This window comes from Rutilus rutilus, assembly GCF_951802725.1.
Source record: "Rutilus rutilus genome assembly, chromosome: 5".
Taxonomy (NCBI): domain Eukaryota; kingdom Metazoa; phylum Chordata; class Actinopteri; order Cypriniformes; family Leuciscidae; genus Rutilus; species Rutilus rutilus.
In genome coordinates, this window is record NC_140213.1 from 14,376,878 (window position 1) to 14,665,235 (window position 288,358).

A 288,358-nucleotide genomic window follows, 5' to 3' on the forward strand; every position below is an offset into this window, starting at 1 on the left:
CAGGTGCTGTCCATTTCCTCATCCTTGAGATGGTTCTACACCTTCATTTGAGTCCAGCTGTGTTTGATTATACTGATTGGACTTGATTAGGAAAGCCACACACCTGTCTATATAAGACCTTACAGCTCACAGTGCATGTCAGAGCAAATGAGAATCATGAGGTCAAAGGAACTGCCTGAAGAGCTCAGAGACAGAATTGTGGCAAGGCACAGATCTGGCCAAGGTTACAAAAAAAATTCTGCTGCACTTAAGGTTCCTAAGAGAACAGTGGCCTCCATAATCCTTAAATGGAAGACGTTTGGGACGACCAGAACCCTTCCTAGAGCTGGCCGTCCGGCCAAACTGAGCTATCGGGGGAGAAGAGCCTTGGTGAGAGAGGTAAAGAAGAACCCAAAGATCACTGTGGCTGAGCTCCAGAGATGCAGTCGGGAGATGGGAGAAAGTTGTAGTAAGTCAACCATCACTGCAGCCATCCACCAGTCGGGGCTTTATGGCAGAGTGGCCCGACGGAAGCCTCTCCTCAGTGCAAGACACATGAAAGCACACCTGAAGGACTCCAAGATGGTGATAAATAAGATTCTCTTGTCTGATGAGACCAAGATAGAATGGCTGTCCACCAACGTTTACCATCCAACCTGACAGAACTGGAGAGGATCTGCAAGGAGGAATGGCAGAGGATACCCAAATCCAGGTGTGAAAAACTTGTTGCATCTTTCCCAAAAAGACTCATGGCTGTATTAGATCAAAAGGGTGCTTCTACTAAATACTGAGCAAAGGGTCTGAATACTTAGGACCATGTGATATTTCAGTTTTTCTTTTTTAATAAATGTGCAAAAATGTCAACAATTCTGTGTTTTTCTGTCAATATGGGGTGCTGTGTGTACAATAATGAGGAAAAAAAATTAACTTAAATGATTTTAGCAAATGGCTGCAATATAACAAAGAGTGAAAAATTTAAGTGGGTCTGAATACTTTCCGTACCCACTGTACATATGTTGTCCAGTGGTTGTCAAGACACCGTTGGCACAACCTTAAGCAATGGCCCTGAATGGTGGTTTAATGTCAACATTGTGACAACGCTGTAACAATCTTCACCACACATTGTATTTATAGCAACCTTTTGGCCATGTTGATAAAACGTTGTTAGAAGGTTAGGTACGTTGTGCCAACGTTCTGTGTTTGCTGGGTTACCAGTGTTGTGATCATTATTTTTAAGGCACTCTACGTTTAAAAAAAATAAATAAATACTGTAATATAATAATAGTTTAGTCAAATAACATTAAAAAGACCAGACCCCTCGATGCCTGTGAAACTTTTCTCCCTCAAACAGCACGCTAACGTTACTTCTACACTACAGGCTACACACAGCAATATAAACAACATATCTGCATGCTCTCACATCACATCGTTCTTGTAAAATAATAATAAGTAAATAAACATCAAAATCACTTCGCTGAGAATGAAACACCACTTACCAGCTGCCGCGGTGTTTAAAATATCCTCTGGCAATTAAAAAATGCGCGTGCGGCGTGAGGAATTGTCCCGGTCGGATGAGGTTGTCGTCGTCGTCAGGTGAAAGGTCATCATGTGGGTCATTTTATTTATGGCAAAATTATTATTCATAAATTTTACTAATATTTAGATTGGGCATGGGCAGGCATTCACAAAAGGGCATGTTATTACAAAAAAATTTGAGGAAATTTTGCTTTGACAAAAGGGCACTTTGGGCACCAGGGGCAAAAGGGCAGGTGCTCAAGCTTGATTGTTATTTTACAATACCTTCATTGCGCTTGACCTGACCAAATCTGCATCACTGGAGAGCATCACCAATGAGCAGAGTTCCTCACACATATGGCATGAACCTCGTAAGATTCGCATCACTGCTAGCTCTGCCAAGAGGGTTCCAGTCAGAGCCAGTCCTGAGAAGTTCCTTAATGAGCATCTATACCCAAGGTTCCACGGAAATGCAGCTACACGCTATGGGAACGAGAGTGAGCTCAAAGCTTGCCAGTGGCTCAAAGGCTGCGGCTACTCTGTCATTCACAGAGGCACTGTGGTCAGCACAGAAGAGCCATGGCTGTCGGCAAGCCCTGATGGAGTGTTCAACACAGAAGAACTGTTAGAGATCAAATGTCCAGTCTTGGGAAAATCTTTTGAGTCTCTGGAAGACCTCTTCAGCTGCAAGACCTCAGATGTGAAGATAGTGGATGGGGCTGTAAGAATTGAGAAATTAGGACAGATGCCGGCAGTCTGGTTGAAGAGCGACCAGACCCTGAGAGGACAAAGGACCTCTCTGGAAATTAGCATTTGAACTCCTCCTTGTGCACTATTGAGACAAAAGTCTCACCTCAGAGTCATCCTACTCTACATCCTACTCTTTCCCTCATCCCCCTCTCCTTCTACCCCAATGCGAAGATCACCAAGGACTCGCCCAAGAATATATGGTTTAATGTGAATGATTAACATTGAGTATTATACATATTTAGTATAATTTGAAATGTCTCATTGCGACTGGTACAAATATCTCATTTCCAAATAAGTAAAACCAAAGGTAATAAGGTTATTAAGAGTTTAGGGATAACTGACACACAAAGGAAGGTGGTCTCTAGACAAATGGTATCCTACCCCCCCCCCCCCCCCCCCCCCCAAAAGGTGTAACTTCTGAATGCAAATTTCCATTGTTAAAAGATGTTTCCAAGTGAAAGAGGTCCTGACTATATAATGAAATGCAGTAGGGGATTCAGGGCCTTTCTGTACCTCAGATTAGCCTGTGAGGCTGAGAGTGAGACCTCTCAGCCTCATGTATATCTTAATGTTGGGTTTGCATCTTCTCTCTATTCCAGAGCATTTGATGTTTTGTACGGATCACGGATGGTGAAGCCTCGGCCAGCCATGACCTCATCTCCTGGACGCAGGTACTCCAGGAACCCTGAACCATGTTATGAATTTGTCACTACATCTACCTCCATAAACTGGGGAGATGAACATTATTAGGCCACAGGGTGCAATTGCCACTAGGTATTTGATTTTGTTCTGGGCATAGTAATGGCTAAAAGACTCTGCACGGGAATCAAGATTCCTGGCCCTTTGGAGGGGGGTCTCAGAGCAGTCTATGATGCATGTTGTGCCTGGGTAGTTTTCTTTAAAGGACTGGGGCATTGTAGCACATATTGTTTCCTTTGGAAGCCAAGGAATGTATTCCCTCATATTCTCTTCCATGAGGTCAATCCAGTAGCTTAACACTTGGCTGACGACGCTCTGGGACACTCTGAATCTTTCAGCCAAGTCATCCTGGAGCAGATTAAGCTTCAGCTTCATCAAAGCCAACAAAAGCTGGTCTGTTGGGTCGAGCTGGAAGTTACCTTTGTAGAGAGGTATGAGGTGTTCAGCCACTGAATAAAAGGCAGCACGTGACAAGCCCGTATGGAGCAAAGAGAGAGCTTCGGTCCTAAGCAGAGTCTTGTGGAGAAGTTTGACACATTGTGTTCCCTGGCCAGTAGTGGTGGTCAAAGTCATCAGGGGGTGACTTGAACAGTAGTTATGGTCACCAAGTGAGCGGTCATCCCACTGGGTCCCAACATCTTTATAGGAGTCATCCAGTGGCACATCCACTAGATCAGTGGCCTCATACTCCATGCTGAGTATTTCATTGTCATCTAGTAAAATAATAAAATGGCTCTTCATTTAGTATCACTCGGAGCCTTACATTTTATACCAATTTTGCAATTGTGAATGATTTGTATGTCAAGCCATATTTTTTTCAGTGTTTTCATTAAAGCCTTATTTTTATGCATTTTTTCATTACAAAAAAAAATAAAATACACAGTTACTATTATTTAACATTTTAATAAAACTTTAATTGACCAATTAAACGCAGAAGCACAGCAAACAAATCAAATAAATAAAGGCAAAAGTCTTAACATTAGCATTTAAATCCGGCTCCCCGCCCCTCTCTGTCCCTCTGTGTACATGGCCTGTACCACTACACTCGCTATCTTCGGAGCGTGTGTGTGTCCCAGTTCTTTCACATAATGGTTTGATCCTAGTCTGTATTCCCATGTGATTGGCCACATAGTGTGCCCATCCAAATAAAGTCCCGCCCCAGCCGGCTCATTTGCGAACGACACATAACTACGACGTACCTGACTGCCTAACTAGCACCCGACATGGCTTCTTCAACAGAGCTTCATAGCCAAGCCACTTTTCAGGGTAGGGATGTTCTTCAGTTGGCTTTCCATCCACAAAGTGGAGGGAACAAACAAAAGCACGTTTGAGTGGGGTTTTCAGGTTCAAAGACTTCAACCAGAGTCGCAGCGCTTCTTTCTCCTTCGGAGGTAGATGCAGGTTGTACATGGCTCCACAGGTACAATCACATCGTAGTTGAGGTTGATGTTCAAAACATTCCTGCTTTAAAAACTTCCCTCGTTTCTTCCAATTATTATGGCACCCTCTAACTGAACACATAACACTTGACATTGCCGAAATGAATAGCAAAATAAATTAATATAACAGAACACTCACATCTAACTAACTCTTACTTAGCATTTTCCGGTTATTAGCCGCGTAAACAGGAAGTTCGAAGACAATCGGAAGTGCTCCGCTGACACACAGTGTAAAATGGAACATAAGGTCTATTCGCCTTATTTTCGAACGCGGAAGTAAATATGGGTGCAATTTCTGTTTTTTGTGCGGCACTTCCATTTCCTCGCTTCCCTGGGCTAATTGACATTAGCTTAACTAAATTGGTGAACTATGTCGTGGGAACATTTCCAAAAATCGCTGAACAATCAAAATGGCAGGTCAGTGCCACACCCTCAAACTATTCACGAGTGGGAGGATGACATGAAGAAGTGGCCTCATATAACGTACGAGGACATATTTAACTATTTTGTGTTGTCACTTGGTGCGGATGGGTCTACAATGCGCAATTACAAAAGTACAGAGGCGTATCAGTACCTCCACAGTGGAAAAGTTAGCAAGGTGTTAATCAATAACAACATTGATGACCTGATATTCATGAAAGCTGATGTCCAACCAAGCCAAAGCAAGTCTGACGTTTACTCGGCATGGACCAAGCACTTTTGAGATGGTCGGGTGCTCCTGTGTCGCGGGTCAGGGGAAGTCCTGCAGTCACGCAGCGGCGATCTTATGGAAGGTAGGCTAATGAATTGTCTGTTCAGTTGTCTGTTTTATATACAGTCTATGGCAGGGGTGCCCAATCCTGCTCCTGCCGATCGACTGTCCTGCACAGTTCATCTCCAACCCTAATCAAACACACCTGATGCAACCAATTGAGGTCTTCAGGATCACTTGAAAATTAAAGGCAGGTGTGTTTGATTAGGGTTGGAGATTAACTGTGCAGGACAGTCGATCGGCAGGAGCAGGATTGGGCACCCCTGGTCTATGGTTCAGTGCCATAACATAACATAACATAACGTAATATAACATAACATAATGTTAACAAATATTAAGCTACAGTGGAAATCAGGATCTTTTTGACATGTAAACTTCCATGCTCAATCAGCATCCTCGTGGATGATTTCCCCCTGCATGTTTACAAGGGCTGCACAGATTCTGAGGATTTTGTCCATTTTGTGTGCCAAGTTGATGGGTACAGTCTGGAAGATTATTTTGAACACTTTGAGCCTCCTGATGACTCTTTTCACATGTATGCGCACATTTGCAATCCTCCTTGTGGCAGTTACATCCTCATCAGACAACTGCCCTCCTTTATGAGTGAACGCTGGTAAAACAAGGTTAACCCTTCTCTCAAACAGCAGATCTCTGATGGTAAAGCCTCTGTCTGCCATTACTTCATCGCCGGGACGAAGATACTCCAGGAAGCCAGACTCCTGAGTGATGAACTTGTCACTACACCTGCCTCCATAAGCAGGAGAAATGAACATAACAAGCTAATTGTGCTCCGGATTGTCTCCTGTGGCAGCCAAGGAATGTAGATTCTCATGTGCTCCTCCATTGTGTCTATCCAGTAGGAGAAGATCCTGCTCACTAACGCCTGGGACACAGCAAAGAGTTCTACAAGATCACCCTGGAGTAGATTCAACTTAAAGGAATAGTTCACTTTAAAATGAAAATTCTGTCATCATATACTCCACCCTCATGTTGTTTCAAACCTGTATGAATTTCTTTCTTCTGCTGAACAGAAAGGAAGATATTTAGAAGAATGTCAGTAACCAGGCAGTTTCTGGGTCCCATTGACTTCCATAGTAGGAAAAAAATATACTATGGAAGTCAATGGTACCAGAAACTGTCTGGTTACTGACATTCTTCTAAATATCTTCCTTTCTGTTCAGCAGAAGAAAGAAATTCATACAGGTTTGAAACAACATGAGGGTGGAGTATATGATGACAGATTTTTCATTTTAAATGAACTATTCCTTTAAGTTTCATCATGGACATCAATATTTGATCCATTACGTGCATCTTAAAGTTTGCTTTATAGAACTGTTCCAGATATTTAACATGATCAAAAAAGCCACTGAGAGAAAGGCCTGTGTACAACACACAGCTAGTGTCATTCTTCAGGATGGCATGGGCAAGGGGTTCTTCTCCACCACATTGTGTTTCTCTGTCGCATACATCCTTCATCTTTTCTCCTAATATGTAGGTGTGATCCATCAGTGCCTGAACCTCCCACTGAGTGTCAGCATCTTTATGCATTGGTGACTCTGACAGTGGAACGGTCTGGTCAGCCGCCTCATCACAGTGGCTGTCATCTGCCAAACACAAGACCACATAAGCCCACAACCAGTTTAGCAAACGACATAATACATACCTAGACTACTTACAACTACGTTAACACCAAGCTAAGAGCAACACCTGTATTAGTGCTCATTCAAATTGTAAGGACCACCCATTGGCCCAACGACGGAATCCATGGCCTGGCGAAGGTATAAGGTGTGTATGTCTTTTCAGCGCTCCAGTGAAGTTCACTTAATTTATTGGAATTTAGTTTTAGTATTACTTTAGCTCTATGTGTAATCTGACTCCAATTTCAAATGATAATCAAATTTAGATCGTGTTTCTGATTAGAAAATAATCATAAATATTGATTATGAATTAATTTAGATCTTTGATTATTCTGGGCATCTCATAATTTCAAATATTCGTTCATTACGGACCTAGTGTCACTTTGAGACGTCACGTCGCGAATGTGCGCTCACGATCACAAACTAGCCAGTCCTGAAATAGTCAGAGGGTGCAGTGCAAGTATTTTACCCTATGCAGCCGCTCACTGCAGACCCATAGGTGTAATTTTTTATAATAGTTGCAGCGTACAACATGCTAAGTCAGGGAAGAGTCAGAAATCAGAAGGTCTTCCTAAGATGTGCACCATGGTCCATTCAAAGTGCCTTCAGTTTGATCTATCCTGGACAAAGATTTGCGGAAACACCAGACTACACTTTTAATCTACTAAAATGAATGATTTCTGAAACTTCAGAATAAATCAAGATGTAACATTTATTTGTCAGGTAAAAATGTATCATGCCAATTACAGAAGTAAATGATTAAAATCCAATTCAGAAAAAATACATGACATCATTTACTCAAAGATGACTCTAAAAGTAAGCAATGCATTCCTGACAGAGACACACAGTGGTGTGTCAGGGATTTCCAACAGGAAAACACTGAAACATCACTGTATGGGGGTTCCTGGTAAAGAGTCCCAAAGATTTATCTGTCCCCTCGCCTTAAATAACCAGACCAGAACAAAAGGGGTTATACAAATGTTGTTTAGAGTTGTTTGGGCCAATCCATGTACCCCAGGGGGGTAGCACCTGGTTTCTTGAGATATCTTAAAGAGATATCACCCAGAGAGGAGAAACAGGATTCTCCTAAGTTCTCAATCCTTCTCATTAAACCAATGACTGCAATGAAATTAAGACCATTTTACCAATCACACTGAGACACTTAAAATGATACTAGACATGAAAAGGAAAAAACAACATATTCACAAGATACACCATATGTGATATATAGACATTCTTAATGAACTTTCAGTGACTTGAGTAGGTAGAGGGGGGGATGAGTTGAAGTCAAACAAGGAGACAAGGAGATAAGTTTGGGCAGGACAAGGTCCTGTGCTCTGTCTTTACTATTTGCTGTCCAGGGTGCATTTTATGGCTTTATAGCAAGGTGCGTTTTGTCTTAGCAGGAAAATCAGTCCTTACAAAATAATCATATTGCATACATTGCTTCCAATTTTTACAAATGCCCTGGGCTAGCAGGGCTGAAAAAATACAAATATATCAATAAATATACAGAGAGAACAAACTTAGGTAACGCTTTAGATTACAGCCTGGAAAGTACTGCATAATTAAGATGAATTTACAGCGTAACTTTCGGTAATTATAGTGTACCTATGAAGCACTTCCATGTAAGTATAAGGGAACAATATGCAAAGTTTGGGGAATAAAGGCGGTAACTATTTTTAAAAATTTAAATTTAAAAATTGTAATAAAAAAAATAAATAATTATACTGTAAGTATAATAGAACTAAGGGAACTGTTACCCCTTTATTCCCCAAACTTTACATGTTGTTCCCTTATACTTACATGGAAGTACTTCATATGTACACTATAATTACCGAAAGTTACACTCTAAAATCACTTTAATTATGCAGTACTTTCCGGGCTGTAATCAAAGCGTTACCCAAACTTAAAAGACAGTTGGCTTTATGTGAGAGCATATATTAACTGTCAAGAGGGACACAAACTGAGAACTAACAAGAGTTAACATTACCTTGCGTAGCAATAAAACATTCGTTAACTTACCTGTCTGCTAACCTCTTGCCACGTCTCCTTGGAGTTTTTATTGGGACTTCGTAGCCCAGCCACTTTTCTGGTATCGGGTGGTCTTCTGTAACTTAGGTCTTGTGTTCACGAAATGAAAACAACAGACATACGGTCGCTTCGGTGGTTTCTTCAAATTTAAAGCTTTTAACCACAGGCGAAGGGATTCCTCATTCTTCGGCGGGGGGTAAAGGTCGTAGGGCACCTCGCATCCACATTCAGCTCTCGTACGCGTTCGATGATTAAAGGGGTGGTAAAACACATTTTTTCAAAGGTTTGATTATGTTTGTGGGGTGCAGTGTAACATGTGTTCATGCTTTGTTTTAAAACATTCGCATTATTTTTCACATATTTAACCATTATTCTACACTGCTCTGTCCCTCCTTGTAAAAACGGTCGGATGACTTCCGGCTTCCATGAATGCATTGTTTCCTGCTTGTCTCGTGTTTATGTTGTTACATGTGTGTGGGTGTGTGTGAATGGGCGTGATCGGCCATCATTGTTTATCAGCGGCCAGCTGATCACACTCACGGCGCCAGCTGCAGTTAATCTAATCATCCTTAAATACTCACTCATTTCTCATCTCCTTTGTCAGATCGTTGTTGAAGTCTTCCGTGCTGTGTGTGTGTTTCCCGGTCCTGTGATACGTCTTCAGTTTATGCTTCCTTGTTCCTGTTCGGTGTTCCTGTGGATTTCGTGTTTATCTGGATACTATCATCATTACCAACGCACTCAAAACACTTCACCTCATCTGCACCGCTGTTGACCATCGAAGTCCCTGCGCCAACCCACCAACTGCTTCATCTTATCTACCTGTATTATTGTCTTCAATAAACGAGTTACTTGCTATTGCTTCCTGTCGTCAGTCATGACAGAACGATCTGACCAAGCAATGGAAGCAGCGAGTAATTCATCATCTTCGCTGGAGGAATTTCTCACAAGCAGTGTTCGTCGAATGGATTCCCAAGAGAAGAATCTCAACGACACGGGTCGTGCAGTTCAGGCCCTGGTGGCGCAGGTGTCCGAGCTCACCCAGCAATTCCAACATCTGCGAGCTCCCACTGCGCCGCCCACGCCGGCCGTTCCCCCCACACCACCAGAGAGCCTCTCCCAGTCGGAGCCCCGCCTTCCAGTCCCAGAATCCTACTCTGGTATACCCAGTTACTGCAGAGCTTTTCTAACACGATGTTCTATGCATTTTTCTCTCCAACCCAGGACCTTCAGTAGTGAGCGAACCAAGGTCGCCTTCGTCCTAACGCTGCTGGGAGAGTGGCTCTATGGGGAACGGCGGTGTGGGAGAACCAAGATCCATGCTGCGCCTCGTTCCAGACACTCGCCGCTGAAATGAAACGAGTCTTCGATCGGGCCGTTGCCGGGAGAGAGGCGGCCAGAGTACTGGCGGATCTGTGTCAGGGAGAGAGATCGGTTTCTGACTTTTCTATTGAGTTTCGAACCCTAGCGGCAGAGTGTCAGTGGAACGAGGAGGCGCAGTGGGACATGTTCCTGCATGGGTTGGCTGACCGCGTCCAGAAGGAGATCTACGCCCTGGACCTTCCTACATCTCTTAATGGACTGATCGAGCTAGCGTTGAGAGTTGATGCACGACTGTCCCGAGTCGAGCGACGGGTCTTGCCCAGTCGCACTCCTGGAGGAGCTGAGGGTCATCGTTTCAGCGGCGGGGACGCGATCAGCCCCGTCTACGATCACGAACCCATGCAGGAAGGGCGAGCTCGGCTTTCCCGGGAGGAGAAGGAAAGGCGGAGATCCCAGGGCCTCTGCTTCTACTGCGGTGGAGCAGGCCATTTTGCGTTCAACTGCCCGTTAAAAGGTCAAGCCCGATAGTAAGTATGAGGCTACTATCGGGTGGGATCTCCGCCGTGAAGACCTCATCCACATCTACTCTCCTTCCGGTAAGACTGAGATGGTCAACCAACACTCACGACTGTCAAGCACTTCTGGACTCCGGGGCTGAAGGTAATTTCATGGACCACACATTTGCGCACAAACTTCAGATACCTCTCAAACCCCTCACACACAAGATCGCTGTACACGCCCTCAATGGTCAAGAACTTCCCACCATCTCTCTCATCACTGAAGATATCACCCTCGTCACATCAGGCAACCACTCCGAGACTATTTCCTTTTATATACTGGACTCACCTCTTGCACCCATAGTTCTCGGTCCCCCCTGGCTCATCCGTCACAACCCTAGAGTGGACTGGCAACAGAGATCTGTTTTGACCTGGAGTACTAAATGTCATGAGTCTTGTCTTGTGTCTGCCTGTCCGTCTGTTTCTGTTTCTGTGTTTCAGGAGGAAGCAGTGGATTTGTCCAACGTGCCCGCGGAGTACCTCGACCTGAAGAAAGTGTTCAGTAAGTCTTGTGCTGCTTCTCTTCCTCTGCATCGTCCCTATGACTGTGCCATAGATTTACTGCCAGGTAAGTCTCCGCCTAAAGGCAAGTTGTATTCGCTTTCTGCTCCAGAAAGGGAGGCTATGGAGAAATATATTTCTGATTCTCTAGCAACAGGGTTCATCCGCCCTTCCTCTTCTCCAGCGGGGGCGGGGTTCTTTTTTGTGGGGAAGAAGGACGGATCTCTGCGACCTTGTATTGATTACCGAGGGCTGAACAGCATCACGGTAAAGAATACTTATCCTTTGCCGTTGATGTCTTCAGCCTTCGAGAGGTTGCAGGGAGCGTCGGTCTTCACAAAATTGGATTTACATAATGCTTATCATTTGGTCCGCATTAGGGAGGGGGATGAATGGAAGACCGCTTTTAACACCCCCAGGGGGCACTTTGAATATTTGGTCATGCCTTTCGGGTTGTCCAACTCCCCAGCGGTCTTCCAGGCACTCGTCAACGACATGCTGCGAGATATGGTCGATCAATTCATATATGTTTACCTGGATGACATATTGATTTTTTTCATCTTCTCTCCAGGAACACGTGCAGCACGTCCGACGAGTGCTTCAGAGGTTGCTAGAGAATGGGCTTTTTGTCAAGGCGGAGAAATGCGCTTTTCATGCACAGTCTGTTCCTTTTCTGGGGTACATCGTTTCGACTGAGGGAATACGTATGGATCCTGAGAAGGTTAAGGCTGTGGTAGATTGGCCAAGTCCAGATTCCCGTAAGGCCCTACAGAGGTTTCTGGGGTTCGCCAACTTCTACCGGCATTTTATTCGCAACTTCAGCCAACTAGCCGTACCTCTGACTGCCTTGACCTCCCCCAGAACTACGTTCAGGTGGTCAGACACAGCCGAGGCTGTGTTTGCCAAACTGAAAGGTTGCTTTGTTTCAGCCCCCATCTTAACCCCCTGGGGTCGGCGGTATCGCCGGCGATACCAGCTCGCTTTTTTTTTTATCAGTTCAAAAGAGATTCATTTTGCTCTGTTGACTTTGATATTACAAACAAGTTTCATACATCAATCAATTCTGTTAAATGTGTATTATTTTTGTGTATACTCACAATAAAAACAAAGTGTTGTGCTTTTTGCCAAATAAAGAAAAATAAACACGAAGCGAGTTCTGCCTTCTCTCTGTCAGTTAAGTCCATTCTGAAACGCGTCCGAAAATGAACAATAACTCAGTGAATACTCAGTCAAACAGGCATACAGACACACAGGCATGAAGCTTGAATTCTCTTCTTTTAAATGAAGTAATTTATATAAAAAACAAATATTCTCAGCTTGTGAAATCTGTATTAAAAGAGAGCGATTCCAGTCGAGCTCATTCAAATGTAATGTGACCACGCCCCGGAGCTCTTCAAACGCAAATGAATGAGGCAATCCACGCAAACCTGTGAACGCCCCCACATCAGCTCGAGAAAACACAAGTTTATTCAGATCATTACTTGTTTACACAGTCTCGCAGCGCTGTGAGGAATAATAATAATGGAAAATGTACCTCAGAAGTGCGGGTATTTCGAGGAGCAAGGATCCGACTGAGCTGAGGAATACTGTAGTAAGTTTTTTTTTCCTTCTCAAGTGAATCGCGTTTCTGTTTGTGAATGAATGAACCCCAGAGATGCGCGCTGTTTACCACAGCTCGCAAAAAGACCGTTTAAATTTAAATCGCTTTCTGTGTGTGAATGAATGATGATGTTTTAGCAAACTGTATTGCTATACTGAGATGAGTAAAAATCGACTGAAATATGTTGAAATAAAATGTAGGCTATTTGTATAAGCAACGTATTAAACTGCAAATTAACATTTATATGCCCTAATATTTCATAAAAACAACGTTACAGTCATAGCGAAATATGAAAGACAACATTTTGTTGAATAGATTTGGGTACAGTTTTTACTGTAGAATATACTGCCACATCAAATAAGCTTTTGTTTAGCAATTTCTGCTCATATGTTTTATATATATATATATATATAAAATACTATTTTTGTCAAAAATAAAGTCATCAACTAAGATGTTAGCTGTTCCAATGTTGGCTATATTCAAACTAATGAATACATATGATAAAATGTAGGCCTATAATCATTTTTTTACAAAGAAAGAGTACACTTGAAATATTGTTGAAATTGTAATTATTGTTGTAATTGTAACCTTTTTAATAAAATAGCAAAACATATTTACAAGATAGATGTAAGCAAAATCTTAAATGGTCAATATAAGTCTTCTTCTAAATATATCTTTTGTCCTTGCATTGTGGCTCAGTCAGTGTCACACCTGAATGAATGGCTCATTATGCAGAGTGGGTGGGACATTGTATTCTCAGGTGTAAACTACTCCCCCTTCACGCCCCCCTCGCATATTGGCTTTCCAAGCAAAACCTGTTTTACACAATTTAAATCAATGTATTGGTTTATGGGAACGATAAAGCAAGACTATTTTCACATAATTTTGAAGCCAGAACTCGAAGCGACAACATCCATTAGTCAAAAGTCTTATTGACACATATTTAGTATGAGTTTTGTGGTCTTATTTCAGCAACTTTCATTTTTATTTTTTCCAATAACCACGCATGAACATTATTCTCTTAAAAATACAAACATCTACATTCATGTTGCTCACATATTATGGAAGCCCTGTTTGTGCTATATAGAGTGAATTTACACCTTTGCCATTAACATGTTTATAAATAACTGAAAAAAGCACAAATGTCAGAGCATGTCAGAACATCCCAAGGGCCCCAAAAACACCTTAGACCCCAGAGGGTTAATTGCCCCTGATCTATCACGTCAGTTCGTGGTGGTCGATGCGTCAGTGGTGGGGGTAGGTGCAGTTCTATCCCAACGTTCTCCCTCATACGACAAGATGCACCCTTGCGCGTTTTTGTCTCATCGGTTATCTCCTGCTGAACGTAATTATGACATTGGTAACAGAGAGTTGTTGGCAGTCAAGTTAGCATTGGAAGAATGGCGCCACTGGTTAGAAGACTCGGGGGTACGTTTTATCGTCTGGACTGATCACAAGAATCTGGAATATATTAGAACCGGCAAAAGATTGAACTCCAGGCAGGCTCGGTGGGCCCTTTTTTTCGGTCGTTTTGATTTTACCAAAAACATCAAACCCGATTCCTTATCGCGCATTTTTGACCGTTCCGAATGCCCATCTACTCCCGAGTGCATTTTACCTGAGACCCTATTTGTCTCCACACTCACATGGGAGGTCGAATCGAAGGTCAAGACGGCCTTAGAAGGGGTAATGCCTCCGCCCGGTTGCCCACCAAATCGGTTATTTGTGCCGGAGGGATTACGGTCCGACGTCATTCAGTGGGGGCATTGTTCCAATGTGGCTTGTCATCCAGGAGTTAATCGCACTAAGTTTCTGGTCAAGCAACGATTCTGGTGGCCACTTATGGCTCGAGACATTCACAGTTTTGTTTTGGCTTGCTCGGTTTGTGCCACTGGTAAGACTTCCAATCGACCCCCAGATGGGTTACTTCAACCGCTGCCTGTCCCTTCGAGACCCTGGTCCCATATTGCGCTAGATTTTATTACCGCCCTCCCGCCCTCTCAGGGCAACACGGTAGTTTTGACCGTGGTGGACCGGTTCTCGAAGGCGGCTCACTTTATTCCCATTACCCTCAGCCAAGGAGACAGCGTTGACCGTCGTAGATCACGTCTTTCGCTTACATAGCCTCCCGACAGACGTGGTTTCCGACAGGGGGCCCCAATTTGTGTCCAAATTTTGGCGGGAATTTTGTAGATTGTTGGGAGCGACTGTCAGTCTGTCCTCTGGGTTTCATCCCCAGAGCAATGGTCAAACCGAGAGAGCCAACCAAGATTTGGAAAGAATGTTGCGATGTTTGGTCTCCAAGAATCCTTCCTCTTGGAGTCAACAACTGTCTATGGTGGAGTACGCCCACAATACGTTACCAGTGTCATCGACGGGCCTATCTCCGTTTGAGTGTAGTGTAGGGTACCACCCACCAATTTTTCCCAGTCTGGAATCCGAAGTCGCGGTTCCCTCCGTTCACGCCTTCGTCCAGAGGTGTCACCGCACATGGACTAGAGCCCGTGAGACTCTACTCCAAGTGCACCAAGGCTAAAGCCGATCGCCACCGTTCTAAGCCTCCCATATATGTCGTTGGTCAAAAAGTGTGGCTTTCTACCAAGAACATTCCTCTCCGCTCCGTTTCTAATAAGCTTGCTCCCAAATTCATTGGCCCGTTCACTGTCACCAAGATCATTAGTCCGGTGACAGTCCGCCTCAACCTTCCTCCTGCGTACAGGAGAATTCATCCCGCCTTCCATGTATCAAAGATTAAGCCTGTGTTTCATTCTCATATTAATCCGCCTGCCCCGGTTCCCCCCCCGCCGAGACTCGTAGATGGGGAACCCACATATTCGGTTAATCGGATTCTGGACTCAAGACGGAGGGGACGCGGATTTCAGTACTTCGTGGACTGGGAAGGTTACGGTCCGGAGGAGAGAAGTTGGGTACCTGCTAGAGACATCCTGGATCACTCTCTTATCGATGATTACAATCGACAGGTAAGGGAGTCTGGGGACGCCAGGAGGCGTTCCTAGGAGGGAGGGTACTGTCACGGTTCATGAATGCATTGTTTCCTGCCTGTCTCGTGTTTATGTTGTTACATGTGTGTGGGAACGGGCGTGACCGGCCATCATTGTTTATCAGCGGCCAGCTGATCACACTCATGGCGCCAGCTGCAGTTAATCTAATCATCCTTAAATACTCACTCATTTCTCATCTCCTTTGTCAGATCGTTGTTGAAGTCTTCCGTGCTGTGTGTGTGTTTCCCGGTCCTGTGATACGTCTTCAGTTTATGCTTCCTTGTTCCTGTTCGGTGTTCCTGTGGATTTCGTGTTTATCTGGATACTATCATCATTACCAACGCACTCAAAACACTTCACCTCATCTGCACCGCTGTTGACCATCGAAGTCCCTGCGCCACCCACCAACTGCTTCATCTTATCTACCTGAAGTATCAATCTTATTGTCTTCAATAAACGAGTTACTTGCTATTGCTTCCTGTCGTCAGTCATGACAGTCTGTGAATTTTTAATATAATTTTTCATGTGAAGAATGCTACAATTTAGCGGGTAGAAGTTTGATACGGTTAGACTTTGTGTGAGAGCACTTTGTGGACTACAAGCGGGAATCTGAAGAAAGAACAACCCATTTGGTTTGAATGGTGACATTTGGGTACAAAACACACAGGTATCTCGATCTGTCTCCATAGATTATCGCAGCATTAGCACCGTGATTTGACAAGTGGAGGGAAAATGTGTTATGGGGTGATGTCACATAGGCGACATGTAGTCTTTCTCGTTATGTCATTTCCACAACTGCTAGGCAAAGAATCATACAATATACTGTCAAACTCGTAACATAAAAAATTATATAAAAAATTCACAGACAACATATGTTCACATTCATGGCACAATTCAAACGGGACCAGAAAATAATTATTTTCTCACATTCACTTGCATTGACGATTTTTCAACCTAGAGGTCCACTTGGGGTTTTACGGATGGGCGGGACTTACCAGCTCTATTGTGATCGCTACTGACTATATGGCACTGTTACTTTTGTATATTTAGAACGATTGTAGCTAAATATCTGTCATCAGAACTATTAACCCAATACGAACACTAAACATTGGCTTTACAACAGTAGCCAAATCAAACACAAAACCATGTTTAGCATAAACAATACATAAAAGCTATAATCAAAGAATAATTTACACTGATCACATAAACGACAACAACCACAAACATTCCAAGTTCGCTGCGCTGGTGATATTAAACAGAAGTTTGTATGTATTTGTCGGATAAGTATGAATTAGCATTTAAACTGGTTTGTGGAGCCAAACAGCGTTGTCCTTCGTTTACTTCCTTGCTCCAACGTACAATTAACAATACGAACTATTACAGGAAAACACATCAACGAAAAAATCTTACTTACAGGTTGTGGCTCGTAAACAACAGCTTCTGTTTTTAAAGTTGGAACAAGCCGTTGTGCGAATCCTGCATTGAACTCGTGTAGATTGAGAAAGCTTTCCTCCGGAAAATGTGCAGCACAGAGAGCAACATTTGGATTATAATTATGAGGGACCGAGTTAAAAATAAATTGTAACCGTCCTTAGGAAGACTGAACAAAGTGGACCTGCAATCTGGGTGAAAATAACAGCGTTTCGGCGGCAATGACACTACTACCACAACAACTCTTCTCCAAAGCAACATAAAATGGCCTCGCCCCCTTTATGTATCGTGTTCCCAGAGGAGGGGTTTATGTAAATGTTGGGGTTAGTGATGTCACTAACCCTGGAGGAATGTCTTGTAGTCCCAACCGACCGTTTGCTGTAGTCCTTAGAAATTGATTTCTTTAAAAGCAAATATCTCCCTTTGTATTGAACTTTGAGCGTTGTAACTTTGCAGATGTTGTTTATGCTCAAACAGCAACATTACATACTAGCTAAAGTTAAAAAAGTGAAATCACATTCAACCACCCCTTTAAAACACTCCTGCTCCAAGTAAATCTTTCTTTTGTACCAGTTATTATGACAACCTCTAACTGCACAAACAATCCCGGTCTTCCTCGAAGCCATAACGATGAGTAAGTTGTTACGAAGACTTGTTTGATTAACCGCTACAGAAGTGCCTGACCGGAAGTCTCGCACAAAACACCGTCAACTGACTGCGTCCGAATTTCCGTTAAAAATAAGGTGAATAGGGCGTCTATGTTTTTATTATGTCTATGGTGTTGACACAATACACATAAAGTGCTGCCATGGCAACCTGGCTAACAAACAGGCTAACAAAAAAAATGGAACATTTAAAATGTTAACCATTTGTTTCTGTTTTCTCTAAACACTTTAAATGAATTTTAATTGTGTCCATATTTTAAAGATTTATGCTCTGCATCTATATTTTGTTCCTCTTATTTACCAGTGAGTTATTTACCAGAAAAGTCAGTTTATTTAATGAATTTGGGTATAGTTACTGAAGATTGAAGGTCATCCAGTTTCTCACGTTTAGCCAAAGTGGGTCAGCAATATTTAAACACATTACAAGGCAATTATTTTTTTATTATTATTCTTTGAATTGTATTCCCTATTAACTGTAGTAACAAACCAAACAGGAACTGTCACAATAATGTGTTTGCATTTAGTGAGCAACCTTATAAATTAGATGGGTTTTCTATCTCTCACCATGAGGGAGTCCTCCTTTGAGATCTGGCCACACCCAACATGTCATTACATCAGCCAAAACTATTTTTATCATTTAAAGAAATAGTCTCTTTAATTAAAGACAGTTGTTGTGCTTGGAAAATGTACATCCATTGAGCACAGTTCAATAAACCTTAAACAGCCCACTTTACCAAAGTTCCAAAGTGCAGATATATTAAAGTTCAACTTTGGAGAATGAGGTTAAACTCTTGAGCAACTCTTTGAACTTTTTTTAAAGACATAAAAGCCCTTAAGCTGTTTCACTTCTGTATAATTTATTATTATTATTGTTTTATTATTGTTTTTTAGGTTTTATTTATCTATAGTTATTTTGTTTTATTGTTTAATGTGTTTTTTTGGGTGTGTTTTTTTTGCAAGTTTGTTGTTCTATATAATCGTTATGCACAATCAGATGCGTAGGATTTGTCATCTTTAGTGATTTAATTACTACTCTAGTTTGTACAAAACAAACTCCTTTTTACGGTCTATGGTACAAACACATATCCATGTTAGAAAAGGAACAGCAGGTGGCGTTGTGTGGCTAAGCTGAGGAAAACGCCAAACCAGCCCCGAAAGAAGAAGACATTTATGAAGCCGAGCTATAGAAATGTGTGTACGTAGGTACCACATTCGACTGCTCCAGACACTCGGGGCACCCGCCATCTTGGAACGGTCAGCGTGTCGTCATTCACAGTAAGAACAAAGACTTTAAGGGACTTTGAAAATAATCATTGCGCAGCATTTGGTTGTGAAACCGCCAATATTTAAATTCCCGAAGAAATGGGATAACCTTTCACAGGTGAGAATATTGGTTTGTGTTTTTATATTAACTATTTATATTATATTTATATTTATATTTATATTAACAGTTTTACTATGGTACTTTTTTAATAATTTTACTTTTACTATGGTAACTTTTTAATGTCGTGTTAGTTTACCAAAAATCATCTGCTGAAGTTTATTGCAGATCTAGATATTCGTCTAACTGCGGTTGCAGATGCACAGTTAACTTGCTTTCGAGCGTTCACAGACATGCTTTGACCGTTCCAATATGGCGGACGGCAGCGGCCCATTAATCGTGTCCCTAACCATTAATGAGGTTTCTATGTATATAACTCTATGAGCCTAGCTCTCATGTTGCTAGGAAACCGTTGTTGAGTAGTAGCAGCAGCAGCTTGTGAAGCAACAAGTCACTTTATTTTCATTTTAGGGGGTGAGAACGCGTTCACAAATAATGGTAAGCAGGTATTACATAATAATGAAATTGAACTTATGAAATCGTTCATTTATTGTCAGAAGAAATTTAACCGGGGATAAATAAAAGCTTAGTATCGCTGTTGTTGTGGGTGAGACGCTAGCTCATCGGCTAATACAGAAGCCAAAGTCTGATCATGTGTTTTGTGCAAATTGCATTTCGGCAAATTAAAATGTATCCCCTGCAATATATTGATTTTGAGACGTCAACCCATTAATAGTATATAACTATGTTTATAAAATGTGGAAATTTATTGTGCCATGCACTATAGACATTTACAGTATCTAGGCTAATACAAGAGACCTCTCCTTTTTTGAGCTTTAACTGTTACCCGTTTATCTGTTCACATTCCAGCCGCCAAAGAAGAAATCTTCCAATAAGTCCCCAAAGGGCAGAACTCCAACAGTAGTGGATGGCTTGTCCACAGACGAGATGTCCAAAGAGCAGGTGTGATTTTCTCATATTTAGAGTTGCTATTCTCTGGGGAAAAAAAAGAAAGAAAGAAAGACAAAAATATATATTTGGATATTTACCAACTAGGACATTAGTAATATATATATATATATATATATATATATATATATATATATATATATATATATATATATATTACTAATGTCCTAGTTGGACAGGCAATAAGAAAATTAAGAAAACAAGCACACTTTGTTGATGACAGCCATGTTATTTTTTATTTTATTTTGCCAATCTGGCAATCTACTCATGGGTGTTTTGTAGTTGGAGGAGCACATTGTGCGTCTGCGAGAGGAGCTGGACAGAGAACGAGAGGAACGCAACTATTTCCAGCTAGAGAGGGACAAAATCCACACATTTTGGGAAATCACCAGAAGACATCTGGAAGAGAATAAGTGCGAGCTGAGAAACAGAGAGCGTGATCTGGAGGAGGCTGAGGAGCGCCATCAAGTGGAAATTAAGGTATTGAGAAGAGTCCTGTGGTGATGTCAAAGTAATTTTCCCCTCAATTAATTGCATGTGGGCTTATAATGAACACTTTGTGTGACATGAATCTGTTGTTGTCCAGGTTTATAAGCAGAAGGTGAAGCACTTACTGTATGAACAGCAGAACATGCTTTCTGAGCTGAAGGCTGAAAGTGTTGTCAGCACCAAACATCTGCAGAAGGAGAACGATGTCCTCGAGAATCATCTGCAGAATGACATGCGCAACTTGAAAGTTTACTTAAAAGAGCAGGAGCTGTCCAGTGAGAATGTGCTCAAGAGCATTCATCTGGTATGTGCATGATTATAATATGATTTAATCAGGGTGCGAATTACACAGTGACTGACTACCTTACAATGCAACTAGGCTTATATTAGGGGTGTGATGATGCACTTAGCTAACAAGACGATAGATGATATTGGGTTCAAGAGAAGACATGTTTAACTAAGAAACATTATATTTAAGAAATATATAAATATTCAATGACAAAAATGTCTGGAAAAATAGTTTTTTATTCGACTGAAAGTCACAAAATGCAAAGCAGTGCAGGTGCATTTTACTTCTCATTTAACTAATCTAGGGCTGTCACTAACAAAAAAATTTGTTATCGAGTTATTAAATTGAGTAGTTAATTGAGTAATCAGATAATAATTTTTGTGGTAATAAAAATAGACCTAAGTGAATACCCTTTAAAATGACTCAAAAAACATATATAATAAGAACGAGGCAGTAATAATTGGTTTACATAAAGTATCAAAAGCAAGTAATTTTATGATTTTATTGAACAACACTGTTAAAATAAATAATATAACATACATTAGGGGTGCACAGAAATGAAAATTCTAGGCCGAAAATTCTGGATGCTCTTGGCCAAAAAACGAAACCGAAAAAGCTTTTTAAAAATTATTTATTTCTAATATTTTAGCTTATTTTGGTATAATTTTATTAATATTTAGACTTTTTAATGAAATTTAATATTTTTAATGATGCTGAATTAAAAACTTAAGATCAAATACACTAATTACAAGGTTAGCCTACTTATAAAACTGAGTTAATGATTTCAGTTTTAATGCCTTTCCAGCAAGTAGGGCTGCAACAACTAATCGATAATTATCGATAAAGAAAATCATCGGCAGCGAATGTCTGCCCACCGAGCAGCTGCGTTAAATTTACAGCACTGAATAATGCATTTTAATGCAGAGAACTGGAACATACAAAAGAATAAGCATACATCACATAATATCAACCACAAAAATAATAAAGGAGACAACAGCAAAACAGAAAAGGGGAAAAAAAGTGTAAATAAATAAATTCAGAAGAAAGAGAAAAAAGAGAGAGAGGGCCATTACATCACATAAAGATCAGAGGCAGAGCAAATCCTAACAGTCCTTGTAGCTTTCTTATTAGTAGATACTGAAATCACAGTTAAATGATATTCCATTTCTTTTAAGAAGACAGAGAAGATAAGTTTACAGTTTGAAAGTATGCATTTGTGAATGTAAAATTTGCTTAGGAAAATAATGAAATTAATACCAAAACAGATTTTTGTGTGTGTGTGTGAGGTCAAAATATCCAAATATAATGTTTCTCATATGTATTGAGAAGCCTGGCAAAATCTTACACCTTTTACTATATTTTTTACTATCATTTTACTATCACTTACACACAATCATTCCAAAGCTTCTGAGTGTAGTGACATGACCAAGATAAATTAACCACTCTTTCATCAGAATTCAAACAAAAAGAGCATATTTGCTCAATGTCAGCTTTAAATCTTTGTATAAATGTCTTAACAGGATAGAACCTGTGTATGAGCTTAAAGGAAATTTCTTTCACTATTTGTGAGAAAGAACAATGTAAAGACTAGATTTTTTTCCAATTATTAACAAACAAATTTTTCCAAAAGGAAATTACAGGTGGAACGGAAATATTTTTTTAGGAAATAAAGATCTTTGCAAAGAAATTCTGAATATCTGAACAAAAGACAATTATTAAACAACTGCTCCATCAAAAATACTGAACCAATTATCATAAAACAGAGATTTATACTTGAATAAGATGTTCTTGTTGTTCCAAATAAAACATCTCTGTGGTGAAAAGTTATGTTTATAAATTAGTGCCCATGCTAAGAGAACCTGGCGATGAAAGTTGGAAAGTTTGATAGGGAGTTTGGATATATCATAATTACACATTTAGAGAAAATGAATGCCAGCAAGTTGTGAAAAAACAAGTTGAGGAAAAACATTCAAAATAGAAGATGGTTTGGCTAGGAATTGATTCAGCCAATTAATTTTAAATGTATTGTTGTGGGAATCAAAAAATAAAATAATTCAGACCACCATTATTATAAGAGTTTAATATGACTGATTTTCTCATATAATTATCCTTTTTCTCCTTAAGAATTTTATTAAAACCTCATTAATTAATGTAGACGTGGGCTTATCCACAAAAAGAGACTGAGCTGCATAGGCCAAACAATACAGACCCTCTGCCTTAGTGAGCAGTGTTCTGCCTTTTATGGACAGATCCCTTTGTAACCAGCAATTGCATTTTTTGTTTTTTGGTAATAATCAAGCGTAGCGTTAGTTCTGGCAGGTCACGTTAGTCAAGCTCGCATCAGCTGACTCTCAGCTGATCCATGTCTACCTATAGGAATACGACGCCTATCACTGTATTCTTCATATGTAAGCTCCTTCAGTATTATCAGAAGCTATCGCGTTTCTCAGGAGCTAATCACCCTTCTCCATTCCCAGCTCCTCCTCTCGTCCAGTCAGGATTTGGCATTTTGATTCCCCTGAATGAGTTAAAGATATCTGCAATACATTTTTGTTGGTTCAGTTCTGTTTACCCTAAGGGGGGTTATTGCTGCTCTCCCTGCTCTTAACCATGCTAGGATGCATGGATGCGCAGGGAGTTCTTGCCCAGAACAGAACCATACCTCCAATCCAAACTATATGCTAATTGTCAATCGTATTTGACGATAGTGGTCCTGACAGAAATAGGTTTGAAGTTTGCTGAACACCTTTATTCATCTTTAGTAATTTGTATACCAAGATATGTTACCCTATATTTTTAACAGCAATATCTTCAATTAAAGTAAAATAATTTTTTTTTATTGGTAGCCATTCGCATTTCTTAAAATTTAGATTTAGTCCAGAGGCTTCAGAAAAGGACTGAAGAACACCCAAGCTGCTGGAATATGTGACGAATCATTCAAGAATTAAGCTGTGTCGTCCGCTAATTGACTAATTTTTATTTTAGTGTTGCCAATTGTGATACCCTTTAAAGGACTACTATTGATATATGTGCTAAGGAACTGTTTTGCAATTAGGAATAGGTAAGGGGAAACTGAACATCCTTGTCAAACTCCTCATTTTAAAAAGAATCTAGGTGAAATACCATTACTTAGTTTGATTGAGCTGTTTACGTTTATGTATAGCATTTGGACCATCCTGCAAAAGGAGTCACCAAAGCCAATTTTAAAGAAACACTCCACCGTTTTTTGAAATAGGGCTTATTCATATTCTTTCATACATTTAGATAGGTGGGTAAATGCATTTTTGTCTCTGCATGCATTGTTTTAGTTTGACAGGGTCGGCGCTAGCTTAGCTTAGCACAATGAATGGAATCCTTTGTTGCCAGCTAGCATGTCCTGAGTAAAAGTGATACAATTTTTTTTTTAAAACCCACGTAATTACTTCTTGTTGCCTGCGTGTTCACAACGAGTACAAATAGCGATGCAGATTAACACTAGGTGAATTCAACCTGTTTAGCATGAACAACCAAACTAAAATAAAAATCGCTGTTATCGTTACCTGTAAAATGAAATGACTGAGGGCTAAGTTAGCTATATTTCTCTCACCGAGTTAGCCTGGTTCTTTTGACTCAGGAGTTTTAGTATAACTACTAGAGAGGAGAAGGCTACAAGCAGTTTACTATACATGTGTCATGTTTAAAATAATCACTTACTCTGTGGACAGCTGTCCATTTGGTCGGCGTGGGGCGTTTTTTCCAGTTCACTTTATCACACCGGAAAAAAAAATCGAGTACTGCCGGATGAATCAACGCCGTGAAATCCGCGGTAGCTGTGACACAACTGCGGGCACGCTCATCTTGATCTGACACGTTGAGCCTGGTTATCGATGGCAGAAACTTGTCCCACTCGCCACAGCACAGACACTCTATTTCAGTCGGCATATTCCCCCACATTCACACCACCAGTTCGTGTTGGCTCTCATCCTCACGTCCTCGGGCTGTTGAGCGATCGCAACCTCCTCCTGTCGTTCTATTTCCACTCATTTTCTGTAAACTCTTGTATATAGGTATGGTTCTGGCTCACACAAAATCAGCCATGTTCATCGCCATTCATGTACTGTTGGGAAAATAGCCAGGCAGCTACTATTCACACCGGTATGTTGACGGAAGTCGTGGGATTTCATGTGTTGCGTGATATCTCTGCGCCCAAGTAGCAGTGCTTCGCCTAAGTAGCCGTGCTTCGCCTGTGCTTCCCCATAATATAGTCCCAAGTCAATATCTGCCTAAGAAATCACCTAGTGTTAATCTGCATCGCTATTTGTACTCGTTGTGAATACACAGGCCACAAGAAGTAATTACGTGGTTTTTTTAAAAATTTTTATAACTTTTACTCAGGACATGCTAGCTGGCAACAAAGGATTCCATTCATTGTGCTAAGCTAAGCTAGCGCCGACCCTGTCAAACTAAAACAATGCATGCACTGAGACAAAAATGCATTTACCCACCTATCTAAATGTATGAAAGAATGTGAATAAGCCCTATTTCAAAAAACGGTGGAGTGTTCCTTTAAGAGCCTAAAATAAAAATGTGTGTTCCAATGTGTCAAAGGCTTTGTAATAATCGTCAATTCATTCTGAATAGTCTAACATATCTAGCGCTAACCGTATATTATTAGAAATGTGTCTTTTCTGCATAAATCATGACTGAGATACTTTTAGGGTCATGACTAATATTAGCCTACCGTTAATCATTCGTTTTTGAAATTGGTTGTTTTTAGCTTGCTGTCTTTCCAATCTGAAAAAAATATGCAGAGTTTTGTTCACCCTCTTCAATCCATTTTCTGTGCGATCTAATGAACGCCCCTTTAGCTTTATGTTTATATATGTTTTCTAATTTGCACTGTAAGTCAACCAATTCTGCTTTTTCACAAATAAGTAAATCATCCAAATTTTTTTATAAAAGATTGGTGATTTTGCATAATGGAATTTTCATCAGTTTTTTTCTTTTTTGTCAAATCAGTACTACATTTCCTAAGATAGTTGCCAATTTCATATTTAGTAAACTAGTGCAAAATGCCCATGCAAAATCAGTTTTTGTGTGTGTTTTTAGTAATTGTTGGTTTGGTGTGTTTGAGTGCTCATTGTTACAATTACACAGCAAAAGTTCAGTGACATTTTTATTTGTGCATGGTAGAAAGCACACAGTGCTTTCTACCATGAAAAACGCTATACTTGAGCAAACAGTTTGTGAATAGGCTACTACAAATGATGCCCGTGAAAGAGACTGTGAACGCATTGAATAGGATTTGTTTAGTTGGTGAATAGCTTAGGCTACTATTACACAGTAGCGATAACGTTAAGCGCACCAGAATGAAATATAATATTCAGAAGTAAACAGCGTAGGTGACTTACAGATTCAGTTAACATCCACAAATGAATAAGCGCGACAATTCAGGGAGCAGGCTACATAGTGAACTCGACGATTCAGGGAGCAGGCTACACAGTGAACTCCGAAAAAAATCTTTTACCAATATATTTAACGATATCTTTTGCATTTCTAATCCAAACAGTGTCAAACTTGGCACTGCATTTACTCGTGCCCGTAGCGAGACACCTGTCAAGTTTGAAATCCATCGGACTAACGGTTCGAGAGATATGCGCAGACGTTTCAGTAATTTATAGATAGATTCCCTATATGGGTACGAATAAAGATACTCTTGTGGTCAGAAAATGGTGATGGCAAAATGTCAGTAGAGGTATTGCATAATTCCTTAGAGATAAGCCATGTGTGAATTCGGGCCTGGGAGGAGAGAGAATTATTACTCCATATGAACATCTTTTGAGAGGGATGCAATACTCTCCAACTATTGATCAAAGAGATTCTTTGCATAAACATTTTGAAGTATAAATTAGTATTGTCAGGGAGTTTTGGAGGCCATCTGTCTATGCTGCCATCTAAAGCCACATTAAAATCTCCACCAAAAATAAGCATGGAATTTGGGTATTTAGTCAATCATTTGAACACATGTTCCTCTAAACTACTAATAAAGGCTTTATTTTCTTTCTGCTGTTTATAACCATAAACACACAAGAATACACGTCAAATTAGAAATTTCAGTAATGAGACGGATATAATGTCCATCAAATCACTTATTACATCGAGTAACACCTTTCCTTTAAACTTTTTTTTAAAATGCATACACCGGCTGAATGTGTTGTACCATGAGACATCCATATGTCCAGTCCCCATTGTGACCTCCAGAAATTAAGGTCCTCTACAGTTGAGTGACATTCTTGGAGTAAACAAAAATCTAATTTGAATTGTTTGAGATAAAAGAAAACAACCTTTCGCTTAGTAAGATTTATTAGCCCTCTAGCATTTAAAGAAACAACAGATAAAGACATGAAGTAAAAGAAAGGAAATTGAAGAGAAAAAAATGTAATAGACCTAGATAAGCAAAACAAATAACTTCTTGTACAGAACTCTAACCGTCAAGAAATGAGCTCTAGGATGAGAACCGCAACTCAAACAATATGAAAAAGATCTAAATCACTCAGAAGAATACAGTATGAAATGCCAATAAAGTAATACTTTAAATTAAATTTGAGAACATACAAGTATAATACCAGGGCTGTGTTTCCCGATAACATTGTCTCTTAGCGCGCTACGAAGACTCTTAAGGTATAACTTAACTAAAGGTATACCATTTCTAGGTGTGTTCCCTGAACCATACCTTAGGAAGCTGCTTAAGATATACCTTTGTACGTGTGACATTACCAGGTGCTGTCCGTGGCGATGGTGCTGAATTGGTTAATATCGATGGCTCGAGAATCAATTATTCTCTCGTGCAGGGGCTGCTTCACTGCATTATGTGAGAAAGCGGTGTTCTTTATAAAAGAAGCATTTCAGAAATAGTTGAAATTGCATTTATTAGGACTCAAGAGATATTATAAAAAATAATCCAAACTATAATAGCCTAGCCTACATAATTTAAAATTGCTGCATAATAACCATTTCAGTTTTTTACGTGCTTTCTTCTCTTTCCCATTTTTGTTCGCTGAGGTGGAGTTGCGATGAAATATTGTTCTTGTAAATACTTTCCAGCATTTCAGTAATAAAAGTGTACATCTTACGTACGGTGCTCGGCAGTGATCAACAAATTTAAACATTGAATTTTGAATCTCTTCTTGTAAACTCAGAGATGTGGATTCAGATGGTAATTAAATTACCACACAACCTGTTTGTCACAAAACAGTAGGTAGGCTAATTTGGCCAAGGATTTTTACGCGGGTTGGGTGAGAAAAAAACACTGACATTATGGATTTGGACGGCAATAAAATCACCGACTTACCCCTGTAAATGTTTAAAATACCGGACGAGCCCATGAGAAACAATTAGCGTCTGAATAGGACTTAAGGCCCTATTCGCACTGGATAAGTATTACCTGGTGACCTCTAGTTATTTGTAACAATTGCGGAGGTTGTCTGTGATCTTAATCCCATGCGAATCGGCCATGTCTGTAATTTGTAAAGTAAAAATTCCCCCGCAAATTACCTACCATATTTCGCTGAACACAGAGGTCCCGTGATAATATCGAATATCGTCCCGTGCGAATCGGCATCTCTGTGATTTGGCGGGGTCGTATATCATTTTTTCAAGGTTTTTGTTTCCTGTGTGCTTTTTTATCCATCTTTCGCAAAGAATAAAGGCTGCGTTGGAGTGTTTTGATAGTATTTTGGGTGCTGGGTCATATCGCTATAGGCTACACCATACAACTATACAATTTGCAGAAAGAGAAGGCTGAAAACCATCAGAAGAGGAAAAACGTACTTGGTTACTAACGTAACCTCGGTTTCCTGAGAGTAGGGAACGAGTATTGCGTAGCTAATACGCAGTGGGGAAACTCCTTTCCTCGAGAAATATTGAAGCCTATATTTAAAACGCAGTGCAGCTGCACAGTGAACACAGCAGAGCGTCTAGCTTGCCCATTGGCTGTGCTGCGGTAACTGCACACCCTATGGCGAATCGTCTCTGACGCGCGGCCCAATCAGGTGACTTTGCGCCTGCCGAAAAACAGAAAACGCGCGTCCAGCTAGGGCTGTGGTGTTTCGGCAGGGCTTAGATGGATGTACAAAGATCAAAATCTCCAGCCAGCAGCAGTGGGCGGGCAGAGGTGAGCGACGACTGCTTCCTCGAGGGGACAGTCTCTCGTATCCCTTTTCCGCGGCGCCGTCCACAGAGGAGAGCATTGCGGAAGCGCTCGTGCGCACACACGATGCAATCAAAATGATTGAACCTTCCTGACCTGCAAGACATTCTGGTTTTGTGAAAACACTTCAACTAAAGCATCATAGAAAGTTTATTAATAAACATTTGAGTGATTCTTAGGGTGCTTTCACACTGGGCTCGTTTGTTGCGGTCCGAGCCCAATCGCGATTGTTCCCGGCAACCCCCCGCAGCGTTGGTCTGGTTCTCTTTCATCATCTCGTTTCGAGATCCACCTATGGGAAGGGCATCCTGTACCTGACCTCTGCAGAAGCATCCAATTGCACCAAGTCTGGCTAACAGACAGAAGCGCGCAGCCAATGCCAGGTAAGGCCACACCCCCTTACCTAAGGCATATAGCTGTCAGGCGCGCTCCTCCCCCTCAGTTGACATTCGCTTCTCGCGATCTCTGCACTGACACAGTTCGGTTGGATTAACGTTACGCTGCTCACTTTCGAGTCTTCAGGAGGACATATCACCAGATCAGCCTCCGCCAGACGTGAGTGACAGTCGTTTCTTCAGCCTATCCGCTGTGTTTTTGCATCCGGAGCCGCCCGAGCTCTCGCTGTCCTTCACCTGCTCCTCCTTACATAGCTGCCCGCCACGGGTTTTTTCCGAGTTCTTCACCGCTGGCCCACCCATGGCTATGTGACCGTCTAAACCGCCGCTTCTCCGGGGAACAGCCTATCACGACGAGCCTGCCCGGCCGCGTGTGGTGCTCTCATCGCCGCTAAGGACCCTCTCGTTCTGCGTGGTCTGCTTGGGCTTAACACGCTCAAGAAGCTTTGGAGAAACCGGAGAATTGCGGTCATTGTAATTGCTGCCCATGTAGCTTTTACTAAGCCGGCTTTTAGTTGCACGACCCAGCGCGCCGTGCTCGGCCTTTCTGACTCGGATGGGGGACACGGTGATGATGACACGCTACCGGGGGACTCCCGGAGCGCCACCTCGCTAAAATATTTGAGCTGACATCAGCCAAAAAAAACAAACAAAAAAAAACAAACAAAAAAACAATCCGCATTCCCCGAAGAGGACATCTTTGCGGGAAAACCTCACTCTCGTTGACGAACCGGCCGGTTCCGGCGACGGGGATGACGCGGTCCTTTTAGCCTTCCCTAGGCTAGCGCTCACGCGGCTTTGCCTCAGTCCATCCTCCTGGAAGTTTGTGAGCGAGCGGTCGCTCGTCTCAACATTGTGTGGCCAGCTCCACAGAGCGCCACCGACCAGGATAGGAATATTTACGACGGGTAAGCGCTGGGACCACCGCCCAGTCTGAGGAAACAACTCTTAATACCGTTTTTCCAGCGTTCGCGAAGCTCATAAGCACGACTGGAGCGCCCCGCTAGACTGTTAACACGGTCTCACGGGCCTTGATGTGTTACGATAACGTGTTGAGGCTTTCAATTTATGCCTTCCTAGGAAGGCGGCCCCGAACGCAAGCGGCCTGCCTGTTGTTCGACCGTTGGGAGTATCGAGCCCGTGTTCACGGGCCACGAGCCCTCCGGATTCTCTCCCGGTCCCGGAACCCCTGTCCAAAAGACACAGGGTCTCCCGCGGACGGTCGGTTAATCCCGTCTCGTGGCTGCCCAGCCCGTGTGTTTAGTGGACGTTGTGTGCGTGTGCGGGCAAGCCGTTTCAGCGCCCGAGTGGGTTTTGCGTACCGTAACCCAGGGTTACAGGCTGCAGTTTGCAATAAAACCTCCGCATTTCAACGGCGTTCTCTCTTCTCACACAGAAGAAAACGTCTCACACATTCTGAAAGAGGAAATTTCCTCCCTCCTAAACAAGGGAGCGATTCAGATGGTGCCACCCAATCTGATAAACCATGGTTTTTATTCCTGGTATTTTCATGTTCCAAAAGGCGTGGCGCCCCCCGCCCTATATTGGACCTTCGAGTGTTGAACAAACATTTGAGGAAATACAATTTCAGAATGTGACACAAGGCTCTCTCGCCCATGCCATAAAGCAGAACGACTGGTTCACATCAGTCGATCTGAAAGATGCTTTCTTTCACATAAGCATCTACCCTCCACACAGGAATATCTTCGTTTCGCCTACCAAGGCATTTGTTACGAATTCACAATTTGAGTCCCCAAACTTTCTGTCTGTGTGCGGAGGCGGGTGTGGCGCCCCTGAGACTATCAGGGCTGAGAATTCTGACTTACATAGACAATTGGCTCATCGTAGCCAAATCGAAGGAGAAGGTGTCGCTGGACACCGGCCGGGTGCTCGCGCACATCACATCCCTCGGGTTCAAGGTGAATGCGAGCATAAACAATCTGACTCCCAGTCAGAATGTCATTTTCCTGGGCTTGGAATTGAACTCAGTCTCCATGCGAGCGCGTCTCTCTCAAGAGCGCGTTCGCTCGCTGATGGACTGTCTGTCTCAGTTCAGAGAAGGGGTGAGAGTACAATATCGCACATGCCTCAGGCTGCAGGGTCTCATGGCTTCATCTATCCAAGTTGTGCCGTTGGGTCCCCTGAGAATGAGAGCGTTCACGAGATGGGTTTTGTCACTACGTTTCAGCCCGATTCGCGATCTCTGCCGCTCGGTAACGGTGACGCGCGCCTGCTCGGCGGCCCTGCGCCATTGGGAGAGCGAGAACTTTTACGCACGGGGAACCCCCCTCGGGACGGTTATGATGCGGAAAGTTGTGACGACAGATGCGTCCTTAACAGGCTGGGGAACCACCCAGTAAGGCAGAACGGTGAACGGTCTGTGGCTGAGCAGACTACGTTCAGCGCACATTAACTATTTAGAGCTTTTACCATTTGGAAAGCTCTGAATCATTTTCTGCCTCGCCTGCAGGGACATCCCGTTCTAGTACAGTGCGATAATACCATGGCCGTGGCTTATATCAACCGTCAGGGTGGCATGCGCTCGTCGAAACTCCACGCTCTAGCTTACAGGTTTTTGGGGTGGAGCAGACGGGTTTTTCTGTCATTACACGTGACTCATGTTCCGGGCATTCTGAACAGAGGCGCGGTATCTGCTATCGAGGGGAAACCCAATCTACGGGGATTGGCGTCTTCACCCGCAGATAGTGGAGATGTTATGGATGAGATTCGGACAGGCAGCCGTAGATCTTTTCGCCTCGCGCGAAAACCACCATTGTCCTATTTTCTTCTCGCTAAAGGACGTGGACCAAAGCCCAAAGTGCTGCTGTATGCTTTTCCTCCCCTGTGCCTGATAATTTCACACTGGCCAGGGTGAGAGAGCACGGCCTGTCTCTCATTCTGATAGCACCCAGGTGGCCCAAAGCCCCATGGCTGCCAGAGATAATCCCTCTGTTATACGCCGAGCCATGGCACCTCACCCCTCACACGGACATATTGTCCCAAGTCAACGGAGAGATTTACCACCCCCACCCGGACAGGGTGGCTCTCTTGGCCTGGCCCGTGAGAGGACGAACCTAAATGCACTGGGGCTCCCGCTGCGTGTAATCGCCACTACTCAGAATGCCAGGGCCGTTTCCACGCGATCCCTATATGCCTGTAAGTGGCAAGTGTTCGAAGGGTGGCGTGATGGGCGTGGTCTCACATCTTATCAGTGCTCGGTGCCTGATATTTTGTGTTTACTGCAAGACCTCATGGAAAGAGGCAGGTCCTTTTCCACCATTAAGGTCTACCTGGCTGCGATTTCAGCCTGTCATGTGGGTTTTGAGGGCTCCACCGTCAGGCAGCACCCTCTAACCCGCAGTTTTATGAAGGGTGCTCGCCGCTCTTTGCCGGTCATCAGGAGATCTGTTCCAGAGTGGGACCTCTCCATGGTGCTGGAAGCGCGGTCTCTGTATCCTTTTGAGCCTCTGGGGAGTATTTCCCTTAAGCTGCTGTCCCTCAAGACAGCTTTGCTCTCGGCCTTGGCATCTGCTAAACGGGTCAGTGAGCTACATGCACTCTCGGTTCACCCCTCGGGCGCCAAATTCTCCCTAAGTGGAGATAAGGTTTCCCTTAAGCCTAACCCGGCCTTCATGCCGAAATGCTTCCCTGCGTTCACTTCGGAGGTTTTGGAGCTATCTGCTTTTCACCCTCCACCTTTTACCTCCCCGGAGGATCAGAGGCGGAATGCTCTGTGTCCCGTCCATGCTCTGCAAGCATATATGACCAGGACCAGTGCTTTCCGAAAGCAAGAGTGACCAGCTTTTTGTTTCAAGGGCTCCCACGCACAAGGGGAGTCCCATTTCAAAGCAATGCCTCTCACATTGGCTTGTGGACGCTATACTATGGCTTATGTAGCAAAGGGAGTGCAGCCCCCAGGGGGCATCAGAGCTCATTTCACAAGGGGCTTAGCCGCCTCTTGGGCTTTGTTCAGGGGAGTGCTACTGCAGGACATCTGCTCCGCTGGCAGCTGGGCCTCTCCTCATACCTTTGAGCGTTACTACCGGTTGGATGTCACCAGAACCTCGGTGGCACACTCAGTCCTAGGGGTAGGGTCCTCTTAGCCCTTTCCCACAGCCCCGTTGGGTTAACCAACGAGGAGTGAATGGGCCGGCTGGCCATGTTCATTCCTGTCACCAAGGATTCGCATTCCTTCTTGGGTTTAGCTATGTGCGTTGGTGGTGCGGGGGCCATTATCATGTATGTGTCTCATGCATGTTTCATGCCCTGCTTGTCCACAGCAGTTTAGCGTGGCGTCACCCTTGCAGGGTCATGTTTGTGGGACGTGTCAGGCACCGCCTCTCTGAGGTGACCGTCTTTCTCTGGCCTTCAGAACCTCACTGTGAGTGTATTGGGCAATCGGGGAGCTGTCCATGTCTCTCCCATAGGTGGATCTCGAAACGAGATGATGAAAGAGAACAATAGGTTACTGTCGTAACCCCGGTTCTCTGAAACATCGAGTGGAGAGATCCACCAACTTTGCCCCGCTTGCCGCACGAGAAGCGAATATACTTACTGAGGGGGAGGAGCGCGCCTGACAGCTATATGGTAAGGGGGTGTGGCCTTATCTGGCATTGGCTGCGCGCTTCTGTCTGTTAGCCAGACTTGGTGCAATTGGATGCTTCTGCAGAGGTCAGGTACAGGATGCCCTTCCCATAGGTGGATCTCGAAACGAGATGTTTCAAAGAACCGGGGTTACGACAGTAACCTATTGTTTCACACTCAACTTGCTTCTATCGAACGCTGGTGCATTTGAATGCATCTTACGTCATCGCAAACGTGCACGGTGCATGATAGAAAACAGAACTCGGTTCAATATATTGTGTTTTTTTTTTTATTAATTTGGTGCTATTATGCACAGCTGAGTGAACAACACATGTTTACTGTGTGTGTGTGATGCATAAGGTGGTTTTCTGCTGCTTGCAAACGGACTCTTTTGAGGAGACAGTGGATTTCCATTATTTGTTACCCTGATTCCACGCACTATGCGCGAATACACTGCAGGCTCACTCTCCAAGGTAAATCATCAAAACTATAAATACATCATAATCAGCTAAAACGCATGTGCAGGTCACTTTACTTCCTGAACAAGTGTGCGCACCCGAGTCCGTGATGCTTTCACATTCACGCGAACCGCGGCACGGTTCGGGAGCAACCGAACTCAGACCACCTCCTCCAGGTAGTTTCGGTTTCGGTACCCCAGGGTCCGCATGACAGCGTTCACATTAGCGATTTTTCATGTGAACCGTGCCCCATTCCGAACTAAACTGCCAGTGTGAAAGTGCCCTTAGAATGTAAAGTTGAGTTACTGAGTTCAAATAAATACAATCTAATTTGCTCTAAAGATCAATATACAAATATACAAAATTATTCAACCTTCAAAAGTTAATTTCTTTTAAGAATCCTTTACTATTTGTAACCTCAAGTAAACGTCATATGTAAGTGCTTAAAAAGCTTTTGACACCTCTCTACTGTAATCTTAGACCATTCGTTTTTTACAAAATAATATTATTTGATTTCCATGCTGCCAATGCTTACTTCCAATCTCAAGGAAAGCTTTTTCAAGGAAATTTTAATCTGGAGACTGATCAAGAAAAATCCAGGACCAAACCCTGAACCAAGCTTATTTGGTTGTGTACTTGGGCTAATTGTCCTGCAGCTTTTTGCTAAAATGGCCTGATACTTCAAATAATCCATGACGCTGTTCATATGGTCAAGATTTCCACTTACTGCAGCAGCAAAGCACCGCCTAACAAGACTGATCCACCTCAATGTTTTCAGTCCCACTCCCACATGCTCCCACAGGATTCGGTCCCGCTCCCGCAAAAACATATGTTACCATCTCACCCGCAACATTCATGTTTTGACCTGCTCCCACCTGCAAAAGCCTGCATAAAAGTATAAATAGTTTTCTTCTGTAAATCCATGAAATTTCCATGAAATAGTTTCAATTTACGTGTCGCAAGCATTTTTTTAATAAAGCATGAGAAAAGAATCTGATCATAGCAATAATATGTTTGCAAGAGCTCTGCAATTCGACACTAGTAAAATCACATCACGTTTATTTATGTAGCACTCTATACAATAGATTGCTTAAAATCAAGCAGCTTTACCATATTAAAGAAGAAAAACAGTGTCAGTGTCTCATTTCATCAGAAGTACAACTTCATTTTCTACTATGAAGCAGCTCTCCAGTGTGTTCACATTTTAACTCGCTGATGTCTGACCTCGACAGACTGAACAGGAGAAATTAAGTGGAAAAGATTTCCACGTGAAAGAAGGCGGAGCCTCAGCACACACCCACCTGTTACGTAATCACCACAGACCAATAGTAGTACAAAGGTGTTTACCAGCCGTAGCAAACTTTTCCGGAAAGTTCGCTTTGGCAAGCTGTCGAAGAACGAACTGATGTGATGTCATTTCGATCAAAATCAGCCCAAAACAAACTTTTGACCTGATTTTGTTTGAAATTACGTCACATCAATTCATTCTTCGATTTCGATTAAGGTATATTTGAGCCTTTAGTGTCGTGGAAATGTTCTTGTATCTATAGCCTTCTTTTTTATCTTCTGTGAGATCTCTTTTGTCTTGTCCATATTTGCTACTCAATATCAGAACATGCATGGGCTAAATGTATGCATGTGTCACATCTAAAGCTAATTGTCGTTATAGAGTTTCCAAAGGCTTAATTGTGTTCTAACACAGTTTTGTACCCTACCATACTAGTAAGTGATTAAATGTTGCACAGCAATGTTGAATAGGGGTTGAGTAACTATGACAGTTTGACATATACAGTGTATTGTGAACAAAATTTAAAAAATACTATATTAAACTCTGGATCTTTAGAAAAGCTTACATTTGTAAATTGGTGCAGTCTCTGTGGGGTTGAATAATTTTGTTTGCAAGTGTAAATCCTAAGTAAAACTGTGCCCTCTTTGTTCTATTTCTCTGGCTCATGGTGTCTTCACTGGGGATTGAAATCTTAGATCATTATTAATTAACTATATTTATTCATATCGAACATTTTATAACACACCCTGTGTGTAAAAGTCTTAATATTATTCTCAGTTTAAATAAAATGCTACCATTATCTTTCTGACAGCCAATGATGATTCTGAAAGAAACAAAAACGCAACTTTCATACATATCTGATTTACAGAAAAATTTCACTTTTATTTCAGTGTTGTTGTTAATGTTTTGTATATTTCAGCAAATAGTTGGCTTTGTACATAGTTTAACAGCATTAAAGAAGTCAAACTTTATCATTCAACTTAAATGCACAAATTTATTTTGAACACTTGCATTGTTCTTGCTCCGTCCATGTACGTCATTGAATTAACAATGTTTTCTAAGCTTATTTAAGTCAACTGCTCAGGAAATGTTCATGGTATGACTATGACTCATTACAGGGTCGGCACCCCCACACACCCCCAGCCAATTCGCACCCTGTATATAATGATTACAATGACAATGACAGTTACATTTCTGATTTAGATCTCTCATGACCATAAACAAAATTGTCTTTCAACAGAAACACGATGAGGAAATTACTGATCTGCGAAATGATTTTGCCAGACAAGTACGAGGTGAAGTCACTTTCTTTATACATTTGAATGGGCTAGATTTTAACAATAGTTTTTTTGTTGTATAGAACTACTTTTGAGAAGTAAATAATTCATGTAAATACATGAATACTTAAGTTTTCAGTCTCAGGCTTCAAGATGCTGTATGCAATTTTATATGTATCATTTATATATATATATATATATGAATATATATACAGCGGGGGAAATAAGTATTGAACACGTCATCATTTTACTCAGTAGATATATTTCCAAAGGTGTTATTGACATGAAATTTTCACCAAATGTTGGTAACAACCCAAGTAAGCCATACATACAAAGAAACAAACAAAAATAAGTTCAGAAATTAAGTTATGGGTAATAATGTGAAATGACACAGGGAAAAAGTATTGAACACATGAAGAAAGGGAGGCGCAAAAAGGCATGGAAAGCCAAGACAACTGCTGAAAACTTACAGTAATTAAAAAGCAATCCAGCCCCCTGTCAGTGGAAATTAATAACAGCTGGTTCAGTCCCAAATGATGGCCTACAAAAAGGTCTCATTGCCAAGGTGTCACACAAGACATATCTCATGATGGGTAAAAGCAAAGAGCTGTCTCAAGACCTTCGCAACCTAATTGTTGCAAAACATAATGATGGCATTGGTTATAGGCGCCATTCTAAGCTTCTGAATGGTCCAGTGAGCACTTTTGGGGCCATAATTTCACCATAAATTTGCCTCGACCAACTGTGCTCCTCGCAAGATTTCTGATAGAGTGAAAAGAATAATCAGAAGAGTTGTCCAAGAGCCAAGGATCACTTGTGGAGAGCTTCAAAAAGACCTGCAGATAGCAGGTACTGTTGTCTCAAAGAAAACAGTAAGTAATGCACTCCACCGCCATGGCCTGTATGCACGCTCACCACGCAAGACTCCATTACTGAAAAAAAAGCATGTTGAAGCTCATTTAAAGTTTGCTGCACAACATTTGGAAAAGCCAGTGAAATACTGGGAGAATATAGTGTGGTCACATGAGAGCAAAATTAAACTGTTTGGATGCCATAATACACACCATATTTGGAGGAGAAATGGCAGTGCACATTACCCTAAAAACACCATACAACTTGGTGTTGGCTCTTGGACAACTCTTCTGATTATTCTTTTCACTCCTCTATCAGAAATCTTGCGAGGAGCACTGGTCGAGGCAAATTTATGGTGAAATTATTGTCTTTCCACTTCCGTATTATGGTCCCAAAAGTGCTCACTGGACCATTCAGAAGCTTAGAATGGCGCCTATAACCAATGCCATCATTATTTGAGTCAGCCTTAACCAATCATCGAACAGGTTATTAATAGGTTTTGAACCTGACGGATCATTATAAAGTTCTTGTACCAAATGATGACAGTCTCCCTGCTCTTCCTGGTTCAGGAGTGTTTCATGTACCCATTTTCTTCTATTTTTATTTATTTTTTTTGTGCATGAGCATATAAATAAGAAGATTTTGCAAAGCCCTGTATGGAGCCAGATCAGCCTGAAAAATAATACATTTTCAAAACATAATTCATAAATACACAAGTAAAAGCATAAATATTTCCCCAAATGCATCTTACCTAAATAAAAAAACTTTACACAAATATATATATATATCAAGTTCTTGAATTAATTCCCATCACACATTTATGAATGATGTTACATGTATTTATGGATTGTTGAATCTGCATTTGCAAATCGTCACACGTGCGTGGACTGCTTTGAATTTGTGTGCGGCATTTTTGAGACCTTCCTCACAGGTTAAGATTCATAAATATCTTTTTTTGGAGGATGTCCTGTTTAGCCAATCGCGGTGAGCTTCTAATCCACCAATCAAAACGCTCCTTACTGAACAGACTCAAGAAGCTCAACGCTGCGCTTGTACTGTGCATTGTTAACTGCTGATAATCTGTGTCCAGAGGCTTTCTCTCAGTTTTACTGAGACTGGGATTTTTGTACATTTGTCTTGTCAAGTCTTGTTAAGGTCTTCATGATGTTTACTTCAGAAAAAAATGTCATGCTCAGATCTGGATTTTTTTACACAGGTGGGCCACTACAGACTTTAGCTCCAGCCCTAATCATAGCCCTAATCAACAACTGTCTCTAATTTTTAAGGAATTGTCGTGGAAATAGTTTTTTTTTATTGTTTTTAAGGGTTGTCCCAATACCCAGGCTGTGTTTCACTTCACTTTTAGACACATAATTACAAAGTCCCTAAAGTCCCTTTTGAAGTGTGTGTCAAGTAGGGTTGTCAAAGGCATCGATACTGCCAGTAACAGTCGGCTGATAGACGCTGTTTTCAAATGCTCGTTTGTGTTTGTTTGAGCGCTCTCTGCGCATCAAAGGTTTCTGTTTACAGCGTGTTTTTATAAGCGTTGAGCATTGTAGCCAATCACAATCGAACGTGTGATCGCAATGGCCTATCAGAGGTCCTAGTCAGTAAGTTAGTCAGAATCTGCTTAAAGGGGTGGTATAGTGCACTTTTCACTAGATGTAAAATAAGTCTTTGATGTCCCCAGAGTGTGTATGTGAAGTTTTAGCTCAAAATACCCCACAGATATTTTTATATAGCATTTTAAAATTGTCACTTTTTGAGGGTGAGCAAAAACGCACCGTTTTTGTGTCTGTGAATCTATAAATCGTGTTCCCGGGGTTTATGTAAATTTTATGGTTTGTGATGTCACTAACCCGGGAGGATTGTTGTGTAGTCACTACCAGCCATTTGTTGTAGTCCTTAAAAAGCGATTTCTGTAAAAGAAAATATATCCCTTTGCTTTGAACTTTGAGCGTTGTAACTTTGCAGATGTTGTTTATGCTCAAACAGCATCATTACACACTAACTAAAGTTAGAAAAGTGAAATCATAATCAACCACCCCTTTAACACCGCTGAAAATGGACGTTTCATGCAAGCCGCACGCTTGCGAATCCTTTAATTATAACCAACAAAGTGTAAACGCAATCTAAATAGGAGATTCATTGTACAATTAAGAATATTTTTTTTATTTTAACAGTTTTCGTGAGAGTCCAGAATTCAGTGAGCTTGTGCATCACACACTACAAGATATTCTTAAGATTATCATGCCAGATTTAGCACCTCACGTGTTCTCATAGGGGAAGTGGATATACAGTAGACAGAATGGATACTTTGTCGCGAGAAAAAACTAAATAAGAAAGTTAAACGACTGCGAATGAGAAAGTGGTTGGGGAGATGGGGTCAACACAGATTGTCTGTTCTTCATCGAGAACTGGAGGTAAGATTTTTTTAATCTGTTTACAGTAGTGCGCTAACAACTTTCTACACTCTCACCCAGTACGAACCAAAACCGATGCAATGTTTTCCCAGCTTTTCTCTTTATCGCTGGGGTTATGATATGCTTTTGAGTAGACATTTGGTGTAGTCGTGTTCCCACATTTCGACCAGCCGTTCATCCATCTCCGTTACAGCTGCTTGTTGTTGCAGTTCTGTCTCCTTGTAGACTTGTCTCTCATTGGCTATTGTGGAAGTACTGACGTAATTATAGTCGTAATCATCCAGATTTGAAATCCTAAATATCAAACATGATTTATAATGTCGGGGCGGCCTCGATGTGTTTGCGAGCAGATCGTGAGGTGTAAGATTTGATCTGTAAATGCCTCACATTGCCAGATAATCTGGGCCGAACATCAGAACCAACCAATTCCCTGGTTTTTTTTTTTTTTTTTTTTTTTTTATGTCGGGAGGGGTAAATCAGGCATAAATCAGCCTGAAACTCCTGTAGTCTGACCCAGGCTTTAGTTATTATAAAGGAATAGTTCTCTTGCTTTCTGTTTACTGCAAGTTTTCTCTTTTTATTACCCTTTTACAATCTAAATACAAGTTTAGTTTTTCATGCTCCAAAGTTTCTGGATTGACAACTGTATTTAAATGTGCAATTGAAACAGAAACTGCGGGACCGTTTTTAAAAGTGCTTAATTCAACAGTTTTTGACTGTACCAATTGGTACCAAGAACCACAACATTTGACTAGTATTGGTAGCGATTACTGAAATTTTGGTACTGTGACAAGTGTCTCAAGTGGACGAAAGTTTATACGCACAGGCCCTCAACCCTTTAATTTTGACCCGAAATCGTCTCAGGTGAAGACTGTAATCTCTGTTCCCTGAGAACAGGGAACGAGACACTGCGTCTCCTTGCCATGCCTCGGGGCACTGTCGAATGATGCTTTGGGGAACGCCTCAGACATGACAGTTGTCTGAAACTGCAATCGAATTACGGCAATCCTATTGACCTGCGACAGCCCATGATGTCATCATTGTGCGACCCGGAAGTATAAAAGGAGCGCCTTGCAAACGTGACATTCATCTTATCATCTGAAGGGACTGTTTGGTAGGCAGACAGGCCCCGAGGCATGGCAAGGAGACGCAGTGTCTCGTTCCCTGTTCTCAGGGAACCGAGGTGACAGTCGTAACTTGAGACATTCCCTTTCGAAAGAGAACTCACACTGCGTCGAATGATGCTTTGGGGAGCGATATACCCACGCCGCCATGCTAAGGGGAGTGCATGCCAAGTGGCAGTGACAACTGTCAGAACCAGCAAATTCAAATGAAATGCTAGAACCACTCACCCTCAGATCACACTGGGCTGTCAGTGACAGCATTCCCTATGGTCATAGCCCATAGCCCAAGGAAAACCTCCATAAACATAGTTTACTGAAAGGTCTACCTGGGCCTGCTCAAGGGCATGGAACCACAGCTTCAAATTAGAAGGGGTCCCTTCTAGGGAATGTGGCTATTCAGGGGAACATACTCACCCGAAATGCCACCAGGAAGGCCTGACCTGGCGTCACTTACATTGGATACTTCAGCCTGGCCAACTTCCTGTCTGTCCGAAGACAGAGACTCTGGGCACTTGCCTTTAGATAAGGCATCCAACCCGAGGGACTGCAAAACTGACAGTTTACCACTCTGCCCAAATCTCAGAGACGGGGTATCCCGGAGAGCATGCCTCAGCATAGCGCTTACAACCCTTGCCAGCGAGGGGAGTTTCTCTGCTCGATCCATAGATCTCCCCCAGCCTTTGTTTTTTTCAAAACACTGAGGAGGCCTGAGAAGGCCTAAAGGCTGATCTAACTGGGAGGCCTCACGCGAGGTCTACGACCGTCTGACCAGACTCAGGAGTCCGCATACTCATAGTGACCCTCAGTGAGGGGACCACATGGTCCGCCTGGTAGGCAAACCAGGCTGTAGGCAGGATAAAAAGAGGTTCTGGGAGGGAACCAGTAGCAGAGAATGAATACTTTAGTCGAGCCAGGGCGCAAGCTCGCCTTCAGAAGCTGCCTGCTAAGGCCAGCTGAACTGATAGCAAGCGGCCACTAGCCGCCCAAGCTGCCTGGTGAAGCCTACTACCTGACAACCACCACATGTGGAAACTTCGTCTTCAGGGAGGCCTGGTGAGGTCTAATACCTGGTAACCACCAAATGTGGAAACTCGCCTTCTGGGAGGCCTGGTGAGACCTACTACTTGATAACAACCATATGTGGGAATTCGCCTTCAGGGAGGCCTAGTGAGGCCTACTACCTTATAACCACCATATGTGGCAACTCACCTTCAGGGAGGCCTGGTGAGGCCTACTATCTAATAACCACCCTATGTGGAAACTTGCCTTCAGGGAGGCCTGAAGAGGCCTACTACCTGATAGAAAGCTAAACAACTGGTTGCTATGAATCCTGAATCCGGGTGTCAGTCCCAGGGCGGCCTGCTAAGGCCAGCCAGTCCTGGGGCTCAGTCTCGGAGCGGCCTGTTAAAGCCGGCCTCCTGAAAGTTTTTTTATGTAAGAAACTAACTGCCATGAGCCAGAGAGGTTGGGGACTGAGCTACATGGTGGCCTGATAGGGCCTACCGCCTGACAGTGGTCAAACCTATTTGACTGATCGTAATCGGGGCTCGCCTCCAGAGAGGCCCACTGAGGCCAATTGTCTGATTGGCCAGTGAAATAACAGTCGAGCACCCCACTATGGGGCTCAGGGTCAGGAAGGCCTGCTAGGGTCAGGAAGGCCTGCTAAGGTCAGAGCCTAATCATCAACACTTAGAGGATTAAAGAGGCCTACTAGGCCTGAAGCAAGTCAGTGGTGTCAGCCATCTTCACAGTGCTTGGGACTCGCCTATCAGGGAGGCCTGGTTGGGCCTACTAGCTGGTAGCAAGTCTGTTCTGCTACAAACATACACTGTTGGAAACCATACTACACCAACATAACTATTGGGCCCACCCACATGAGGCTTAATACGGCTAGCTACCTGGTCGCGGCTATAATGTATGTCCCACAATGTTGGGACTCACCTACGAGGAGGCCTGTTAACCTGTTAACCGTTGCCAGTGCGTCGGTGCACTGAAGCGTTTTTTATTTTATTTAGTTCAAAGTTACTATCAGATTTAATGTTATACCTTGACAAACTATACATCATTAAAAAGATATAAGACTCAAGTTTCAGTATTTGACCACTATTGTATTCTGAGAAACTTATAGCGACAGTTATTTCTTAATTTGTGTCAGGAGTTATGAAATGGAAAAATGCGTCGATACCTTTAATATGAATTATGAGCGTCAGCCGCTTTCATTCATAAAAAAAACTCCGTGCTGTCGTCATGACAGCGCTTGACAAAACAACGTCCCTCAGGGCTTTTAGCTCAAAAATGTGCAGATTTGGAGAAATATTGATAGATTCTCATAGGTTTACATCATATTTCTATAGACAGTAGAGATGTGACGGTGATAATATTCTCCCACCGGTTAATCGAATTGTGACAACACCGGTATTACCGGTTTCATCGTGGGGGTGGGGGGTGTTAGAGTGACGTAATATATATTTTTTTTTTTACATGGCGTCAATTCATCATTCGTATTGAGTTTGATTGACCAATCAAATTCCACCATTTTTGTGCGAAAAAGCAGTCAGAAGAGTTATTGATTAACTTTGGTGGATTTGAACTTGGCTTTAACTGAGGCAATCTGTCACAACACATTAAAGAGCCAAAAAACGGTAGGCCTATTTTATTTTTGTTTGACTGACCAAATTTGAAAGTTGAGACTTTGTTTCATATTAAATATTACCTGCTCGGTCCTGTATTTCAGCGCGTTGTCAGTGTCCTCTATTTTTCACTGCCCTCTATTTTTCACTGCTTGAGATTGAGAACAATGACGCCCGATTTGAGGGTATAGGGCGCGATTTCGGATTCAACCACAGTGTTTTGAATGGTGGGTTCGTTATTATTCGTTATTATTCATGAAAAACGCAATTTGTAATTTGTAAACGCAACATAATTTGTGTGTGTTATGTTTTGGTCAAGGCCTTAAAGAGAACTCGATACTGACGCGCGTCTTTTCCGTTTGTGCGCAAGTGTGTGTAATAGGCAGGACTTCCACAGCGCGGCCTCTTGTTTTGTCGCGCTTGAATGGTTGAGCGTGATCATACAACGCTAGTCAACTGGTGACAGAAAATACGGATACGGATTTTTTTTGCGGTGCTGCGGTGGGCAAGTGATGAAACCGGTGTTGCGACTGAACACCGTGTAACACCGGTAACACCGACTATCGTGCCAAGCCTAATAGACAGGAATAATATTTATTGAATTTATACCCAAATGCGTCGATGTAATCATTATGAGCGCTGTATACGCTGATTTACTGTGTTTTCAATTCATACCAACAGCCTGAGGGCGCCCTATGCACAATAATAGTCCATATATGGAACATGAAGAAGAGCCATGATCATGTGACATTCCAGGAAGCCACGAACACACACAAAGCTATCAGAGATCGCAGTAATATGCAGATAAAGATGTTTTGAAGACAATAAACATGATTGCAATGATATTTGAGTTACCTGTGTTTTTGAAGCCATGCCAGGTATTTTCATAATAATAGATTATATTTATAATGTAATGCTAATCTATATAGACTTTATCATTGTGCAGAATACTATAAAATAATATATTTTCTGTCTGATTTTTTTATCTGAAGCCAAATTAGATCACAGAAGATTATTTAAAACACTCGACTTGCGTTATAAAGTAAGTTTGGAGCACAAACATGGTTTTAATTTCATAAATTGTCGTGTATTGATGGTGTGCTAAGCTAACATGCTAGCTAGCTCTGGGTGCACCTGCCACCTAGCCGTTATTCTTTTATGATTTTTTTTTCTAAATAGGAATGCTTACTGAAATGTTTCTTTATTCCAGAAGGGCATTTGATACAGTTAGATACAGTGAGAACTTTGATAAAAGAAATTAGGGATTGAAACTCTATGAATAGCCTGTGAATAGCCAGTCGTTAGTAACTATAATGCAGACAAAAGAAATGCATATTTAGAGTCATAACCAGGCTGGAGAGGTGTGAATGTGTGCAGGGGGAGACTGAGACTGAATGGGGTGACTGATGACTAAACATCAGTAGCATTTTAGAGTCTAATCAAAATAAAGTCATGACATGATCTTGAAAAACATTTAACTAAATACAGAGTTTTAGACTTAACATCTTCATATTTTAAATATAAAATGGTCAGACATATGGCTTTAGCTGCAGTGCATTTCTAGATTGCTACAGTGCCAACTTCAATTATATTTTCATGAAAATGTTAAAAATAAATTTCTAATAACTTTACAAAACTTTGAAGCTATTTAAAACAATTTTTTTCATTATGACAATAATTAATTCTACATTTACAATAAACTGCCAGGTGTCAGCTTTCAAATGAGATCATACTTGTGTTTTTAGTGCAAAGGGATCATGAACTGTATCTGTTTCAGTTTGGGTATGTCATTTCTGGGGATTTTTCAAAAGTGGGGTTGCAGCTTAACAGGTTAAGGCCTACTACCCATTGTTGAGTCTACTGCCCGTTATTACGAATTAACCACCAGAGGTAAGCTGGCCTCAAGAGCCCTCTTGGGGGCTGCCTGGTCAAGGAGGCCTGCTAAGGCCTACCACCTAACCATGGAGCCTTTGTTGGCAGCGCCTACAGCATCCTGGTACCTAATCACATTGGCAAAGGCAGTGTACTCAGCAACAAAGCAACACACTTTAAGCAAGGGGAGTACAACATACACCACTCTGCCTCAATGGAGGCCCCAGAGTCAGGGGCCTACCATCTGTACGCATGGGCATCAGCTCATGGCAATGCTCTGGCTTCACGGGAGCGTACTTCGAAACCCAAAAAAGGAAGTGAAGGTTAGAACTTCCCGCTCGACCCGAGCCATAGTGGGGCGAGGTAGAATAATAGAGAACTGAGAGTGGGGTACTCACTACCTACCCTGTATCAACAGGGGAGTACCACCACCTAACCCTGAGATTCAACAGGGTTTGGGCCTACCAGTGGCTCTAGGGGTAACATAACCGTATCTGCGCCCAGCCTAGGGAAGTGGGGCTTGATTGCAAGCCACCCACCTACAACCCATCGCTCGAGCAGGTAGCTCAGCGTGCTGAGTGGAGCCTATTCTGGCGGCCTGGGTCCATATACCAGTTCTGCATGGCGGGGTCGGACAAACAACAAACCAGTCTCTTCGTGAGGCGTAAGGTGGTCTAAACCATGCTCAAAAAAGACCTATTGTACTGGGAGGCCTTATTGAAGGCCTAACCCTAGGTCTTTACTACTCATGTCTCTGCACCAACCTGCATTACTTTACTCACCCCCGAATGCAGAGAAGGGGACGGGCCTTGGCCGATCGACTCCCACCATGGGAGAAGGCTGTCATATAGGGATGCTTAAAAAGCCTACATTCATATAGAAATGCTTTAGCAGAACACCTCCAGTATCCCTAGTATAGTCTAGGCCAGCTACTACGGCGGCCCTGGTGAGGGCCAGCCTGTAAGCATGGATCTGCCTGAGGCCTCGGTGGAGCCACAGCATCAAGACAGAGATGTCTCATATGAGGGCTGCAAAATCCAAACAGAGCTCAGGGGAGCGATGTACTCAAGACCAAACAATGTCAGACATGCCCGTGGGCTGGACATAAGATGTTTTTTTGGGAGGAGATGAACTACTCTACCCCGAGGTGGCTAATAGCCCAAGGGCTAACACAGATGTGTCTCAGAAATAAAACAAGCGGCAGCATAAAACACTTCCATTCTTTCTAGAATGACATTCTGCCACTTAGCGCTCCGCTAACATTCCATTTATGTGAATGAGCGGCGGCCTCAAAAAGCTCTCATCATGAGAGGAAGCCTAAGCTATTAACATAGTTCCTTACAACTAGAATGAGCGGTGGCACACCCCGTGAATACACAAAAAGGAAGCCATCACATACTCACAAAAGACACCCATATAATTGGTGCTTCTTTATATCGTTCTAATAGGGCTGGGCGATAAAACAGTATCGGTATGTATCGACGGTACACCATTGTCGGTAACAATATAAAAAATGTTCGCTATAGCGCTCAATGTTTTCATTCAAATGCACACAGGTCATCACACACAACGTTGCCTAAATGGCAAGCGTAATGAAAGTGCAACGAAACTGCGCTATTATTTTGTGCTTTACGGACCGTTTATCAGTTTGGACCATCAATGTCAGTGCAGCGCGAGCCGATCTTGATCAAGCGACACTGTTACTACACAGCACTAAGAGATCCAGTAAAGAAAGCATTTGAATTCACCACAGTGAATTCACATGTGGCGAATTCAATTTTTGAATTTGTATTTATGCTGCCGCTTGTTTTATTTCTGAGACACATCTGTGTTAGCCCTTGGCGTGACCTTTCAACGTGATGACGTAGTTCCCTGTCCGTTTGTTGATCAGCTCAATCCGAACTATTGAAGGTAAAAAGTCTCAAAAATTTTTTTTTTTTTTTTTTTTTAAATGACCTATCGTTTCGCTAGATAACAACCTCTTCTTCAGCTGTGATCGCGTACAGCACTTTTAAACACTTCAAAGACTTTTGAAACTGCATTGATTTGGACTTAAAAACGATGGTAACCAATGAAGTACATTGTTAGAAGAAAAATCCAGAAATGTTTTCCTCAAAAAACATAATTTCTCTCCCACTGAGGAAAGAAAGACATGGATATCTTGGATGGCATTGGGGTGAGTAAATTATTAGGAAATTTTCATTTTGGGGTGAACTAATCCTTTAAGCAGATTCTGACTAACTTAATAAATTATTTTCATTGTTGGTTCTTGAGGTTACGATTTGATTAAAAATAGATTCTCGTTTTTAAATCAAATTTCGATTCGATATATGCATAGATTTGATTCTAATTTACTGTTTTGTGTTACATTTCCTATTTGACTGTGGTAGACAGTTTAATAGGTCTTGAAGAAAAAAATCCCACTGAATTAAACATGAACCTTGAAATTTATTTTGTTTTTCTTCCCATTTTATTCAACCCAATGTTATTATTATTAAGCTGACTGGAATAATTGCACATACTGTTTGACTGGCAGTCTTCTGTAATAATGGAAGGAAGGCTATTTTATTTTTGAAATTAAACATAGGAACAAAGAAGCAAATAGGGCAAATACAATATAAAAAAAATACAAATTAAATAAACTTTAAGTTTTTTCAGATACAGTAGCCTAGGTTTATTTAAAGGGCATCTTGCAGGGTTTTTTTTCTTTCAAAATTAATATATAAACTTGTATGAAAATACCATATGAAAAGTTAATGCAGGATTTAAAATTGTTTTGCAAGACATAAGGGCACAAATTTAGTAGAAACGTGACAGTTTCCTTGACCGTGTTGAAAAAGCTGTTTTTTCACCATCGCGTCATATGACGTCACCTGAGGGAGTCGTTTGCCGGCTCTGCGTTCGCTCAGTGCGGAGTAGGTTGGTATTCAGTTGGAGCGATCATGATTCAGTGTGTTTTTGGTGCTTATTGTATTTCAATTAATCATCGTCGTGGTAAATGATTGTGAATTATGGCCTGTCAGGACACCGAGTCCACAGGTTTCCGAATAAGAAAAAGGACGGCGCGATCCTCCGTGCCTGTAATGAACTGCGTTTTGTGCAGGGTAACGTCCCGTTACGTCACTTCCGGTTCGGCGGTTTTCAAATGCAGAAGTAAAATTTTCTCACAAAAAAGACTCCAGAAGCCTAAATAGCGTTTTATAAGTATATGTTTATATTTAAATCTAGTTCCTACATTATTTTTCTATACATTGGCTTACTGGGTACTCTAACCTGCAACATGCCCTTTAACGTAGTTAGAAATACAGAAATTGAATAATCAACTTTTTGTTTTTAAATATAAAACATTCTATAGTCTTCACTGTAGAAATTAGATATAAATTGATTCATATTAAAGATACAAAAGTGATTCAGTTGATAGAGTGATTTTTATTTTATTTTTTTTATTAACATTAAAGGTACAATATGTACGATTTTTGTAATAAAATATCCAAAAATCACTTGCACAGTGTGATATATTTCCTGCCAGTTGTGTACTTACAATATCCCAAAAGTTCCCAAAGATTTTTAATTTCAGAGAAATTGCAATTATAAATAATGGCCCGTCCCTGGTCATTGTCGTCTGTCAATGACGTAATATCCGCGTTATCCCTGGTTTCCACATGTACTGCCATAGTAACCATGGCAACAGACGTGGACAACTGCGTCTAGCGTTGTTTCGTTGAAACATTATGGACCCATGGCAAGCAGACTTTGGGACAAAAGGAGAACTAAACTGAGGATCAATATCAGTGTGGCGTTTTCGAGATGCCAAGAGCTCCACGTCCGCGACTAACTTCGACTTGACAGAGACGCCGCTCTCGCATGTACTTTATTAGACAGGTGAACAAATGTACATAAAACTAATCAATGTAATATAGCTCAACATCAGGGGCGTGTTTACCATTTTGGGGGGCCCTAAGCAAAGTCACGCCCTGTGGGCCCCCACGCCCCAACATTGCCTAAGATTTTCCTTTGAATTGCACAACAGTAATATTGAGTATATAGAAGTAACTGAGGCATATAAAACCAGTATTTATTTTACTTTGAACTGCATAACAGCACACAAAATTGTCTACAGTTTGGTAGAGGACATAAAAACTCTTGCATATTCAAAAATATAGTCCTTTCAGCTTTCAGCTTAATAACCATCTGCAGTGAAACAACAAGGAATTTTATCACAATTTTGAGGAAAATCGAAATACTTTATTTGAACTGGTCCCCTTTTGACAATGCTGCATCTTTGTTGGTCAGTTATTTTCTCAGGCCAAAGCGCTGGGTCATTGGAAAGCAAGATTTCGCTTACCACCGGATCGTTGGGTAGGGGCTGGGTATCAGAGACAGGACACTCATCTCCGCCGCCGGCAAAAGTAGTGACAAGTGCGGGCGCAGCATGTTCAGTGGGCGGCCGCGGCATGGCTGGGTCTTCCTCCTCTTCAGATGTTTCAATTAGATTTTTAGGCAAAAAAAAAAAAAAACCGTTGTAAGCTTTGTTTGGTAAACTTTCAGAATTTGATTTATTTTCTTTTGTGTTCTTACGTTTTTGAGCACTGCTTGGAGATGCGCGCTACATGGTTGTTTCTTTCTGTGTATCTGGGCCGCACGTTAATGAATAATGTCAAAAGCAATCATTAAATGAGTTAACCACTTGTGGCCAGTAGGGGGCCCCCAAGCCCACGGGGCCCCATACAATTTTGCTTTGCGTGGTGGGTAAACACGCTACTGCTCAACATGATGAAATGTTAGAATATGATCAGTATGTTATTCTAATGTTGATCTAGCTTACTGCTAGTCTCATACCACCAACAAACTAACACATAGAGTAACATTATAACTTTCAACACACTCAAATGCAGTTTAGTATAAGTGTAACGTTAGACCAAGTGAATAGTTCGATAGAATGAAATGTCCTTATTCCTTTATGTCCGCGGGACTCACGTGTGGCGCTGATATCTGTCTCAATCATGCCCTTCTTCATACCACATTCATGTTAAAAACATCAATGTATTCACTCATCCATAAACATTATTAGATCCATCAGCATGACGACAAGTTCCATAATTCCGCTCATGCGTCATCATTCTACGCCTTTGTTATTGTAAGAGGTTAGCGACCCCTAGCAGCGGAAAAATTACATATTGTAGCTTTAATGAAACATGCGGCAACAGTTTATGAGGCTGCTGTGTAGGGCTGTCAAAATTGCTCAAAAATGACGTTCGAATATTTCCTCTAAAAAAAACACATATATTTGAACTATTCGAACATCTGGTTGCGCATTTTGTCAATAACAGGACAAATTAATACAAAGAGACATAACTACTTGTATAGGTAGTTTATTTAAGTTTAAACATATTTGACAACGTATTACCTACACAAAAACAAGTAAATCAACTAACGGCCAAGACCGCAGACCTCACTCGCAGGCACTCTTTCTCTCTCTCGCCCCCACCCTCACACTCTCTGTGCATAACAGTTTAAATGAACAACAACAATAAACAAATATTGAGTGCTGATCAAGAGTTTTGTGCAAGCAATTTAAGGTCGTGACTCTTGTCCCAAATATATATAGCAGGCTTCATTCAGTGATTGAAACAAATATTCTTAACATTAATTGAAGTTTTACAGTATATAGAACCGACATTGAACGCTCCAAGCGAGCTGTGCTGTGGTAAACATGGAACCTTTCCTTGACATGAAACGGTAAATAATCAAACCAGTGGAAGCCTGCAGTGCATGAAACTGCTGTATCTAACCTACCTTATTCATGCAATATCTATTCAGTCAGTACAGTAGCCTACACTTTAGTAATGTTTCTGTTTAACGTTAAATAAAATGTCCCTGACCCCTCAGGCACTCGCAAAGTAGACAGCCGCGCCTCTGCTACTGTGGGCGTGTTTTTCCACATTCGAATATTCATTTTCACCTTCGAAATTCTGTTCAAACTATTCGAATATATATTCGAATTTAGAATATTCGTTGACAGCCCTACTGCTGTCCCTTTAAGAATGAATGCACCGATCTAATATACTGTTACACATCCGATTTTCTCCTAAGGCTTGGGACGATTTTCAAATCTTAACCGATTTTAACACTGGGAGACCACAGACATAAGGGCATTTCAACCGATTTTTAGCATTATACTCCTCCGAATGCACACACTAGAAGATTCATCTGGACCGCGAGACCACACACCTGTCGATTGTAGTAACATTTTCACAGTGAGAGGAGATCTGATGTCGTCAGCTGGTTCTTCTGGCGTGAGAAAAACAAAGGAGAAAAAGAATATGGGTGGTCTTCTTTCTCAATTCTCAGGGCCCTATCTTGCACCCAGCGCAATTGACTTTGTACATGACGCATGTATCTTTCCTATTTTGCACCCGACGCACAGCGGACTTTTCCCTCCACAGACGCACATCGGTAAATTAGGGAATGAACTTGAACCGGGGGCGGTTCAGCGAAAAGAGGAGGCGTGTTCTGGCACAAACGTTCCCTGGTGCTATTCAGATGCTATTTTAAGGGCGCATGCTTGGCCATAATGTAGCGTGTGCACAACGCCCATACACTTTGCTTCTCTCATCTACACGCTGCAGTTCCCATTTTTGCAAACCATACATAATTACAAGGAAAAATATTACCACACAAGGGAAATCATTGTGGTGTCCATGAAGATGTGAAAAAATAGGCATAAATCTAGCTTACACATTTACCCAAATTATTATACGCCTGTTTAAGCGAAGCTAATTTGGGTGGGTTTCTCTCATTCCCATACAATGTCACTTCTCTGTCTTCTACGGCCCTGACGAGAACGTTGGTCTCCTCGGCTGTGAACCACTCCTGGCGTGCAAATCCGCTGTTATAAAAGCAATCCGCCATGGAACAAGCACGCCTGCTTTTAAAGGGAATGTGAGATGACGCTCTGATTGGTTTATTTCACATTATGCCCAAACCACACCTATGAGTAATGTAGCTACTTCAGACCAACCCATTTTAGATTTGCGCTGGGCGCAAGAGTCATTTATCCCGCCGGTATAATAGCAACAGAGCCCAAGGTCTGCCCACAAAGTTACTTGCGTTTCGCTTTTGATACTTGCGTTTCAGATCGTTAAAATAGGGCCCTCAATACGCAACATCTGGTTGGTGAACCTTGCTCACTCTCATTTGCTGTCACAGGTATCACATCACAGGCAGCCCAATCAAGAGTTGTAAATGTCAAACATGTTTGAAATTTACGATTTGGGATAGTGCAGGCTCCAACGCAATCGGGAGCAGTAGAATAATCGTAATGACACCACACAACCTTTTTCTTGGCATGTTGTGATTAATAACACCCTAACGTGTCAATAACTTTAAGTAATACTGCAAAGTTAAAGAAGTGTAACACTTTAGAAAATCGTTATCGGTAGAAGATAGAATCGCGATTCATTAGTAAATCGATTTCCCCCGCCCCTAATATATATATTTCCCACATGTCTTCGGGCTCTTTACAAAGCTACTACTAAAGTCAGAACAATTACGTGAGAAAAAGAGTCGCTTTGCTTTTTTAAGAGTTGTCTGTGCAATATCAGCCACGTGATGCGTCTGTGTGGTTTCATTGCAGCGCAATGTGGGATTGTCAGTGGGAGTAAACAGTTCTCACGCACACAGAACGAGCAGGTACGTAGCAGCGTAGAGCGAGGGGAGATTTTCAACTAGTTAATCATTTGCAGATGATTTCATTATGTCAGGCGGATAGAAAAGTATAAGAGGATGAAATAATAAAAGCACAAACGTTTCACCATGTCAGTAGGCGGAGAGTAGGCGGCCTTTTGTGGCTGTTTGAGCGTATTCGCCCACACACTACTACACTATGAAAGCAAGCCGGTCGAATGCATTTTCGACTATGTCTGGAAATGGTTGAAAATGGAAAAGCTCAAAACATTTTAGGACCCACTTACGCCTGTATTTAGCGCTGTCCACTTGTGTGATCGGATTGACAAAAATGCTTCTTAATACCAGGTGTAAACAGGGCCTATGGGATTCACTGGACCAACAAATTCAATCCATGGAGGTCCCACCTCTCAACCTTCAGGACTTAAGTTATTAGAGATGTAGTGGATTTAGTGTGTGATAATGGCACTAAGCCTTTGCATTTATTATACCTCTTACACACTTACTTCCTGTTGCATGCATGTGCTCTTAAGTGCCTGAACACTCTATTTTGGAGGACAAGTGGCTTGAAGCTTCACATTGGTAAAGTCAATATCAGTGTGGATTTTCTCTACTGTAGATAATATTCAGTGCCCTGCAAGTTATTTTTCATCATTGGCTCATTTGTTTGAAGAACTTTGTCTCAGATCTCCTTCTTTGGTCTTCATGGTTGATTGATAAAAAAAATAAAAATAACCAGGAAATACTTTATTATTTTTATTTTTGTTTTGTTCTTTGTTATTAATTCAATACAATTTCTGGATTTTTTCACTTTCACATTATGTAGTACTTTGATGAGTAGCAAATATTCTTAGTTAAATACATACACATACACAGAAAAATGTGTCATAAAATAAAATAAAATGGAATGGAATGTGAAGAGTTTTATGGGCAGTTAAGGCTTGCTTTAATGATTTAACATGAGAGTTAAAATATTGGCACAGAAATTGGATCCAAATATGAGAAAAGGATGCAGAAGCTGCGTCAGGAGGAAGAACTAAGACGCAAGACGGAGATTCATGAGATCGAGGAGCGAAAGAACAGCCACATCAACATGCTTATGAAGAATCATGAAAAAGCTTTCAGAGACATCAGAAACTACTTCAATGACATAGTCTGCAAAAATCTGGACTTTATCACTTCGCTCAAGGTGAAAACGCACACGTGAACACACATTTGTTCTCTTCGTATTAATTATAAATCAAATAACATAGTGTCTCTCATAGATCTGTTTTTAGTAACTTTATTCATAGTCATCATTGCATCTTCACAATTATTAAATCTACATTTATGTACAGTATGTGGCAATCAAGCTATAAAAAACTATAATACTACAGTGTATGTATGTAAGTATGTTTGTTCCTTGGTGTAATGCTACCAGCTGAGGTACAGGAAGTGATTATTTGTCAGTTCTTATTTATTTTCTCTTCTGGTGGAATGTGTGCAGGAAGAGTTAAAGGACATGAAAAGGAAGGAGGAGAAAAGAAATAAAGAGATGGCGGAAGTGCTTGAGCAAAATAAGGAGCTTAGAGAGTCTCCACAAAAGGCCAAACATGAAGTCGCAGAGCTTCAGAAACAGCTTGCCAACTATGAGAAGGACAAGAGTGCTCTAACTGTATGTTCAGGGTCTTAGTAGTATTTAGTAATTCTAGTGGATTGTACTGACACTGAACTGTGGCATAATGTTAAATGTTAATTATAACAAAAGTTTTAATTAATTTTAGTAATGTATGTAAATCTTGTTCTTTGTGTTCTGCTGTCAGAGAACGAGAGCTCGTCTCAAAATATTTGACAGAGAATTGAAGGAGCTTAAGTGGGAGCATGAAGTGTTGGAGCAGAGATTTACTAAGGTGATTTAAGGAACAGCATCAGACCTTTAAAACGCACTGAAGTATCAGCCTTAATGGTGTTATGACAACTTACAAGGGGGAAAAAACAGGTTTCCTCTTCGTCTTGATAACATCTCTGCCATGACATAACAAGAATCTCTGTTTGATGTGCACACTGTAATACATTTCAGCCAAGTAATTATTAATTGTATTTTTTGTTCTTATTGTATTTTTCTATAACATTACTATACTATATAACAGTTGTCTCTTAAAGTTTTTATCTGTTCATAGTGATTCATTAGGACTGCTGCATGTGTAAGAGCTAAAGATTGTTTGATTGTTGTGCAGGTTCAGTTGGAGCGAGACGAATTGTACATGAAGTTCACTAAAGCCATCCTGGAGGTTCAGCAGAAAAGTGGCTTCAAAAACCTGCTGCTGGAGTGCAAACTGAGTGCACTCAATGACACATTGGAAAAGAAGGAAGCCCAGCTCAGTGAGGTGCTGTCTGTTTCCAACCTGGACCCTACTACCCTCAGTGTGGTCACCCATAAACTGGAGGTACATTTATGAGCGTATATATAGTAGGGCTGCCCCCTAATAGCTGATTAAACGGTAGTCGATAAGAAGAGGCTTAGCCGACCAAATTTTAATTAGTCAGTTAGTTCCAGAATAGGAAGTTGTGAAGTCACAGCCTGTGACGAACAGATCGTTAACACGGCTGGTCAATGTAGTAATTACAGTATGCCGGGCAGGAAATCCAAATTTTCGCCTATTATTCAAAGATGGCCTATCATCTGAAACATTTAAGTTGTAGCCTAACATTAACCAACATGAGCTCTAATGTTAACCTGGATTAATGGGCTATTATTTGATGCATATCCAAGTGTTCATGCAGAGATAACTTAAACTTTTGGTCATACAGATAAGAGTAATACATTTTACTTTTATTTGTGTACACTCACAATAACAACAAATCTTGTGCTTTTGTAAAATAAAGAAAATAAACAGGATGCGCTTTAGCTGTCTTGGTCTCTGTGTGAACTTCTTTCTGAAGCAGGTCATAAAAATAAACCAAAACTCGTTCTCTGGCTATGTCCACACTTGTGCGTTTTTGTTTTAACACAGTGTTTTGAAATTAAAACAATCCTCCACCATACTGGCGTTTCCACTACGTTTCTGAAAAGATCTCAGTTCACACTACATGACCGAAAACGCATGTCACATGACCATTCATGCACACTGGGTATGCGTATACATTTGTAAACAGTTGCAGATTGTTGTCGATTTCTCTAATAATAGCTTGCCTCTTGCGCATGTAGGCAGCTGCAGAATTATAAAATGTAGAGTTTTAACTGCACAATAGCTGCTAAAAAGGACCACAAAGTCAGCTAAACTTGCAGTACCGTCTCCATGTTATTGTTTACATAGTCGTTGGGCTGGGCTGTTATTGTCGTCTTTCCGGTAGCGTAATGGTCATATGATAGGGGCTTGACGAATAAGGGAAAGATACGCAGTGAGCCAGAAGACCCAATCACGAAGTGAATTTGGGCAACCACGTCTTTGTTTTCAAAAGTCTCCATTTTGATCCATCTACACTGAAACGCAACCCCGGAGTTTTCAGACTAAATGGGGTCTGCAGCGTTTGCAAAAGTCTCAGTTTTCGAGGGTCGAAAACTCCGGAATAGTGTGGATGGCAGGTGTAAACATAACAAAAGTATGTATGTGTTTTAAAAACGAAAACGCATTAGTGTAAATGTAGCCTCTTACAAGCATATACTTGCCTCACAAACATATTCTATATGCTTGAGATATAAAGTTGAAATTTCTACTTTTAAATGAACCAATTCAAATTCAAAAACAAATGTTCTCTGATTATTTAATTTTTATCCGTTTGAAACTTGCATTTCTCTCTATTGACGTGTCCACTGTACTGCGGAGATGGCGAGTCAGCATCGTCAACTTCATCTTTGCAGCTGACCCTGACTCAGAAAACACTAGTTTACCAATTAATTATTAAAATGTTCAGTAAGTCTCCTTGCTGTTTTTTTCCGACACATTCATAATCATTACTCTCCCCCCCACCCCCCTCCCTCCCTCCCAAGCATAGTTAGATTACTACCTGTCAACTACAAAAATCTCTAGTCGGTGACAGCCCTAGTATATAGTTATATATATAAGTATATGCAAAGGACCTGTACAATTCCAGTTCTATATTACTGATTTAGAAATAAATAAATCAGTGTTACAGAACTGTTTGAAAATGTGTCTTTTAATGTGTAAAAGTTGTGACTTTTATTTTTGTTTAGGAAGTTTTGGAGTCCAAAAACCATACTATCACAGACTTACAGTATGAAGTGGCACGAGTTTGCAAGGTGAGAAACTGTTCCTGTATAATGTACTGTATAGGGTTTAAAGTGCCCCTTGTGTTGTTAACTAGTCAAGTCAAGTCACCTTCATTTATATAGCGCTTTTGACAATATGTATTGTTTCAAAGCAGCTTTACCGTGATAATAGGAAATTACCGTAACAGATTGTTTAGGCTTTAAAACAGGTCTAGGATAAAGTTATTGTCCAGCTAAAGTTAGTTTTGATTGATTGATTCACTTCCGTTACGAAGATCATTAGCCTAGTTATTAACTTAGCTAACACAACACCGTTCTAACAGGAAAACCCTTAACACGCTCCGGCCGCCCATCCACACAAAACAGTGCCTGGTGTCTCGAGAACGCACTCCCAGAAATAGGTTCAAAGGTGCAAACAATTATCTGTTATCTCTGTGCAAACCTCAAAAACGCAAATCCGCGAAACGCAGATGTCGCACACATGCGCATTACGTATTCAGTCCAAAGGTATGCGCGTTTGAATATATATGTGCGCAGTCGTGTAGTCCTTCTTTACAAATCAACCCTCAATAAACTACTTGTCTGGCCTTAAAAATTTATAATCCAGAATTTTTTCCAGAATGTATAATCCGTATGCGTAGCCACGCGAACCGGAATTATCCCGACAACATTTTATCTGTACTGAGGTAAAGGGAAGGGAAGGAGGCCTTCACAGGGGAGGGACTGGTTGACACTTCAGGACTGCGTTGTAATCATGTCCAGGAGCAGGTCCTTCGTCAGATCTGGATACGGCCTGGAGCCGGTGGACTGCGGTAAACCTCAGATAAACAGAGAGACTAATATTAGCGTAGACGCCATCCTTCTTATGATGTAACAAGTACATCAGGATTTAGGGGAAGTGTTCCCGGTTCCGGCTGACCTAATCTATGCAGCCTAACATTGAATTATAGAAGTCTATAATGTGTTATGTTTATGCTAGCCTAGGCCAAAGAGATGTGTTTTTAGTCTAGATTTGAACTGACAGATTGTGTCTGCTTCCCGGACAATGTTAGGAAGATTGTTCCAAAGTTTTGGTGCTAAATAGGAAAAGGATCTACCACCAGCAGTCGATTTTGATATTCTAGGTATTATCAACTGGCCGGTATTTTGAGATCGCAATAGACGTGAAGGACTATAATGCGTTAAGAGCTCGCTCAATTACTGAGGAGCTAAACCATTTAGTGCTTTGTAAGTAATCAACAATATTTAAAAATGTATACGTTGTTTAATAGGGAGCCAATGCTGTGTTGACAGAACCGGGCTAATATGGTCATACTTCCTGGACCAATTGTGGTTTGTTTATTAAGCGTGCAGGGCAACCACCCATATTAGCATTACAATAATCTAGCCTTGATGTCATGAACTAATTGTTCTGCATTTTTCAGACACGTGACTTTCAAATGAAAGATTGGTATCAAAGAGCACACCCAGGTTCCTAACCGACGAGAAGGACTTGACAGAGCAGCCATGTTAGACAGTATTCTAGGTTATTACGTGAGGACGTTTTTTTGTCCAATAATTAGAATCTCTGTTTTTTCAGAAGTAGGTTTTTTAAGTAGTAGGAAATTGCTAGTCATCCAGTTTTTTATATCAGCTATGCATTCCGTTAATTTTGTGAATTGGTAAGTTTCGTCAGGGTGTGAAGAAATATAGAGCTGAGTATCATCAGCATAACAGTGAAAACTAATTCCATGCTTCCTAATAATATCTCCCAAGGGTAGCATGTACAGAGTGAACAGCAACAGTCCTAGTACTGAGCCTTGTGGTACACCAAACTGAACTTTTGATCGATTAGACATCTCTTCATTTACTGTTACAAACTGATAACGGTCAGATAAGTATGATTTAAACCATGCTAATGCAATTCCACTAATACCAACATAATTTTCGAGTCTATTTAAAAGAATGTTGTGGTCGATAGTGTCAAATGCAGCACTAAGATCGAGTAACACTAATAGAGAGATACAACCACGAAAGGATGATAAGAGCAAATCATTTGTGACTCTAATGAGAGCTGTCTCAGTACTATGGTACAGTCTAAATACTGATTGAAAATCCTCGCAGATATCATTTCTTTCTAAAAAGTAACATAGTTGTGAAGATACTGCCTTTTCTAGTATCTTTGACAGAAAAGATAGATTCGAGATCGGCCTGTAATTGACTAATTCTGTAGGATCAAGTTGCGGAAGTGGTTTAATCATAGTCAGCTTAAAAGTTTTTGGTACGTATCCTAATGACAAAGATGAATTAATGATTTTAAGAAGAGGATCTATGACCTCTGGAAGTATCTCTTTCAATAGCTTAGTCGGTATAGGGTCTAACATACATTGTCGATTTAGATGATTTAACGAGTTTAGAAAATTCTTCCTCTCCTATAGCAATGAATGAATCAAATTTTTCCTTAGGGAGACTACAATGCACTCCCTGATGCGATACTGTAGTAGACGGTTTTGTTCATTTTCTTCTAAAAGGGTTGAAAAATAAGCAGATCTAGCAGCCTTTAAGGCCTCTCTGTATGCAATCGTGCTCTCTTTCCATGAAATACGAAATACCTCAAGTTTTGTTTTCTTCCAGTTACTCTCCGTTTTTCTGGCTGCTCTCTTAAGGGCCTGAGTGTGCTCATTGTACCACGGCGTTGGACTATTTTCTTTAATCTTCTTTAAGCGCAAAGGAGCAACTGCTGGAAAAGAGAGAGTTAAAAGTTTCTGTCGCAATATCGAGTTCTTCTAAGCTATCTGGGATGCTGAGATGATGAAATGGTCAGGAAGATTATTAATAAAGCAATCTTTAGTGGCAGAAGTGATAGGTCTAACATATTTGTAACACGGAGTCGGCTTTGCAGCCTTGGCTAAATGAAGTTTACACGTTGACTAGATAATGATCTGAGATGTCATCGCTCTGCTGCAGAATTTCAACAGCATCAACATTGATTCCATGTGATAATATTAGATCTAGAGTATGATTACGACAATGAGTGGGTCCTGACACGTGTTGTCTAACTCCAATAGAGTTAAGAATGTCTTTAAATCCCAATCCCAATGCATATTTTTCGTTATCTACATGTATATTAAAATCACCAACAATTAGGACTTTATCTGCAGCCAGTACTAATTCTGATAGAAAGTCAGCAAATTCTTTGATAAAGTCTGTCTGGTGCCCTGGTGGCCTGTATACAGTAGCCAGCACAAATCTCAAACGTGATTCATCATTTACACTATATATGGCTAGATTAAGCACCAACACTTCAAAAGAATTATATTTGAAACTAGACTTAGTAATTCTGAAAATATTACTATAAATTACAGCAACACCTCCCCCTTTGCCTTTCAGATGAGGCTCATGTTTATAACCGTAATCTTGGGGGGTGGACTCATTTAAAGTAATGTAATCGTTTGGTTTTAGCCAGGTTTCTGTCAAACACAGTACATCTAGGTTATAGTCTGTAATCACATCATTAACAATAAGTGCTTTTGAAGTAAGGGATCGAATATTCAGCAACCCAAGCTTTATCATTTGCTTATTTGTATTATATCTGTTTTTTTTTTTGTTGAACATCAATTACATTTTTACCCTTAGATGGGTTTGGATAGATATAAACAAACTGCTTCGGTGTGTCGCATAGACGTCGTCATCGTCTTGCTGCTCCTTCCCCGTTCTGTGATTGGTCCCCTCGCTGAGGCGAAAATCTGGTCCATGGAATCCAGGCTGCCTAGCAGCGTGAATAAAATTGCGCTGTCCGCAAGGCAGCATGGAGAAACCCAGGCTGCTGAACGTGTGGAAACTGTATCAGTAATAAAACAAATCTTGATCCATGCTTAATCTTTCCTCAAAGTAGTGAGAACGACAGACAATCTGCATTAATAGACAGAGTTTTAGGTAATAGTTGCCCACAACTGATTAGCATAAGTATTTCAGTAAGACAGTAATAATGTGAGTTAACCAGTTAGCAGGAGACCAACACAATATAAAACCCAAAACTAAGTATTTTGAACACCATCTTTCTAGAGCAAGCGGTTTGCGAATCCTGCATTGAACTCCAAGATTTGAGAAGCAGTCGTCAGTAAAATAAAGGGAACACAGCAAAAGTTTAGGATTATACTGCTGTGGTATCGTGGTAAAGATGAATTTTAACGACTGATTCTTCACATGCTCGTCCTTGGGCAGTGAAAACTGGCTTTACCGTCACATTGTAGAGCACAGCATCTTCTCGACATGATGCTATGCAGTATCCACAGGAATCAGCTGCAGTGTCTGAGGAGGTTCAAGTTTTCCCTGGTGTTTGCCGGGCAATATGCTAACGTTTCATCTTGACGTCCCAACTAAACGGCTTATGACTCATTTGAAAAACGATTAATTTAATTGACTCAGAGTCGACTCTTACTTTTGAAAGACAATAACTTTATATACGGTGCACTTTCAGATTTAAAACTTTGCAGGATGTTTTCATTCACTTAGAGCTATGTTACACACTACATTCCTAATCATCCCCATATATATATATATATATACTCATTGGCTTCATCACTCTGTCTCCTCTCCACCAATTTACACTGATCGCTAGTTGGCCAGAGGAGATCTGGCCCCGACTGAGCCTGGTTTCTCCCAAGGTTTTTTTCTCCATTCTGTCACCTGATGGAGTTTTGGTTCCTTGCCACTGTTGCCTTGGCTTTTGGCTTGCTTAGTTGGGGACATTTAATATTCAACAATATTATTGATCTGCCTAACTTAAGATGGACGATGACGCAATTTTCTTCTAGAAACAAACTTTGTTTTATTATTTTCATGTTATCACACTGAAGCTGCTTTGATACAATCTGTATTGTAAAAAGTGCTATATAAATAAAGGTGACTTGACTTGACGTGTGTGGTGGGCGTTCTGGCGCAATATGGCTGCCATCGCATCATCCAGGTGGATGCTGCACATGGTGGTTGAGGAGATTCCCCCCTTCTATGTAAAGCGCTTTGAGTACCCAGAAAAGCGCTATATAAATGTAACACATTATTATTATTATTATTATTATTGCATGAAAGGTCATTTTCAAAAATCCATAATAGGGGCACTTTAAATCAAACTTTACTAATTTGCATAAATGAAGCATATACAAATATATTAATTACATACATGTATACTGTTGAATGCTCAATATACACTCACCTAAAGGATTATTAGGAACACCTGTTCAATTTCTCATTAATGCAATTATCTAATCAACCAATCACATGGCAGTTGCTTCAATGCATTTAGGGGTGTGGTCCTGGTCAAGACAATCTCCTGAACTCCAAACTGAATGTCAGAATGGGAAAGAAAGGTGATTTAAGCAATTTTGAGCGTGGCATGATTGTTGGTGCCAGACGGGCCGGTCTGAGTATTTCACAATCTGCTCAGTTACTGGGATTTTCACGCACAACCATTTCTAGGGTTTACAAAGAATGGTGTGAAAAGGGAAAAACATCCAGTATGCGGCATCCCTGTGGGCGAAAATGCCTTGTTGATGCTAGAGGTCAGAGGAGAATGGGCCGACTGATTCAAGCTGATAGAAGAGCAACTTTGACTGAAATAACCACTCGTTACAACCGAGGTATGCAGCAAAGCATTTGTGAAGCCACAACACGCACAACCTTGAGGCGGATGGGCTACAACAGCAGAAGACCCCACCGGGTACCACTCATCCCCACTACAAATAGGAAAAAGAGGCTACAATTTGCACAAGCTCACCAAAATTGGACAGTTGAAGACTGGAAAAATGTTGCCTGGTCTGATGAGTCTCGATTTCTGTTGAGACATTCAGATGGTAGAGTCAGAATTTGGCGTAAACAGAATGAGAACATGGATCCATCATGCCTTGTTACCACTGTGCAGGCTGGTGGTGGTGGTGTAATGGTGTGGGGGATGTTTTCTTGGCACACTTTAGGCCCCTTAGTGCCAATTGGGCATCGTTTAAATGCCACGACCTACCTGAGCATTGTTTCTGACCATGTCCATCCCTTTATGACCACCATGTACCCATCCTCTGATGGCTACTTCCAGCAGGATAATGCACCATGTCACAAAGCTCGAATCATTTCAAATTGGTTTCTTGAACATGACAATGAGTTCACTGTACTAAAATGGCCCCCACAGTCACCAGATCTCAACCCAGTAGAGCATCTTTGGGATGTGGTGGAACGGGAGCTTCGTGCCCTGGATGTGCATCCCACAAATCTCCATCAACTGCAAGATGCTATCCTATCAATATGTGCCAACATTTCTAAAGAATGCTTTCAGCACCTTGTTGAATCAATGCCACGTAGAATTAAGGCAGTTCTGAAGGCGAAAGGGGGTCAAACACAGTATTAGTATGGTGTTCCTAATAATCCTTTAGGTGAGTGTAAAATAGACTACTTATGCAACACCTTTTACATGCATACACTTATAAAACATTCACATACACATAAACTAGACACATGCATATACATAAGACACATACATATAAAGTCTGAGATTGCATAAGCAATTATGAAACAAAAATATTCACCTACAAACTCAATGCATGTATACACCTATTAAACTTGCGATGAATATAAAGTCCACATGCTTACACACGTATAAAATACAGTGACTGAAGACATATTCAAGTTTTATATGTACAGGATGTGCAATTAATTTCATGTATGTGTGAGATTTTCAGTATCTAATAATAAGACATTTCAGTATAAACAGAAGGTCTGGTATGCAATGGCGTAAAGAAATCATGTCAAAAAAACCTTTTTAGAGTTCCTTGGCAGCCTTGGGGAAGCTACTCTGAACCTGTAACTTGACAAGCTACTCATACTTCTGAAAAAGTAGTTAGCCACACTAGAAGTTACTATCAAAAAGTAGCTAGCTACATTTAAATTACTTTCTTTCTTTTTTTTACAATGGCATTGTGTATTACAAATAACTGAATAATTGTTAATTAAAAATGTCATAGTAAAAGATTTGGGGTTTAAAACAATGTAATGAAATACAATTATGATTTCAAAGAGTAGCCTATTTTATTTTGTAAACTATCTAAAGACACACACAATACTCAAATATAACCTATATCTCAAACTGACTGTCAAAGTGCAAAATTGCTACAAATGTAAACAATGCAAGAACAGAATGTATGTCAGTAGTCAAAAATGCAGGTTTAAATGCAGCACATGCAGTGATGGAGCTCATTTACAACCTATTTAATTATATCACAGTCAGTCAGCATTTTATGCAGTCAGCGTTTTATTCTTTGGTTTGAACCTATAAAGGTTACACTTTTGTATGTAATTTAAAGATTTAAGATTAAAACGCTGTCTAATGATAATAAAAATAAGTATTAAAAGCACAATAATCCGCGCAAGAGACAGATTACATTTTCCCCAAAGATGTCCTGTTTTGTATTACTAGAAATAAATTATAACTGTTAAATATGTTTCCATGTGTCACTCTTCACAGTTCCTGGTAGTTCATGTAGCAAATGGCTGATTCAGTTGTTTAAAAAACAAAAAGTGCTTCATGCTGGGTCTTAAAAAAAAAAAATGTCCTGCTTTTTTTCACTCGCACAATCACATCCCTGGCTATATGCTATATAAGCCGGCATTGCCGCCGTTCATAGACTTTTCATGATAAAGCACCTGTTGTGTCGCTGCTTCCATTAGGGACTGTACTGTTGCTTACATTAACAGCTGTGTAAAATCCATGCGTCTATTTCAGCTTGTCTTATGTTCCCCTGCATGTTGGGCAATGAAGTCAATTTTTTTTTTCCATGACTGGTGAAGTTTTTCCAATTTCAAGTGAAGAAATGCAATAGTCTCAATGGCAGAGTCTTTTTCTCCCTTGCTGCAGAGCAGAGGGCAAAAGTATATAAGTAAAATAATGGCAAATGTTTTTGAAACAAAAAAAGCTTGTTGAATTGCACTATTTGAAAAAAATATGCATTGCATTGACCCTGCTTACATTTTAATGCATTGTATTTTTAGGGCTTGCATTTTTATGGGCTGAAATTCAACATGGTTGTATATTTAAGCTGTGAATATTTCAATTTAAACCATTTCACACACATTTTCATTATTAAAAATTCAGTGATCCATATTCAACTTTCAGATTTCCCTTCCAAAATATTCATTCTGTTTAAAAATACAACCTATAATATTCGGCAGGCAATTTTTGTACCATTTTATTTCACTTTACAAATTCACTTTCACAAATTCAGTGGTTCAAATTCGACAGAAAATTCAACATTTGACATCCGTGAACGGCAGGAATATCAGTAGATTGCCGATTGATAATCTCCATAGCTGTTAGTCGACCTCACCAGCAGGTGGTGCAAGCGGCTGTTAACAAAGACCAGAGCAACGGGTAGAGAGAGTCATTCATTCATAAAAAACGATTTCCAGAAATTGAGCAAGTGGTAAGTATTTGTGACGATTATCTACTGATATTCCTGCCGTTCCCAGATGGCAAATGTTGAATTTTCTGTCGATGGCCTTGTATACAACGCCTAGTGCCCATTCACCTGCTCGAAAAACGAAGCCCCATTTTACAGCTGCAAATTGAAATGCATGTCACAGCATGCCGCTCACTTACACAGTGACAGCATAATGTCAGCCTCAGACATCATGCCCATATGGACCGTTGGCTGAATAAGGCAAACAAAACGGGAAACACTTTGGGAGTTTCAAAATTGTCATCTGATTGGTTGAATTCTACAGGATTTATTTTTAAGAAACATGCAAACTTTGAATTCTTTTAAAGTTGAGGTATTTTGAGTTTGCATGCTACACCTTTGGTGGATGTGAAATTGTACAGTAAATGTCTCTGAGTTTTGTTACTGTGCTGTGCCCGTCATCCATTATTTTCACCACTTAATCAAGCCACTCTTTTTCTTAAAACATGATGCTGTTTTATTTCCCATGTCTTTGCATTTGCTTTGCCTCTCGTATTGAGCTATTTTGTCCACGGCCATTTAAGTATTCCAAAAGCGACTGATTTGGCTCACATCATTCTCTTTCTATGAAACCTATAAACCGCTTTCACTGGTTCTAACTCTATAGTGGTTGACCAGAACACTGCAATTATTACACTTTTACTAGATTGCAATCAAAGGGCTTTCCCTTCACATTTTGCATCTGTCCTCTGTGCAACAATTTTTTCACGCAAGCAGTTCCCCATAGCGTCATCTCTGAAGCAACATCGAGAGACCAATATTAAGAGGGAACATCTCCGGTTACTGACATAACCTCGGTCCCTGAGTTTAGGGAATGAGACACTGCTCATGTTTTTTTCGAGAGTTGCTTTTTTAGTTGACAGGTTCTGAGGAAATGTCGTTCAGCACTGCCTTATATAGATCCTGCCCTTAATTTGAACACTTGAAGGCCATTTGCCATTGCAGTGCTAGGCTTCGCAATAGCATCACCTCTCACGCAATGTCTCGTTCCTTCATGTCAGGGAACCAAGGTTATATAAAATATAAAAGATTAGCAGAGTTGACACCACAACTATAACGATATCGGCACAGGCAAATAATATCGTTGGAATCACTTTCGGAATGTTTTTTTCCAGCTGATGAATGATAAAAACGTTGACAGCCAATCAGAATCCATCCTGCTTTAAAGAACTCGAGCATTTAAAGTGGCAGACGACAAAACTGCAGCACGTGCATAGAATAAACAACGATACTGTATTGTGCACTGGTGTGGATGATGATATACAGTAGTTATCTTTTATAGTTATCTTTATAGTTATCGTTCTTGGTGTGAACGGGCCTTTAGACTCTATATGGTGCCTCAAATGTTCCTGTCCAATGCATGCTATGTCAATGACAGATTTAAACAGTTTGACAATTTTTTGACACTTCCATTTTCCGCTGTATCAGATCTGTTGACAGGAAATTCACAGTTAACCCACAATCGATGTGTGTGTGTGTGTGTGTGTGTGTGTGTGTGTGTGTGAATTGGTCTCAAACTGTAATAAAAATGTTAGAATAACAAGACGGGAACCTAATTTGTCTACGAGAATAGATGTTGAAATGAAAGTTTAATCACTGAAATCTGACTAGATGTTGATTGTGACAAAGACAAACTACCTAGTTTAAAAATATCTGTAGTTTTAAGTGTAGTTGTCTGTTTCTGTCCACAGGCCTATAATGACTTGCTGAAGACTTCTGAAGCAAAGCTACGGGCATTTGGGATCCCTGTGGAAGAACTCGGCTTAAAGCCACTCGAAAGCAGTGTTGCTGGACAGAATCTTGGTCAGGGCCCTGCTGCCCTCATTTCTGCTCCAAATTAGCAAGAAAGGAAAAAACATATTTGATCTTGATAAAATAAAATGATCAAATGTTTTGTAGGATTTTTTTTTGGTAACACTTTTTATTACTGTATCCTTGTTATTTATGTTACATGTAGTAATAGCATAATTAAACCCTAAACCAAACCCTTATCCTAACCCTAACTCTAATAGTAAGTACATGTAGTTAATTACAATTATGTATAATACACTGTAACAAGGACATCTTTTATTTTTATTTTTTGATAAATATCAAGAAGTATTCTACAATGGCCTTAAAGTAATAGTTCACCCAAAATCAATATTCAGTTTTTTTATCCTCAGAGAAAAAGGTGAAATTTTAGAGAAGGGGTAAGATCGATATAATATAATATATAATGCTGACAATCGATTAAAAAATTTTACTTATTAATCACACATTTTTCTGATAATCATGATTGATTGCACCTAACATTAAAGGTTTTAATATATTTTTATATTGTAATACGTTCACATGGATTGAAGCTCCAATATAATGTAGAAACAACATAAAGACAGTATTTTTTTATATTTGTTTAAGACTAAGCACTATGAATGAAGTCTAATATAACCGATACCAATACTGATACTGATTTCTCTTATATTTTTTTTTTCTCAATTTTAGCCATTAATTATAGCCATTCAACAATTACAGTATAATTGAAAACTATCAAATTGAACATGATAGGCTTAAAATTATAAAAATATAACAACTTTTAATTTAAGTGAATTTAAAACAATCTTCACATAAACTCATTGTTATAAATGTCACGTTTAGCTGTGCCTTTAATATATCAGGGCTCAGTGCTAAGATTTTTTTCTACAGGCCGAGTCGGGCTGGTTCAGATTTTTACCTGCACTGCTAAAATGCACAAATAAGTTATTGTTTTAGTAGTTTTTGACACAGGTAACCTTGTAAACAGTGCTTTAAGATTTTTAAGTAGGTCTAAGACCTCATTATGGCCTATACATTTTGGTATAATGTAAAAAAAAATACTCAAAGCAGTGCTCTTTGATACTCAAAGTGATAACAACGATGACAATGCTGCTCAACACTGCTGCTGGGAGAACACCTTTGGATATTAAAGAGGAAGAAGAAGAGGTTGTAAAATAAAAGTAAATTATCAAGGTTATTTTCTAAAAAGTATATCTAAAAGTTAGATATACACACAAAGGGAACAATGGTATCACTTTCCCAACATTTGCTTTATTACTCTTGTAAATCAGTCAGTTAACCGAGTTGGAGCCTAATTCAAACCTTAGAACATTTCTTAGTATAATTTTTTACGTTAAATACATGTGAAGAATTAATGGTTGGACGCCACAAATGTTCTGAATTTTCACACGGTCCCTTGTGTACGGTAGGCGTATAAGAGGCAACATCTTCTCGTAATTTTGACTTTATTCTCGTAATGTTTCAACATTATTCTTGTAATGTTGACTTTATTCTCAAAATATTACAACATTATTCTCATAATTTTGACTTTATTCTCAAAATATTACGACTTTAATCTCGTAATGTAGCCTTTTTTTTTTCTCTTTTTTTTTTGTTGCGGTTCAAGTCTTCCATAGAACTAGGATGAATTTAAAGTAAGATCTACACACAAAGGGCATGGTATCACTTTACAAACATTTGTTTTATAATTCATGTATTTTAGTCAATTAACCGAGTTGGAGCCTATTTAAAACTTTAGAACATTTGTTATTACTATTTTTAATGTTAAATACATGTGAAGAATTAATGGTTGGACACCACAAAAGTTTTTTACGGAGTAAGTGGAATTTTCACACGGTCCCTTGTGTACGGTAGGTGTATACAATTCTAGTAATGTTTCAACATAAACATATAAGAGTTCGTTTGATGCATAATTCTGCAGCTACACCAAAAGATGATTGTTTTAGAGCAGCCTAAATTATTCATTGTAGTTATTTGTGCTAATGTTATCTTTGTAAGACTGTAGCTTCCATAGAATTCCAAATCAAATTCCAGTCAAAATGAAATTAACTAAATCCTCCGCACTGTTCATTATTGTGATAATCACGCTGTTTCTCGTAATACTCTGATTTACCCCTCTCAAAATATTAAAGTTTATTCACTCAATATACTTTATTCTCAAAATATTACGATTTAAATCCCCTATTGCAACGACTTTATTCTCAAAGTAGCCTATTGCGACTTTAATCGCAATTTTGCTACGACTTTATTCTCATAATACTATGACTTAATTCTTGTAATTTTGACTTTATTCTCAAAATTGTATGACTTTAATCTCGTATTTCTACGCCTTTATTCTGGTAATCTTATATATATATATATAGGCTATATATATATATATATATATATATTATTATTATTATTTTATTGTATTTTTTATTGTATTTTTTAGGTTGCGGTTCAGGGCTTCCGTAATTTTGGCATGGTTTTGATATTTATACTCAAGTTTTTCTAAACCTGTATGAGTGTCTTTGTTCTGTTAAACGAGTTCATATGATTATTGCTTGCTATTAAAGACATACTTTTATTCATAGAAATGCCCACATATCAGTGAACTTATTACATAAAAATGCTTTCAACATTTAATTATGCAACACTCTTTACAGAAAAATATCCCACAGTTATGGATAAACTCACAATATCATCATCAAGTGCTGTGCTGGGCACATTGGGCAACAAGTGTCCTCCAACGTATTCGATCTGTGGCCAAGTTCTCCACATCTTCCCATGGGACACTGGCATTCTTCAGGTCTTCGTGAAACATCTGTCTCCGCGTCTTCCTTGGTCTTCCCTGTCTCTTGCATCCTCCTGGTGTCCACTTCATCACTGTCTTTGGGTGTTGTTGTTTGGGAATGCGTAGGATGTGTCCAGTGAGGTGCACCCTTTGCTCTGTCACAGTTTCTGAAAGTGTTCATGTGAAGTCCCACTCCTCTGGATCTCTTTGATATATGCAGGACCAATATTGAAAATAGTGATTTATCTTTTTCCATATTGTTAAAGCATTTTGTTTCCTCTTTTCAGCTTCATAAACTGTACTTGATGTCTGCCTTTATCAAAAAAGCATCAGTGCTCATCAGGTGTTTTGGTAAAGTACATATTCATTGCCATCCATTAGTTCTAGTCATGCAGTGACTTCATGATGCAATAGACCAGCCTTTCTCAAACTTTTTTCAGTCAGGGCACCTTTCAAAAGTGCATAAAATCTCAAGGCACCCCAGTGTAAAATATAATTTAAAAACACTGCATAACCCAAATGTAAATGCAAATTTTATATATATATATTTATCTAAAATGAATTTACAATTTTATTAATCCGTTCATATGTTTAACCCTTTCACACCTAAGTTTAAAATATTCTGGCTGACCCCCCAGCATGAGTTTTTCAAGGCGACCGTTATTTAGAACGTGTCACTTTATGGTTTCCATGGTGACGCGTCATTGCTTGTCACGTGACACACCGCAGCAACAACAGAGCTGAATGAATGATGATCTGCTTTTATGTCATTTTTCCTTTTTTATTCAAAATATTCACAAATGTTGTTAGCTATGGCATGAAATATCTGATATTCCGATTGTCAAATATATGCAAGTGGAAGTGTTTTGTTTTTTGAACACCTTCATAACGATCGCGTTAGTTGAGCTGTATGCGCGATGGGCGCCGCCATCTTAGTTTGTGCCGCAGATGCAGTTCAGAGAATCGGATATGTTGGATTTACAACAAGTGAATTCATCCACTTCTCCCGAAATACATAAAAGTAAGTGGCAGGTGAACTGGGAGAAGAATAGAGTAAACTTTAAAGTTACTTACACAATGTGTATCTGATATGAATAAAACTAATTATAATGGAAAGGATTATTATTGCCTCTTCCTTTGACATCGGTGTGTATTTTACAAACTCTAAATGTATTGTTTTTTTAGTACTTATGTCTGAAACCTAAAACAAACATTATGTGGATGAAAACACTGAAAAGTTGTGATATATGACAGCTGAGCGCGCCTGTCTCTGGCTCAGCGCCAGCCAACGCGCGAAAGTACATTTGAATTTAGCAGTTGATCACGTCATGCACTGACCGTTCTCACACCAGTGCTCCAGGGACCAGCCTAGACTGATCACACCGGTGTGAGCGTACGTGCGAAAGGGTTAAAAAGAAGAAGAATGTATTTATGTAAATTCAAATATATTTATATATGAAATGTCAGATTTTTTTTTTTTTTTTTTTTTAGCCTACGTAATTTTTTGGCGGCACCCACTTTGAGAAAGGCTGCAATAGACAAATGTATATTTCTGCAAGTGTATATGTGTTTGTCCGAACAATTGAAGATAGTGAGAGTGTTCAGGAAAACCTTCTGAAAACAATCAATATTTTTGGAATTCTTTTCAGTGCTGAAAGAATATTACAGAAATAACACACTTGACATACTGGACATTATTCTGAGTTTGTTACCTTTACCTTTAGATGGACTTAATGTCTTACATTTAGCTTCATTAAACCTTTTATTACAGTGGTCACTATAGTATACCATAACTACATCTATGGTATCATTATATTACTACCTGGTTAATGTAAATGTAATATACCCATGAATGTATTTTATAGAAGCATTTTCTTGCTGACGTTTATAACCATTAACAATTTTATGACCAATAATCACAAGGATAAGTAAAGTTGAGAATGTAAAATGTTGTGCTTACGTTTTTGACTATTTGTTCTTTAAAGTGAAGAAACAAATGTTTTTTGTTTTTTTTTACATTACTGTATGTGTCACTATAATAGATTGCCCCTGTATCTGGATATTTATATATATATATAATTAACTGATTTGAATTGTTGTCTTTAAACAGTTTGACATTAAATATTGGAATATGCTTTCAGAATTGTGTGCATTAATTGTGGTTTTGTTACATTTATTTGAATATAATTGATATACCTTTGATATACTATACACTGTAAATGTTAGAAGGACTTTAGTACATGTAATTATACTGCAAAACTACCCTGCTGTAGGCCATTGCTTAGAAAAAAAGTTTCTCTTTCAAATGATTATGCATCAGTCTAATCAAATAAGCAAATTTGTGTCATTGATCATGAGAACGTTTTTGGATGGTAACCACACAAAGGAGTTTTTTGTTTTTAAATGTGAGTTTTATAGTTTAATTAGAAGGAATACATGTTTAACAGCCCACATATTAAATATTTAAGGTATATATCCCTGCAGCCAGAACCAGAAGAGATCTGTCATCATTTACCATAAATGGGCAAGTAAGTGTGACGCATCTGTTCAGCTGGGTTGTTATTGGTTGTGACTTTATCGCAGAACTCGCTGTGATTGGACTATCGTTTAACCCATATAAAACGGCGTTTCATGTTACAAAGTATGTTTTGGTGTTATTATTACGTTAGTTATACATTAAGTTAACTATAAAGTGTCTCTATGTTGTGAGAAATTACTCCTTTACCGAGATCCCAACCCTAACCCTAAGCATGTCTGCACATTTCAATGAACTACAGCACAATGTTTCCTTTGATAGAATGACAGAGATATGTGGGTAATGTAGTTTAAAACGTTTAGTAATGAAACAATAAATGTTAAATAAATAATATCTAATAATGGACAACTGGATATCTAAATTTGTTCATTGTGCTAACCTTTATGACATATATGAGGGACAGGCTGAAATTGGATATTTTACTGTGAGCACTTTAAAAAATAACCTTTAAGCCAGCTTTCCATATATGTCTGAAAACTGTGCCCAACATTATTTATTAAACATAGCATAAGCAGTTGTGCTGCCGATTTTCTCTTTGATACACTAACCAGACTTCTGGGGGCCGTTGCTGGGCCCCTGGGGGTGGAAGGGCAGTATAATCTACAATTCATATTAAGTTGTTTAATGGACAGTCAGGTCAGCTTATGTTCTGCATGATTTAAAGCAGTGATGGGCTACTCTGGCCCTCAGCGTCCACTGTCCTGCAGATTTAGCTTCAACCTCAAACCCACCTGACTATTGAATAGATGTAAACCTGAAGACTTTGGTTAAAATTTTCAGCTGTGCTCAATTAGGGTTGGAGCCGGTTAACTCTCAACCTCAAAAAGGAGAACGCAAAGGGGCCAGAGTTGCCTGTTCCTTATTTAAATTTACAAAGCAGCAGTCAGTACATTATATAATATACACATTGAAGTATTATATATAATATTGCAGCACATAATATAAGCTAAGTACTGAACAAAACCAGTTTTACCCATATTAACTGCAACCTGTTTTAAAAGATCTTTTAGAAAGGCATGGTCTCTTTTGAGCCTTTGCCAATGATGCTTGATTTCTTTTGACAACATACTCTTCTGTCACTTGTTTCAAGAGCTTCACTTGGTCAAAAACCAAGTGATAACTTGTACAATGTAAAATTGTCAACATCAAATTATGTACTTACAGCATTGTTTCAATACAAGACATACCAATGGACTAGCGCACCTTTCTGTCTTCTTTGGGCACCAGATGCTCTTTCGGACTTATTTGATTAGCTTGCGTTGATATAAGGACTGGTTTTCTTTCTCTGCTTTAAAACAAGAAAGTCTCGAATTACTCTATGTGCAATTACTATTGTTCTTGAAACATATAAATTAAGACGGTTATAATTCAGTTAATTTACCATATGATTCAGGAGAGAGCATTTGATAAGTAAATTCTGGCTGAAATATTCTAGAAACTTTACCTGGGAAGGGCTGATCACGGCAAGATTCGCTGCGACTCACTAGTAGCTCTTGTGAGGGTTGACTCTTAAAAGAGCTGGTGAGTTTGAGATCTTTTAAAAAAAGACTAAGTAATCCTGTAAAACAAAAAGGATGGTAATTTTAAAACATTACTTGCAAGTAGTCAGTTTATATATAACTGTAGGATTTATTTCTGTAAAGAGTGTTGCATAATTAAATGTTGAAAGCATTTTTATGTAATAAGTTCACTGATATGTGGCCATTTCTATGAATAAAAGTATGTCTTGTATGCGAAAAGCGAAAGCAAATGTTATGTTATTCTTCAATGCAAAACGTTAGATCGTGTGCAAATGCTATGCAACATGTTAATTCTTCAATGAATGTTAATTGTTGTATGCAATGCAATGCGAAAGCACATTTGTTATGCGCTGAGTTTTCAGCCAGACACTAGTCCATGTTCCACATATTGAACATGTTGCTGGCCAGAATCTTCCAATATTAACTTACTATACATACTAATTTCCTCTTCTGATCAGGCTGAAAGTAGTCTATATTTGACCCGTTGGACATATTTCTGGCTAAAGAGTCCTTTTCTAAACATACTCATTTACTCCTGATTTTAAGTCAGACAGACAACAGTCCATGTTTGATCTATTAAACATATTTCTGGCCCAAGAGTCTTCGATGATGATTTTTCCATTTCTATTCATTGACTCCTTTACATCAACAGACAGTATACCCCAATATTGACCAAAGGAACATATTTCTGGAAAAAGAGGCCTCACTCTAAAAGTTTCTATACATACTCATCACTCCTTCTGATGTTACGTCAACCAGACAGTAGTCCATATTTGACCTACTAAACATATTTCCAGACAAAGAGACCTTGATCAAGAACTTTCTATACATACCTTTTGACTCCTTCTGTTGTTATGTCAGCCAGACAGTAATCCATAGTAAACACATACTAAACCCATTTCTGACCAAAGAGTCCTTGATCTTGAACTTTCTATACATACTCATTGACTCAATGTTACATCAGCAAGAATCCAGCCCATATTTCAAATATTGAACATGTTGCTGGCCAAAGAGTCCTCAAAATGAAACTTACTATATATTCTCTTAGACACCTTCTGTTGTTAAATCATCCAGAGAGTAGTCCATTTTTGACCTACCAGCCCAGGTGTCCTCGATCATGAACTTTTCATTTCTACTCATTGATCTTGTTGAGCATAATTCAGCCATACAGTAGTCCATATTTGAGCCATTCAACATATTTCTGGACAAAGAGACCTCGATGTTGACATATTCATTGACTCCTTCTGATGTTACATTAGATTAGATTAGATTAGATTCAACTTTATTGTCATTACACAAGTACAGGTACAAGGCAACGAAATGCAGTTTAGGTCTAACCAGAAGTGCAATAGCAGCAAGTGCAGGATATACAGTGGTTCCATAAGTGCAGAACATGGATATGTACTGAATAAATATAGAGTTGAATACTATTATAAACAAAAATTTACAGATAGATTGTCCTATGAATATAATATACAGATAACTATTACTGTGAACAGAGTTTACAGCTAGATATGTACTGAATATAATAATATACAGATGGCTATTACTATAAACAGAATGTTTACAGATAGATATGTACTGAATATAATATACAGATGGCTGTTACTATAAACAGAATTTTACAGATAGATATGTACTATGAATATATATACAGATGGCTGTTACTATAAACAGAATGTGAGCATAATATACAGATGGCTATTACTATAAACAGAATTTAACAAATAGATATATGTATAAGTTAGGCTAATGAGCAGTATAACAATGGATTTAAAGTAGTGCAAATAAAGTTTGGACAGAAGCTATCCGAGTGAAAGTGCAGTGGAAAGTAATTGCATATTACAGTTAAGGTACGATATTGCAATGTATATATAAACAGTCGGTACTGTAAATAAACAGTCGGCAGTGCAAATGAGCATATTCCAGTCAAGGTAGTAGTGCAAGATGCATATGTAAACAGTTGTTACTGTAATAACAGTCAGCAGTGCAAATGAACATTATAGTATTGCAAATAACAAAATGGAGGCAGGTGTGAGGAGGGAGAGGAGAGTCAATCAGTATATAAGGGGAGTGGGATCAATGAGGGTTAGAGTTTAATAAAGAGACAGCTCTGGGGAAAAAACTGTTCTTTAGTCTGCTGGTCCTGGTCCGGAGGCACCTGAAACGCCTGCCGGAAGGCAGGAGAGAAAACAGTCTGTGGGCTGGGTGAGAGGAGTCCTTAAGGATGCTGCGAGCTCGATGCAGACAGCGTTTCCGCTGGATGTGCTCGATGGCAGGTAGTGGAGTCCCAGTGATGCGCTGGGCGGTTTTCACCACCCGCTGCAGTGCCTTGCGCTCTGCAACAGAACAGCTCCCATACCACACTGTAGCACAGTTGGTCAGGATGCTTTCTATTGCACAGCGATAGAAGTTCACCAGGATAGTGGAGGAAAGCTGATTCTTCCTCAGTGTCCTCAGGAAGAAAAGGCGCTGGTGAGCCTTCTTGACCAGGCTGGAGGTGTTGGTTGTCCAGGTCATGTCCGCCGAGATGTGGATCCCCAGGAACTTGAAACTGGAGACACGCTCAACAGCCATTCCATTGATGTGGATGGTGTCGTGTGTGCCTCTTGACACTTTCCTGAAGTCCACGATGAGCTCCTTCGTTTTGGTGGTGTTGAGGAGCTGGTTATTTTCGGTGCACCATGTGGCCAAGTGCTTGATCTCCTCCCTATAGGCAGTCTCATCGTTGTTGCTGATGAGACCAATCACCGTAGTGTCGTCCGCAAACTTGACGATGGAATTAGATCCGTACACAGGCTTGCAGTCGGAGGTGAAGAGGGAGTAGAGGAACGGGCTTAGCACACAGCCCTGTGGTACACCAGTGTTGAGTGTGATGGATGTGGAGCAGTTGGAGCCTGATCGAACATTCTGGGGTCTGTTGGTCAAGAAGTCCAAAATCCAGTTGCACATGGAGGTGTTGAAGCCCAGGTCTCCAAGTTTGGCTATTAACTTAGTTGGGATGACAGTGTTGAATGCTGAGCTGAAGTCAACAAACAGCATGCGTGCATAAGTGTTCTTATTGTCCAGATGTGTGAGCACAGAGTGCAGTGCCATGGAGACTGCATCCTCTGTGCTCCTATTGCTACGGTAGGCAAACTGGTGTGAGTCCAATGTGGATGGTAGAGAGTCTTTTAGGTGTGCCAGGACCAGCCGCTCAAAGCACTTCATTACGATGGGTGTGAGTGCTACAGGGCGGTAGTCATTAAGGCACTTCGGGCTGGAGTGTTTTGGCACTGGCACAATGGAAGTGCATTTAAAGCATGTTGGTACAGCTGCTTGGGCAAGAGAGGTTGAAAAATGTCTGTAAAAACCCCAGCGAGCTGCTCCGCACATGCCCTGAGTACGCGTCCAGGGATGTTGTCTGGTCCAGCAGCCTTGTGCGCGCTGATCCTGCTCAGTGCATTGCAGACATCTGTGGAGGAGAGTGTGATCGGTGGGTGGTCAGCTGAGGATTTGAGCTTGGTGGCAGTTTCTCTGTTGTCTCTTTCAAAGCGAGCATAAAAGTCATTTAGCTCGTTCAGGAAGTTGACATCAGTGGCTGCGGGGGTGGAGTGAGAGGGTTTGTAGTCACTGATGGCCTGAATGCCATCAGGAGTCAATGAGTCAACTGATGTTACATCTAATAGTAGTCAATATTTGATCTATTAAACAAATTTTTGGCCAAAGGGTCCTCAAAAGGGAACTTATATATATTCTCTTAGACTCCTTCTGATGTTAAATCAGCCAGACAGTAGTCCATATTTGACCTAATAAAACACATCTGGCCCAAGAGACATAAATCAAGACATTTCTGTACATACTCTTTGACTCCTGATGTTACTTCAGCCAGAGAGTAGTCCATATCTGATCTAATAAACACATATCTGGCCCAAGAGTCATTAACTTTTTATTTCTACTCATTGACCTTCTGAGGATAATTCAGCCATACAGTTGTCCATATCAGACCTATTGAAAATATATCGGGACAAAAAGTGCTCAAAAGGAAACACTATACATTCTCATAGACTTCTTTTGATGTTGCATCAGCCTGACAGTAGTCCATATTTGACCCATGAACATATTTTTGAACAAAGAGTCATAGATCTTGGACTTTCTATATATACTCATAGATTCGTTCTGATGTTTCATCAACCATACAGTAAGTTCTTAAACATGTATTGTTAGCCACATCCAGAAAAATGAATGGATCTCTATGGGCCTCTGCTGGATAAATATGGTCATTACACATTTTTGTCTAACCAGGAGATATTGCCTAGATCAATATCCAGAAAAAAAAACTCATCATTAAAGTTTTTTTTTTTTTTTCAAATTTTTTAAATATTTCATATGCGCATGCGCATTTAATGGTGTAATTTAGCAGTAAATAGGTTTAAAAAAAGTACTTCATACCCCCAAAACACAGCATAAACGTATAGATGAGAAGTAAACGAATATATATATATATATATATATAATGTGTATTACTAAATCATTTATTAGGTGCCAAATGATGCAAAAGATTTTGCAAAAGATGCTTGATTTAGACGCTGAAATTAGAGATTTTGAGAAAATCATAAACTCAGATAAATCCATACGAATTCAACAAAAATGATTAGCCCTAAAAGCTGAATATGGATGAAAACAGTTGCTTTCATTTAAACCAAAAATGAAGAAAAAATAAATTTTAGTGAAGAGAAAAATGTATACATAATACTATGCAGGGACAGTCGCACATTTGTAAGTGTGAATTAAGTGACCAAATACTTTTTGGGGAAACTGTATAGCCTACATCTTCTGTAAATATTTATAATATTGGACATGTTCTACAGTATGAGTTTTGTCATTGAATCAGGGGGGAAACGCAATGAAGATCTCCTTCTGCCAGTCAATTCACTATACCACTAAACTACCACGACCACTAAAGAACTACCACTAAGTATTGTTTTATAAACTTACTGCCTTATCTCAACCCCTCAGCAAACCATGCAGGTATAGATGAGAAGAAATCGATATTGCAACAGAAACTATCGACTCTCTCTCTCTTTTTTTAACACTTAGATACGGTTGCTCCTTTGCGCTCTCATCTCTGCTCGGGTAATTTTGACACAAACTTTTAATTTGTAAAAATTGAGAGTTCATTGGAGTGGTCCAAGACATTTTTCTTGCACTCGAACTTGGAAACACACACACAAATTTACTGGATTCAATGATTTTTTTTTAGTTGTAATAAAAATAGTAACAAATACTTGCACAAATAACACATCTGGGAATTCCCATTAGGTGAATAAGGGATTCCTTTCTCATACTATGGTGATATGAAAAAATCGAAATGCCATAAATCATTTAGCCATAATTCATAATCATAATTCATTCCACTACCTAAAGAAAGACCTGATCCTCCTGCCGTAGATCAACCAAATCATTTTTTTGAAATGTTGTGGGGTCATTCATGCGTTAGCCTAAAGAATAGCTTATCAAAACAATCATTTCAGGGACATTGTGAGTTACAGGCTAATGTTTTTTTCCTTCTGTGCATTAAAATGAAGGCTTTGTGAAACTGCACAGCTTTTCCAGTTTTTTAAATGACATACTCCTTCCTACACCAACTACAAACACATTTTCTATCATGTGAAATACTTTCCATTCTATCATGTTTCTATTCTATCTATGAAAGACGATGGAACCAATCATGAGGCGGGGTGACATTCCCGCCCCAGATGCATTGCAGCCCCTCCCCGATATGTAGGCTGCAGCCAGGTCCTTCTTCTATGTTTTGGCTGAATTTTCGTTGTATTTACACAGTTTTGACCAGCAGGCAGCGTGTAACGTTTCGAGAACTTCTAACTAGTGAATCAATTGATTCAAAGTTTCGAAAAGCTTCGTTTCTCCTCTCACTACCATAGACAGTAAAAGAAGGCTCACTACTGATCCGTTTTTGAGCACCGGTGCTAACTTACCGAGCATGCGCGGAGGATCTGGCTTTCTATTCGACAAATCCGCTGACTATCTGTGCGTGAAACTATGGTCTGATTCCAATCATTGGTTCACTTGATATAGGGTTGTACGGTGATCGCTCTAATTGGTCAAATACGAATTCTCGTGTTCAGCGTGACCCAATCCAAATTTACTGTTGTGTTCATTTGCTTTCTGTTTTAAACTGTCAAGCAGTAACTGTTAGCCGGTCTCCAGTGCACGTTGTATGTGTAAATAATTCACTTTTGTTAAATCATCTGTTTGTCTTTTTTTTTTTACATTTAGAAATATGCTGGAAAGCAGTCACCAAAATATTGCTATGGTCACCTGCACTGCACCAGTGAACATCGCGGTCGTCAAATACTGTAAGTGTGCATGTCTTTCAAACATAATGGATTAATTTGTGATTATTATAAGATGTTCTAAAGGGTTGTTTTTTTTGTCCTTACTATGTTCTTTTTATTTTCATATTTGTTTATATATATATATATATATATATATATATATATATAGTGGTTGCAACGAGCTCACAATAATAATTCAAAGCAGTTTCACAATAATAACAGAAGATAACAGAATTAATTATGCAAACACCAAAAATAAGACAAGTTCCAGTTTTTGCTGTAAAGCTAAAGCTAAAGCAAGATAATAGGGTCGTTATTCAGTTCAATTCAATTCAATTTAAGTTTAGTTCTCATCCGATAGTGTCAATGCAGTCTAATCAGTATTGCTGGATATTAAGACCACAGACAGGGTTTAAGGTTAAGCCAGGATTAAGCTTTAGTTCAATCAGGTAATTTATGTATCTTTAATAATGTTCCTTAGAAAAATACCTTACTGGTGTGCATCTTGAGACAAAACATTGGCACTGACATATTTTAAGAAATGGCAGTGAAAGTTGCTTTTATTTAAACCAGCTCAAACATGCATTTTAGTCTGGGACTAGGTTTAAGCCTTGTCTGTGAAACCGGGGGTAAGTGTCCCCAACTAAGCAAGCCAAAGGCGACAGTGGTGAGGAAACCATAAATCTCCAAAGCTCCAGCTGATTAGAAGGCATTGAGCAAAAATTAAGAAAAAATAATTTTAGTGAAGAGAAAAATTGATACATAATACTACAGTGACAGTCGCACATTTGTAAGTGTGAATTAAGTGACCAAATACTTTTTGGGGAAACTGTATACATCTTCTGTAAATATTTATAATATTGGACATGTTCTACTCAGAGTTTTGTTGAGTTATTACTTATTGCCATTGAATCAGGGGGGAAACGCAATGAAGATCTCATTCTGCCAATCAATTCATCCCTCAGTGTGACACTGCATCAGGAACAGGTGACTGATAGTCCCCATATTATTAGCCCTGTCAACACTGGTCGCTTTAACACAATGCATTTTAAGAGCTCCAGATTTTTAGCTGTAACAGCAAGGTTGCCATTATATACTATAATTATTTCTCAGCTCAAAACAACTACAACAATTGCATGCAGCAGAAGTTTCCAGCAAGACCGCATCTGGCTGAATGGCAAGGAGGAGGATATCAGCTGCCCCAGGTTGCAGTCCTGTCTGCAGGAAAGTACGTCCCTGACTTTCAGAACATTAACATTATTAAGCACTGTATGACAGGAGCTGTCATTGTGATATTAAACTCATTTTAATTCACCAGTTCGAAGGTTAGCTCGCAAGAGACGGAATACTGGTGATCCAACTTCTGATATCAGCGTAGTGTCCCATAAGGTCCATATCTGCTCTGTGAATAATTTCCCCACTGCTGCTGGCTTGGCATCCTCTGCAGCAGGCTATGCCTGTCTGGGTAAGTAAAAAAAGAAATTACATAAAATGAGACTCTGTGCTCCTGATGATGATGTGAAAACTCGGGTTGTTTTAGTGTACACACTGTCACAGTTGTTCGGTGTGGAGGGTGAGCTGTCTACAGTGGCGCGACAGGGCTCTGGCAGTGCATGCAGGAGTTTGTACGGTGGCTTTGTCCAGTGGAAGATGGGGGAACGGTCAGATGGGAAAGACAGTATCGCTGAACAAGTGGAATCTGAGTCGTACTGGCCGGAGCTCAGAGTATTGATCCTAGTGGTGAGTGTGTGGATTTAACCCTTAGAATGGCAGCAGCATACATAAAATGTGGATAAAAGTTTTTTTTTTTAATTAGTTGGATCTACCAGGATGCATATCAATTGGGGTTAAAAGTAAAAAAAAAAAATTGGTCAGCAAGTCCACTGTCCTTTTGTACTTGGTAATATCTGTCACATGTACATAGACCAACAATTTAAACATTGCTGAGCATTAGTGTATCCGGGAAGTTTTTATACGAAGTGTCTGTGTCCTTCAGGATGCAAAAACGGGTTTAGTGACTGGAAAATCACACACTTTATGAGAAATATAAGTCTAAAATTAACATCTGTCTTAAGTAATCAGGCACAAGTGGTGTGTATTTTATCATCTCTTGACTTCACATTCACTACATCAGTGTATCACTGCATGTTGACAAAGAACTAAAAAGTTGCCACAGTTACTCCCAAATACTTTTCAATTTTATTCTCAACACACACAATGTTGTGAACAAAATGTTCATGGTTGTTTTAGCAGTTGTATTAAAACATCAGATGTACTTCGCTGGATCTACTTTTTTCCAAAGCAAATCATGTCTTTAACATGTATATGTTTGAACTTTTTCCATTTTTTCCCCTGACTGAACAACTTTGACTGTTAAAGTTTAAACCTTTGTATTTGTGCAATGATTATTTTTACTTTATTTTTATACAACTTTTCAGAAAAAAGACAAACATTAACAAACAAGTCAACACAGCTTCATGGGTATTTGCATGGAAATTATTTCAACATTATGTAACATAAAAAAACAAAACAAAAAACTCCATAATCAGCTATTACAAGAGAACCTTGAGTAAACATAAGTCAACAGGTTATCATGTAACCATACTTATACACACTTATAGACACATACATTCGTAGACATACATACAAACTCAAATACTCTCATGTTGTCCATACCCATACTTTCATGCAGCTTGAAGTAATATTCTCTCACGGTGGTTACATGTGTGATAGGAATATTTATATGCATACATTTATCTCCCTTCTCTCTGTTTTGATATATGTGTAGTCCATTTCCCCCAGTGTTTTTCAAAAATCTCTTCCTGTAGTCTTAACTTGAATGTCAGTCTTTCCATTTAATACATTTCTGTGACAATTTGTTCCAATTGAGTTTGTATTTGTGCAATGATTAACTCACAGTTAAGTAGGCAGTTGTGCTGTCTGGGACAAATACAAAAAATCATTAGCATTTACACTATAAATGGGATGGAATCCCATGAATTTCTAAGTGTATTTACACTTGCTCAACTCACTTGTTTTTACTGGTCAGATCATGAAAAGACATAAATGCTCTGCAAGATGCATTCGAGAGGTCTCACACCACCTCCGAATGTAGTGAAAAGCTCACTGGTGACCAGTTACAGCATTTTAAAACACACACTTTCCCTCAACAGATATGAACAGTTTACTCTGAGATCTTGGAAAATGTCTATTTGTCGGCTACTCATTTCTGTATCTGATATGAATATGTTTTCTCTCAGGTGAGTGCTGAGCAGAAGTCTGTTGGGAGCACGTCTGGAATGCACACTAGTGTGGAAACAAGTCAACTTCTGAAGGTACAAATGATTCATCATTTCTGTTTGTCCTTACTGGGGGGGGTATTTTAGCAATATAACACAAGCAAGAGTGTTGTTGTTCTGAATATCTGCACAGGTAATCAGCCGCCCTGATTTTCTGACTGCAAGTAGGAAAAAACAGCAAGTTAATGTTGATTAACTTACCTTTTAGACACAAGTTGCAAGTTACTTTGTGTATTTTTGCTTCATCAACAAAAAATTCCAAACAAACTCCAAAAATTCCAAATAATGTTTTGTTACTGAATGAATCAGTGGGCTTGTCCCAATACCCACACGTATTTTGTAAAACTGCTTTTTATCATTTAATTAGAAGCACCACAATTAAATTGTGCTGTCTGTTACATACACTGTCACATTTAACCAAATTTATTTTAAAGTGCAAAGCATTGAAAAGCAAAATATGTTTTATTTTATTTATTAATATAGCGCCTTTCAAGAACCCAAGGACACTTTACATCATTTTGAAAAATAACTCCTATAATACAGATATAATCAGGGAACAACAAATTGAACAGTTAGTCAGACAGAGATCTTATAACCTAACACAAGATAGTAGCCGAAATAAGTAAGGATCTGACAGTGAAAGAAAACATCAGTTAACAAAACATAAGTAAATGTTAGTCTTGAAGGTCTAGACTAGAGCAGGGTTCTTCAAATCCGGTCCTGGAGGGCCACTGTCATGCAGAGTTTAGATCCGATCCTGAGCAAACTCACCTATCTGCAATTTTCTTGATCAGGGTTGGAACTAAACAGTGGCCCTCCAGGACCGGATTTGAGGAACCCTGGTCTAGAGTAAGGAGACAACAGCTTGTTCCAGAGCTTATGAGCTGATATGCTGAATGTCCTATCTCCAACAGTAGATAGTTTGAACTTGGGTAGTGCAATAAAATTCTCAGAACTTGATCTAAGAGTATGGGTAGGAACATAAGGATGTATTAACCATGTGCTAAACCATGGCAAGCCTTAGAAACTAGGACAAGTATTTTAAACTGAATGCGCCAGTGCTGTTGCTGAAGGATGGGAGTGATGTGAGCTGATTTTTTGTTCAATGATTTGTTTATAGTAATTACGACATGGCGTGAACGCAGCATGATATGCTTCTGTTTTCTTTTTCAATTGTTTACAACACATTACCGACTGTGTTTACAAGGAAACTCGCAGAGACAGACATTTTGAATTTTTGCGTGCACGTCCATTAATTTGCAAATCTCATTTTATTTGTAATTTGTTTATTTGTATTATTAATTATAATTTTTTGTGAATTTCTTTTCATTTATTTGTGAATCTCAGTCTATTTATGTTGAATAAAAATAACCCCATAGTTCACAGGGGTTTGAGGTGCTTGAACGTCGCGAACAGCCGCCGTCACAGGTGAGAGCAAAAGTTTATAAATAGGTTAGGAACAGTCCAAAAATGTCTTTGACGATTATTTGAAAATTATAGATCAAAAAAGAGGAAAACACAGATGATGACGTTGAAGGTGGTGGTGGTTATGATAATGATGATGATCCATTTAATCCAAACATATAATCTAAACATCGCCTTACACGAGTCAAGACAACAGCACTTTAAAGTAGCAGGAAACACTCATCCAAACATCCAGCGAGGCAGACCGGTGGAAGATCAACGATAAACCATAAAACAAACTGACAAGCGACTTGCAAGCAATTAACAAATAATCAACAAAACAACAATAGCTATGTTTCCACCCAAAGTTGCAAATTTAATGCATGCGCAAAATTGGAATATCACATAAAACATTTGCGAATAAAGCACCGTTTCCATCCAATGAGCCAAAGAGAACAAAATCGTCACTTCCTGATAAACTGCCGCTAAATATCACCAAGAAATATCACAGTAAGAAATAAGTTGCTGCAGAAAGAGAAGCCACTATATATAATAATTTCATAATAATAAATTACTTGCGCCCCAGAGCATGCAGACTGAACACAGTAAAGTTATCTTGCTTTCACAGGCGGATGCCTACTGTTTGGAAACACAGTCGTGTAAGACAGTTCTGGGAGGTAATTATACCCAACCACTTTGACAACAGACTTTACTCAGGCATTTCAGAACAACCGAAAATTGAGCGTAAGCGTCAGTTCTGGCAGGCCAGGTAGTCAAGACGCTGCTAACGCTATTGGCAAACAACACGGTCTCATCAGCTGAGATGCATCAGCTGTTTTGCATCAGCACATCAGCTGTTCAACTCCCCTCGCTGCTAATGGCTACGATAAAAACGGGGCGCCCTCTTTAAACAGATTCAGTTCGCTCCTAACTGCTGATGCTAGCTTCTTTGCAGCCCGCCACCTCCCCAGCTCCTCCTTGTCGTGTATAACGTGGCATTTGATTTTCTGTCATCGTTGCTGCTCTGTTCATAGGGGTAATAGTTCAGCTCTCCCAGTCCTAAACTGTGTGAGCGTTCCCTAATGCTGCTGCTGGACTCCCTGAACAGAGCCATACCGCCAACATTTAATTCAGAATTTATCAACTTGAATTGCAATTTATTCAATAAAACATTTCCTAAATCATTTTTAATGTCATGTGTGTTCTTGACTTAATGGACCTGACAGAGCAGCATTTCAGATGCTGTGCAGCAAAATCAATCCGCTAGTTGGTCCAGTTATGCCGTCCCATCGCATAGACGATGATGCGCATCAAGGAATTTATTCAGTAAATGTGTTTCTATCGTAGTTTATGCAGTTTATCGTAGTTTCTTATCAGTTAAAATAATTATCTGACTCAATTGAGCGCATACGTTTTTTTATTCACATTTTTAGAATTTATGTGCATTTTGGTGTTTCCATCCAGTGTTTTTTTTATGCAATATTCCAAAATGTGTATACAAATAGGTGGATGGAAATAGCTAATGAGAAGCAACACATTGTGCACAGTGTACTCTCACCAGAAGTCCTTAAAAGAAAAATGTGTAAATAAAGCTATGTAAAATCTTTACTTAAAGGTAGGGTAAGCAATTTCGGAAAGGCTTTGAAAGCATGAGATCCCATCCTCCCTATTCAGAGCGCTCTCCAAAGCCATGCCACCTTCAAAACACATAAACGCACACAGAAGAGTTTACAAAGCGTCACAAAACGAGAGACGGCATTAAATGACCTCATGTCTCAAAGCACATAACTAATTGTAATTCGGACCCACTTGAACACTTGGGCCACATACAGGAAATAAGTCATGTATGTAGGCAAGTGGTCAAGTGCAAAGACCGCACGTGTGGGTATTGGGACAATTATTGAATGGATAATTCAGTGACTCACTCAAAAAGACTTGCATAATGATGTTAACCTGCAGAAGGAATCAATGGAAAATCCCCACCAATAATGCAAAAATGATCAGTCTGTCTAGAACAAACAGAAAAGCAGAGTGATGCAAACAAGATCAAATTTAGTACTGTAACCAGCTGCTACAGTATATAACTTAAATTAGTTTGCAGTCTAAATTTACATCTGTTTTACTTTAGCAGTGGAATACAAGTTAAGGTAATTTAGGTTTGTTTTATTTGCATAGGTTAGGTATATAAGTTCACCTACTATACTCTTCCACAGTACCGGGCAGATGTTGTGGTGCCCTGTCGTATGGTGGAGATGATCAGGGTTATTCGCCAACGAGACTTCCCAGCATTTGGTGAGCTGACCATGAAAGACAGTAATCAGTTTCATGCCACCTGCCTGGACACCTACCCACCAATATTCTACCTGAACAACGTATCTCACCGAATCATCAGCCTTGTGCACCGCTACAACCAGTTCTATGGAGAGACCAGGGTGAGCACATTACAACTAAACATTCAGATATTTAATCTTAACCTTGCCAAACTTGCAAACTTGGACAAATCCAGTGATTATTTCATTCTTGAAAGAACTCATGATGTCAAACTAGTACCATGTAAACACAACTTTTGATTCCAAGCGGATGATGAAACCAATGTTCCTTTTACTCTTGAAAGTTGAGTTAAGTAAGCCAAACAGATCAACACTCACTAGAAAGTATTTCTGTGTGCAATATGCATCAGACTGTGAACATGACATCTGAGGTTGAGTCTACCTAAGGAGTCTTGCAACCTCTAGTAAAGACATCAAATGACCAAACACAGATGATGTTCATCTAGTTCTAAAACTAATTGTAAGGAGGTCGTAGTATAGTGTTAGATGCTGTCATCATACAGTCCAGGATAATGGATCCAGTTTCTTTACCAAATCTCATTAAAAGATATCTGTTTTTGTCTGATACAAAAATCCAAACTAGTCATCAACTAATTCTTCTATCAGCCCAAGAGGCAGACAGAGGCAGGGGAAGAGCAGGAATCAAAAGACGAAGTAATGGTAAAAATGCTGCAGAGTTTGTTGAATCATTTCTAGTTGTGCCTTTCTTGATGCTTCAAGAAAGACTTCGTCTGACCAGCTCAGATTGTGAAGGCTGCTTCACAACATACTTGTAAAGGCAACACAACATATTATTAAACATTAATAAAAACAAGTACATAAATCAAATAAGATATACGTGCTAATTCAGAGGTCTTCAACCTGGGGTCTGCAGCAGTACTGCTGGGAGTCAAAAATGAAAACATGGGTAAAAAAACACAAAGTCAAATTTATATATAATATTTAGTTTTTAAAAGATGAATACATTCACAGCTTTAATAAAACCCACATCATGTGGATGTACAATATAGTCAATGAGATGTGATTGTTTTTGTAGACTGAGCGCTATAAAACTGTAAAACTCTTTTGGCTAATAATACAATTTAGCTCGCCAGAATGGATCGCTTTGCAATATCTACACACCCTGAGCATGCAATTCCTCCACCTCTTTAGAAACATCTGGTGCAAATCCAGATGTGGAGGCTAAGAAACCCACTCATGCCCGGTTCTCATGCTACGGAGATGTTAAGAACCCTCAAATGAAAGCAAGTTGATACTGTAATAATATCACATTGGCGAAACAGATTTGGCAAACTCTCCAGTGCATATTTGTGTTTTGGCTCTGGAGAATGTCAAATGTTTCTATTCACAATGTGTTTTTGCAGCGGTGAGCAATTTAGCCAATCACAGACATGTTTGTTGATCTCTTGAACACAATGGCCAATTAGAGGTGTTTGAGTTAGAATCCACTCACCGCTCAAAACAAAGCTCAAAACATCCTCTCATTAACAAAGTGTAGACTCAAAGAGTGGTCTTGGGCTTTTGAGGCTATATATAATCCATTGAATAAAACTTATGTTTTTCATGCAGCTTCAGGGATCCTTTACAGGGAAGAAAATGTTCCTAGGACCCTGTCATATTTAATAATAACATTTATTAAGCCAAAAATCAATGTGGGTGAGAGTAATGGACATAATATGCTTGTTTTATTGGTGCAAACGTTGTAAATTTGTAAATGCACTTTTTAATAATAAGCTCAATTTTATTATTTACCTTATTTTCCAGAAAATCAGTCACACCTGGTCAAACTTGGGTTTGAAAAAAAAAAAAAAACCTGATAGCATTGGTGTATAAGTCACATTTTATTATTAGATTCAGAAACGTTAAATACTGGTAAATTGACACACTCTAAACACTATAGGGGGGACCAGCTATGGTTGTAGCACCTTTAGCTTCAGCATCTGTTAACTCACTGAATTTTATACATTTGTTTACTACAAAAGGCACCCATTCAAACCTCTGTAAGAATATCACAGCCCTTATGAGTTGATGTCAAATACATGGTGTGCCTTTGTTACAATCTACCCCACTACCGGTAAGTTGTAACAATTAGACAAAAGAACCAAAAACAGCAGCCACACCATGCAATAAACTTCAAAAACAATACAAAAGAACAATACAAAACAATGCCTCTTTCTGTGATTGACCACAGCTCAAATCCACTTAAGCCCCTTTCACACAGCGCTTTGAACCCGGGAAATTGCCGGCAAATTGCCAGAACGCCTTCTGTGTGAACGCAAACACGACCCGGGATTGATGCCGGGTTGGGGACCTAGTAACATTGCCGTGTTCAGTTCCGGAACGCGCGCTGTGTGAACAAAAGCCGTAATAATGCCGTGTCGTAGTGATGACGCTGAAGCGCGGGATCGTTCGCCAGCTGTGAAACGGTACGTAATGCGCAAGTTTATGATCGAATCAGAGAAAAAAATGCACAAGCGTGGTTTCTCGAGAGAGAAATTGCAGCTCATAAGCAAACTGAAGACGCTGCTGAGACATTACATGTCACGTCGATGTCACGTGTCTTTACAGGATTTTTACGGGTTGTGTGTGAACGCACTCTCTGATCCGGCAAATCACTGGCAGTGTGAATGAACCAAAATCAAATGTACCCGGGTCAAATCCCGGGTCACTTTATCCGTGTATTTTCCGGAATCTCTGTGTGAAAGGGGCTTTACTGTTTGACTCAGGAGGATGTGCATGTGTAAGTTAGTCTACTAGAACAAACTTCCTTAGCGGTATTTATGCTTAATGAACACTCGACTGCAGTGTATTTGTGTAAAGAAACGTGAAGATCTAATAAAAAACTATCTATGTGTGAATATTCCCAGAGTAACAATGTTGCAGCGTTTTTAACCCTAGAGTGTAGGCTTGGTGGGCACATTTTACCCACACTTCCTTAGGCTTTGAGTTGCCAAATGGCTCCATATAGACACATAAAAGTTTTAATTGTCTATGGTCTCAGAATCCTCACCACTGGCTTTCAACATTGTCATCTCAACTAATCTGATTAACCTGCCCTTCTTTGAAACCTCACCAGTTCCTCTTTTTAAACACTGGCAGGCACACATCTATCTGCCCTTCTTTTCCACTGTCTAGGCATTCTGTAATATTATTAAAAATAAACTGATCTTAGTTGTATGTAAGGGGATGGTTGTAACACTTTTTAAAGATGTGGTACAACCTACTCCACCCCTGTCAGCCAGTGTTTAGCTAGCTGTATTAGCTTATTGTTTGAAATGATCAGGTTAAAAATGCATCACATTTTAAGTGTGTGATGTGTGAAGGCCAAGTCTGCTAACCCATACTTGGAATTTGTCCTCTGCATTTAACCCATTCAAGTTGGTGCACACACATTAGGAGCAGTTAGTAGTGAACCCACACACACTGCAAACCGTGGACTCAAACACCCGGAGAAGTGGGCAGCCATTCACTGCGGCGCCTGGTGAGTGATTGGGGGTTATCTCAGTCATTTCCTGTCGGTACTGAAAATCGAACCCACAACCTTCGGGATACCAATCTGACCCTCTAACCATTAGGCCATGACTGCCCCAATTTTGCCTGAGAAACTATAATTGAATCTAATATAAGTTATATAATTTTATCTGCAAAAGTTGAAGTACAAAACAAAATATAGTTTTAGTCAAACAATTACATTCTTATCTAAAAATTTATAAATTCTGCATGTAACTATTTACAGCCTTGACAACCATTCATATGAATGTGGGAGAAAGTGGGTAACTAATGAAATGATCTATTCGCTCGCGAATCCTCTCATTAACAAAGTATAAACTCTTGACATGAGTGGCCTTTGCGCTCTTTCGAGGCTATATATAACCTTGAAATAAAAGTTTTGTTTTAGAGCAGAGGTTTTCAAACTTTAGTTTTTCGAGTCAGGGTCCCCTTGGAGGAAAGAGAATTTCCCAAGGACCCCATCATAATTATAAATAAATGTGGGTGAGAGTAATGGACATAATATGCTTGTTTTATTGCTGCAAATGGTCGCCATTGTAAATGCACTTTTTAATAATAAGCTACAGCTCAATTTTATTATTTACCGTATTTCTAGAAAATAAGTCGCACCTGGTCAAACTTGCATTTTTGAGAAAGAAAAAACAAAACAGATAAGTCGTACAAGTCGCATTTTGTTATTAGATTAATAACAAATAATGAAATAATGTAACATACTGGAAAATAAAACTGGTAAATTAACAAACTCTAAACACTATAGGGGGACAACCATTCAATTTGGGATCTGGGAGGAAGTGGGTAAATAATGAAAGGACTCCTAGCTTATCCCTGATTGGTGGTGTTACAACTCTCCCCATGTTACAACCATACCTGGTCTCCCCTAAACATGTATTTTACTTCCCATCACTCTAAATCCTTTCAATTTAATGGTAGGCCTATTCAGAACAGAGAAAAAATAGAAACAGTATAATAAAATAAAAATCCCAATATCCACATAAAAAAGCATCCTTCACATATGCAAAAAAAAGTTTGGAATAACACCACGGAGTGACACAGCCTACATATTGTACAAAAGAAAAATGTAATTGAGTAACCGAATAACTTTTTTGTTTAGTCAAGTCAAGTCAAGTCACCTTTATTTATATAGCGCTTTTTACAATACAGATTGTTTCAAAGCAGGTTTACAGTGATAACAGGAAAATAATGCAACAAAGTTTGTTTCTAGAAGAAAATAGCGTCATAGACCAGCTTAAGTAAGAGTTTCAGTAAAAAAGTTATTAATTTAGTTCATTTATATATAGCCGCTCTGGTGAAAACCCGTGATGTCATCTTCCAGCTCAGTTCAGTTCTCATATAATGGTGTCAGTGCAGGCAGATCAATAATAATGTTGAATATTAAATGTCCCTGACTAAGCAACCCAAAAGTCAAGGCGACGGTGGCAAGGAACCAAAACTCCATCAGGTGACAGAATGGAGAAAAAAAAAACCTTGGGATAAACCAGGCTCAGTCGGGGGGCCAGTTCTCCTCTTGCCAACAAACGAACAGTGTATGAGTTTAGTTGTCTTATAAGAGGCTGCAACGTCAAGTTAGCAATGTGAGAACTAATATTGTTGTGTGTGTCTGTGTGTGTGTGTGCGTGAGACGCCAGCGCGATCACTTGGATTCCTTATATCAGCGGAAACAACTTAAAATACCCTGTCAGATAAAAGTAAGACATTCAAAATGGTAAAGGATCTATTTTCATTTGAGAACCTTCAAAATAACAGTAAAACGTTGTACTTTTGTAAAAAAAAAAAAAAGAAAGAAAACAAATACAATGCGCTTGCCATCTTGGTCTCCGTGAACTTTTTCCAGGTAACAAAAATGAACCAAAACTTAGCAGAGATTACTACCTACTTGTCACGCAGACACAAGAAATATATAGAAACCTTGAAGTGCCTACTTTTAAGTTTCTACACTTTGCTTTTTTGACGTTAATTGCATTATGTAAGTCACTTTGGAATATAAATCGTTGCATGTCTTAGAGGATAAAAAACAAAACAAGACTTGTTGTCCGGATATACACTATAGCAAATAATTTCATGGTCACAGACCCCACTTTAAAAAACCCTGGCTTAGATGACCAAAGGCCAATTACATGCTGCTCGTAAGTGACATCTTCATATGCGGGATGCACTCTCGAAATTGCAGTGATTGACAGAGTGATAACCATAGCACGGGACAAAAATATGACGTCAGAATACTGCAGATACGCATTTAGCCATGTAAATGCAGACATAAGATTAACAGAAAAATATAGGTATCAAAATATTTAAAAAATTCTATTCTATACTAATTGTAAAAGTAATGATTTTACAGACTCTGTACATATTCTTGTTATTGTGGACCCATTAGTTACACATTACATCTGCACTTTACTAGAGCACCCTCACTCACTAATTTCAGAAGCACCCTCATTGATTTGATCTCACAGTAAAATGAAAATGTTTATACACCTAAAGCTAAAGTTCAGGTAAATGTTTAATTGTCCATCTGACAGTAAAATTAAAATGTATGATTGCAAACCCATTCAAATAATTGTGATTAAATCAAATTTTTACTGCAACATGTATGTTTGTTATGATACATAAATCTCAATTTTAACAATGAAAAGTAACATACAGACAATTAATCATGTGCAACAATAATGTGCATAGTTCTAATCAACTGTTGGTTGTGGCTGTATGGTTGGTTTCTATTAATATTGAAGGCTATATGCTTAATATGTAGCTCTGTTTGACACATTTTGTATCGGGGGTCCCTGCTCCATGTCTCTATCACCAGCTAAATCGTTAAATTAGTATACAGGTATAGCAAGTAATTTGAAGGAAACAAAGTGACAACACAAATAAAGTACAACAGATATATGTTAGCTCCCTTGAAGCTGCACAAACAGGTTGCTATTAAGAATCCTTAGATCCTTCAATAGGATAGTATGGAATGGTATGATATAATTTAGTATAGTGTAGTATATAGTTAACCTGTTGACTCTGATAGTGTGTGGAATGTTTGTATGGTTTTAAGATGAACCCTAGATGGTGCACTTTAAATACTATTATGTACTGTATGTAGGCTACTATATAAAATACTAAGGGCCAGATTTACTAACAGCATGCACCAGGTCAAACCTTTTGGCGTTAAAAATACTGTCAGGATTTATTAAAGACATGCAGTGCAAAAATAGCTCTAAAAAGGCGGTATTCCATATGTATTTATAGGAGATTCCCTTTCAGATGCAAAATGTATGGGAGGAGAGTATTTAAATGAATCATGCAAGGTCATTGACTAAGGTTTGCCTAGGAAATGTACTCATATTTGCACCATTATTTAACGGGCACATTTTTTTCTTAAACCAAATGCTAATTTGCGCTGCTTTTGGTAGATTGCGTTGTTCGTTATGGAAATGATGATCCGGCTGTCTCTGTCTTTTTTTATTTGCACGTCGTCAGTAGGTAACGCTAATTTGCCCTGTTTAGTAAATCTGGCCCTATGTCTAATCTACGTCTCTTTCTTTAAATCTCAGCATACTCCTTTGTTTTGATGTAAGTGGATTGATGTATTTGCACCTTTTGTCTTGTTTTAGGTGGCATATACCTTTGATGCTGGTCCTAATGCTGTTATTTACACCTTGCAAGAGCACGTACCAGAGTTTGTACAGGTGGTTCGTCATTTCTTTCCCTCAGAAGCCAATGGATCAGAGTAAGTTGCTAAAATCAAGCATGCTGTTAATATTTTTACTTTGACATATTAAAACAAACACTGCAGCTCTTCACAAAACAAAGCACATCAAGTTATAGCTCAACGCAGTAACTTTAATTTGCAGGTTTGTCAGAGGTCTTCCTGTATGTTCAGCTGACCTCTCTGAGGAGCTGAAGAGAGACCTTAATATGGAGCCAACTCCAAAGGGCATACACTACATAATCAGCACTAAGGTAAGTATCTGTAAACTGCATTAACTGTAAGGCACGTTCATCTATTATCTAATAGTTCTTTAAAAAGAAATAAAATACCTTGTTTGTCTCACTATATTTATGTAACACTATACCCTTATTGAATTCTGTGTCAGTGCAAAATGGTGTTGTATGCATGACCTGTTTGATCATAATTGCTGCATAACCTGTTTTAAGGCTGGTCCTGGACCATGTGTGGTGGAGGATCCAAACCATCATTTGTTGGGTGTTGACGGGCTGCCCAAGAAGAGTGCAGTTTCAGATTAACCTTAAAGATCCTTGTAGATCAAGAAAAAAAAAAGAAAAAAGATTTTGCATAAATATATACTTTACTTTGTAAATATATTTTAATATAAATTGTTGTCCAAAGAGTACATTTACTCTAAATAAAATAATGATTTTTAATGATGACACGATTTGTCTTTTTGTATGGTCTGCAAAAAGGGATTTTTATCTTTGTTTCTATTTAGAAGCACCCATAAATACATGTATGTCTATGGTTTCACTTGGATATATGCCACGAAAGGAAAGAAAAGAATATTGCAACTTTCTTTTCATGCTGGAACGCTGTATATCCTAGTAAGGCTGCATATCTCAGCTGCCAAGTCACCACAATTCTTTGCACACATTCGGATCTCGAAAAAGAATCACCACAAAGGCCTGCTTTATCTGAGCCTATGCACCTAAATGTTTGACCAAAACAAAAGGCATTATTTGTGGGTAATTTTGGCAATATTGAATAAAATGTAAAAATGGATCACACTTTGTGTGCTTTAATGTTTAGGAAGTTTGTTTTGAAATGCTTTCATCTTGTACTAAATGGTACAAACCTGTGGTTTTCCCGGTCAAACAAATGTCCAGCCTACAAAATAGCATAGCTTACAATAAATATTCAGTCAAGATTCAATCTTTTTGTCAACTTGTTTTCTTTCAATTAGGACAGGTTTTGTATTTATTTTTTAAACTCACTGATTGTAGGCCTCATTGATCTGAGTCAGAAATTACCATCCAGTTCAATCAGGACATTTAAGTAGCTTTTATAAAAATGCCTTTAAAAAAAAAACATTACTACTGTGCACCTTGAGACAAAACAATGGCACTGGTATATTTTAAGATATGGCAAGTTGCTTTCATTTAAAACAGCTCAAACACTCATGCATGCACGTACACACACACACACACACTACTGCATTCCAGACGAGGTTTGGCGTGGGAATATACAAATTCTGTTCCACTTCAGACTAGGGCGACCACCGTCAAACAAACCAAATGTGGGACGATTATAAGTTTGAGTGGGACAATGTGGGACATGTTACCAACACTAAAACATAACCTGAAACTGTTATATAATGTCTATCTAACTTAATAAAAACAGTTATATTCTGCCTTTCAGCTGCTAAAAGTTATTTGTTATTTAGTCCCTTCCAGAAAACACCATTACATCACAATGTAACATAACATGTCTTTACGTCATTTAAATTCAACATCACTGAGCCCAAAGGCAGCAGGCATCATGCAGATAACTATTTTTGAAACAGTTCTGACCAAGTCAACAATGAACAATGAACAAATAAAATATAAAAATATATTAAGAATATATTAAACCAAAAACAACCACAGCAGGCAACAAGTTGATCAATTCTGTTAAATTAAAATGTTAATTGACCGAATTATATTCATTTGTTTTCTGACAGGGAACACGTGGAACGAATCACCGCTCCACATTTTGATTGACAGCCGTCACAACCAACTAGTGACCGTGTTTACTCCTTTTCTTTCAACCATTGGATAGGATTTTAAAAAACGGCTGTTGTATTTGTAGGCTACTTCTGACGAAGCGCAGTTAAATAAAAGTGAAAAACTACGCCGCAAAAAGAATAAATAAAATGTTTTCTTAAAAAGGCAAAAGAAAGCATGCACGTTTCCTTAATATGATAATTAGAAACCAATAGACTGATGAAAATGCAGGACATTTTCTCAATATGCGACGTGCGGGACAAGGGGTGAAAATGCTGTGCGGTGCAACGGGGCGGGTGGCCACGCTCCTTCAGACCTCGGTAAATTCCTGGCAAGACGTCACGTTCACATGTTGTCCACATGATGTCGCCACGACACAACGAGAGCATATCGTGTTTTTGCGTCAATTATGTAAAAAAAAAAAAAACAAAACATAACATCGCTTTGAAAGCAGCTGACGAAAAGCACACATAAAGGTATTATAACATCAACTTAATATCTAATTAGACCCTTCTCATTTTAAATTTGTAATTAATGTAGCCTAGGCTACTACTTTTTCTTGCCACATTTTTATGTAGCCTACATTTTCAAAAAAATAATCCTTTTTATTTGTAAGAAAGAATTTGATATGTATCTAAACTCCTTGAAGAAATCTAAAAACTCTACTGCATGTAATGTAACACAAACAAGAGCTGCAAGAGAGCAGTTCGGTTTTAGACTCGACCCCAACTCGTCTGAGCAGAAAGGTTCATTTTTTGCTGTCATCCCGCCTCCTGTGGTCATCCTCTTTATTGACATGTCCACTCTAGCGCTTTAATTTGCCTTTAACGAATTTACTGAATAATTTGATTAAATTCAATTCACATTTATTTGTATATTAAATGCAATGCGGTCTATTTACAGGAAATGCATGTGTCTAAAATTACAATTAAGAGGAATCTGTTATCAGCGGTGACTGTGTCCAAGTAATTTAAGTTACACAAATCACGCAGCTAATAAAGTATTAATTTACGGCAGAAACAATAAGCTCAGTTATTATTATAAGTTGTGAACAATGATTACAATATATGGAGAATGTCCTCCCAGGAGTTGGAGTCAATTTGATGAAACGTAGCGCAAAGTAAAAGCGGAAGTGATGAAATGAAAGGGTTGGGGTTACGAAACACTGGCCACTACCCACTTGTATTATAGAATTAAGTTGAAAATATACTTCATTTATCAGTGTCAGCACGCACTCAAGTGGCCATGGGGAAGATTGAGTGGGCTATGTGGGCTAACGAGCAAGCTCTGGCTGCTGGACTCAGTAAGAATATACTCTAATTCTTTATCTCATTCTGTTTTTGCTGTCTTAAGCATTTAAACGAGGAAGTTACACTTATATTACTATTTGAATACTACATAACTAAAAGTTTTAACGTATAAAACTGTAAGCGGTCGTTCATTCCGTGGTGGGTTTTTTTAATTTTATTTATTATTGTATAGCCTATTATTTATTTATATTAAAACCAAGAAGTTGATTTTCAGTAGGCTATCTGAGCTAATTGTTAAATGTGAAAGAACAATGCTTACATTCTTATATAGGTCTACTATTTTTATCTTAAAAATATATATGTCAGTTAATGCAGGCTTGTGTGACATTTAAAAAAAAAAACATGATGACATTAAGCTTTTTTTCCTGCAGTTTATGCGACTGGTGGAATCGTCGGAGTGGCCGGTCAGTTCAGAGGCTGGCAGTTTGCAGCGTTCGGCATGTATCCTTACAACCTCTGCAGGAGTCTTTCCTATTGATGGCTTTGATTTGACCTCATTTTTCATTTTCTTTTCCTCATTTGTTCTTTTAGACTTTCGGCTGATAAAGTAGCCTACCATTTTTTTTGTTGTAAAGTTCCCAAGTGTATTTCTAGTGTATACATTTATATCCTTTACTGTGATAGTGCTGCCGGTGTGTTTGTGTGTTTGCTTGAATATCCGCGCAGCAAACGGGGCAAAGGCACCAGCGTTGAGAGAACGTAAGTCTTTAATATGTAGCCTATCAATCTGACCTCATTTGAGACTGCAAGTTATTACAGGAAGTACAGCCTGGTGATTTCACCACATAAAAACATTTTGGACTGAGTCATTTGTATAGTGAAAACTTCCTTGTGTGCTTTGAATCATACACTTTTCTTGAAAGACTTTTTTGTTTTAATATATTTGTATTATTTTTTTTAGTGGTCAATACTGCTTCACAGCATGTGTAAAGGCTTTTGGACCCCTGACCAGAAACTATTACATCAGAGCGTTCTTGCACGCTGCGTAAGTCTGTCATTCTTCTGTCAGTTGTTGTCATGTGTTCATGAACTTTTATTGTTGCGGGATAAGACAGCAACTTACCTGTGTTTCTGTGTGTTACCCTGCAGGCTGTGTGTCCCTGGAGGGTTCATGTTAGCCACAGTTCTGGGAAGTGTGTGTCTAGCAATTGCCAGTTTAATCTACCTTTCGGTAAGTTCCTCCAAACAGATCCAAAATAATTCAGTGGCTGAATGAATGTGAATGCAACCACAACTAAAAGAAGATCTTATTGCTTCATGTTCAGATGCTTCCTCTTGTAAAATTCCCTTTTTCACTTTCAAACTGTTACAGTGAACAGTTCAACCAAAATGAAAATTCTGTCATTTGCTCACCCTCATGTGGTTTCAAACTCGTATGACGTTATATGTAGTCACATTCTGTGAAACATTCGCATTCTCCTTTTAAGAATAAAGAAAATGTGAATGATGTGAATTATAAAAGAATTTTCCTTTTTGAGTGAACTCAGGCTTTAAAAACATGGTTCTTTGTCTTTGTGCTGACAGATTATATAAGTGTATGATGATCCATCCCACAGTATTTTAGTACAGTGTATTTCACTTCATTAGACTCATATGAAGAAGTCTTGGGACAACATCTATGTTTGGATGTATTTAGTTGTGTGGCAACATGGCCTTGTCGTAAAGATTATTCACATTAAATTCAGCCTTTTGAACATGATTGTACTGCATCACAGGCAGCTATTCATGGAGAGCATTGGGAGCCAATACTGCCCCGGACAGAGCCACCAAAGCGTGTTGGGGAGAGCATCAAAGAACCTCCTCAAAACCCTCCACCTCGACCTCCTCCCGAACTCCGCCGAAAGAAAGTGGATAACCTAGAGACTGCAGCGTATGACAATCCCATGTCTGTGACCATCAACGAATAAAGATTCCAGTGTGAAAACAGTTTACCTATCATTCAAGGAGGCTTCAGCAGCAAGTAACTGAAATATGAAGAATTTATGATGAGTTTAAAGCTGACAAACTGCATCAGAACACACACAGAGATAGATGAGAGAGAGATATGGCATTGACTTGTATTGCGTTTATTTTATAATATCTTGATCAATTTTATACATCCCTGTTACTTTCATACATTTTCATTATTATTGTCACTGAGGAGCGATTTTTATCATCTAATATAATAATAGAAGGAAAAATATGTTTACTTGGATGCTGTCAAAATGTTAACAGTGATTTTGTTTATTTATCTCAAGAGATGTTATGTGTTCATTTGTACTTACAATAAACTCAGGATTTGCTTCATTCAATTATTTGTCATTTATAGAGTTAAAATATTGCTAAGTTTCATTTCCTCTTTTTTGTGTTGTAAAAATAACCTAATGTTGAGTGACTTGTAAACAGTTTCAAAACGTAGGGAAATTTTTCTTTGTGAATGCAAGGAAAATAAATGCACAATTGTCCTTATGTAATGACAGAGGGTAAATCAGATAAACCACATCTTCATGTTTTCATGATCACTGTTACACCACAAGGAACAAGGAAGTTAATCTTGCTCGAAAAATTCTGTGTTCATTCTACAGGGTTTTTTTATTTTTTATGATTGCTTAAGCACGGTTTGACAAAACAAGGCTCATTTTGTCAAAACACTACACACAATTCACACATCCTCACACACAAGTAGCAGAACACAGTTCTTTTGCAAAATGAAACACTACTTCATTACAATAATTTAACAAAACTCAATTTTTGACACTGTATGGCACACACAGTTGATACAATCTGATTCTGTTTGAACCACTTATGCACTGCTCAAACTTAAACACGTTAAACATTTCTACTTCTAATTTCTTGTAGATCCGCTGTACAGCCTAAACAAACTTTGTTGCATTATTTTCCTGTTATCACTGTAAAGCTTCTTCGAAACAATCTGTATTGTAAAAAGCGCTACATAAGAAATAAATATATAAAGGTGACTTGAGTTGAGGATAGTCTGTTTGATTTTTTTTTCAGAGATATTCAGAGTGAAGTACATGAATATAGTGACCAAACATAACACACAAGTCCAGTACTGCACATTGATGAAAATAATTATTTCTCTCCACATTATAAAACCATTCATGCATTTCCAAAGTTTGCATTTTGCAATGAAAATCAGAACACATTCCAAAAACAATATAGTACATGAACAAAAACATTTCATTTCACAAAAAGAATTGCTAAATAGAAAAAGCCACCGCTCATCCGTCAAGAAAGTCTTATAGTGAGGTGCTGCTAAACTAAATCATCATTGAAAATTGTAAAAATACAGCAGCCGCACACTCAAACACTGTGCAAGATCAATTTATTAGCAAGCTTTCGGTAATACATTTTTAACCGAAAGCTTGCTAATAAATTGATCTTGCACAGTGTTTGAGTGTGCGGCTGCTGTATTTTTACAAAAAGAATTGCTAAAACACTAAACTCCATGCTCTGAAACAAATTCTCAATCGCCTAAACCAATTTGTCGGATCAATCACTTTTTCTGTAAAACATTACAGTTTTTCTGAATTGCTAAAACACATTTGCGTGAAACCATTACTCACTTTCTCTAAACCTTAAACACAAAACCAAATTTTCAAACTACATTCAGAGAACCTCAGACTGTTCTGGCAGAATGAAACAACTGCCTCAAAACCATTTTATTTGTGCTCAAAATCAAACAATGCTTTCAGATCATACACACGGGTCAATATTATAAACACTACAGATAGTTAGACTATACATAAAAAAAATGGAGAACACAACCCAAAGCATGCAATTACAGAAAAAAAAGTATATTGTAACAAGTAAACAAATTCTGCAATTACGTTAAAAAGTATAGTAATGACAAATTACAGTAGTATATTATGAATAAATTGTATACTGAATGCACTGCAAGTATAGTATTGTACTAAATAATGTATAGTATTGAATGTCTGTACACAGTAAAAAAAACTCTTTACATGTTACAGTAAATGAAAAGCATGTTACATTACACTCAGAAGAGTTGTGTAACTGCAAAATCAAGGTCAGTGAGAGAGATTGATTCTGCTTCAGCATCATGTCTTCATGTTGGGTCTGGCCGGAGGACTTTGTCCACTTTACAGACAATGTCATCTCTGCAGGCAAAGGGAAAACCCCTAATGCCAGATCCAGCCTCGACAACATTCTCCACACCTTGCTCTTTCTCATCCTCTTCCTCATTCTTCACCACCTCTTACTCATACTCGTCCGACTCTCCCTCTTATATTGTTTCCATCCATTGTTGGTATCAACATTCAACATTTTGAGTCAATTTTGGCACTCTGAACTGACTTGTATTATGTACATTTGGTTTGGTCACATCATTAGAAATAAGTGTGAACAATTTTGAGTCGTTGTGTGTAAACAATGACAACTGTGTTGTGTTTGACTTTTGCCTGCTTTTGTTTAGCATTTTGAAACATAAGTGCATAATTGTGCGAAATGTGTTTTAGTGAGTGAGAATGTGTTTAGAGTTTTGCAAAAAGAGTGCATGAGATTTAAAACAGTGTTTTAAATGCCTGAATTTGGTTCAGAGAATGGGGTTTAGTGTTTTAGCAATTCAGAAAAAGTGGCCTGATTAATCAAACTCTATAAAACAAGCAAAACAAGTTAATAAAATAACTGCATATTATACAGACACTTCAGTATTAGATTGTTTGTTAATTGTGTTTAATAGATTACACTTTCAATAAATAACTTGAAGTTGGTTTGTTGTGTTTTATGCATGTTTAGGCTGAGCTTTGCTGCATTTACAATGCTCCGACCATCAGGTGTCACCAAGTTTCAAGTTCAAGTTTCAAACTGTAGTGTCAATTCTACTATACAGGACATACAGAGGCGTGGTTGTGATGTGTTGCATGACTATCCGTTCAAAGCACTTCATGACAATAGAGCTGGTAAGTCCCACCCATCCGTAAAACCCCAAGTGGACCTCTAGGTTGAAAAATCGTCAATGCAAGTGAATGTGAGAAAATAATTATTTTCTGGTCCCGTTTGAATTGTGCCATGAATGTGAACATATGTTGTCTGTGAATTTTTTATATAATTTTTCATGTTACGAGTTTGACAGTATATGGTATGATTCTTCGGCTTGCAGTTGTGGAAAAGACATAACGAGAAAGACTACATGTCGCCTATGTGACGTCACCACATAAAGTTGACTTACCCGTGGTTTTCGCCAACCTCAACGATTTTGTCCTCTCCCTGAAAGAAGGCGGTGAAGTGCACCAAAGACACAGTCATGTTTAGCGGGATCCGTGAGCTAGTGTCCGTGTACGAGTGGTGGTGACGTTTCAAACGCGTCGAAAGCAGCGAAGAGTTGTAGTCCACAAAGTGCTCTCACACAAAGTCTAACCGTATCAAACTTCTACCCGCTAAATTGTAGCATTCTTTACACGAAAAATGATATAAAAAAATGCACAGACAACATATGTTCACATTCATGGCACAATTCAAACAGGACCAGAAAATAATTATTTTCTCCCATTCACTTGCATTGACGATTTTTCAACCTAGAGGTCCAGCGGGGTTAGCGGAAGGGGCGGGACTTAGTGCAACAGGACGATAATCATTAAAGCCGGATGGGGATGGTTTCTTGAGAATTGGTATAATTGTGGTATTTTTAAAGCATGTGTGGACAACAGCCTAGCTCAGAGAGATGTTAAAGAGGTCTGTGAAGACATTATATATTATCAGTATATTGTATATTGATCTTAGAGAAGGATCTCATGACGCTGGCTGGAGAAAGACTCAGAACCTGGTCGTCATATTAAGGAGGTGGAATCTTCTGTTTTGTGCAGGCGTGGTGTTGTATGCTCCCTTCGATCGCCACCAGAGGACTCCCTTACCGGAGTATTAACCTCGTATCGGACTACATTTCCCATCACCCCGTGCCTGGAGCTGATTACTCTCACACCTCATGCTTTATCTAGCACTCCTTCACACGTGTATATCACGTACTTCCTACGTGGTTTGAAAGATACATGCCAAGACATGCTAACAACATGATAAATCATGTTAGCATATGTGTCTTTCATTAGTTTACATTTTGTTAACCTGTTTGTAGCTTATAAAACTTTCAAACAAGGCTTTGTCAAGCCAACATAAAAGTTTGTCCAAACAAAAATTACTTTCTAGTTAGTAACTCGAATTTAGAAAGAAATATCTGTTTACTAGAGGCTACAGTCAAATCATGCAGAGGGCGCTCGGTGGCTCAAAAAGCGAGATAGCCGCATTGCCTACCGAGCTCCGTTCATCTCCGAGGTTTAATTTGGACCGAATAAAGTTGTCCCTTTTTGTTGTTTGAATCCATTCATAGTCCACGTCACCAGACACTGTGGAATCATTAAGAAAAAGTTTTCATCCTACCGTGAATTGTGATGGGTCCCTGTTTTACTACTGTAACCCAATTTTACTTTTGAATAAATAAGGAGTCATTGCATCTGTTTAAATAATAATAATAATAATAATAATTAGGAAACACAAGGTATATAAAATAACATCCGGGTCGCTTACTTTTTTTGAACACACCCACTTCCGTTGAATGTGACGTCACGTGTTTCCTATATGACTATAGCGTCTACTCTTGAACATGTCATCCTCAAGTTTGTGAGACATTTGGGGTCGGTGCGAGGTTATTGATCACTGATCTGTTGATTTGACGTCCATCATGTCGAGTCGTGCTCTGCGTAGGCTGAAGGGCGAGCAGCGCGCTCAGGCCGCTTTACACGCGCTCAAACTTACTGAGGAAGATGACAAAGATGAAGACGAGCAGATGAAGACTAACACACAAACAGCCCATAAGCAGAAGAACATCAGCAACATATTTGAGCTGGTAACATCTGGCATGTGTGATTGTCATGTTGTAGAGGTGGGATAAGATGGAATTACTATGGTACTTTGATATGGTATTGAATGATTACTATAACGTTACATACATGATATTTACATGGTACTTCAATGTGCTTAAAGTGGCATGGCACTACCAGGATATTAGTCTAAAAGCTTTTTGGTACCCAAAATACCATAGTAATTATGAAATGAGAGCTGTTATAAGATTTATTGTTTGTCGTCACATATTAGCCTTATGCTTCATGCGTGTAGTTCACAATATTATTTGCTGCCTTCATAAACTTAGTAAATACGAGTTTCCTAGTTAAAATTGGACATCAACGCCCTCTCAAATCAATGGGAAGTTCGGGGATAATTACGATTTCCTGCCACAAACTTTAAATATGGCGAAGATTGCTGCTGTGACTGGTATATTAACTTATATTTACCACAGGAGTTAGGCTACATCGCCAGGGTCGGCGCCAGAGCGCACAAAGTGTACATGTCGACATGTTGCATGTACAATTTTAAAGCAATATTCAGAAACCAGTGAAACAAACAAAAAAAAAAGAGCACGAAACTGTGAATAAAATAATTGTATATGTACAAATTAATAACATGTATATGACTGGGCTGTTCGTCAATTGATTGCATGACGTCAGAGTTAACGGTGTTGACAGCTCCATCAAAAATTGCTGTACTATACAAAAAATATGAAAAGTACAATTACACAAATAATAAGGATGCACCAAAATGAAAATTCTGTGCCGAAACCGAAAATTCTGGTTGCACTTGGATGAAAACTGAAACCAAATATTACTACTTAAAAATAATTATTCATTTCTTATTTTAAATGAATATTTCGAATTTTTTAATTTTACTGAATCAGAATTTAAAAAACTACTAGCCAATAAAAGAAAAATAACCACACTTTTATTTAAAGTGACACAAAAATATGACATCATATTGCTCAGAAAATCCAAACGCTTGATTATTGAGAGTCTTTAGACTTTTTGAGGATTAAAAAAAAGGAGTGAATGAATTTTTTTCATTGTATGGTGGTTGTGTCCACACATTGCAAACACCATATAAAAGTTAAGTTTGCATCCGATTACTACCTGCTACCCCTTTAAAAAATGTCCTGGCTAATCCAAGCTTTATAATAGGAGGGAATGGCTGGAGAAAATTTTAAGCCCATAAAAGTGCATCCATCCATGATAAAAATAGTCCACACGGCTCCGGAGGGGGTTAATAAAGTCTTTCTGAAGCGAAGCTATGGGTTATTGTAAGAAAAAAAACCCATATTTATAACTTTATAATCTAAAATAACTAGCTTCCACCAGATGACCGTACGCATAGACGCAAGCCGACTTACGAAGAGTAACCTGTGACGCTTGTATGACTTACGATGTAGGAGTATCGTAAGCTTAGACGCCTCTCGCGGTTTAAACAAATAGGGCTGTGTAACAAACTGAAGCTCCTCTTCTATTAAATAGAAATCTTCCAAAATTTCTCTTTAAAATTGGTAATTCGACCGGTGTTTTGTTTTGCTCTTTCCTCTGAGCTTCTTCGTTCGTCATTACGTTGTGCGTCGGGTCAGGGGTTAGTCTTCCACCGTAAATCGATGTGTATCGATGAGTTTTAAATTCAGGTAAAACTCTGCGTGAGAGTGAAACCTGATCGCTGAACACGGAGGGGCGGGCGGCATATTTTTGGCATATATTTTCAGCCTTTTTCTCTCTTTCGGCCCAAAACCGAAAATGCCATTTTCGCCCGATAATTTTCGCCGACCGAAATTTCGGTGCATCCCTTACAAATAACCTTTTGAGTTACTTCCTGATTTTTGTTTCAATTGTCAGAATCTGTCGTACATGAATCACAAACATGATGCTTAGCTTACCTAATAATGAATATATAATTAAATAATGAAATAACTGTATACATACAGTTTATTAAAGGAGAACTCCGGTCAATTTTAACATTGAGCTCATTTTTTTGTACATTTGGAGTGCTGTCAATACAGAGAACAACGACAAAAATCGGTGTTGCCTACACCGAGTTATTCTATTTTTAAAATTTGCACCCTATTGACTTCAATGGGGCAAGTAGTAAGCCTGCTTTTTAGCCTCTTAACATCCTTTAAGTGTCATTACAAGTGCACAGAAAATCATAGGTACTAAACCTATGCGCGTGAACTCGACAATCGATTACTATGGCCTTCCACCGAAAACAGGATGTAAACAAAGGTATGAGCGCTGGCTGAATTAACTTCATTTTTATTAATATCTCTAACATCTACTGCAGTCAGATCCACCCGTGTTCACTCGGAAGGAATCACTCACATTTTCTGTGCACTTGTAATGACACTTAAAGGATGTTAAGAGGCTAAAAAGCAGGCTTACTACTTGCCCCATTGAAGTCAATAGGGTGCAAATTTTAAAAATAGAATAACTCGGTGTAGGCAACACCGATTTTTGTCGTTGTTCTCTGTATTGACAGCACTCCAAATGTACAAAAAAATGAGCTCAATGTTAAAATTGACCGGAGTTCTCCTTTAATATGTAATGTAATTTAATTTCATACAAATGAGGAACATAAAGTGGTTTGAATCCAAGGAGCTCTAAAAGAATTTTAGAATCGTTATTTGAAGCTAAATGCGTGAATCCACAACTGAAGGCCCACACTCCTGTGTTGACGGCTCTGTTGCTGTAGACCATATGTTGGTTGCTGTAAAAATGTTAAATAACTACACAAATAATATGTTTAGGTTACAAAAACAAAAATCAGCAGTCATTGATTTATTGTTATTTTCAAAGATCATTTGCAAAGAATATTATAATTTATTATAAAGCGAACGCTATTCCGTTCTTATTTCGGTCAGGAACCTGAATTATTTTTTGTTGTTGCTGAGTACCATCTCGTACTTCTGAATGGGAGATCTTCCCAGGGCAGTACTGTCTCACAAACTAAAATTAGGGCGCCTACTCCGTGGCTTGGTGGGGACGTCAACCAGAGGTGAGGGAGCACAGTGGCCGGGCCGGGCCCCTTGGGGTAGTACATTGCCTTGTCTTGTCGTTAAAGTAGTGCATATTTACTTATGAATAATAATTTGAAGGGTAGTGTATGATGTTTTATACTGTATTTGACCGAAATTACAGAATCATCAGCAAGCTAACTATTGATAGCACGGTGAATGTTTATATGGTTGTCAATGAATGGGACGCTAAAAACAGTTTGGTTCAGCAGGAAACCCCATATATGGACAAAGGCACCCAGATATCGATATCAATAAACATACAAATGCAACAATATATGGTTTATCTTTGTTCTTCTAGACATCTCTGGTATTTTATAAGAATAAAGTATATTTATAATGCTATGCTAATTGACATAGTCTTTATCACTGTATTACTATTAAAGGCCCACTGTGGGCCCCTGAAATTAAAATGTAACTTTTTTAGCTTTTAGTATGAATATGTTAGCCATAAGGTTATGAATAAGCTGGTGTGTTCCAAAACAATGACAAAATTCACATTCAGGAGATATAACCATTCAAAACTTACAGTCTCTCCCTTCTGCTAAAATGCATCACAGATTTTTATGACATCAATTCTCATCACATCTTCTGTCCAATCAAATGCTCTCTAGAATCTAATGTGGTGTTGACACGTCACGGAGCAATATGGGTTGGAGATGTGTGTTCGTTTGCTCAAACGCTCAAGTTTTATTCCATTTTCCAACTGTACGTTGAAGGACATGGCTTGAATTTATTCACATCTCTACTATTGAATCCAACGTATCATCAGCGCTCGGATTTGCTTCCATGGTGCTGTCAAGTACGAATTGTAGTTTGTGAGTTAAACTAAACGCTATTGGCTATTTGAGAAAGGGAGGAGCCATGCAATGTCCTGCCTTAGCTTCCTGTTTCAGTTACAATTACGTCAACGCATCATACAAAGCTGCGCATTCCAAGGCACTTCAGTGGGCCTTTAAATATAATTTCTGCCTCATTCTATGATATCAAGCCACGTCATATTAACCTCACATAAACAAGCATACAACAATCTCTCACTTCACAAATGTGACATACGTATATTTCATATTGTATGCGTATATTCATTGCACAGACCGATATATATGTACAGCCCTGTATAGGTAAAAATGATGCTACAATTTCACAAATGCTATTCTCCAAATGAAACTACTTCAAACAGCCTGTCATACTGCTATCATGTCTGCAGCCCATAGATCGAGTATTAAAGGGATAGTTCACCCAAAAATGAAAATTCTGTCATCATTTACTCACCCTCAAGTTGTTTCAAACCTGTAAGAATTTATTTTTTCTGCTGAATACAAAAGAAGATATAAGATATTTGAAAAATGTCTGTAACCAGACAGTTGATGGACCCCATTGACTTCCATAGTAGGAAAAAAAAAATACTATGGAAGTCAATGGGGTCCATCAACTGTCTGGTTACAGACATTTTTCAAAATATCTTCTTTTGTATTCAGCAGAAAAAATAAATTCTTACAGGTTTGAAACAACTTGAGGGTGAGTAAATGATGACAGAATTTTCATTTTTGGGTGAACTATCCCTTTGATAATGCTGTGTGTCAGTGTCATGAATCATGATGTTGCTGTCATGTCACATACAAAGTCTTTAATGGTGTAATGGTGTCGGTGTGTGTCAGATAGGTGAGGCTGATGTGGATGTATGTCCGTCAGATGAGGAGCCGGCAGAGGGGATCAAGGACAGACAACAAGGAGCTCCAATGGAGAAAAATGGTGTGAAGGTGTGTAGAACCTTGATAGCATCATCATCCACATACATAAAACGTACAACCGTGACTTTTTTTTGGGAGAGTTTTGTAAAATACACTAGGGATGTCCCGATACCACTTTTTCACTTCCGATACGATACCGATGCCGCAGCTTTGGCTATTTGCCAATACCGATATCAAACCGATATTTTTATTTTATTCTTGAACTAATACTACTAATAATAAAATATATGGAAGCACTTTGCTCAATTAGCCACATAAAAACATCTCACTCAAATGGAGAACAAATACTTCTCCAGTATATAGTCCACAACAACAGTTGATAATGAAAGACTGCCACCCTTTATTCAAAAGACCTTGAGATATGTTTGGTAACCTGAATGAATTTAAAATGAATTTGCTATATTTCAGATCAATACATTTGTTTCCTTAAAATTTTAATTAACTTTAATGTTATTCTCATCTGAATTATAAATAATTTATTTCGGTACTATATGGTTATCCGGACCACACGTGACCACAACCGCTCTTGGTTGGTCGTAACCCCAGTGACAGATAGGTTTAGGGGCGGGGTTGGGGGGTAGGTCATCACATGTAGAGGATGGATACCCAACCCGAGCCCGACGGGACCCGTCGGTACCCGACGGGCCGGGCCGGGTTCGGACAGAAATTTAGAAATTATGTTCGGGTCGGGCTCGGTCGCATCAGCGCGATAAGGCATTGAACATTTTAAATTTAAAACAGCTTATTATGTAGGTAACGTTAGCTAATGTGCCTGATGCTTTCATTTGATGCAAACGTTCATTTTTGTGATTAAAATGCATGTAAAATTTTACCATAACATCTGTCTTCCTGTGTGCGCAAATTTCAAATTTGTTTATGTAGCCGTGACAACCAAACACGTGCATGCGCGCCTATGTTAAGTGCGCTTGTTTCTCCGTGCGCGCTGATGCACTCATCCTGTTGACATTTCCGAATGCCTTCCTACAGTTGCTTAATAAAAGCGGGCTTTCCACACAAACAAACGTACATGTGTCATTAGTATGAGAAAAAAATGGGATTTTAACTGTCGGTCTCGGGTCGGGCTCGGACATAAATATCTTTATGCCTGTCGGGCTCGGGTCGGGTTCGGTTACTGCTCTGTCGGACGCGGGCCGGGCTCGGACAGAAAAATTCGGCCCGATCCGCACTCTAATCACATGTGGTACATTTGATTTTCTATTTTAATCAATGTAGAATGTGTAACTTCAAAATAAACAGATTAGTCCTCTGTTTTAGGACAAGAAATGAAAACCAATGTAATATGATGAATGTCCAAAAGATGAGATACTTTTTGCTTTTAAACTGTGTGTGTGTGTGTGTGTGTGTGTGTGTGTGTGTGTGTGTGTGTGTGTGTGTGTGTGTGTGTGTGTGTGTGTGTGTGTGTGTGTGTGTGTGTGTGTGTGTGTGTGTGTGTGTGTGTGTGTGTGTGTGTGTGATTTTTGGTTGGGTGACAGTTGTAGGTTACAGTTTGACAAAAGCACAATGTTGTGTTTTACACAAATATAAGTAGGCTAAACACTTTTTGCAGTTTTAATGATGTCCTGTATGAACAAAATGATGAGTGTTTTTGTTTCCACTGTGCGATCGCGCCCGTGCCTCTCTCTCTCTCTCTGACACACACACACACACACACTCCAGCATTGCAATCTTGACATCACAGCCTGTTCATTTTGCTGCGTTCACACCAAACGCGAATAGAGCGTCAAATTGGCGTCTAGTTCGACGCTTGAACATTTTGAATCCATTCGCGCGTATAATGATAATGCGAGTGTTTGAAGTAAAATAGACGCGCTTTCAGAGCTAAGGCGGGGCTACAGATTAGGTGTCCCTAAAGAACCCGCATATGTCTATGCGCGTATCTAACAGTAGTTCCGCATTACATTAATTAATGTGCACGTGAGTTTTATTTATTTTTATACTGTGTATTCTCCGTGTAAATCCATGCACCGAACCGTGACGCACGTACCGAACGTACGTTCAATACGAATACACGTACTGTTCCACCCCTAATAGGTATCGGATCATAGGTATCGGAATTTGTTTTATTTATTTTTTTCCGATATCCGATCTAGCATTCTGTGCCAGTATCGGCACGATACCGATGCCGTGGATCGGATCGGGACGTCCCTAAAATACGCTGTTGAGAACATTTGAGTGCATTTTAACTTAATCTTGATTCTTTTCAATTTTCAAATCTGTTGTTTTCTGTTTAATGTTCTTTATTGTAGAATGAGAAGTCAAAGAAAAAGAAGAAGAAAAAGTCACCAGCTGAGAATGGAAAGGTTGGTTTTTTTATGCATTTAAACTCAGCAAAAATGGAAACATCCTCTCACTTTCAAAAGTAACAGTCTGTATCTGGTGTGGCTGAATGAGAACTGAACTGAGCTTAATGATGACATCACTGTTTTCTCCAGAGCTGCTGTATATATATGAACTAAATTAATAACGTTTTAACAACATAAATGAATCAACACTTAACTTACTTAAGCTGGACAATGCCACTATTTTCTTCTAAAGCTGCTGTACAGCCGAAACAAACTTTGTTGCATTATTTGGTAGTGGTGGGTGGTAATGGCGCAATGGATAAGACACATGCCTTTGGTGTGAGAGACCCGGGTTCGAATCCACTGTGAGACACCAATGTGTCCCTGAGCAAGACACTTAACCCCTAGTTGCTCCAGAGGCGTGCGACCTCTGACATATATAGCAATTGTAAGTCGCTTTGGATAAAAGCGTCAGCTAAATGAATAAATGCAAATGCAAATTATTTTCCTGTTATCTCTGAAAAGCTGCTTTAAAGGTGCAGTGTGTGATTTTTAGCGGCATCTAGTGGTGAGGTTACGAATTGCAACCAACAGAAGTTACTGTGGCTGACAGGAAAAGATTACACAATGCACCTTTAAAACAATCTGTATTGTAAAAAGCGCTATATACAGTGGAGAAAATAATTATTTTATCCCCTGATGATTTTGTAAGTTTGCTCACAAAGAAATTAAGGGTCTATCATTTTTATGGTAGGTTTATTTTAACGGATAGAGACATAATATCAACCAAAAAATCCAGAAAAAACACATTATATAAAGGTTATAAATTGATTTAGCATTTGATCGAGTGAAATAAGTATTTGATCCCCTACCAACCAGCAAGAATTCTACCTCCCACAGATTGGTCATGTGCCCATGTGAAACACAGATTAGTCCTGTCACTTTAAGAAAGTACTCCTAATGTCAGCTCGTTATGTATATAAAAGACACCTGTCCACAGAATCTCTGTCTTCCATTCCAACCTCTCCACCAGCATGGGCAAGACCAATGAGCTGTCAAAGGACATCAGGGACAAGATTGTAGACCTGCACAAGGCTGGAATGGGCTACAAGACCATCAGCAAGAAGCTTGGTGAGAAAGAGGCAACTGTTGGTGCCATTATTCGGAAATGGAAGAAATACAAAATATCCATACAAGATCTCGCCTCATGGGGTAAGGATGATCATGAGAAAGGTGAGGGATCAGCCCAGAACTACACGGGAGGAGCTTGTTAATGATCTCAAGGCAGTTGGGACCAGAGTCACCTAGCAAACCATTGGTAACACTACGCTGCAATGGATTGAAATCCAGTAGCGCCCGCAAGATCCCCCTGCTCAAGAAGGCATATGTAGAAGCCCGTCTGAAGTTTGCCAATGAACATCTAATGACTCAGAGAAGGCTTGGGAGAAAGTGCTGTGGCAGATGAGACCAAAATTGAGCTCTTTGGCATCAGCTCAACTCGTCATGTTTGGAGGAAGAGAAATATTGACTATGACCCCAAGAACACCATCCCTACAGTAAAGCACGGAGGTGGAAACATTATGCTCTGGGGCTGTTTCTCTGCTAAGGGTACAGGACGACTTCACCGTATTGAGGGCTGATGTAAGGGGCCATGTACCGTAAAATCTTGGACAAGAACCTCCTTCCTTCAGCCAGAACACTGAAGATGGGTTGTGGATGGGTCTTCCAGGATGACAATGACCCAGAACACACCGCCAAGGCAACAAAGGAGTGGCTCAAGAAGCAGCACATTAAGGTCTTGCAGTGGCCTAGCCAGTCTCCAGATCTTAATGCTATAGAAAATCTGTGGAGGGAGCTGAAACTTCGAGTTGCAAAGCGACAGCCAAGGAACCTTTAGGATTTGGCAGTGGCAAACCTGGTGATGATGATGACGACCATGAGCTACTCTGCATAAGTATTCTAGATTAAAATGTGAGGCCATCTGTCTGACAGCTAAAGTTTGCCCGAAATTGGGTCATGCAACAGGACAATGATTCCAAGCTCACCAGCAAATCTACAATAAAACACAGTTCAAACACAATTCAAAAGTTTTTTTTTTTTTTTTTTACGACTAACATATATATATATGACCCATGCTGGCAAAATGAGTGACATTGAGCAAATTTTCCACAATTAATTCTCCATTAAATCAAATTTAATTTAATCCATTTAAAAAAAAAAAAAACTTCGTAATGATGTATGATTTGTTGGAATTGGACAAAAATATCAATGAGCTACACCTGTTTGAAGTCAATACAGTCAGGAAAGTAAATTGAGAAACATCTAGTTCAAGTTTTCTGAAGGTTCCAAAACAAAATCACTTAGCTACCATATCATACCATAACCCTGATAATAACACCACATTTGGCACACACCAATTCAAAACCCGTATCTATAGAAAAAAAAATAATATGTTCAGCTTTATTGATAATATTTATAAAGAGAATATTTAATGTTGTTACCTATATGACTGCTAAGCAGGAAAATCTGTTTGGGAAGCATGTCACTGGTTAAGGGCTACCCATGTAGCCAGGGTGGGAATTATACCGCGGCCACGCGGCCATGGCCGCCGTTGCCCTACACTTTGGCCTTCATGCCCCGTGAAAAAAAAAAATCATCGTACGGCCACAGTGGCCTGTGTGCCCTGGCCCTGTCCAAGTTCCATGTATAAAGCAGAGCATGTGAGCGGAGTGGAGCGAGCGGGGAGCGCGAGCGGGGAGCGTGAGCGGGCGGATCTTGGACAGAGCGCAGAGCGGCAATTTCAAAAGGACGGAGCGTCGCCCTATTTCCCGCTCCAGTTTCGCTCCGCTCATACCACGAGTCTGAAGCATGCTCAGTCAAGCCTGACCCTGAATCCATCTGTCTTGCACAGTCATCAACAGTAGACTATTTTCAGTCAAAACTCAGCTCAATAATGGAGTTCAAAAAGTACTTCAAAAAGGAAAATGAGAAGTCATACAGGTGTAGCCTACTATTAATAAGTCGCTCCGGAGCAACAGTCAAAAAATGCGCCATAAAGAAGAAAAAACACATATAGGCCTAAGTCGCACTGGACTATAAGTCGCATTTATTTAGAAATTTATTTCACAAAAAAAACAATGTTACAGACTGGACAGTTCTCCATTAGGACGTGAGCGCTCTGAAAGCAGCACTAAAAGACTGCTTTATAAAACTTTCACAGAGACCTCAAGCAGAAAGCACAAAGCCTGTCTTTAAATTTAATTTCGTTTTGTATTAATTGTATCTTAATTTTAATCAGTGTTTCATCAACCAATTGTCTGGATTTAATAAATTAGAAGTGAATATATTAGAAAATAGATAATCACGACACGAAGGCGCCGGCGAAACTGGAGCTTGTCTCATAAATGAACCGAAACTCAGCGTATAGCCTACTTGCCTCACAGACCTGAGACATATATATAAAGCTTGAAATGTCTACTTTTAAACAGAACAATTCAAAACGAAAGAAAACAGACTTCTCTCTTATGTAATCCGTATGAAATGTGCATTTCTCTCTGGCGCGTTCACTACTGCGAAGATCGCGAGTCAGCATCTTTCCAGCCGACACAGACATAAAAAAAAAAAACTGGTTTATTAGTAAACAATTAAAATGTCTCCTGCTATAATTTACATATTCATAATCATTAATTTTGCCGGTTCGTTGTGACAGCTTTTAGGTGCTTTATTGGCAGCAGCGCCACCCTTACATCGCATCAGCACCGAAAACATAGAGATTCTTTTCTTTTGGGGGCATTTTGTTTGTGTTCAGACTTTCTCAGTTGTTTTTAGGCGCGATGTTAGAGGACGCTGCTAATAAAGTTGCTAGTAGGCCCACACATTGGATTCACGTTTATTATTATAGGCTAAAAAAAATACCCCAGTTTTTATGCCGTTCGTATCATTTTATTTTGTTGTATTTATCCGCCACACCTTGAAGGCCGGTCCGTGAAAATATCGTCTGATATTAAACCGATCTGTGGCGCAAAAAAGCTTGGGGACCGCTACAAGTGATATACATGTAGATTTTTTTCCTTTTTTGGAGCGAGCGGGGGGCGATTTGAGTGGAGCGCGAAGCAAACTGCGTTGAGCGCTGAGCGACAATGATTGTGAGGGTGTATACCTTCTGGATGAAATGGTTCTCTCTCTCACACTCACATGATATAGAGGACTGAATGAATATTTTGAATGCTTTTATTGGCATTTGTGTTGTTTCTGAATGCTTTTATTGGCATTTATGTTGTTTCTATTGTTGTGTGAGGGTGTATCTTCTGGATGTAATGGCGCTCTCTCTCTCTCTCTCTCTCATTAAAAAATGTTTTTTTTTTATTAAAAAAGTCATAATCCATGTCTTATTCCAAATTAGGATGTTATGGTATCAATCTGAATGGGAAAACCATCGAATTGTACTCAATGGCCTTTGTGCCCTGTCATATGGCCTTGGTGCCCCTAAAAAAGAAAGAAAAGGTGGAGGCCAAATGGCCTTGCCCCTAAAATTACATAATTCCCACCCTGCATGTAGCAATCCCTGTAGCAAAATTATGCAACAAAGTATCAATAAAATCAAGTCAAGTCAATTTTGAGTGGCCAGTAATAAGAAAATTCAATGGATTTGTGGAGACCATGAATCACCCTCCTGGCCAAATACTAAAAGACAAACTTGTTCTTATTTTGTCCTGTGCAATTGTCACAATCAAGATCAAAATTACAGTTTACCCAAACCATGTGACTTGCAAGAAAATGACATCTATGAAAAGTTTCTGTCAGGATTCAGGCCGCACCATAGCACTGAAACTGCGCTCGTTAAAATCACAAATGATTTACTTTTAGCTTCTGACCAAGGCTGTATCTCAATATTAGTTTTACTTGATCTTAGCGCTGCGTTCTATACTATAGATCACACAATACTCTTAGATCGACTACAAAATTATACTGGTGTTCAAGGACAAGCATTAAGATGGTTCAGATCATACTTATCTGACCGCAACCATTTTGTCTATTTAAATGGAGAAAAATCGATCATAACTTCAGTAAACTATGGAGTGCCGCAGGGATCTGTGTTAGGCCCTCTATTATTCTCAATATATATGCTGCCACTTGGAAATATTATAAGGAAACATGGAATTAGTTTCCATTGTTATGCTGATGACACTCAAATATATATTTCATCACGGCCGGATGAAAACGCTAAATTATCCAAATTGACTGTGTTTAAGATATAAAAGATTGGATGACGCATAATTTTCTTTTATTAAATCCAGACAAGACAGAGGTACTATTTATTGGTTCAAAAAACCACCCACAAAACCTCTCACAATACAACTTTAACATAGTAGGATGTCCTGTTACTTTATCCTCTACAGTAAAAGACCTGGGTGTTATACTAGATTGCAACCTGTCTTTTGAAAATCATATTTCATATGTTACAAAAACAGCCTTTTTCCACCTTAGAAACATTGCTAAACTACGTAATATGCTATCAGTTTCTGATGCAGAAAAGTTAGTTCATGCATTCATGACCTCGAGACTAGATTACTGTAATGCTTTATTAGCTGGTTGTCCTGCATCCTCAATAAACAAGCTACAGTTAGTCCAAAATGCAGCCGCTAGAGTTCTTACTAGATCAAGAAAATATGATCATATAACACCGATTTTAACATCACTACATTGGTTACCTATAAAGTCCCGTATTAATTAAAGGTATTGCTACTGACTTATAAAGCCCTAAACGGCTTAGCTCCAGTCTATTTAACGGATCTTCTATCGCCCTATAATCCATCGCGCTCTTTAAGATCACTAAATTCGAGGCTTTTGGTCATACCTAGGATATCCAGATCCACCAAAGGAAGGAGAGCATTTTCACATTTAGCTCCAAAACTCTGGAATAGCCTTCCTGATACTGTTCGTTGCTCAGACTCGCTCTCCCGGTTTAAACCTAGATTAAAAGACGCATCTCTTCAGCCAGGCATTCATATAATATTTTTAATCTTACAGTTAAATCCTGTCTCTAGTTCATAAACGCCAGAGGAGAACTGGCCCCCGACTGAGCCTGGGTTCTCCCAAGGTTTTTTTTTCTCCATTAGGTCACCTGATGGAGTTTTAGGTCACCATTAGGTCACCTGATGGAGTTTTAGGTCACCATTAGGTCACTTGATGGAGTTTTTCGGTTCCTTGCCACTGTTGCCTTTGGCTTGCTCAGTTGGGGATATTTTGGGGATATTTAATTTTATCAATCAATAAATTCCACTAGAAAACAAACCTTGTTGTATTATTTTAATTTAATACTGTGAAGCTGCTTTGATACAATCTGTATTGTGAAAAGCCCTATACAAATAGACTTGACTTGACTTGACTTGACTTGACAAAATGGTGCAAGTAATTGATCACCGCTAAGGATTATTTTGTTGGACTTCATCAAGTCAAGTCATCTTCATTTATATAGCACTTTTAACAATGCAGATTGTTCCAAAGCAGCTTTACATTGATAATAGGAAATTAAAGTAACTGATATTGTTTTGGCTTTATAGCAGCTCTAGAAAAAAGTTATTGTCCAGCTAAAGTTAGTTTGATTGATTCACTTCCGTCGCAACGATCATTAGTTATTAACTTAGGGGCCGCTAACACGACACCGTTTTAACAGAAAACTCTTAAAGGAACACTCCGACTTTTTGGGACTTTAGCTTATTCACAGTATCCCCCAGAGTTAGATGTCCATACATACCTTTTTCATTTCTGTGCGTTCTGTAAGTGTTATTTGACGCACCCACCGCTAGCCTAGCTTAGCACAAAGACTGGATGTAAATGGATAATGGTAGCATACTAATCCCAATAAGTGACAAAATAATGCAAACATTTTCCTATTTACATGTTGTGATCTGTATAGTCACAGCGTGTACAAATAACAAGGCTATATGAGACAGAGACCATTTTTAATCGTATAAATACTGGGAACTATATTCTCACTAGGCGTAGGAGCACAGCTAACGTTACTTGGGCGGAGTGATTAGCGCAGCACACGAGACGCCCTGTTGATGGTTCCGTAAACAAAACAAACGTGACTAACTAGCTAGTAGCGAACGTGACTCGTGATCATGGCTGACTTTGAGGAATTGTCAGAGGAATTTTACTGTGTATCAAACCAAGATCCAGAACCATATAGTTTTGAGCCAGAATACACAGACGAGGAGTTACAAACTTTGGAAGCTGTTCATTAGCAAGTTGAATGTTACAGTCCTGAGAGTTACATTTAGCGCCGCTCATTTGTTATTGAGCGATACAGTGTGTTCATGACAACACAATAATAACAATAAAGGGGATACACAGAGCCCCTATTCACGTAATAGTGTCACTACTAAGGTTACATTACAGCATGGCACTGACTCATCTCAAAACATAACGGAACACTTACCGCAGCAACAGGTGATCCAATTTGTCCTGTCTTTATTATCGATGGGATGGCTGCATCCTTTAGCACACGTTTCATGGTCCGTGTGGCAACTTGCATTTTTTCAAAATAGTCGTCTATAGTAAAATGTTCAGAGCAAACGAAATACTTCTTGATGATGTTTACAGGTGTGTTTGGATCTATACCCAGAACAAGTAGCCATCGATTCATCAGGTCAGCGTTTTTGGTTGGAATTCTATGAAACATCATGGTATTACCTGGTCTCCCCTGTTTATTGTCGCAGCTCTTTACAATACAGCGAACACCCATGATTGTAAACTATAAATTTACTATCTAGTAATTACTGACTCTATTACTCCAACTCTGAGCGAACTCTCTGCTCCTCACCACAGGGCGTCTCGTGTGCTGCGCTAATCACTCCGCCCAAGTAACGTTAGCTGTGCTCCTACGCTTAGTGAGAATATAGTTCCCAGTATTTATACGATTAAAAATGGTCTCTGTCTCATATAGCCTTGTTATTTGTACACGCTGTGACTATACAGATCACAACATGTAAATAGGAAAATGTTTGCATTATTTTGTCACTTATTGGGATTAGTATGCTACCATTATCCATTTACATCCAGTCTTTGTGCTAAGCTAGGCTAGCGGTGGGTGCGTCAAATAACACTTACAGAACGCACAGAAATGAAAAGGGTATGTATGGACTTATCTAACTCTGGGGGATACTGTGAATAAGCTAAAGTCCCAAAAAGTCGGAGTGTTCTTTTAAGTTCTTTCTGCGCAAACTTTAAAAAACGCGAACCAGTGAGAACACTGATGGCGTGCACATGCACATTACGAGTTCAGTCTATAGGTATGCGCGTTTGAATATATGTGTGCAGGCGTGTAGTCCTTCCCTACAAATCAACCCTCAACATACTACTTGTCTGGCCTTAAAATTTATAATACAGAATTCAACTGGAGCTCTACAGTTAAGAGCTCGCTCAAGTACTGCGGAGCTAAACCATTTAGTGCTTTGTATACATTTTTAAATATTGCTGATTACTTACAATGTTTAATAGGGAGCCAGTGCAGTGTTGACAGAACTGGGCTAATATGGTCATACTTCCTGGTTCTGGTAAGAACTCTAGCTGCTGCGTTTTGGACAAGTTGTAATTTAAGCGTGCAGGGCAACCACCCATAATAGCATTACAATGATCTAGCCTTGATGTCATGAACGCATGGACTAATTGTTCTGCATTTGTCAATGAGAGCATATGACATCATTTATATATTTTTAAGATGGAAAAATGCGGTTTTACAGATACTAGACACGTGACTTTCAAATGAAAGATTGGTATCAAAGAGCATACCCAGGTTCCTAACCGATGACGAAGACTTGACAGAGCAGCCATCAAGTGTTAGACAGTATTCTAGATTATTATGTGAGGATGTTTTTTTGTCCAATAATTAGAATCTCTGTTGTTGTTGTTTTTTAGAATTAAGTAGTAGGAAATTACTAGTTATCCAATTTTTTTATATCAGCTATGCATTCCGTTAATTTTGTGAATTGATAAGTTTCGTCAGGGCGTGAAGAAATATAGAGCTGAGTATCATCAGCATAACAGTGAAAACTAATGCCATGCTTCCTAATAATATCTCCCAAGGGTAGCATGTACAGGGTGAACAGCAACGGTCCTAGTACTGAGCCTTGTGCTACGCCATACTGAACTTGATGAGATGATTTCTTGATTTCCTGATTGATGAGACATCTCTTAATTTACTGCTACAAACTGATAACGGTCAGATAAGTATGATTTAAACCACTAGTGCAAAATACCCGTGAAAAATCAGTTTTTGTGTGTGTTTTTAGTAATTGTTGGTTTGGTGTGTTTGAGTGCTCATTGTTACAATTACACAGCAAAAGTTCAGTGACAATTTTATTTGTGCATGGTAGAAAGCACAAAGTGAACTCTGAGAAAACGCTACGCTTGAGCAAACAGTTTGTGAATAGGCTATAGACTATAAATGATGCCCGTGAAAGAAACTGTGAACGCATTGAATAGGATATGTTTAGTTGGTGAATAGCATAGGCTACTATTACACAGTAACGATAACGTTAAGCGCACCTGAATGAAATATAATATTCAGAAGTAAACAGCATAGCTGACTTACAGATTCACTTAACATCCACAAATGAATAAGCGCGTCGATTCAGGGAGCAGTGCAAAGTGCCCGTGCAAAATCAGTTTTTGTGAGCTGATTGCCGTCAAAAAAGTTCAGAAGATATTTCTTAGCGATGGCTGATTCCAACAGTTTCAATATGATAAAAAATAACTTTTATATTGATTCAATGGATTAATTGCATTTTGAAAAAAAAAAAGTGTCATGAATTTATTGCATTTCTTGGGGAAAATTATTGCATTTTTGGGGAAAAAAAGATTTGAATTTGTTATGTTATTATAACCTAAAGATGCTATGTGAAAGTTTGAAACAGAAAATAGTGGTTTTCATCTTGCCACTTTCTTGGTAAAGAAAAAACATTTTTACTCAAATTAATCAAAATGGATGTATCACGTTCTGGAACCAAACTATAATATTCAGAAGTAAACAGTGTAGCAGACTGAGTGTTTATGTCAGAATGTTTATTTTTAAACCACAACCTTCTTGGGGCTTCTTTGACCGATACAACCCTCTAATGTCAGAATGTTTCTTTTTAAACCACAACCTTATAAAAATGATATATTTAACGATATCATTTGCATTTCTCATCCAAACAACATCACACTTGGCACTGCACTTACTCATGCCCGTGGCAAGACACCTGTCAAATTTGAAATCCATCGGACTAACGGTTCGAGAGATAAGCGGTTAACAGACACACATACACACACAGACAGACAGACAGACAGACAGACACACAGACAGACGTTTCTGTAATTTATAGATAGACTAGCGCAAAAAATGCCTGTGCAAAATCAGTTTTTGTGTGTGTTTTTAGTAATTGTTGGTTTGGTGTGTGCTCATTGTTACAATTACACAGCAAAAGTTCAGTGACATTTTTATTTGTGCATGGTAGAAAGCACACAGTGAACTCCGAGAAAAAGTTATGCTTGAGCAAACAGTTTGTGAATAGGCAACTACAATGATGCCCGTGAAAGAGACTGTGAACGTATTGAATAGGATATGTTTAGTTGGTGAATAGCATAGGCTACTATTACACAGTAGCGATAGCGTTAAGCGCACCAGAATGAAATATAATATTCAGAAGTAAACAGCATAGCTGACTTACAGATTCAGTTTACAACCACAAATGAATAAGCGCCTCGATTCAGGGAGCAGTGCAAAGTGCCCGTGCAAAATCAGTTTTTGTGTGTGTTTTATAAGCGTGTCGATTCAGGGAGCAGTGCAAAGTGCCCGTGCAAAATCAGTTTTTGTGTGTGTTTTTAGTAATTGTTGGTTTCTTGGTAAAGAAAACACATTTTTACTCAAATGAATCAAAATGGATTTATCACGTTTTGGAACCAAACTATAATATTCAGAAGTAAACAGTGTAGCTGACAGATTGTCAGAATGTTTATTTTTAAACCACAACCTTCTTGGGGCTTCTTTGACCGATGTTTATTTTTAAACCACAACCTTCTAAAAATGATATATTCAGACCTGCCAACCTGTACGCATTTTGCGTAGCGGATACGCATTTTGACTTCAAAGTACGCGGGTACGATTTGTCACTCTAAACTACGCAAAAACCTGGTGACGCCTCTGTGCACGCGCTGTCCTCAAATCAAGCAACAGCAAAAGAAGAAGAGTTTGACCAATCATAGCGCTGGGTTCATTCCCCAAATAGCAAGCGGGGATGATTGACAGATGCGTAAGGCCTATCATTAAAAAGAGACTGAAAATCGACACCAATAAAGAATCCCGCTCGATCCGCCTTCCACTCCCGCGGCCCACCGTCTGACTGATTTCATAAGCGAGGACAGTACAGTACGGTACTTCTGACTCCTGAAGGTAAACGGCCTGGGGTCGATGTGGAAAATTGATTGTTGAGTTAACTTAATCTTATGGATTCGATGATCACACATATCGCATGGATTATCTTAAAATACTCTGTTAAGTTAATTTTGTTAATTCATGGTCACTCAGAAAAGAGGAAGACATCATTCAGTCATGCAAATAATAAAATGCAAGTAATGCTGAACTATGAATCTTGAAATCGCTATGGCTTAACTTTGTGATTATGAAAGTGCTGTGATTTATGGATTAGCCTAATGATAAGCGCGAGTCTGGAGAAACAGGCGTTTATTTATTCATTCATTCTCAGTGTTGAGAAACGTATGTTACGTTATTGTATTAATTATAACTAAAGTAGGCTACCTAATTATGTTACATTTTTAATTTGTATGAAAACTAGCGCGTTAGTTACTTATGGATTAAAAAGTAGCCTACTGTTGTATCAGTGCTGCGCGAGCTCTCTCACAAACACGGATGCGCGCACAGAGAGAGAAGATCATTGTAAAATGAAAATTGACTGGCTAAGTTTAAATTTTATTCTTGCTTGTTTTTTTTGTCAAAAAGCATTTTGTATTATCCATCCCTGCTTTTAAAATTCGTTAAATGACGGACGTTTTACTGTTAACACAGCCCTCATATGTCGGATTCGGAACTTATAGCCTACTTTATATTATTTTTAGAATAAGTGATTCGTTATGCTATTATTGGAAGGTTATGCTATTATTGGACTCCTGTCTATTCATTGTCAACTGTTTTCTATAAATATGTTTGTATTGGCTAACATTTATTCAGCTAATGCGTGTCCTGTTTAAAATGTGCAATGTTCAAATGCAAAGACAGCACGACACAAATAGAAGCCCTTTTCCCTGTGGTATTTAGTATCATATTTGGATATTGGAAAATAAATTAATTAGCCTATCTTAATTATACACAATGTTCCTATGTTTTTATCTTTTTTTACTGTGTTCTAGGGGTTTCTTAATTTTAGACTAGTTGACCAGCACACATTATATGCAATGCAACTGTATAATGCCTGTGTGTCGTCGTCCAAACCGCCCATACAACCCCCCCCCCCCAATTTGCAAGGTTGGCAGGTATGTATATTTAACGATATCTTTTGCATTTCTCATCCAAACAACGTCAAACTTGGCACTGCACTTACTCGTGCCCGTAGCGAGACACCTGTCGAGTTTGAAATCCATCGGACTAACGGTTCGAGAGATATGCGGTTAACAGACACACACACACACACACACACACAGACAGACACACAGACAGACAGACAGACAGACAGACAGACGTTTCTGTAATTTATAGATAGATGTAATGCAATTCCACTAATGCCAACATCATTTTCGAGTCTATTTAAAAGAATGTTGTGGTCAATAGCATCAAATGCAGAACTAAGATCAAGTAACACCAATAGCGAGATACAACCACGATCAGATGATAAGAGCAAATCATTTGTGACTCTGATGAGAGCTGTCTCAGTACTATGGTATGGTCTAAATCCTGACTGAAAATCCTCACAGATATCATTTCTTTCTAAAAAGGAACATAGTTGTGAGGAATACCGCCTTTTCTAGTATCTTTGACAGAAAAGGTAGATTCGAGATCGGCCTGTAATTGACTAATTCTGTAGGATCAAGTTGCGGTTTTTTAACAAGCGGTTTAATCAGCCAGCTTAAAAGTTTTTGGTATGTATCCTAATGACAAAGATGAATTAATGATATTAAGAAGAGGATCTATGACCTCTGGAAGCATCTCTTTCAGTAGCTTAGTTGGTATAGGGTCTAACATACATGTTGTCGATTTAGATGATTTAAAGAGTTTAACGAATTATTCCTCTTCTATAGCAATGAATGAATCAAATTTTTCCTTAAGAACACTACAATGCACTGCCTGATGCGATACTGTAGTAGACGGTTGCATAGTTATAATTTTCTCCCTGATATTATCAATCTTATAAGTGAAGAAGTTCATAAAGTCATTACTGCTGTGCTGCTTGGAAACTTCTGGGCTTGAAGCTTTATTTTTCGTTAGTTTAGCCACTGTTTCAAATAAATACCTAGGGTTTTGTTTCTTTTCTTCTAATAGGGTTGAAAAATAAGCAGATCTAGCAGCTTTTAAGGCCTCTCTGTATGCAATCGAGCTCTCTTTCCATGAAATGCGAAAGTTTTGATTTCTTCCAGTTGCGCTCCATTTTTCTGGCTGCTCTCTTAAGGGCCCAAGTGTGCTTGTTGTACCACGGCGTTGGACTTTTTTTTTTTTAATCTTCTTTAAGCCCAACGGAGCAACTGTGTCTAAATTGCTGGAAAAGAGAGAGTTAAAAGTTTCTGTCGCAATATCGAGTTCTGCTGCAGAATTGCAACGGCATCAACATTGATTCCATGTGATCATATTAGATCTAGAGTAGGGTTGTGCCGATGGACGATATCATCGTCGGTCAGCCATCACGATGGAGAGCCACCATCGTGATGCCACGCCCCCCCCACCCTGTCAGACCAGCCCAGTCTCACGGCAGTTCGTGAAATGGTCACGTAATTTAATATATTTATTCGTGTACACCAGTGTTTGGGAACCTATGGCTCGCGAGCCAAACCTGGCTCTTTGGCAAAAATCATGTGGCTCGCGAAGTCTCTCACCCTTTACCAACAAACGATTAAAAAAATTAAGACGCATCAACAGAGACAGGCTCTCTGCAGAAAAAGCAGCCAATTACAATTCCCTTGTTGTACAGCCTACCGAAGTTAATGAAAAGTTTATGATAATAATAATAAAGTTGTACCGACAAAAGTGCATGTTCAGTGCTGTTCGCGAGTGTCACGACTCACCACATCAACTAACCAGTTACGTTTCTGTGGCAAGTTGTACAGCTCCTGCACTGGGATTCAAGCCGCTGCAGCTTTGTTTAAGGTAATGGCGAAAATCATTTTAGAACAGCAGCGAAAATGTAAAAGTAGGCTTACTAGGCTATATAAACTTTAATATATCCTTTTATTGAAACGCGTGCTTTGCTGTGTAAAGAGACATTTCGAAACATTTCACCCGCTGGCCGCTGTACTTTCACTTTTGCCGCAGAGACCCTTATGTCCTATAAATGTGTCGTATTTTTGATAATCAGCGCAGATTTCAGTTGACGATTCTGTTTAAAGTTATTAATAACAAAACATGACTGAAAGAGAAAGAAAAGAGCAAGATGTGCTTTATATTGAAAAGAAGTATTAAAAGCGTGATAAGTCATGAAAGAGAACTGAATTATAGGCCTACTGACAGGACGGACAAGCAAAGTAGCCTTTGTCTTCGATTGCGCGCCTAAACGGCCAAATAAACACAGAAATATTTCAAAATGTTTTCAAAAAAAGGTAGAGTATTCCCGTAAACACAGTAGATGTAAGTATGTGCGTTCTCTCTCTCTCTCTCTCTCTCTCTCTCTCTCTCTCTCTCTCTCTCTCTCTCTCGCTCTCTCTTCATGATGGTCAGCACAATTCCGTAGCATTAAGATATCATCATCCATCGCAATGTTTTACTGTAAACATCGTCAACTGCCAATTTAGCGGACATCGCCCAACCCTAATCTAGAGTATGATTACGACAATGAGTAGGTCCTGACACATGTTGTCTAACTCCAATAGAGTTAAGAATGTCTTTAAATGCCAGTCCCAATGCATCTTTTTCGTTATCTACATGTATATTAAAGTCACCAACAATTATGACTTTATCTGCAACCAGTACTAACTCTGATAGAAAGTCAGCAAATTCTTTGATAAAGTCTGTATGGTGCCCTGGTGGCCTGTATACAGTGGCCAGCACAAATCTCAAACGTGATTTATCATTTACACTATATATTGCTATATTAAGCACCAACACGTCAAAAGAATTATATTTGAAACTAGACTTCTTAGTAATTTTGAAAATATTACTATAAATTACAGCAACACCTCCCCCTTTGCCTTTCAGACGAGGTTCATGTTTATAACTGTAATCTTGGGGGGGTGGTCTCATTTAAAGTAATGTAATCGTTTGGTTTTAGCCAGGTTTCTGTCAAACACAGCACATCTAGATTACAGTCTGTAATCATATCATTAACAATAAGTGCTTTTGAAGTAAGGGATCTAATATTCATCAACCCAAGCTTTATCATTTGCTCATTTGTATTATATCTGTTTTTTATTTGCTGAACATCAATTAAATTTTTACCCTTAGATGGGTTTGGAAGTTTTTTGTATGTCTTAATTCGGGGAACAGACACAGTCTCTATATGATGATATCTAGGTGAAAGAGGCTCTATGTGATGGGATTTATCTGACCTTGGTGACGTGAGACAGCTTGCAGATGGTCGGTTTAGCCAGTCTGTCTGCTTCCTGACCTGAGCCCCAGATTGTCATGTTTGAGCTCTAAGACTATGTGCCATATTACTAGAGAGAAGAGCAGCACCATCCCAGGAGGGATGAATACCATCTCTTTTCAACAGGTCAGGTCTGCCCCAAAAACTTTTCCAATTGTCTATGAATTCTATATTATTTTGTGGACACCACTTAGACAACCAGCCATTGAGTGAGGACAATCTATTAAGTATCTCATCACTCCTGCGAACAGGAAGGGGGCCAGAGCAAATTACAGTGCCTGACATCGTACTTGCGAGTTCACACGCCTCTTTAACGTTAACTTTGGTGATCTCTGACTGGCGGAGTCGAACATCATTAGTGCCGATGTCAATAATAATCTTAGAGAATTTACGATTAGCATTAGCCAGCACCTTTAAATTTGCTTTGATGTCAGGCGCTCTGGCTCCCGGCAAACGTGACTATGGTGGCTGGTGTCTCTATTTTCACATTCTGTGTAATAGAATCGCCAATAACTAGGGCACATTCAACAGGATTCACAGTGGGTGTTTCACTGAGAGGGGAGAATCTGTTTGAAGTTGTAATTGGAACAGAAGAGCGGTGTTTTGTCCTGCGACTACAGCGTACACCGTCACCCAGTTGCTCTGCTGCACGGGCTCTACTACAGCCGGAACCGAACAATGTACAGAGTTCACTAAGCTAGTCGCATCTAAAGCCCTTGCTACATTTCCTTGGTGTCAAAAAATATACTGGCCTTGGTTGCATTGGTCACTAGGTAAATTAACCTGTTGAGCAAAGTCAAAAGAGTAATGAATATGACACTCCTTGGAACATGGTGGATTGGGCTCAAGGCGAACAGACAGATCTTGAAGGGTCACTTTTGCAGCCACCACCATCTCACAATAAACTAAACAATCTTTGTCAACGATATGATGTCCCTCCTGTTTTTTCAACTTGACTGACTTTACAACATCCGGCTGATTGGCACTGCGGTTCACCTGATAGTTGTTTTGTTGACAAACCCAGCAGAGGTCTATTGTTGGTTTTGCCTGGACAATGAATGGAAGTAGAGAGTTCCAAAAGTTCTGTGAAAACTGGAGATTTTTACAGTGTGATGACCTAAAAAGATCAAATAAAACATAAAACACTCAAAATTCAGGATCTTTTTAGGCTTGCAATTCTTTTGAGAAACAGCCCTGGTCTTTTAAATTCATTTTTCAAGCAGTTTTCCAAAAGTGGCAATATTTTTTATAACAGCACTGCAGGGTTTCACTGTTTTTATCACTCTGCATTTCTGTGTTCGTGGCTTTGGCTTCTTTTGGGACTATTGTCTTTGGCAAAATAAAGAAAAAAAAGTGTCTGAAATGTATGCTATTTGTTATTAACCTCTAGTTTATTGATTTGGTTTTAAAAAAAAAAGCATGCTGTAGATCTGTCACGTGCTTAGTTTGTCTAATTTAGTGCGTTTTTGTGATTGCAGGACAATTTGGGTGCGGGAGATAATATTGATGCTATTTTAGAGACCCTGGAGAAGAGCAAAGGCCTGTCGCATCGGAGCACAGACAACAGCGCCTCTGAACACAGACCTGTGTTGTACGTGGAACACAGGTGAGATGCATTCATGTCATAATTCTGTTCCATTTATATGTAATAAGACAAATATGTAATAAAATAATCTTTTTCTTGTGGGTCGCAAAGGAATCTGAATCCAGAGACAGAGTTGAAGAAGTATTTTGGAGCACGGGCCGTTCTGGGAGACCAGAGGTAATTTTAAAATACTATTTTCAGTTTTACTTCTTTTTTTTTTTTTTTGGTTATATTTTTTTTTTTTTAGGTTATTTTTCCTTATTTGCAGTTTATCTGACAGTTTATCCAATTGAGTTTAAATGTTTCATTTGTGCTTGGCCACATACCGTAAAACTTCAAATAATAGCCGAGTCCCAAATAGACTCTTTTACACGCCTGGTGCGGCTACAGGTTTGGATAAATAAAGGCCGGTCTCAAATAGAGGCCGGTCTGTTTTTTAGTTTCGGGTTGTATTTAATCTTCTCAAACCCGTCAGATCGTCTGTTTAAGCCAGTTCTATAGAGCAGATTGCGCACGCAAGAGGGCCCTGCGCATCTGGGCGGGAGCTGTTAGCGCAAGCAAGGCAGGCAGAGTTAGCGGAGGCCGGAGAGGGAGAAGTGGAGGAGAGCGATGAGGAGGAGGAATTCGCCAATGAACTTGTAGTTGAGGATCGCGGTGATGATGATAGTGATGAATATGGTCCTTATCACATGATTGCAGTTGTTTTACAGGGTAGCCTTCATTCTTTCTTGTTAATGTGTTTCGGGATGTGGATATTACCGGTAACTTGTATTGTTCAGCCCATGGCTGTCACATCGTTTCGTTTTTTTATGCTGCCAATAATCTAAAGGCGGTCGCACACCGTACGAGAAGCGCAGCGCCGCGTCGTGTCTATGACAACTCAAGGTATTGCACACCGGACGCGTACTTTGTCAGTTTATGGCCAGCAATATTGTTATGTTTAAGGTTATTATGGAATTAAGATCATATCTGTACTATGTTAGGATTGTACTGTACAATTAAATACAATCGTTGCTTAGTCTGCAGTCTGAATTCACTTTACCTCAGAGCGTAACTGAATGAATTGAGAATATCACCTGAAAATCCGATAACATGAGCAATTTTCATTCAAGCAGCTGATTTCTGTTAATGAATGTAAAACTGAATGTATATTGTAGCTAAGGATGTCCTGATACCACTTTTTCACTTCCGATACGATACCGATACCGATGCCGCAGCTTTGGCTATTTGCCGATACCGATATCAATCCGATATTTTTATTTTATTCTTGAACTAATACTACTAATAATAAAATATATGGAAGCACTTTGCTCAATTAGCCACATAAAAACATCTCACTCAAATGGAGAACAAATACTTCTCCAGTATATAGTCCACAACAACAGATGATAATGAAAGACTGCCAGCCTTTATTCAAAAGACCTTGAGATATGTTTGGTAATTGTACCTGAATGAATTTAAAATTAATTTGCTATATTTCAGATCAATATATTTGTTTCCTTAAAATTTTAATTAACTTTAACTTTATTCTCATCTGAATTATAAATAATTTATTTCTGTATAAAATAATACTACTTTTAAAAACACATTTGATTTTCTTTTTCAATCAATGTAGAATGTGTAACTTAAAAATAAACAGATTAGTGCTCTGTTTTAGGACAAGAAATGAAAACCAATGCAATATGATGAATGTCCAAAAGATGAGATAATTTTTGCTTTTAAACAGCTTGTGTCTGTGTGTGTGTGTGTGTGTGTGTGTGATTTTGGTTGGGTGACAGTTACAGTTTGACAAGAGTTTACAGTTTGACAAAAGCACAATGTTGTGTTTTACACAAATATAAGTAGGCTAAACAGTTTTTGCAGTTTTAATGATGTCCTGTATGAAAATGACGGAGTATGTTTTTATGTTTCCACTGTTCGATCGCGCCCGTGCCCCTCTCTCTCTGACACACACACACACACACACACACACACATTCCAGCATTGCAATCTTGACATCGCAGCCTGTTCATTATGCTGCGTTCACACCAAACGCGAATAGAGCGTCAAATTCGCGTCTATCGCGTCTAGTTCGATGCTTGAACAGTTTGAATCCATTCGCGCGTCCAAAGCGAATAGGACGCGCCGCGCGCGTATAATGATAAAGTGAGCGTTTGAAGCGATATAGACGCGCGTTCAGAGCTAAGGCGGGCTACAGATTAGGTGTCCCTAAAGAACCCGCATATGCGCGTATCTAACAGTAATGTTAGTTCCGTATTACATAAATTAATGTGCACGCGAGTTTTATTTATTTTTATACCGTGTATTCTCTGTGTAAATCCATGCACCGAACGTATGTTCAGTACGAATACGTACCATTCCACCCCTAATGGGTATCGGATCATAGGTATCGGATCATTTTTTTTCTCCCCTCCGATATCCGATCTAGCGTTTTGGGCCAGTATCGGCACGATACCGATGCCGTGGATCGGATCGGGACATCCCTAATTGTAGCACAGGGTGAAGTCAGTATATACATTAACGACGATTTGAGACAATGTACACTCAGAGAATAATGTGTTCGAATTTTAAAGACGTGGCGCTGCGCTTCTCATCTGGTGTGCGACCCCCCCCCCCCCCCCCCCCCTTTAGACATATGGAAATATAGTAGGCTAATTCTGACATTAACTGATTTGTTAAACACAAACACAGATATGGTAACCTCCTACTGTCATGCTCATCTCAACACTAAATTAAAGGCCTGTCTCATATAGACGCCTGTCTCAAATACAAGATTTTTTCACAAGATTTTTTACAAGATTATAATGTGTTTTGTGTTGTGTATGCTAGGTCAAAGAGATTTTAGTCTAGCTTTGAACTGACAGAGTGTGTCTGCTTCCCGGAGTTTTGGTGCTACATAGGAAAATGATCTACTGCCAGCAGTTGATTTTGATATTCTAGGTATTATCAACTGGCCGGAATTTTGAGATCGACTATAATATAATAGCTCTTTTTATTATGAAACACATCCCGCGATTTAGCAACAGTAGAGACTGCATTTTACAATGATCACCGATTGTGCTGTTTCTGACATTAAAGTTTGTGTTTTAGGGAGAAATGGCAGCACACCCCACCGCTGTCAAGAAAGAGAAGCTGCTCTAGACTGAATGCGGCTAGTTTTAATAGTTTACCCTCAAATATCTTCTTTTTCTAATCCTTGGAAGCCAAAATCGAGATCGAGATTGATATTAATTAAATTAGATTACCGGTAATATCACTGGCCTAAAGTGTAACCAGAAGTTTGAATGTTTAGTTCACTTGGCTATTGTCACTAATTAAGCAGGGACTTAATTAATGCGTGCTGTAGTTCCGTGTGAGAGAGATCTCTCTCTTCTGTATTGCCAATAGCAAAAAAGTGTCGCAGACAAATGGTTTAAAATTATTGCATACAAACGGCTGGCAACATAGTATTTGCCATATAACGTCTATATAGCAATAATAAATAGTATGTGTATTTTCATAATGTGTCTAGTACCGACAGCAGAACCAGTAACGCTTGGAGCTTATCGATACTGTCTTTCATAATTTAGCCCCGGGGCCCGTTTCGATACCCATTCCTATCTTTCATTGTTTTCCGTGTTCATAGAGTTATTTTGTTATTTTGGAGGAAATATATAGGGTATAATATGTGCACATATTATAAAATATGTGTACATAAAAAATAGCGTGTGCTGGTGTTTCACATGAGTTCGGCCAATCAGCGTACACTTACATCACTGGTAGTTCCTATTGTGCTGGTTAGACCCTACTCTGAAGTAGGAGCTAATTTAGTTCCCCCAAAAGGAGTTCCTAGAACTAAAATCATTCCTAGTTCCTTTGGTGTGAACATGGAAAAAAGCAGGTACTTCCACCATTAGTTCTAGGAACTATGAAAAGGTTCCTCAGGTGTAAAATCCCCTATAGTGGCTGACTGGATATAGCGCAGCATAGTTTAAAATCAAGAATTTAAAGTTTGTTGATTGTGCATGTCAAGTGACAGCTGAACTCTTCTGTCTGCTTCCAGTTAGCACGGGCCGACAGTTATGCGTTGAGGTAGTTTGTGCCTTTGCTTGACTATCTGTGGAGATCCGTGTTACAATAACGCTGTGGTATCTGGCTATAACATCCTCTTACGCCTTTTTTTTTTTTTTTACAATGTTGGGAGGAGAATTTTTTAAATACAGTATGTGCCTTGAACAACCAGATCCATTTGCACTTGGCCGAGTCACATCGTTTGAAGTGGTTTAAGTGATTGGATGCAATACATGTCGAATACGTTTTGAAGAGCATTTACAAGCAAGTCTTTTTTCATGACGCATGATGTGACCAAGTGTAGAAAGTCTGTCGCCATTGTGCAGATGCCTGCATCATCCACTACACCGAATATTGCAAAATGAACAAATGGATCTGATCTCATCTCTTGCATCATATTAAGTTCTGTAGATTTGTGTTATGTGCACAAAGCCTGAGAATTATGCTACTGATTGTTTTCTTTTTTGTTTGTGTCCACATTCAGATCGAAACAGAGACAGAGGCAGTTTCATCGTTGCTCGTGGATGACTGTTTGTAAAGACACGTGGCCCCGCTTCAGTCGTCCAGGTCAGACTTTAACCAATTCATCAAATTTTCCCAGAATGTTTGTTCAGTAAACCGAAGTACCACCCAGAGTATCAGTTTGTAGGATTTGTGCAGGGCTGGCCTTTGGGTTTGTGGGACCCCAGGCAAGAGCATGAAAATGGGCCCCACCAATATTGGCATATTATTAAAACTATAACCACTACAAACATGACAAATACACTGAAATCAAATCACGAACAATAAGTACACTGTAGGTTGTTGACAAATAACATCCCTGTCAATTTTCTTTTTTTAACATCGTTAAAATCTATGTTATTGAAATGGAATATGTTTTATGTACAAGTGTAGATTTTGTATTTTAGCAATGACTGGTGACAATTAAGTGATAAAAAAAAAAAATGAATGAATGTTTCAGTGAGTCACTCATTAAGACTTCACTTGTTTCATTACTAGATGAAACAGCATTTTTGAACAAATCTTTTGAATACTCCTACTCCTTGAATACCACCTACTGGTGTAACAATGTAATCTATACAATCTTTATTTGAAGCATCAAGTTACTTTCAAAAGGTGATTTACTCTATTTTGATCGCTACTGTAGACATCAGTTTTTATATCCGAACTCTAAACTTTAATCCCAGTAGTTCTGTGATAATGTGAATTGTCATAACATGGAAATGATGATACTGTGTGGTTAAAAAGACTGTTTCATGCAACTGCTCTTGGTCAGCGGCAACGCCAACACAGATTTAAATGTTCCACTGTGATCGTACTTGTTAAAGGTTTAATAGACATAGCTGAACCATTGTATTTTAGGAATAAGATTTCTGCCAGGTTGTTGTTGAAAATAAGATTAATTCTTAATTGACTTACCTGATTAAACAAAGGCTAAATAAAATTGCATGGGTGTTTGAATTGATATTGTGATCTTTTAACGATTAATTGTGAAGCTCTGTTTCACTTTTTAATCACTTGTAAGCTTTTATCAGTTCACCTGAATAGTCATAGCTGCATCTTTTTATACTCTTGCTTAGGGCTGTGCGATATGGCAAAAAAAAATTATCACGATAATTTTTTTTTATATCAGTCGATATCGATAATTATCACGATAAATGTCAAATCTTTATTTCTAACAAGTTTAAAGGCAGATTTTTGCTCCTAAGTGAAAGTTGTAGAAACCAGAGTGTTAATTGTGGTTTTAAACTAGCCTACTCTTTATTGTCAGAACATATCATGACAAACACTTGCCAAACAGGTGAACATTTCACAAATCTGAGGTAGAACATTCAAACATTTGTCATTTTTCCTTAACAAAATAAATATCTTATTAGAAAAATTGATTTCTTAGTTTCTGCATGTCTGCATGCATTTTTATTTGGTAAAATGTAATATTCTGAAAGTTTGAGTTGTATTAAAATTAATCATTGGTCATCCAGTATCATGCATTTAGATCATGATAACCACAGATAAAACCAGGCATAGCCTATAGCACCTCACTATCATGGCAAAATGCAACTTTATGGTTTCTATGGTAGGCTATTTGTATGAAAAACCGTAGCCTAAATACATTATTAAATACTGTAATTATATTCCATTAGTCCTTTAATACATTGTCTACATTAATAATATAATACAATTCAATATGTATATATCCCACATTTCATGGTGCAGTTAATATTACTAGGCTAACGTTACAGTAAATCCATGGTAAATTATGAGAATTTGTAGACGGAAAAGCCTTCTGACTGTATCGTTGCGCACAGTGTTTCTCCTGTTTTTCAGCGCTGTTTCATCTGCCTTTAAACTGGTTTAAATCACGGAGACATTCACTGGATGTCGTGACCGAGACCGATCACAGTAAACACATCTGATCTAGTAAACTCGCGCTGCGCTGCCGTTTGGACTTTGAGCCGAGCGGATTAATGGTCCGTGTGGCGCGCGGTTCAAATGAGTTTCGTTCCGGTTTTGGCGCATAAACATTATCGAACATTTATCGAACTCCTGATATCGTTTTATCGAGAAAAATTATATCGCGATAATTATCGTTATCGTTTTATCGCCCAGCCCTACTGTTGCTGTATTTTTTGTCACGTAATGAGGAATTTATTTGGGTCACACTTTAGATTAGGGACCAATTCTCACTATTAACTAACTATTAACTATGACTTTTGCCTCAATAAACTCATAATTACTGCTTATTAATAGTTAGTAAGGATTATGGATTTTTTTAAATGACCTTTCAAATAGTGTGTATAGCTCTAAGTGAATGAAAACATCCTGCAAAGTTTTAAATCTGAAAGTGCACCGTATATAAAGTTATTGTCTTTCAAAAGTAATAGTCGACTCTGAGTCAATGAAATTAATCGTTTTTCAAACGAGTCATAAGCTGTTTTGTTGTGACGTCAAGACGAAACATTAACATATTGCCCGCCCACTTTACTTTTTTTTTTTTTTTTTTTTTTTTTTTACTGCCCAAGGATGAGCATGTAATGAATCTGTGGTTAAAATTCATCTTTACTTCGATTCCACTGCAGTATAATCCTAAACTTTTGCTTTTGTTTTACTTATGACTGCTTGTCAAATCTCGGAGTTCAATGCAGGATTCGCAAACCGCTTGCGCTTGAAAGATGGTGTTCAAAATACTTAGTTTTGATTTTTATATTGTGTTAGTCTTCTGCTACCTGGTTAACTCACATTATTACTGTCTTACTGAAATACTTATGCTAATCAGTTGTGGGCCACTATTACCTAAAACTGTCTATTAATGCAGATTGATTGTCATTCTCACTACTTTGAGGAAAGATTAAGCATGGATCAAGATTTGTTTTACCAACGTTTGTTACATCAGTCATTCATGCTAGAGCTTGGCTAATGTATACATTGCATACATGCACTGTTATTGATATAGTTTCCACGTGTTCACCACAATATATTAGAAAAATACTCTGTAAATAAATTAGTACAAGTAAATGGTAAATGGTAAATGGACTGCATTTATATAGCGCTTTCACAGACCCAATGGCCACCAAAGCGCTTTACAATATTGCCTCACATTCACCCATTCACTCACTCATTCATACACCGACGGCGGTGTCAGCCATGCAAGGCGATCCAGCTCGTCGGGAGCAGCTGGGGTTAGGTGTCTTGCTCAAGGACACCTCGACACTTGGTCAGGTGGAACCGGGGATTGAACCACCAACCTTCCGGTTTGTAGACAATCTACATGAACCACTGAGCCACTGCCGCCCCACAAGTAAAATAATCGGTTTGTTGATGGACTTGCACTTGTTAATGCTGATGGTGAGGAATTACAGTTGCAACATCTCATAATTTGCCTCAAACTGAGTAGTGTATCACTGAAAAACGTCCTGCTCGAGTCGTCCTTGCGATGGAGGTTCGGGTTGAATAACTAGTTCTTCCAATGTTTCATCATCGCAGTCGCGGTCGGATTGATATGGTAAAATCAACGTCATTGTAAAAGCTTCCTACACTGTAAACTAAACACAGTAATGAACAGTCTATGCTCAGGACACGCAGAGCTGATGTTGTTATGAACGTTGTTAAAAACGCAATGGCCATTTTTGTTTTCGACGCGCGTGCTGTACGCGGTAAACCAATCACAACAGACTGAGCCGTCTGGCCAATCAGAGCAGAGTAGCTCGCGGAAAGGAGGGATTTCATCTGATGAGTCATTTTGAGAATCATTGAAAATGTGGTGATGGCAAATGTATATTATGAGGAAATTAAATAGGTTTTTTTTACGTTTTGATTAGGGCTGGGGTAAACGATTATTAATTAAATGATAAGTCGGGCGATTATTTTATCGATTAGTCGACTAATCTAACGACTAATTGGAATTAATTATCCTGTCTGTTATTCGCATATCTCTGTTGAACCGTTACTCCGATGGATTTCAAACTCGACAGCTGTCTTGCTATGGGCACGAGTAAGTGCAGTGCCAAGTTTGACGTTGTTTGGATGAGAAATGCAAAAGATATCATTAAATATATCGGTAAAAGAAGCACTTAGAAGGTTGTGGTTTAAAAATAAACATTCTGACATAAACACTCTGTCAGCTACAGTGTTTACTTCTGAATAATATAGTATAAACGTGATAAATCCATTTTGATTAATTTGAGTAAAACATTGGTTTTCTTTACCAAGAAAGTGGCAAGATGAAAACCACTATTTTCTGTTTCAAACTTTCACATAGCATCTTTAGGTTATAATAACATAAATAATTAAAATCCAGATTTAGATTTTCAAAGATTTATTATAAAAACTGATTATTTTTCCCCAAAAATGCAATAAATTCATGACACGTTTAAAAAAAAAAAGCAATTAATCCATTGAATCAATATAAAAGTTATTTTTCATATTGAAACTGTTGAAAATACACAACAAAGTAAGTTGATCCACATATGACAGCCTCTGAACTTGGTCAATACTAATCTTATATACAGGCACGTACTGGACTAAACATAGGCTACATTCAATCAGCCATCGCTAAGAAATACCTCCTGAACTTTTTTGACGGCGATCAGCTGTAAAATGGCTTGGTCCTGCTCGGTTTTCGTTGACTTTGAGTACAAGAATTGAAAGTTGTTTAAAAGATCCCCTGGGGTTAATGTGTCAGCATTCGACATAAGTTTGATGCTGTCGTGTGAGAATAAGCAACAGTCGGCATTTCTCTTCCTCCCGCGTGCCTCATCTTCTTAATCTCCTCACGTAAATGATTAGATTTCGATGGTTTACGTCTTCCCTACAGCAGAATCCACCACAGGTTCATCAATGCCATCAAATGTATTAATTTTTTTGTTTGTTTGTTGATCAAAAAGTACAAAGTAGATAAGGAAAACTAGGATGCCGTGTGTATTCAGAGCGCCACCGTTACTGTTTACAATGCGTGGAATGGTGCGCTGTGATTGGTTGAGCGGATTTATCGCATTCTGCAGAGAAAGGAGACTGCCGTTTGTCGCGGTTTGGAAAGAAAGGGAGAAAACATGACAGAATAACACGGCGGGCGGTGTCTGTGTGGCGAGCTGTACCGTGAAAATAAATAAATAAAATTTTTTTTTTTAAAATATGACGTCGACGTAATTTTGACGTCGAAGCGTCGACATCATCGACGCACCGCTACAGCACTACTTTTGATGCATGTAAACCTGTTGTAGTAGACTCCAAAACAACATTAGGAAACTTTAAAATAGCATAATAGGGGCACTTTAAGTTTAGGTATTGGGTAGGTTTAAGGTATTTAGAATATGGTCATGCAGAATAAGGTATTAATATGTGATTTATAAGTACTAATAAACAGCCAAGTTCCACAGATAAGGAGCAGCATAGCTAAAAGCTCGAGATCCCATGAAAGCCAAGCGCATGCGAGGAAGAATAAGGAGAATGTGGAGGATGATCTAAGAGTTCGAGAGGGAATGGAGGTTGAAAGTAGGTCAGATAAATAGGAAGGAGCTAGGTTATGCAGTGCTTTGTAAGCTAGAGTCAATTTTTAATTCAATGCGCTGTTTAACAGGAAGCCAATGCAGTTGTATGTGAGAGATATGTGTTCCATCTTAGGAGTTCTAGTAATGATACGTGCTGCTGAGTTCTGCACTAACTGTAACTTGTGTAAATGTTTAAAGGGAAGACCATAAAAAAGAGCATTGCAATAGTCAATACGTGAGGTGACGAGCATGAACCATAATGGCTGTGCTCCTCGTTGATGGGGCTGGGCGGAGGCGGTTAATGTTACATGTGATAATAAGCCGTCCGAGTAATCTTATTGAAATGTGATTCGAAAGATAGAGCATAGTCAAGTATGACACCCAAGCTCTTAACCTGCATTGATTGAGCAATTGTAGAATCATCAATGCCCATGGAGAAACCACTGGTCTTTGATAGAAATACTTCTTGTGGGAACAAAAACTAATCTGTTTTACTACCGTTAAGCTTAAGAAATTAACTTGAAAACCAAGCTTTAACTTCAGACAAACAGTTAGAAAGAGAGGATGGAGGAAGTTCAGAAGTAGGTTTTGAAGATAAATAGAGCTGGGTGTCGTCAGCGTAACAATGAAAATGGATTCCATATTTCCTAAAAATGGTTCCAAGTGGCAGAAAATAATTGATAAATAATAAAGGGCCACGAATTGATACCTGCGGGACACCTGTAGTAATACGTGATGGTTTAGATTTAAACTGGGCTAATTGAACAAATTGAGTACGACCAGAGAAAAGCTTCTACCAATAAGTCATTGGAAATTTTCACAAGGGCAGTCTCAGTACTACGATGAGAACGAAAACCTAATTGAAATTGTTTACATAAGTAAATAATACATGCAAGCATTGAAGGCTACATGCTGTTTAAAAGTAGTAGTAGTAGTAGTAGTAGTAGTAGTAGTAGTAGTAGTAGTAGTAGTAGTAGTAGTAGTAGTAGTAGTAGTAGTAGTAGTAGTAGTAGTAGTAGTAGTAGTAGTAGTAGTAGTAGTAGTAGTAGTAGTAGTAGTAGTAGTAGTAGTAGTAGTAGTAGTAGTAGTAGTAGTAGTAGTAGTAAAATGCTCATGACTCTCAGAGTGGCTCTGGAGATGAATTTCATCAGGTCATCATATCGTGAGGCAGCAGAGACTGAAACCAGCGCCAGCGTCACTCGTGCTTAAGTGTGTGAGGTAAATGAAACCGCACGTCTGGCCATTCATTCACACAGAGACCAGCAGAACATGCAGAGTTAATATTTAAATAGTCTTTTTGTGGTTTAATATACACAGACACCATATATATCGGCTACAGAACTCCTAGTAAAAAAGTTAGTCTGGAGCCCCACGTTTAGATAAAGACGGAAGTGACTGAAAGCAGCTACCTATTAGTGGGTACCGAATATCGTACTACCGGTACTACAGAAATGCTGGTATCGTCACATTTTGGTACCGAAGTACCGGTACTTTTGACAATACTAAAAGAAGGTCAAAAATGCATCGCATAAATCAACTGAGTGGAAATGTGATGGTATAGAATCTAGGAGGCTTTAAAATATATTTTGTAAGAGAAAAAATAGTTCTTGCATTTCATTCACTAGACATGATCAGATAGGAGTAATAGTCAGATTTAGCTGTAGCGGTTTTGTAGTTTTTCACATGTTCATCGTACATCTGTTTGTGGACAACAAGTCTAGTTTTAACATACAAATGCTCCAGACGGTGGCCTTGAGCTTTTAGCCCACGCAAATCAGGGGTGTACCAAGGGGCAGAATTAACAAACAAAAGGGGTTGTTAGGTTGTCTCTACTGGACAGGGTGTCTAGTCCTTCCACTTGTTACAAGCTCTCCCAGTCTAGGGTTGGGAGAGGGTAACAGGATTAAATTAAATCAAAAAGGAGAAACATAAACATGGAGGATTCCCTTCAATCCTCTGCCCAAAAAATGTGAGCCAACCACTTGATGATGCAGAAGTAAAATAATTTATTTTTGTTAAACAAAGAAAATGGAAGCATTCAATCTTCAGGAGAAGGTCAGGCCAAAACAACAAACAAAAGGGGAAACTTACTATTGGAAGGAGAACTAAATGTAAAAAAACACAACTCTGCCGTCATTATGTTAAGCCCGCCCACCGACTCTATACACGATGTGATTGGCCTGACTAGAGTTTGGTTTTTCCAGCTCGCAAGTCAACGGAGAGTTGCTAGACGACACTGACTGCAAAATAAAATTTGCTGCCGCTAGGGTGCGTCCTGATTTCTAGGATTTCTATAGATTTCTACTAGAAATGTGTACCTTGGATATTATACAATTTGCATACATACAACATTTGTGGAAAAAGACACCTTTTTTTCAAGACGCTTCAAACTCTGACTTTGAACCAATTCTGTAGAATGGCCCATATAATTAAGACACCACTTTGAATGTGAATTTCAAGAACGGTCTGTGATATCTGGATATGAAAGTATGCAACCTTCAGTTCCACTGATAAAAAAACAATCCCCTGGGTAAATCTGTGAGAGAATTCATTTCAAAGTTAGCATTCTGAATGGCCGTCCTAACAGAGCACGGTTCAGACATCTCAAATCGAGGGTGGGCCTGAGGCTGCCATCCTTCTTTGGAACAAGGAAGTAGTGGCTGTTGTGAATTGTGAAATCCTGATGGGAATGAGACATTCTGAGTATATGAACACAGAGTAATGTCAGCTTTGATATAGTAGTTATTAAATGTGGTTAGATTCTTCTGACATGACAGGAAAGCCAAAAATGTTGGATCCAGAAATGTTGGATTATGTCAGAAGACACCTTTTGTCTGGTATCTAAAACATTCAGGTTACTAGCGTAACCTCGATTCCCTGAGATAACGGGAATAAACTTTGCATCAGTTTTTTATGCATATGGGGAAAACTCTGTTTTTCTCTGAATACTGAAGCCTGATTAGTTCATGTCTGTGCACCTGCACTCGAGTGAGGAGAGTCAGCGTCATCCCCCGCATTGGTGCAGTAGCACGGCAAGCTATACAATGCTCCTTCCTGTTATCGAGTATCCCGTTATCAAGTTTCGATATGGTTCACTCACTTTGCATCAGGGTCTTCTGACGCTTCTGGGGAACGCACTGCAAGGCCATCCTGCGAGTCCGTAGCCTGGGCTGCTTGATGCCAAGGGCCCCATGGCAGGCTACTTGAGAGATAGGAACTTAAAATATGTCCGATAATACAGGCTCAGGTCCGGAACTGGAGCCCGTGGGGCATGACATCATCAGGAAAAACCCCAGAGACTGATTAAGCAGACAAAATCTGTGCTTGAAGAGCAGGGACATCTAGGTTGTAGAATAGAGCGCTGTAAGTCCAAGGACTTGTAAGCTAGCGATATTGCATCCACTATCCAGTTGAATAGTCTCTGCTTCGTAACTGACAACCCCTTAGAGTGGCCTTCGAAGCATACAAACAGCTGCTCTGACTGCCTGAACTGGGCAAAGTGGGTGTGGTGTCTGTTTACCATAAGTAGAGGGGAGAGCAGAGAGTGAAAAAATTTGTGCCCTAAAGGGTGTGGAAAGCACCATAGGCACATATCCTCGTCTGGGCATAAGGACAACTTTGCTGTCATTGGGCCTAAACTCGAGGCAGGAAGCCTCCACTGGAAGAGCCTGCAGACCACCAACTCGCTTGACCAGCAGAAGGGTGGTCTTTAGCGAGAGAGGCCGAAGGTCAGTATTGTAAGCGGCTTGAATGGAGGGCCACGAAGTGTCCTCAGGACAATGGACAGTGTTGGGGCGAGGCGGGTTTAACCTCCTGGCCCCTCTGAGAAATCTGACCATCAGGTCGTGCATTGTATTGTATTTTTTAAATTGATTTATCATCTATTCAGAGCACAACAATATATTCCAGTATATCTGAACGTTAAATTCTCTCACCAATACTGATTTAGCTCTCTCTCCTATCTCTGTCTTTGATCTTGAATTAATCAGATTTTTGTCATGATTTGCTATTATTGTGCAGCCCTTATTTAATTACAGATATAAATTGACCTGTGTGGTTCTAAGTTTACAAGACAATTTATAATATATTTGTATAATATATTATAATATATTTATAATTATATATTATATAATTGCAGTGGGCGTTTGAGAGAATTTTTGGTACTGTTAACATAATTTGTGTGAAATATAGCTGACTATTTGTGTCTCTTAGGTATCTCCATGAGTCTAGTGGAGTCTAAAGATGGCATTCAGCACTTCACCTTTGAACATAATCGTGACTATCAGCAAGTCCAGTTCAAGTTTTTTGATGCGGTCGAGTCAATGGACCCCAACAACATTGTGGTAATTTTATTCTAATATGCTATTAGCTGTGGACTGATTTGATTATTATTTTTTTATTTTTTTATGCACATACGAGTGACAGATGTGTTACATTATGTATTTGACGCTCCGTTTCTCTCTTTTTTTTTCTTTCAGGTTCTCCTGCAACTCAACCCATATCATATTGATTCACTCCTGCAGCTGTCAGATGTATGTCGCATTCAAGAAGATCAAGAGACAGCCAGAGATCTCATCGGTGAGAAAATTCCCCGATGTGCTGAATATGAGTAGGGCTGTAGTTATCGATTATTTTAGTAACCGAGTATTCTACAGATTATTTCATCGATTAATCGAGTAATCGGATAAAAAATTGTGGTAAAAAAAAAAATAGATCCAAGTTAACAACAGCCTTTAAAATGATTTAAAATACAAATATATAAGAACAAGCAATAATAATTGGTTCAAATAAAGTATCAAAAGCAAGTAATCATATGGGTTTTATTGAACAACACTTAAAATACACCATGTATTTGATATAAATGATATAAACATAACTTGTGTACATTACTATAACAATGCCTGCAGAGGCGCCAATAGCCTGGTGATACTTGTTGTTGCACTACGGCATGATCAAATCCTTGTTTAATATTGGCCAAACAACATTTAATTCAAATGTCCACTTAACCTTTAATATTTGGTAACTTCTGTACGATAGAAATGCTACAGCCACTGTAATTTCTTGAACAAGAACATGTGCACATCAAAACATTTAAACTCAGAGCGAGTGTTTAAACTTTTTTTTTTTTTATTGCAATGAACAATTTACATATTTAGAAACAAATGTATTCTCATGTGCTGGTGTAGATTTACAAATGAGATGCATTATCTTATAAGCAACACAAACTCACAGCATGCAGAGATGGAGTTTGAGAAACCGAGACGCTCCACACATATAATAACAGTGCAACTATGAAACACAAACTTTCATACTTTTTGCATTCCCAAGTGTATGGCCCCATCCATCGGCCCCTCAATACAGTGAAGTCGTCCTGTACCCGTCCTGTAAGCCTTCTCTGAATCATTAGATGTTTATTGGGAAACTTCAGACAGGCTTCTACATGTGCCGCCTTGAACGGGGGACCTTGCGGGCGCTACAGGATTTTGCATCTGTTTGAGTTAGAAAATCATGATATTGTACAGTTTGACATTTTTCAATTATCGTTATACCACGCAACCCTAGTTTGCAGCCTTGATTTAAGTCAATATATAATACAATATAATATAAAAATATAATTTATAAATTAATTCCTAATAAAAACCAGAGAATTTGCGCTTTCCTGCAGCTCTTTAACTGTTATTGTTTCCAAGTTCTACAAGAGTTTTAAGTGAACGTTGGTCAACAAAAGACATAAGGAAATAAAATGCACACTTAACAATTTCATGACATATGTTCATGTTTAATGTTTCCTGCATTACTGCGTAATTGCGCACATACAGAAATATATTTGTTTGGGTGGAGTCCACTTATTTGTGGATTTGTCTATACGTCTTAACTCTAGAAATGTTTCAAAATCCACAAATGCATAATTCACAAATGCACAGGAAACTATTCACAAATGAATGCAAGGCAGTGATGTGTTTGTGACATTACATTTGAAAAAATATATTTTTTATTTTGCTAATCTCATTTAATTTATTTGTGGATTTTATCATTTTTTGTGAAACTGTTTACATTTATTTCTGGATCTTAATCTATTTATTTGTGAATCTCAATCTATTTATTTGGAATAATGGAACGATTCTAACCCCATAGAGATTAGTCCTTATTCTTGTGAATGGTGTCCAATTTAGATTAGACATAAAGTTAGATAAAATGCATGCAAAGCAGTCCTTTTTTATTTTTCGAGATATACCATGAGTTAGCTAATGCACCATTAGGTACAAAAAAGAGGGAAGAAAAATTGACTTCTTCAATAAACAAAATATGAATAAATATTAGTATAAACTCAACAATAATGAGATACAATTTAAACAACCAATCTGTGAATACACAAGGATCTTTGAGCATAAAACCCATAAGTTTCTCAATCATGACATCAAGAAATGTGATGTTGGAAGAAAGCGTCTCTGTTACGCATGTAACCTTGGTTCCCTATATAGGGAACGAGACACTACGTAGCCGTCGCTAATGGAAACACCTTCGGTGTGACGAATGTCTGAAGCCTTTATACCATCACGCCATTTATTGACCAGTAGCGATTACGTCACTTATGCTTCATAAGAGCGTCTAAGGTCTAAGCCGCCTCGACCCTTGCAGAAAACAGGAAACTGGAGGGTGACGCCCTATGGAAACACCTCCCATGAGTACATGCTCAGCAGAAATAGCTGCCACATAAAACTTAAGTGTGGCAGGAGCTGGCCCCACCGCAAAACTACTCCATAGGAATTCCAATATTGGAACTACAGGTCAATGAACTGGGTCCGAGTCACGGTGCCTGCACCAGGAGGCAACGAGCTTCCAGTTAAAAGCATACAGGCACCTTGTAGAGGGGGCCCTAGAGTTCAGAATAGTGTTGTAATCTCAGCCTAGAGACCAGAACACATTAACTCTGCTCAGGGGCCACACCCACAGTTTCCACAAATCCGGACAGGGGTGCCAAATCATGCCCCGGGCCAGAGTCAGCAAGTTTGGCCTGAGGGGGACCCCCCAAGGAGGACCATTCAGCGGACTGCCAAGGTTTTAGAACCATATCTGAGTGGGCCAGAACGGGGCTACCAGCAACAGGTGTCTCACTTTGTCCGCCCGTATTCTGAGCAGAACCACTGAGAGCAGCTAGATCTGCGGGAAGGCATAAAGTCTGGTCCTGGGCCACTCTTAAGCCTTAGCATCCACTTCCAGAGGGGACGGAGTAGATGGAGAACCAGTGCGTTGCAATGCATAGTAATGCTCAAAGCAAACAAATCCACCTCCGCTCAGCTGAACCTCTGCCAAATTAGGCTCGCCACTTGAGGGTGTCTCCATGCATACTCAGGTCTGCTTCCAGGTTCAGATGACCTGGAGCGTAAACCTCTCTGACTGACAGAAACTCTGTCTGCACCCAAAGAAGGACACACCTCGCCAGCCTGCACGTGGGGGCGGGAACGTAGTCCTCCTTGGCGATTCAGGTACTAGACCACAGTCATGTTGTTTGTACTGAGCAGTATGTGATAGCCCCTCAGATGGGTTGCTGCTGGAAGAGGTGTTAGTGAGGCCAGCAGGGGGCGCTCACCCTGTGGTCTGTGTGGGTCCTAACACCCCAGTGTAGTGATGGGGACACTACACTGTCAATGAGCACCGTCCTTCGGATGAGACGTTAAACCGAGGTCCTGACTCTCTGTGGTCATAAAAAAATCCCAGGATGTCCTTCGAAAAAGAGTAGGGGTGTAACCCCGGCATCCTGGCCAAATTTGCCCCTTGGCCTCTATCCATCATGGCCTCCTAATCATCCCCATATACTGATTGGCTTCATCACTGTCTCCTCTCCACCAGTAAGCTGGTGTGTGGTGGGCGTTCTGGCGCAATATGGCTGCCGTCGCATCATCCAAGTGGATGCTGCACATTGGTGGTGGTTGAGGAGATTCCCCCCTTCTATGTAAAGCGCTTTGAGTACCTAGAAAAGCGCTATATAAATGTAATGAATTATTATTATTATTATGGGGTAAGAATCGTTTGAGTGCCAGAAACACTGCCAGCATCTCCAAATGATTTATTATGGCAGTCACGATGCACCCCTTTCCAAACTCTAAAGGTCGGACTTCCCTGATAGACTGCCCCCCAGCCCTAGGGCTATCAGCTGTTGTGATAGTTTTGTGACGACAAAACGCACCTAGCTGGACTCCTGAAAAGGAGCGGGAGCCTCATCCACTGACGTAAAACGTGAAAGCCCCTGCTCTTAATCATGACACTGCGGAAAAGTGTGGCAGTTAGGCGAGACCCCTTGGCTCTTGATCCACCACTGGAATGGCCTAATATGGAGCAGGCTCAACTGAACCACTGGGACACTGCTGCCATAAGACCCCATCAGTCTGCGGCATAACCCCAGAGCCGTGTCCATACACTTTGTGAATGTTCGAGGATCCATTGCCAGTCCGTACGGAAGAACTTGGTATTGGTAAACTTTGCCCCTGAAAGCAAACCTGAGGAACTTCCTGTTTCTCTTGATGTAATAATTGCTGTAGAAGCCTGACTCCATCTGATAGGGGGTATTTCTTCTATAGCTTCTATAGTGTGCAGTGACCGCATTTAATGAACTTATTATAGACTGATCTCCCTGCATAGAGCCTCCGAAGCACATGAGTGGCGAAGAGAACTTCTAAAACAGGAAGTGGTCCAATCGCCCGATCGGGCTGGCCCACCACATCGACAGTGGGGGCTTTGAACGCTGTCATAAATGGGCTGTTTGTACACAAAGACAGAAAAGCCCTGGCCTAAAACTGCCTGAGGCGCAACATGCGGCAGGACAGTTAAGACAGTGTTTGGTGTTTTAAGCCCCCAACAGCGCCTTCCAGGCAGCGAGGGGATGGGTAGGTTTAAGGTTGAGGGTAGGGTTAGCTGCCTCTAAGGAGCCATTGGGGGCTTAAAACACCATCGAGCAGTTAAGACAGGAGCTGGCAGGCCACGCCAATAGGGGACCATAGGAAATTACTCAACACGCAAACACATTCACGCAAAAATTCCAGCTCAGCACAACAGCGGAGCTCAGAAGAACATAATAATTAGTCATGCAAATCACTGTTTGGTAGAACAAAGCTCCAAAATTTGTAGTGCACATTAAATGTATGCTGCAGCACATAAATGCAGCCAGTCACGTGAAGTGAGAGCTGGTATCATAAGCGCTGCATCGATCACATGAAATGAGGCTGACCACGGTGTGAGAGTCTTCAACTCAATCACCAACATCATGTATTGGTGATACATTTGATCACCCCCCCCCCCCCCCCCCCCCCCCTTTGTAAAAAAAAAAATGGATTAAAAGTATATGGATAAATACACTTAATAAAGCAGCTTGTCTCTGCACAAAATTATCAACATTTATTAACCAGTTTGTAAGAATTTCATGTGAATTGAGAACTACCATCAAATTGTATATTTTCATATTCTGGTGAAAGTAAGATGATGTAAACATTCTATACAAATATATAAATCCATAACACTACATAATTTCTGCATACTATTTACAATTATATTGCATCAAAGTGTGTAACAGAAGCTACATAGTCCACAAATCTATTGCAATGAAATACATACAGTGGGGAGAACAAGTATTTGATACACTGCCGATTTTGCAGGTTTTCCTACTTACAAAGCATGTAGAAGTCTGTAATTTTTTTCATAGGTACACTTCAACTTTGAGAGATGGAATCGAAAACAAAAATCCATAAAATCACATTGTATGATTTTTAAATAGTTATAATGTCATGCACTAAAATGCAAATTAATAGTTTTTTTTTAAAAGAACTAAAAACACATTTAACTACATTTAAACTGACTGAGGAACGATGTTAACTTTGTCAGTTTTAGTAAAGAATAGTCCCACAGTCTAATCAGCAGTCTTCCAGACAGTACATAATGAGATGGGTGATGTTGCTTTTCAGCTGTTAAGGATTTGATGTCTGGCTGAATCTACGTCAATTTAAGATGGAGATCAGATTCCACACTCAATGTATTCCTGTACTTTGTCTTTGAGGCCACAAGCACTGAAAATCCCACTTCACCACATATACAGTGTGGAAAACGGCATCAAAATCATGATTGCCTTGTTGGTGAGTTCAGGGTATTCGTTTGACACATGTAACCAGAACTGAGTCAATTTTTAGTATTGTAGTAATAGCTGGTGGTGTTCACTACCCATCTCTTCACACAAAACGGAAAACAAATGTGCAGTGGGCGACTTTTAATGTAATTCACCATTCAAGGCCGCTGTGGAGCATGCATCATCTGGTCCGCAGAAGAAAGAATTGATTTACGAGCTTTCAGAGCGGGAATCAGATTTGAATAAACCGCCAGATTCAGGAAGCACTCGTTTGTTGAACGCATGTGATCCGGGAAGAGAGCAAGAGAGAGAGAAAGGGAAATTCCGTTCACTCACTCTCCATACACTCAGGCTCATCGCAGTCACCCCAAGCATCCAGCTCGTGCGGTGCCTCTGCAACCACAGAACTGGGACAGCGGGGGTTGAACGAACATCATTCCTCAGAAAGGAAACAAGCCTAGAGCGCAACACATACAAACACAGAGACAACAGTCAGATAGGCTGCCAATCAATGGCGTGATGGTATAAGGGCTTCAGACATTGTCACATCGAAGGTATTCCCATAGCGACGGCTTTGCAGCATAGAGTGAACCTATGAAACAGAACCATGCTTTCTCTATCTTTTTCTACTACATACCTGTTTTTAAACCTAACACACAAGAGCAATAGTGGCTCCTAACTTTTGATGAAATCTATGAGCTTTCCGTTTCTCCATTGACAGCTACGCGACTACCACTTTGATGCATTAAATAATTCATAAAGAGATCGCAAAATTAATCCATATGATTTGAGTGGTTTAGTCCAAATTTTCAGAAGAGACACGATCGCTTTATATGATAAACAGATTGAATTTAGGGTTTTATTTACAAAATAGTACAATCCACTTTAATGCGCTGTACTTCTGCTCCTCACAGCCTCGTTTTCATTCTTGTCAAAAATCTAATATGGCACTACCCTGACTAAGGTCTTTTATAAATTATTCTCATTACAAGTTTGGAAAGATGGTCATCATAACACTCACTCACATAACACTCAAACTCACTGCACTTGCAGAAATAGAGTTTGTGTGAAACGGGCTTTACTATGAACCGAGGTGCTCTGAGACACTGAAAATACACTGTTTTTCGTGCTATAATAAATATTTTATTGATATAAATTGATGTTGAAATAAATTATTTCTGACATAAGCTAGAGATGTATGCTAATGTTTTTAAAATGGACAGATAAATGCAGCATTTGTTTGTTTTGTTTATCTCTGCAGAAAGGGCTTTATATAGTTTTGAGTGTTCATTCCACCCTGTGTTCAGCCTGACGTCTGGCATATGTCGACTGGACTATCGCAGACCAGAGAACAGGTGAGACCAAAGGCTGTGTGAAAAAATTTAATTGAAGAATATATGATATTACCATTTATCATCGTTTTTTGGATGCTGTATTGTCATGGTTTTCTTTAAAGAAGCTTAGAGCACAATGAAGAGAAACCATAACATTTGACTAAATCTCTCTAACTCTTTTCTGTATCCGCAGGGCTTTTTATTTGGTGCTGTTCAAGCATGTAATATTTCTGGAGAAGAGAGGTTGTCCTCGCACAGCCCTAGAGTACTGCAAACTGATTCTGAGGTATCAGGCCACATTAGAATAATATTATTAACTTATCACATTCATAATATAAAATCCATTATCCAGTCCTAATATAATACATCTGTTAAATTGTACAGATGTTAAGTTACCAAGTAAAGTATAAATCTGTTTATTTTACAGATATATTTTTTTATTGTGTTCAAAGTTTTATTAAAAAAAAAAAAATGTATATTCATTTTCAAATGATTAATTTCTGATATTATCCATATTTTGTAAAGTAAATATACTTTTCATTTCAGCAATTGTAATTAATGCACGTGTTTTTACTATCTTTAAATTGAATGGTGTGATATCTTATATCATCCATTGCTCGTTATTAGCCGTCAAAAAAAATCAATGCTGGAGTGTACTACTTATAATTAATTATAATCTCATTGTATTTCTTCATACACTCCTTATACCACCATGTGTACCATAGTAATTCCAAGATATTTTTGAAGTACCTTAGCATGTAAAGGCTAGTTCACAATGCCTCAATAAATATGGAATTGTATTAAAATGACAGCTGTTTCCCAACATTTAAAAAATGAAAACAGCCAACTAGAATGTCTGAAAAGGTGCTGAGACTGTGGTAATACCATCTGACACCATCGCTGTATCATGGTATCGTCACATTCAGCCAGCCAGATGTTTTGTGTTAAACATTGACAGATCATTTTTTTTGAGATTTGTTAATTATGCTTTCAGTCTGGATCCAGATAATGACCCTCTCTGCATGCTGCTGCTCTTTGATTTCCTGTGCCTGCGCTGTCGCGAGTACACCACCCTCATCCGTCTCTATGAGGAATGGGAGGTAAAGTACTCAACCTCACTCGTCAAGTCGATACGTTTTTCATCGAATCAGGGATGCAAACTTGTTTTGAATGCAGAATAAATCATTTGTAGATCTGATGAGTTTTAAAAAGGCACAAAGGCTTTAACAAAGGCTTTTGTTTAGCACATTTTTTTAAGTTTTGTAGCCAATAACAGGGAATGACTGTTGAAATCAATGGTCAGTCAGAGGTGTTTACTTTAGAATCCGCTCAATATCCCTTTAAAACTCTTAATGAATTTTCATTTAGCACAAGTTTACTGACTGAGTTCTACACACTCGCAAATTCTCTCTTAATAACAAAGCATAGACGCAATGTAAATTGGAGATTCGTTGTGCAGTGTGTAGTTAGATTCATTAATTATAACAGGGGTTTTCCCGTGAGTGAGCTCAGTAAGTTGTGCTATAAAGGGAGCGCTCTTTGCCTGCTTTCCGTATATAATCCATTCGCACCTTGAAGAAAGGTGTTGTTTGACATGCTTCTAAGAGGACTAACGTCCATGTATACTGCGGAGTTTCAGGAGTGACAAACACATTTAATTATGGGAGTGACCCCACTAAATTGTTGCATGTGTCATTGCTATGATTGACCATGAGTGACCTTAGTAATGGGAAAAAACATCTGACAAGCCTATGTCAAAATAGATGTGTATTACGTCTTGTAGTTTAAATGCATACTAATAGACCTGCAGCAGCAACATGGACAATAATGGAAAAGAAAGTCTGTGTTGGCTGAATACATTTAGAAGCTTCTACAGTTAAAGGTAAGAAGAAAAAAACTGTAATGCATGCTTTTCACATGCCTTATAATTCATACTTCAGTACAATAAAATTGCTAAAATTCGTTATCATAGAAATTAACAATAAATCCAAAAGCTAAATACATAAAAAAGAAATACCAAATTCTGTCATGAAACTCTAGATGGTGCAGGCTGATGGGTCCTTTACTCAATTTGGTAGCGATCACATCGTTATCTACATAGCGCAGCTTATTGGTTGCTGTTGCATCAGCGGCCAATGAGCTGTGGCTCAACATTCAAATACTGGTAGTCAACATGCCTGTCTTGGCGAGTATACTAGCAAACATACTAGGTTATGTCTTAAGTGAATGTAAACAGTCGAGAAATACAACGCATGTGTACAGTATCTGTGCATTAAGTCCTAAAGTGACAGCAGCTTAATATTCCTGCTGCTGTCTGTTTTTAATGTTTTTCAAACAACAAAAGACAAAGAAATCACTCACTACTCTTGACTGAGTGACTTTTGTAACTAAATATCTGTTATATATATATATATAATCTATTAATCTTAATTTAATTTATACAGTAAAGATTATATGAAGTGTTATTTTACATTTGATTATTCAATTTCTGTACCTGAAAACTTAAGGCTGATTTATACTTCTGCGTCGAACCTATGTCGTAGGCTGTGTAGCACACGTAGCCTATGTCGTAGCCTGATGCAGGGTGCACTGTTAATGTGTCAATTCTACGTGGACCGCAAGCGCTGTGATCTCTATGCATGTGTAATTGCACGTCGACGCAGACAACTTAGAAGTATATATGAAAACCGCAGAAGTATAAATGAAAACCGACGCATAGCCTAAAGCATAGAGGCTACAGTGCAAGTCTGATGTAGAAGTATAAACCAGCCTTCAGACCTACCTGAGAAGCACTGTTTATTATTTTTTTATCTTTGCTCTATTGGATTTATTTGTGCTATTCTTTGTCGTTTGATTATTTGTTCTTATTTTCTTTATTTTTATTTGACTGTAGTCCTTTGTCTCTTGAATCATGTATATCTAGCCCATACAAATATGTATGTATAATACATTTTTGACATGTCATGTAATTATTTATACACATATATGTCTTTGTATAAATCTATAATATACAAATTACACATACATTTGACATGTCTCTAATATAACACAATAAGTCCACACTCACCACTTGGTTCAGCCAGGACTCAAACAGAGGTATTCTTGTTGAGGCAACAGTGCTACCCAGTAGCACTTTAGACAAATCAAGATATGACAAGTTGATAGACTCATATGGGGTGTGCACTCTTGTGTAACCAGGTTATTTTAAGTCTTTTTTATTCTTCTTTTTTATCAGAAAAAGATCTGTCATTAATTATCTTGGATTCATTTTTACCTCTAAAAAAGCTGCATTTTAACAAGGGTGTGTAGAACTTTAAATCCACTGTACTTATTTGTAGGTTTTAATCTCTGACCAGTTACTGAAATATCTTTGTCACACCACAAAAATTCCTTTTTGGTGAATAGTTGTCCTCAGTTCCTAAATAATACACTCTTCACACTATGGTACTTTTTACATTGACTTTCTCTGTACTTCTGCTGTTTCAGGTCCATCGAAATCTGTCCCAGCTGCCAAACTTTTCCTTTTCTGTGGCTCTTTCCTACTATCACCTGAGCCAACAGGAAGACATTTCACCTGTGGAGAACCAACAACTAAAGCAGAAATCCAATGTGCTCCTGCAAAACGCTCTAATTATGTTTCCTGGGGGTGAGTTTCAGATCACTTTGACATATTTCCCACATTTATTTAAAATTAAAATTAAACTAATAAGGAACATATAAAAATAATACAAAAATCCATGTTTGACCCCTTTAAGACTCCTTTAAGACTATTAGCTCATAACTGATATCAGTTCATTTTCAAGTATCTTTTCTGTTGCTGTTGTCCAAGAATCTGCCATATTTTATGGAATAGCTGTTCAATCAATTTACATTTAGAGAAAAAATAAGGAAGAGCTTTTGTGAGCCAGCACTCTGTTATGCTGTGGTGCTTTCATAATTTTACTGTTGTCTTGCTATCAACAACACGTGGTGTGAGTAAATGACCTAGGTATTACAGGAATTGTTAAATAATGCGTGAATCAATTAAGGGGTCTATTTTTAGTAGGGCTGGAATAATGCGTCAACTGTTTATGTTCATGCCTAGTTCCCTGTCATGTTGTACATAAAACAAAACTCTAGAGCAGATGCTAATAACTAGTATGGCAGTGCTGCCTAAAATGGGCATGCACATTTTCAGGACTCAAAATCGCATGCAGCTACAGCTTCAAAAATGGCGATGGCCATAACATCAGGAAGTTTTATTTATAGATAGATAACTTATATTGCATTATATACACTCAACCCTGGATATGTAGGATAGTACACATAATAAAATAAATTCACTTGTAGCTTTGAGGAAAGCTAAAATTAATTTGTGTATACTGAAGACAGTGAAGTCAAAGTTAAAGTGCTGTGTCAACAGTCTGAATCAACATTGAATGATTTATTGAACTTGAAGACTAAAAATGTATTATTTAATGTTATGTATCTGTATTATTTTTCTTTATTCATTTTCATAATAATTTCATGATGTATTTTGTCAAGCCAGAGTTTCATGTGCATGTGTTGAGTGCATGAGAGAGACTATAGATAGCATGGAACCATGTGAAGATCATATGTCAGAGACAAGAGGGAAGCTATATTTTTGCTTTGAGGGGTGTGTACATTGTAACTTGTTGTAACTGATGCAGATGTAAACAACAAAGATATGTTCTTAATATGGAAGTGAATTGTGCCATGTGTTTGCATGACATATACGTTCCATTTTTAAAGCTCAAGCAACATAGTAATGTAGTAAAACTCTGTAATGTGTATATAAGCTCAATCTTACTGTACCACCTTAGAGAAACAAAGGCATGAGGGCAGAGAAACATAATGGCAGAGAAACATAAAGCCAGAGAAACCATTTACAGCTAGTATGATGGGGTGAGAAGATAAATGGGGAACAGAGAAATCTGGAATGAAGACCACTCTCATGTAGCCTTATTCTTATATGACTGTTTCTCTCTGTCTGACAAATGATACATGATAAATTGAGATCTCTTGGCAAAAGTAACTGGTGTAGCTTCCGTGATTCAACCATAATGGGGGAAGCATGATGATTTTTTTTAAATCTACAAACTCATTGATTTATAGTGAATACTTTCTTTACTTTTTCATTACTTTCATCATTTCTCAGGCTGGAAAAACTTGACACTAATATGTTATGGGTAGCTTTGAAGACTTTTCATTTTAGCATTTTCAGCGTATTTTTTATCAGCATAGTTATTTAATATAATCCCGGGTTCTTTGAGAACGGAGTGAGGTGCTTCACTATGGGGAATTGTTTTGGGCAGCAGACAGGTCGACCTGTGAACAGATAGTGAAACACCTCTCTCTATTATCCTCTCTCTCTCTATTAAGAATCTGGGAATATGTTAAGTAACCCTACATTTTAGGCCCCTATTATTTTAATTTAGAGGTTCATAATTTTGTTTAATTTTGTCTACTAGAATACGTTTACATGATTTAATGTTCAGAAAACTAATTTGTTATAATTTACACTGGCTACATTTACATGCAACCAAATAATCCATTAATAATCGGATTGATGGCTCAATCGGACTGAAAAGCCCTCGTTTGAGCTCTATCTGAATGAAATGGAATGGTGGTTTATTCCTTTTCTAATCCGATCGAGAGAACATATAAACACTTGATCGGATTGAAAACCGAAACTGAAAGGACTGCGCATTGAATATTAAACGGCAAGCACAAACTATGCAAAAGTGACAGCCCTCAGGCGCAATTAGTGTCAGAATTCAATCACTCGTTTTCATTCACTCCTTCAAGTGGACTATATTAGGGACTGTTCGGTATTTATGGAATGGACCACTGGAGGAAAATAGGGGAGGGTCATGTCTTTTTATTCTTTGTTGAGGGGAGGGTCATCCAACTTTTTTTTTTTAGTCTAGGAGGAGGGTCACCCAACTTTTGTATTCATGAAAACAGCAACATTTTAAAGTGGCTTGTTTGGTGCATATATTTTCCATGTAGCTCTCTCAGTCTCGGCCTCCCATGGCTAGCAGATGGGTCTGACCCAACAAAAATCCAGTTTAGCGCTGTTTAGCAGTGCGCGTGCTTTGGGCAGTTTTGCCAGATTGGGCGGTTTTGAATTTGATTGTGCGGGAGACAAAATTTGGGCTGGTTTGGCGGTTTTCAAACATCTACATTTTAAAGTCTAATTGGTTAAAAAACTAAACTAAAGTGTGCATGTAGTCCATAAAATCAGTCATCATGACATTTTTTATTTTATTTTATCATCGTTATTTTGTTTTAAGGAGATCAAAATGGTGCTTATCAACCTTGAATGACATGGTAATAAAATTATATCACATTATTTTTGCAGTAAAATTTTGGTCGATTATTTTATTTTTTTCTTGGAGTGGGTGGGTTTTGGTGAGCTTTTGGGCTGGAAATCACCATCCCAATCTGGCAACACTGGCTTCGGGCATACGCGCTCAGAAAAAGTGCATCATGTCAGAACAAAACGCCAATGAAATGTTTACCCGGCAAAGCTTTAAAGCAGGAGCAAATAATGAACTTTTGTGATTGTGAATAAGTGCAGTGTCCTGTGAGTGTAACTCTACCGCTGCATAAACGTGATATGAATGTACGTTGAATTTTACAGTATTGGGACTGCGGCGCCAGAACTGTAGCTGATAGAATGTGCACTGTAACACGATACTACCATATTTTAGTTTCCATGCTTATTGTGTTTCCACAACAATGTTAGTGAGTAAATCTACTGAAATGGCCACCATAACAGTGGAGTGTTATGTGTAAGATGAGAAAGCAGAGGTTAAGTCGTTTGTCATGGTTGTAAAAAAACAAACAATGGCTATCTGAACATATTTGCCAAGTGCAAATCAGTACAGAAGTAATCAATAAATTATTGTGAAAAAAGGGTCATGCCTTTTTTCACAGTCATTTTGGATGGTCATAGAAAAATGTATGAAGGGAGGGTCAAGTCTATTTTGACTATAGATCTCAAAACTCCTCCGGTAGCCCCTTAAATAAAAAACAAACAGTCCCTTAGTGTACTATGTTGGGAATAGTGAATGAAGGTATGGGGGGCGATTTCGTACACAGCCCCAGTTTCCTTGTGTGTGCCAGTTAATCACTAATTAAGTTCACCTGTTGTTCATTTAGTTCCCTCATTTACCTCTGTGTATTTAAGTCCTCAGTTTCCTTTGTTCAGTTGTCCATTCTACTTCGTGTGTACTGTGGTTGGTTGTTTTCAGTTCTGTTTAATAAATACATACTGCTGTGATTATTTCTGATCTTCATTGCAACCCAAGTGGAACACAGCCCCTTCAGTGCCCTGTGCCCGGATGCATAAAGCACCTTAAGTTTTTCCCTTAAGTATGAGACTTAAGGCGTGATTTCCCCGCAGCTAAGGGAATGATTTAAGGGTGTTGCATATAATCCCTTAAACGGTTCTCTTCGGTAAGGGCAGGGGTTAAAGTGGGCCGGAACGGACCGGAACTGCGTTCCGGCACCTCAGATAAATAAATAAATAAATAAATAAATAAATACATTCAAATCAAATCATTCTCATCCAATTCAATGATTTTCATCATTCATCAATTCAAAACGTAATATCACCCCCTGGCCCCGCCTTCACAAACACGCTTCCCGACGTTAAGTTCACAGTCAAGGTTCTCCTGTCTGATTTAAATGCATCCACACCAGTTCAAGCATGCAGACAAAGTCATCCCTCCCTCCACGCTGAACGCCAGCGATTACTAATGCGTGAAATGCACTCACGGTGGTTTAGCGCGGTAAAGTTAGTTTTAGATTCGATATTCGCCGGACATTTGTTTTCCTTTGTATTATATTTTATTACTATTATATTATATATTATATTTATACCTGAGAATGCTTTGACGCGTTTCCACAGCGCACGATGCCTAAGGGAACGTCTGCCAATTCCACCAACTGCGTTAAACGTAGACTATAATTTGTCTTATTTAAAATTGCTTTTAACATTTAAAAACAGACGTTTTCAAATTCCAAAGCTTGTAGAAGGTTCCTATTGGCAATACTGACTTAGGCTACAGCTTTCCTGGTAGCCTTGAGTAAATTAACTTGTCTAAGAAAATTATTCATAAAACATATAAATATCAGTTGAGCCTTTGTTTACTTTCTTCACTGACACAGACGAAAAATGAAAACACTATCAGTCAAAGTTCAGCTTTAGGAGGGGAAGAAATAGGGCAGGATAAGGAGACTGAGAGAAAAAGAAAGATGAAGATGAGGAGAGAGCAGGTAGGCCTATTGATAATCTAATGACAAGGTTTTAAACCTATTTCTTATTAAAAATAAAAATTGGCCTTCAAAAGCCCTAAATTGCACATAACTATGTCAGAGAAATCCAAATTTTCTCGGGGGAGCATGCCCCCGAACCCCCCTAACTACCTCACATTTCAGTGAGTTTTGGACTTCCCATTTTTATGTTTACATTTACATTGTGAAAAACAAGGTTGTTACATATTGTGGTGGGCAGCAATTTTAACATAGTATTGTCATCATATCAGTGTACATGTAGATGGACCAAAATAATACCATTAAAATATCAAGTAAATAAGTTTTGTGATACTTGGCACCACAGTGACACTCTTGTCCCAAAAAGTATTGCTATGCCACAATACTAAATGTGTTGTCCCACAGTGAGTAATTTTTCCTTGTTGCTCCTACACAAAATTTGAGGGTTCCCCCACCTGCCAAATCCCACTTTAACCACTGGGTAAGGGAAACCATTAAGTGTTTCATGACAGCGACCCAGGTTTTGACATGGATAAGAAAAACTAAAAAGAAAACCAAATATGAAAGAGAAGGACCAGATGAGACAAACTCAAATTGATAGTTTATTCAAAATTGATAATTCTGTCATCATACTCACCCTCATGTCGGTCTAAACCCATAAGACTTACATTCATCTTTAGAAACAAATAAAGATATTTTTAATATTCACTCATCATTTCTGTCCATTTATTGAAAGACATAATAGTAATCCATATGATTCAGGCTGTTTCGGAAGCTCAAACGTGTGCACAAGCACAATGAGGTTTGTTCTTCCACGTGACACATGCACGTTTCAGCTTCTGTTAACCATATAAGACATGCTTTTTGTGTGTTTTTATGTGAAAAAATGGCAAAATTAAAATTTGTTTATCATATAAAGCGGCAAATCGCGTCTCATTAGAAGACTTGGCTTGAACCTGCTCGCTTACACTTAAGGTGAAGTTTTCCAAACCTTATGTTATACTTAGAAAAATGACAGTTAAGGGGCTTTATGCAAAACTTAACGGTTTATAAGGGATTACTTAGGAGGAAAATAGATACTTAAGGGAAATTCTTAGGATGTATGATGTTTGACCTAAAGAAAACGTCAAGTAAGACTGCTCGATTGCTCCTGTCTGATCGATTGCTCCTGTCTGCCTCGTTGCTGCTGCTGAGTTGGCTTTCGTCTGTAAGCTTCGTATATCTTTGTTTTGAATCATTATTTACTATTATATCATTCCTTGTTGTTTATAGTGCTAAATATAGCTTACTCAACATCACACATTAACCTGACATCGCTAGCTTCAATCTAAATTGTTATTGCTAGCACAACACGCTAGTAATTCGCTAGCCTGTTAGCGTGCCATCCGTGCGCTCCTTTATTTATTTTTCTCTCGCATGCTCGCGTCTTTTACGAGTTCATCAAACCTTGGGTGAGTAGGATCAGTCAAAAAACACAGTGAGTCATGTCATCTTCTCCTCTTATTGTCACTTGCACTTCATGTAACATGTGTAGCATAGCCTTCTCTGCCAACACAGGATTTACATGTGATAAAAGCAGGGCGATAGTCAGGCAGGCGGAGAAGATTTCAGAACTAGAGACATGCATCCAAACTTTAATCCAGGTTAATTGTAAGAGTGCAAGGGCTTTAGATACTGCTTTGGATGCGACTAGCTTAGTGAACTCTGTACATTGTTCGGTTCCGGCTGAAGTAGAAGCCCGTGCGGCAGGACAATTGGGTGACGGTGAGGCGCTGTAGTCGCGGGACAAAACACTGCTCTTCCGTTACAATTACCATAACAAACAGGTTCTCCCCACTCAGTGAAACACCCACTGTGAATCCTGTTGAATGTGCCCTAGTTATTGGCGATTCTATTACACAGAACGTGAAAATAGAGACACCAGCCTCCGTAGTCATGTTTGCCGGGAGCCAGAGCGCCTGACATCAAAGCAAATTTAAAAGTGCTGGCTAATGCTAATCGTAAATTCTCTAAGATTATTATTGACATCGGCACTAATGATGTTCGACTCCGCCAGTCGGAGATCACCAAAATTAACGTTAAAGAGGTGTGTGAACTCGCAAGTACGATGTCAGGCACTGTAATTTGCTCTGGCCCCCTTCCTGTTGGCAGGAGTGATGAGATATTTAGTAGATTGGTAGATTGTCCTCACACAATGGCTGGTTGTCTAAGTGGTGTCCGCAAAATAATATAGAATTCATAGACAATTGGAAAAGTTTTTGGGGCAGACCTGACCTGTTGAAAAGAGATGGCATTCATCCCTCCTGGGATGGTGCTGCTCTTCTCTCTAGTAATATGGCACATTGTCTTAGAGCTCAAACATGAATTGGGGCTCAGGTCAGGAAGCAGACAGACTGGCTAAACCGACCGTCTGCTAGCTGTCTCACGTCACCAAGGTCAGATAAATCCCATCACATAGAGCCTCTTTCACCTAGATATCATCATATAGAGACTGTGTCTGTTCCCCGAATTAAGAAATACAAAAAACTTCCAAACCCATCTAAGGGTAACAATTTAATTGATGTTCGACAAATAAAAAACAGATATAATGGGTCAAAGACGAGACGTCACCATTTTGGTGTCCGCATCAAATTAAATTTACAAAAGTGATTTTACATACAAAAAAAAAAAACATATTAAATGCAAGTAAAGTGTCTACTTTCATTTTTCAAATAACTTTTGTGAAAATAAAATGACAAAATATGAGTTAAATAATGCTCCAAAGTGTAAAATTGTCATTCAGCGTAATGGTCCGGACTTTGATTTTACTAATACATTTTTAAATAAATGTATAAAATACCATGTTAAAAAAAATATTTGCTTCCTTGGCATGGTCACATAAGTGTTGGCTGTATTATATTAAAAGGACTATGTGTTATTTTTTTTCCTTAAGTATTGAAATAACTAGGGGACTTTTGTCCCGAACATGCAGTTTGTCGGAGGTCATTCAGTGTAACAGGATCAGAAAGCAATTTTGAAATTAAATAAACAACCAATAGTCATCAAGCAGTCTGTGACATCATCAATGGGCACCCTGAAGATTGTGTGGTGCTGCAGCAAGTTAAGTTTATTGCTCTTAAATATTTGATAAGTTCACCTTTTCATAGTTGTAACTTGAGTTACAAAAACACGTGTCATTCAGTGAAATGCCAAAAAAAACACTTTTATTGTTAGATTTTTTGAAAAACAAGTAAATGTTGTGAATAATTATGACCGCCGCTAGCGTAGCTAGCGAAAGCGGTCATATAGGGATTGTCAAAGTTTTTTTTTTTTTTTTTTTTCGTCACCTTACTGAATTTTTCGTCAACGATACCAGGGACACCGAAGCACCGGGGAACATGAAATTTGGTGGGCATGTAGCCCCACTAGACTTCTAAGGAAAAATTTCGTTTGGTCCCCGGGGGCCACTCCCCCTCCCCCCCCCCCCCCCCCCCCCCCCGCGCTGGGCCCCCCCAAACCCAAAAAAATGCAGTTTTTCCTAAATAACTACCTGAACCGTGGCACAGAGGATGAAGAAATTTTTATGGTATGTTGCTCTTAAGGGCCCACATCAACCTAGCCCATAATCACTCATTTGTGATTTGCGCCCCTCCCATAAAAAATGAAAATGCAATATTATTCTGCTTTAATCGCCCCTATCTTCAGTGGAGATGTTCAGAACTGCACCATATTTCATGTGTATGATTAACTTGACATCCTCTGGGGGTATCCTCTGCTAAGTTTTGTAGAATTTCATCCATGGGGGGGTATAAAATAAATTCATTTATGTGCACATTTAGTGACTGTACACTCATCGGCCTGTAGATGGTGCTGTTGAGCGAAGGGTTGCTGGTTTAGGATGATACTGTCACACACACACATGCAGGAATACAAACAAACGCAAGCATGCACACACACTGACATCCACACGCACAGACACACACCCATACACACACATACAAATCCACATGCACAGACACACACACACAAACACACACGCGCACACATGTACGCACACATACATACACGCACAGACACACACACACACACACACACACAGACACACACATACACAAACACACACACATACACACACACACACACACACACACACACACACAGACAGACATGCACATACTATTACTTTTTTTAGGTATATACATAAACACGCAATACAGCCAAATTACTCCACGTCATTTATTTTTGTGGAAAGCCAGTGCAGGCCTGAGCGGCGGTCATATTTTGTACCGCGATGCGGTACATCTAGTTTTGATTAATCTTTCTGGTCAAGTTCACTGTTTGATATAGGTGGCTAGTTGTTAGCTAGCAATATTAGCTTAAGTAGAAGTTTCGTCATTCAGGGTAATGTTTTGTCATTCGGTGTGATGCAAATTGTCTGTTACACCACAGTGTCATCCATTACACTGAATGACAGTGTCACTGTTTAGATAACAACATTTTTAGCATTTTATTTATATTTCAGACAAATGAGGGATGTTTAGCACTAAAAGAAAATATTAAACTTTATAAATATTAATGTTAAAATGCATTTTTTTTTATGCGTTACTGATTTACTTTAGATGCCCACAAACAAAGAGAGAGTTATAGGCACCGCCAGAAAGTTAATGCAGACCCAGTAGCTAGGGCAGCGCTTTTAGCAAGGAGATGAGAAAGGTATTGAGGATTGCAATGTCAAAATAATAGGGCTGGGTTAAAAAGATTGATTTCTCGATTTTAATCGATTCTCATTTTAAAGAACCAATACTGATTTGTAAATCGATCTTTCAGTCTATGCTGTTTTCAGTTGATGTTAACCCTCTGGGGTAGGGATGTCCCGATCCGATCCACGGCATCGGTATCGTGCCGATACTGGCCCAAAATGCTAGATCGGATATCGGAGGGGAGAAAAAAATTTATCCGATACCCATTAGGGGTGGAACGGTACGTATTCATACTGAACGTACGTTCTGTGCATGGATTTTAAAATAAATAAATCTCGCGTGCACATTAATTAATGTAATACGGAACTAACGTTACTGTTAGATACTCGCATATGCGGGTTCTTTAGGGACACCTAATCTGTAGCCCGCCTTAGCTCTGAACGCGCGTCTATATCGCTTCAAACGCTCACTTTGTCATTATACGCGCGCGGCGCGTCCTATTCGTTTTGGACGCGCGAATGGATTCAAACTGTTCAAGCATAGAACTAGACGCAATAGACGCAAATTTGACGCTCTATTCGCGTTTGGTGTGAACGCAGCAAAATGAACAGGCTGCGATGTCAAGATTGCAATGCTGGAGTGTGTGTGTGTGTGTGTGTGTCTGTCAGAGAGAGAGAGGCACGGGCGCGATCGAACAGTGGAAACGAAACATAAAAACATACTCCGTCATTTTCATACAGGACATCATTAAAACTGCAAAAAGTGTTTAGCCTACTTATATTTGTGTAAAACACAACATTGTGCTTTTGTCAAACTGTAAACTCTTGTCAAACTGTAACTGTCACCCAACCAAAATCACACACACACACACACACACACACACACACACACACACATACATACACACATACACACACACACACACACACACACACGCTGTTTAAAAGCAAAAATGATCTCATCTTTTGGACATTCATCATTGCATTGGTTTTCATTTCTTGTCCTAAAACAGAGCACTAATCTGTTTATTTTTAAGTTACACATTCTACATTGAATAAAAAAGAAAATCAAATGTGTTTTTTAAAAAGTTGTATTATTTTATACAGAAATAAATTATTTATAATTCAGATGAGAATAAAGTTAAAGTTACTTAAAATTTTAAGGAAACAAATATATTGATCTGAAATATAGCAAATTAATTTTAAATTCATTCAGGTTACCAAACATATCTCAAGGTCTTGAATAAAGGCTGGCAGTCTTTCATTATCAACTGTTGTTGTGGACTATATACTGGAGAAGTATTTGTTCTCCATTTGAGTGAGATGTTTTTATGTGGCTAATTGAGCAAAGTGCTTCCATTTATATTTTATTATTATTATTAGTATTAGTTCAAGAATAAAATAAAAATATCGGATTGATATCGGTATCGGCAAATAGCCAAAGCTGCGGCATCGGTATCGGTATCGGAAGTGAAAAAGTGGTATCGGGACATCCCTACTCTGGGGTCTGAGCTGTTTTCTGGGCCCTGAAGGTGTTCTGACATGCTCTGACATTTGTGCTTATTTCTGTTACTTGTGACATTTTCATGGCTAAAGTCTAATTACACTGTATTCAGCACAAACTCTGCTACAATAATATATCAGCAGCATGTGTGTAAAAGTTTGTTGTTTTGAGATAATGACATTTATGCGTGGTTTGTGAAAATACATAAAAAAATTCTCACTGAAATAAGGTCATGAAACCCATACTGATTATTTCTTCAAAAGACTTTTGAAAATTGTATCACGTAGCCTAGAATATTTGCTCTAAAACTATGTGAAAATCACCCTGACTGCTCATTCAGATAAGACAATATATTGATTTTAAATTTTTACGACGTGTTTTGTGTGACAAAGCTTTATGCGGGAGCTCATTAATATGTAAGCTTTTCACACCTGAGAAAGACAAAGACCCTCCCCTAACAGCCCTATTAGGAGCTATCAGGCCCTATCATTCTGAGCAACCTTGCACAAAGAATGAGGAGATTTAAAAAAGAATGGCTTTTAGATTTTTTGGATTTATTTACAACACAACATAATCCAAAGATACACAACAAATGACAAAAAAGCACTCATTGAAAACAATGATCCAAAGACAGAGACCTTTGTGCCATTCCTAAAAACATTGTACATACCTTTCATTTCCAAGGTGTTTGATTTTCACTTTACCATGTTCATGTACAGAGACTCATGTGAATGTTGAAGTCAGCAGGACTCAGTGGCATCTGGGCCCTGAAAGAAAAAAAAAAGTGAACATACTGATATCAAGAGAAAGGCCTGCACGATTTTGGGAATACGTTTTTGATTTTTCTGGTTAAAATTGCTTTTTAAAATTCACAGAATACACACACACACACACATAAATGTTTCCAACAATATATAATATAATGAACACCAGGTTTGTTGTGCCTTGTAGGCATAGCAGGGATTAAAGTTCTCCGTCGCTACGACGGATTTCCGTTAATTGCAGCAAGTCTATGACGGATTTCCGTCATTGCGGGTTCCAGTCTGTCCTTAAAGTCTTAAATTCACTTTTCATAATTTTAAGGCCGTAAATAGGCTTTCATTTCTCAAATAGTGTAATAAATATCTTAATTTTAGTTTGAATAGGTCTTAAATTAAGGAAAGACGAGGTGTATTCACCCTGCTGAGGGAGATGTGATCAAAGCCTGGAGTGGAGCAAAAGCACGTTCCTCTCTCCACTCTAAGCACTCTGTAATCACTTCGCTCATAGTCCACTCCGGGTTTTCAATTACCGCTCACGGAAAGTGCATGTCAGGCTACAGCTGAGCGCTAAGGTAGAACTATATTTCAGTGACACACTTATAATGCAGGTAGGGCTGGGCGATAGCGATATAAAAAATATATCGATATATTTTTTAAATGCGATATGGAATTAGACCATATCACATCGATATAGTTCAAATTTGCGCTGTGATCCTTGCTCCCCGCGCCTCCGCTCCTCCTTTTCCACACTGCGTGCGTGTTTAGAGCATGTTATGTTATGAGAGGCGAATCATGACTACTTCAGAAAACCCAGCACAATAGGAACTACCAGGCAGTGACATAAGTGTACGCTGAAATAAAGTTTTTCACCTCAGAAAAACGGACTTTCTTGTCCTGTCAGTCGTTATCCTGTTCTCGTAGCGCACACTCAATTGCACGCGCAAATTCAGCGGCGCGCGCTGTATTGCTTCACTGATCAAGTGCAAAAGAAACTAAGAGCATGCAACGCCGTTACGTTGTAAATTACACGAAATAAAAGTAATGCAGGTATGATTCTCATTCTATTCACCAGTTTCCATGTTTCATTAACAGTTATTGTTAATATTGTGTATTCACCATGGTAACTGTCGTTTCCATATAACCCCAAAAGGCCACTATTTTTCTTTGTGTTATTTTTTATATTTATAAATGACTGTAGTGGCTCATACCAACATTGTATTAACAAAAACTAGTTTGGGACTGCTATTTAATAGCTTTAGCCTAGGCCTAATGTTTACAGTGCTATGCATAAGTTTAGACACCCATACTAAAGTTGACTAAAAAGAGGAATACAAAATCATCTTTTGGAAACTGAACTTAATGCCTTAATTTGAAAAATTAGGAAAAATCCAACCTTTAAGGACACCAATTTTCTTTGTGAATAAATAATGTATCGTAAATAAATAAATGTTCTTCCTTAAAATACAGGGTGTATAAGTTTGGACACCCCTATGTTAAATTCCCATAGAGGCAGGCAGATTTTTATTTTTAAAGGCCAGTTACTTCATGGATCCAGGATACTATGAATCCTGATAAAGTTCCCTTGGCCTTTGGAATTAAAATAGCCCCACATCATCACATAGCCTTCACCATACCTAGAGATTGGCATGGTTTTATTTCAGTTAGCCTAATAGCTGGTTTGATTTGCATTGAGAGATGATCTTATGGAAAGTATCTCTAGGTATGGTGAATGCTATGTGATGATGTGGGGCTATTTTAATTCCAAAGGCCAATGGAACTTTATCAGGATTCATAGTATCCTAAAAAATAAATAAAAAAAATACTTAAAAATAAAAATCTGCCTGCCTCTATGGGAATTTAACATAGGGGTGTCCAAACTTATGCACCCTGTATTTTAAGGAAGAACATTTATTTATTTACGATACATTATTCATTCACAAAGAAAATTGGTGTCCTTAAAGGTTGGATTTTTCCTAATTTTTTTAATTAAGGCATTAAAGGTATAGCGGAGGATCTTTTTACTTCCGGGTGGATACCCTATACTATTGGTCCTCCTAATTGTCAATCATTCTGGTGAATCAATCAAACTTTTCAAAAAGTGGAGAGGGCGGGACTTATCTAAAATTCGGAAAGATCCTCCGCTATACCTTTAAGTTCAATTTCCAAAAGATGATTTTTTATTCCTCTTTTTAGTCAACTTTAGCATGGGTGTCTAAACTTATGCATAGCACTGTATTTATTAGTACTAGTCTTTACTATTAGTCATATTCTTACAATTTATGTTAAGTAAAGGGGAAAAGTAACTTACTTCTGTGTTAACAAATTTTGTGTAAACGTGTTATAATTTGCATATATATATAATATATATATATATATATATATATATATATATGCAAATTATTAATTATATTAGTATGTTCCATGCCTGGTTTTCATAGATTAAAATATAGCTTTTAAAATACGCCTACTGGCAATATTAAAGCAGTTTAAAACGTCTCCCCTTAAAACGCTACTGGTCTCGACTATTTAAAAAGTTAAAGGAATATGACTTGGCCTAAAAAAAAAATTTCAGTCAGAAGAATTTGTTTCACTTTAATCCCTGGCATAGGCTATGCACAGTGCTGCATAAAATAATAATAACAATAACCTATAGCAGCCTATAAATCTTCAAAAATATTTCAGTAACAACTAAGCTAGAGAAAAATATATTGATTATCATGTTACTTCAAATGTTTCCATTCATAACGAATGGAAACATTTGAAGTAACATGATAATCAATATATTTTTCTCTAGCTTAGTTGTTACTGAAATATTTTTGAAGATTTATAGGTATATGGGATATGGATATACCTATCCATATGGGATATACCATATGTAAATGGTAACCATAATGTTTTATAACGATGATATGAAATGAGATAATAGTAAAAACATGAAGCCGTTTGGTGCTTTTCAAACGCGATCGCGATCCAAAATATCAAACATTCAAACGCGATCGCGCTCAAATATAAAACATTATGGTTACCATATACATATCTACATTTGAGCAGATATCCACAAACACAGTAACAGTAAACACAGGTCTAAATATTATAATATTCACCATATATCTAGCAACAGTTCAACTGCAATGTGAAATTTATGCAACAATAACAAACTAATATGTAAGAATTTCTTACCTTACATCTTTCTTGTCTTCAAATCGCGTTCTTCTTCTTCTGAGGTAGCCTAAATCCAATGTAAGCTCACGGCGCGTCTTTCAAACTCGACGAAAAGCAGAGACGTGAAGTTTGTTGGTGCTTTGTTTTTGAGGTAATGAGCGCGTTCGCGTTCCATGTGGAGATTTGCATGTGAATGTCTTTTGCGCTCGTAGGCGTGTTCAAATTAAAAAAAATAATTAGGAAGCGTTTGAGAAGCTGGACATCTTGTTGGTTTTATACAAATTACTTAAACAGAGAATATTTGTTTTCAGTTTGAATCCGATCATTTAAAAGTACACACTTAAATGTTTATAAAGGTATATGGCTCATAAATGTGTGACAAGTATTCACTGAGTTTTGTTTCAGTTTATAGATGTGCTCAAGAAAAAAAAGTTCACCGCGACGGAGAGGCAGAAAGCACACCCTGTTTATTTTCTTTATTTTACAAAAGCACAATGTTTTGATTTGATTGTAAGTGGACACATACAAAAGTAAAAATATCACAGATTCTTTTTTTATATTTCTTTTTTCTGTATGACCATAAATGACGGAGTAATTTAAGTTTATAGTGCTACAATGTGAAGAAAATCCAGCAAAACACGCCGGCGCGTTTGCCAACCTCAGAGGGTTAATCAATATCAGATTTATTTGAAATCGAATCAAATCGTGAAATTTGAGTCAAAGTGCATTTATCCATCATAAAATTTTATCTATCCATCATAAAAGTGCATCTATTCATCATTGAAGTGCTCCTCATTGCTCTGGGGGGTTAATAAAGGCCTTCTGGAGTGAAGCGATGCGTTCGTGTAAGAAAAATATCCATATTTAAAACTTTATCGACTAAAATAACTAGCTTCTGGCAGACGGCTGTACGCATCGATTTACGGTGGACGAGTAAACCGTGACCTGTCGCACAACATAATGACGAACGCGGAAGCGCAGAGCAAATCGCGAATAAGAGTCTAAAACGAGAATTTTTAAAGAGAAATGTCGGAGGAGTTTGAGTTTGTTGCCCAGCCCTGTTTGTTTGAGCCGCGAGAGGCTTTAAACTTATGATACTCCTACATCTACGTCATACATCGTCAAGTGTTACTCTTTTGGCGTAAGTTGACTTGCATAGGCCGTCTGCCGGAAGCTAGTTATTTTAGTTGCTAAAGGTTTAAATATGGATATTTTTCTTACACGAACGCATCGCTTCACTTCAGAAGGCCTTTATTAACCCCCTGCCATGTGGAGCACTTTAATCATAAATAGATGCACTTTTATGATGGATGGATGCTTTTTTTTTTATGGACTTCAAAACATAAACGGCCATTCACTGCCATTATAAAGCTTGGAAGAGCCAGGACATTTTTTAATATAACCTAACTCCGATTGTGTTCGTCTGAAAGAAGAATGTCATATACACCTAGGATGGCTTGAGGGTGAAAAAAAAATCACGGGGTAAATTTTATCTTTGGGTGAACTTAACTGTGTGTTTGTCCTTCAAGTTTCAAGGTCTCAATGAAATGAGATATGCTGATTATACAGTATTACCACCAGTTCAGTTCATTTTTACATGAATATGATATGCATTGTGGAATAAAATGGTTATTCTTTTCAGCATCTGCTTCTGTGATTTGCTCAGGAATTTAATGATACAGAATAATATTCAAAACATTGCAATAATAGGAACAATGACAACATTTTCTCAATTTTTATCAAAATGTCATTCAGAGTAACAAACCATGGTCATTCGGTGTAACAGATATATTTATGTAAAAATTAAACAATATACTTATTCAGAGCTGTACTTATTAAAATATGTAAAACAATATGTGCTCCTAAATTTTATTAGATTTTAATTGATTTTCAATTTCTTACAAAAACTTCTTGCTGACAAATGGGTAAAACCTAATGGTTTAAAGGATATTGGCGAAGTATAAAGATTTAAAATTACAAATAATTATTATTTGGGAGCTGCACTGTGATCTTTAAATAGAATCCTATAACATGTTATCAAATTAGAGTTTTTCTAAATATGTCTGATAAGATTTTTTTTTGCATAAAAATATTGTTACACTGAATGACATTTTAGTGGGTGTCTTCAGTAAAATCACAGTAAAAATGTATGGTGGTAATTATTTTTTGCTCAGAAAAATATAAAGTTAAACACGACATATTCTAATGTATGTGAAAAAGAATAAATTTAAAGCAGTTTTACACTTTTATTTTTTTGATGCTTGAAAACCCCCTTTTCGTCTTTGACCCATAATACAGCTGAGCAAATGATAAAACTTGGGTTGCTGAATATTCGATCCCTTACTCCAAAAGCACTTATTTGTTAATGATATGATTACAGACTATTACCTAGATGTGTTGTGTTTGACAGAAACCTGGCTAAAACCAAATGATTATGTAACTTTAAATGAGTCCACCCCGCAAGACTACGGTTATAAACATGAACCTCCTGTTTGAACCTACAAACATGTCGCTGTAATTTATAGTAATATTTTCAAAATTACTAAGAAGTCTAGTTTCAAATATAATTATTTTGAAGTGTTGGTGCTTAATGTAACAATATATAGTGTAAACGATAAATCACGTTTGAGATTTGTGCTGGCTACTGTATACAGGCCACCAGGGCACCATACAGACTTTATCAAAGAATTTGCTGACTTTCTATCAGAGTTAGTACTGGTTGCAGATAATGTCATAATTGTTGGTGATTTTAATATACATGTAGATAACGAAAAAGGTGCATTGGGATTGGCATTTAAAGACATTCTTAACTCTATTGGAGTTTGACAACATGTGTCAGGACCTACTCATTGTCGTAATCATACTCTAATATTATCACACGGAATCAACATTGATGCTGTTGAAATTCTGCAGCAGAGCGATGACTTCTCAGATCATTATCTAGTCTTGTGTAAACTTAATTTAGCCAAGGCTGCAAAACCGACTCTGTGTTACAAATATGTTAGACCTATCACTTCTGCCACTAAAGATTGCTTTATTAATAATCTTCCTGATCAGTTTCATCATCTCATCATCCCAGATAGCTTAGAAGAACTCAATATTGCGACAGAAACTTTGAACTGTCTCCAGCACTTTAGACACAGTTGCTCCGTTGCGCTTAAAGAAGATTAAAGAAAATAGTCCAATGCCGTGGTACAACGAGCACACTGGGGCCCTTAAGAGAGCAATATCTTACTGTCTACTGTTTATGATGTCTTATTCTGTACTGTCACTGAAAACCAATAAAAAGATTTGGAGTATAACCTAGAATACTGTCTAACACTTGATGGCTGCTCTGTCAAGTCTTCGTCGTCGGTTAGGAACCTGGGTGTGCTCTTTGATACCAATCTTTTATTTGAAAGTCACATGTCTAGTATCTGTAAAACCGCATTTTTCCATCTTAAAAATATATTTAAATTACGTCATATGCTGTCTTTGACAAATGCGGAACAATTAGTCCATGAGTTCATGACATCAAGGCTAGATCATTGTAATGCTATTATGGGTGGCCGAGAACAATTCCCATAAATCCTGATGTACTCGTTACATCATAAGAAGAATGGCGTCTACGCTAATATTAGTCTCTATTTATCCCGAGGTTTACCGATGTCCATTGGATCCAGGCCGTATCGAGATCTGATGAAGGACCTGCGCCTGGACACGACACCAACGCAATTCTGAAGTGTCAACTAGTCTCTCCCTGGTGAAGGCCTCCCTCCCCTCCCTTTACCCCTCTACAGATAAAGCGTTGTTGGGATAATTCCGGTTCGCGTGGCTACGCGACAACCCAGCCCTTGTAGGGAAGGACTACACGCCTGCGCACATATATTCAAACGCGCATACCTATAGACTGAACTCGTAATACGCATGTGCACGTTGTCGTGTTAGCGGCCCCTAAGTTAATAACTAATGATTGTTGCGTAAGTGAATCAATCAAAACTAACTTTAGCTGGACAATAACTTTATTCTAGAGCTGCTATAAAGCCAAAACAATCTGTTACTTTAATTTCCTATTATCAATGTAAAGCTGCTTTGGAATAATCTACATTGTTAAAAGCGCTATATAAATGAGGATGACTTGACTTGACTTGACGTAAGACTTAACGGTTATTTTTTTTGCAACACCACACAATGCAGGATTGTCAGATGACACAGTTTGTGGCATTGTCCCTCAGGCTTGTTGGCTGCATATCTCAGTGTGTTTTAAGGTTGTCTCAATTTGTTTTGCAGCACTGATGCCCCTTTTGGACTTATGCACAGTTCAGCCTGATGCTGCAGTGTCTTCTCATGCATTCTTTGGACCTTCAATCCAAACTGGGTAATGCATTCTATCTCTTGCACACACTCTTTATTCATTAAAGTATTAGATCTGACTATTAAAGTAGTCAGATCCAAAGTTATCTTATTGACACAGAGCCGTAGCAGCATGTATGAAGGTGATGCAGTTGTATTTACTTTCACTGCGCCCTTTAGGCAGCCTCCTGCACTCTCAGAGTTAGTGTCTCTGTATGTGGGCCGCTGTCACAGCCTGTGGAAAGAGGCCGGACAGATGCTCTGGTTGGAGGAGAATGTCAGAAAAGTGCTAAAGAGGGTCGACACACACGACCCTTATGTGGAGGACTGCCAAAACAAGTAAGAAACCAATGAGGTTTTTTTTCCAGTTGTGTGTTTGTGCCTTTTTTAAAGTTTGTGGATTTTCTGATGCTTAATTTACCTTCTCAATATCAGATTATACTTCTATCTTCATCCTGATAGAATGAAAGGTCATGCTGACCAGGAGAAATATGATCATGAATGGGTCTGTCTTTTTCTGGCTCTATTGACATTTGGCTTTAACATATTTTACTCTGAATATAATATTACATTTCATTTTTTTTATAAAGGAGCTGTTTTTGTTTTATATGCTCCTAAGAAGAGTCAAGTATAGCTCCATCATTGCTCAAAGTAAAAATATTATTATTATTATAATTATAAAAGTGTAGAGTGATTGACATAGAGAGACTACAAGTCAGTAGGGGTGTAACGATTCACAAAATTCACGGTTCGGTTTGATACGATACACTGGTGTCACGGTTCGGTACGTTTTCGATACAGCAAAAAGAAAGTAATGCCGGAGAAATTTCCTTGATTTTTTTTATTTTTTATTTTTTATTATTTTTTATTAAAACTAACATCATAAAGTATGATAATTTTTTACTTTGAGCAATGATGGAGCTATACTTGACTCTTCTTAGGAGCATATAAAACAAAAACAGCTCCTTTATAAAAAAAATGAAATGTAATATTGTAGTAGTAATAAAGTAATAAACATTTTATTTCAGATTAACATTTGAGGGCAGCAATTTTATTCATAATGTCTAAATAAAACCGACTTTACTCGAAAGCACAATGTTTCTTCCTGGTTTCCACGTCAGCGCTGTTTGATCCGTTAATAACGGAGAAATGTGAATGCTTCTCACTAGATCTCGCAGCGATGTTATTACTTCTGTGACGAATTCAAATGCGTTCTTTACTGGATCTCTTAGTGCTGTGTAGAAACAGTGTCGCTTGATCAAGATCGGCTCGCGCTGCATTGGTCCAAACTGATGACGCACAAAATAAGGAGTAGCGCAGTTTTGTTCCGCTTTCATTACGTTTGTCATTTGATGTTGGGCAATGTTGTAGTCATGTCTTACATTAAGAGCGCGCTTGCCACGCGCCTACATTTGAAATAACATAATTTTGGTCGGCAGGAAAAATGGTCCAACGAACCGTTCGGTTTGTAATGCGTACCGAACCGAAAGCCTCGTACCGAACGGTTCAATACGAATACGTGTATCGTTACACCCCTACAAGTCAGATATGCAGGCATTACTAAAAGATCAAGACTCAAATGGGAAGCCAACACTTCTGTTGCACAAGCTAAAAGTATGCTGAAGCTATGTGACATTGGAATGTCATGTACAGGCAGACAGGGTCACAAACATTCACATTTCCAACAATAAGGGTAGGCAGAGACCAAGGAGAGGAGAGCAATGGTCTAGGAAGAAGTACGGTACCTGGGGAAGGAAAGATCGAGGGCTGTGGAGCTAGCATCCCAGGGAGCCTGCAAGCTTTGTGGGGAGAGGGGCACCATGGCACCATTGGGAAAAGGCCCAATCATAGGAAATGAATGTAGACCTGGGGGAAGGCTGCAGTTCTCCCAGGTTGTCCAGACAACACTAAGGCCATTTCTGGTTCGGTGGTCTGAGAAGGTGAAGATCATCCTGATCAAACTTATGGGGCCAAGCCTTTGAAAGAAAGAGCACCAAATACCAGTAAGAGTCTTTTGCAACGATGATGGGAAAAAGGATGGCTGTTCCCAGATGAGTTCGGTTGTAGAGGATTCCTTGCCCAGTTCCCTGGAGAATGTTTATAGCCCTTTGAATGATAGGAAAATAGAAGAGAACAGTTTGAAGTATGGGAAGTGGCAACAGAAAGATCCTCTTTCTGGCTAAGGAACAGGAAAAAGGAGCCAAGATGGAAGCCAGGAGGAGGAGATGAGCAGCGATTTTGCCACCTCTGCCGACCCATTAACTGGCGGATGTTATGGTTCAGGATTGAAACACCCAGTGAACGTTGTATACCATCTGACAACATCAGCCCCTCCTGGCCAAGGCTACTTTCACAGAAAGTGAATGTAGGAGAAGCATCTTTTAGATGTTTTATTTCCATATTTCATATGACAAGATTAAAGATGAAATCCACTTTATAATGATAATAAAAGATAAAAATGAGTGTACATAAAATGTATTAAATTATTAAAACAATTTGCTATTTAAAAGGTAAAGTAAAAAGATATGTTTTTGCTTACTTTTTGTGTTGGGTGCCTCTTTTTATGCATGTGTGAGAATCTTTGATTGGAAAGAGATGAGAATGTTGATGTTCTTCTGTGGGTCTTTACTGGACAGGAGGAAGCAAAGATACCAGAGTGCTCCCAGGAACATCCATAGACATGTGCTGATGTCTGAGATAAAGGAGGCAACAGCTACTCTTCCTCTAGTAAGAGACATACCTCAGCTACACCTTCATACAGTGGCAGTAATAATGCAGTAATCAAAACGTACTCTATTTGACACCACATGTAATTGAGCCATTGTTGATTTGGAAGGAATTTTTTTGTGTCGACGTCAAGGCACATTTTTATATAGCGCTTTTTACAATGCCGATTGTTTCAAAGCAGCTTTACAGAGATAACAGGAAAATAAGTTTGTCTCTCCCTATATATATATAGCGCCGCTCTGGAGAAAACCGTGATGTCATCGTCCAGCTCAGTTCAGTTCTCATATAATGGTGTCATTGCAGGCAGATCAATATTATTGTTGAATATTAAATTAAATGTTAAATTTAATGTGACTACACAAAACTACTTGTGGAGAAACAATGTTTTGGGTAATTATGTGAATTGTGCTTTAGTTCTGCTATTCTGCACAGATGGATCAGATTTTTTGTGGTGCACTAGTGTTCCCATGGTTACACCAAGTGATCATCTTATCAGTGTGAATGTCACTAATGACATCAAAAATCCCCCCACAAAATAAATAAAATCAATAAATAACTAAATAAAGATGGATATCTGAAAAATGTCTGAGCATACATGTCACTGTTTTGACTTGATAACATGATTTTTTTTTAAAATATAATTTTTTAGTTATATTAGGACAGATCAGACGCCCAATTATTTATTAAATAATCCACCTGAGAGTCGTAAGACCCAAGCAGAGTACGAAAAGTCTGGTCTCCCAGATCATGATAAACTTTTGTTCCCCTTATGCTGCTTACCAGGAAAACTGGTGACCTTCCTCGACATCAAAAGAGATGCCATGGGGAAAAATGGCCACATGTGAAACAAAATAGGCCACAGGAAAGACTATAACATATAAACCACCTGAAAAATGGCTTTTCTTCACTTAATTCATTGAAAAACTACCCTAGCATGAATAAACGCATCTTTTCCACAGCAATATTACAGATGTGTTAAATCACTGTAGTAATATACTGTATGTCTGCATTATGTAACACATGTCTTAATTAAAAATGTTCATTAACTAGAACATTGGATGAAAATATTTCAAAGTGATTTACGTCATTTTGTAATACATATTGTATTTATCGACTTTAGAAACATTCCAATAAACTGTCTCCCCTTTTCACTTCTAATCCCTGTTAGCGATTACATTTTAAAGCATCCTTGTTATAAACCTGAAAACGAGATTCTTAGTGCATCTTATCTTAACACCTATGTTTAGTAAAGGTTTAAGTGGATATTTGCATTGTACTTAGTCGTGGAACAACCGTCTGTATGAATTCCTAGATGATTCTTTCGATAATTTTTCCTGGAGCTGGCGATGCTCAAGTGAAGAAGGTAGTGTTAAAAGTTGCTTTGAATTCTTCTGGGATGAAACAAAGAAAGACTAACTTCGGAGATGTTATTCTGACTCTGAATAAAGTGAGAGACCTGGACAAAGTCCTGCTATGTTGAGGCTCCTACTTTCTTCCCTTCACCACTGGACTGACTGAGATAGTGTTCTATAAGAACAAATAAAGAAATTAGCAATAGCACAAATAAATATAACTGAGTTCAAGAAATCAAATGCAAAATAGCATTGCATAGTTTTCTTTTTATAAAAAAATGGATTAGTTAAAAAATAGTTACAAAAGTTATTCAGTCAAGATCAGTGAGTGATTTTCTCTTTGTCCTTTGTTGTTTAATTAACAGCAGCAGGGATATTAAGCTGCTGTCACTTTAAGTACATTCACCTGAGTTTGATTCTGTGTTCACTGCTGGCAGACAAAGGCATTTCCTAGAGAGTCTACCTTTATTGTGTGTCATGGAGCAGGTAAAGACCTCCTTGCTTAAGGCGGGCATACACTGTGCGATGTCTGTGCGATTTCAGCAAGGAACCTACTCACACTGAACGAGTATATCGCATGCGATGTAAAGCCAAAAGCTCAGGATTTATGTGCTCACACTGTACGGTCCGAACGTCGAGCTGCGACTTGACTGCTCACACTATACGTGTGAAATATGCGCGAATCAGCGCGATAAATCCTCGTGCCGGGTTGCGCCTATGGACGATATCAGTCTATCCAGAGATATTGTCAAAACAAGCATCAGCTATCAATATCAAGAAGATTTAGCATTTCCAATTTATATATTAACTTATTAGTAGACTAGTATTATTGTATTATTATTATTATTATTATTAGGGAAGGCCTAGGCTACTTTTATTATTAAAGTGATAGGCTATTATAATTAAATTGCCACGCAACAATTTCATAGCGCATCACCGCATAGCCAACGCGCTGTGAGGATAATAAAATATTACATAGAAGCTTACTTCTCCTCATTGAAAATTGTCTAAAACATTTAGGTCGATTACAATGAATTATAGGCAGATAATTAATTATTAACAGTCTATGTCCGACCACTGCAATAATTCATCAATGAAAATGAAAATTAAAAACAGCTTTATTTCAAAAACATTTTTTAACAATAAAAGAGGCAAAGTGTAGGCTACATCGCCGGTGGCTTGGAAGAAGTGGGTAATGGTTAATCCATTTTGCAACACGAACTGGAGGTAAGCAACAGTAATTTGTAGCTTTGAACTACAGAACTTAAATAGGCCTATCTCCCTTTTCTTTCTTTTTTTTTTTGTTGTTGTTGTTGTTGTTGTTGCTGCAGATGAAACTGTTTTCGCGCAGGCGCAGTGAGGGAAAAAACACTGAGTTTAGGGCAATCGGTTCGTATCTCTGCTTCAACTGCGCGATATAGTCACGAGGAGCGACCAAAATTTCTAACATGCCAGAAATTCATCCGACCATCCGATTGCCGGTCGTGAGAGGTTAATCGCCTCTCGTTTGCCCCTGTACACTGCACGAACACTGCACGACAAACGACGCACGACAAAGCTGAAAATCGGCCCGACCCGAAAAAGAGTCGCACGAGTCAGAATTCGGCTCAAAATCGGACGAAAATCGCACAGTGTATGCCCGCCTTTAATTTGTTATACTGTTCTGGAGTGTTATTATGTTATACATGCAGAATACTTTATATCTGGGAGAGCCTGTACTCAAAACTGGTCTGTGGGTTAAACTTTAACAAACCTTTTTTTTTTTACTAAATGGCTAAATGCGTTTCAATAACCTAAATGCACATTTTGGCAGGCACGAACCTACAGAAAAATAGCACAAGACCTAAATACGAATTTTGACATTTTGTTTATAATGCATTTGCAGTCAGGAAATTTTCATTTTATGCAAATTCAAAATTCACATGAAAATTGTTGGATGGAAACCTAGCAAGTAAGGGGAAAAAAACTTTACATTGAGTCTGCTGTTCTGTGAGTCTGGTTAAAAAGTGATTTAAAAAAAAAAGTACATATGTAATTTCCCTACATATGCAAATATGAAATATGATTTCGCCTCAAAAGGGTCCTCACCAAAATCCCACTCTTTCTAAGGAAGTATGGAAATCTCAATAGATTTCCAAAGAAGCTACCCAGATGCTCGTACAGTCTATTATCGCCTTTATTACTGAAACTTATTATTGGTTGGCAGCCCCGCTTATGCAGCATAACCTCCAGAATACCACAGCAAGGCTGATATTCACCCTTCATAATATTCTCAAATAAATCCTCAGCTGCATTCCAAACACGGGTTCCTTATTCCCACTTACAGTAGATCATGTTCAGAGTTTTTGTTTTGGCATACAGAGCAACTAACAATGCACTCCCTACATTCAATCTAGTAAAAAATATAAGACCACAATTAATTGTTCACACTGCGGCTTGTTACAACCATACATCCAACCCAACTTGTCCTAAAGCACACATTCCTGTGTTGATTTTATTTAAGTTGGTTTATAAGTAGTACTTCTCTATTAGATAACCATTTTCTGCCCTCTCTCTCTCTCTCTCTCTCTCTCTCTCTCTCTCACACTCACTCACTCACTCACTCACTCACAGGACGTGACCACACAGCCAGGAATGGGTTTTGACCCTCTCCCTCCTTTGGACTCCATTTTGTCTTACACCAGACCAGAAAGGTACCACCCAGATGTCCTCAAGTTTTCTGCCTTGCATGACATAGGGCTTATAATAGTGTTTTAATAATGCATGGGTTCATCACCTGTATAAATGACCAACAGTTTTATTTTTCTCTCTCTGCCACTGCCACAACAGCTTAATTTGATATGTAAAAAGAAGTGAATAATATGGGTGGGAGGTATGACCAAAATTGGTACTTTAGGCAATATGGGAAATTTTATATCAGAGTAAGAATAGTTATTTTTGTTGGAAATTCTTTCATTTTTTTTTAATTATACATTAAACAATCATGTTGTTTATATTACTGTTAAGTTAAAAATGAGCAGCACTAATGTACAATCTATGCACTACTAAATATTTTGGCTTGCTCTGTTAAAAACATCTGAAACGTCATCCTACATATAAACTAAATGTCTATGGAAGCCTCCAATCAGGAGTAGTGGTTTAGAAAAATCACAGACCGATTGAATAACATCAATTAGCTTATTTAAAGGGGTCATATTATGACGGTTCTAAAAATAACATTATTTTGTGTATTTGGTTTAATGCAATGTGTTTACATGGTTTTAGGTTAAAAAAAGTCATTATTTTACACATTACATTGTTGCTGCTCCTCTATGCCCCGTCTTTCTGATACGCGCAGATTTTTACAAAGCTCATCGTTCTGAAAAGTGCGGTGTGCTCTGATTGCCCAGCGATCCAGTGTATTGTGATTGGCCCGAATACCTTGAGCGCGTGACTGAAATGTCACGCCCCTTACCATATTGTAAGGTGAGAACACTGTTAACATAAAACCATGTCTGCATTTGTGATCGTAGAAACAACATCCAAGCGCTACTCTATACTGCTCAAAACTCGCGTTTGAATAGTCAGTAGCAAATTCTTAAAATATGAAAACGTACTTCCATACTTGCAAAGATGGAATTGCCCCACTTTTTAGAATCACCCTTTGTACACACCCGGCCTTGTACTCTCCCAGGTTCTGGAAACAGTCCTCTGAAAAATGCGCAACACACAGTCGAATATTTTGGTTGTACTGTTCTGGAACAGTTGTAAATAAAGCTTAACCACTGTTTTCTAATTGTGTCCTCTTTTGGAAGGCCAAACAAAGTAGTTTGACTTTCGCAACGAAAAACACAGCGCCTCCACGACATGGCGGCAACACTAATACAACAAGAATAAGTTTTAGGAAGGCGTGGCTGAGCCTTGACTTTTACAAAGAATCTCTCTTTGCGTTTGAGTCTTTGAGAGTTGTTACTCTGCAGATCTTATACATGCACAAACAGCTGCTTAACACACTAAAGAAAAAGGAAAACAAGAAATCGCATCATATGACCCCTTTAAATTGACAGACTTAAATCATTTGCACTCATTTACTTTTTAAGAGAGAACTTTTTGAATAACTAATTTTTTTAATTGGTTCTTAATCACAAGACTGATGTGAAAAAGGGTCTGAATAATTTCTGCAGGAACTGTAGATCAATCTATACTACATAATGACAAAGCAAAAACTAGATATATGATAACTTTGCAAATGTTTAAAAAAAAAAATGAAATACTGAACTGAAATAATCTAACATAAACAGTGTTGCTTACTAGTAAATAAAACACATCAGGTTTGACCAACAATAAAAAAGGGATATTTAATAATAAAAATGTTTTTAATTTTGATGTGTTAAAATGTGTCTCTTTTCAGGCAGAACATGGGGGCCTCAAATGAAAGCACATTGTCTTTGTTTTTCCGTTCACTGCTACCAAACTTCAACCTGCAGGTGAGTGAATGTGCCACAGTATGTCCATGCACAATTTACTTCTGTTTACAATATACAAATATATATAAGAGAATATTCAGGTGGTGTCTCATGTTCATTGTCACACATTGTCACAAAATATTGTAACAAAACATTGTCACAAAAGTGTATAAATATTAGTGAGCCGGAGTCATGTGACGCAACATGGCGGAGTTAGTCGTATTTCTGTGAAGCTGTAGTGGAACCAGAGGTTGCGTTAAAATAAAAATGGCGGATAAAAATAGGTTTTTGATGGAATTTTTACGATCAGTGCAAGATAGGGGTGTACCGGTTCTCGGTAAAAAAATCGAACCGTACCGCTCTCCACCTACGGTTTGGCACCTTAAATCTGATGACGCATCTATAATATGGTTTGTTGGTAAAACAGACAGTTCCTCTAGTAGTGTATGTTTCTGTTGATGGATGTACATGCTGACTCGCCAATAATACATTACAACAGCGATAAGCCAAAAAATGTGAACAAAATGGTCACTCACACAGAGAGCTTGCGTGTGTACACGTCAGACAGTGCGCAGATATTGATCTCTCTTTCAAGTCTTGCGCTTGAACGGACAAATTCACAAAAAAATGATGTCCACATGCCTTGATGAGTATCCTAGCAGACATAGTCTGTTATGCCTCATGTGAACTCATACAGCCGAGAGTCAAAGCTTCTGTAACAGTATCAGTATTTTGGATCTGTGCATTGTCACAGCAGCCTAATATTCCTGCTGTCTGTGTTTTTAATGGTAATCAAACAAAATACAAGGAAATCACTCAGTGCTCCTGAATAGCTTTTGTAACTTTAATAAGGATTCATTTTTAATTTATACAGTCAAATATGCAATGTTATTTTACATTTGATTACTTAATTCAGTTTCTGTACCTAAAAACTAATGTTAGACCTACCTGAAAAACCTGAAAAGCACTGTTTATTTTATTTGTATCTTTGCTCTAGTGTATTTATTTGTGCTGTTGCTTGTAGTTAGATTATTTGTTCTTCTTTTCTTCATTTTTATTTGACAGTTGTCCTTTTTTCCCTGAACATAGCACATACTGAACCGAACCGTACCGAAACCGTGAACCTAAAACCGTGATACAAACTGAACCGTGAGCAATTTGAACTAACGCAACTTCTGGGTGGAACCCTTTGAATTGAACTTTTTTCAGACTGAATAGTTTTCCTTAGTCTGTGATAATTTGGGCGTGGTAGATGTAAGGAACGTCAGACAAAAGGCTCAATCTAAATTGCACGCTCAGAAGATGAAAACAATCTAAATGACGACTGCTGTGCGTACACCTAAAATGGCGAATGTGTTGTTAACCACTGGCAAAATGGACACGCTAGTTAAGCGTATTACTTCAGAAGTCCTCGCAGGATTAAACAAAGCACTTGAAAACAAAATTCATCCATTGTGGTGTGGAGGTGGAAAACCGCATTCCTGGAACTGAGTTATCTATATCCATGATGGAAGACACAATTACCAGAGATAATGCAGATCTGGCCAAGATGACGGTGACCCTTGGGTCCCGAGGGCAAAGAAAGTACTAACCCTGCTCTGTTTCTCAAATCCTGGCTGCCCAGCTTGCTGAATATTAACTTTAAGCATGACCAGATCAAAATAGAACGCGCTCACAGCATCTTGATGCACCAACCTACCCCAGGTGAGAGGCCCCGCACTGTGATCCTAAAACTTCATAACTTTCAGGATAAAGTCTGCATCTTACAAGTTGCTCAAGCTGCTGGAAAGCTACTGTACAAGCAATGTATCATCTTCATCTACAAGGATTTGTCAGCTGTGATCATTAGGAAAAGGAAGGGAGTGGGCTTTGCCATGATCTATCCGGCGGTCCTCAGAGTGCAGTATGAAGGTGCCAAGTTCTTCAAACAGCCGACGTGGAGGATTTTTTGTCTAACCTGCCTGCCTAAACTTCCATCCACCAGACTGATACATCCTGTCCTGAAGTGGCTGAATGACTTTAAAACTAGGCCAATATTTTTCAAACCTGAATGTTTTGCATGTTAGGAAGTTAAATTGTTCAGTGTAAAAAAGGTATGAACTTTTACCAACTGTCCAGTTTTGTGATGGCTAGTTAGATGGGACTGATTAGTGATTAGTTTCATTTCCTTGTGCTGACAGCCAGGAACTGTATTATCTTTTTTTCTGGAAGGGTTACATGCTGGCGATGGTGGGCATAAAGAGATGATTAGATGAGATGTTAAGAGACTTTCTTGACTTAATCATATAATATCTTGTCTTAAGACTGATTAAATATATTTTTAATAACTAAAAGGTTCAACTGCTGTAACGGGGCTTACCGTTGTTGCTGGCTTTTCTAATATCTATGACTGCACGGCTGTTATTGAAATCGCTTTTGAAAGTGCTTGTGCATTTGGAGACAGTGGGAGCGGTGCCACAGAGGGCAGGTAATGTAATCGTGTACGGCCGAACACCATGTAACACCGACTACTGCAGCAAGCCTAGGGTGTAGTCATTTCGAGAAGGCATTCGATTGGGTTGGGTGGCCTTGTTTTTTTTTCATTGTTGGCTTGATTAAATTTTGGAAATACTTTGGAAATCTTAACCTGGTCAATTTTATATACACTCCTGACTTCTAGCATACAAATGATTATTTTACCCTTAGGACACTATCTGGATTTGTGTAACTTTTTTGACACAAAGCTATGTATTTAGTGATTTGTAAAAAGTGTTTTCTATCAATATTTTAATTTGTAGAAATCTGATCAAAGGTAATCACCTACAAATTAAAATAAAAGTTAGAGGATCATCCAGGTGGCCTTTGCCTGTCCACAAGAAAGAATCGGCTAAACAAACTGTTATCTTCTCGATCAGAATTAGTCGAATTTACAATATATCGTATTTTTCAGAATATAAGACACTGTTTTTTTTTCATGAAAATACATCAGAAAAAATGGGGTTGTGTTATATTCAGCGTCTAGACTTTTACATGTCAAATAATACACTCGCAAAAATAGGGAGCGCCAAATACGTGTAAAACGAGTTTGCCCCCCTGGACTGATATATACAGAGCCGATCCTGACCTCCATGGGGCCCTAAGCAAAATTCTGTTTAGGGTCCCTCATACCTGACCCGTGAGCCATGAACCATTTGCCATTGCCACACAGTCACACCTGACACCCCAGTGTTCCCACTACAATCCCTCCTTTAACTAGTTCTAGTGAAAATGTAATTCCTGATATCAGAAGACATTGTTACTAAAAAGTTCATTCTTATCAAGAATTCACATTTTAATAGTACAAATTGAATTATTGATATCAAAAATGCATATCCTGTGAATGAATAAAAGCTAAAATGGCACCATAGCATGTCACTGTGTTTAATGATAAAATTGATGGTTATTATTTACTGAGGGATGCGCATCCATATTGACCAGAATCTCCAGCCAATCAACTTTTTAAATTCAATGGAGCATATAAATCAATAGTCAATGTCAGTGCAGAGTTGTAACTAAACCTTGACTGAGAGACTAGATAATCATCGTCTTGTTTTAAAACTGAGTGCCATCACGCCCATATTGTACTGGTCCCAACTCACAACAGATGTTTCTGCTGGAAAGTGCGCGTTTCATTTCATGCATGCGCATATAAATGCATGTTAAAGCGTGACGCGGTTATCTTTTCCAAGCTGCAGTTTAAAAACAAACACCGTTGTCTTTTGTCATAATCTTCTTTAAGCGCAACAGAGCAACTGTGTCTAAAATGCTGGAAAAGAGAGAGTTAAAAGTTTGTCGCAATATCGAGTATCAATATCGACAATGAGTGGGTCCTGACACATGTTGTCTAGCTCCAATAGAGCTAAGAATGTCTTTAAATGACAATCCCAATGCATCTTTTTCGTTATCTACATGTATATTAAAATCACCAACAATTAGGACTTTATCTGCAGCCAGTACTAACTCTGATAGAAAGTCAGCAAATTCTTTTGATAAAGTCTGTATGGTGCCCTGGTGGCCTGTATACAGTAGCCAGCACAAATCTCAAACGTGATTTTATCATTTACACTATATATTGCTATATTAAGCACCAACACTTCAAAATAATTATATTTGAAATTAGACTTCTTAGTAATTCTAAAAATATTACTATAAATTACAGCAACACCTCCCCCTTTGCCTTTCAGACGAGGTTCATGTTTATAACAGTAATCTTGCGGGGTGGACTCATTTAAAGTAATGTAATCGTTTGGTTTTAGCCAGGTTTCTATCAAACACAGCACATCTAGATTATAGTCTGTAATCATATCATTAACAATAAGTGCTTTTGAAGTAAGGGATCTAATATTCAGCAACCCAAGCTTTATCATTTGCTCATTTGTATTATATCTGTTTTTTATTTGTTGAACATCAATTACATTTTTACCCTTAGATGGGTTTGGAAGTTTTTTGTCTCTCCTAATTCGGGGAACAGACACAGTCTCTATATGATGATATCTAGGTGAAAGAGGCTCTATGTGATGGGATTTATCTGACCTTGGTGACGTGAGATAGCTAGCAGACGGTCGGTTTAGCCAGTCTGTCTGCTTCCTGACCTGAGCCCAAATTCATGTTTGAGCTCTAAGACAATGTGCCATATTACTAGAGAGAAGAGCAGCACCATCCCAGGAGGGATGAATACCATCTCTTTTCAACAGGTCAGGTCTGCCCCAAAATTTTTTCCAATTGTCTATGAATTCTATATTATTTTGCGGACACCACTTAGACAACCAGCCATTGAGGGAGGACAATCTACTAAGTATCTCATCACTCCTGCGAACAGGAAGGGGGCCATAGCAAATTACAGTGCCTGACATCGTACTTGCGAGTTCACACACCTCTTTAACATTAATTTTAGTGATCTCTGACTGGCGGAGTCGAACATCATTAGCGCCGACGTGAATAATAATCTTAGAAAATTTATGATTAGCATTAGCCAGCACCTTTAAATTTGCTTTGATGTCAGGCGCTCTGGCTCCCGGCAAACGTGACTATGGTGACTGGTGTCTCTATTTTCACGTTCTGTGTAATATAATCACCAATAACTAGGGCACATTCAACAGGATTCTCAGTGGGTGTTTCACTGAGTGGGGAGAACCTGTTCAATGTTGTAATCGGAACGGAAGAGTGGTGTTTTGTCCCGTGACTACAGCGCCTCACCGTCACCCAATTGCCCTGCTGCACGGGCTCTACTTCAGCCGGAACCGAACAATGTACAGAGTTCACTAAGCTAGTCGCATCCAAAGCAGTATCTAAAGCCCTTGCACTCTTACAATTAACCTCGATTAAAGCCTGGATGCGTGTCTCTAGTTCTGAAATCTTCCCCGTCAGCTTGACTATCTCCCTGCATTATCACATGTAAATCCTGTGCTGGCAGAGAAGGCTATGGTACACGTTGCATGAGGTGCAAGTAACAATAAGAGGAGATGACGACATGACTTACCGTGTTTGTTGACTGATCCTACTCACCTAAGTTGTTTGATGGACTCGTAAAAGGCACAAGCGCTCGCAAGAAAAATAAATAAATAAATAAAGAGCGCACGGATGGCACGCTAACAGGCTAGCGAATTACTAGCGTGTTGTGCTAGCAATAGTGATTTAGATTGAAGCTAGCGATGTCAGGTTAATGTGTGATGTTGAGTTAGTTAGTAGATGGCAGTATAAACAAGGAATGATAGTAAATAATGATTCAAAACAAAGATATACGAAGCTTACAGACACAAACCAACGCAACAGCAGCAGAAGCAACGAGGCAGACAGGAGCAATCGATCAAAGTGTAGTAATCGATCAAAGAGATTTTAGAAGTGCCTGCTCGCACTTTCCGGTGTCATGCGTTGCTAAGAGACCAATGCCAACCAACAACACAAATTGAACGGAGCAGCGCTCTGGTTGTGCTGAAAGTATGCATTGAGAACTCCAGCTTAGACACTCATGAGTCGCATGCGAGTGATGCAACTCTTTCACAAATCAAAACAGCACATTCCCTTCACAGACAATGGCAAATTACTAGTTAGCTAGGCTAGAATTTATACTAATTTGACGTGATTGTTTCATATGAGCGGTCCAGTGGATCGATATGAATACAATGATGTAACGAATAATAAGGCCTTAATCGGTGGCTGAGGAGCATCGCTCAGATCACCTTCAAAAATGCTGAAAATGGGGATTTCTTCACCCAAAATTAGATGAATTTGTTCTGGTACCATTTATACGTGCTGCTAATCTAAGATTTCTTAGTCAGGGAAGGCTTACGCTCGATTTAGAACTGAAATTAGGATTTCTTCGCTAATATCAGGTTAGTTTCCTAGCGTACGATTTTAACATGCATTATAGCATTGAGAAACTTTCTGCCATTCAAGGCGTATTCAAGCTATAGTTTTGCTGATTTGAAACTTGTACATGCATATATACAATGTTAACAAAAACTTTATTACAACAAATGATTGATTACTGTCTGCTTGCATACAATGTTTAAAACAATCCCCGCGTCTCCACCAATTATGTAGCAAATTAGCTCAAAATAAATATTAATAATCTATCATAACTCGTAATAATTAATTATGAATATTTGAATCAGTTAATAGTTTAACCTAATTGTAGACGTAGACTTCTATGTTATTACAGTACGTGCAGAAGGTTTAGGTCCAATAAATAAAACCTGTTGTTTTTTTGTTGTTTTTTTCAGAATTTAGTAGTTGGAATTTACCATTCATCCAATTTTTTATATCAACTATGTAATTGTGATTTTTTTTTTTTTTTTTTTTTTTTTTTTTGCATCATGTATGCTTGTTAGGATGCATAAATCTCAATTTTAACAATGAAAAGATATACAGACAATGGTGCATGTGCAACAACAATAAGTTCTAATCTACTGTCTTAATATATTATAACTATCATAAAATGGTTGGTTTCTCTTAATATCAAAGGCTAAATTCTTAATATGTAGCTCTGTTTGACACATTTTGTATCGGGGTCCCTGCTCCATGTCTCTATCGCCTAAGGGGTCCTTGCCCTGAAAATCATGGACTCCTGATTTAGATGATTTAACAAGTTTAGACAATTCTTCTTCTCCTACAGTATAGCAAAGAATTAATGGAATTGTTCCTCGGGGGTCTGTAGTGCGCTGTCTGATGCGATATGGTAGCAGGCAGTTGCGTGGTTATAATTTCCTCTCTGATTTTATCAATCTTGTAAGTAAAGAAATGTATAAAGACATTACTCAATTCAACTCAACTTTTATTTATAAAGCACTTTCAAAACCATTAGAATGGACCAAAGTCCTGTCCATAAATGGTAAATAACTCTAAAATACATAGAAACATAAAATAACTTCAAAACATGACACCAAGAAAATCATACAACCAATCACTCACAGTTCTCAGACCTAATTAAATGCCAAAAGCTTGATAAAATAAGTCCAGTGCTATCCATGCAAAAATATCCATGCTTGACGAGGATTTTAAAGATAATGGCAACACATTCCGAAGTGCAGGAGCCACAACAGAAAAGGCTCGATCTCCACTACGCCTCAAGCGAGACCGTGGGACGGTTAGGAGCATGTTCTGAGAGGAGTGTAGATGACGTTGAGACTGGTAAGGGATTAACATTTCCTTTATATACTCAGGAGCTCTAACATGCAGACAAACTAACATACATTACTGCTATGCTGTTGGGAAATGTCTGCATCTGTTGATGCTTTTTTTTGTTACTTCAGCCACTGTATCAAATAAATACCTGTGGTTATGTTTTCTTTCAAAAGAGTAAAAAAGTAAGCAGCTCCAGCAGTTTTTAAAGCCTTTCAGTAGATAGAAATACTATCCTTTCAACTGCGCTCCATTTTCCGGGCTGCTCTCTTGAGGGAACACGTGTGCTAGTTCTATAGTATCGGACTGTTCTCTTTAATCTTCTTTAAGTGCAAAGGAGCAACTATGTCTGAAGTGCTACAAAAGTGAGAGTCCATAGTTTCTGTTGCAACCAAGTTTTTTTTGTGCAATCTCTTATTCTGAGGCATTGAAACAAATCAGGAAGAGTTAAATCATGAATATTATTTACAAAGCAATTTTTATTGGTAGAAGTGATAGTTCTACCATATTTGTAACAAGGGGTTGATTTTGTAGCCTTAATAATGATTTGCCCTGCTGCAGAATTTCAATGCAAAGTATAGACTACACCAGATTTTCCAGTTGTTGCTGTGAGATGTTGCCCCACACTTCCACAAAGGCATTTTCAAGTTTTCAAACACATCTGGGGGGGACATATGGTTACACATGGTTTGCCACTGCAGAGATGATCAGCTGTCCTTTCGGTCTCCCTGTGTCTTAGGTGTCTTACATTACAGACATTGCAGTTGTAAACCGCAACCACCTGAAAACCGTCATAAGGACTGTTCCACAAGTTCATGTGCAATAATTGTGCATGGATCTTTGAACAAGCATGAAAAACATTTGTTTGTTTTTTCAAAAAACAAGATTCTTTGGATTTGTGTGAGTTGTGTGTGTGTTCTTCTATCCTAAGATATCCTATCAAGGACTACAACAAACAGCCCATTATTTTTTAACACTAAAATACCTTCAGTTATTGTCAAGTCATCTAGTCTTTGAACTCCTTTTGCCTCTGGCTATGCAAGCTGTTTTTTTATGCCATACTACCATGATCACCCAGCAAACATTTGGACGTTTAATGACCGTTGAAAAGACGTCCGACAGAGACGTCCCGTCATGGTTGAAAAATAGTTCCAAAATGGAAGTTGAACCGACGTCTTTGACGTCGTCTGGCCGTGAATTCCACGTCTTTTCTGGCCGTGAATTCCACGTCTTTTCTGCGCGTCCCTGGACGTCTAAATGCGTCGTCATGTGTTTAAATGTGTTGCTGCATAATTTAAGTGTATATATAAGCCTGCATATAAAATAATCACACACCTATTGTGTAACATCGTGAAAGGCAATCAAGTCTTGAGGTTTACACATCTTGACAAAGGTTCTAAAAAGGTCCAAAATTGGTCCAGTCAGACCTGAACGTCAATAAAACGTTTTAATCACGTGTACATCAAAAACAATAACACATTATTTGTGGACATAAGCAAAAAAGAAGCATGTTCTGATTAAGCACAACATTTTATTGATCTTGAACAGCCAAAATTTCTCTTTATTTTTTTCAATGTTTAACATTTCGTGAGCTTAGAGTTATAAGGTTCTATCTCCACTTTTGGTCGAAATTGAGTTTTTGACAATCTGATCCATTAGGTGTTTATTAATGCCTGTGTGGTGTTATTTTTGTAAAAAAATTATTAATAAAATCAAAAAGTTCCATCTCACAAAACATAAACCAAGTTTAAAAACTTTGATGCTCAATAAACTACAATAAACGGAGATAGAACCTTATAATTCTAAGCTCTCGATTTGTTAACCAAACTAAAATACCAATTGCAAAATACTGAATTATTATATAAAGATAGTTCACCCAAAAATGAAAATTATGTAATTTACTCACCAAATTCCAAACCTGTATGAGTTTCTTTCTTCTGCTGAACACAAAAGAAGATATTTTGAAGAATGTTTGTAACCAAGCAAATAGAGCATCCACTGACTACCATTATTGGAGAAAAAATGATTATGGTAGTTAATGGGAAGCGACATCTGCTTGGTTACAAACATTCTTCCAAACATCTTTGTGTTTAGCATAACATAGAAAGGTATACAGGTTTGAAACATGAGGTTGAGTAAATGATGACAATTTTCATTTTTGGGTGAACTATCCCTTAAACACATTGTTTGGCTCATTTTTTGTATCCACCACCCCCAGCTCTTCCTGGAGTGTGTTTCAGGTGTTCTGCCATTGCTGCATCAATTTCAGAGTCTGCAGCATTTGGGCTCCAACTCTTCACAGCATCTAAGGGAAGAGAATATATTTATTTTTAAAATGAATAAAATAAAAAATTGGAGGTAAATGACATGCACGTATTTTCAAAATATTTTTATGGTCTACAGCTAAATTTAAAAAACCATGGAACAAGATGAATGAATCATGAATGAAACATTAGAAAAAGGTCATCAACATGCATTAAATTTGATTTTATTGTATAAAAGATGTTCTGCTTTAAATTGGTCAAAGAGTATAGCAGCCCAAGAGGCGAAACTCAATAGAACGCTCCATAGCAACAGTTGCCCCCATGACGTGACGGCGCGGCCGCCATTATGGACTGAAAACTGAAGGAAAACGCCGAAAAATAATGGGAGTCAATGGCACTGAAAAACTTGACATAACAAAAACTTAACATAACTTAATTTTTTCTGGCCGTCATATCTAAATATGAAAACAATTTAAAATACATTAATGAGGATGACCGACGTTAAATGACAGAAAATATTCGTCTATGTGTTGGTTATGCATGGCCTAATTACCCTTAGGAAAATAGTATTTTGGGACAAAATATTACTATAGAAGTACTATAAGACTACTATAGAAATACTATAGCGGCTCTAGGATATTATAGAGGTATTACAGAACATAACATACTTCTGTGATGTTCTGTAATACCTCTATAATATTTTAAAGCTGCTATAGTATTTATATAGTAGTCTTATCGTACTTCTGTAGTATGTCCCAAATTACTATAGTATTCCTATAAGATTACTATAATAATTTGTCCCAAAATACTATAAGATTCCTATAGTACTTTTTAGTAAGGGTATGTCCCCCACTGAATCGGCTTCATTAGCCTATACGGTTTGCAAAGATACAATTATAAAATTACTGCAAAACTTGAATCAATCAATATTTATGTTCTATTATGCATTTTCCTTGTTATATGACTAACAGAAATTCATGAAATAATATAGGCTAGGCTATAGGCAGACACACAGTAATTAGATATAAGTAATAAGATATGTATTCAATGTTGATTTTGAAATTAGTGAACATCACCATTTATATGATTTGAAAAAATTATAAATTATAAATGAACATTTCTAAAGACAGTTAATATTTTACATAGAATATCACAAAAATATGAACAACTTGTTTTTTCAACATCTTCAGTGAAAGTGCACACAGTGAACGTTTCAATGGCAAGAAAACAATCTATGAATGTCCTATTACAGGCGGAAAGGTACAAAAAAGATGTGCAATCTAGCAAGTGCACACATGAACTATAAACACCTACTAAAATGGATTTTGCCATTGACTGGCGCTAACGATTTCAGCAGCTTTCAGTCCATAATGGCGGACGCGCCTCCGCAGCGCCATCTACAGACTGTTACCCATAACACAACAGAGTTTCGCCTCTTGGGCTTCTATACTCTTTGATTGGTGTTAGATAAGTTGGGGGGAACAGCATTTGTCTGTGAGAAAGTGAACAGGACATTTCTGATAAAGACAGGTGGGCTGTGATGTCCCCTGAATAGACATGTTTAGCAATTCTAAAATTACAAAATATTTTTAAAGCAGTTACTGAAAACATACATGTTCAAATCCAGCTAAACATTTCATTCTATTTCAGATCATTTACTTTCTGAAAGAAACTCTCACAAGGCTACATTAATAAGTTACAGTAATAACTTTGACTGTATCATAGGGCTGTACCAGAATATTCGAGTATTCGAATATTCGTTCGGTGGGTTGGTATTCGATTTTCAAATTTGACATTCGAATATTCGTTTAAAAAAAAAAACATTTCACACCTGGCATCCCCCTAGAAACGGTTCCCATTCGCGCTTGAATGGGGCTGTCATGCGTTTTCTCAGATCGGATAGCTCTCTCTGATTTATCAATATGAACAATGAACACATAAATGTGTTTTTGCAAAACGGATATGAATCCGAACTTCAAATCCCGCGCTATAGGCAGATGTAATGGAGTGCACTTCACCAGCAACAGCTGCATTTTACTGATCGTCAGCTAAAATTTCTAAATCAAAGACCGCAATAAGAGAGCGCGCAACAGCCCTGGTAAGATCATTTCGGTTCTTTACTTTTAATGAAGTTGATTGTGTGTTAAAGCATCTGCGACCCACTTTCACTTTGATTTGCGATAGTTTGCACGTTGGCTTGATGAATAGATGCTGATCTGCGGTGACGCGTGCTGTAAGCGTCGTCATATCTGGCTATAACATGATATAGCCTAAAACGCTCTCACACGGTTATTTTTTTTAGCATTTTTGGGCGAAATACAATACTCTTATTTTAGAGCGCAGAACAGCGGAGTTTGTATGGGCAGAAGTGCATGCCTGAGCTTGTAGGCTATAAGCTGTGTTGCTTTGACATTGTGGAAATAGAATAGAAACAATATATTAGCCTACCCTTTACTGTGTCAGTAATTACTGTGCTGTGCTGCTGATTTCTGATTTGAGAGTTATTTGTTACTCAGAAAAATATTATGCTGTGTTTTGTATCACTAGTGCAGTGTCCGTTCTCGGAGCCCTGCGAGTGAGGCGCGCGCGCTTCCCGCTCGCGCTGTTCTGTATTAAAAGTTTATTAATTCTGAACGTGTCACGTCTCGCGTGTCTATATTGCACCAAATGTGACACTGCACTCGTGAAGTCGATTGGATGAACGGTTCAAAATGCAAGATAAATAATCTAAATGCAAACAGACAGACACATAGAGATTCCTGCCTTTATTAGAGAGAAGAATATGTTCAGCCCCCTCCCTCCGAAGCTTCGAATATTCGATGTTAATTCCTATCGAAGCTTCGAAGCTCAAAAAATTGTATTCGGACCAGCCCTACTGTATCATTAAACATACTTTATACTATGGTATACCGTTGTATAAGTTCAAAGTAACTTTTAGCCTACAAGCTAATTTTAGCCAAACTCAGTTAGCCAATTTCAGTTGACAATGTGGGCATCATTTCTTTCGGTTCATTCATGTCAAACAAGTAAAACTCTAGCACGTTAATCTAATAATACAAAATGTACGTACCCAACAGTAGATTTCTAATAATATGGATGGATACAAGTACAACACGTGCCTCAATTCCTCCTCTCCTCGTGGTTGTTCAAACTTCAATGTTCCCGAGTCTATGGGGAGAATGCGTTAACATCTCGCGAGATAATCTAACATATCGCGGGATTTTGTAATGTCGCGAGATCTTTTGTTACATCTTGGCAGCACAGTTTTGGCAATTACATCCATGATTACATCCAACTCAGACATAAATGGTGACCGGATATATTTCTGTTTTACATGTATATGCATATGCATACATTCCATAAAAAAAATAACAACGAATACATCAGGTACAACAGGTTGAAATAATGACTAAAATGCAGTGGCTTTGCAAGCACTTAACCACACTGGGCACTCTGTGATTATATTTTTTTTAAACAAGATAAAGTAAATATATTTACTTTGTATACAAATCGTGTATTTCATAAAGATAATTAGCCAAGGTTTTTTTTTTTTTTTTTTTTTTTTTGTCTTGCTTGACTAGATGTGTAAAGGACGTCAGTGGACGTGTATTCACAGCCTTGACTACGTGTAAAGGACGTCAGTGGACGTCTTCACAACCTCTTAAAAACTACTTGGGCAATTAAATGAATTATTGCAGTATTAACCATGCAAGGATTAAGCACAGCTTCTGCATATTTCACAAGGATTTCATAGAGGGTCATGATGGACTATAAATGCACGTGTAAAAGACGTCGCCAGGTGACGTCCTCTCATCCGATACACTATATATTGAACTACACGTAGCTAAAAGTCAAAATAACAATTATAGATGCAACCCCAGAGAACTGTAGACATGTACAAATGTATCTGAATGCATTTTTAGGAAATGTTCTGTGCTTTCCTGTAGCTCAGTGGTAAGAGCATTGCGTTAACAACGCAAGGTTGTGGGTTCGATCCCAGGGGATTGCACATGCCTATGTATAAAAATGTATAGGATAACGCAATGTAAGTCGCTTTGGATAAAAGCGTCTGCCAAATGCATAAATGTAAATGTTCTGTATTACATATTTTTACCGATTTATGCCGTCCTACCGCGACTATTTTTGGCCAGGGACACGACGTTGCCGTTGGACCAATGTTTGCTGGGCAGCTTCATGAATTATGTGAAAATGAAAAGCATGGTTTGCATCTGCTAATGATTTTTTTTTTTCCATGTTCAGAGGCCTGAAGATAGACAGGAAGTTGCCCGTGCCGGCCATGAATTGAACCAGGAAGTGAATAGACTAATGGTGGCCATGAGGGACATGTTGGCTAACATCCAGTTTCGTGAACCTCAGTGGGAAGACAACCAGGACAGAGACGAGGAGGAATGGGACTGACGGATCAAAAAGGGCACGATTTTCAAATTAAAAAAAAAGTGACTAAAGTTATGTTCTGCTTGCCCTATATATTAAAAGATCCAATTAATACTGAAAATCATACTACTTGACTAGTACTTAATTGTGGTCCACATCTCCTCTTTTATTATATGAAGAGACAAATATGTTCATTAAGCCATGACTTGAGAGGCTTCTTTTTTTTAAGGAATATTATAACTATTAAGGTATTTTCAGGCTTGAAAGCATCATTTCTGAGAACCCACCATAAAGTGGAACTACCTTGTTTAGAACACCATGACAATCATCAGGAAACATTAGTAAAACAATGTTGCTGAATTAAAGTATGAACAAATTGTTTTAGTAATTGCAAAATTAAATGTTTATTTTTCGAGTTCCATGTTTGGGTATGGGCTTGGGTATATCCTGTGTGAGGATGAGGTACACGTTGTAATTTTAAAGGTTGATCGTCTTGAGAAAATAGTGCATTTCTATAGAAAAACATGACCGCTTCAACTAAAGCAGGTCAGATTTTCAGATGATCTCAAACAGACATCCTCATGCATAACACCCAACAATGATACCTGATCTACAAAGCCAAGGGTATGAGATAGATAGATAGATAGATAGATAGATAGATAGATAGATAGATAGATAGATAGATAGATAGATAGATAGATAGATAGATAGATAGATAGATAGATTCTAATTCTGTATTTTGAAATAAATGAGCACCAATTAAATAGTTTTTTAATCTTGTAAAATATTTAGAAACTTTTACTCCAGATTTTCAGTGTTTGTTAGGCCAGTGTTTCATCCCATGCAAAAAAAACAAAAACAACTTGTTAACCTGTCAAAGCTTTTATCAAGAATATTGATACATTCTGAATAACCTTTCAATATTCTTTTCTTTTGTCATTTTGTCTATGTGATACTCTTTTTGAATCAAACAACAAATTGATTGAAATTGTGCTCAAGAAAAGCATTGTTTGAGGTTTAGTTATTTTTGTTATTGAACAAAAAAATAAACTAAAATACTAAAATAACTGAAAACTAGTATACCCCTAGTATGTTTAAACAACATAATTTACATGCAAGTTTTCTAAAACTATTTTTTTAAATGTATAAATCGCAGATTCCAACCAAGATGGCTGACTTTCTGTTGGGAGGAGTCAGATAAAACGAAGTAAACTTTTGGTTTTCAAGTCTTCTTGTAAAGATCGTATTTACGAGTTGAACGCACATGAATGCCACCACAATGTCGTAAATACGAGTGGGAAGCTCAGGATTTTCTTTAAGCCCCAATCTTTACGAGTTGGGGGCTTGTCAGTGAGAAAAATGGCGGAATACCACAATACTTGTCAGGCTTTTCTATTTACAGCGAAGTAAGCTAATTGCTTGCACAGAATATGATGGCATTATAATATAACAATGTAATATGTAACGATAAAGTTTGCAGTGGCTTCATAAATTAATTAAAAACAAAGTACACCTGATGCACATTTCCTTGTTCTTCATTTTCTAGTACTAGAGTTTAAGAACCTTGCTGTATTTTTGTGTAATTAATTAAGAGAAAGTGCACCGCCATCTTACTCAGACGAAAGTGACTTGAACGCACCTGCCGTTGTAAACACGACTTTCCACCTCGTAAGTACGAACTTCCAAGGAGGACTTGAGCGCACCATTTGTCCTTTATAATGTCATCAGTGACCATTTGAGAAACTTCACCACAAACAAATACCCCACAGCCTGCATTTTGGGGCGCTATAGAGCCCCTCAACCACGCCCAAGACTAAGCACCACTTACGTTTTTGCAGGTCTGATGTGAGCATGGCAAAGGCCTCAAAAATGGATGAATTCATAAAAATTATAAATGCGAGCACGTCAAAAACAATAGGGCTTTAGCACCTTCGGTGAAATCTTTATGTCGTAGTCATGAATTGTATCGGAATCAACAATTATCATTATTTATAGCAAATTATAACTATAACTCATGGGCTAACTATATAATTCATTGTAGAAACTATATTGCATGAAATTAGCTCTGTATTTTCCCCACAATAGGGGTACTGCATCTTGGGTGCACTCATGGTGTGGTGTACTGTCCATCACCCTGTGGTGTCAGGAATCTGCTAGAGACCATGGAGATGGTCTCCTGAGTCATCTCTGACATAGCTGGATGTGTTGCCAGACATGTCAATAATAGGACTCATCAAAAGTTATTCCATCCACATGATGGCAGGCAGGGTATGTGCTCCATAAAAAATTGCTTTTCTGGAAGAAAAAAAAATACAGAAATATATAAAATAACAACCAGCAGGTACTTCCTCTGCCAAATGAAGGACATTCTCTACATGTTAGCCTTGCGGCTGTATTCAAGGAATGTCCAACAAAGATGTGCACCTAGGGCGACATGGACACCTATTAATAGGTGTAGATGAGGAAACGTAGTTCATGGAGTAATACAAATGTTATTAAAATACTTTATCTCAATACAGTGTCATATCATTGCAGAGATTTGTATCATATGCAACATCTGCAAACACAAATCAAAGCCATCTCAAGGTCACATGTGCAAAATGTTCAGGTATACTTGACTAAATGTATAACAATTGAGGGGTTTCCCATATCCACATATGTGCGTGTGTGTGTGTTTGGTATTAGTAACACGGTAACACACCAGAACTGGGGAAACCACTTTATACTCTGGGTAAGGTCTGCAAGAAAGTAGCGCTGTAACATTTTCTTGATATGCTGACTGTAACTTTTCATAGGATAATTTCACAGGTTTTCAATGTCCCTGTAAAACTATTGCATATTTATGATTTATTGAGGATCTACAGTTCTATAGAAAATAATGACATGGAAATTCTGAGGTAATTCATTAATGACATGGAGATTCTGAGGTTATTAATTTCTCATATTTTCCAGTGTAGTATGAAAACATTAATTAGTTTAAAGTTGTATTAATAATTTATAGAAGATGTGAAAGATGTGTGATGTGTGAGCTCTGTTTTAATCTAAATCTGTAAATAGAAGCTTTCCAAAAACATGGGTCACTGGACGGCTGGGGCCTGTTTCAGAAAGGAGGTTAAGTGAAAACTCTGAGTATGTTAACCCTGAAATGAGGGAAACTCTGAGTTTTCTGTTTCAGAATGGGAGGTATGTTAAACCTGAGAAAGCAGAGTAAGTCAAGCCTGTTTCAGAAAGAGAGGTAACTTATACTCAGAGTCAGTTACCATGGTAACTTACTCTGTGAACCTAACCTGGTCGGGAGCAGGTTTTCTTCAGTAAACCCAGAGTTTATTTCGGTCTCCTCCCCTTTTTTAAAGAGGAAGTGGTGTTTAAACACCTCACATTCATTCTTTCAGTACATTTTTATTAATAAAATTAATCTTTTATTAATAAATAAAATATTGCTATTTTTACTGCAGTTTTTTTCTTTTCTTTTTTTTATAAGATGAAGTCTATGACTCCTTAACTGGCAACTGAAAATACAGTAGTAGATTAGTTACATAATGTAGTTCTGAACAAATTCTACAGAATTAAACTGTGGCATTTACTGGAAATCACTGAACTGTGTTCATCTGTGCACCAGAAGTTGATGGACCGTCCTCCTGCTGTTCTTCCACACTCTGAGGGAGAGATAAGAATACCCGTTTATACTTAGATTTAAACTTAGATTCTGTAGGCATAATGTGACATAAAAATGTAAAAAAATCTGAATGTGTAGATTGTTTGATGTGTAGACACATAATATTAACATTACCTCTGTAGGCTTCTCTGTGGCAGCAGAAACTCTTTATCCCCATCGTCCTGTGAAGATGAGCATTTGATTGAGCACACTTTATAACACTATTTGTCATAATTTCTGGTGTATTGAGTAGGCGACTTACGACTGCCTGGGGTTCTGTTGGGACAGGAGGCTCCAAAAGACAGATATTACCACCAGAATCTGTTGGGACCAACAAAAATCCTAACCCAAAGTAAAATAAATGGAAATATCAAAAATAGCCTATATGAAAAATAACACATATGTAAACCTCTTACATTTTATGAAGGCCCTTGGATCTTTGGGACTGGCTCTGAAGTCCCTCCAGGAATTCCCTCAGCCAAAAATGCTGCTGCACTGCTAGACACTGGATGCTATTTAGTTATTTAATATGTCACATGTTTGTAAAGTCAGGTAGCCTACACCCATGATATGCTCAAGCCTTACTTGATTGAATTATGTTTTTATATTTAATTTTCAGCTGCTGCCATGTTCTTTTAATACCTGCAGGATTGCACCTACATGAAAATTAAAAGTAGGTTGAAAAACATACTGTTCTTCCAGTTTCACCTCAGATATTATAACAGTTGGGCAAGTTACTTGTATTACTAACTACAAATGACATCTTCAACAGTGTAATTAGATTAATGTTATAATGACTATCTTTAGAAATTATTGGTCTACTTATTACTAATTACTAAATCCCATGTCAACCTTAAACACATGAACAATACAAGGAGAGACAAGAAACAGCACTTTTAATGCTTTCAAATAAACAATATACAACTGCATGAATTATTCTTGAATTTGACCAAAGTGTGTAGAGGGAGAAGGTTACAATTAAAAATGTATGTTAAATATACAGAATTGTTCTATAGTCTAATACAATTACATCAGATTTAACTTTAAATTACAGAAGAATTAAGAGTAATCCCTTTAATTAAATTACAGTATTTAGATTACTTGGTAATTAATTACACCCATCACTGTATAACAGTAATTAAAATGTGAAGAAATATGCAGACCTCTTTTTGTCTGGCGCTGTTGCCATGGTGACTCGCAATATCTGCGCTCCATTGATAATGGCTTTTTATAGTTGTGGTGCACGCGCTTAACTCAGAGTCAGTTAACTCAGAGTTGATTGAACTCACTCATTTCAGCTGTTCTGAAACCAAAAACGTCTCGGTTACGTATGTAACCCTCGTTCCCTGAGTACAGGGAACGGAGACGTGTCGTCGGGGGAGTTCCCTGACGAATTGGGATCACGCTAGGGAGACCAATTGCCTACGAGTGAATTAAAACGAGCCAATGAACATTGGCATGCAACATTTGCATTCCGCAGCCCGCCTACCAGCGCGGGTATAAAGCCCGGAAGCAAACATTGCATCATCGCTTTTCGCTGAGGAGCCGAACAGTGTCCAGTCCTCCGCGAAGGTACAGCAACGTGGCGACGGGACGACACGTCTCCGTTCCCTGTACTCAGGGAACGAGGGTTACATACGTAACCGAGACGTTCCCTTTCGTCCTGGGAACTCCGACGTGTCGTCGGGGGAGTTCCCTGACGAATTGGGATCCCTAATAAAACGCCATGGTGCTGGCCCCTTCCAGCGTCCAGCTAAGCTACCCTGCAGCAGTTTCTTGTAATAAGTTGCGGGAGCTAGCTAGGGAATCACACTGCTGTTCCGCAAGACCCGCACAGTGGATTTTGGATAACACTGGGAAAGCGTGCCCTAACCCACAAAAAGGGAAGGGAACGCTGCGGAAGCCCAGCCTGCCTGAGGAAGGCCTGGAATACACATATGTACTAACCCATTGGGGTAGTGAAACATATGGCAGTCCCAGAGGTAGTCCCAATCCAAGGGAAGTGGGAGCGTACTCAACAGGGACGACAGAACGAGTCTGTCAAGGGGAAGACACGGCTGAACTGCACGTGGCATCATGGGTCACCGTAGAGACCACTGTAAAAAACACCCAGTCTACTAACAACTCCTACTAGAGGTAGCAGACCTGGCGCCAGGCGGTCCGCCACGCCTGGCACCGGAGGGGTGATGGAGGAACTCACGAGGCTCACCAACGTAGGGCGCCAACGGAGCAAAGGACGCACATATCCGGCCGAGGCACGGAGTGGCGTAGCAAGCCGACACAACCTATTCCCTCGTACCACTGGCCGTAGCGAGTACTCGGGAGGAAACAGGTTCCACACGTAGGCTATAGAATCTAGCGAACGTATTCGGTGTCGCCCAGCCCGCAGCTCTACAGATGTCTGTCAGCGAGGCGCCTTGAGCCAAAGCCCAGGATGCGGCAACACCTCTAGTAGAGTGAGCGCGCAACCTGGGAGGACAAGGCTCACCCAGAGACTCATATGCTCGGGTGATGGCATCCACTAACCAGTGGGCTAACCTCTGCTTGGAGACAGCCTTCCCCTTCTGCTGGCCTCCATAACAGACAAAGAGCTGATCTGAGGTTCTGAAGCTTTGCGTTCTGTCAATATAAACCCGCAAGGCACGGACGGGACAGAGAAAAGCTAGGGCTGGGTCTGCCTCCTCCTGGGGCAGCACTTGCAGGTTCACTACCTGGTCCACGAAGGGAGTGGTAGGAACCTTGGGCACATATCCGAGCCGGGGTCTCAATACAACATGAGAAAGGCCCGGCCCGAACTCTAGGCACGATTCATCGACCGAAAAAGCCTGCAGATCCCCGACCCTCTTGAAAGAGGCCAATGCTAACAGGAGCGCTGTCTTAATGGACAGGATATTAAGCTCTACTGTCAACAAAGGCTCAAAGGGAGGACTTTGAAGAGCTCTAAGTACCAGAGCTAGGTCCCAAGAGGGTACAGAGTGCAAAACACGAGGTGGATTTAACCTCCTAGCACCCTTAAGGAATCTGATGACCAGGTCATGCTTCCCCAAAGACTTACCATCTACTGCATCGTGATGCGCTGCTATTGCAGCGACATACACTTTGAGGGTGGAGGGAGACAGCCTTCGCTCCAACCCATCTTGCAGGAAGGAAAGCACGACTCTGATCGGGCAAGTTCAGGGGTCCTCCAGATGGGAGGAACACCATTCGACGAACAGGTTCCACTTCAACGCATAGAGGCGCCTCGTAGAGGGGGCTCTAGCGGAAGTGATGGTGTCTACCACTGCCTGTGGCAGACCACCTAGAACCTCCGCGTCCCGTCCAGGGACCAGCCATGGAGTTTCCAGAGGTCTGGACGCGGGTGCCATAGAGTGCCCCGTCTCTGAGAAAGGAGGTCCTTCCTCAGAGGAATCGGCCAAGGAGGGGCTGTCGTGAGGAGCATGAGTTCCGTGAACCAAGTCCTGGTGGGCCAATACGGCGCCACTAGAAGGACCTGCTCCTCGTCCTCCCTGACCTTGCACAGGGTTTGTGCAAGAAGGCTCACTGGGGGAAACGCATACTTGCGCAGGTCCCGGGGCCAGCTGTGAGCCAGGGCGTCCGTGCCGAGGGTCCCCTCGGTCAGGGAGTAAAACCACTGGCAATGGGTCGTGTCCGGAGAAGCAAACAGGTCTACCTGTGCGATTCCGAAAACACTCCAAATCAGCTGGACCGTCTGGGGATGGAGTCGCCATTCTCCTGGCAGGGGAGGCAACCGTGAGAGCTCGTCTGCCACACGGTTGAGCTCCCCTGGAACATGAACGGCACGAAGCGACCTCAGATGCTTCTGACTCCATAGGAGGAGGTGGGAGGCGAGTCGCGACATACGACGGGAGCGTAGACCACCTTGACGGTTGATGTACGCAACGGTCGCAGTGCTGTCCGTACGGACCAGTACATGCTTGTGTCTGAGAAACCCCTTGAGGCGACACAAAGCTAGACGTACTGCTTGCAACTCTAGGCAGTTGATGTGCCAATGCAGCTGGGGCCCCGTCCACAGACCCGAGACTGCATGCCCGTTGTACGTGGCCCCCCAACCCATGGCAGAGGCATCCGTGAACACCACAGCATGCCTGGAAACCTGGACTAAGGGCACTCCGGCCCGTAGAAACACAGGGTCCGACCATGGGAAGAAGGTTTGGCGGCAGCGCGGGGTAACTTTGACCCGGAGCGTACCGCTCTGCCACGCCCACCTCGGGACTCGATCGTGAAGCCAGCGCTGAAGCGGTCTCATATGTAACAGGCTGAGCGGCGTTACTGCGGCTGCGGCTGCCATATGCCCCAGGAGCCTCTGAAATTGTTTCAGTGGAACCGCTGTCCTGCCTCGAAAGGACTTGAGGCAGGTGAGCACTGACTGGACGCGCTCCTCTGTGAGGCGCGCAGTCTGGGCGACCGAGTCCAGTTCCATACCGAGATAAGAGATCCTCTGCACGGGGCAGAGTTTGCTCTTGTCCCAGTTGACCTGAAGCCCCAACCGACTGAGGTGCCGGAGCACCATGTCCCTGTGATCGCACAACACATCTCGCGAGTGAGCTAGAATAAGCCAGTCGTCGAGATAGTTGAGAATGCGAACGCCTTGTTCTCTCATGGGAACAACGGCCGCCTCCGCGACTTTCGTGAAGACACGGGGCGACAGGGCCAGCCCGAAGGGTAGGACTTTGTACTGATACGCTCGACCCTCGAACGCAAACCGTAGAAACGGTCTGTGCCGAGGAAGAATCGAGACGTGAAAGTACGCGTCCTTCAGGTCGATCGCTGCAAACCAATCCTGGGGACGGATGCATTCGAAAATGCGCTTCTGCATGAGCATTTTGAACGGGAGTTTGTGCAGGGCCCGATTCAAAACTAGCAGGTCCAGGATTGGCCATAACCCACCGCCTTTATTGGGTACAATGAAGTATGGGCTGTTAAACCCGGACCTCATCTCGGCAGGAGGGACCGGCTCGATCGCGTCCTTCGCCAGCAGGACGTCGATCTCGTTCCGCAAGACAGGGGCACCCACTGACTGCACACGGGTGCAGTGGACACCCCTGAACTTGGGAGGCCGGCGTGCAAACTGAATTGCATAGCCGAACCGGATGGTGCGGATGAGCCATCGGGACGGACCCGGAAGCGCTAGCCAGGCTTCCAGATACCGTCCCAACAAACCCACCCAAACCACCGGCGTACCCGCGGAGGGGCAGCGAGGTGGAAGACAGGGACCCGGCTCTGGTGGCATTGTAGCGACCGAGAGCGGGGTCTGGGCGTTTTAACTTGACACCAACCTGCTTCCACCTGTGGGCAGACGGCAGAGAAGGCCCGTGGGCATTCTGCTGCGGGCTGCCCGGTGGCGAGGGGAGGGGGAGAGATGAGGAACGAGGCCCTGACTCCTCGTGACCTGGTCTCTGCGCCTCCGGGCCCAGCTGCAGACAGGAGCGACGCAGCCGAGGCTGTCACTGCTATCAGCGAGCTGGAGAGAGGGGAACGAGAGTGGCGCCAATCGTGGGCGGCGCGCACTGCCATTCTGACTCTCTCGGACGGAGGAGACTGGTCTTACTGGTCTGCCAGACTCGACCGTGAGGGGAAACGAGGAGCGAGGCCCGGGGGCATCGAGTCCTGGTTCCCGCCTCCTCACCCAGCGAGAGACGAGAGTGACAAGGCCGAAGCCCTCACTGTCATCTGAGCACTGGGGGCCCGTGAGTGACTCAGAGGAAGTGGACTGCTCAAATTGGGGTACCGCTGACTGGATGAGCAGCGGCGGAACAGAAATGAAATTCTCCACCCGGCCCTCGCCCGGGGGAAGGAGTGGTGATGACACACACTCCCGAAGAGCAGACATCACATACTCCGGGTCGCTCCTCTCAGGGTCGTTTCCCTTACCCTTTGCGGGGGGAACGAACTCCGAGCGAGCGGTTTTGAGGTGCTTCTGGACCACCAGTGTGGACATCGTCTGACTGAGGGCCAGCGCTGTGACCAATCACGGTCAGTCACTAAGCACAGCTCCACCCCGAATCAGAACTACCCACATGCACTGAATGTGCAGGGGTAGTGAGAGAGGAAAAACTTCAGCAGATTTAGGCATGTTTGGCTTGCCATATTGGCACCAAAATGCTTCCATACTACCAAAATTTTTCACACGCATCTAGGCACTTTAGACCCAGGAAGTGTGGCTGTCAAGTCTGAATCTTCAGCATGAGAACACACCATTACAGTAGGAACTCAGCACCATTTTCAGAGTATAACAGCCCTCTCTCCGATGTAGCGATTGACATCTGTCCTCCCCTGGGGCCCCAAATGAAATGATTGGTCCCTCAAGAGAAGGACCAAAATCCCATTCAAAGCCTCGACGGCACACGGCACGCTGAGCGGCTCAAGCCTTTACGAGAAAGGGGAGATGCACAACGTGCCGACGTGGTCATGCACTCATGAGAGAACATGAACCACCCATGAACGCAGTCTCAACACACTGATTAGGCATGTGAAACAGCGATCATGGCCGTCAACCAGGCATGCAAGACAGTGAACGTGGCCATCACTGGCACACGGCACGCTGAGCGTTCAAGCCCTCAGGCAAGACGAACAACGTGCCGACGTGGTTATGCTCTCATAAGAAAGCATAAACCACCCACGAACACAGTCTCAGCATGTTTGCGATGCGCTAGAGGAGTGAGTGGTTCGTGCTCACTGTAACCCTCAGATCACCAATGTTATTTGCCAAAGTAGCCCTCTTCTGGTGCACCAGAAGAGAAACTAGATCGGGAAACAAACAAAGGGACTCACCTCATAGAGGCACGCGAGTCTTGATCATGACCACGCATCTTGAGCGCCGAATGACGCGCGCTGGGTTGCCGTGACAACCCCCGCTGTCAACCGGCACTCGACGGCACACGGCACGCTGAGCGGCTCGAGCCTTTAAAAAGGGGAGACGAACAACGTGCCGACGTGGTCATGCACTCCTGAGAGAACATGGACCACCCACGAACGAGGTCTCACACACTGATTAGGCATGTGAAACAATGAACGTGGCCGTCATATGAGGACAGGAAACGATCGCATCCAGAAACACACGAGTGAAACGTCATCCTGAAAAGGATGCGATCTTCACTCGTGTTGCTCTTTCAGGAAGAAAGTACTCTCCTTATTGTGCTGAAGCACACAGGGACGCAACGCGGCAACACAGCGGGGAAACTGCAAGCCCGCTGTGCGCACTCAACCGTTTACCAGCTGTGAAAACAGCTTTTGAATCAACAAGTGTGTAGACGCAGCCGGCAGACAGGAAATCGCGCGGTCGCTGAAGCGCCGTCACGCCAACACAGAGAGAGAGATCCCTTCCCGAAACAGCAGACTCGTAGAGCGTAAGATAGATACAATCTTAACGCTCATTCACTCAAAAGGACACAATCGGTCGGCTCCGAAGCAAAAAGCGATGATGCAATGTTTGCTTCCGGGCTTTATACCCGCGCTGGTAGGCGGGCTGCGGAATGCAAATGTTGCATGCCAATGTTCATTGGCTCGTTTTAATTCACTCGTAGGCAATTGGTCTCCCTAGCGTGATCCCAATTCGTCAGGGAACTCCCCCGACGACACGTCGGAGTTCCCAGGACGAAAGGGAACTCAGAGTTTCCCATCTCAGAGTTCAAGTTTTAACTCAGAGTTGGTTGAACCTCCTTATTGAAACAGGCCCCTGGACTGTTTGTATCGAGATGGTGTGAACTGTGGGGTATTTGTTTGCACTGTAAGTTTTATTTCTCACTTCACTATTATAAAGTTTTCAATGTAAATGTTATTTTGGGCTGTGAAAAAAACGTTGGTTTGTCGTTAAAGGCAGCAGAAATGGAAGCCAAAAACATGAAAATGACATCTGCAGTTCTTCAAACATGTCAGCTAGTACACTTATGTGTTTACCATGCCACAAGCATGTTGAAAGATGCGATAACTGAAGTAAGACAAACATGAATGAAGAGTTTCAATAGAATTGACAAAAATTTAAACTCCTATGTACTTCATGGGCAGGACTTTCTGACTGCAATTGGAGAAAGAGGAATGTGAAATAGAGACCAACACCTGCATGGCCCAGGACATAAAAGCCTGTTTATCAAAACAGGAAATAAGTAAGTAGTAGCCTATACCATATGAATTGTAAGTTTTGGTGTAAATAAATGTAGCTGCATTGACTTTACAATAACGTTTATGTTTTAGAACCCTGCATCCACACATCAAACTTATGCAGTGGGTTCAGTGTGATCTGTGCAACAAATGGTTACACACAGATTGTGCTGGCATAGACCTTACAACAATTTGAAAAGACACCCTTCAGCTGTGGATGTGATCAAAAACAATCATATTCTTTTCAAAGGTTAGCAACACAACCATAACACAAACGACAGCTCACTGAACCACTTTTGATGCATATGTCTAGTTTACAGCACCCTCACACTTTTTCACAGGATTTTGGTTGACACAGTTGTAAAGGATTGTTGTAATTGTTATGAAAACCTTTAAATAAACTGGCACAGAAACATGTTTGTAGAGACATGTAGTAATTAACATATGTAAATCAGGATTAACATTTGTAGCACATTGATAAATAGTAAAGATCACACAGAATGTTTTTACATAAGCATTCCAATTATGTACCAAAACTAAAAAACAAAACAAAATGTTACCTACGGATCTGCATTTTTGATCAAGAACAAGTACAGTAATATTTATTTGGAATAAAAAGGTGTTTCACATTAACTTGGTAGTTGCAACATACTGTACTTAACATACCAAGATTACTTGTTTTAATAGCTTCATAATACTGTTTTTTTTTTTTTTTTTGACATGAAAAATCAGGTAGATTTTGCAAAATAGCGGGCGTACGATGTTTATTACGATGTTATTATGAACGAAATGCCTTTCTCCACTGATATTCTGAGTTGTTCAAAGCGTTACCTCAGTAAATTGGCCGAGTAAATCTGTGAGCTGGTGTGAGTGGAGCTGGGGCTAATTCACGAGTTCACACTTACATATAATTTGAGGGGGTAAAGTTTAATGCGTATTTGGCGTGCTGTCCGGAGGGAGGGCTCCGAGCTCGGAGTTCGGCCCGAACCCAGATACTCCCCCCGTATGTAAGTGCTTAGGACTAGAAGCGTGGAGAAGGGGTGGTGGAGGGATGCTGCAAAACTGTCAATGGAATGAGGTGAGACTGCTGAGTATATATACACCTCTTACCATTGATTGCTGAGTGCTCTCCACTTGTGTTAAAGGTACAATATGCAAGAATTTTTGGCCGCTAGAGGGCGCTACATTCCAAACAACAACAACGGCGTAGCTTGATGACGATGTGAAGGAGCGTGGAATGATGGGAACTGTCGTTTTAAACTCCACCGTGGATGTAAATCAGTCAGACGGGAATCGAAAAATCATGTTCATGGATGAGGTTAAGTTTTATTTTTATAATGACATGCTTTTTGTGGCGAGGGGGGCGTGGTTCAGCGCGGTCTGTAATGGGAGAGAGAAGAGACGAGCAAGTAACCTTAGGTCAAGTGCAAATGACGAACACCTGTGTCTTATTGCTGTGATCCGCGTGGAGAGACCGCTTATAAGCCGCGCGCTGGAACGAGAGAGAGACTGGAGAGAAAATTGGACGCAGAGAAAGAAAACCGGTGGATCCGAGCTCTCATTTTTGAACTGTTTTGTGCCGTCGCGGTTGCCACGGTGAAAGCGCGTTTTGTTTGTTTTGTTTTATTTTAATAAAGTACAAGTCCCAGTCACGCCGATCCCTGTCTTCTTCCTTCCTGACTCTTGAACCTCATCACACTTTTATTTCATTAAAATGAATTAACCGCAAGAAAAGTAAGGTTTAATACTAAATTGGTTATCATAGATGTTACTGTATGTCGAATTCATTGTTGTGATAACGCGGCGCAGTTTTACGTGTACATTCGAACATTCCCACATCATTTGCCAAAATACTGATTAATCTTTATGTATAACACATGCTTCCTTCATCAGCTGGAAGAGAGGAGATAGCGCTACTTCCGGTGAGAGTACGCTGTGCGCGAAATGGCTGCCGCTTCTCATCGCAAATTCGTTGTTTTGTTTTGTTTTGTAAATCTCTGTTTGCTACGTTTCCCCCACTAATACTGTGTTGCTTGCCTCTGGGCCACACTGCTGGAACGGAGAATCTGGACTTTTTCTGTTTGCTACGTTTCATCCTCAACATCGCGCTGTTTGCTTCTGGGCAGCACTGCTGAACGGAGAATCTGGATGTTTTCTTTTCCCTGGACACGAAATCTGGATATATAATCGGAATAAACCTGCTGTTGGTTTCTGGATGTGCTTTTTTGGGCAGTGTTGGATGTTTGAGTTAGGCATCTGTTGCATGGATGTTACATTTCCTGAAGTCCCTGACATTAATGTTACCTGGACAATTTGGACAATCTCTGCTAACTTCTGTTCAGCGTCTCACTTTGTGAAATCCCTGCGAGCCCTCTGCCCACTGTTTCGGCTTTACCACTCTGCACTCTCGGTGGGTAAGTCTCCCCTTATTCATTGCATAGTGTTTTATTGTGGTTCTGCCCTCTTTGGTCTGGCTAACGTGGCGGCCTCGCATTACTCTCCCCGCGAGCCCTCTACCGCTGCATATATGTGAGTCCCATTACATCTGATGCAGCGGGTAGGCAAGTTTTAACTTGTTTAGCGAGCTGTTTAGTTTAGTTTTGTGGATTACACTTAAAATCAGCTGGGTTTGGCTAACGTGGTGTTGTAGTTAAGTGTGTGGCCATTCGGCTTTCTGTGAGTGCTGCCTTAAACTGCAAAGAGATGTACTTTCCCATTAATTACTCCCCGGCATTGAGACTGCTGGCCCTGGGCTTTGCTGGCCTTGCTCTGCTTCTCATTCACGGTATGGATTTAAATTACACTTCATTACAACTGCATAACCTAAATCGTCCACTCCGTCTGGAATCATCCACGTTTAATTTGTGTACTACTCTCGGAATTGCACGCCGCACACGTTATATCCATCGGTCTGCTAAACGTAGATGGTCTTATAACTACGACTCCTGTCTCTCAATACCTGTGATCCTGTCGCCGAGATCGGAGCGTTACCATAGTAACGATGTGACTATCCACCGCGCCAGAACTCTCATTCCGCTAACCAAAGATGTGACCTACTCGTCGCATGCTCCCCATCGACACAACTGCGCACTCTTGAACACCCGTTCCCTGACTGGCAAGGGCACACTACTGAATGAAGTTACATCTGAGAGAGACCTGGATTTACTCTTTCTGACTGAAACCTGGCAAACACCTGACGATTTCATTGAGCTGAACCTATTAACCCCTGCTGGATATAGTTATCTGACAAAACCTCGACTTAGTGGTAGAGGTGGTGGTCTGGCAGTGATCTTTAAGAACAATTACAAAGTGACTAAGTATGACATTCTTGATGTTCCAAGTTTTGAATGCCTTTCACTTCAATTTGCTGGCCCCGCTCCGCTTCTGATTCTATTGATTTATAGACCCCCTAGAAACAACCCAAACTTCTGCTCTGATCTGACTGAACTTCTCACTCTCGCTTTTGCCCGGCATGATAGAATAATGATGCTTGGTGACTTTAATATTCATGTTGATTCTGATTGTACTGCTGCAAAAGACTTTTTGTCAGTTCTGGATTATTTTGAAATATCTCAGCATATCGATTTCCCAACACATTCTCACTCTCATACTCTTGATCTGCTCTGTACTGTTGGTATTGACAATGTGCATGTTCAGGGTCATAATCTTGGCATCTCTGATCATAAACTAATTCTCTTTGATTTTTCACTTCCCATTGTTAAACCTATAACTAACACAATTATATCCTACCGAAATCTGAAAAATATAACTGTTGAAAATTTCTCTGCTGCCATTGCTGTTTCTGCTCTTCCTTCCTCACTCAATCTGCTGTGTCCTGATGAGATAGTTTCTACGTATGATAAATCGATTGGTGATGTATTGGATAAGCTTGCTCCTCTAATAACTAGAACTGTTCCGTCTACTCATTCCTCTCCTTGGTTTACCCCTGAGCTCAGAGTTCTGAAAACTCAATGTAGGCGCCTTGAAAGACTCCACAACAAATCCTCCCTTCTTGTCCACGCCATAGCCTATTCTGACTCAGTAGTGAAATACAAAGAAGCACTAAACATCGCACGCTCTAACTATCTCTCTACTGTTATTAACAAAGCTAAATGCAAACCTAAAGCTCTATTCACAGAAATAAATAAACTGGTCAAACCGTCCACCGTAGCTCTTACTGGTTCTGCCGATCTTTGTGAAAGTTTTCAGTCTTTTTTCCTACAAAAAATTGACAACATTTATCAGTCGTTTTCTTCTACTGCCACTACTCCTTCAACTCCATATTTGATTGGTTGTCCGCTAGACACTTTTTCACTCACTACTACATCTGTGGTTGAAAAGATGATTAACAAATCAAATTCTACCTCCTGTACACTTGATCCTATTCCTACATACCTTCTAAAAACTCATTTGTCTTTACTCATTCAACCTATTACCCACCTTATTAACAGGTCTCTTGCCACTGCCACTGTTCCGCTTAATCTGAAAGTAGCGGCCATTACTCCCATCCTCAAGAAGCCCGGCCTCGACAACGCCACTCATAGCAATTATAGACCAATATCAAACCTTGCATTCGTTGGCAAGCTACTTGAGAAGGTAGTTGTGGCACAACTGCAATCACACTTAGAGAGACATAATCTCTTTGAACCCCTTCAATCTGGTTTTCGTACATACCACAGCACAGAAACAGCTCTATTAAAAGTACTAAATGATCTCCTTCTGGCTTCTGATTCTGGTGCATGTAGTATTCTGGTTCTCCTTGACCTCAGTGCAGCATTTGACACTGTGTGCCACCCTACACTTATCTCACGATTGTCTGAAATAGGCATCACGGGTGCGGCACTTCAGTGGTTGACCTCGTATCTATGTGATAGACAGCAATTTGTTAAGATAGGTAAGAATCGCTCACGCTCTGTGTCTGTTTCTCACGGTGTGCCCCAAGGCTCTGTTCTTGGTCCGCTTCTATTTCTGATCTACTTGCTACCGTTAGGCCAGATCATCAGACGGCATGGTCTCAACTTTCATAGCTACGCTGATGATATTCAAATCTACTTCACGTTCAATCCCAACTCATCTTTTCCACCCCCTTCAGTTACCTCCTGCCTCCACGAACTTAAAACATGGATGTCCTCTAACTTTTTACAGCTTAATGCTGGTAAAACGGAAATCCTGTTGATTAACCCTAGATCACAGAGTTCACCCGGACATGACATTTTTATTGATATAGATGGTATTGAGATTAGGCCTTCAAAAACTGTTCGGAATCTGGGAATTTTGTTCGACCCCACGCTCAGCTTCCACTCACACATTAGTCAGACTGTCAAATCTTGCTTCTTTCACCTGCGGAATATTGTTCGTATTCGCCCCTCTCTTACCTTTATAGATGCGGAAATTGTTATTCATGCTTTCATCACTTCCAGACTGGACTTCTGTAACTCATTATACAGCGGACTACCCACCAAAGCAATACACCGCCTTCAAATGGTACAAAACTCTGCTGCACGAGCCCTCACATATAATAAAAAATCTACCCACATCACTCCTATCCTTCACCAACTGCACTGGCTTTCCGTAATAAACCGCATCCAATTCAAACTGTTAATCCTAGTGTATAAAGCCTTACATGGCCCGGCACCCAAATACCTTGTTGATTTGGTACAGCCATACGTTCCAACTCGGGCCCTTAGGTCCAGCACTGAAAACCTACTTGTGGTACCCCGGGTCAGACTCTCTACGGTGGGCGGTAGGGCGTTTAGTGTTGTTGGCCCTAAGCTTTGGAATAAGATGCCCCTGAATCTTCGTGCGACCGACAACATCCGGACCTTCAAAAAACTACTCAAAACTCATTTTTTCAAGCTTGCCCAATAAATAAGTATCCTCAACACCGTTTTCTTTTGTTCTCCACTTTCTTAGTTCTATTTGCTACATACTCTGTCGTAATTGTATACTTTGGGTAAATAGTACAATGTGTTTTTCTTTGATTCTTGTCAATTAGTTTCATGCTTGTTTCCATCTGTTTGTCTGTAATAAGCAGATGGCCTTTGTATCTGTTTGCTTGCTGTTTGTCTGCTATTTGTATTGCATTGTGAAGCGACCTTGGGTTCTTGAAAGGCGCTATATAAAATAAACATATTATTATTATTATTATTACATGCTATATTTATTTACATGGCCATAAACACCAGACGTGATAAACAATGTCAATAAACTAGACACAAACCTAAAGCAATAATACTTTCCTTACATAAACATAACGATTACCGAATGCTACATTTGGAAAATATAAAATTAAGCATGCTTTGTCGACAGAACCAGCTGCAATCGGTAAAGAATAATTGTGTTCCATAACGACTGCACGAAACAAGCTAACGTGTGTTGCTTGATAGACGCTACAATTACAACTTCCGCATTTGTCCAGGACTCCACGGCAGTACGAGCGGAAACCGACTACCGAGGGTAACGCGGATATGACGCAATTGACTGGGGACTCCCAGCTCCCCCCGCTCTAACGCCCCGTTTCCTTGGTTAAAATCGCAATTTTCTCACGATTTAAAAATAGTTGGAAACATTTGGAATATTGTACACTCTTAGAAAAAAGGGTTCATTGGGGTTCTATATAGAACCATAGGGTTCTTTACTCAACTCCAAAGAACCTTTTATGCTAAAAAGGTTCTATAATGACAAGAAAGAACCCTTTTGGCACAAAGGTTCTTTAGGCTATTATTCATTCATATATTACATTACTCTGCAACATTTTGTAGTTGTAATTAAATTATTGTTTATCTGTTGTAGTAACTTAATAACACATTTTAATCATTTTTGGAGGAGAAAAACTGAAATGGCACTCTTCGTGTGATATTGATTAACTACATAAAATGATATAAATATATACATTTTCTAACACCCATATCTTGAATTTTGTGATCATTCACATGCATTCATAAATGCATTTGAATACACTGAATAATGCAGTGAAAGAACGCACTCAAAATGCACACGCGCACTAGTATAACTAGACTTCATCATGTAACTTTACATTAGCCTAGATGCGTGCACTCTGTAGGCACGATTTGTTTAGTTTTTGAAATATACTTGATAATGTTAAAGCGCACATCGTTAAAACAAAAAATACGATATTATCGCAGACGATTTAGCTATATCGCACACCCCTATTCACCTTATTCCGGAAGTAGCACTGGGTGGCGCCATCCGCGTAATCTCACTTCCTGGTTTAGCTACTTAGCGCTTTGTTTGCCCTGGTCCAATCTGTTATCTGTCTTGATATAAGTAGATAGACTATAATATTATAGCCAAATGCGTTGGCCTATGGTTATTAACAACTGCTGCAACGTACTAAAGTACATTTCACTTGAAGCTTTTGAAACAATGCCACAATCAAATTATTTAATAGCTGTGTCTTTCTAATAGCTATTACTTAGTTATGAAGATGTGCACAAACACTACTACATGTAAAGTTTGAAACATTATTACACCACAGTTTGTTTGCTTAATCACCAGATACATTTGCAGTGTATAGCCAACAGATGAGAAAAAAATAGCCACGAACTGGTGTAGAAAGAAAGTAGAGCCTCAACTAGATGAACAAGAGGGTAACGTTAGCTTAGCTAACTGCTAGCTGCAATTTCTTATGGTTTGATCTCTAACACAAGTAATGGCTGTAAAATAAATCCAGCGACTGAATTCTAGAGGACCATAGCTTTCAAACAAGGTATAGCATGTGTATGTGTCCTGTAGTGAGACCATTACAACATTAGATGTTTGTGGCTAATGTAGGCTAAACACTACACATCGGCCGGGCTGCGATCAGACAGGCAGACGGGTCATATAAACACCTAAAAGTCGTTTAAAAATTACCCCGAGAAACAGTGCATTGCTGTGCTGTGCTGTTGGTACACACGTACATAGCACATTTGGCACAAATTAGCTTATCTTATGTGACATTTTATCAGTGAGACTTCTCAAACCGGAAGTTGGTTTACAACGGAAGTACTGGACAGAAGTAAAAGTGGGCGGGGCGGAATAAGGTGAATAGCTGAATAGGCTTACGTCTTGTCTTGCTGCTCTTTCATTTCATTCTTTGTCATTAATGTGAAATTATTGTACCATAACTAAACAATTTTGCATTATGGATTTAATTTTTTTATCTGTTGAACAGCAAACATAAACAAAAAGAAGTAATAAACTCATTATTTTCATTAATTTTACAAAGTAAACAATTTGTTTGCATTTGCGCGAGCATATTCACGCAGCGCTGTCTCGCGAGTGCAGTGCACGTCACGTTTTTGAATTCCAACGGTCGATGGTCTGACGGAAATATTGTTGTGGTAAGTCAGAGAAATACATCGATTTTTTAAGTAATTTACTTGTTAGAAGCTTTAAACCCATTAGTAATGAAGTTGTCAATGTTTCTACAGCGGATTTACACTAAAACACGAAAGAGTCTGAACCGCGACAGTGTCACAAGTTGCCTTACATCGGTAAGTTTTGTTGTGCTTGTTGCAAACTGTTACATTTTGTGTTTTCTGATCCTAAGCTTAAGTTAGTTTTTAACTGCAGATAGTGCTCTAAGCTAGTTTTTGACCGCACACTCAAATGGTCATGAAGAACAGCCCTACAGAACAGAACAGAGCGCTTGTGCGTTCAGCTTAGGGGCGGTTCTAGACCCTTTTTAGGTGGGCTTCAAGCCCCATATTTTTCGTCTCAGCCCCCCTAAAACTATAATCAGCTATCTGAACGATCAGGCCAGTGCTGCTTCTTCAGTAAAGTTTATAATTGATATTGATTTATAATGATTATTTTATGTTCAAGTCAAGTGGTGTCTAAGGAACTGGAAGCAGGCCAGGGTTCGGCTGTTTCTTAATCACACACAGCTTAAAGGGATAGTTCACTTTAAAATGAAAATTCTGTCATCATTTACTCACCCTCAAGTTGTTTCAAACCTGTATGAATTTCTTTCTTCTGCTGAACACAAGGGACGATATTTTGAAGAATGTCAGTAACCAAACAGTTAACTGGAACCATTGACTTCCATAGTAGGAAAAAAAAAAATACTATGAAAGTCAATGGTTCCAGTTAACTGTTTGGTTACTGACATTCTTCAAAATATCGTCCCTTGTGTTCAGCAGAAGAAAGAAATTCATACAGGTTTGAAACAACTTGAGGGTGAGTAAATGATGACAGAATTTTCATTTTAAAGTGAACTATCCCTTTAACTACAATTAATCAGCCTTGATAACAAGTGTATTAAATTGACACTGTATCTTTACTTGGAATGCACTTGCTTGTAGACTGTACAATTAGGGTCTATTCACATGTTCTTATCTCCCTTCATCCATTAATTCCCTAAATCACTTTTCCTCTTTAGGGTTGTGGGGAGGCTGGAGCCTTCTTCCCTCAGCAACATTTTTAAATTGCCTGTTCAAATCAATCAATCAATAATCAATCAATTATTTAGAAATTCCACTAATACTTACTTTAATATTTACATTTACAGAATACAACTTTACTTTATTTCGTGGTAGACTAAGAGGTTAATAAAGTAGTGACATGTACATGATGTGAAATTAATAGTAACTTTCTGTTTTCCTTTTCAAGATTACAGATGATGTCTGCAAATGGATCCAAACCATCAACCAGTGATGGAGGCAATGGAGTGCCTCTTTGCTCTTTTGTATTCAGTGTGGAATACCCCAAGCACATCACTCACACAATGAATTTGGTTTAGCACTACCTGTTTAAACTCTCCAGCAGCCAAAAAAAAAAAAACTGTCTGTCCCAGTGCTCTAAATGTATAATCAATTATCATAATACTTTAATATGTCATGAATAGTGCTAATGTAAATTTGTAAATATGAGGCGATTGATGTTATTCTGAAATGCTGATCTGAATTTGAATCTGTAATTACAATTCTTTATGAGTGATATTAATGTAAAATTGTAGATTTGAAGTACTTGATGTTCTGAAATGCTGATCTGAATTTTAATCTATGTATTCACATTCTTTATGAGTGATATTAATATGAATTTGTAGATTTGAAGTACTTCTATATCTGTATATTTCCATTGTGAGTTATATTAATATGGATTTGTAGTTTTGAGGAACTTGATGTTCTAACACTGATGGGAATTTAGATGAATCTGTATATTTGCATTATTTATTAGTGATAGATTAATGTAATTTTGTACATTTTATGGACTTATTTTGTAATATGTAGATGTAGGTGAAACTCTATTTTCATTATGAGATATTTTTTAAATGGTTGATGTTTTAATGTTGATTTGTACATTTAAAGCCTTGAATACTTGAAATTACAGTAGCATTCTTTCAGTAATAGTAATTATTTTTGTTAATATAAATAAATTACTAGTTCTATGCACTTTGGGTGTGCTTTTTTTCAGTATTCATGGGTGACTTTTTTATGTGAATTACATTTTTACATTTTAGGGTCTTGATGTTTGTCAATAATATTAAATATTTAATCCGGAAAGGACAAAACAAATGAAAATGAATGAACCCCTAAAAGGTTCCATATAGAACCTTTTTCCTGGTTACAAAGAACCCTAAAGGGTTCTTTTGATTGAACCCTTAAAAAGGGTTCTATATAGAACCTTTTAGGGGTTCCAAATACGTAGCGCCTGATAGAACCTTTTAAGGTTCTATATAGAACCTTTTCTTCTAAGAGTGTAAGTAATCAACTTAACAAAATATATAACACTGGCCTTGAGATTATGGGATATTTTAATGCAAAATTCTTGCATATTGTACCTTTAATTATCTGAACGTGCTCCTCCCGAACCTTGTTAATAAAACATCATTTAGTTTATTCATGGTTCGGTGTTCTGAAATATTCGGTGTCTGAGATTTTCGGTGACAATGGGCGGAGCTTACATAAATATTCACATGAGTTTCCTGTTTTGTGTTAAAGTGCCACTGAAAATATTAACGCACACTCCTCGGCTTAAATAAAGGTAATTAGCCTACTTTAAACAAAGTTAATCTTATATTCTGTTATTTACACAACAGTTTAGCCTATGTTTATACTTTGTTATATTGTGTCCTGTAGGCCTACAGCAGGGTTCACCAATCTCGGTCCTGGAGGGCCGCTGTCCCTGCAGAGTTTAGCTCCAACCAGCTCCAACACACCTGTTTGAAAGTTTCTAGTATGCCTAGTGAGACCTTGATTAGCTGGTTCAGGTGTGTTTAATTGGGGTTTGAGCTAAACTCTGCAGGACAGCGGCCCTCCAGGACCGAGATTGGTGAACCCTGGCCTACAGCTATGTTTGATATGATTACAGCAAATGATTTGCCAGAGGTGTTGTTAAACGAGCCAATAGCGTTTAAAGGTGCAGTCTGGAAGAATGACAGCTAGTGGTCGAAAAAATTACTGCAGTCCAAATTCAAAATATCAGAGATCGTCTCCCCCGCCCTCACCTCCTCAGACTCGATGCTCTGGGTTGCCAGTTTGAGGCCACGCAACAGGAATGAGCGCAATAGGGGTTATGCGGAACGCCCAACGTTCGAACCGGAAAACGGGTATAAACATTTCCGGTTTGCATTACCGTACGCAGCTGTAGGTTATCTCTGAGGTAACTTATTTTGCCCCTTTTTTTAGAATACAATTCTTATTTCTGTTTTAATAAAAATGTCACGAATGCTTAAGTATCAGAAAATAAAAATGTATAAAAAAAAATAAAATGCAGTCTTCATTTGATTGTTTTAATCGTCTGCAAGCAAATATAAAAGGTTAAACTACTATGATAGCATACAAGTCTAAACTAACTTACTGATAGTTAGCTAACTCTACATCGGGTGCCATTAGCAAAAGCTACATACTAACTTACATACCTTCATAATCATGAATAAATGAGGAGGCGTAAAAACTTAAATCCTTTATCTACCGAAGTACTCGGGGCTCTGGACGTCCGTTTGGCAATACGATGTACATCTGGAATGGGTAGCTCCTGTAAACACCGGCTATAAAAGGTCGCCATTCCTACGCTGTGTTTACATAGACAGTATATAAACGTGTGTTTACCTCAGTAGCTGACGACCGGAAGTAGTTATACCCGTTTTGTAGAACCCGGAAGTATGTTCCGCATAACCCCTATTGACAATGAAAGCAAAGGAGACTTAGTTGATCAATTGATTTATCTGCGTTTTAATATGCTTTCATTCATAGAGATTTTTAGATGGATACGAGGCTTTTTAGGTTGGGTAGAATCTGTAATCTCTGACTCAGTTTGTTTGCTGGCTGCAATACGCTGTGTTTCCTGCCAACTGGCATCCTGGTGTGTCGAAATGCTATTGAGTGTGGCAGTGGGCAAGATCACACAGACCAAAACAAAAACAGACATTCCAACATGGAATGTGTAGCATCCAGTCAATATTGAGAAGCCCAGAACTGATGGTTAAATTACTTTTATTGCCGTCCGTGTCATCAACCAACGTAAGAGCTGGGTAAAAACAAATAAACCATGCATTACCATCACATTTCGACCGTTACACAGCTCATTACATTAGTTTCAATCCGTTAGCATTACCAAATTATACATTTTACAATAAACATTTCAAGTAGCTCAAATATATTTTTCGTTAACTCTACAAACCTTGTTCCCCAATTGACCGAAGCTAAACCTTGTACACTGTAAAAAAAAAAATCCTAATTTTACAGAGAATAACTCTAATTTTTATAGAGTATTTTTCTGTTATTTTAAATTATATTCAAAACTCTGTAAAATTACAAACAATATCTGTAAATTAATTAATTGACTGTTAATTTAAGGATTATATCATTAATTACAAATTACAGTGATTCTTATTTTTTTCACAGGACAATTACTGTATTATTTATACAGTATTTTTTCTGTTATTTTAAATTATATTCAAAACTCTGTAAAATTACAAACAATATCTGTAAATTAATTAATTGACTGTTAATTTAAGGATTATATCATTAATGACAAATTACAGTAATTCTTTTTTTTTTTTCACAGGACAATTACTGTATTATTTAAACAGTATTTTTCTGTTTTTTAAAATTACATACAAAGTTGTGTAAATTTACAATAAAATTATGTAATTAAATATGTAGCTCATTATATTAAAGGTTTATATCCATACTAACAATCTAACATATTTCCTTGTCATTTTAAAGTAAATGTTATTAGTTTTACATTTAAGTGTATTTTTACATTTTAACTCTGTAATTCTGGATACAAATTTAATGCAAGCAAACTGCACAATTATTGTTAAATTGAGCTTGCTAGTCAGACAGCAGGCCAACAGGGTTCATGATGGAACATGTGGTGGGTTTAGGTCCTCCTGGGAAGTTTGTATTCATGAGGTTTTATATTTTTTTTATGTTTTAAATTAATTTATGAAGCCATTACATATTATATTGTTATATTATAATGCTCATATTTTGTGCAGGCATTAGCTTACTTCATTGTAAATAGAAAAGCCTGACAATGTCACTGCTTTAAGTATTGTGGTATTCCTCAATGTTTCTCACTTCAAGATCAGGGTTAAAGAAAATTCTGAGCTTCCTACTCATATTTTCATCTTTGTCGTGGCGTTCATGTGCGTTCAACTCGTAAATACGATCTTTATGACATGACTTGAATCCACCAATAGCTCTAGCTTATGGGACAGTCCATACAAACACTCTTTGCAAAATTACATTACTGACTGTCTCAGTGAGAAGTTCTTAGTCCTGTATCAACGCTAAACGGAGTATCCATGCTGTTAAATAAAAGTCTGTAGACAAGGGTTAGGGTTACTGTTAGGGTTAACCTTAACCCTTCATTTCTAACCCAGCCCCGGTTTCACATTACTGGTGTGCATCTTGAGACAAAACAATGGCACTGACATATTTTAAAGTCCCTGTAAAGGCAATTCTACAAAAAAATTCTAAACACATTATAAGTGCTAGAAATGTATTGCTAAAACATGTTACAAAGACTGAGAACTGTGAAGTACTAAATTGTGGAGTTAGACCGTTTAACAGTTTTTCACCCTTGCTGTGAGCCGGATTTTTTGGGCGGGGCTAAAACGGGGGCTCGATGACGCACTGCGACCCCCTGAGCTTGATTGGGCCCCTACTTGATGACGCACGGAGTCACTAAGCCTATCGCTCAATCGCGAGTTACTAGGTGTGTTCGACATCGGCTGCGGCTGGATGTAACCGATCGGCGAGAGTAGCCGCGTGCAGGCGGGGAGGAGCTGCAAACGGAGACGTGAAGTCGGACACTTTCTGGTTCCCGTAGTGACCGCTCACGTGGTGTTTGCATACTTTACCACAGCTGAAGTGAAATAAATGCAATTTTTGCCAAATAATGTTTCAGAGACATTTTCATTCAATACTTTATGTAGGCCTACAGCTTCATGCAACGTCTGTTTGAACAAGAATAAAGTTCAACATAAGTTACTATCAATGAAGTGGAGTCTACGTTTTTTAATCAGTTTTAATTTAATAAACATGACACAATATAACATCGCAACTACATGAAAAGAGTGTTTACTGTTATAAAAAAAATATGATTTGTGAGCGTTAGAGGAACTAAAGGTGTTCGGATAAACACGAAACACACGTGATCGTTGTCATGCAGTGAATCCGGCCAATCGTGGAACAGCTGTGTCGTCATCAGCCCTCGTGCAGCCGCTCTTGAGAAGCTGCGCTGGCTGAGTTCTCCGGCTACTCTCGAATCGCTCTCGCGGTACTTTGATGGCATACGTCACAGTCACGTGGTGTCGGCGCTGTATCAAGTCGGACAAAATTTCTAACCGGCATGCACTGCTTTAAGTCAGCCGCCGATCGGTCTGCGCAGAGCTGCATGAAGTCGAACAAGCCTACTATCAGACAGCCTACAGTTTGCTAGCTACTATGCCCACGGCTCTGGCTATGCCTTCGTCATGTAAATGCGTATTCACTGGATGCAATCACTTAGAAAACAGATCGGTGTCCTTATTTAAATTTCCGAAAAATGATCATATCAAGAGGAGGTGGATTTATCTTGTGAAGAGCTAACGTTACCTTGATGGAGAGCTGATGATCACCACCACACCGCCTCTGTAGAGATCAGGATAGTTTACTTTCGTTGGAGACAACTGGAATTCACTGATAATCCGCTGTTACTGGTGAATGGGGCCGAACCGACTATCTCCCGCTGTCCGCTTCGGCCTTCATCCTCCCGTCGCGCCGACATGCACAAGCTGTGCGCGAGTCATATTTCCCGCGAGTGGGCGTGGTTTCAGCGCAGCCAGCGGACACGCCCCCAGCGTTTGAGAGCTGAGACTACTGCTCATTTTTTCGAGATTTTGATAGCTTATTTTATTTACTTGGCGGCTTTTTTAATCATTGAAATTGGGCTGGGTGGCTAATAACACATTTTTCGGTGGTATGACAAACTCAGAACACATACTTAAAGGTATAGCGGAGGATCTTTCCGAATTTTAGATAAGAACCGCCCTCTCCACTTTTTGAAAAAATGCACATGCGCAACACTCTACCTGCTCCCGAGAGGGAACGCCTATTAAACGTGTGCGAGGTTCTCCTCGTGCACGCTCTGTTTACAAGTTGCTGTCGGCATCGCTCATACAAGATTACTTTCCAAAAGAAGATTTGCACTTTTTCTCCAAATAGCATGCCAAACTTTACCTGTCGAGTAGAAACTTCGCGACTGAGGCATCAGTGGGAAGCCCAACCTGTGTTTTCAGCGCACGCCATCGTGTGAAACAATCTCCCAAAAACACTCTGATCTTGTTTCTCTCTTCTGAGGCCTTTCTCTTCTTCTCATACAGTTCGTACAAACTTTTTCTCTTGCGACCCTCAGACATTTTCAAAGGACCCGGTGAAACGGCGAGCTTCAATGAATGGCTGAGCTCTAGCTCACCACACATAAACACCTGAAAGTGCGCATGCGCAGAAAGCGAAAACTAAGGGACGAGCACGTACGACGGCCTTACGTAAACATATCACCAGAATGATTGACACTTAGGTGGACCAATAGTTTACACTACCCACCCGGAAAAAGAAAATCCTCCGCTATACCTTTAATTTTGACTTTACAGGGACTTTAAGATAAGTCAGTGCAAGTTGCTTTCAGGTAAAACAGCTCAAACGTGCATTTTAGTCTGGGACTACAGGCTTAAGCCTTGCTAGTGAAACCCGGGGTATATGTTGTAACTTGTATAGAATTATGCCAATGTTAGCAAAGTGTTGCATTGGGCAGAGGATTAACCCTAAACCAACAGGTTGTGTAACAGTGCCATACAGGGTGAAAAGCAAGACATTATTAGGCATAAGAGTGTTTCTAAAGGAAAGGTCAATAATTTGTTAAAGTGCAAAAGGGTCATTATGGCTCACATGGATGCAACTAATGTCAGCAGAGTATACCAATCCATTAGTTTTTCATATAGGTCTACATACAGAATTTTATATGAATACATATGAAGTGTTTGTTCTGTTTAATATATAATCTGTTTGCTCTGTTAAACTGCTGTTTAGCAGAGCAGTGGTAAATATATGATGTTATATAAGTTATTGTAAGTTTAATTTTTAATCATGCACTGCAATGAAAACACCATTTAACCAATTGAATAAATATAACAGCCAGCCTACAAATACAACTAAATAAATATCAAGTGTATATTTTTTCCTATTTTTTCTTTTAAAAAATGTCATCTTTTCTTGTAATTGCAATGTTACCACACTATTGGCTGTCTCTCCGAGTTGTTTTGAACATGATTGGTTATTCTGACTGTCATCCAGGAATCTGGCCAATGACAACTATGCGCGCCTTTTACAGGTCAAGTTTGAATTGAATATCCGTCTGTTGGAGCGAGTGGGTGTGTGTGCTGCTGCTCTCTGGCTCTTCAGTACTAGCCTATTCGGTTCTGTGGCTTTTATATTGTTTAAAACATGGATTTTTTACATCGGACTGCTACATTTTTATTTTGAGCGAGTTGCGGGATGTTAATGAAGAACAAACAAGGAATATGGACAACGCATTAACAACGTTTAACGGACATATTGCAATCTGCGGAAGGTAAATAACTTTTTATTTTATAAAAACAATTCTGCTACATCAAAATATAGTGTGTTAAATTGAGAATCTAAACGCGATTAGAGCAATATCGATATTAGTACATGTTTCAATGTATTAGGATAATGTTATGTGTTGCTAGCATGTGTAAATATTGTCAGCTAACTTATAGTTTTTGAAAAGAAAAAAACTCCGCATAGGAGCTTTACAATGACTGAGAACATTGTCTCTTTAGACAGAGAGGAACTCGAACCACACTATGACTCTAGAAGAATATGCAAACTAGGCTTTTGAATCATGTTGATCGCGGGATATAGGCCTAACGTTACCGATCAGTCATCATAATAAGTATGTGTATATTATAAACATAAATAATTTTGGAGTTGGTGAGTTAGAGTAAAATTTTGCAAGCTTTCGCAAATGCCTCTGTTAGTAAGTAAATACAAATAACGTTAGCTAATATTGCTGTGTATGTGTGTGTTTCCCTCATGATCCAGGAATATTGGGAATAAATATGATACAGCCACATGATCTTCAGATGCAGTGAGTATTGTTATATTAAAATACACGTGAAATAGAGACAGAACATGTAATCTCTGCTCAAAGGCACACTGGTTCAAACCCTTAAGACAACATTTTACCTATCTTCTTGAGTTCACAGGCCTAGCTGACCCAAACATAAATGTCCTTTCAAAATGAAAGTATTTTCAAACCTGTATGACTTGGATGAGCTGTTCTTTTTAGGACATGTCCCAGGGTCCTTTGCTAAATTAACCATGGTTTTTATTATAGTAAAAGTTTAGAAACCATGTTTTTATGGTGGATTGATTACAATACTTTATTATTACCATTTGGTAGCAAAACTATGGTTGATGTTAGTAAGGGTTCCCCAGATTTATATAACACTTAAGGAACACATTAATAAATGGTCCTATGTCACCCAGATCAATAGTCTGTTAACACACAGGTAATAATTAACACACTTTTTAACTTTTTTTTTTAATATATATATATATATATATATATATTAGATCAAGCATTGGAACAATGTTTACGGAGCAGAACAGGCACCAACAGAGAAACAAGCCCATCATTCAGTAGTAAGTATCCACTGCAGTATATAAAACAAAAAAAGTTCTCTCTTTTTTTCTCCCTCCTGCCATCCCATCTGACTTTATTTCCACAGTTCCTGACTTTATTTCTAAAACTTTTAATGAAAAATTCTGTAAAATTATAGTTTTTGCACTTTATTGGAATTAAGATTTTACTTTAATTTTACGGTTTTTGTTTGGCAGCCGTAGTTGCCAGTCATTTGACCGTTTTTTGACGATAATTTTTTTTTACAGTGTAGTTGTAACTGTTTTTCCGTGGCTTTTTACTGTTTTTAACCGTGAACCTTTTCAGACTTTTCTTTCGTCTTTTTCGCTGTTCGTCAAGCTAATTTCCGTTACCATACTTCCAGTTTCTATGGTTACCAAGTAAACGCTCAATACCGTAATAATAAAACCTTATAGCGTAGCTATAATCAAAATAGTGCTTAACTACTCTGTTGGCCTTTACACTCCCACCAAATTATTTGTTGTTATAACACACATATACACACATAAAAACACAAATAATTTCTTCAAGTTACTTAACCAAAATATAGAAATAACCTTGTAAACATGTTACAACTGTAACTTCAACATTTCAATACACTTAAGCATTGTAAATTTACCTTTCACAATCTTCTAGTAGCAGAACTAACTTATGAACTGGGCATTCTACTACAGACATTTTGTTCACACGTTGACCCTTTTTGGTAAGATTTCTGTCTGCAAAGCCTATTTTGACCTTTCTGACAAGTGTTTCTGACCATTATGTTCTGCAGGTACTCCCTTTTCCATCTGCTCCAAAACTGTTCGAGCAAGTACTGTACTTGACGCCATCGTTTTTGTGCATACAAGTCCTCCTTAACGAACTGTCCTGGGGGAGGCAGAGGAGTTGAGGTTTTCATTGTGACAAGATGATTTGGAGTTAGCGGCTCCAAACTGTTTGGATCGTTGAGACGGTCTGTTGTAAGGGGGCGGCTGTTTACTATAGCAGCTGCTTCATACAAGAAGGTTCTGAGTGAAGAGTCGGTGAGTCGACCTGATTTGAGAGCCAATGTTGCATTAAGAACGTTTCTCACAGTCCGTATCTGTCGTTCTCATACTCCACCTGCGTGACTAGCATGAGGTGTGTTTAGGACAAAATCACATTGTTTTTCTGCAAGGAAGGTTGTCAGTTTGTCAGTGTCAATTTCGCCTTGTGCTGCATTCAGTTCGTTTTTGGCACCTACAAAGTTTTTTCTGGAAGAAAAAACTTCCAGAAGTACCCTGATCGCATTTTATTTGTCTGACAGAGCCTCTTAGAGCGATAAAGCATCTGAGTCCATTTATAAAAGCATGAAAAGCGTGAATAAAAGCATGTGAAAAGGAGGCCATACCTTTTAGATTCTTTCCTTGCTTGTTTGGTCTGGAACGGTCCAAAAACGTCCATACCACAGTATGTAAAAGGCGGAGAGTGTTCCATTCTTTCTGTGGGTAAGTCTCTCATTTTTTGTCCTTCCACTGGTCTCCTTTGTTTCCGACAAAACACACACTGGCGAATGTAGGATGCAACCGTTTGACTCAACTTTGGAATCCAATAGCCATTGGATCGTATCTCGTTCATTGTGAAGCCCTTTCCCTGATGATTGACCCTTTCGTGACAGTGAGCAATTATCAGTTTTGTGACGTGATGTTCTCTGGGAATGATTGTGGGATGTTTCAATGAGCTGGGAAGAGATGATTGATGGAGCCTTCCTCCCACCTTGAGCACATTGTGTAAATAACCCTCAGTTATTTTATTTAGTTTTGGGTATTAATATATTATTCTGATATTATCGTAATAACTATATTTCTTAATATTAGTATAATATTCGTAATATTGTGTTTATTATATTTTGGAAGTTTCCTTTGCACTCTTAGTTATTTAACCTATAGAGACTTTTATTTTGAAAGGCGGCTTGCCGGAAAGGCGAACAGATCGCTTGCGCACAGAGAGCGCGCCGCGCATACAGATGGCTGACAGACGGAGACACGGAACCATGCGGTCACGGATTCACGGATTCGAATTCTAGTTTTAAGGTCACCTTTAAGTGAATTTAGGCATCAAGTCGCTGTTTTGTTTTATTTTATTTTTATTTTGTGTCTGTTGTTTAGCACCTGGTTGGAAAGGAGTACAAGGTATACATCATGTATATTTATGCATTTGTATAATGTTACATAGCATATCCTCTCTTTAATATTGTTTTTATATGTGTTTGTTTGATTTATGAGTAATTTAAGTTGTTGATGGTAAATTTTAGTACTAATTTCGTAATTTTGTTGCTATATTGACCACTGTTTTGTTTCATTTATATGTACGTGAATTATTTACAAATTCCAATAATGTTAATTCATCTGTTTTAGCTCTTACGGTGTTGTGATGGTGTTGTGAAGGTGTTCTGATGGCATTGTGAAGGCATTACGGACAATAAACCGACAACATCAGTGAGAGAGCGAATTTCTTTTATTCAACCGGGCTGCTACAGTAAGAGCTTTTCCTATTGATTCCATTTGCTGATGTAAATGATGACAGACCAAGGTTCCAAATCGTGCACTCCTGTGAAAGAAATGGAAGTTTTAAAAATCCTACCTTCTCAAAGCAGAGATTCTGAAGATGAGATAGATGATCATTCTGATGGTGTAAAAACAGATGAAGTACGTCGCTCTGGTCGTGCACGAATTCCAACAGAAAAGATGCTCGCGTATCAAAGAGAGGAGTCACAAAAGGCAGAGAGAAGGCTCATGCACGCATATGAGCAATGGAAAGCTGAGGCTCGAAAGGCAAGAGAGCAGCTGAAAACGGACATTCCTGAGAGTCAGCTAGCAACACTTATAGACACATTGGAAAATGAAAGAGACAATGTAATGAACGCATACATGAGAGTTCGAAGTTATGTTACTCCTCCTACTGATACAAGAAGACGGATTGATGCTTGTGACGCTGTGACGAAGGACATAGTAAAGATTGCTTATGAGAGGATCTCAGGTGTTGATGGAGACCTAGACGGTGAAAGAGTAAACGGGCGTCTTCGTGAATTGCTTGATCGAGATTATGCTCGCTCCGTCTATGGTTCTACGGTCTCACGTATCAGTTCCAAGTCAAGTACACCCATAAGTCAACCTTCACGGAATTCCATACTGATGGCTAAACGAATAGAGGCAGAAGCAGAGCTTGCTGCAAAGGAAGCAGAATATGCAACACTATTGGAGGAAAAGGAACAAAAGGAAAGAATACAACTTCTAGAAGAAAGGCAAAGAAGAGAACTTGATGCTCAAAGGAGTGAGTTTGAAAGATTACACGCGGTAAAGGAGGTAAGAGCAGCTAGAGCCAGACTAGAAGTGTATGACAAGGAAGAAATAATTTCCTCTGCTAATCAAAATCACGACCTGCAGCAATCTGTAAGCATTCCTACACAAGAACCTGTGTATTCATCCTCAATTAAGCCAACACTCAATGAAAAAACATCATCGCCAACTCTCAATGCTGATGTGTCTTACCTTGCACAGGCTGTTCAAGACAGTATAACGCTGAACAGACTTCCTATGCCAGAGCCTACAGTCTTCAGTGGTGACCCCATTCACTTTATTGAATGGAAGGCTTCTTTTCAATCGCTCATCGACAAAAGACATATCTCCTCAGCAGACAAGTTATACTACTTGAAGAAGTATGTCACTGGTTCCGCTCGGAAAACTCTAGAAGGGATTTTTTACAGAAATGATGAGGAAGCTTACAAGGATGCATGGAAAAGACTCCAAAATCGCTATGGACAGCCGTTCATTGTACAAAGAGCATTTCGAGAGAAACTCGCATGCTGGCCCAGAATACAGCCCAAGGACGCTGAAGGACTCAGAAATTTCTCAGATTTCCTGAATGCATGTAAAGATGCTATGCCTCATGTTAAGGGACTGGAAATACTGAATGATTGTGAGGAAAACAGAAAACTCGTCAGTAAACTTCCTGATTGGGCGGCTGCCCGCTGGAATCGTCAAGCTACACAAACACTGAGTGAGACTCAAGATTTCCCACCTTTCCATGATTTCGCTAACTTCATGTCAGTTGAGGCCGAGGTAGCCTGCAACCCAGTCACTTCCTTCTATGCTCTTCACACTTCTGAAGCTAATAAGGATAAACATAATTTCAAGGTTAGTAAGAACAAAGCTAATGTCTTCCACACAAAGATAATCACACAACATGAGAATCCGAAGCACACTGGTAAAGTCTCTAAACCATGTCTGTTCTGTCGAAACGGTGAACATCAAATTCATGATTGCTCTAAATTCTCTGCAAAGTCTCTTGAAGAGCGGAGACAGTTCATAAAGGATACTAAGCTGTGCTACGGATGTTTGAAGCTCGGTCACAGTGCCAGAGACTGCCGTTCCAGACATAGCTGTGATACCTGCAAGGGAAGACATCCTACCTGCTTACACGATGACAGCTTCGAAAGAAGGGTGAGGTCCTCCCCTGTCCAAAGCCCAGAGAACACACACGAAAGGGTTGTGACGACGTCTTTAAGTGTAGAATCTGGATGCACATCTGCTAACACCTCAATGATTGTGCCAGTGTGGTTGTCCTCACAAAATGACCCAGCCTCGGAGAAACTCGTCTATGCTCTGTTAGACACACAAAGCGACACTGTCTTCGTCGAATATGCAGTAAGTCAAAGTCTAAAGGTTGAATCATGCCCAGTGACACTTAGGCTCACTACCATGGTTGGAAGAGATTCGTTGATATCAAGTGAAAGAGTTTCCGGTCTTCGAGTCAGAGGTTTTAATTCTACGGTAATTCTAGAACTTCCCCCTGCATACACTAAGGAATGTATCCCAGTGGATCGTGCCCACATCCCTACCAGTGAGACTGCCAGGTGTTGGAAACATCTTGCTCCTCTGGCAGACAGAATTCCCCTGCTTCAAGACTGTGAGGTTGGTCTATTATTAGGATATAATTGTCCCAGAGCTTTAGCACCCAGAGAAGTGATTCTTGGAGCTGACAATGAGCCATATGCTGTTCGCACGGATCTCGGATGGAGCATCGTGGGTCCTTCCTTGACACATTATGAGTCACAAAGCGGTGTTAGCATGTGTCACAGAGTATCTATTAAGGAGATTCCTTCTGTAACGCCAGCTGACGTTATCAAAGTGCTGGAGTCAGATTTCAAGGATACTAAAGAAAACTCAAGAGTGGTGTCACAAGAGGACATTATGTTCTTGAATAAACTGGAAGAAAACATTAAAATGAACGAAGACAGCCATTTGGAAATGCCCCTTCCATTCAAGAAAAGACCCTATCTTCCAGATAATGAGCCTCTTGCTGTCATGAGACTTCAACATCTAAAGCGGAGATTAATCAAGGACCAGGAATACAGAGAGCATTATGTGAAGTTCATGGAAGACGTAATAGAGAATGGTGATGCAGAGAGAGTCATTGATGAAGGAAAGAAAGGAGAAAAATGGTACATCCCTCATCACGGGGTGTATCACTCGAAGAAGCCAGGGAAATTACGCGTAGTCTTTGACTGCTCTGCCAGATACAAGGGATACAGCTTGAACGATCATCTACTTACAGGCCCTGACCTGATGAACAGCCTGACTGGCATTCTTTTGCGGTTCAGACGGTATCCAGTGGCCTTGATGTGTGATATAGAGAGGATGTTTCACCAGTTCCATGTTGACGAAGCAGATCGAGATTACTTACGATTTCTATGGTGGAGAAATGGAGATTTCGACTCACAGCCTCAAACATTCCGCATGAGAGTACATCTATTCGGTGCCTCGTCGTCCCCTGGATGCGCTAATTACGGACTGAAACATCTTGCAAGAGAAGGTGAACATCTGTACCCCCTAGGTTCACAATTCATTATGCGAGATTTCTACATGGATGATGGAGTCTCCAGTGTTGAATGTGTAGAGAAGGCCATCCAGTCGGCGCGAGAAGCTCGCCAGGTTTGCGCACTAGGAGGTTTAAGATTGCATAAGTTTGTGTCCAACAATAAGGCAGTTTTGGAGAGCATACCACCCTCTGAGTGTGCAGTAGATGTTACAGCTGTCGATCTGTCCCTCACTGACCAGCCTTTGGAAAGAGCCTTGGGCATTTATTGGCAACTGGAACATGATAACTTCAGATTCCGTGTCAACCTAAGGGACCAGCCAGCAACTCGTAGAGGCATACTGTCTATAGTGGCCTCATTGTTCGACCCCCTGGGGTTTCTTGCACCATTCTTACTCAAAGGAAAGGCTGTTTTGCAAGAAATGTGCAGAAATGGCGTGGGCTGGGATGATCCTTTACCTGATAGTTTGCGACCAAGGTGGGAGCATTGGAAGGCCGATCTTGAAAACCTAGAGAAGATCAAGGTGCCTCGTTGTATTGTGCCTGCTGGATTTCAGAGAATCACAAAGAGAGAAATTCATCACTTCTCGGACGCCAGCACAAGAGGATATGGCCAGTGCTCATACCTTAGGCTCGAGAACGAACAAGGTGATGTCCATTGTGCTTTGCTCATGGCAAAATCTAGAGTAGCCCCACTTAAGGTCACAACAATCCCTCGGTTAGAGCTGACCGCTGCGGTTGTGTCAGTTGCAGTGAATGATATGCTAAAGGAAGAAATGAACCTTGCAGATGCAGAGGCATATTTCTGGACTGACTCTCAAGTGGTGTTAGGCTATATAAACAACGAAGCTCGCCGCTTCCACACGTTCGTCGCAAATCGAGTTCAGAGAATCCATCACAGTACAACTCCTCAACAGTGGCGATACATTCCTTCAGATGAAAATCCAGCTGACTATGCATCACGAGGTATGAGTGTCAATGATCTTGTCACTTCCAGCTGGTTCAGAGGACCAAATGTCTTGTGGGAAAAGCAAATGGCTCCCCCTGTGGATGTTAACACACAACTTCCAATTGGAGACCCAGAGGTCAAGAAGGCTCAGTCACTAAACACACAAACGGTACAGTATTCCTGCTTATCCAACCGTCTCACGAAGTTCTCCTCATGGTCCAAGGTCATCCAAGCAGTTGCACGTCTACTTCGTAGAGTCAGGAAGGACAAGTCTAGTGACCATAGTACAGTGGCAGAACGTGAGGATGCTAAGTGCATCATCATCAAGGACTTACAGAGTCAGATGTATGCAGAAGAGATAGCCTTACTCCGTAAGGGCAAGCAACTCCCACGCAACAACATACTATGCAATCTAAACGCCTTTGTCGACCATGACGGATTGCTCAAGGTGGGAGGAAGGCTTTGTAATTCTTCTGTCCCTAACTCCATTAAATATCCAGTAATAATTCCAAAGGAACACCATCTTACAAAACTTCTGATCGCTGATTGTCATGAAAAAACTGAACATCAAGGGAAAGGCTTAACTATAAATGAGATCAGATCAAGAGGATTTTGGATAACAGGAGTAAACAGGACTGTAGCCTCCTTTGTACGTCGTTGTGTGAGATGTCGTAAGCTTCGCAGACCCACAGAAGAGCAAAAAATGGCCAACCTGCCCTCAGAGCGTATAGATCCATCCCCTCCATTCACGTACTGCGGAATGGATGTTTTTGGCCCATTCATCACCAGACAAGGCCGTAAATCATACAAGAGGTATGGACTTCTCTTTACTTGTTTCTGTTGCAGAGCCGTTCATGTTGAGATGCTGGATGACATGTCCACGGACGCCTTTATCAACAGCCTGCGTTGTTTCATCGCTATCAGAGGAGCAGTTCGTCAAATAAGGTGTGACCAAGGCAGTAATTTCATTGGAGCTAAGAATGAGTTTGCTAAAGCCATGAAAGAGATTGACGCCAATCATCTGGTAGCGTTCTTAGCAGAAAAACAATGTGACTTTGTCTTCAACGCACCCCATTCAAGTCACACAGGAGGAGTTTGGGAGAGACAGATTAGAACTGTGAGAAGTGTTCTTCATGCCACTCTGTCCTTATCTTCTGGAAGGCTTGATGATTCTTCCCTACGGACCTTCTTCTATGAGGCTATGGCCATTGTAAATAGCCGACCGCTCACGGTAGACAATCTGAATGATCCTAAAAGTCCTGAGCCCCTTACCCCAAATCACCTGCTCACTTTGAAAACTACCCAAGCTCTACCACCCCCTGGCAAGTTTGTTAGAGAAGACATATATGCTCGCAAGAGATGGCGCCATGTCCAATACTTAGCGGAGCAATTTTGGGGCCGTTGGCAGAAGGAGTATGTGTCTAACATTGCAACCAGACAATGCTGGCTTACACCAAGAAGAAACATGCAAGTTGGAGATATAGTCTTGGAGAAGGCAGACGATCTGCCCAGGAATGAGTGGCGCTTGGCAGAAGTTATTGAGACTGTAGTTGGCAAGGATGGTTTGGTAAGAAGAGTGAAGATACGTTTTGGAGACAGAAAACTGGGGAAGGATGGTAAACGTCTGAACAAACCTTCAATAGTTGATCGCCCAGTGCAGAAGCTGGTCCTGCTGCTAGAGGCAGCCTGAACTTCCTGACATATCCTTTGATTTATGCAGTTCATAGTAGAATGTTTCAGTTTTTCTTTTACCTCTAGCCTTAAACATGGGTAATTTATTTTAGAAATCATTCATGCTTAAAATTTGAGATTTGTAGTCACTCATGATTTGGTGGGAGTGTAAATAACCCTCAGTTATTTTATTTAGTTTTGGGTATTAATATATTATTCTGATATTATCGTAATAACTATATTTCTTAATATTAGTATAATATTCGTAATATTGTGTTTATTATATTTTGGAAGTTTCCTTTGCACTCTTAGTTATTTAACCTATAGAGACTTTTATTTTGAAAGGCGGCTTGCCGGAAAGGCGAACAGATCGCTTGCGCACAGAGAGCGCGCCGCGCATACAGATGGCTGACAGACGGAGACACGGAACCATGCGGTCACGGATTCACGGATTCGAATTCTAGTTTTAAGGTCACCTTTAAGTGAATTTAGGCATCAAGTCGCTGTTTTGTTTTATTTTATTTTATTTTTATTTTGTGTCTGTTGTTTAGCACCTGGTTGGAAAGGAGTACAAGGTATACATCATGTATATTTATGCATTTGTATAATGTTACATAGCATATCCTCTCTTTAATATTGTTTTTATATGTGTTTGTTTGATTTATGAGTAATTTAAGTTGTTGATGGTAAATTTTAGTACTAATTTTGTAATTTTGTTGCTATATTGACCACTGTTTTGTTTCATTTATATGTACGTGAATTATTTACAAATTCCAATAATGTTAATTCATCTGTTTTAGCTCTTACGGTGTTGTGATGGTGTTGTGAAGGTGTTCTGATGGCATTGTGAAGGCATTACGGACAATAAACCGACAACATCAGTGAGAGAGCGAATTTCTTTTATTCAACCGGGCTGCTACACATTGTCCTTGTCCAAGAAAACATCCAAGTTGTAAATTTTATTGTTCTTTGGAAGTTGTTTGCCTTTGTTTAATGTCTCTATTTCGTTTTGATATGCTTGTCTTTGTAAGTCTTTGATAATCACAGTTTCTGTGTTTTGTCTTTCAGTTACAGTTGTGAGTGTCTTTGATTTGTCTTTGAGCAGGTATCGTCTGAGACGTGCGACTGCGCTGACTGCACGGGACCAGGATGAGAACTTTGTGAGCCGGTCACTAAGGCTTGTATGTTCAACCGTTTCTGTGCTTAGTGTCTGTACCTTTCTCAGCTCTGGGTCTCCTACTGGAAGTACAACGGCCTCTTTTGTTGGAAGCTGTATTTTCTTTTCCCACAGGAAGTGAGGGCCTGTGAACCAATTAGATGAAAGCAGTTCATTTACAGATGTGCCCCTGGATGCCATATCTGCTGGGTTTTCGTTGGTAGGCACATAAAACCATTGTTGCAGTGAGGTACTGTTGCGGATTTTCTGCACTCTATTAGCAACAAATGTCTGAAACCGTCTCGCATCGTTGTTTATGTATCCTAGAGTGACCTTTGAGTCTGTCCAGAAGAACTCTTCAACATTGTCATAGAGCAGTTCCTCTCTTAGCGTGTTACTTACAGCGACTGATACTGCGGCTGCGGTAAGTTCTAACCTTGGGATTGTGGTGACCTTTGTTGGAGAGACGCGTGCTTTGCCCATGATGAAGGTACAGTGAACGTCTTCCCTTTTGTTTATGAGTCTGAGATAAGAACACTGTCCATATCCTGTGGTGCTTGCATCAGAAAAGTGGTGTATTTCTCTTTTTACCACTTCTCCAAAATCTGCAGGAACATAACATCTGCTGATTTGCACATTTTTTAGATTGTGTAGATCTCCTTTCCAGCACTCCCACCGTGGCTTAAGATGTTCAGGTAGCGGGTCGTCCCAGTCTGTTCCTTGACAACACATTTCTTGGAGAATCCCCTTTCCCTTGAGCATATAGGGAGCAATGAAGCCAAGGGGGTCGTATATTGCTGCGACTGTGGACAAGATGCCACGCCTGGTTGGTGGTTGGTCCTTTAGTGTGATGTTGAATGTAAAGCAATCCTTCTTCACATTCCAATAAATGCCAAGTGCTCTTTCTGTCTGTGTTTCATTAAACGTCAAGTCCTTTGTTTTTGTATCTGTTGCATTGCATGCTCTGAAGCTGGAATGCTTTTTAAAACTTCAGAGTTGTTGGACACGAATTTGTGTAACCTTAGTCCACCTTTTGCACATAGTTCACGTGCTTCCTTTGCCAGTTGTATAGCATCCTTTACTGTCTCTGCACTGGTGACTCCGTCGTCTACATAGAAGTCTCTTGCTATGAACTGTGAGCCAACTGGATATGCAGAACTGTTCTCTTTGGCTAAATGTTTGAGTCCATAGTTCGCACAACCGGGTGATGAAACAGCGCCAAAGAGGTGTACTGTCATCCTGTATGCTTGTGGTTGGCTGTTCATGTCTCCATCTTTCCACCATACGAAGCGCAAGTAGTTGCGATCATTTTCTTTGACTTGGAACTGGTGAATTTTTTTTTCAACGTCGCACATGAGAGCTACTTGGTGCTGTCTGAAGCGCACAAGCACACCAGTTAGGTTGTTGATCATGTCAGGACCGTTCAGTAAATGCTCGTTAAGACAGGTAGCTTTGTGCTTTGCAGAGCAGTCGAAGACCACGCGCAACCTCTCAGGTTTCTTTGGATGATAGATGCCGTGGTGCGGTATGTACCATGTCTCTCCGGGCGGTCCATTATCATCAGTCTCTTCGGCATCACCTCTTTTGGTAATGTCGCTCATGTATTTCATGTAGTCCTTTTTGTATTTTTCATCTTTCATGAATTTGCGTTTGAGCTGGTTTAGTCTGGTTTCAGCGAGTTGTCTGTTATCTGGCATTTGTGGTCTTTCTTTAAATGGTAATGGCATTTCAAAATGTCCATTTTCAGTCTGTGTTATGCCATGCTCGAGTTTCTGAAGGAATACTAAATCCTCTTGCGACACAGTCTTTTCATTCCTGTCAGTCTCTTTGAAATCTCTTTCCAAAGCACGTATTGCATCTGCTGGAGTGGAGGGAGGGATTTCTTTAACAGTTACTCGGTGACAGAGACTGCTCGCCAAATCTGTTTCGTTGCATGGTGTCGAGTTGCCAACTATGCTCCATCCCAAATCAGTGTGAATGGCATAGGGCTCATTTTCTTTACCTAAGATTACTTGTTTGGGTGCGAGAGCTCTAGGACAAGTATAACCTATGAGGAGACTTACTTCACAACTGAGGAGTGGAGGAACCTCGTCTACAATCGGTAGCAAGTGACTCCACTGTTTGGCTGTTTCACATGTAGGTATGTGTTCTCTGTTAGCAGGTATGTAATCCTTTGTGTATGCAGTGGGGAGCTTTATGACTGTGGCTGAGTTATAACCTCTCACTAAGAGATCAGACACCTTTCCACTGCTTACAACTGCATTTCTACCCATCATAGTAGTTAGTTTCAGCTTTACTGGACAAACATCTGCCTGCAGCTCATGTGTGACATCCTGATCAATGAATACAGTGTCGCTCTGTGTGTCTAATAACGCATAGACCAGTTTTTCCTTGAGTGGGTTAGTGTTAGTTGACAGCCACACTGGAACTATCATTGAGGTGCTGACTGAGTGTTCAGATCTGGCAACATTAAGTGACATGGCTGTTGCTGTTTCAGGTGAGTTACCTTGAGCTGCATTGTTTGTGCTCACACGTGTTTCTCTTTGCAGACCGTTCCTGTAATTTTCATCATGAAGACATGTTGGGTGTCGCTTTGTGCAAGTTTCACAAGTGAGGCGGCGTTTGCAGTCCTTAGCACTGTGTCCTTGTTTTAGACAGCCATAACAAAGTCTATTGTCTTTCACATGTTTCTTTCTGTTTTCTAGAGACATTTTCAAGAGGTCAGGGCACTTGTGAAGTTGATGGGTGCCTTGGCACATTGTGCATGGAGAGCCGTTAGGTGTTTTTGTTATTGTCCTTTTATCACTTTGTTCAGTTGTGTTTGTGTTAAATACACTTGCCTTGTTTCTTTTGATTTCCTTTGTGTTCCTTTTGTCGCTGTTTGTTTCAGTGCAACGAAGTGCATGAATGGAGGTGACTGGGTTGCAGGCGACTTCAGCTTCTAATGAGAGGAAGGAGGCAAAAGCACTAAAACTTGGAAACTCACCGCCCTCCATTAAAGTCTTTGTTACCTGCCTGTTCCATCTCGCGTTTATCCAGTCTGGTAGGTTGTGCAACAGTTTTTGGTTTTCTTCGCTGTCATTGAGTATTTGTAGCCCCTTTACATGAGGCATTGCAAGCATGTGTGCATTTATGAAATCTGCAAATGCTCTTAGTCCATCAGCATCTCTAGACTGCACCTTAGGCCAGTTTGATAGCTTTTCTCTAAATGCCTTCTGTATCACGAATGGCTGGCCGTACCTTTGGTTTAGTTTGTCCCAACTTTGTATGCCTCCTCGTCGTTTCTAAAGAAAGTCCCTTCAAGGCATTTTCGAACTGGGCCTGTTACATATATTTTCAAATAGTACAACTTGTCTGCTGCTGAGATGCCCTTTTGTTCAATCAGTGATATGAACATGGATTTCCATTCAATAAAGCTTATTGGTTCGCCACTAAACACTGTTGGTTCTGGCGTGGGAAGTCTGTTCAGTTTAATGCTGTCCTGCACTGCTTGAGCTAGTTGAGTGACACTAGGGGGAGTTGTTTGCACAGGAATGAAAGAGAGTGCTGGTGTGGGCTGTTTGGGTGTGAAGTATGGGCTCACCTGGTCACCTTTTATTGACTGTACATCATCCACCTGTGATAACTCTCTGTCATATGCTTCAAACCTGGCTTGAGCTGCTTTCACGTCCTGTGCTTTCAAGCGTTCCAACTCTGATGTTTGAGCTGCCATTTGTTTCTTGTGCTCCTCCTCTAGAGCTTTTATCTTTTCCTGTTGTCTTTGTTCCTCTAGTACGATCTCATATTCAGCCTCTTTTGCAGCTAGCTCTGCTGCTGCGTCGGCTCGTTTTGCTGTGAGCTGTGAAGCTGAGGACTGTTGGCTGCGATTTGATGCTGCGGTTGAGCCGTATATGGACTGGGCGTAGTCGTGCTCTAAAAGTCCACGTAAATTAGTTATTTCGCGCTCTGCATCAAAATCCTCATCAACACCACTTAATCTTTCCAGAATTATCCTTACGATGCATGAGTTATTGCATCACATGCATCAATCTTCAGAGGTGTCAAGTAACGAAGTACAAATACTTCGTTACATTACTTAAGTAGAAATTTTGGGTATCTATACTTTACTGGAGTAATTATTTTTCAGACGACTTTTTACTTCTACTCCTTACATTTTTACGCAATTATCTGTACTTTCTACTCCTTACATTTTAAAAATAGCCTCGTTACTCCTAGTTCATTTCGGCTTGTTTTCATTCCGGCTTGTCGTCGTTAAAAAAAAAATTGGCCAATTACACAAACGGTTAATAGATCTGAGTCCCGCCTCCTGAGCACACATCTCTAAACTGATTGGCTTTGTGTTTTCTTTCTAACTTGTGAGAGGCTGTAGTCACATTTGGTTGTGCGAAGCGCCAAAACTCCTCCGAGTCCTAAGGAAACCTAGATGCGGTAATCGAGGGAGAAATCAACAGTTCTGTACTCAAGAATACGGGGCAAATCGCGTCAAATATTGATTTGGGGACAGACGTTTTTACAATATAATGACAATCGTAACATAACACTAACATAATCGTTTGTGTGTGTGTGTGTGTGTGTGTGTGTGTGAGCGAGAGAGAGAGAGAGAGTGAGTGTGAGTGTTGTGTGTGTGTGTGTGTGTGTGTGTGTGTGTGTGTGTGTGTGAGCGTGAGCGAGAGAGAGAGAGAGAGAGTGTGTGTGTGTGTGTGTGCAACTCTACATTATAGGGTCAAAATATCCCCACGAAGATGTCAATATCCGAAATCCTTGTCCTTTTGGGGATTTTTTTTTTTTTCTTTCAGAAAACAGCTTATAAATCAGACTTTTGTTTTTTGAAAATGTAAAAATGCAGACAGTTTTCTGTGATAGGTAAGGTTAGTCTATAGGGGGGTAGAATACACAGTTTGTTTGTACAGTATAAAAATAATTATGTCTATGGAAAGTCCCCATAAAACATGAAAAAATAACATTGCTTGGTCTGTTAAAGGCTGGTCTTGTTGAAATGATAGGCCTGTTGATCAAATCATCCCAGTCTCATCAGCTGGACTGAAAGAAGATCCAGTGCTCTTAGGACACTGAAAACATGGCTCAGAGCAATGGTCACAAGTGACACTTGACAGTATTGCTGTGTGTCTTGTCCAACAGGACAAACTGGACAGAATTGATGTGAAACATATGCCAACAGTTAATTTCTGTTAAATGATTAGTTCTCTTAGTTAAAAATGAAAATTCTGTTATCATTTACTCACTCTCGAGTTGTTTCAAACCAGTTTCTTTCTTCTGCTGAACACAAAAGAAGATATTTTGAAGAATGTCGATAACCAGACAGTTGATGGTAGCCATTGACTTCCATAGTATTTTTCTTTTTCCTACTATGGAAGTCAATGGGGTCCATCCACTGTCTGGTTATCGACATTCTTCAAAATATCTTCTTTTGTGTTCATCAGAAGAAAGAAATTCATACAGGATTGAAACAGTTTGAGGGTGAGTAAATGATTTTCATTTTGGGGTGAACTATATCCCTTTAATGAAAGATGCAGACATGTGTTTGGCCTCTTCAAAAAGCAAGGAACTAGACAGTATTGCACTATTGCATTGCACTGAGCGGAGTAAAGTTAAGTCTCTGTTAAACTGCCACCATGTCTTTATTAGTTATTTGTAACATTACAGAATTAATTAATTTACGTATTGTTAAGGTCAATATAGACTAAAAACCTTAATACATTATCCTATTAATTTCCTGATTCCTCAGCTCATTTAGCTTATTTATTTAGAAAATTAATTTTCTATGGGCATATATATGGCTGAAACAGGTAGCCTAGTGCATCATCCCAAAATTTTCGACATCAACATTTTAATATAATTATAGTCAAATATGGCCTTTAGAAAAATGTGTTTTTTTGAGGAGCTGGGGTAGTGCACTATATGCCCCTGTGGCACGGCCTAAGCTTTTGTCCTTAATGGCATTTTTTTCCTTACATTACTTTTACTTTTATACTTTAAGTAGTTTTGAAACCAGTACTTTTATACTTTTACTTGAGTAAAAAGCTTGAGTTGATACTTCAACTTCTACAGAAGTCTTTTTAAACCCTAATATCTATACTTCTACTTGAGTAATGAATGTGAATACTTTTGACACCTCTGTCAATCTTTCTCCTTATGTCAGATGATGGTGCCATTTGGTTTCTTATTTCTGAATATAACTTTAATACATCGTCTCTCTTTTGCTCTATTATGTCTGCAAGTTCTGACATCTCCTTGTCTGTGATATCTACCTTTAACCTTTCTCTTGTTTCGCGTACCTTTGTTTTCCATTGTTCATAAAGAGTTATTAGTCTTTTTTCCATTTTACTCATTTCTTCCCTTTGGAATGTTATCATCTTTTCCGTTTGTACTTTAACTCTTTCAGAACGTCTTGGCAACTCTGACATGCTTTGAGCTTTGTCTTGAAGCTCTGTTAAGATTTGTTCTTTACATGTGATTGAATCTTTAATGTTTGCTCAAATATATTTTTCGTTAACTCTACAAACCTTGTTCCCCAATTGACCGAAGCTAAACCTTGTAGTTTTAACTGTTTTTCCATGGCTTTTTACTGTTTTTAACCGTGAACCTTTTCAGACTTTTCTTTCGTCTTTTTCGCCGTTCGTCAAGCTAATTTCCGTTACCATACTTCCGGTTTCTATGGTTACCAAGTAAACGCTTGATACCGTAATAATAAAACCTTATAGCGTAGCTATAATCAAAATAGTGCTTAACTACTCTGTTGGCCTTTACAGAATGCACATTTCAAAGTAAAATACCTGGCTGTAGAAGTGTTTTTCAGAGAAACGAGTATGTGAACTTAGCATGTTTCCTACATATATGCAAACATATGGTGATTTTATGCTTTAGTAGAGTGAAAAAGTTACATTCACACAGAAGCGAGTTTTTCTCTGAAAATGTTCTCTCATGCGCTTGCCCCGCTTCCTTCCCTCATTGAGCAGCGACGGAAGAAGCGCGCGGTCAGATGTGCACGCGGCTACCTCTCTTTACGACACAAGAGAGCTACCGCTCCCTTACATTCTGTTCATCACGCAGAACCTTCTCCGTGATTCAGACACAACAGTGCGGTTTTCATGCCTGGAATCAACCACGCTGAAACTGTTCTCTCTCACTGCAAGAACAAGCTGCCATTCTAAGTACTATAAGAGTTCTTCTCTGTCAATCCCCCCCTGTGGCTTAGTGGTGGATTCTGAGACTCTCGCGCCAGAGACCTGAGTTCGAATCTCGGCTGCACTGTATCTTTTCACCAAAGCGAACGAGTTCACGCCGGCCCGCCCCCGCATGACTCACCCTCTTTGGTAACGTCGGGGAAAGGGGTTGGTCGGGCTCACCGTTTGACCCCGACCCCCATCTAAACCCAGCACGAGTGCAATTGGATGAAGCATGGCCAGCTAGTCATGTTAAATCACGATTCTAACAGAGCTATAGCTGCAGTCTAGGGGCCCGTTAAACCGTGCACTGCTGCAAACTATTGCACAGCAGCTCAAACAGAGTGAGAAATAAATGTTCCCCCACAACCCCCGCTCACAGGTGGCTGGGAACGTTCTCAAATCAGTCATTAGGCCCGTTACAAGCGCGCACCACTCATGCCGCACACTATCACTGCAGTCAGTGCGCCCGCTACGAAGCATGTGCCGCCACAGATAGGCACTGCTCAAAATCCCATGACACTTCTCACAGCTCCCTGTCTAACTCAGGTGGCTGGAGATTTTATTATTGTCAACAGGCCCGCTGCACTGCGCGCGCCTCTACAAACAAACACCGTTCTCATGGCGACCCACGTACAGCACAAAAAGAGTATGTTTCACAATCACAACACACAGGTCCCCCTTCACTAGGCGGCCCCCTCCCAGTTGTTACACTGACTTTCCCCCAGGCAAAAGCCTGTACAGTCAGTCCAACACTCAGTATGTGCACAAATCACAATGTAAGGGTATCAGGTCCCCCTGTGTTAGGCGGCCCATCCCAAACTAGTCATGCTAGTCATGTGGCTAGTTAGCATGACAGAGCTGGTGCAGTTATCGGACAGAGTCCCCTGGCCTGTTCCGCTGAGGAAAGACCTCCTCACAGAGGCCAACGGGACGATATGGCATCCGCGACCGACCCGACTTTTGGGCCCTCCATGTCTGGCCCCTAAACGGGTACCCAGGGACCTTCCTGAGAAGTTCTTAAACACTATCACTGAGGCTAGGGCCCTGTCTACCAGGCGCCTTTATGCTCTGAAGTGATCAGGGTTTTCCAGCTGGTGCTCGAAAAAACTCTTTGATCCAGGGTCATGTGAGGTATCTGTGATACTCTCCTTCCTAGAGGAGCTGTTGGATGCGAGCCGTTCCCCGTCCACGCTCAAAGTGTATGTGGCAGCCATTGCAGCTCATCATGCTCCGGTGGCTGGCCAATCACTGCGAAAGAAACGACCTGGTGGTATGGTTTCTAAAAGGAGCTAGGAGGATGAACCCCTCCAGACCTCCATCTGTGCCGTCTTGGGACCTCTCCACGGTCCTTGGGGCCCTGAAAAGTCCACCTTTTGAACCGCTCCAGTCGATTGATCTTAAACCTCTCTCACTAAAGACTGCTCTCCTGCTGGCACTGGCATCTATCAAGCGAGTGGGAGATCTGCAGGCCCTCTCCGTGAGCCCTTCATGTTTGGAGTTTGGATTGGATGACTCCAGGGTCATCCTCAAACCCAGACATGGCTATGTACCAAAAGTGCTCTCAAGAGCCCTTCCCCCTTCTGCTGAGGATGGGGAGGCTAATCTACTCTGCCCTGTCAGAGCACTGAGAATCTATCTGGAGCGTTCTGCGTCTTAAGACAATCAGAGCAGCTCTTTGTCTGCTTTGGTGGCCAATCTAAGGGTTATCCAGTCACTAAGCAAAGACTGTCTAGATGGATAGTGGATGCCATATCTATGGCATATACCTCAGTGGGTCAGGTTTGCCCTATAGGTATCAAGGCTTATTCGACTAGAGGCATGGCCTCGTCTTGGGCTTGGTCCTCTGGTTTTCCCATTCAGGATATTTGTGATGCGGCCAGCTGGTCCTCGTCTTCCACATTTATGAAGTTTTATAATATGGAGGTACCTTCCCTGCAGGCGAAGGTATTTTCGGTATGATTAAGGCCCGACGGTGTCTGGTCTTGTCTACAAATTCACATATACATTTATTATAAAATCCGCCTTTGGATGGTTATATTTTCCCTGTACTGATAGACCCGACAGTGTCTGGTTCTATTAGTACATTATGTTGGTTAAGTTACTGACATTATATATATATATATATATATATATATATATATATATATTACTAGACCCGACCTGACCTGTTCATTATATATACTTGGGTTCTGGCTTGTTTCTGTGAGCTCAGGGGTCCTGAGCTGCAGTAGGCAACCAGTTACTTATAGTGCGGCGTTTTGCATGGCGTCCCCACTGCGTATAGCTACGCAATACGAAGTGACCGTTCGAAAGGGAATTACTCGGTTACTATCGTAACCTCAGTTCCCTGAGAGTAGGGAACGAGTATTGCGTAGCCGGCCGCACTATAGTAACCTGGCAAGTTGTCGCTTCAGTCGTTAAACCTTCTAAAATGGCGATTTTTTTTCGGGGACTAATATAGGCTAAGGCCGCGCCCCCTTGGCGGGCTCTGACGTGTAATGGCGTGATGCTAGCTCATTGGCGCACACGTCAGAGGCGCCCGCGCCATTGGATGTGCAGTTGCCGCAGCACAGCCAATGAGTGAGCCAGACACTCACTGTGCTAGCTGTGCAGCTGCAAAATGCGTTTTACATTATAGGCTTCAGTAAATCGAGGAAAAGGAGTTCCCCCCGCTGCGTATAGCTACGCAATACTCATTCCCTACTCTCAGGGAACTGAGGTTACGATAGTAACCGAGTTGTTCTTCTTCTTCACCTGTGACTGTTTTTACTGACCATAACCCTTTGGTGTTTCTCTCCCGAATGTATAATCATGACCAACGACTTATGCGCTGGGCATTGATTGTACAGAGTTACAACTTAGAAATCAGACACAAAAGGGGGTCGGAAAACGTGGTAACGGACAGTCTCTCAAGAATCTAAGTATAACCTTCCTCTTAATTTTTTTTTTAGTCTTTAAACATTTTTCCTTGTTTAAAAACTCACTTGGGGGAAAGTGTGTTACGATTATGTTTGTGTATTTATGATCTGTGTCTTGTTATCAGATTCTGATTGGCTTCAGATCCTGTCAGTCCTCTGGGATTCGTTCGTCTCCATGACACTCCGCCGGAAGCTGGCTATAAAAGGCGACGCCAGCTGTCTTCAAGGAGGGCTTTGGTTGGGCTTTGGCTGTATGTGCGCACGCGCCTCGTAGAGGTTTATTATGTAGCCCATGTTAGACCTGTGTCCCTCATTTGCTGTCAATTTGTTTCTTTATTTAGTTTTCTAACTGTTGTGTTTAGTTTATTGATCAGTTTTTGACTGTGTGTCCTCGTGCTCATTGACGAAGAGCAAGCTAGAATGTCACGTGCCACACATAGCGTATGTTATGTATTAGTTCATTAGTTTAGGGAGTGTTGCCTTGAGTTGTCATTTTTGTTTGTTAGTTAGCAGAGGTAAGTTAAGGGGTGCGTTAGCACGCCGAAGATGTTTCTTTTTGATTTTCCTTTGATTTAGCTACGTTAGATTTCATAGTTATAGTTAGAGGTGTTTTGTTTTATTTAGTTCTTTGATTTGGGCAACACTTGTGCTCTTCATTTTATTTGGTGAATTTCATTGTATTTTTCTTTATCTTTGTTTGACTACTTATATTTTCAATCATTTAAAGTTTATTTTCCCATTGTGTTTATGGACTGGGAATATGAATAAATCAATGTTCGTACTCTGAATTCCTCTGCTTTATTATTATTACCACTGTTTGCATTGTACTTTCTCTAGATATTCAGTGACAAAATAAATGTTACTCCCTTAATGTCCTTAGACAAAATTAAATCATTTTGGGACGTAACATAGATGTTACAAATGTTTGTGCATATGTTTCATATACCCTCCAATTTCTTAGTTTGCAGAAGCACTTCTAATCTGGGTAGACTTTAATTTCATGTGTTATAAATGTTTGCTAAATTGCACACCTTGATTCTTTTTCAAAGAAGATGACTTGGGTCAATCCCTGTACAACAACCAGACACTTTTATTTTTCACTTTGCTTTTAACATGACTTTTTTTTTTACAAGAGATCTTGGCAACATCACACACTTTGCTCAGATTTTTCTAGAGATTCTGGATCGCTCACATTTGTCTCCAATAAAGTTTCTGACAAGATCTCAGTAATATCACACAATGCTCAGATTTTTCATCCTAAACTAAAGACCCTGGTGGTCTCATATTTGTCTCCTAAGTTTCAGACAAGATCTCAACCACATCATACACTGCTCAAATTTTTCTTAACAACTTTACAAATTGTGCACAAAGTCACTTTAACTGCACCAAAGTAAAAAACAATCCATAAATTCAGAGTTTAAGCCTATATTGAGAGTGAAGTTATGCAGAAATAAGGTCAATGTTAGTCTTAATTGCTGACACACATAAGAGTATAGAGCTGTACAGTTTAAATAGTAATGTACCTGATGCCTTTATCAAAACTAACTTACAGAAATCTTACTAGGGGAACAGAAACCCTGCAGATTAATTTGCTGAAAGGCACATTAAATGTCTTATGACTCAATCCTTGACCAATTTCATGATTAATATAGATATATTGTGATGAAGTAGATATCCCCGCTGGGTACAGCCATAGACTGTAAAGGGGTACAGCACACACACATACTCACCTACCACACTGCAAACACATACTCACCACACTGATTTTCCCCTCCTCTCTGTTGCTACTGTCATTGGTGCGGGTGCACACGCAGCCTGATAGCCCATGGACAGTTTCACACACTACAATCCCCTGCTGCAGTCATATTTCGGTCATACATAGTACACCACACACATTTTGTCTTGTTTATGCGTCGTGTATTCTGTGATTTGTTTGTCGTGTTTCGCAAGTGTTTTGGTGTAGCCGTACCGACTGGCGGCGCCAGCGAAACCGATCGGGTAAGCGGCGCACGCTTATAACGTCACTCTTGGCGCCGTGCCGGAGCATGGGATACCACAGATTCAATGGAGGATGAAGATGGGGCAGAGGTGTTTTCTAGAGCTTCATCCGAGTACCATACACCGCAGATAAAAGCCGACGCGACGGGTTCAACATCCACTGAGAGGTTGGTGAGCCTGATGCGTCACTTCCTCGATGCACAAGAGAAACGGGAGGAGCGACATATGCTTGAACTCCGGGGGCTACGAGACGTAATTCTGCAGTCTGCTAGACCGAGAGCTTGATATCGAGTGATGTCGAGTGATATCGAGAGCTTGCGGATGGATCTTCCGACTCTGGCTGCTTCTAGAACCGCACCAGCTCGCCGCACAGATACATCAGTAAGTCAAGCTCCATGCCAGCTGAGGCTAATCAGTGAACCGCCAAGGATACCTGCCTACCAACAGGGGGAGGACATTGAGAGTTATCTTTGACGCTTCGAACGCCTGGGCAAGACTTGGGGATGGCACGAGGAAAACTGGAGCTATCGTCTGGTTTTATTGCTGACTGGGCAGGCTTTGGAGGCGTACTTGGCAGTGGATGAGGAGCAAGCAGGAGTGTATGCTGACCTGAAGGAGGCTCTCTTGGAGAAATTTAACATTTCGCCAGAGACCTACCGACAGCGATTCCGGGCAGCCACAATTCCTGCTGGAGAGACCCCAACAGAGACTTACAACCGTCTGAGGGCCCTTTACCTGATCTTCACACTAAGGAGGAAATCGGGGAGACCATTATCTTGGAGCAGTTGCTTCAAGTGCTTCCTTATGACAGCGGAACCTGGGTACGGGAACAAGAACCGACAACAGGACTGGCAGCAGCGAAGTTGGTTCTTCAGTATGTCAATGCTCACAGCGGGGGTCCACGCTCTCAACCACTCAAAGGTACTGTGCAAAGTCCAGCTGAAAGCATTAACAGTGTACAAAGACCAAAATCTACAGTGAGACAAGAACTGGTGTGTTTCTACTGTCAACAGCAGGGGCACAAAGCATCAGTGTGTCCTATGTGAAAGGCAAAGTTGACAGGATTTTGTTTTGTCCCTAGGGAAGAGGACAAAGATAATGACTAAAGGGGAGAGTCAAGTTTTGTTTGATGCAACTGTTGATGGACATTTTCTGAAAGCACTGTTGTACACTGGTAGTTCCCTGTCTCTCCTAAAGCCAGGCTTTGTTTCAAATGTTGACTATGCAACTACCACAACTGTCCAGTGTGTGCATGGGGATTTAAGGCAGTACTCCCACACAGAGGTAGTTGTGTGTGCCCAAGAACAGTAATTTCTGATGAATGTTGTTATAGTTGATGATTTGCCTGCTGATATGATATTAGGCAGAGACTTACCCATACTCTATGAACTGCTACAAGGCACCATGAACCCTGAGTCTGTTATTACCTCTGCCACTGTACATAAATCCTGTCCTGCTGTTACCCGGGCTCAAGCTAGAGCAGGTTTGCAGCCACTGCCAGACTTGCACAGTAGTCTGCTGCAGGGCGGGACCAAGGGCCCAAGAAAACCATGACGACAACGTCGATTTGAGAAGTATCTGGGTACTCCAGTCCCTGAGACCTCAGTGGACGGCCTCAAAGCTGATGGCTGGAGGATCCCAGAGAACATTGGGGAATTACAAAGGAGATATGAGTCAATGAAGTCATTGTTTAAAAAAACTGCTGGTGGAAAAATGTCAAATCTCTGTGTTGAACAGTATGTGATTGTGAATGATTTGTTGTACTTGCAAGCCAATGATGTTACTCGTTTAATTGTCCCTAAATGTTGTAGACCCCTTGTCTTGCACCTCACACACGTTCCATGGGCTGGTCATTTAGGATAGCAGAAAACATACACTCGCATCAGTTCACATTTTCATTGGCCTTCACTTTACACTGACGTACAGACACACTGCAACACATGTGCAACATGTCAGAAAACCAGTGCTGTGTCCCAGCGGGACATTACCACCCCAAAGACCATCCAAGCCCTTGTGCAGCTGTTCTCCAGGGTGGGAATCCCTGAGGAGATCCTAACAGATCCAGGTACAAACTTCACGTCGCGGCTAATGGGGCAGCTTCACAGCCAGTTGGGTATCACAGCCATCAGAACCAGCGCATACCATCCGTAGACGGGCTGCTTGGTGGAGAGATTCAACCAGACACTGAAGAATATGCAGCAGAAGTTTGTGTCAGACACGGGATGGGACTGGAACAAATGGCTCCCATTCCTGCTGTTTGCTTACCGAGAAGTACCTCAAGCTTCAACCAGTTTCTCCCCTTTCGAGCTCCTATACGGCCGGCAAGTTCAAGGATCCCTGGACCTGATACGGAAGAGATGGGAGCATCCTGCTTGCAGAGAAGAGGAGAAGGGTATCGTTCAGTATGTGCTGGAGATGAGGGACCAGCCTGAACGTTATCAAGACCAGGCAAGAGAGAACCTGAAAGAAGCACAGATAGCTCAGAAAACGTGCTACGACCAGAATGCAAGAGAAAGACAGCTACAGCCGGGGCAGAAGGTACTACTACTACTGCCAACATCAACCAACAAGCTGCTGGCCAAATGGCAAGGGCCGTACACCGTAGTGAGGAAGATGGGACCGGTGACCTACGAGATCCACCATCCAGATAAGCGTAAAGCCAAGCAGACAAATCACATCAACCTGCTCAAAGAATGGAAAGAGACACCTGTAAAGCAAGGGAGAGCGATGATGGTGAGGGAAGTGACGGGGGTGACTGATGAGGAACCAGAATCCAAAGCAAAGGCACAGAGAGAACCAGCTGAGGTGAACCTGGAGCACCCGAAGGACCCCAACAGGGTTCCTTGCTTTGTTTCCTGCCAGCGGCCGGGGAGAACAGAGCTAATTCGCCACACAATCCACCTCACGGAGTTTGATCTGGAGACCGACCATAGAGCACTAATGGATCCAGACCATGAAGGACCACAACTCCAGAGTGATGAAGTGGTACCTAAGCCTCCAACCCTATAATTTTGGTACGGCACAGACCAGGACGACAGAATGTGGTTGCCCATAGACAGTTTCACACACTACAATCAACTGCAGTCAAATTCCGGTCATACATAGTACACCACACACATTTTGTCTTGTTTATGTGTCGTGTATTCTGTGATTTGTTTGTCGTGTGTCGCGAGTGTTTTGGTGTAGCCGTACTGGCTGGTGGCGGTGGCGAAACCGATTGGGTATGCATTGAGAGTCCAGTGAAACCATATTTGTTGTTTGTAGGGGGACTGACAAATAAGAAAGATAGTGTCAGACATTTGTGTCATTGTGTTGTCATTTTGTTTGTTATGTTTGTTATGTTTATATAAGGATTTGTTTAAAACTATATCTATTGCATATAGTTAAAGTTTAATGAAAGATTGATGATTTAATTACCAACGCAATGGTATGTCCATAGAGGGGGCAGAGTCTGGCCTATAAAAGAGGAGACCAGACTCAAATTTAGGACTTGTTAATCAAGTTGGACATGAGCGTGCAACTGTGGTGCCGTGAGCGATTCATCGAAGCGAGTATACTGAAGATACCCTTTGTGTATATTTTATTTATATATTTTTTTTTCATCTTTATTTTCCCGGTTGTTGTTTCTTTGTCACTTTGTATTTTGGGGTTTTGAAGCTACACTGTATATATTTTTACCCCAGCACTTGTGGATTTTTATTTTATTTTTTATATATATATCTTCGGTGCTGACAATAAAATACACCTTGCACGACAGTGCTGTTGTGGGTAGAGCCATCATTTATTTTCCTCACAAACTCTTTGTAACATATATATACCATATAATATATATATATACACTGCTCAAAAAAATTAAGGGAACACTTAAACAACACAATGTAACTCCAAGTCAATCACACTTCTGTGAAATCAAACTGTCCACTTAGGAAGCAACACTGATTGACAATCAATTTCACATGCTGTTGTGCAAATGGAATAGACGACCGGTGGAAATTATAGGCAATTAGCAAGACACCCCCAATAAAGGAGTGGTTCTGCAGGTGGTGACCACAGACCACTTCTCAGTTCCTATGCTTTCTGGCTGATGTTTTGGTCACTTTTGAATGCTGGCGGTGCTTTCACTCTAGTGGTAGCATGAGACGGAGTCTACAACCCACACAAGTGGCTCAGGTAGTGCAGCTCATCCAGGATGGCACATCAATGCGAGCTGTGGCAAGAAGGTTTGCTGTGTCTGTCAGCATAGTGTCCAGAGCATGGAGGCGCTACCAGGAGACAGGCCAGTACATCAGGAGACGTGGAGGAGGCCGTAGGAGGGCAACAACCCAGCAGCAGGACCGCTACCTCCGCCTTTTTGCAAGGAGGAGCAGGAGGAACACTGCCAGAGCCCTGCAAAATGACCTCCAGTAGGCCACAAATGTGCATGTGTCTGCTCAAACGGTCAGAAACAGACTCCATGAGGGTGGTATGAGGGCCCGACGTCCACAGGTGGGGGTTGCGCCTACAGCCCAACACCGTGCAGGACGTTTGGCATTTGCCAGAGAACACCAAGATTGGCAAATTCGCCACTGGCGCCCTGTGCTCTTCACAGATGAAAGCAGGCAGCAGAACGTTGTCCATGGCGTCTCCAGACTCTGTCACGTCTGTCACATGTGCTCAGTGTGAACCTGCTTTCATCTGTGAAGAGCACAGGGCACCAGTGGCGAATTTGCCAATCTTGGTGTTCTCTGGCAAATGCCAAACGTCCTGCACGGTGTTGGGCTGTAAGCACAACCCCCACCTGTGGACGTCGGGCCCTCATACCACCCTCATGGAGTCTGTTTCTGACCGTTTGAGCAGACACATGCACATTTGTGGCCTACTGGAGGTCATTTTGCAGGGCTCTGGCAGTGTTCCTCCTGCTCCTCCTTGCACAAAGGCGGAGGTAGCGGTCCTGCTGCTGGGTTGTTGCCCTCCTACGGCCTCCTCCACGTCTCCTGATGTACTGGCCTGTCTCCTGGTAGCGCCTCCATGCTCTGGACACTATCCTGACAGACACAGCAAACCTTCTTGCCACAGCTCGCATTGATGTGCCATTCTGGATGAGCTGCACTACCTGAGCCACTTGTGTGGGTTGTAGATTCCGTCTCATGCTACCACTAGAGTGAAAGCACCGCCAGCATTCAAAAGTGACCAAAACATCAGCCAGAAAGCATAGGAACTGAGAAGTGGTCTGTGGTCACCACCTGCAGAACCACTCCTTTATTGGGGGTGTCTTGCTAATTGCCTATAATTTCCACCGGTCGTCTATTCCATTCGCACAACAGCATGTGAAATTGATTGTCAATCAGTGTTGCTTCCTAAGTGGACAGTTTGATTTCACAGAAGTGTGATTGACTTGGAGTTACATTGTGTTGTTTAAGTGTTCCCTTAATTTTTTTGAGCAGTGTATATATATATATATATATATATATATATATATACACTCACCTAAAGGATTATTAGGAACACCTGTTCAATTTCTCATTAATGCAATTATCTAATCTGGATTGCCAGCAGCCATATCACCCTGTAGGCCAAGACTGGTTGCCCACTGAAGCTAAGAAGGGCTGAGCCTGGTCAGTACCTGGATGGGAGACCTCCTGGGAAAACCAGGTTGCTGCTGGAAGAGGTGTTAGTGAGGCCAGCAGGGGGCGCTCACCCTGTGGTCTGTGTGGGTCCTAATGCCCCAGTATAGTGATGGGGACACTATACTGCCAAAAGAGCACCGTCCTTCGGATGAGACGTTAAACCGAGGTCCTGACTCTCTGTGGTCATTAAAAATCCCAGGATGTCCTTCGTAAAAGAGTAGGGGTGTAACCAGGGGCATCCTGTCCAAATTTGCCCCTTGGCCTCTGTCCATCATGGCCTCCTAATCATCCCCATATACTGATTGGCTTCATCACGCTGTCTCCTCTCCACCAGTAGGCTGGTGTGTGGTGGGCGGTCTGGCGCAATATGGCTGCCGTCGCATCATCCAAGTGGATGCTGCACATTGGTGGTGGGTGAGGAGATTCCCCCTTCTATGTAAAGCGCTTTGAGGTCTCAGAAAAAGCGCTATATAAATGTAACGAATTATTATTATTATTAATCAACCAATCATATGGCAGTTGCTTCAATGCATTTAGGGGTGTGGTCCTGGTCAAGACAATCTCCTGAACTCCAAACTGAATGTCAGAATGGGAAAGAAAGGTGATTTAAGCAATTTTGAGCGTGGCATGGTTGTTGGTGCCAGACGGGCCGGTCTGAGTATTTCACAATCTGCTCAGTTACTGGGATTTTCACGCACAACCATTTCTAGGGTTTACAAAGAATGGTGTGAAAAGGGAAAAACATCCAGTATGCGGCAGTCCTGTGGACGAAAATGCCTTGTTGATGCTAGAGGTCAGAGGAGAATGGGCCGACTGATTCAAGCTGATAGAAGAGCAACTTTGACTGAAATAACCACTCGTTACAACCGAGGTATGCATCAAAGCATTTGTGAAGCCACAACACGCACAACCTTGAGGCGGATGGGCTACAACAGCAGAAGACCCCACCGGGTACCACTCATCTCCACTACAAATAGGAAAAAGAGGCTACAATTTGCACGAGCTCACCAAAATTGGACAGTTGAAGACTGGAAAAATGTTGCCTGGTCTGATGAGTCTCGATTTCTGTTGAGACATTCAGATGGTAGAGTCAGAATTTGGCGTAAACAGAATGAGAACATGGATCCATCATGCCTTGTTACCACTGTGCAGGCTGGTGGTGGTGGTGTAATGGTGTGGGGGATGTTTTCTTGGCACACTTAAGGCCCCTTAGTGCCAATTGGGCATCATTTAAATGCCACGGCCTACCTGAGCATTGTTTCTGACCATGTCCATCCCTTTATGACCAGCATGTACCCATCCTCTGATGGCTACTTCCAGCAGGATAATGCACCATGTCACAAAGCTCGAATCATTTCAAATTGGTTTCTTGAACATGACAATGAGTTCACTGTACTAAAATGGCCCCCACAGTCACCAGATCTCAACCCAATAGAACATCTTTGGGATGTGGTGGAACGGGAGCTTCGTGCCCTGGATGTGCATCCCACAAATCTCCATCAACTGCAAGATGCTATCCTATCAATATGGGCCAACATTTCTAAAGAATGCTTTCAGCACCTTGTTGAAACAATGCCACGTAGAATTAAGGCCGTTCTGAAGGCGAAAGGGGGTCAAACACAGTATTAGTATGGTGTTCCTAATAATCCTTTAGGTGAGTGTATATTATATGGTAGCAATGTTTGAGTTGCTGAGATCTCTTCTAAACTTTAGTGGAGACAAATACGAGCGATCCAGTGTCTCTAGCTAAGGAGAAAAATATGAGCACAGTCTGTGATGATGATGATGAGATCTCTTCTAAAACTTTAAAGGTGACAATTTGGAGAGAGTAAGAATTTTTTGCCTCAGGAGAAACGTGTGAGAAGCGACTCAAACAAAAGTCTCAATTTGATGTAAAAGTAACCTCATTTATGTCTAGCAGAAACATTTGAGATGTGTGAGAGATAAAAAAAAAAAATTCTTCACTTTGGGTAGCTTCAATCTCATTCATCCACACAATTTCAATCAAACACAATACATGCATTGTCATATTTAAGGTTGTTTAGTGTAGACAGTGTGTTTTGTTGCACAATGATTTAATAGAGAAAATTATGACCTAATTATGACATGGATGCAAAATGATTTGTACAAGACAAAACAATTTTTTCCATTGTTTCCTGTCTCTCCTCCAACTATCCTGTCCATTCAAGGTGAAAAACCCCAATGGCATAAAATGATGATAATAATAAAAAGAGCAACCTCTGCTCTAAATAAAGAGATTTCTCATGCTTCTCACAGCCCATTCTCATTTTGGACTCCTTTTTCTCAGAACTTTCTAATGTCTCAGTTGTGTCTACTTTTATTTCTCCTAAGAAATTTTAGGAGAAACATCTGAGACACTGTTTATACTAAAATGAGAGATATTTGAGAATCTCAACTAAGTCTCATGAGCTTAAAAAGAGCTACTTCTGAGCAATAAAATATTCATATAATGGAGTCTTGAAAGAGATTGCAGCAAGACAATAAAGAGATGTTCTCTGTTTCTTCTACCGCATTCTCATTTTTGACTCTTTGGCTCTCAAATATTTATCATGTCTCATTTGTGTCTACTTTTTTTTCTCCTAAGAAATTGCTATTGATACAACAATGAGGGATATATGAGAATCACAACTAAGTCTTAGGAAAAGCAACCACTGAGCAATATTTTTTTTCCTGTGGGTTCATCCCTCCGGCTCCATCATGGCTTCCTCCATGTACAGGCACTACGATGGTCGTGACTTCTGCCTGTTCCTCCATTGAATCTTCCTCTCGGGGGTCCTGACCCTCCCCGAATAGCCATCATCACCACCTCCCACCACTTTGGTGTAGTTTTAGTTTACGCCGCTAAGAGGGACATAGTGTGAGAGGGTGAACTATATTTGAGTTTAGTTCATTCTCTGTGACTGTTCCCCATGTCATTTGTCTCAGTTATTCGTTTGGTTTCCATTACTGATTACTTTCAGTGTTATTTTAGTAGCATTTAGATGCTTTTATATTTTTTATTACAATTTTAAATGATTTTTTATTTATTTATTTTCAGTTTTAATTTTAATTTTAAAGTATTTTTCTCTGGTGCCTGCAGAGGGTGGGACATCTCTGAACATTTCATTGCTATGAGAGGCATGTGAGATGAGTTGCCTGATGGGGTCAAGTAACAAGGAGAAGAACCTACGCTGTACATAACAGTCGGACACGGCTGAGTATCTCTTCCTTCAGATCATTATAGGCGTCCAACGACAATGTTGAAAAAGAATCATAAGCTCTCTAGGTTGTATCATAGAGAAACTGAGCTATAGTTTGGGGTCATTCCTATTAGTCTCACTTCTCTCTACTGACACTTCATTTAAATGTATTTAAATTTGCTTTGTCATCATCATCATCTTTTGTCAGCTTTGTAAGCAAGCCATGTGCTGCATTATGGCTCTGGCAGTGAAGTACTCTGTTTGTGTGAGTCTCATGAAAGGTGTTCAAAATTACCTGAACAGATGATTAAGGATTGAGGTTAATAAATGTGTCACCAGCTCACAACACTGACTTATAATTGTCTCTCTGTTTTTTTGTTGTTGTTTTTTTTTTCATTTTGTCACTAGTCTATTTATCTATAGATTTTTTACTCTATCTTTAGAATAAAACCCTTGAACATATCTCATATGGTCTGTGACTGTCTACAAACAGCCCAAAACCACACGTCCATCCAAACAAACAAACAAGCAAGATGTGCTTTGAGATTGCTGTGTTTTTGCGATTTTTCCCTTTCAAGGCACCACATGATCATTTAATGGTGTTAATGGGTAATTGTGGGTGGAGGAATATCTGAAATACTGGCCTTGTTTGCCAGTTCACCTGAGGCTAAAAGCTGGGTCATGAGGAATATTCATGTGAGATATCACCTCTCGCTCAGGCTCAGGACAACCACACCTTCAGGCTGCTCATGATCTCATATAGAACAACCAATATCTAAAGAAGTGCTGAAAAAATGCTTGCTGATATAACCTGCTAAATTGTAAATAATGACAAGCAGACAGACTGAATAGAAACTTGATGCCCCAAGTAAAATTGCTCAAAATGTCACTTTTTATTACATATACTTTGTAACGCATCCTTAAATAATGTATAAATATAAATTAAATATAAATAAAAAATATTATTATTATAATTATTATTGTCACACTATATTATACAATTATACAATTGCCCTGTGTGGTCCCCCAGAATAATATGATATTATGATACTGTGAGCACAAGAATAATGTTGTGTGAGAATTTTAATGGACAAATAATGTTAATGCCTCCATCACTTTCTGAACCACATTTCAAATGATCCATTATCCAAATTAACCACTTGGTATTTGAGTAAAATTTTTTAAAGGGATGTATGAAGAAAAGGCCACTTTTTTGAGGCCACTTTATGAAGCCAGAAGCCTTTATGTGCCAGAATAATTGTGGAAATGTTTACAGATGTAATATAATATTTTCAGCATTTTGAACAGCTCTTTCATATTCTTGTTGTTGCAAATTATGAAAGAGTTTATGCCAGTTTAAGAAGCAGTAAAACCATAGGTCACAAAATAATAGGGGCTTTGTGTTAAGATTTTATGTCCTCATATTCCCTCTGATTTAGAAATGATTGTGTGTGCTACCACTCAGTTGCAAATGCCAGCTCAAATCGAGCATGAACAAGCCTTACATGTTTTTTTTTTTTTTTTTTTTTTTTTTTTCATTCATTTCAGCATTAATACATTTCTACAGTGTCCTTTGGTAACTATTAAGTGGAATTATTTATTTTATAGTCTAACAAGTGCTGTTAATGTGATCTTATTCTGATTATTACTTTTCTAACATTTAAAATCATAACAATTTCTAATTGTTAATGAGTAGTTTTCAACTAATTGGAGAGTAACCTTCTTTAACAATATATATGAGTCTGTTCTCTGTTGATATAAAAATCAGAATTTTCCAAATTTGAATGAATATTTTTCCATTAAAGTGTCTTTCATACATTTCTGGATTCACAAATAGGATTTACAGGGAAAGGTCATACATGACAAAAAGTAAAGCATGCAGCATGCATTGTTGTGTGTACTCAAAAAAGAATAATTTCAATGTGTGCATAAATATTCACAGGGTAAATATAGTGTAGGGTGTGTCCTTGAGTCTAAATTTACTTTGTGCAATATGTTAAAAGATTTATATTATTATAGAGGCGAGAGACATTAGGCTCCATATAGAGTTACTTATGACCAAAGTCCATTCCAACATTTTTAGAATCAACCCTGATTCCTTTTATATTGATTGTTGATTGCAGACTAATTTTCTTGATTCTTTTATAAAATCTTGATGTGAGATTTTATCACATGAACTGAAATTATAGGCTTATGCAAGTACTTTCTTCTTCAAGATGTCTGAGTAGCCTTTAGTGCCAAAATCCCCAAAATTCTCCCCAAAATTCTACTCCTTATTTATGCTTCATTTTGAATTATTATTTTTTATGCTTTGTTTTTTCCAACTACAAATCTACTGAAAAAAGACACCACCTCTGTGTGGTGGAAACATCGGTTATGCTTCAGTTTGATGAAAGAAAGAATGCCAGATGGAGAAAAATAGGCAATGTAAGTTACCCAGTAAGACCATACGTACTTCCTCCACTAAGATGCTTCAAGTGTCATGTAGTTTGCAGAGGTAAACGATGATATGGGGGTGACCATGAATATGGTAAATGTGATGAAGGAGTGAAGGCAAAATCCTTCAATTGTGGTGGTGAGCATAGTGCTGGATTTGGGGGATGCATTGCTCACAAACATGCTGTGAAAGTTAAAAAATGTGGGATTATCTGAGGGGCTGACATGCTGAAGCAGCCCAAAAAGAAAAACAAAATGAGCAGACACGGAGAGAGATAAAAACACAGGAATGGACTGGAGATGTATTGGTTCAGAGAAAGATAAACGAGGATAGATTGGTGATTGGAAAAATGGAATTTGTTTCCTTTATGGCTGAAGTGATAAATTGCACAAACCGAAAGCAGAACTGAGAGAATTAAAATTATAATAAGGGCAGCAGAGAGATACCTGAATTTAACAGGAGTAACTTTGGAAAAAATAAATGGCATACTAAAGACTCAAACTGGAGCTGACATACTCTCTAGTTACTTCAGGATGGGCATCTAGAGGTAGAACAGAGAAGCAAATAGAAAATAATTAGCGTAGCTGCTTTTCATAACATTTAGCAAGGATAATCATGTGCATTTGATCTGACATAACTGGAAAAGGTTAAGAGATGCATTATATGAATGCATTATATGAATGCTTGGCTAAAGAGATGCGTCTTTAATCTAGATTTAAACCGGGAGAATGAGTCTGAGCCCTGAACATTATCAGGAAGGCTATTCCAGAGTTTAGGAGACAAATGTGAGGACTTAGTGGACTTAGGCACTATCAGAAGCCCAGAGTTTTGTGACCTTAAAGGAGTAGTTCACTTTAAAATGAAAATTACCCCATAATTTACTCACCCTCAAGCCATCTTAGGTGTATATGACAAATACAATCAGAGTTATATTAATAAACACCCTGACGCTTCTGAGCATTATAATGGCAGTGGATTGCAACCATCAGTTTGAAGCTCAAAAAAGTGCATCAAAACTAACTCCAAACAGCTCCGGGAGGTTAATAAAGGCCTTCTGAAGCAAAGCGATGAGTTTGTGTAAGAAAAATACACTTGTGTAAGAAAAACACTTTTTTGAGTTTCAATATGATGGTTGCAATTCACTGCCATTATAAAGCTCGGAAGCATCAGGGTGTTTATTAATATAACTCTGATTGTATTCGTCTGAAAGAAGAAAGTCATATACAATGACTTGAGGGTGAGTAAATCATGGGGTAATTTTTATTTTAAAGTGAACTACTCCTTTAAAGAGCTTGATGGATTGTAAGGCGATAGAAGATTAGTTAAATACACTGGAGTTAAATCATTTAGGGCCATATAGGTCAGTAGCAATACTTTGCAATTGATTTAGAACTTAATAGGTAACCAGAGTAGAGATGATAAAATTGGTGTTCTATGATCATATCTTCTTGACCTAGTAAGAACTCAGCTGCATTTTGGACAAATTGTAGCTCGTTTATCGAGGATGCAGGACAACAAGAGATGACTCCAACTCCTTCAAGGACTTTCAGATGACGCCAGCTCTGAATCAACATGCAACACTGCCACATTTTCTATATATTGTAATCATTATGTTCACAACTTGTTATAATTACTTTAGTGAGCTCATTGTTTCTTCCTAAAATTAAGACATGATCTTAGCTGACTGCATCATTTGTATTATGTTAGAACTGTACATTTCTGAAATATGGACTTTACTTGGACACAGTCACCTCTGATAACAGATCATTCTAAATTGTAATTTAGATTTTCTATGTCTTGAAACGATATGTCTTGTGAAAAGTGCTATACAAATAAATGTGAATTGTAAAATGTAAATCCGTGTCCATAACATTTGACACAAAAAGTGTTAAGCAAAGAATAAATATATTAAAGTATTAGTCCATGTAATGATTATATATATTTGATAAGGGGTGTCAGGTTTGGGGTTGAAGCATTGAGGGAGCACTCAAATGCATAGTTCAATGGGATTTTATTCAACAAATAAAGCAATACAATCAAAAACTGCCCCCTGGGGTGGGCAATGATCTGGCACAGGACTGAGAAAAAAGGGAAGGACATAGTAAAGGAAATTAGGATGGTAACGAGGGACATCAGGTGGATTACAGGTGAAACAGGGTGGGTTTAAGACAATAGACAGTGGAGCACATAGAAACAAACAAAAGAAAGCTATGTGCCCACACAAAACACAACACAATAACACACAGTGTTTTTGGCACTTAATAACATTCTTCGTCTGAAAAAGTCAAAGTTTTCGTTTAAAAATGCCCTTTCAAAATGCTTCTTTTTCACAGAATGACTCTATGCTTTGGGCTGCTAATGGTGCCAGTGGTTCTTGCAGTTCTCATTTATCCAACAGAACACCAGAGGGAGTGCGTGATTTGGTAGCATGCACTAGCTTGAGGCCACCAAATCAGCTGAATTATATTACTTGGGATATAATGAGGACAATATAAATAACAGCGGTGTTCAGTCAATCAAACTGAATAAACCAATCATTGATCAATGTTTTCTATTTTAATTAATGTTTTTATTTATTTATTATGATTTACTTTTCTATTATTTTCTATTATGTTTGTCGACCCCAGAGGGTTAAAGGAATTTTATATGTATGGTCAATTAACTAATTTCATAAATTACTGAGAGTTGCGTAGGAAAAGTATAACAGCCTATTAAGAATTTTCTCAGTAACCTACACACTGACGGACAACCACATGATGTCTGATATTCATAAAGCTTATGCACTAAATTTAGAGCAAAATGAGCTTTTTACATTTGTGGTTTGTGTCATGTGATCGGATTAGATGACAGAGAAGGGGGAGAGACAGTGATCATTTTCATTATTGCATTTAGAGGAGAAGACGGAATCAATAAAATGAGCTCTTGTTTTATGAGTTTATGTTTGTTTGCTTGTTTGTTTGTTTGTTTTGTTTTGTTTTGTTTAGTTTTTGTGACCGCTGCCTTCTTTGAGGACCATCGTGCGTTTTTAGTTTCACATAACTTTAACTACTACTTTGGTGAGTTTCAAATCTCGACAACGCAGATGCGATAGAATCTAAATGATTACAAAATGCAAAGCACAAATTATTCTGACTCTTAATGGTCGGTTCGAGTCTGAGGCGGTAAAGAGCGCATGTTTACGGACTTCGACTGCGTTGTGTGCAGCAGAAATACTGAAAGGTATAACATGCTTGTGTTCATTATTACTTATAGCTGTATAATCGTTTCGATTAAAATCTCTAATATTAAAATATCTCATTTTGGATTTGTCAGAATTGGTCGTTGTGACATACTGAACTGTCTTAATTGTTTTAATATTGAAGGTGTGGTGAAGGAAAATTACATCTAACAGACTCAAAAGGACTGAATGACGACGGTAACTAACTGAAGGAGCATGAACGACTCATTGCGCCATCACTTCAGCATGAAACACATGGACTACATGTATAATACTGACAATAACATCACTTTGAACAGCAGTGCAACTCCCGGTGACATGAATGCAACAGGGATCGCCCAAATCATGATCCCCCAGGAATTGTTTCTAATGCTCGGCTTGATCAGTTTGGTGGAAAACATTTTGGTGGTGGTGGCCATCATCAAGAACAGGAATCTCCACTCGCCTATGTATTATTTCATCTGCTGTCTGGCGGTGTCGGACATGCTGGTGAGCGTAAGTAATGTGGTGGAGACGCTCTTCATGTTATTGACGGAGCATGGGCTGCTGCTCGTCACTGCAAAGATGTTACAACACTTAGACAATGTGATAGACATTATGATCTGCAGTTCTGTCGTGTCCTCGTTGTCGTTCCTGTGCACTATTGCGGCGGACCGCTATATCACCATCTTTTACGCACTCCGGTACCACAGCATCATGACCACGCAGCGCGCCGTGGCCATTATCGCGGTGGTGTGGCTCACCAGCATCACCTCTAGCTCTTTATTTATCGTTTATCACACTGATAACGCGGTCATAGCCTGCCTCGTCACGTTTTTCGGCGTGACATTGGTGTTCACGGCGGTTTTGTACCTGCACATGTTCATCCTGGCGCACGTCCACTCCAGACGCATCATGGCCCTCCATAAGAGCCGCCGGCAAGCCACTAGCATGAAGGGAGCCATCACTCTGACTATACTGCTCGGGGTTTTCATCATCTGCTGGGGGCCGTTTTTCCTCCACCTCATCCTTATCCTCACCTGTCCCACAAACCCTTACTGCAAGTGTTATTTCAGCCATTTCAACCTGTTTCTGATTCTTATCATATGCAACTCGCTTATAGACCCTCTCATTTACGCGTATCGCAGTCAGGAGCTGCGCAAGACGCTCAAAGAAATAATTCTTTGTTCATGGTGCTTTGCAATGTGATATATTCTTTCTGGAGTTTGTTTGTTTGTTTGTTTGTTTTTTAGAAACGCATGGAGGAATATCTGTGCTGACATTAATGTCCAATGTTCAGCCTTATTCACAGAGATCGTCCTAATGACTCCCTCTCTATAGAAAATGTATGCTGAAAGAGGGACATAAACTTTTAGTTTTTTATAAAATACATAACCATTTAAACAACTCTATTTTTGATTTACTAAAACAATGCTTAATGGGATAGTTTACTCCCCCCCCTCCCCCCCCTCCCCCCCCCCCCCCAGCCCCAAATAAATGCTTCATTCATTAGAAAAAAAGTGGTGAAATTGCATTAAGACAGCATGTAGATGCCTCTATCAAAGACTAAAACCTTTACATAAAGGACAGTTTCATCTTAAGCAGTTCATGTGATGCCTTGAATTCATTTCAGTGGGTCTCAAACCTTTTAAAACCAAAGAACCCCTTTATTGTGATTTTATATTCCATCCCCTTTATTTCATGTTTGCATTTTAACAAACATGAAATGAAATAACTGTCATTTGCAAATGGGAGGAAAGCATGTTTGTTTGACTGATTTGAACCATTTATTTTGTGTAAGGTATAAATCTTTAGAACACCAATATTTATATATCAATATTAAAAATATTATAACTGAAGGAAACATGTGCTGAAGGAAAATTATATTTTTCATTAATTCATAAAAATTATAACGAGCAGCCACATGCCGCAATGTAAACATGCCGCAATGTAAATATTGGCCAAACTAACTAAGGAATTGTCATGACATCATTATTTTTTAAAGATAACCTGGTGAGTATTAGAACTCCATCCATTCCCCAAAGTGTTTATCCTCTGCAGGGTCACTGGGAGAATTAGAAATGACAAAAAAATAAAATTTAAGTGAATGAAGACCTGAACAAGAACCAAGAAGACATAAATCGTTCATTCAGTAATGCATGCATTCTTCAAGAGTTGTTTTACCTGTTATTATAAATAACAATCTTTTAATGTTCATATTGCTGTAATAAGAAAATATGAATAGCATATTGAAAATGCATCACCACAGTTTGCAAATCAGTGCTATTTACAGGTTCATTTGAACAAATAGTGTTTTGATGAGAAATCCTTTGTGTAAGAACAGCAGTTGTCTGCTCAATGAATCCTATAGTTTCTACCTTTTATCCAGTGCTGCTGTTTTCAGAATAGTCATAAAATAAAAAATAAAAATGTTTTTCCCCCACCACAATAATATCAACCAAATCAACCGAAATGTGATTCTCTTGATCAGAAGTATGTGGTGAAAGCTTGACAAGCAGCTTTTAAAATTTGGCATTTTTTTGTCTTTTATCAGTCTTTTATCACTTTTTAATCCATTAGATACTCTATTGACTTTTTTGACCTTCTTTTCCTGTTTGATGTAATTTAAGCTCATCACAAGCTTTTTCACGTGTTTGAGATGTGGCTGTGGGCAAGAGAACTGATTTGAGTGATGGCAGCCATCAGGGCCACATGCCATTTCATTAAGCCACTAAATCTTCTGTCCCTCATTGAAAACACATGGTTCTCTTGTTTTAACATACACAGAATCCAAAGGCATTTTCTTAAAAAAATAAAATAACACAAAGACTATGTATAAGAATACTTTCTTCTTCTTTTTTTAACTTTTACCAAACAGCATAACCTTTGTCAGATTACAGACAGACTGGTGCTGTTACTATTTATGGAGAGCTTGACTAAATTACCCTGTTCATAAAGCAAAACTTTGTGCATGTGAGCATCTGTCACAGTGTGACAAATTTTGTCTTAAAGTACTAAAACAACAATCAGAGATAACCAAAAAAACGTACAAATCTTTTCTCTCCGATGTAATGTTTGTCCCTTTACAAGCCAGGTTAGTAAGTGGCCACTAGTACATGGGTGTCAAACTTGTTAGATGTTTTTAGACATAGGTGGCCATTTTTAGATGCTAAACACCAATGGTGCACATTTCTCTATATAAAGTCAGATATACAAGTATATCCAACTTTACCTGCATACATATGCTATATTAATGTAAAACAAATTGTGAACCAGCTCTAATCTGCTAATTGTGACAATAAGGCATGAAGATATTAAGATATTATTAACAATAACATCATGATTATTTTTGTAACAATGTGTATTGTGAAAAGCGCTGTACAAATAAACTTGACTTGACATACACACAAGTCCAGAAGCAAGTTGCTTTTATCACCAGTATTTTGGTTAAAGGTAGGGTATGGGATTTGCAAAACAGCCGGCAGATTTTGAAAATACACAACTCAAATGGTCCTACCTTCTTTCCTCCAACGCTGGCCCTGACTCCACCCATTACTCTCTCTCTGTCTCTCGCGGTCACGCACGCGAGGGGGATGGGGGAGAGGGGTATGGTACGACCGTTTGATTTACGAACTTACTGTCCAATTATTCTAGGTGGTCTTGGAAACGATTGGCTGGAGTTTTTCGAGTCCTGCCCGTTCCACAGATGATTAAATTGCTTAATTTTCATTTCAGTGCTTCTAACTCAGTGGCTGTAAGTGGGTTAGAAATAGGATTTCAAGTGATTTTGAAAAAATGGACAAAAAAGAGAATCACATACCCCACCTTTAAATAAAAGTGAGCACATGGTACATTATGTCCTATTTTCAAAGACCAGAAGCTAGACTGGGTAAATAAAAGTGCTAATATTAAAGATATTAAAGTCGGTGTATAATCTGTGTTTAAAACTGTGTTCATGTCTTAATTAAATTTTAAGATGTCGGTTCAGATTTAGGAGTACATTTCAGGGCTCTATTTTGACAATCTAAGCGCATGGTCTAAAGCGCACGGCGCAAGTGCACTTAGGGCGTGTCCGAATCCACTTTTGCTAGTTTAACAATGGGAAAAATGCTCGGCGCATCTGACGCATGGTCTAAAAGGGTTGGAATTTGCAAGCCGAAAAACTGAATGCTTCTCTAGAGAGGAAATGGAAAGTGAGGAAAAGTGCGCGAGCAGACCATCTACGGGACAAAGTGTATGCGCGTTGTGGACCCGCCTAGGCGCACATTACTAACGGCCTCTTTAAATTACAAAAATAAATATTTCAGTTGGTCAGTGGCGCAGTCTATTTCAGTTGCCTCAAAATAGCAACGCACCAACAGTGAACACACACTGAAAAATTTCAATATACACGAGAAATATATATCTGAGAGACATGCAAGATACACAAGGGAACTTGGGAAATTGCAAGACTGTAAAGCAGAATAAAACAAGCCCTGCCATATCAAGACCCGAAGCAAAATCACAATCTCTCAGACCAAATCTGGGGTAGGTTCTAAAAAAGAAACAAAGGAGACCTTATTTATCCAAGCAGGGCTTATGAAATCACAGATTCAAAACAGTACTATACAGTACTATACAATTATTCCATAATTTCCTAGTCTGTTCACCAAGTGTTAATTTTATTGGCCATGCATAAAATCTGATTATTTTGTCTGTAAAAACATGGTCCTATTGTAGAACACTAACTATGTGTTTCTTTCTAGATGTTCATGATGCATACCTGTGAGAAAACAACCCTTTAAAAATGAAAAGAAAAGGAAAATAAATTCAATCCTGTCACTTTTTAGACCAAAATGGCAAGAGGTTGGACTGGAAAGCATATTTTGGCAATGTTAAAAAATTGGCAGCTATGATTTTAACTATTTTTTTTGGAATAATGTTTAAACCACACAGGAAAATCTTGTACAGCCCTTAAAATAGATGCAGTCGCCAAAAGTAAAAAGATAAAGGTAGGCTATAAACAAACTATTAACATCATGGTCCCACGACTACAATGTCACCACTAATAAGATGTCAGACACTGTAATTTGCTCTGGACCCCTTCCTGTTCACCGGAGTGATGAGATACTTAGCAGACTGTCTTCACTCAATGGCTGGCTGTCTAAGTGGTGTCCGCAGAATAACATAGGGTTCAAAGTTTTTGGGGTAGACCTGACCTGTTGAAAAGAGATGGTATTCATCCCTCCTGGGATGGTGCCGCTCTTCTCTCTGGTAAAATGGCACATAGTCTCAGAGTTGATCCTTGACTATCTGATTCTGGGGCCTAGGGCTGCGTTTCCCGATAACGCTGTCTCTTAGCACACTACAAAGACTCTTAAGGTATAACTTAACTAAAGGTATACCATTTCTAGGTGTATTCCCCGAACTATACCTTAGAAAGCTGCTTAAGATATACCTTCTTACGTGCAACGTTACCAGGTGCTGTCCGTGGCGATTGTGCTGAATTGGTTGATATCGATGGCTCGAGAATAAATTATTCACTTGTGCAGGGGCTGCTTCACTGCATTATGTGAAAAAGCGGTGTTCTTTATAAAAGAAGCACTTCAGAAATAGTTGAAATTGTATTTATTAGGAGTCATGGGATATAATAACAAATAATCCAAACTATAATAGCCTATAATAGCCTAGCCTACATATTTTAAAATTGTATCATATATTGCTGCCACAATAGGCTAACCATTTCAAATTTGTACGTGCTTTCTTCTCTTTCCCATTTTTGTTCGCTGAGGTGGAGCTGCGATTAAATATTTTTCTTGTAAATACTTTCCAGAATTTATTCATCCAGCAACTATTCGCTGTATCGCTGCCATAGTTTGAGCAAACTCCCCACCACAATCATTACCTTTAAATAGACTATTAAGCCTTTAATGGTTTGCCAGCTAATGTACCTTTGCATAATATAATTTAAATTCTAACAACAATCAGTGTAAATGACAATTTTATTCTTTGCATGAAAACACTTGAATTAGCCTAATTGAACACTGTCTGGGTGTATTAAAACTTCAGAATTATATTCATATAGACCTGCAACAGTGATCAGGTAAAGCTAAGAGTAGTCCAGACCAACTTTCCGAACGTATGACTTACAGAAGGTATACTTAACTAAGAACGTTTCGGGAAACGCTTATTAATGATAAGGTACAGCTTAAGGTGTAACTTAAGAGCGACGTAGCATTAAGAAGGTTTTGGGAAACCCAAACCCAGGTCAGGAAGCAGACAGACTGGCTAAACCGACCGTCTGCTTGCTGTCTCACGTCACAGAGGTCAGATAAATCCCATCACATAGAGACTCTTTCACCTAGATATCATTACATAGAGATGATTGGTCTGTTCCCCAAATTAGAAAATACAAAAAACTCCCAAACCCATCTAAGGGTAAAAATGTAGTTGATGTTCAACAAATAATAAATAGATATAATACAGATGAACAACTGATAAAGCTTGGGTTGCTGAATATTCAATTCCTTACTTCATAAGCACTTTTATATATTATTACAGACTATAACCTAGATGTGCTGTGTTTGACAGAAACCTGGCTAAAACCAAACGATTACATTACTTTCCCCAATATTACTATTATAAAAACGAGCCACGTCTGAAAGGAAAGGAGGAGGTGTTGCTGTAATCTATAGTAATATTTTTGGAATTACTGAGAAGTATAGTTTCAAATATAATTCTTTTGAAGTGTTGGTGCTTAATGTAACAATATCTAGTGTAAATGATAAATCCCGCTTGACATTTGTACTGGCTACTGTATATAGGCCACCTGGGCACCATACAGACTTTATCAAATAATTTGCAGATTTTTTATTGGAGTTAGTACTGGCTTCAAATAAAGTCCTAATTGTTGGTGATTTTAATATATATGTAGATAACGGAAAAGACGCATTTGGATTGGCATTTAGAGACATTCAGACTGTCCCCTGTGAAGGCCACATTGACACGACAGCCATCGGTACTGATCCTCAACAAACTCGTCTCCATACCCGCGTGATGACTCCAATCTCCAACCAGATGGAACTGGATAATATTCTGAATGTTCCAATCCAATCTGACTTCTGACCTATAATGCTGCCTGAATCATAATCACACACTGGTAACACTTTAGAATAAAGGTCCGTCATTAATAAGTAACTATACAGGAAGTAATGCAGGACTAACGATTAGTACTACATTAACACTTCAGCTACTACTATTAACTAATAAAAACAAGCTTAACTAATCAGTAAGTAATATCAAATTTAGGAGATAGTTTCTATCAATAATTATTTAATGAGATTAGCCTCATTAATAACTATTAACTAACTGACAAATGAGGTATAAAGAACATTATCGTGTATCTTTAGTATCTGAGACTTAATCAGTCGTAATTTTTACTCTGAATATAGTCATAAAATGCATCACTAATTACTCAAGTGTTACTTAGTCACTATGCAGAAACTACTGGTGATCTGGACCATTATTTTAAAGTGAAAAACATATTTTTCACTTTAAAATAATGGTCCAGATCTCTAGTAGTCCTTGAAGATACTTGAGTAATTAGTGATGCATTTTATGACCATGTTCTGAGTAAAAAAGACAAACTTCAAGAACTACTGGTGATCCGGACCATTATTTTAAAGTGAGAAACATCACTGTTTCTCCAGAGCGGCTATATATATAAATTAACTAAATTAACAACTTTTTTACAACAAAAATGAACCGTCACTGAACTTACTTAAGCTGGACTGTGACGCTATTTTGTTCTAGAAACACACTTTGTTGCATTATTTATCTCTGTAAAGATGCTTTGAAACAATCTGTATTGTAAAACGCGCTATATAAATAAAGGTGACTTGACTTGACCACTTCTTGTTTATTTGAAAAAAAGCTGTGATTACATCAACACCTTGTTACACACACTTTTAAACTGTAGCATTTACAGTACATGTACAGCTTTCTTTGAAAATATAAGTTAACAGTTCAGTGGTACATAACTAGCTTAACAGCTGTATTAGCCAACAAAGTTTGTAGCTCATTCAGTAGACTCCAGCACTAAACTGTCCGATCAGAGTCATATGACTCCATTGGCTATGGAATGCAATAATGAAAGTGCTTAATTAGCTCAAGTATGTATGTGGGCAGAGGGTTTACAATTAGATTTAGTTAAGCCAGTTGTTGCTCTATTTCTTAGATGAATTCTCATTTATATCCCAAGGGTCTACACAGTCAGATAACCTTAAATGCCTTTATGTGCTACCTTAGAAAATCTTAATCCCCCCCTCCCAAACAAAGAAACAAAGAGTGATTTATTAAAAACAAAATGTGCTTGATCTTTACACTGATCCATTTATCTGGCACAGTTAGACAAATCCAGTTTATGATGTCACTGGTCTTTACTGTAGTTAAAACACTGCAGTATTTGCAACACAGAATACCAATAATGTAAATTATGTAAAAAACGGTAACTTCATCATTTTAATGCATTTGGAAATATCATATTCACAAAGGTTACTGTGGCTATCCTGCAGCACCAGCCCCCACAGACAAAGCCAGATTATGGTAATTCTTAAAGGCCCACTGAGGTGCCTTGGAGTGCCTTTACTGTGGTGCGGGTGGGAGGAGGAGGTTGCTAAACAATGCTAAATCAGATATATGTTCAATATATGTGTACAATAACAAATTTCGGGAAAATGTTACGATGTCCAGAAATCAATTTCGATGGTGCATTGGGTTTAATTTGTCATTTAATGAGATCTACTAATATATATTGTTAGTGTCGAGGATTTTCATTTAAATAAATGCATAGATCCACATAATTCGCTTTCGTACTTTCATGGTCTAGTGGTAGAACTTTTGCCAAGCGTGTCAGAGGTTCTGGGTTCTAGTCCGCACTCGTATAGTTTTTCCCCTCATCAAAACCGAATATGTTTATCAGTGGTTGTCTATCAAGCAGGGACACGTTTGTGTGCATTTTGTTTTGTGATTTCACCGGAACGAAGAGAGAGTCTCCGTAAAGGTGACAGATTGAAGCGCGTGTCCGAGTGAAGACTGTGCGCGAGCCACAAGAGAATAAAGTATTAAAGAAAAAAAAAAAATCATTGCAATACAGTAATTACCTTTGAGATAAAGCAACATGCATTTTAACATCAATGTTTTTTTGGTCTTCTCCAGGACTGAAGCACAGGCTCTACTTTTCAGCACAATGGTGACCCACAAAACTCAGACAACAGAAACCCTTTTAATCCCAACAGGACATTAAACACTAACAGATCTCTCAAGATCTCAGCAGAGGATTAAACAACAAAAACAGCATTACCCAACTTCACTTATTACTAACCAGAATTACTTTATTTCTGTCAGATGTCTAGAAGTTCTTATTGAGAATCAACAGAGGTTTAGTTGTTGAGGATTTATTGAAAAGAATATAATTTTACAGTCACAATGATAGAGATCAGTGTTTGCATTAGCTGGACTCTTGACTCTTGACTTTATAACTTTAGTTTTTTTCTGGCTGCTGTAACTGTGTTTTAAGACACTGTTGTTATTGCTAAAAAAGCCAAGAGAAATGCTGGGTATGCTTTGATGGTTATTTACTGATGATGCCATAATCATCATTGAATATCTTGGATCAAAAATATTATCCCAAGTGTATCCCAATCTCATCCTAAATGCATGCATCAGTGCATTTAATGGTGATCATTAAATGCATTGAAAAATTATAAACACTGTGAAACTATAAGAAGATATTAAATGTTTTTGTGGTAGTCAGATGCTTTTTAAAAACACATTGTGCACAAAACATTTTAAACTTCAGCTGTATTTAGTCACACACAGACATCAAGAATTAGCATAAGAATCTCAACAATGGTGACATGCTTCATGCTGTAATTGCATGATGGGAACCATGGATGAGTTTTATCCTATGGTGGCTCCCAGAAAGCATTGCAGCATAAACAATTATCTGATTATCACAACACTTGATATTTTGTTTAAATAACAATTATAGTGAAATAGTTTAAATACAGTGATAGATATTGGGATGTGATCTGTGACTCAGTATAAGTATCGAAGATAACATCATCAATAAATACCCAACAGATTTTCCCCAGAATTTCTCTTGGCTTTTTTGCCATAACGATTGTGTCTTGTAAACAACACAGTTACAGCAGCCAGAGAAAAATTAATGTTATAAAGTCAAGAGTCAAGAGCCCAACTAAAGCAAACACTGACCAACATAATGGTGACTGTAAAATTATATTATTTTTAATAAATCATCAACATCTAAACCTCTGTTAATTCTCAATAAGAACTTCTGTAGACGTATGACAGAAATAAAGTCAAACTGTTAGTAATAACTAATAAGTGAAGCTGGTAAGGTTGTTTTTGTTGTTTAACCCTCCTCTGCTGAGATCTTGAGAGATCTGTTAGTGTCCCAACACCCTTTTGTGTGTTTTAAGATTAGAAACTTACGACTTTGAAGTTCACTCAACTAATTACATTTTACTGTGTAAATATATTGTTCAGTGTATGAAAAGCGACAATTCCTTATGTATTATTCAATATATTGTAATATGTAACACATTATATTAACGCAATATATCATTTAATATATTTTTCAGTATATTTAATGGGGGGGGGGGGGTACTCTGGGTTCGCGCCAAATTCCGAGCTCGGAGCCCTCCCCCTGGACAACACGCCAAATACGCATAAAGCTTTAGCCTACTCTATCTAAATATATGTACAGTGAACTCTTGAACCTGTTATCAATGTAAAACTGTTTTGAAACAATCTGTATTGTATAAAGCGCTTATATAAATAAAGGTGACTTGACTTGACATTGGTAAAATAAATCCGGTAAACCAGTAGCTTCCATACTAAACTAGACTATATATCGTTGCAGTTAGGAACCTCAATTGGCCTTAATGGGCTAGTTGCACATGTTGGATTTCCGATCTAGCGAGTGTGTGCATTGACTCTTCCGATTGCACCTGACGCCAGTGCAGAAAGCCGGGAGAAAGCCGAGAACGATCTTTTATAGTTGTTTAAAAAGATCAAACATGTTGATCCAGGAACATGTTGCACTTGGTGAAATCATGTTCAATCATGGTGCATGTACATAGGCAATGTCTTATTCCCCGACCAATTATGCCTAATGTAAATATACAAATATGTAAATACAACCAAATTTAAAAATAAAATATAGCAAAACAATTTGTGTAAAAACAAGACATTATACAGATTTATCAGTTAGCTATGCATCCACACCTATCAAGAATTGTTTTTTTATTTCTCGTAAATATTCTTATTGCATGCACTTGTGCAACATTTGAGCTGAAATGGGTATGAAAATATCATAAAACTATAATACACTGAACAAAATTATAAACACAACACTTTTTTTTTTTGCCCCCATTTTTCATGAGCTGAACTCAAAGATCTAAGACTTTTCTATGTACACAAAAGGCCTATTTCTCTCAAATATTGTTCACAAATCTGTCTAAATCTGTGTTAGTGAGCACTTCTCCTTTGCCGAGATAATCCATCGAAAATCAGTCAGTACCAGACAGTATCTGGTGTGACCACCATTTGCCTCACGCAGTGCAACACATCTCCTTCGCATAGAGTTGATCAGGTTGTTGATTGTGGCCTGTGGAATGTTGGTCCACTCCTCTTCAATGGCTGTGCGAAGTTGCTGGATATTGGCAGGACCTGGAACACGCTGTCGTATACGCTGATCCAGAGCATCCCAAACATGCTCAATGGGTGACATGTCCGGTGAGTATGCTGGCCATGCAAGAACTGGGATGTTTTCAGCTTCCAGGAATTGTGTACAGATCCTTGCAACATGGGGCTGTGCATTGTCATGCTGCAACATGAGGTGATGGTCGTGGATGAATGGCACAAAAATGGGCCTCAGGATCTCGTCAAGGTATCTCTGTGCATTCAAAATGCCATCAATAAAATGCACATGTGTTCATTGTCCATAACATATGCCTGCCCATACCATAACCCCACCACCACCATGGGCCACTTGATCCACAACGTTGCCATCAGCAAACTGCTCACCCACATGACGCCATACACGCTGTCAGCCATCTGCCCTGTACAGTGAAAACTGGGATTCATCTGTGAAGAAAACACCTCTCCAAAGTGCCAGACGCCATAGAATGTGAGCATTTGCCCACTCAAGTCGGTTATGATGACGAACTGCAGTCAGGTCGAGACCCCGATGAGGACAACGAGCATGCAGATGAGCTTCCCTGAGACGGTTTCTGACAGTTTGTGCAGAAATCCTTTGGTTATGCAAATAAATTGTTGCAGCAGCTGTCCGGGTGGCTGGTCTCAGACGATCTTGGAGGTGAAGATGCTGGATGTGGAGGTCCTGGGCTGGTGTGGTTACGCGTGGTCTGCGGATGTGAGGCCGGTTTGATGTACTGCCAAATTCTCTGAAATGCCTTTGGAGACGGCTTAAGGTAGAGAAATGAACATTCAATTCACGGGCAACAGCTCTTGTGGACATTCCTGCAGTCAGCATGCCAATTGCATGTCTCAAAACTTGCGACATCTGTGGCATTGTGCTGTGTGATAAAACTGCACATTTTAGAGTGGCCTTTTATTGTGGCCAGCCTAAGGCTCACCTGTGCAATAATCATGCTGTCTAATCAGTATCTTGATATGCCACAACTGTGAGGTGGATGAAATCAAATGAAAGCTTACAACTACAGGATGAGATAGTGTAGCCGGTCAATTTAGGCATTTGAGTTTTATTTTTGTTATTTTTTTATGTGTAATAAGAAATGTAGTATAAACTGTTAACTTCAGCAAAACTTGTTTTCAATGTACTATTTTCAATGGTTCCGATCGAGAGTTCCTATCAATTGTTGTATGTGGGGCATTAATTAGTGGGACACCAATGGAAACTATATCGCTTCTCCTTTAAGCGTTCGCACTCAGACGCATGGTGTATGCAGACGGGGAAGCGGAGGTAGTTTTTCTCTCTCCTATTTGTCTAGTATTAACTGATTTTCTGTAATGAAATCACTTTATTTATGATGTCAAAACACTGTTAAGAGGTTATGTCATAAAGTGTATCAGTGTGATTCGATTATTTTCTTTGTAAGTTGCTCTTTTAACCGTGTTAAAGTTAGAGCATCGTTTTCACGTGCGTCTTTCAATGCAGGAATGAGAGAGTAGGCCTTCTGGTATGTCCCTAATTGTGCCTCACTACTCTGTTTAAGGTGAATAAACAACTCCGAGTATCATCACTTCAGTCGTTGTGTGGTCGTGTTTCCATGGTGTCCTGTGGTTACCACTTGAAGTCTGCTACATAAAACTAGTGCCGTGACCCGGATCCACTAGGTCACCTGCAGCCGATCGCCGGGGTCTAGCAGTGTGCTGTGACGTGTTCTGCGTGGCCAGAGGATCTACACAGCAGATATTCAAGTGACGTTATTCGGACATTTGCACACACACGCGCGTTTACCTGTCCACCGTGAAGTTCCACTTAATTCCAGACTGTGCTGTACACTTTACACGCAGGCGTACATCGGACATTTGCACATATTGGACGTTGACATCCACATTTACATTCCTTTGAAGACTGAGTTCATCTCAAATTATATATTTTCATTGAGTTTTTTTTTTTTTGCAAATCTGTAACCACTGCATATTTACATATTTCACAAATTTCTGTTAATTTATTTGGGTTTCAATTTTGTCTTACCATTCAAAATGTCCGGAAGAGGTCGAGACACTTCTGACATATTTACTCCATTAGCTGGGAGGGGTAGAGGTCTGTATAGTGTAAGAGAGAATACAGGGGCCCTACCAAAACTGTTATTCCCAAGTACCTTGTCAGAGCCAGAAGTAAATCCCCATCCAGAGTTAGCACAGCCAACATGTTCCACTCCATCTGATCCCACCCCCAATGTCACACAGCAGCTACGAGAGTTAATAGGAGAGCTGGGTAGTCAGATTGGTCAGTCCATAATCGGCCATTTGCTAGCCAGTCAGAGTGTAGTCAACCCGTTACCTACAAGTCCACCAGAGCTAACCAAGAATGTGCTCCAACCTGAATCCCCCAAAGTCAACTTTATAGTGAGGTCTGACATTAAAGAGCCACCCATGTTCAAAGGAGACCAGAGAGACAAGTACACAGTACAAGAGTAGATAGATGTTATGGAACTGTACTTGCAGAAAAGCAGTTGCCCCGAAGCGGAGAAAGCCGACACCGTCATGAGTCACCTCCTAGGAAGGGCTAAAAATATAATCAAAGTGGGACTAAAAAGCACAGCTTCTTCTAGTCCAGCTAGTGTTGACAACATTTATGACATGTTGAGATATTACTTTAGCGATCACCCTGTGTCACTTTTGCCATTGGCAGATTTCTACGCAACACAGCTTAAAGCTAAGGAAAGCCCCGTAGACTATTGGGTGAGATTGAACTCTGCAGCTAAACGAGCCAATGGTCACTTGGAACGTAGTGGGGGTAACATGGAGAACATGAGCGCGGAAGTAGCCATGATGTTCATACGAAACTGCCCTGACCCAGAACTGTCCAGCGTGTTTAAATGCAAGCCTATGAGCAAATGGTCAGTCGAAGAGATACAGGAGGCTATTGATGAACATCAGAGGGAAAGTCAGTCTTGCAGAGTTCCCAGTACAGTTATGCCTCGCACCTTTCAAGTATCGACAGCTACCGCAGTCCCTAGCGCTGAAGTCGTGGAAAGTGAAATCACTGCTATCAATGCCGCAGTATGCACTCCAAGTAACCATCCTAAGACAGGTGATGCAGTCAATCCTGATGCATTAGAACGTGTCCTCAGCATGTTAGAGAGAGTGCTTGAACGGACTAGATGGCCGGCACATAGTCCTTCAAGGCCCTTCCAACCACATGGAGCTCGCGTTCTGTCTTGTCGCATCTGTGGGGACACAGCACACTCCACTCGCTCACACTGCATGCGAGAGAAGCGGTGCCTTATCTGCATGAGGGTTGGACACCAGCGTAAAGACTGTCCTAATGTTACAGAACCAGCTTCCCAGCCGAACATGGTGTCTCACACTCAGGAAAACTATCCTGCTCGCATTGGGGAGGGGACTATTTGAGCAGGAAAAGTGAAACCCTCAGCAGCAAAGATGATCTTTTGATGTATGAAGAAAGCTGCAAAGCAATTCCTGATAAAAGTGTCTTATATCAAAATTAGTGCTGTCAACGTTAACGCGTTAACGCATGCGATTAATTTTTGTCTGGTTTAACGTGTTAAAATATTTAACGCAATTAACGCAGCATCCGTCTTTTCTGCCATCCGTTGGCTAGCTTTACATTATATGATCACGCTCTTATTCATTTAAATGCTTTTAAACATTTCAAGCGCGGCAAGACAAAAGAGAATGCGCTGTCTGTGAATGTCCTTATGTGACACACACACACACACACACAGACACACACACACATAGACAGGGCGCCAGAATCCAGTTCTCTTTCGCGCTTGAACTAACAATAACAATAACAATAATTTTGTCGATTATCCTCATAAGAGCAGTCTTAAATGATTTATATAAAGTCTAAAATGAACAAAGAGTTGCGAGAGAATGAGGCGCGTGTGAGATCCATAGACAGTATATAAACGGTGAGCTCCGCGTGTGTGTGTGTGTGTGTGTGTGTCTGCTCTTAAAGGGACAGCAGCCAATAAAGCTTCCTGTCAGTAAAGTTAAAGAACAAAGGGAACAGAGAAAATGACTCACTGCTGTTGACTAAATAACTTTTGTAGCTTTAATAAGGATTAACTATTTAATTTATAGTTTATGCAGTGCAGACTGCATATAACTTTGATAACTTTATTAAATTTCTGTATATTTCCTAACTGTTAAGACAGGAAGGGCACGAATAAATATGACATTTATTATGGGTTTATGTTAGCATTGTTTTAAGTTCACTTAAATTAAAAACTGTTATATTTTTGAAGCCTAATAAATGTGAAAAAAAAAAAATCAGTAGCTGTATTAATATCAGTAATACTGGCCTTCATTCATAAAAAGATGCCATTAAACAATTATTTAAAATATACTGTCTTTATGTTGTTTCTACATTAATTTGATTAACTGTGAAATTATTACATTATAAAATATATTAAAAACGTACAAAAACATTTCTTTTTTTATTGCGATTAATTGCGATTAATCACAGAAAAAATGTGTGATTAATCTAGTTAAAATTTTTAATCGATTGACAGCACTAATCAAAATGTGATGGAAAGAGCTGACAGCCTGTTTTACACCGATGTTGTCGTTTCAGGGGCCCAAGTTATATTACATGCGCTGCTTGACAGTGGGTCCATGGCTTGTACCATGAATGTGGAGGCTGATCGCAAGTTGAAGAGTGCAGGAGTTGTGCTTGCACCCAGTGACATGCGCCCCGATATCATCCTTGTTGGTTGCGGTGGTGTCAGCATTCAGCCTGAGAGTATTTACCAGCTTGAAATGGAAGTGTATGGACATGCGGTTAGTGTTCCCACTCTCGTCATTCCTGGTCAGCGAGATGAAATGATTTTGGGCACTAATGTTATCAAGTACATCATCAGTCGATCAGCCTCATCAGATGAAGAGTACACACGGGTATTGGCGTGTCCTAAATCGACCTGAAAGTTCAGGAGATGAAGATATTATGCAGTTTTTGGACATGTTGTCTGGCCTCCACAGGTGGAAAGGCACTGAAATGCCCAGCAAGATAGGAACGGCTAAGCTCACTCAAGCCGTAGTGCTGTGTCCTCAGCAAGAACACCTCGTTTGGGGACGGCTACCTGCTACCGCACCTGTTTCTGAGGGAAGTGCTGTCCTTGTTGAACCTGCAAAGTCACAGCCACATAAGAACATTGTCATTGGGCAGGTGGTAGCATCCATGAGTGATGACAGATGGGTGCCAGTCAAGGTGCTGAATGCTACAGACAAGCCCATAACATTGCGGAGGAACACCAAGTTGGCTGAAGTATTCCCCTGTGTAGCTTTGGAGGACTTGGACATCGGTCCCCAGCATCTTGCCAGTTATGAGCTGAAAGTCATGAACCAAGCTACAGGTGTTTCAGTCGCTGACAGTGGGTTCCCTGATTTAAGTCTCTGCGATAGACTGAGCAAACTTGGTCTAAGTGACCTTGATGTTGAGTCTTGCGAGGTTCCATTGGAAGGAACAACTTGTGCAGCTGATATGCAAATATGAGCATGTGTTCTCAAAGAGTAAACTAGACTGCGGCAAAGCGAAGGATTTCTCTCACCGAATACATCTTGCAGATAGTCGCCCCTTTAGACTGCCTTACCGACGCGTGCCACCAGCACATTACCACAAGCTCAGACATGTTCTTTCAGAAATGGAGGAGCTTTAGATAATTCGCAAATCCTCTAGTGAGTGGGTCTCCCCGCTGGTGCTCGTCTGGAAGAAAAATGGAGATCTACGCATTTGTGTCGACTATTGATGGCTGAATGCCCGCACTACTAAAGATGCCCATCCTTTGCCACACCAGGCAGATTGTCTAGCTGCACTTGGCGGCAATGCCATATTCAGTGCTATGGATCTTACCTCAGGATTCTACAATATAGAGATGGCGGAGGAAGATAAAACATTCACTGCGTTTACAACACCAATGGGACTCTATGAGTTCAACCGGCTCCCTCAAGGTTTGTGCAACAGTCCTGCAAGTTTTATGCGTCTCATGATGGGCATATTCGGGGACCAGAACTTTCTTACTATACTCTGTTACCTAGACGACCTTCTAGTATTTGCACCAAATGAGAGTGTGATGATGGAGAGGCTTGAGCTGGTGTTCAGCCGCCTGAGAACCCATGGTCTAAAACTTGCCCCGAAAAAGTGCCACCTGTTACACCGGAGTGTACGGTTCCTAGGTCATATGATTGATGAGAGAGGGGTAACGGCTGACCCCGACAAAGTTCAAGCCATTACAGCGATAACCGAAACAGACCTTATGATGGAAGATGGGGTTACGCCGTCTCAAAAAAAGATAAAGTCGTTCCTGGGTATGGTTATGTTTTATCAGCGATTCATACAGAACTGCTCTAGCATAGCTAAACCCTTGTTCGCGCTGACTGCTGCACCGAGGGGACAAAAGAATAGTAGAACAAAGCCATCTGCCTTCAGGAAGCTGAACCCAAGTGATTGGAAGAGGGAACAGCGTGACTCCTTCAATCAGCTAAAGTCAGCCCTTTTGGAGTCCGTGGTGCTTGCACACCCGGATTTCAACCGCACATTCATCCTGTCAACAGATGCCTCTTTAGATGGATTGGGCGCTGTACTTTCTCAAGTCCCGGAAGGCGAAACTAGAGCACGTCCTGTCGCTTTCGCTAGTAAGGCCCTTTCACGTGCCCAAAGCAATTACCCTGCTCACCGTTTGGAGTTCCTGGCCTTAAAGTGGTCTGTCTGTGACAAGTTCAGTCACTGGCTGAAAGGCCATTCATTTGCCGTCTGGACGGATAATAATCCGTTAACTTACATTTTGACGAAGCCGAAGCTTCATTGAAGCAGAGGTGGGTCGCCAAGTTGGCACCATACGACTTTAGTATCCAGTATATCCCCGGGAACAAGAACGTGGTGGCAGATACCATGAGTCGACAGCCTTTTGTCCAAGGACGTGCAAGTCGGAGGTTGGTAACAGAACCTTATGCGAAACTGCCGGGGGAGGCCAATCACTTCAAAGAAGACGTAGTACAGCACGCTTTCAGAATCAGTGCTAAATGTCAGAATGTCGAATCTCCATTCTCTGACCAAGGGTCAAATGGTTTCTCGTTCTCCTCAGATGAAGTGTCGGCCATACTGATGAACCAGGTAGAGTGGAGTGCAGGGCCAAAGGGAGAAGTGCATTATTGGCTGGCTCAGGATGTGCACAATTTGGTTCCAGCTGGTCAAAGTGCGCTGTCAGTATTTACACTGAAAGAGCTTCAGGATAAACAGTCAGAAGATCCTGTTTTGGCATGAGTTCTTTTTTATGTCTCCCGTGGCAGGAGGCCATCAAGACGTGAGAGGACAAAAGATTCGCTAAAGATCCTGAAGACTCTTAAACAGTGGGAGAGATTGAAAATGTTGGATGGGGTTTTGTATCGTGTGTGCAAAGATCAGCTAACAGGGAAGAAACGTTGGCAGTACATCGTCCCAGCCTCACTCACCCAACAAGTCCTGCAGGGAGTACATGACGATGCTGGTCATCAGGGCCAGGCCAGAACACTTAGAGATGACGACATCACAGACTATGGCAGCTACGTTGCAAAAATGAGAGATGATCTCAAGGAGGCTTTTAACCTTGCTCAGGCTAATGCTAGTGCAAGTCAGCAACGACAGGCTGAATTCTACAATAGGAGAGTAAAGGGATGCGACATTGAGGAAGGAGACAGAGTACTGTTAGCCAACAAGGGTGAAAGAGGACGGAGAAAACTGGCTGATAAGTGGGAATTGGTGCCCTATGTGGTGGTTTCTAAAGACTCCAGATGCCACACTTATCGTGTTAAGAATATCAGTACGGGTCAAGAGAAGGTAGTACACTGTAACCTTATGTTGCAAGCCAACTTTCTGCCCCTTGAGGAAGGAGTAAATGAAGCTGAGTCTTTCAATGATGACTCACTAACTAGCCAGGAGCAGTCTGAAGAAGCTTTGACACAGAATTCTGCACTGGGGAGCACCCTCTCTGAAACAAAGCGTACTGCTGAGTGGGTGGCTTCACTACCTGACACAGATGATTCAGTGGATGGACGATTAGATGCAGGAGGACAGGAGAGTGTAACAGATCCTGGAAAGCCTGAGAGTAAATCAGATGACCCGGACACAGGGTCTGAAATTAATTTCCCTCAGTCCGTGTTACGACCCTCCTATATGACTCGTGCCCGTCTAGGGCTTTTTAAGAGGGGAACACATGTAACCAGCCCAGACCCACATCAACAGATAACACTGAGAGATGAGAAAAACACGAGAGACCACTGAATAAAATGAATGAGTTCAATGAATTGTTAATAAATATATACTATAACAAAAACCCAACCATAAAGGAAAAAGGGGAAAAACGGATTGTGCCAAACAAAAGAAAGTAATATAAGCAAAAAGGTTATCTAACACATTTAACTTCTAACACTAAGATTAAAAGAAAAGATCAAAGAAAAAGTCTTCAAAGTCTAGGAAGTCTTAACTAAACTACACTAACTAAAAAACATAACTACAATGGGTGGCACAAATCCCTAACTAATGTTTCTATACAGACAAGGTTAACTACGTGTGTACAATGTAGGTCACGTGACAATCTTACCTATCCCCTTCTCCTTTGTAAATGGCAACGCTCATGAATGAGAAAGTTTTTGGACACAGCCAAAACAAGGACCGATGAACGTACATGTAACAACGTAACAAGACTAAGGCTGAATCCCAATTCTCTGTCTTACCCCTTCCCCTACCCCTACCCCTTCGTCTTACCCCTAGCCCTTGTCCCTCGAAACCGAGTGGTAAGCGCTAGGGTTGAAAACATACCCCTATGAAATGAGACGCCACTTGGTTACGTCATCATACATCATACTCCGGCGTCCCTGTGTGATACAGGACAGTATATTGTAACGAGTGGAAATAAGTATGGCCCCTTTAAGAGCTGCGCGCTCTCTGTTGAACGGGCTGTAATGGTATTGTGCTGTGCGACTCGAACAACCCCATGTATGTGGGTCATTTCTGTGTTGATGCTCATTATTCTTGCTTTGTTTTATTGAGTGACGCCATGTGGAAGGCAAGGTGGAGTGTGTGGCAGACAGTTGCAGGAGTTTGATTTGTCAATAAATTGCGAGTGAATCGCCTCCGTGAGTCTGTCTGGCCTAATACTTCAGCTGCGAGCTATCCTTATTTTGTTTCCCTCCTAACACAACGCGTTACAATATGTAAAGCACGTATCTTTTTCCTGGACATGTCGCCTGGATTTCGGGATCACCCAAAATGTCCGGGATTCGGCTTTTGCTTTCTGCCGTCGCTATTCATTATGCACAGAGTGTTGTTTCAATCGGACTGAATTCATTCAAATCGGTGAATCTGAATGTAGTGTTTAACGTACATGAACGCTAAACAAGTGATCGGTTTATGTGCGTTTTAGCATTGCTTAAATTCCTGTGTTTTCGTATCAGTCGGGATCCATTTGAAGCTGAATACATGACCTGCAAAGCTAGCACATACGTGACAGTGTCAAATAATGAAACGTTACACATAATGAATGGCGACTGTAGAAAACAAAAGCCGAATCCCGGACATTAGTCAGAGAAATGCGGGACTGATTGTGCAAACCAGCAATGTATCGTTAGCATAGCCTAGCGTAGCAGACCAGCGATTTTTAAAAACGTTTAAAAACGTTTCAGTTAACAACATGGTTGCAAATATATATGTACATGACTGTGTAGAGCACAAAACAAGACTGTCATAATTTTTCAATCAATCATTTAAGCCGAAAATGAGACTTTCTTGATGGTATGCCCGCCATTGTTGCCGGTTGCGCAGTGCATTCTGGGTACCCCTTGGTTTCAAGTAAGCTCGCAAAAATTCTTGGTTTTAAGGGGTATCTACCCCTTCCCCTTAGCCCTACCCCTTGATCAAAATGAGAATTGGGATAGCCCTTACTCTCACGTGAACGTGCAAAGGTAAGGGGAAGGGGTAAGACAGAGAATTGGGATTCAGCCTTAAACACACAAACAGTTTCTCCAACCAAAACGTCTCAAGCAAAGATCTCTCACAAAGGTTCATATTACAAAGGTTCTCTCAATACAAAGTGCTCTAGTCACACTGGCAGCAGCATGGTCTTTAAGTATCCGCTTCACCAGGTGTCACTCATCACGCTGATGCAGATCCCGCCTCCCAAGGCGCGGCCACTCATCTCGTTAGTCTTGACTGACAATATAGCCAACCAGCAACAACCTAAGAAAACGAAAGTAAGAGAAACAGACAGGACGGAAAAAAAACATAATACACCACACACACACACACACTAAACGTCCCTACGGACGTAACAGTCCGACTCCCAAATCATCCCATCAAATCTTACAGACTCTCAAGACCAAGTACGTGCAGTTGACGCAATGCCCAGTGCTAGAGAGCAGTTGAGATCCACCAGCACCATGTCCATATCTAGCGCACCCCCTAATGTGTCTGAAATAGTGATCCAGGTACGAACACGGGTTGGTAGGTTAGTTAGACCCGTAAACAGACTGATTCAGAATATGACTCAGAGAACAACTCACAACGCAGTTAAAGATGTTTCTAAGTCCTTTTTATTTTAAGTGGTTTTAAGTTATATGGGCCTAGTTATAAGAATGTGAGGCAACAAAAATAAGAGTAATTTAAGTCATATTGAGTGGTGTATAAGGCACCTCTTTGGCAAAAGAATATCTGAGAGCCTGATCAACTTTCTTTTGTTCTTTTTCCCGTGAGTGTCGGGTAACATGTATGTTGTATGACAGAATGGTGTTGTCAGTGACAAATTAATTGCCTTACTTGCTCCCTTATTCAACTGACAAAAGTGTAAGCTCAAGTTTTGTGAAGTTAAGGGGGAAGTATGTAGCCGGTCAATTTAGGCATTTTTTTTTATTTATTTTTTTTTTTTTTTATGTGTAATAAGAAATGTAGTATAAACTGTTAACTTCAGCAAAACTTGTTTTCAATGTACTATTTTCAATGGTTCCGATCGAGAGTTCCTATCAATTGTTGTATGTGGGGCATTAATTTGTGGGACACCAATGAAAACTATGGCCGTTTCTCAATATGTGTTCTTGTCTGTACTTGTGTTCTTGTGGACTTGTGAAACGTCATCAGTCGCTGCCCAAGTACTGTTCCAATTCAAAGTTCACATCTAGCCAAGTCCAGTTCAAATCCCTGGATGTGTTCTTGATCCGCCCAGAGCCCGTCTACGGAGAGCCTGCCCACTCCCTATTAAGTCCTATTGTACCGAATTTTGGTTGTAGTTCCACCAGAGTTCCACTGGGGGCGATCGCCCATGAGTGCAGATTGAATGGGAGTCTATGGGGCTAGACGGCTAAATTTGTCTCTTTCACCCGATTGCCGTTGAGAAATCTCAGATTCGATAGTAGGTTTTGCAAGTTCAACATGGGTTATAGGTCGAAAGTTGAATGAACGAGTACTTATGTCCTTTCGATTTCTTACAGGTTGAGTTGTTGTTGCCCATAACACGCTAGCATTCTGCTAATGAACGCTGATTGGTCAGTGAAGGACTGATTACGACCAGAGATACCAACAAAACAAAAACTCGTCTAGCACGTGTGTTAGACGTGTGTCGATGCCTGGAGAGAAAAGAAAGTGCAGAGCGCGAAAGCACCAAAGTGACTGAAGGATTCCCGTAAAGCAGTATCTCTGGTCGTACGATGTGAATGACGTCATTGACACTTTAAAAGACTTTTTAAAGCAAATAAGTGACTCTAAAAAATCTAACACCCAGCAATGTGTAATTTCTTTGCATCTCCTTTTGAATACAATATTCAAATTACTAGACAAAAAATTATATCCTGAGAAAAGTGGATTTTGATGGGTATACTGCCATAGACCTCCATTCATTCTGCACTCGTCCTGTGAGCGCCCTCATATGGAATCAAAGTGGAACTGCAACCATTTCAGAAGCCGGAAGTGTACTGAGAGTGAAACTTCTCGCCTTATTAGACATTCTCTGATCCGCCCCTTTTACCGAGGATGCATCGAGAGGTGACTTGTGCGGACTTGAGACAGCCAGGTATCCCAGAATGCATCTCACACCTACCAGCAAGCGTCAATAGCAGAGGAGAAACCCCGCGTAATTTAAAAATACTGCTGTTATTGTGTCATGAAATGTAGTTTTAAGAGTATTTCAGGCGAGAATGTAGTTGTTTAAAGCTCAAATCTTTGGTTTATTTATAAAGATAGCGCCTATTTGAAAATTTGATCTGACGTTTTCGGAGTTGTGAGATCCAGGCAATCGGACGCTCGGCGCTCATGTACCCCGCCGAGAACAGCCTTTCCTCGGCTAGTGCTGCTGACGTTTGCCGCTATTTATTTATTTATTTATTTTATTTGTCTAATTAATCTATAATTTGTTCCCTGGCAAAACGTTTTGGCTGAGGGCAAAGTGAAGTTTCATAGCTTTATATATTTAGTCTATTTAACTTTAACGTTGTAGCCTAGAGAGCTGACTTATGTTTGACTGAATCGTTTGCTAGCTTCTTATACCTTTTAGGCTACTTATACTTTTATAATGGCTATTATTGATCATTAAAACTGACATTTAACAAAAAAGGTTATGTCATTTTATTTTATATATATAAAACATATAAAATATTTTATTATACATGTTGCCTACATTCTTCACTGTATGTAGGCTATATATAATAAAATAAAATGACACAACCCTGTCTCTTTTTGCTAAATGTCAGTTTTAATGATCAATATTATAATGTTTTTTATGTAGCCTATCATATTTTTAAAATGAAAACAAAAAGAGTCAGGGTTGTGTTTTATATTTCGTGTTGTTATACATATATGCAGTGAAGATAATCAATTGCGTTGCCTGAACCACATTTGTGTGGCCATTAATATGTTTAAGATTTTTTTAAATGAAAATGAAAAGAGGCAGAGTGGTGGTTTATAACATATTTTGTTTTATTGTAGCCTAAATATATATAAAGAGATAACCGGAGTAACTATGGAATTATTCTTGTGCCAATAATAATGAACGTAGCTTTTCAAGAAACTAATGGAAATATAAATTGAAACTGAATAAAATATCTTTGAAACTGAAAAAGAATAAATCGCAGGCAAATTTTTTTACTTCGTTTTTAATACACTGCATGTTTTGCTAACTATTTCTCATATTTCAGTCGCTGATCTGAACTTACAAATGCGCTTCCAGAGTTTTCATTTGCGCTTCTGAAGTTTTC

At 39.7% G+C, this 288,358-nt stretch overlaps 5 protein-coding genes across 5 annotated transcripts; all 5 read left to right on the forward strand.

Moving 5' to 3' along the window:
- The first annotated feature begins 19,604 nt into the window (after positions 1-19,604).
- Positions 19,605-68,368, forward strand: drc4 (dynein regulatory complex subunit 4). The gene is made up of 11 exons (XM_084409648.1): positions 19,605-19,702; positions 20,075-20,167; positions 20,456-20,653; positions 20,760-20,966; positions 37,105-37,159; positions 54,712-54,917; positions 55,215-55,382; positions 55,531-55,617; positions 55,945-56,154; positions 57,903-57,968; positions 68,110-68,368. The coding sequence occupies exons 1-11, from the start codon at positions 19,700-19,702 to the stop codon at positions 68,257-68,259; spliced, it is 1,443 nt and encodes a 480-aa protein (XP_084265774.1). The 5' UTR covers positions 19,605-19,699; the 3' UTR covers positions 68,260-68,368.
- A 12,843-nt stretch (positions 68,369-81,211) lies between these two features.
- Positions 81,212-96,338, forward strand: mvda (mevalonate (diphospho) decarboxylase a). Its single transcript, XM_084409654.1, has 10 exons — positions 81,212-81,418; positions 82,314-82,384; positions 82,511-82,625; positions 82,716-82,862; positions 82,938-83,137; positions 84,658-84,732; positions 88,314-88,532; positions 95,561-95,676; positions 95,801-95,909; positions 96,105-96,338. Exons 1-10 carry the CDS (start codon positions 81,343-81,345, stop codon positions 96,192-96,194), a joined length of 1,218 nt encoding a protein of 405 aa, XP_084265780.1. The 5' UTR covers positions 81,212-81,342; the 3' UTR covers positions 96,195-96,338.
- Positions 96,339-98,801: 2,463 nt separating this feature from the next.
- On the forward strand, positions 98,802-101,260 carry cyba (cytochrome b-245, alpha polypeptide). The gene is made up of 6 exons (XM_084409358.1): positions 98,802-98,967; positions 99,346-99,415; positions 99,599-99,673; positions 99,876-99,959; positions 100,064-100,145; positions 100,690-101,260. Exons 1-6 carry the CDS (start codon positions 98,910-98,912, stop codon positions 100,879-100,881), a joined length of 561 nt encoding a protein of 186 aa, XP_084265484.1. The 5' UTR covers positions 98,802-98,909; the 3' UTR covers positions 100,882-101,260.
- Positions 101,261-105,521: 4,261 nt separating this feature from the next.
- tcf25 (TCF25 ribosome quality control complex subunit) lies at positions 105,522-198,161 on the forward strand. The gene is made up of 18 exons (XM_084409647.1): positions 105,522-105,833; positions 110,522-110,623; positions 112,882-112,935; positions 130,184-130,311; positions 130,402-130,467; positions 134,825-134,907; positions 144,540-144,670; positions 144,806-144,905; positions 151,703-151,796; positions 151,969-152,061; positions 152,770-152,875; positions 155,262-155,421; positions 174,433-174,520; positions 174,676-174,834; positions 177,132-177,222; positions 181,188-181,267; positions 182,965-183,040; positions 197,182-198,161. Exons 1-18 carry the CDS (start codon positions 105,669-105,671, stop codon positions 197,338-197,340), a joined length of 1,935 nt encoding a protein of 644 aa, XP_084265773.1. The 5' UTR covers positions 105,522-105,668; the 3' UTR covers positions 197,341-198,161.
- Positions 198,162-263,344: 65,183 nt separating this feature from the next.
- mc1r (melanocortin 1 receptor) lies at positions 263,345-264,613 on the forward strand (the record flags this gene model as incomplete). The annotated part of the gene is made up of 2 exons (XM_084409631.1): positions 263,345-263,427; positions 263,571-264,613. The coding sequence occupies exon 2, from the start codon at positions 263,642-263,644 to the stop codon at positions 264,611-264,613; it is 972 nt and encodes a 323-aa protein (XP_084265757.1). The 5' UTR covers positions 263,345-263,427; positions 263,571-263,641.
- Between the last annotated feature and the right edge of the window lie 23,745 nt (positions 264,614-288,358).

What these genes read in the sequence shown, in the direction of transcription:
- drc4 (XM_084409648.1), top strand. An exon ending in TGCTCAAGAGCATTCATCTG is followed by an intron (nt 20,967 to 37,104) that starts GTATGTGCATGA and finishes GTCTTTCAACAG; the next exon opens with AAACACGATGAGGAAATTAC. An exon ending in ACTTTATCACTTCGCTCAAG is followed by an intron (nt 54,918 to 55,214) that starts GTGAAAACGCAC and finishes GAATGTGTGCAG; the next exon opens with GAAGAGTTAAAGGACATGAA.
- cyba (XM_084409358.1), top strand. Translation starts at nt 98,910, where the DNA reads ATGGGGAAGATTGAGTGGGCTATGTGGGCTAACGAGCAAGCTCTGGCT. An exon ending in AGCTCTGGCTGCTGGACTCA is followed by an intron (nt 98,968 to 99,345) that starts GTAAGAATATAC and finishes TTTTTCCTGCAG; the next exon opens with TTTATGCGACTGGTGGAATC. An exon ending in CCAGTTTAATCTACCTTTCG is followed by an intron (nt 100,146 to 100,689) that starts GTAAGTTCCTCC and finishes ACTGCATCACAG; the next exon opens with GCAGCTATTCATGGAGAGCA.
- tcf25 (XM_084409647.1), top strand. Translation starts at nt 105,669, where the DNA reads ATGTCGAGTCGTGCTCTGCGTAGGCTGAAGGGCGAGCAGCGCGCTCAG. An exon ending in GTGTTGTACGTGGAACACAG is followed by an intron (nt 130,312 to 130,401) that starts GTGAGATGCATT and finishes TGGGTCGCAAAG; the next exon opens with GAATCTGAATCCAGAGACAG. An exon ending in GGACCTTCAATCCAAACTGG is followed by an intron (nt 174,521 to 174,675) that starts GTAATGCATTCT and finishes TGCGCCCTTTAG; the next exon opens with GCAGCCTCCTGCACTCTCAG.
- mvda (XM_084409654.1), top strand. Translation starts at nt 81,343, where the DNA reads ATGCTGGAAAGCAGTCACCAAAATATTGCTATGGTCACCTGCACTGCA. An exon ending in GCAGTCCTGTCTGCAGGAAA is followed by an intron (nt 82,626 to 82,715) that starts GTACGTCCCTGA and finishes TTAATTCACCAG; the next exon opens with TTCGAAGGTTAGCTCGCAAG. An exon ending in TCAGAGTATTGATCCTAGTG is followed by an intron (nt 83,138 to 84,657) that starts GTGAGTGTGTGG and finishes GTTTTCTCTCAG; the next exon opens with GTGAGTGCTGAGCAGAAGTC.